General features: G+C 40.3%; 9 protein-coding genes across 21 annotated transcripts; 6 read left to right on the forward strand and 3 right to left on the reverse strand.

Annotated features, from left to right (window-relative positions):
* Positions 1 to 12000: 12000 nt before the first annotated feature.
* Positions 12001 to 50022, forward strand: radil2b (Ras association and DIL domains 2b). Of its 2 annotated transcripts, none has more exons than XM_005447950.4 (18): positions 12001 to 12829; positions 15822 to 16033; positions 17298 to 17472; positions 20381 to 20613; positions 21593 to 22014; positions 32343 to 32639; positions 32760 to 33152; positions 33711 to 33748; positions 33834 to 34060; positions 34298 to 34410; positions 39069 to 39333; positions 42532 to 42704; positions 44518 to 44662; positions 44743 to 44909; positions 46693 to 47179; positions 47269 to 47465; positions 49217 to 49356; positions 49433 to 50022. In XM_005447950.4, the coding sequence occupies exons 1-18, from the start codon at positions 12702 to 12704 to the stop codon at positions 49524 to 49526; spliced, it is 3906 nt and encodes a 1301-aa protein (XP_005448007.1). In that variant the 5' UTR covers positions 12001 to 12701; the 3' UTR covers positions 49527 to 50022. The 2 variants fall into 2 exon arrangements, with proteins under 2 accessions (XP_005448007.1, XP_013127650.1); XM_013272196.3 differs by having other exon boundaries at positions 15825 to 16033.
* A 9650-nt stretch (positions 50023 to 59672) lies between these two features.
* LOC100689712 (sulfotransferase family cytosolic 2B member 1) lies at positions 59673 to 68138 on the forward strand. 4 transcript variants are annotated; one of them, XR_265720.4, is made up of 7 exons: positions 59673 to 59977; positions 64893 to 65104; positions 65869 to 65995; positions 66197 to 66291; positions 66401 to 66581; positions 66723 to 66822; positions 67133 to 68138. XR_265720.4 is itself a non-coding variant. In XM_003438659.5 (6 exons), exons 1-6 carry the CDS (start codon positions 59839 to 59841, stop codon positions 67240 to 67242), a joined length of 864 nt encoding a protein of 287 aa, XP_003438707.1. In that variant the 5' UTR covers positions 59674 to 59838; the 3' UTR covers positions 67243 to 68138. The 4 variants fall into 4 exon arrangements, 3 of the variants coding, with proteins under 3 accessions (XP_003438707.1, XP_005448005.1, XP_005448006.1); XM_003438659.5 differs by lacking the exon at positions 66723 to 66822 and having other exon boundaries at positions 59674 to 59977; XM_005447948.3 differs by lacking the exons at positions 59673 to 59977; positions 66723 to 66822 and adding an exon at positions 62325 to 62410.
* Positions 68139 to 72802: 4664 nt separating this feature from the next.
* wu:fj29h11 (uncharacterized) lies at positions 72803 to 117799 on the forward strand. Of its 7 annotated transcripts, XM_019362093.2 has the most exons (48): positions 74576 to 74615; positions 78252 to 78925; positions 79022 to 79069; positions 80530 to 80719; positions 80814 to 81172; positions 81637 to 81756; positions 81841 to 82038; positions 82175 to 82315; positions 82819 to 83079; positions 84968 to 85148; positions 85258 to 85424; positions 85576 to 85716; positions 85802 to 85980; positions 86515 to 86687; positions 87468 to 87692; positions 87785 to 87894; positions 88431 to 88646; positions 90094 to 90220; positions 90336 to 90555; positions 90657 to 90804; positions 91449 to 91626; positions 91759 to 91936; positions 92570 to 92696; positions 92807 to 92926; positions 93492 to 93642; positions 93732 to 93844; positions 94404 to 94554; positions 95858 to 96106; positions 96302 to 96514; positions 100546 to 100727; positions 100843 to 101026; positions 101467 to 101609; positions 103118 to 103299; positions 106089 to 106348; positions 106448 to 106685; positions 106769 to 106952; positions 108362 to 108488; positions 108693 to 108761; positions 110718 to 110903; positions 110995 to 111257; positions 111436 to 111584; positions 112783 to 112867; positions 114068 to 114182; positions 115475 to 115606; positions 115699 to 115947; positions 116626 to 116767; positions 116874 to 117030; positions 117109 to 117799. In XM_019362093.2, the coding sequence occupies exons 1-48, from the start codon at positions 74591 to 74593 to the stop codon at positions 117520 to 117522; spliced, it is 8844 nt and encodes a 2947-aa protein (XP_019217638.1). In that variant the 5' UTR covers positions 74576 to 74590; the 3' UTR covers positions 117523 to 117799. The 7 variants fall into 7 exon arrangements, with proteins under 7 accessions (XP_013128868.1, XP_013128875.1, XP_013128867.1 ...); XM_013273414.3 differs by lacking the exon at positions 74576 to 74615 and adding an exon at positions 72803 to 73133 and having other exon boundaries at positions 78252 to 79069; XM_013273421.3 differs by lacking the exon at positions 74576 to 74615 and adding an exon at positions 73195 to 73656 and having other exon boundaries at positions 78252 to 79069.
* Positions 117800 to 126747: 8948 nt separating this feature from the next.
* On the forward strand, positions 126748 to 140967 carry bsk146 (brain specific kinase 146). The gene is made up of 7 exons (XM_019362097.2): positions 126748 to 126994; positions 133887 to 134137; positions 134917 to 135119; positions 135548 to 135739; positions 135820 to 136204; positions 136321 to 136384; positions 136435 to 140967. The coding sequence occupies exons 2-7, from the start codon at positions 133966 to 133968 to the stop codon at positions 136598 to 136600; spliced, it is 1182 nt and encodes a 393-aa protein (XP_019217642.1). The 5' UTR covers positions 126748 to 126994; positions 133887 to 133965; the 3' UTR covers positions 136601 to 140967.
* A 2553-nt stretch (positions 140968 to 143520) lies between these two features.
* si:dkey-94l16.4 (transcription factor 20) lies at positions 143521 to 154669 on the reverse strand. 3 transcript variants are annotated; one of them, XM_019362098.2, is made up of 6 exons: positions 154467 to 154669; positions 150668 to 153375; positions 148903 to 148996; positions 147567 to 147616; positions 147380 to 147443; positions 143521 to 145758 (listed from the first exon to the last, which is right to left on the reverse strand). In XM_019362098.2, the coding sequence occupies exons 2-5, from the start codon at positions 153368 to 153370 to the stop codon at positions 147381 to 147383; spliced, it is 2910 nt and encodes a 969-aa protein (XP_019217643.1). In that variant the 5' UTR covers positions 153371 to 153375; positions 154467 to 154669; the 3' UTR covers positions 143521 to 145758; position 147380. The 3 variants fall into 3 exon arrangements, with proteins under 3 accessions (XP_019217643.1, XP_005447997.1, XP_005447998.1); XM_005447940.4 differs by having other exon boundaries at positions 143521 to 145784; XM_005447941.4 differs by lacking the exon at positions 154467 to 154669 and adding an exon at positions 153932 to 154138 and having other exon boundaries at positions 143521 to 145784.
* Positions 154670 to 157224: 2555 nt separating this feature from the next.
* On the reverse strand, positions 157225 to 201732 carry LOC100711979 (myosin phosphatase Rho interacting protein). Its single transcript, XM_005447936.3, is given in 26 exon segments — positions 157225 to 158178; positions 159924 to 160009; positions 160102 to 160264; positions 160361 to 160447; positions 160604 to 160717; positions 160842 to 161001; positions 162576 to 162693; positions 162818 to 162965; positions 169577 to 169636; positions 171186 to 171323; positions 172277 to 172832; positions 173009 to 173118; positions 174188 to 174277; positions 174366 to 174434; positions 174830 to 174886; positions 179261 to 179365; positions 180498 to 180624; positions 183661 to 183913; positions 183916 to 184011; positions 184014 to 184097; positions 184341 to 184512; positions 184608 to 184692; positions 184801 to 184952; positions 194308 to 194373; positions 194560 to 194637; positions 200680 to 201732. Coding segments are annotated over 26 exon segments (3369 nt in total). The 5' UTR covers positions 200803 to 201732; the 3' UTR covers positions 157225 to 158106.
* A 397-nt stretch (positions 201733 to 202129) lies between these two features.
* dhrs7cb (dehydrogenase/reductase (SDR family) member 7Cb) lies at positions 202130 to 207660 on the forward strand. The gene is made up of 7 exons (XM_003438657.5): positions 202130 to 202366; positions 203534 to 203690; positions 203780 to 203892; positions 204671 to 204881; positions 204972 to 205064; positions 205487 to 205648; positions 205780 to 207660. Exons 2-7 carry the CDS (start codon positions 203537 to 203539, stop codon positions 205986 to 205988), a joined length of 942 nt encoding a protein of 313 aa, XP_003438705.1. The 5' UTR covers positions 202130 to 202366; positions 203534 to 203536; the 3' UTR covers positions 205989 to 207660.
* A 30902-nt stretch (positions 207661 to 238562) lies between these two features.
* hs3st3l (heparan sulfate (glucosamine) 3-O-sulfotransferase 3-like) lies at positions 238563 to 252532 on the forward strand. The gene is made up of 3 exons (XM_003438499.5): positions 238563 to 239364; positions 250313 to 250542; positions 250980 to 252532. Exons 1-3 carry the CDS (start codon positions 238865 to 238867, stop codon positions 251366 to 251368), a joined length of 1119 nt encoding a protein of 372 aa, XP_003438547.1. The 5' UTR covers positions 238563 to 238864; the 3' UTR covers positions 251369 to 252532.
* Positions 251643 to 281976, reverse strand: gsg1l2b (gsg1-like 2b). Its single transcript, XM_003438498.5, has 5 exons — positions 281277 to 281976; positions 280280 to 280327; positions 276401 to 276553; positions 259704 to 259815; positions 251643 to 255252 (listed from the first exon to the last, which is right to left on the reverse strand). The coding sequence occupies exons 1-5, from the start codon at positions 281575 to 281577 to the stop codon at positions 254952 to 254954; spliced, it is 915 nt and encodes a 304-aa protein (XP_003438546.1). The 5' UTR covers positions 281578 to 281976; the 3' UTR covers positions 251643 to 254951.
* Positions 281977 to 288358: the final 6382 nt, after the last annotated feature.

Genomic DNA, 288358 nt, shown 5'->3' on the forward strand with positions numbered 1-288358 from the left:
ACATTATCTTCACTGAGATCATATTGTGAAGTGCTCCAGACTGGTCCCGCATTCATTCTGCAGCATGACAACCACTAGAAAACATGCAGCAAGAGTGATAAAGAGCTATCATATCCTGCAACAGATGGTATGGCCCACACAGAGCTCTGATGTCAACATCAGGCTATTAGATGAAGAGAGTGAAGACAACTTAAATCCACAAAAAGAAAGCTCTCGGAGATTTTTTTTTTAAATATTTAAATAACTAGTCCTTTTAGTGCACTGTATGTGAAATTGTTGAATGGTAAATAAACACTTTTCTTTTTAAAAGCAGCCTCAAGTAATGGTGTATTTCAGAAAACGGATGTGTGCTGGAGGTCACAGGTGATGGTGATGCTTGGTTACATAAGGACACATAGTCCTGATACACTTAAAGAGAACATACAGTAGGACCACACCTCAGACCCCACCTAACAAATATATCTTCAAACTTGTATGACTGGAAAGCTATTTAAATAAAAGTTCTTAAATCCTCCTTCCACCTCCTAAACCTGTTACACTTCCTCTTGAACTGGTTCAACGTGCTTAAAAGGTTATTTTAAGATACATTTTTCCTGTCCTATAAACTCAGTTTGAGGTATTGTGACCTTAAGCGCAGTATGGGCCAAGTCAAATCAGTGAGTCCTAGTATTCTGTCATTCTCACATTTCTTCTGATCTCCAACCAGATATGGCACATGGCTGCACTTCCCTAAGCCTGGTTCTGTTGAAGGCCTGTTCTTGTTAAAAGGATGTTCATCCTGTTGTTGTTCCTCCTATAAAACAACTGAAATTAAATGAACTGAAAGGTAGACGACCTCGAAAAGAGTTTCAGCTTTACCTATGTATGGCCCTGTGATGGGGTATGCAGCTATTGGCAAACATGTCAAGCTCTGTATAAACCACCTGAGATATAATGTCTTCAAATGTTCTCTTATAAAACTCATTTGAAGCGTGATTGCTTCATTGTCCAAGTCCACAGATACTTCCTGAGGCTTTACAACAAGCTGCAAAGCACTGATTACACACACAAAAAGGCCAGAGAAATGGTTCATGATCTGAAGCATATCACATTATTTATCAGTTTGTCCGTCTGATTGCGTTAATGCATGTGCTGTATATCAAGAGTGGTTCAGCATCAGTTAAATTATGTGCAAGGTGCATACTTGTACCTAACAGTCTGATACAGACTTGGCTGAACTGGGTATCCCTGAATCGTCCCTTAGTTATGCAACTATAGGCTCACACTGCTGTGTGGGTACTCCTGTGGTACACTGTGATGTGGTTTCAACACCACTGCCATGTGGTTTCTGTATTAGTACAATATGTTGTTACATCTCTGTCTTCTCTCTCTTTGCTCTTGCGGTCTTCTTTTCTCTTTCCCCTCACTCCTCAAATAGTCATAGCAGATGAATGCCCATCCCTTCTGTGCAGTTACACTCTGTTCATTTGTGGATTTCTGCATTCTGAGCCAAGTCAAAGATAGGAAAGTAAAAGTCAAAATACTTGTACTGAATATTGCAGACATTATCGTATTTACTGGAATCAAACCTTTAACAAATACGTCCCTATGAATGCCAAAAAAGCAGGCTCCAGAAGTACACCTACTGAGCATGCCTGATGTAGCAGAAAGTGCTGCTGCTGCTCTGAGTGTTGCTGTGAGTGAACAATCAGAGCCTAGATTTTACTTCAGAATATCCACTCCACGGCAACATTTGTTCCTCCACATAAAAACAGATGCACCTCTGTGCCTTAAGGATTAACCTCAGAATCAAACACTGCCAGTGTGGTCAAAAAACAACCCACGCTTCATACTGACGTCCACAATTCAGTTTATTATCCTCTCATAATGCTGAAGCATCGTAAAAAACCAGAGACAAATAAAATCATTTCAATTTTACACATGACATCCATCTCAGAAACGTATTTCTTTTAACAGAGTGCGCAAGTGCTTAGCAAAGTTAACGCGCATAAGTCTACCGCCTGTCGTGTTATCGTTCTCGCAACTTCCGGTTCCTGTGACTCACGGAGGCGGGGTTTATTCGACAACTATTTAACACCAAAAATTTATTTAAAGAAATGCATCAATAGACTTTTAAATTATCTTGTGGTGTTTCACTATAAGTGTACACAAATATAAAATAAACAGAAAGAAAATAGACCGAAATCAAAATGACGATTTCACGTACTAGCTTCTGGTGTTGTCATGGCAACCTCTCGACGGCATTTCAGCGTGGTTAAGTAGCTTTTACTGCCTCTGAATGTTTATAAAAGCTACCTATGGCTGAAAGTTTTTTGAAACAGTGTTCATTACTCCTAATTCTCTTTACAACAAGATTTTTTTCTTACACTGTAAAAAAAAGTAAAGCAAGGTAAAAACAACAAAACAAAAAAAAAAATGCAGCATGAAAATGTACCACAATGATGGAAAATGTCACACGAGTCTCTTGTTTAAAATTTTAAGGGTTTGGTCATGCTGAGATACTGAGCTGTGAAGTTCTCTGTTAAAACCACCAGCATACATCAATTCCTGTCACCTGTCACTCTGTTGAACACACCCAGGAGTCTATGTAACTCCACACTGTAAGAAATTAAAATCTTTAATTTTAAATTTTTGCAATTTTTATAGAAAAACAACTAGCTGTCAATCCATCCACCCTTTTTGTCCACCAAATCATCCTTAATTGTCTCAGCCCTTTGGATCCCGTGTTTAAATGTGCACACTACATCAGATGTCCCACAAATCAGCACAGCCAACTTCAGTTTAGTTTTTTCCACTCAGTAATATATGAGTTGTGCTGGTGACACCTCTGATTAAACTGTGTAAGCTAATGTTTTTGTCAAAACTGATTAAAATACCAGAGTCATGCAGTGTATTTCCAGCAGGTCAGTTCAGGTCAAACTATAGACGTCAGAGTCAACATAAGCACAGTGTTCTTTATTTTGGCTCATAGCACAGCAGATGTGTTGTTTTCTGTTGAGGAGATAGTGGTCGAGAAAGGGAGTTCTGTGTTTAGTAAAGGCATTTTTAATCGTTCCACAAACAGCAGCACTGACTTAACTACTGTTAAGTTTGTGAGGTATGGGCTGTAAAGCTTTTTTAAGCCTCCTGCTTGCAGGTGTCACTCCTCCTTCTCCAGCCGGGGATCTGATTACTAGATCTTAAGCCCTTCTGTTCTCCTCCTATGTACTGAGAAGGCCTGACCTTGGCCTACAGGCGGATTCTTTCTTGCTCACGATAAGATGGATAGCCCATCCAGTGAAGTGCAAGAAAACGAGTCCACACGAGAGAGAACCTGCATGGTGTGAACTTGCAGTGACATGCGGGGTAAGTCCTGCATAGTGTTTACACTACAGGAACTGTTACAAGTTTCAGGTATCAGAAGTGTCATGTTATCCAAGAGGGGCTATACAGACCATTTATCTTTCCACGCAAACCACGAGGGAGTTCTCTTCAGCTCACCAGCTGGTGTTTGATGTTTTTGTGTTTAAAGTGAATTAATGAGAGAAAAGTGGCCTTTGTGAATTGAACAAAAACATGAATTAAATAACTACTATACAGGGATTTTAAAAATACATATACATATGAAATAATTTCATGTAAGGTTTTCAATTTTTTGAATCCCTTATAAACAATGTCAGTATACAAGCAGAGCTTCTGTTCAGGGTGTCACACTCGGTTATTTGTAACGCACAGTGCACCATCTAGTGGTCATGTCTCTAATCGACGATCACGTGGTGTTGCTCTTGGAGCTCTCCGAAACAAAACAGCTGGTGGTAGACTTTCTGACGGACGAGTGGAAAGAACAGAAAAAGCAACTTTAAGCTTGTATCTTATCATTCTGGTGTAATTTTGTATTAGCTCTTACATCTACTGGTGAATGCTTGTATGGAGCGGATCTTATTTGTTATGTAGCTACTTTCTTCTCTCATTATGGGCTGAGTAACTAAATCTCAGTTACAATATTGTGGAAAAGTCTTGAGTAACCTCGCATTATATTTATTATAATAATAAAGAATTAATTTATTATTTATTATTTATTATATTTTTCTACGAAATTGGAATCACATGAAACTAAAAAACACATGTGATGCACTGTGATGTGAGTTTGCCAGTTATAGCAAGAAATGTCTTCTACCTAGCAACTTAAATGAGAGCATTCAGGGCAATCCGCTAATTTTACACATTGGTTTTATATGTTAACATTTTTTATTTTTTTTTTACTGAGAACACCGAATAAAAGCATTATAACATTTCTTGTCACACCAAGGACCCCTGATGATGACATAAGTCAGCAATTTGTTCCAGGGTTTCATAACTAAAAAGGATTTACCAAGCAGTAAATCCTTTTTAGTTATTAAAGGTTTAACAAAAGTATCTTAAACGTTGTGCTCACAACTCAACTGTGATTGTTTTTTCCATAATAGGTCCACTTAAAGATGGGCAAAGATTCCAGTAATGGCATCATATCCAAAAACAATCCCTCGAGCTTAAAGCTAAAGCAGCTTTAAACACTTTAAAAAAAAAAAAATACTAGCTCTGTGTGTTACATACAGAGGGGATGTTACTGTATCTCAACACTCTAAGAAATAAAACGTTGGATTTAATTGACAAAGTTAAGGCAATCTTTTCCACAAAACCTGGTCAATTAAACATAAATCAATATGGTTGTTATCTGCAATTTCAATGGTGATGTATATCAGAAGTGAAATTGTTCTATAAAAGCAACAGCTTTCCTTTCATTGTTACTATTTAACACTATTAATTAGAATTTAAACACTTTGTTCATTTTATTAACTGTATTGCTTTAGATTCAATTGACAATATTAATTTGAATTTAATGGCACCATTTAGATTGTGTTTTGGACCTAATTAATTTGATTAATAATGATTTAATGAATAGTTTCATCTATATGCTAAATGTTTAGGTATCAACAAAACAAGTCTAGAAAGGTTCCTGAGTTGTCATCTATACATCGTAATTAGGTGTTTGGACCTTTCAGAGGTCTTCAGCAAAGGTCTAACACTTAACTACAGAGTACAGGTGACAACTCAAGAACCTTTTTGCACTTGCTCACACGTTAACATTTGTAACATTCAAGATCCTTGCACTTCAATAGAAAACTCTTACACTAAAGCTTACATAAAGTGTAAATGCAAAAAAGGGTGCTGCATCAACAACTTTATTTACGGTAAGCCTTAACAAGGCAAAGCTTCTACAGGGAACAACACCGCATAAGGCAATATTAAATGCTTAAAGTGCATGACCAAAATTTAAACACTGGAAACAACTTTCGAGTTTCAACAAAGTGACATTGTAGTGTGCTGTAAGATGTCAAATTCAATACAACAACTTGTGATTCTAGTCAGATCAGCAGATTTACCACAGCAACTTAAAAATCACTGTATAATGCAATTACAGAAAATACTTAAGTGACACAAAAAGGTAAATCTGGACAATTTAGTTCCCAGTTCCAAAAATCTGATTCAGAATTATAAGTTTTCTATTATATAATAAATTTTATAATAAAAATCATAATTTTACAATTAAAAAAAAATGCATATAACAAATCTCAAAATATTCTTAATTAAATGCTAAGACCAAAAATCCAGCACTTAACTTTAGTACAGGTGACAACCTTAGAACCTTTTCACATTTGTTTGCACATACACTTTAACATTTATAACACTCAAGATCCTTGACCTACAATGGAAACCTGGTACACCAGAGCTAATATGAAGTGTAAATACAAAAAAAAAATTGTGTTGCTTTAACAACTTGAACAAAAGCCTTTAATGAGGCAAAGCTTAAAGAAGGAAACAACACTGCATAATGCAACATTAAATGAAGTGTGTAAAACAAAATGTAAACATCTGAAACAACTTTCCAGTTTCAACTAAGTGACAGTGTAGTGAGGAGTAGGATGTCAAACCTGACAGAATGATTTCAGGATCTACAGTTGTAGGTCTGCAATGGCTACAGTCTGCAGAATTACCACAGCAACTCAAACTGAAGAAAATGTTGTGAAACAAGAAAATATATCCATCTGGGTAATTTTGTCCCCAGTTCAAAAAACTCTGTTTCTGAATTACGTTTTCTTTTCCACAATCAAAAGAAAAATAGCATTCAGTAAATCTCTTAAATATTAAAAGCTATGACAAAATATTTACAAACAAGGATCAACATATATATATTTATAAACTTTTAAACAGTAAAACTTTTAGTCAGCAAGAAAACAGAGCACTTATTTTGGGGGACATTTCGATCTGGAAGAGTCATTGCGTCTCCTTTTGGCAGAGTTTGTTCTTCAGCACTTGTATTTTGTTAGACAGTTTTTTGTCTTCCAGTCCCATGAGCACCTTCTGGAGGAACTCAAATGTGTAGCGAAGTGGCTTTGGGTGACTCAGATTGAGGCAGTTAATTAGCCCAAACAAAAGTGCACACCTGCTCGCCACATCGTGAAGATCCTGCAAGACGGTGCATCTCTCGATAATGATGCCAACATCTTCAAGGGAGTCATCAGGCTGTGCTCCTTCGTGGATTATTTTATAAACACCCCAAATCCATCCTTTCGAGCTCTTCAGCGTTCATCACGTTGAAATCCTGAAAAGGACAGAAATATTTTAAATCCGTTGTATTTTGGTCATCCCATCATCTGTCTATTCACTCCATTTTAGTTAAATGGTCCACACTACCATAATTACACAGATCCCTGAATGAGACTGAGGAGAACAGACCAAAGAAAAGTGTGGATTTAAGACTATCGCCAAATAAAGACCAAGAAGAAGAGAAATGAAACATGGACTGGGCAGAAGGAGCATGCAGCGGTGCACACCGTTAAGCCTGGTTCACATGGCAGGAGTTTCAAACGGCCGAGAGAGTTCCAGACCGCACACGTATCGAATGACAAAAACAAAACTAAAAAACTGACACTTGTGGGTGACCCCACCATGTGTGGTGTACAGCCGCACGATGCTAATGAAACACCCTATGAGCACATTTTTCTCGCGAACATTCCCAGGGCAAACGGCAAATCTCAAACCCTCTTGAGATAAAATGTGACTTTGGAGTAAATAACCAAGTTGGCCAAGGAGGGGGCATTTTCAATAGTTGTGTGAGTTGTAACGGAAAGGATAACAAAAACAATAAAATGGCTGTAAGATGAAGGGTTGGAATCCAGCAGCAGCTGGATGCTACCTGCTACACAACAGGTGGTGAGTACTTTGCCCTCTACACTGACTGAAGAGTTAATTTACACCTCACTCAGATGGACCTGTGCCAAAGTAATAATATTATTAATAATAATATTAATATTGTGCTGACCAGGGTTATTTTCTTTAGTTCAGCATAAAACAATGTAAGTGAATGGAAACAAAATCCTAGTAGTTCCCATGCACTTTATTGTTGTAAGCTAATTTAAAGAAAACTGATTGCTGCCAGATCAGGAGAATGCCTGATCTGGCAGCATTTTTCAACTTACAAAACTTTGGGAATTATGACAGTCAAAATTTTACCGAGGGGTGAAAATATCCCTTTAAAAATAAACTTACCATGTACTCTTTGATGATATTTTGAGGGTTCTCATTCAGGTATATAATCACAGCTTGAAGGATGCATTCACACTTCACTTCGATTCGGGAACTCTAAACAAAACAACACATGCAGGGCAATTACTGTTTTGATGTTAGTAGAGACCCCCACAAACATAAAAAGACAATTTTTATTGTTGTTTAACCAATTCATAATTGTTTGTAAGTAATTTTAAACATGCTTTTTCCCCATAAAGATGAATTTATAACCCTCATTTCACAACTTGCAGGGAGAAACAATGTCACAGTAATGTAACGTAGCCTGCTAGTTGACAATCTAGATATATGGTTTTTAACTGGATGCACAGCAGACACCTACTTTCACAAATGTCTGCTTTTCCAAAATATACTAAAGGGCAAAGCAGATTTTATTCTAATATTTAAAGTGACAGTGTGTAGTTTTCTGCCATTAGGGGGCAACACGTTGCAAGCAAGCACTATTTTGTGTTAGAGAATGAGAAGCTTACAAATTCATTCCCATAAAGATTATATGTCAACTAGCTTTGCAACAATATCTTCACGTTGAAGTAACTGCTCCAATAACTTTAGCAGTGGAATATATTGAAAGGTTGTTTTTGTTTTTTCCTCTAGAACATATTCCTCTGGCTCAACAACATTAAACTTTTCATAGTAAAACTTCTCGCGCTTAAATGTTGTTTCAAGTGATCCTCCTTTTGCAATACTTTTAAGTAGTGGATTTCCAGTGTATAATGCAGTGCACAACTCATTCACTAGCAATGCACTAACCTCAATATTATGCTCCTTGAGAACAGCCAAAGTTAAACTATTTGTTAAGGGTAAAGCAGAAGTAGTGAACAGAAAATGTAGCCCCTCGATTAAATTGTCGATTGCTGATGTTGGTACATGTGAAAAGACCTCCAACGTCAATAAAACCAAGGCAAGGTTTTTAACTACAGCTTCCTCCAAATTTTCACTAACTACACCAGCTTCACAATGCAAGTCAGAGGACCGTTCATCTGCAGACTCCTCAGAAAGATCATTTTTACTTGTAAATTCAGTTCTTTTCACTATTTCATTTTTGAAATCTTAGCATGCATGTATGAATGTTTTCTACTCTTGTGTCTGGAAAGTACCATATACATTAGTTTTGAAAGAACAATTTTGATAAACACAGTCTACTGTCTCAAACCTCTTGAGATGTTTATTAATATGGAGGAAGCATTCTCTGCTTGTTGATATGTGGCTTTCAGAACAAGAAGGACAAGTCAAAATAACATGTTCTACAGTGTGAGAGGGCTTAGCAACATGTGCACGACTTAGATGAGTCGTAAGACCACCCCATGTTTTGAAAGTACAAAGACAATGACTGTAAGTGCACGGATAGGAGCGTCTCAGACCAAGAATTGAGTGTTTAAGTCTCAAGTGTTTTAGAATTTGGTACCTTTTAGATACACTTAAAGAGCAAAGCTTACAACACCACATTTATAACCTAAAAGACCAAATAAGAGAATTCAAAATGTAAAATTGCATATTAAGGAGAAAGTAAATAATATGAAAGCATTTTGTACCTTTACATGCACTTTTGGAGCACAGCTCAAATCTCCACAGCTCCAAATTCCACAACCAGCAACCTGAGAGAAAAAGAAAACCACAAAAAATCGTGTACAGTGAGACACATGCAAGGGGTTGCACGGAGATGGTCTAAACTTAAGAACACTCCTGTTTCTTTTAAAATGTATTAATAATACAAGTTAAATTTCAAATGCTCCAACATTTCTGTAACTCATTTCATAAATCATGCCTTCTATCTCCAATCGATTGTCTTCTGCTCATGTGACCACGTTTACCATTATATACCGGAGCAGCCCAGTCTGAACGTGACCCCCTTGCCCCCAAAAATAAAATCAAGTATACTAGGTGGTTAGTGCTCCGTTAGTGTCGGTTTGTGCTGGTAAAATCATCGTTTGTATTGCTACGGTGTCAAGGATATTACACTTTTATTTAATAGGTCATTCAGAGTTCACGAGCCCCCCCCCCCCAAGCAACACGAAAATGGCCCAAAATAGGTCAAAACATGCCACAAAATGCTCGGGTGCGAGCGAGCGTTCCCTACGACATCTACATCACCCGGACGCTCACTCGCGCCCGTAAGCACGGGGGGCGTGCTCGACGCCCGTTACGTCATCGCGAAAAACTAAAACATTAATAACTGCAAAACCGTAGCAGCACAAATGTTAATTTTACCGGCACAAACAAGCACTAACCAAGCAGAGCATTTTGTGGCATGTTTTTTTTGTCCTATTTTGGGCCGTTTTTGTGTTGCTTGGACTGGTGAACTCTGAATGACCTATGAAATAAAAGTGTAATCACTTTGACACCATAGTGATACAAATGATGATTTTAACAGCACAAACCGACACAAACGGAGCATTATCCACCCAGTATACTTGATTTTATTTTGGGGGGTAAGTGGGGGTCACCTTCAGAGGTCGCCTGCATGACACACTCACACAGGCGAAGCTAAGTAAGCAGTGGACAGCTAACATTCTCCTAACTTGATACTGCAATAAAACAAATAAAATAAGTGTGCTATTCGGAGTGCGAATGAAATTTTAAACGCAGATGGGGCAATATTCAAATGTGCAGTAACATCGAATATGCAAATCAATGTTTCCAATGCTAGCTAAATGCTACAAAATGCTAAAACCTACAGAACACACACGGCCCATATATTTACCGGAAAAATATACGCCATATATTATCGCAAAGTACTAGTTAAATTATATTCTATTAAAAATACGAAGAAATTACCTTAACTCCAGCGGATGAATCATGATTAATCCCTCTTTCCAGACACGTGGCCAAAGCACACTGTGGCGTAGATGAAGAAGGCGAATGCGTATGCGCGAAGATTTTTTTCATTCTCTGCGCATGCTCAGAAAGGATGTGGAAAGGGCTCTTTGGATTTAATTAAATGTGTTCAATAAATTGAAAATATCACTATTATTTAACATTAAAACGGTTTAGAATTAATTAAATCAAATTTAAAAATATTAATTACACACATAAGATTAACAATTTTAAGTATATTGAACATAAAACTATGAATTAATTTTTAAAAAGCCCATGTTTCATTTTTTAGAGTGAAGCAGAAACCTATCTGCTGTTCTCCAAAAGTTGAATCTGTTCATCTGGACGTAGCGTTTTGTGGGAGAAACGTTTCGTCACTCATCCAAGTGACTTCTTCAGTCTCAGCTGACTGCAGGTTTCCCCAAACCTTATAAACAGTACATTTGCATAATGACTGAAACCAGCCCACTGAAGGAACAATGGGCTGGGAGGTCAGTTCCTTAATCATAATTATGCAAATTCCCATGACCATTGATCAACAATCACTGACCAAAACACACTGATCAAAGAACACTGATCAATGGCCATGAGTACCATTCACAGAGAGTTGGGGAATGGCTGCAATCACAGCATTGTAAGATGGCGAAAGATGTACCCTTAGGCCCCCTCCTCGATTCAGAGATGGTCTTTCCCTTTTCACGTAAATGGCCTCCTTGACTCCGTGCTCAAACCAGCGTTCCTCCCTGTCCAGGATGTGTACATCCTCATCATTGAAAGAGTGTCCACTGGCCTGTAGGTGTAAATAAACTGCAGAGTCCTGGCCTGATGAGGTTGCTCTTCTGTGTTGTGCCATCCGCTTCGCTAGAGGTTGTTTGGTTTCCCCGATGTATAAATCCTGGCAATCCTCCTGGCACTTAACAGCGTGCACTATGTTACTCTGTTTGTGTCGGGGGACCCGATCCTTGGGGTGGACCAGTTTTTGGCGCATAAGGGTACATCTTTCGCCATCTTACAATGCTGTGATTGCAGCCATTCCCCAACTCTCTGTGAATGGTACTCATGGCCATTGATCAGTGTTCTTTGATCAGTGGGTTTTGGTCAGTCATTGATCAATGGTCATGGGAATTTGCATAATTATGATTAAGGAACTGACCTCACAGCCCATTGTTCCTTCAGTGGGCTGGTTTCAGTCATTATGCAAATGTACTGTTATAAGGTTTGGGGAAACCTGCAGTCAGCTGAGACTGAAGAAGTCACTTGGATGAGTGACGAAACGTTTCTCCCACAAAACGCTACGTCCAGATGAACAGATTCAACTTTTGGAGATTTACTTTCCTGGATGATTGAGAATGCATCAAGACTATCTGCTGTTCAAATCTTCATTTTTTCGTGGGACCGCAAATCAGAACTACTTTGGCTTTGACTAGTTGGTATTGAAGGGTTGCACCCAGGCCCTGTATTAGATAAATAAGGACTCATTTGAAAGGTAAATCATTGTAAAAGTAGAACCTATTAGATTTAAGAATAAAAGAAAAAATCGGTAACTGTAAATTAAAATAATAGGCCTACATTAATAAAAATCCTGCAGTGATCTGTTTTCAGCCAGAAGATGGAGTGGTGGACACAGAAATGTTGGATTCACTCATTTCTCGAGCTCCTCTGTCTGCTTCAAGCACAGACGTGAACTTAGCACGTCTGCACTTTCACAGCAAGAAAAACAGTGCAGTCCTGGGAAAGCTGGGATTTAAAAGGTCAGACGAGTTCTTCAGTAAGGTTTTATTTTGAAAGTTTCAGTGCGGGTGGGCGGGTGTGTGCACCCTTGGCACTTTCAGGCAGTTGCGCTGTCGAAACACATCTGGAGAGCGGGTTCGTTATGAATTTGAAACAAGCTGCTTCCTTTGGAAGCGGACAGAATACGTCATAATGGCAGCAGTGTTCATCAGATGTGTCCGCTCCCCGGAATGACATCAGTAAGATATATTTCAATCACGTGTCAGCGTCCCAGAGACAGTTAAGAGATGAAGTTGTAACTGGAGAAGCTTCGTCGCTGTTGTTGGACTGAGCAGTCCGTCAACAGCTGGATGAGGGTTGGAAACATCTGCAGCGCTTATTCCGGAAAATGAAGCAGCAGATGGATGAATTTGCGCCTCCGTTCCTGAATGGAACATGTCAGGAATGATGCAAGGCATCACCGGCTGTTCTCCAGTGGAGCACGAGAATAACCCACTCTGATAATTTAGAGTAAAACAACTTTAACGTAGCACCAGGTGGATCAGACAGGAATGAGTCGGATTAAAGATTCCTCTGAGGAGCTGCGCTCTCTACCGCCAAGACCCCCGAACTTACCTGCAGCACTCCCAAAGAGACGGTTTGTCAGGCTGGGGAGGAAGGCCAGTGATGGCTCTCAGCAGTGAGTATGAAACACGTGCTAACGAATGCGTATTCGTGCCAAATTGTGTTCATATGCACACTACTTTAATTAACAAGTTGTTCACCTGACCAAACTTTTGCCTGCCTCAGTGCACCTTTACTTCTGTCTTCGTACTTCCTCTCATTTGATTGTATTGTTAGGCATGCTGTCTGACTGTTGTTGCATGCTGTTATGTATTCAAACCTGATGTGTCCTGGAACTTGCGATCCTCTAAGCCACTGGATATAACAAATTATGAGGACCGCATTCACACTGACAGACTTTGCGTATTTGAACTGTGAACTTGACTTTAATTGTAACAAAAACAGGTCTATGTTGATTGTTCACCTGACAAAACATTTGTATCCCCAAGTGCAAGATTACTTCTGTCTCGTTCTTTTGATTTGGATGTTTTGTATTTCATGTAATATTAGTATCAGTCACTGTGAACAGGAACTGATCGGGAATTTTAACCTTCAAGTGACTGAATGGGGTCATTTTTGGCTCAGTCGTGTTTTTACATGCATTTGTCAGTCTACTTCTCCTATAGCATTTCATAGTTCAATTTTCTACTTCTTACTTTTTTTGTAATGTTTTGCAGTCATCCATGGCTAACAGACCTACAGTAGTAAGAGTGGTAATGCTTTATAATATGGCCATCACTAAAGGTATGATCATCCTGTAATTAAATGGAATTTTGATGTATTTTATTTGAAATTACAATTTAATTATATTTAGATACAAATACTTAATGGTTGGTACACTTGAATAAGTGGGCAACAAGTCAGATTTTGATAGGAAGCAAACTCTAAGTAAATTTAAGTAGTATGTAAGTAATTTTAATTAATGAATACTTTATTTTAAATACTGCATAACTTCCTAGTTATTTAATGGAAAAACAAACATCTCACAGTGTAAGGTTACTATTACTTTTCGTTACTTTTCTGGGTGCAGGCAGATTATTTAGAGGCCTAACATTGCCAAACTTCTGAGTATTTCACAGGAAAGGAGACACAAATTATATATTATATTATGTAAGCAAGTACAGCGTGAGTAAAACTGGAAAACTGGAAATCTATCATGCACTGTAACATAATGAATATTAAATACCAATAGAAAAAAGTAAAGATGAAAAAAAGTATGTATACATATATATGTATAGAACAAACACAGTGTACTTGTGATGTAAGGTGGGAAATATTGTTTTCCCACAAAACCATCAGGTAATTGCACACAGCTCACTTAGGCCATATTTAAAATTACTTACAGGATAATTTCTGTCTCCTTTTCTGTAAAATACCTGTAAGTTAGGCAAGGTTAACCAACTCTAAAATGCAGCTCGCACTCTAAAAAGTACAGGGAAATTACACAGTACTTTAAATTACCTATATAGAACTTAAAATGACAGATACACAAGTTCTACCTACAGTATAATTATTTCTTTGTTCCCTGTAAAATCTGACTTGTTACCTTCTTAGGTATTTGTATGTAAATATACTTCCATTGTTATTTCAAATAAAATATATTGAAATATCATTTAATTACAGTTGAGGGCTGCACTATAAACTGTTACTGTAAGGTTTACTTCTCCAAAACCTTGAGGAAGAGTCATCAATTTTGCGCTCATCATCTGCGCACATCTTACATACATCTATTCAACCACTCATTGATGCAGATATCTAATCAGACAGTCACACTGCAGGAACTCTGTGTATTTAGCCATTTAGCCATAATTAAGGTGACCTACTGAATTTCAAACTGATCATGAGAATAGGGAAGAATGATGATTTAAGGGACTTTAGATGTGGCATGAAAATGAAAATGCCTTGTTGATGCCAGAGCTCAGAAGAAATGATCAGACTGCTTTGAGCTGATAAGAAGACCACAAACTGAAATAATAACCACTAATCAAGTTCACAACATATGTAACCTTGAAACAGATGGGTTACACCAGCAGAAGACCACACTGAGTACCAAACCTGTCAGCTAAGACCAGGAAAACTCAAACTATAGGTACACAACGAGAGCCATTACAAAAGTATTTCATCATAAAATAAAATGAGGTTTTAAATGAAAGATATTCAGCAAAATTCACCTTGCTCTACAGGGACTTATCCCTTGAAGAAACACAACCATATGACAAGTGTTTCAAAAAGATGCCAGCAGTGAAGCTGTACTAACACATACATGGACAATGATACTGTCCTACTGAAGTTCAGTTCAAAGTTGAAAAAGCTCAGGCAAATGGTTTTTCATTCAACGTGGACACATGAACTTAGGTTTGGTACAACTAGAGCCCTGCAGTATTGTTACACACTACACACACTACACACACTGCCCTACGATGAACTCAACTACTGGTGCTCCTCTTCCTTTTTAAAGACTATTGGCCTGATTCAGAAGCTGAACACCAAACTGAAAAAATGCCACTGCATATTTCTTCTACAAATAAACCCACATTTTAAGCTGAGAGAACTTGAAGGAGCTTTCATTATCCTCTAATGCAACTGCTTATGTGCCATGTAAGACTTTAACTAGGAGTGCTAAGATTATTAATCTGACATGTAAAATCGTTTATTTCCAAGTGGTGGCGTAACTGCAGAGAACCTTTGAACCATAATGATAAGTAGCTTAGAGGCTCAGTCAGAAGTAAAGCAACATTTGATTATTTCATTAATGTCCCAAGAGAGCTTAGAGAGGCATGGTGAAGGAAACCAGACAGCACTGCATTACGGACAGAACGGTATGTGCCTAGCATATGTGCTGCTCTGGAGAATGGACATGATATTTTATGGATCTTCGATTTGATTCAATTTGCTTTTTCTAATATCTTTGTTTTGGTTCCTCTGTTTGTGGCTGATGATTGCCTGATTGATTGAAGACACAAACATGTCTTCCTTGATCTTGAACCGATGTGATGGCTTTATCAGTCCTCCAGCTGGTAAGTGTTCAAAAACTTTCTCAAACACTCTTTTTTTACTTTTTTATTTAGCAGTTCAGCTTCATCCACTGGAAGTTCATCCACCAGCAGATCTGCTGAGGGTGTGGCCATAAGACAGCCCTGCAAAAGCCGCATTCGTCGGAACACCCACCGCCTCTCAGGTGTCTTTCTCCGCACCCCCACCTCCACCTCCACCTCAGGCTCCATGGCACTGACTGCAGGACTCAAGTCATCATTGTCTGTCCACGCCAGGAAGGGAAGCAGTACGTTGCACTGACTTTACTTTCTCTCTGCATGTTTACACTCAGGATTTGTTGTCATCGGAAGGGTGCTGATACTACAGCTAGTGTATTTAGCATAAATCACTTGTGGCTCTGCGATGATGTGCAAGAGGATGACCGCAATGATGTCATCAGGGCTATTTTGGCACTAGTTTGCAACCTCTTTAGATTTATACCAAAATCTTGCATGCAGTATTTTAAAGGCTGAACCAGTTTAGAAAATAAAAGTTAGAGTAGCTCTTCCTCTGCTGTTTTCATTTTAATAATAATTGTTTTGATTAAATCAAACAATACCACTGAGTTCAATTGGCCGCATCAATTGTGCAGTTTGTGTTATAAAGAAGTCGTGGACAATATTCATCAGCGGGTCACTGATGTACAGTAAGTGGCTGTGGCTCAGGAGGTAGAGCAGGTCATCTACTATCGGAAGGCAGGAAGTTTGATTCCTAGCCAGCCAAAGTGTCCTTGGGCAAGATGCTGAACCTGAGTGAACCTGAGCTGCTCCCATTGTGTTCACTGGAGTGAGAATGTTAGATAGAGAGCACTTGGATGTAGAAATAAATGCTAGTGTGATTATATAGTGCTTTGAGTGTTCACGTAGAGTAAAAAAGTGCTATATGGGAACCACTGCACTGTACATTAATTCTCACCATATTTTTATTACATTGTCCTTCAATTTTTGGAATGTCACAAAAACAAAATGCATTCATTCAAGTGCAAATATGCATTCTTAAATTGGTTAAAATGGCTTTGAATGGCAGTCCTGCTAAAGAGAAGCTGAGGAGCCAGCCTAAACTGCATCAGTTAGCATTAAACTTGTTTTACTGCATACTTTTTTACTAATGCTCCGTCAAGGGGGACCTGTTATACTTTTTCAGGCTTCAGGCTGTTCTATCCACTCAATTTCTCACAGTTTTCCTTCTACTCTTGGCTCTATATGATATCAAGACAGAGTAGATATACCGAAACTGGCCCTGAGCACAGAAGCCCCACCAACCGTCTGTTCAAACCTTTTGTTTTTTAATGGGCAGCAACTCAGAGGAAACCTGACTTAAAGAATGAGGTTAAAAAAAATGTAAATATAGAATTTACTAAATGTGAATCATACAAAGCTACTCTAGCAGAGTTAAGAATAAAATATGGAGCTCCTTTAATAAAAAATAATTTTTGTAATCACATGTAAAAGTTTGGCCTTTTACCAAACCACAACTGAGAAAAGCATTAAACCTCCCTTCCCTTTCTGCAGTGATCTCTGCAGATGCTTTAATTGCAGAAGACCCATCTGAGCTGTCCAACCAGATAACTGCCCCAGGAATCCTGAAGATCTTTGGAAATGAAATCCTGGAAGGAGCTCACTATAAAAGCGTCCTCGCCACCACGCACTCCAGTGCAAAAGAGCTTGTCAAAGAGGCCCTTGAACGGTGAGACCATATGTTATCTGGGAACGTGCGTCTGCCTGCCATGTGTGCCTGCTTTGTGTGTTTGCTCATGAGCCTGGCTAAGTTATGTATATCCATATGCTTCTTCTGCTGGAGCGGAGTTTGTATATCAAAGCAGTCAGAATGGTTTTATAGACCGGCTATAGTGGCTGATGAAAGGTTAGAGCATTTATGTTTCTGTGATTAGTATTGTATATTTCAGATGAACAAAGTTGATTTGACCCGTTGCTCTGTTTGTTATAACTGCAGTATAGTGCACACAGTGCCGCTGAGTTAGTATTGCTGAAAAGGACCAGAGAAAACCACAGGCTTGTGTTAAAGACAGCCAATGTCGGCCCAGCTCCGAGGCAGCCTCTAGAGAATCAGTGTCTGTCAGCCTTTGCTTATATTTCAGCCAAAAAACATAATGGGATGATTAATGCAAGCGGTATTCACTTTGTAGAGGAAGGAGTAAATCATGACTCTTTTCTCTTAGTGAAAATAATTCTCTGGAGCAGTGACATTTAAATATGCCATTACTACATTATACATTTAGTAACGGTTCAGCAAACAGTCTCAAAGAGTTCTTTTTTTTGTGATGAAAACAGGTTTATTGTAATATTCATAAGATACTGCTTTGACTACTTCAAAGAAACAGAATAAAAGGAGGGTTTGTTACATCTGGAAGACAAATGTGTCAAAGCTGCATTAATTCTTTTAATGTTAACCATTGACCCATTACAATATGTAAAGTTAAAAATGGTGCCAACAGTGAAGAAACCACTAAGAATTACCCCTTGTTTCTACAGCTTCCACTAATTATACCAAACATTTTAGCCTCTTGGAGCTAATTGTTGAGTTTCTAACGGCCTGCAGCATTTTTTACTTGGTTTACTCCCAGCAAACCTATTTCCAGCTCTTAAAAACCCACTACATGCACGGCAACAAAGACAGACATAGTTAGCAACTAGCTGGCAAAGAAAGTTGGGTTTTAGCATCTTTAAATACAGATATTTCCCTCAGGGGCCAATGGAAATAGAATGAATGCCGAAAGGAAAGTGAATATTGAATTAACATTCAACAAGCAAGCACAAAACAACTCCAAAGTTAAATATTAATACTGTTGTATGGACAAATGTGCAACTAGTTGCTAAGAAATATATGCACACATAATAGTTTGTCAATGATATGTTAAATTTGTTAGGTTGGATGTATGCCCTCTACATAAAAAGATGAAAAAGTGAAGCAGGCTTAAAGGCTTGAAGATTTAGTTAACAGGCAATGCTTGCTAACATTAGCAGTAGAGTACTGGCTTAGCAAACAGTAAGTTAGTCAGTTTGACTTATTTGACCTAGTGTTTGTTTTTCAGTGAAGGTTTATCAGTCAAAATTATATTGATAATTTGTAAAGTATGTACAGTACCGTGCAAAAGTCTGGAGTCTCAGCTGATTTATTTGCATTTTGTTTCCAAAGATGCAGACTTTCTTTTAAATTGTGTTTTTATTAGCAATAGAGCTCCAGATTTTCTAAAGGTCTTTTAGTTTTCCTCTTGACGATAGCTGCTGATTCAGTCCAGGCCTTGTACCCGACCATTTTCAGAGGAAAGTTTTGGGGGGTTTTTTGTTTTTTTCTAAAGCCACTTAACACTGATAAATGAATCTAATTCAAGGGATGAATCAGTGTTGTGTCTACACATAATAGACAACTTAGCAAAGAACAGTAAACTTTGTTACTAACAGCCTGTCACAAGGACAGAATTTGTTCCCATTTTTTTAGTTGAACCTACAAAAGTGCCAAGGATAACAAAATCTAAGGGGCATAAAACTGTATTTTTGTACCAACAGAGTGATTCCCAGAAAAATATTAGCCTGAAATTTGACATATCTCAGCACTATGCAGTGTGTCCTTAAAAAATGTTGAGGAAACTGGACAAGTGATGGATGAAAGAAGATGTGCCAGATGAACATAATCTAAAAGTCATGTTCTTAAGAAACTGGAAAAACCTGACACAGGGTTAGAGAGATGCATCTCACCCTTTAATTGAACCATCTACTGTTCACTGAAGCATCATCAGAAATTGTTTCAGTGGAGAGCTCAAAAAGTGATTCTTAAGGAAGGAATAATAATGAATAATACCAAACATTTTGCAAATGCGATAAGCAAACCTGGATAGAAAAACAATGTAATCAGTAAACTGCTGCACTTCCTTTACATTATACTTGTAAAGTATAAAGAAATTAGTTGCATTTTTACATAGTACTGAATGTAATGTATATAAACACTTATGTGAAAGCGGTTGCTTTTGGTGATGAGCTAATATTGCACTCAGGAACAGTCTCTCTCATTTGTGCAAGCATTTTTGAGCTCAGTATTAAGTTTTGCAATTTGCAGTCACTTCTTTCAAGAATTTTGTTTCTATACACAGCAGAAGGGTGTTTTACACAAGAAACATTTAATAAACCCACTGTGAAGAAACAAGCATAGTTCGCTGCTAACAAGCAAACACAAACCTTTAGAAGTTATAATGCTAAATATTTCCTGGGTGGAGCTTATGGAAACCAAAAAGAGCCAAAAAGAGAATGAATAGTGAATTCAATTAAATGTAATTAAGCTGTATAGCCTGTGTAGCTAGGCAACTTTGAGTTAAGAACTGTAATAATTCTGTATACAGTGTGACGGTGACATGTTTAGCATCATGTTTGCTATTAGTTAGCTGGTTATTTGCTAACGTTAGCTTTGCTTCTGAATTTAATGTTTAATTTAAAGTCTCACGAGAATTAATGATATTGTCCATTATTGTTGACAGAAAGGTGAGACAGTCTCAGTAGAAATTGATGTGTTTTGCTGCCTACTGTTTCAGTGCTCTGTCTCTGGGTTTGAAAGGGTGATAACATGGCTAACTGTGATCTAGGTATGGCCTGAGAAAGGAGGAAGCGGAGTCCTACGTTCTCTGTGACACCATTGGTTCCATTAGTAATCATCCTTGGAGAACAGAAGGTTTCCGAGTACTGGGCGACCATGAAAAACCCCTCCTCCTGCAGTCGCTGTGGAAACCCAGAGACGGTTTGGCAAGACGATTCGAAATCCAGAAGAGAAGTTCAGTAGAGGAGAAGACATCCAAAGAGAAGGATACCATCACTGCTGGTACGCTATAGCCACAGGGCCATAGGGAGTGATCACTGCACACTACACCACATCCTGAACCAGGGTGCATGCCCTGGAATAGGAGTTTTCACCAGTAAATGAAGCATTGTCAGTGTTAAGGCCAGTTTTAAAGTTCTCACAGTAAAAATGTGGTTTGTTGGCACGTTGTTGTTCCAGTGAAAGTAGGCCAAGCCACATAGGCCAAGCTATATTTTAATAGGTCTACTATTTCTTTTTTTCCTTTCTTTTCAATTTCTGCTAGAAATTTGGGGATCACATTTGCTCTCAGTTCCATTAAAATGTTCTTTAAAACTTTAAATGTAATGGATGTCGCAGACACACTTGTTTAATTAGATTTCTTCCAGTGACACACCCTATCTTTTGTACTTAACTGCTTGCTGCTAAATGCTGTAAAAGATTTACACTGCTAAAATATCTCATTGGCTTTACAAGGCATGATGTGACAGAAGAAAAACACCAGAACTTTCCACAGATACCTAACACAAACGCTCCATGGTACTGTAACAGCACTGGCTGGACTATTTTCTACAATCATTTCTACTAGGGGGCCCAGCTGTGGTTGACACAGCTGTGTTCGTAGTGTAAGACTGTGTCCTGTTATGTGTTTTGCTTTTATGAATGGCACAGCTTGTGATGGCCTTCTATCGGTGTCAGCTTGTAGATGCCTGCTGCGGGGATGACGTTTTTTCTCCTTTTTTTCCATGAGCTCTGTCTTTATTTCCACTGAGGTCTGTTTCCTGTATGGTGCTTCTCTGTGTTCATTCTGGCATAAACACACCATGGACAAATGACCGAGGCTCACACACACCTCACCTTGCTTCAGGAAGAAAAAATGGGTGGTGCTCTATCACCACATTCCATTAGCCCTGAGCTCTGTATATTTTTACTGCAGCTCAGTTTGGATGTAGTTAGAACGCTATTCCCAGCTCTCTTATTTGTTTATTCATCTCCCTCTTAGGTATCAATGCTCAGGCTCGTAAGCTGCAGAAGAGCCGCTCCAGAGTGACCTCCACCCTCATAGAGAGAACCATGAGCCGGAGCCAGAAACTGTGGAGGAGCAAAAGTGAGATGGACCTCTTAGAGACCAAACACGACACAGATCACGAAAAACGTGTCAAGGATGAAAGCGAGTGCCTGAATCAAACGTCAGTGCAAAGCTTTGAGCATCCAGAACAGAATCACATTCACAGCCTTGCAGCTCCCTCCGAGGGGGCCAAAACAGAGACCCTCTGTCCGTCAAAGCCGAGAGGTGAGCAGGAAGGAGAGGAGTCGGAGAGGGAGGAGACGGAGAGCAGTGACGATAACACCACACAGTACTCTATTCACCCTCCTCACGACTGTCCATACCTGCTACTGCTGCAGGGCTACAACCCCACGCAGGTATCATATCCAAACACACGCTCTGCATCTGACCCTGAAAAGCAGTTTTCCAATCATATGTCAGCAGCAGTAGGAAACAGTAATGCCTGTCAGTGCTTTGGCTTTTTATACATGTTCGAGTGTTGAACTCGTCCATTTAAAGAGTTTAGTACCGGGTGAGTGGTGTTTTTATATGATAAAAAAAACTAAAAAGACAATGGTGTAAGTGTAGGGAACGGGTTATCTGATTTCATTTTTATTTTTTCTGGCAATTTGCCTCTTCGGCCAATAGGGCAAAACAGGAAACATGCAGAAAGTGGTAACCAAACTGAAAAACTTGTGGTTACACTATGTACTTTAGCTACTGTTTTATTTACCTCACAAACTTCAGCAACAACCAAGCTTTACTTACCATAGAGGTCATTATTTATATGATCGCACTAAATTGATGTAAACTAGCGGTGTATTTTACAGTGTCATTGTATTAGCATTACTGATGCACACAAGCTGAACTGGCTTTAAAGTGTCATGACAATTCAGCTGTTACATAAAGTTTATCTTTATAGTTAAGTAATCAATGCTTTAAAAATTTTCCCAGGGGAAAAAATTTGAATTATGCTCATGAAAGGTGAATCCCAAACTATATTTCAAGTTATTATTACCACCTAACTTTGATGTCCTCTACTGCTACTGCCAGAGCTCCCTCATTTATTTGTTCTAATAAGTTGAAATAGCTATCATATTATGTTTACAGAACCAACAGCATAACAATACACTACATGCAGACCTAAAAAGTGTGTATGTGCAACATTTTAAAAAACTGTCCTGTTCATAATAACTACACATGTGTTTTTACTTACTGTGTGGAAGTTTGTCCTGGATGCTAACTGAGTTTGGGTAACACTACCAACTGTTCACTCCCACAAAAGAAACAGAAAAACAACAATAATGGCAGACAATAGTATTGGCAAACTCGTTCGGTTATTTCCCTTAAATTTTCTTCTTCGGCATTGCCACTGCTGATCATCTGCCTCTGTTTGGGCCTTGACCAATCTGGAGATTCTTGATCCATATGCTTGGCAAAGATGTAACACTCCTCATTTATCCTGGTTTGGGACCAGCATGATCACTACATTGACCCCTCACCCTCCACTGTATTGTTTTTTCTCTTAAATAAATCGTATTAGTTTCACTCCATATATTTTCCCAATGCAGCTACTCTGTATTGGCTCTATGGCCCACCAAAGGGGCTCACCTCACACTTCCTAAATATAGCCTGTATGTATAAGATGGACAAAGCCACTGTGAGGTCACCCATTGGTTAGTGAGGTCTCATTCTGAAGTCTCAAGCAAAGCATTTTTCTTGTGTCCCTTTTGGAGCTTAAACCAGACAATTCAATTAAATTTCATTTATACAGCGCCAAATCACAACAACAGTGGCCTCAAGGCCAGGGGCGGATCTAGAAGGGTGGCATGGGGTGGCAACTGCCACCCTAAAATGATCCCTTGCCACCCCAAGTGCCACCCCAGTTTTGCATATGACAGTGTTGTTTATTAAAATAAGATAGCATTAACAGTTTGAGCGTAGTTACAGTCAACAGTGAATATAAATGCTAAAACTGAATATATTGCATAGTTTTCCCCCCCTCTACCATTAACAAATGGTTCAGCCCATTGCAGGACCGGCTTTTTTCTTGTTATCAGTAGCAAAACAAAAAAACAAAAAAACAAACTAAAAACCAGCAATAAACAACTTAAACATAAAAAATCACAAAGAAAGAACAATACAGTATCCACATCTGAACCAAAGAGTAAAACAGTGAAATGTGGATTATTAAATATTAGGTCTCTCTCCTCCAAGTCTCTGTTAGTACATGACTTAATAATTGATCAACAAATCGATTTACTCTGCCTTACAGAAACCTGGTTGCAGCAGGATGAGTATGTTAGTTTAAATGAATCAACACCCCCGAGTCATTCTAACTACCAGAAATCCCGAAGCACAGGCCGAGGTGGCGGTGTGGCAGCAATTTTTCACACCAGCCTATTAATTAACGAAAGACCAAGACAGACTTTTAATTCATTTGAAAGCCTGATGCTTAGCCTCGTCCACCCCAGCTGTAAAACTCAGAAACCAGTCTTACTTGTTATCATCTATCGTCCACCTGGGCCTTACACAGAGTTTCTCTCTGATTTCTCAGACTTTTTATCTGATTTAGTGCTCAGCTCAGATAAAATAATTATTGTGGGTGATTTTAACATCCATGTAGATGCTAAAAATGACAGCCTCAACATCGCATTTAATCTGTTACTAGACTCAATTGGCTTCTCTCAAAATGTAAAAGAACCCACCCACCACTTTAATCACACTCTAGATCTTGTTTTAACATATGGCATAGAAACTGGACATTTAACAGTGTTTCCTGAAAACCCTCTGCTGTCTGATCATTTCCTGATAACATTTACATTTACAATAATTGATTACACAGCAGTGGAGAGTAGACTTTATCAAAGTAGATGTCTTTCTGAAAGTGCTGTAACTAAGTTTAAGAATATAATCCACCCACTGTTACCATCTTCAATGCCCTGTACCAACATAGAGCAGAGCAGCTATCTGAACGCTACTCCAACAGAGGTCGATTATCTTGTTAATAATTTTACCTCCTCACTACGTACGACTCTGGATACTGTAGCTCCTGTGAAAACTAAGGCCTCAAATCCAAAGTCCCTGACTCCGTGGTATAATTCTCAAACACGTAGCCTAAAGCAGATAACTCGTAAGCTGGAGAGGAAATGGCGTGTCACAAATTTAGAGGATCATCATTTAGCCTGGAGAAATAGTTTGCTGCTTTATAAGAAAGCCCTCCGCAAAGCCAGAACATCTTACTATTCGTCACTGATTGAAGAAAATAAGAACAACCCCAGGTTTCTCTTCAGCACTGTAGCCAGGCTGACAAAAAGTCAGAGCTCTACTGAGCCAACCATCCCTTTAACGTTAACTAGTAATGACTTCATGAACTTCTTCACAAATAAAATTTTTATCATTAGAGAAAAAATTACCAATAATCATCCCACAGATGTAATATTATCTACAGCTACTTTTAGTACCATCGATGTTAAGTTAGACTCTTTTTCTCCAATTGATCTTTCTGAGTTAACTTCAATAATTAATTCCTCCAAACCATCAACGTGTCTTTTAGACCCCATTCCTACAAAACTGCTCAAAGAAGTCCTGCCATTAATTAATTCTTCGATCTTAAATATGATCAACCTATCTCTAATAATCGGCTATGTACCACAGGCCTTCAAGCTGGCTGTAGTTAAACCTTTACTTAAAAAGCCATCTCTAGACCCAGCTGTCTTAGCTAATTATAGGCCAATCTCCAACCTTCCTTTCATATCAAAAATCCTTGAAAGAGTAGTTGTCAAACAGCTAACAGATCATCTGCAGAGGAATGGCTTATTTGAAGCGTTTCAGTCAGGTTTCAGAGCTCATCACAGCACAGAAACAGCTTTAGTGAAGGTTACAAATGATCTTCTTATGGCCTCTGACAGTGGACTCATCTCTGTGCTTGTCCTGCTAGACCTCAGTGCTGCGTTCGATACTGTTGACCATAATATCCTATTAGAGCGATTAGAACATGCTGTAGGTATTACAGGTACTGCACTGCAGTGGTTTGTATCATATCTATCTAATAGACTCCAGTTTGTACATGTAAATGGAGAGTCCTCTTCAGACACTAAGGTCAATTATGGTGTTCCACAGGGTTCAGTGCTAGGACCAATTCTATTTACATTATACATGCTTCCCTTAGGCAACATCATTAGAAGACATAGCATAAATTTTCACTGCTATGCAGATGACACGCAGCTCTATCTATCCATGAAGCCAGGTAACACACACCAATTAGTTAAACTGCAGGAATGTCTTAAAGACATAAAGACCTGGATGGCCGCTAACTTTCTGCTTCTTAATTCAGATAAAACTGAGGTTATTGTACTCGGCCCTGAAAATCTTAGAAATATGGTATCTAAGCAGATTCTTACTCTGGATGGCATTACCTTGGCCTCCAGTAACACTGTGAGGAACCTTGGAGTCATTTTTGACCAGGACATGTCCTTCAATGCACATATTAAACAAATATGTAAGACTGCTTTCTTCCATTTGCGCAACATCTCTAAAATTAGAAATATCCTGTCTCAGAGTGATGCTGAAAAACTAGTTCATGCATTTATTACTTCCAGGCTGGACTACTGTAATTCACTATTATCAGGAAGTCCTAAAAACTCGCTGAGAAGCCTTCAGCTAATCCAAAATGCTGCAGCAAGAGTACTGACAGGGACTAGAAAGAGAGAGCATATTTCTCCTGTTTTGGCTTCCCTTCATTGGCTTCCTGTTAAATCCAGAATTGATTTCAAAATCCTGCTCCTCACATACAAGGTCTTAAATAATCAGGCCCCATCTTATCTTAATGACCTTGTAGTACCATATCACCCTATTAGAGCACTTCGCTCTTGCACTGCAGGCCTACTTGTTGTTCCTAGAGTATTTAAAAGTAGAATGGGAGGCAGAGCCTTCAGTTTTCAGGCCCCTCTTCTGTGGAACCAACTTCCAGTTTGGATTCGGGAGACAGACACTATCTCTACTTTCAAGATTAGGCTTAAAACTTTCCTTTTTGCTAAAGCATATAGTTAGGGCTGGACCAGGTGACCCTGAATCCTCCCTTAGTTATGCTGCAATAGACGTAGGCTGCCGGGGATTCCCATGATGCATTGAGTTTTTCCCTTCCAGTCACCTTTCTCACTCACTATGTGCTAATAGACCTCTCTGCATCGAATCATATCTGTTATTAATCTCTGTCTCTCTTCCACAGCATGTCTTTCATCCTGTTTTCCTTCTTTCACCCCAACCGGTCGCAGCAGATGGCCGCCCCTCCCTGAGCCTGGTTCTGCCGGAGGTTTCTTCCTGTTAAAAGGGAGTTTTTCCTTCCCACTGTCGCCAAAGTGCTTGCTCATAGGGGGTCATATGATTGTTGGGTTTTTCTCTGTATTTATTATTGTGCTATCTACTGTACAATATAAAGCGCCTTGAGGCGACTTTTGTTGTGATTTGGCGCTATATAAATAAAATTGAATTGAATTGAATTGAATTGCCAGAGCACATTTTGAACAGCACCATGGGAATTTCGGATTTTACACAGGTGGTTGGATGTTACACTGTGGAAATGGAAGGAAGGTGAGTGTTATTAACCCTCTGTGGTCCACGGACACGCTGCACCTGCAAATCACATGACTAACAAGCTGCAGCCACGCTGAGTCTCTATTTCAGCCCACATTGAAAGTTCGGACTTCAAAGTTTTTAAATTTTAATTACAGGCCAGTAAATCCAGAGTTATGATAATATATATATAATCCATGCTTTTTTCTAAATACTGTCGTCACGTTTTTTATGTGTGTGTGTGTGTGTGTGTGTATTTTAAGCGTTTTCTAAGGACAGCGCGAAAACAGTAAAGAAAGGAAAAGAAGCCACCGCTTTCCTATCGGTGTAAAAATGTACCATGTCAACCAATTTTTAAAAAAGTCAACACGTGGGATTTGGTTGTTTAGGGAGAGGGGAGAGTTTTTAGAGTGACAGTAACGGCAGCGAGACAGAGCGAGCGAGTGAGAGAGAGAGAGAGAGAGAGCGAGAGAGTTTTTAGATGTGGGAGATTTGTGACGTTTAGTGTGGAGTGTACAGTTAGTGTGTTGTGTTGTCTTGTGTAGTTGTTCTGTTGTGTAGTCGTTTTGTTTTGTGTGTCAGTGAGGGCACTAATGAATGTCACAAAGGCACATTTGCAACGTAAACACTGTCACTAAGCAGAAAACCAGCAGAGTGATACACCTCCTGTTGTCAGGCCTGCAGGTTTATCCCTGTGCTGTTCTGTCTTTTGGTGGACAAACTTTTTTTTACTGGCACACATCATTTGTGGGGCATCTTATTGCGACACCTGATTGTTCTCTCATTTTAGTTTTAGTAATATTTTTAAATGGTTGTACAAAATGAAAGAAACGGCAGGTGTATTGGCTGCATTTTTAGATAAATAGTTGTATATGTTTACAAAATGTACATTTTATATTTGCATTTCAAGTTAAAAAAATTTACTCAACATGCCTGTGGGGTTTTTTTATAGTAAAAAAATACTACTAGGATTTTAAGTTCTTTGTGTGATTTCAGATCAGTAATACTAATGCAGTATGTCAGTGAAAAAAACAACTAAATTCAGTTGAGCTGAAAAGAATGATCCCAAACAAGGCAAGAGGAAAAAAATAAAATGAAACAATTTGAGGGTGAAATACAAACGTAAACTCAAAAGGAGTCAAAAATGGGCAGTTGTAATTCAGACCTCAGTGGGTTAATCCAACAAATCATGAAAAATTAGGTTTAAATTTTTGTTCATGACAGTGCAGATTTCTGACATTTTGTGATTGATTTCTAACAAAAAACAGTGTGAAACTTAGACTTGTGTTTGTAAATGAACCGCCCCATGTTGTGTACCTTTCTGGGTTTTATACTTATTGGGCTACATATTTATTTATTATACAGGCTATACAGTACATAACATCAAAACTGTTTTATGTAACTAAAGTGTGTAATTATGTGGGCTACAGACAATAATTAAGTTATAGACTATATTTATATGAAAAACGTGTATACTTACTGCATTTGAATCATTTTAACCATATGTAAATACCTGCATATGTGTTTGGGAAAAAAAAGGCTTTGATTTTGCCACCCCATTTGATTTCTTTGCCACCCTCATGCCACCCTAAGAAAATTTCTCTAGATCCGCCCCTGCTCAAGGCGCTTTATATTGTAAAGTAGACCCTACAATAATACATACAAAGAAAAACCCAACAATCATATGAGCCCCTATGAGCAAGCATTTTGGCAACAGTGGGAAGGAAAAACTCCCTTTTAACAGGAAGAAACCTCCATCTGAACCAGGCTCAGGGAGGGGCGGGGCCATCTGCTGCAACCGGTTAAGTTGAGAGAAGGAAGACAGGATAAAGACATGCTGTGGAAGAGAGACAGAGATTAATAACAACTATAATTCAGTGGAGAGAGGTCTGTTAACACTTAGTGAGACAAGTAACTAAAGAACTGTTGGGTAAATGTTTGGCAAGCAGATTGGGTAAATCTCCTTCTCAAAGCCTGTAATGTTAACATCTTGAGATGTTTTAAATGGTAACACTTTCTAAATTCATAGTTACATTTTCACTATAACATATATATCAACTGTTGAGCATGCTAACGTTTGACTGGAATAAGTTTTAGCTTCAGTCTTTTAGCACAATGCCATCATGGCCAGACTGGAGACAATTTAATGAGTTCTTATTTCGAAATGCATTTATATAAATTTCATAGAACTAGAACTAGCTTTATCAGTTATCTAGGTAGATTCTATATTTAAAAGCCGCTACAGTCAGTCAGTAGCTCTGCCTCTGTTAAGTATGGTTAGCTAAAACGATAAGGTATAATTGTTGGGCAGGACTTAGCTAACGGTAAATTTAGACTGCTTTACAGTTTTAGCTGCATGTAGGTTGTTTTCAGCTTCTCTAAAAAATATTTCCATATGCAAACCATTACATTTTAAAGTATAGTGTTACATGTGCTGTAAAATCCATTGTTTTCTTAAGTGAAAGTGAGAGGCAGCGGAAAGAATCATTATTGTGAAGGTCAGTGAACAGCACGCAGAAAAACTGTCAGTGTAAAAACACTGTTCAGGAAACAGAAGAAGACAAGCCTGGCACTGCTTCCTGACTGATTACCAGTGGTTTTTTAACGGTGGCCAACAGCCGCACACATGCAGGCACACACACACACACACACACACTAACACAGATTCTCACACACTGCAGTGCTTTAGCTCTGCGTCACAGCTCTTTTCCCAAAATACCCTTCATAAGAATATAATCATGTACCCCCAAGAAATACTATTATAAAGGTTTAAAGAGTTTGTTTGTGCATTAATTCAGTTTTAATCTGTCCAGTTGGAAAGCACAAGCATCACAAGGGGAATGTCAAACATAATAATCTGTACACACTATGCTTGCCACTCACTGGGGCTAATAAAACATTGTTTGTCTAATCAGGCTTGTCTAGATTTTAATTCCAGTGCCTCCACATGATCAGACTGCTAAGCTTTGTTTGAGGGCGACTGTTACATAGCTGATGGTGGACTGACGTAATGCACTAAATTCAATCTTTTTTTTTGTTAGTGATTAACAAAAGGGCTAAAGTGTGTCGTTGTGTCTCCAGATCACAGCACTATTCATAAAATGAACTCAAGCGTTACAAAAGCACTCATTACTCAGATTTGAGCCCTTTACAGACCAAACAAAGTCAAATAGATGCAGTTTGTTAAAATGTCGCAGATATGTTGCTGATTAACCACAGACTGTATATATAAGATCGATGTAGCCGACTTCATGTTACCCTTTGGTTTGTGAAGTTTGCAGCATGTGTCAGATCAGCATCATTAACTCAGTAATGCTACCACATGAACATAATGGCAGTTAGCTCAGTGGACACAAATGTGTGAGGTTTGAAGTGTGTGCTTTTTTTCTTCTGCTCATAATTTTATCAAGATTTGTTTTTAATTGTTGTTTTTTTCCACTGTCTATATAATTGGTAAACAGACAGAAGAAAAGGATTCTTGAATGCAAACCTCTTACTAGAAAGTCTAACAGGACATTCAGGTGCTATTTAAGAAGCACCTTGAGCTGATGACAGAGTAACATCTGCAACATCTGTACAACTTTAATTTTGGAGCTATTTTTAACTGCAACTAGACTGCTGCTGATGGTTATTCAATGGTTGATATGCTTTCTTAAATCTGGGCAATCAGTATATGTATATTTTTCGTTTTTTACTGAAGGTACAGTGTGTAAAATCTCTCCACTATGTTTTCGTATCCCTCCAAATTCCCACAGGAGCGCTTGCTGCCATGTATTTTTCAATCAAGGTACAAAGAAAATAATCAGACAAAAATCAAAAAAATATCAAACTAACTGTTTTTACCTTCTCTAAAATATAGGTTTAGCATTAGCATTAATAGTAGTGTTCCACCTACAGTGACTTAGACCTCAGAGTTCTGTCTGGAATGTCTATGGCATTCACATGAGTAGCAGTTTGCTTTATTGCTGATGGTTGGCTGATAGCGGACATTCCAGACTTCGACTGCCTGGATAACTGTCTTGGGCGAGAGACAGGGTACACCCTGGACAGGTCACCAGTCTGTCACAGGGCTAACACATAACCACATATGCCTAGATAACCCTCAAATATATTTACTATCCTGTCATATGTTAATCAAGAATATGGTTTGAGCTCAGTGACAGTCACTTCAGTTTCTCGCCTCAAAGTTCAGAAAAGCTGAACCCTACTGAAGTCACTGAATGTCACTAATTTTGTGTCAGCACAGATCTCCATGTTGGGATTGCCTGTGTGGACACACTTTTCTGTTACTAAATGCAGAGTTTTACCACTGTTTTTACTCAGGTACAGAATGCATTCACTGTCCAGACAATTGACATTGAATTGTATTAAGCAGATCTTTGCATCCTTGTTTTTTAGCTTTCCTACTATCACTAAATCCTCTTCAGGCAACCATTCTTAAGCTATATTATATATATCATAGGCTATATTAGAAGAATTGGAACCTGTCACTGGATCATTGTGCAAGTTCTGATTTGAACCAAAACTATGATCTCCTTCTAAAGCTTTTGGAGCTTAAACACAGCATGTCTTTTGCCCTGTCTTCCTTCACCCCAACTGGTCACAAGAGATGGCCCCGCCCCGCCCTGAGCCTGGTTGTACCAGAGGTTTCTTCCTGTTAAAAGGGAGTTTTTCCTTCCCACTGTCACCAAAGTGCTTGCTCATAGGGGGTCATATGATTGTTGGGTTTTTCTCTGTATGTATTATTGTAGGGTCTACCTTACAATATGAAGTGCCTTGAGGCGACCATTGTTGTGATTTGGCGCTGTATAAATGAAATCGAATTAAGATGAATTAAACCAAAAAGATCTGAAAGTTAAATGTAATCAAAGAGCAGGTAAAACCAAAACAATAATACCAAAAAAATAAAAATCTCACATTGGACTCAAACCTCTTGTTTTTAACTTTTTTCTAAAAGTTGGGAGGTCAAGTAATTGCTTCTTTATACACTAAAAAAAATTCTTTGAGCATGCCTGAACAAAGCACCAGCAGACAACGGCACTGTACAGAGTGGAATACATTTGAGAGAAGATGAGTATATAGTGAACTCTTAGTGATTTTTTGGTAACTTGTCATTTATTCCTTCACTCAGGACTTTGTCATCTACCTCCTTGCCAGCCCAAATATTGTTGTCGGTCAACAAAGCAGTCACAAGGAAGGGTCAAAGGCTGATATCCTTCTCTATGCCACTGATATTCTTCCGAGACACTGCTACTTCCTTCGCCAAAGCGCGGTTGCATCCACCGTTCTCTGTCCGTGTCAGGATGCTGTGGTCACTAAGAATGGAAAAGGGCTGAGAAATGAGGAGCCGCTTTGCCCCGGTGATATTATTGGGTTGGGACAGCACTACTTGTTTCTTTTCAAAGACCCTCTAGCTTCAATGCACAAGGTAACAGCAGATTACCTTCACAAGAACCAAAATCTTTTACTTTTAATCAATTTGGAATTTTTCATATGTGGAAATCCTGCTTAATGTTTCATGTTTCTTGTTTCTTTCTGGAAAATAAAGGAAGTGATCAGTGATGCTCTTGAACCCAGCCTGTCTGCTGCCTCCTGGACTCTAGGTCACACCACCTCTGCAACCACAAGAGAAAAGATCCTCTGTAGCACCTGCATCACCTACCAGAGCCCAAACTGCAAACAGCCCTTGAGCGGAGGGCCTCCATGTCTAAAATCACCCGAAGGCCACAGTCTGACTCTTAGCTATGCAGCTGAAGACGAGGACATCATTGTGAAGGAGATTGTTGCTATGGGGAGCAATAGCAGCATCAGTGGTAGACCACCGTTGACTGTTGCATTCTTGTTGTGCATGTGTGTTCAGTATTCATCGGTTTGTCTTCAAACGTCAGACCTACGTAGGCTCCTGCTGCGTATTGCAAGTGGAGTTCAGAGTGCCATGTGGGTGAGTTGTGGTAAAAGACATATAAGGAGCTCTGCTGTCTCCACATTTTAACGTGGAACATAGGAACAAAAAGCAAAAAAAGTTTGAGAAGTTGCTCCAGATGTGTTCAATGTCAGGGAATCACAGATTTCATGTTAAAAAAGGATGTGCACAGGTTAATATTTAAAGAGATCCATGGCTGGTCGCCGTGATGTGCTTACACAGTCTTTTTCAATCATCTGTTTCACTTCTAACCAAAGGAGAGGTCAGTTTCAAGTGTTTCTGAGTGCATCCAGCACGAGCACACCAAGACCAAAGAGAAAATGTTTGCAGGGAGAAAATCAGGCTTAAAATTCTGTTCCAAAAGTTAATTTCCAAAAGCAGAACTTTCTTCAGGGACTAATCATTTCTTAGGAACTCAAACTGCTGTCCACTTAGCAACCAGGGACTAAATTACTAAATTAAGTTACGATCTGAAGAACAGAGAAATACTGTTTTATATCCCCCAGATGACTCTGACTTACAATTTTACCTAGTGCTATTTTAAGTCACTCCAAAACTTTTAATCTTGTCATGCAGGAGCAGACCAAGGAGCTGGCTGCAGTTCAGCCTGAAGTGTAAGCAGAGCTTTCTTTATTTCCCCGACACTAATTATATTACAGTTCACAGAGAACACTGCATAGCTTTCCTCTTGTGTTGCAGTCTCAGGGGCGAAGGTTCAAACCCAGAAGACCCCACACTTCTCTGCCTCCAAGAGCTGATCCCTGGACTGCACCCCCTAGTGGTGTGGATGTCAAACAGCCTGGAGCTGCTGCATTTCATTCAGCACCAGCTGCCTCTTATCCTGGAGTGGAGAGCCCGAGAAGAGGAGGAACAAAAGGAGGAACCAGAGAGGGAAGATGATGAGAGCAAGGAAGTAAAGAACTTGGGTTAGTTGTTTAGGTGCTGTAGAGAGTATGTAGTCATAATAATAACTAAAGAGGAGCCATTCTGCTCGTTTCCAACTCCAGATTTTTATTGTTGATCTCTGCTGGCATAATTTAAAATTCATAATATTCCTTATTTATCTTATACTGGGCAGTAGTGCAACCAAACAGTGTAACATTATGAAGCACTGTCCACATTTCCAACCATATGATGACATGACATTTATGCATTTCTTTCAGTATTGTTAGAGCTTCTGATGTCCTGCGTCCGTTCAGCCAGTGAAGAGACGATAGCTGTCCTAGAGGAGGTCATCATGCTCGCCTTTCAGCAGTGTGTGTACTACTTCACTAAGGTAACAGATTACTATCAAGGGAATGACTCAGTGGTGCGGTTTACAAATTGCTGATTACATATGTCCTTGGTTTAACTGGAAGGAAACAATCTAGCCTGCATAGACAACTTGTGGATCATCTGGTCCACCCATTGAAAATGACTGAGAATAAAGAGCTTAGTTAGCATTCCAATAGCTTTCTAGCAGACAGAGCAGCAATGCTGCCAGACCACACTGAGTGCATTGTGACATGGGAGAGAGGCAGGACACCAAGGGCCTTTGTGTGTGTGTGTGTGTGTGCATCGATGAGTGTGTTTATTAGCAAGGAACTATTTCTTTCAACTTTTTATTTTTAGAGAAAGGACTTTGTGCACATATTCTCATGCTAACAAAGGTTCAAATGTCTGTATGATGTGACAGTTGTACTAATGAAGTAATGAAGAGCTATTTTTTTGCACCCTTTTAGCTTGTTTTTTGGTTTTCAAGCTTTGTAGCTTTTCTCTTCTTTTTTACTCTTTCTTTCTTCCTTCTTAGTTTGGATGTTTTTTGCCAGTGAAAACAAACTGTATTCCAGTAAGTTAGCACCTTGTTAGTAAACTATGATTCCACCTTGAGCAATAAAAGGGCCAGATTTCCCAAAGGTAGATAGTCCCCCCCCCCCCCCCCCCTAAAAGAAAATTATTAATATTAATTTTTCTGGATACCATTGACTTGGTATCCAGAAAGATGACAAGAAGCTGAAATCCACATAAAATCTTTTTTATGAAGGCAACTGATTGCTAAAGCTACAGTGACACACGGCTAGAAGCTGTCAACCTGTAATCTTGTGGCAAAGTCTGGTTTCTAGGGAATGAAGTGTTTTCCCAGCTGGTAAGATGTCGCTGGATGAAATCGGTTATGAATAAGCAGTACCATCTTGTGATGGCTTTGGCCATGACCAAATTGCTGTAGTCACCCATAGTTTGCTTGGAAGACCCTTGTCTGCAAACGGTTGCTAACTACCCAGACATAGTGAAGCATGAAAAAAAAACAGAGAGCTTTATGGTTCTAAGTTGAACCAAAACATTTCCAAAGGTGCAGCTTTTAGTTTGAAGATAAATGGTCTCTGCTGACAGAATGCTTTAAACTCTTCACAGCATCACAACAGCTAAGCAAGCAGCTAGCGAGTGTTTGCAGACAAGATGCTAGTTTCCATGGAACTACAGGTGACCACAGCAATCACAGAGGCTTTCAGCACAGCACTTTGCAACCATTTTCACCTAACACATCTGAGCAACTCCCCAACCTATTTTCCCCTAGCAGCCAGTGTTTACTAACTACTCACTAGTCTTCAGGCCTACATGACTTAGGCTTTAGCACTTGATTTCAGAATGATTAGCAGTAACCACATAAAACCAGCTGGGGAATACGTTTTCCTTTATGACCGGTGTTTGCCAGACAGTCACCAACTGGTCTTATGTCCTGTATAACTGGGTCTAATATGTTAGCCATAGCAAATAATCTAAAATTTCATGAAGAGGGGGTTCCACTGCCTTGTAGTTGCTACAAAATAAATTAATACTGCTTCAATTTCATTCAAATATACAAGTGAAATGTTTGTATTGGTATATGGTTGTCTATTTTTTCTAGAAGTTTAAGAGTTAGTCAAGCTCCTTTCCATTATTTATGCTAAGCTAGGCTAGTTGTCTCCTTGTTCTAGGTCCAATTTTAGTTCCTAGACTAAAGAGTGGTACTGATGTTCATACTTATCTCACAGAAGGAAAACTAGTAAGCACATTTTGCCAAGTTCCAAGGTGTCCTGACACTAAAGGTAAATCATTTACAGTTCTTACTCTGTATGTTTGTATTGATTTATGTTGTGCTTTATTCACACAGTGTTCCTTGGAAAAAGAGAAAAAAAATCATATTTTATTGTAGCCACAGTATCCAGTTGTGTGCATTTTCACTAAAGCACCACACCCATGGAGCTCTGCCCAGGAAAGTTTCAGACAGATTTCCAGTTAAGTGTGTGGGTGTGGGTGAAAATAGCATCCAAAAAAATTAATCAGGAGACTGTCCTATTTTGGTTCATACAGTTACATCTTTAGGCTGATAGTTGATATGGAAGTCTCCTGTTCCAGTTACCATGATGCTTCAAACGAACAATGCCGATTTAAAGAGTTGTGTCTTTTCAAGTATTAGGCCACATCCAAGACAGCATTAGCACAGTGCTGACCTGACATGCTGACATGCTACAGATAGAAAAACAGAGGTCTCACATATTCTGGCAGCTGGATTTTTTTTTTCTTAAATAATTTTCCTGTGAAGGAAGTAACTCAGTAATATGACCCTGGTTCTTTAAAGAGGAAAAGTGTTGGAGGATATGGTCTAAATACCTGCCTACAGATAGTAATTTCTACCAGTCTGCCTGGTCAACCAGATGACTTCAGATATGTATGTGTGTGTATTATATGATGCATAATTTTACCTTTTAGAAAATTTAATGTTCAGCTGGTTCACCTTAACTTCTCTCCTGCATAGTTTTGCTTATAAAATAAAAATTTATTTGAGTATATCCAAATCAACTAATCAACTGGTAGCATTTATAATTTCCTTTCCATTGTCAGTTAGTTATCTCTACAAAACAATTTACAAATTAGAGCAACTAATAGTTAATTGTGTGTTACATAATGGTACAGCAGATCATGAAGAACTTCAGGGGACACAGGAAAGCACCAGTTTTGACCAGATATTTAGATATTAACAGGGTATTACAACGAACTGCCACCTTCTTCACCAAAATACTGTTGCTGTTGTTGTTGTTTTTGTATCCATCTTGTACAGCGTCCCTTGCGGTGAACTTAAAATTGCTGAAGGAAGATAGATTGACTGGTAAAGTCAAGTAAAGTTAATCTCTGTCTCTCTTCCACAGCGTGTCTTTTATCCCGTCTTCCTTCTTTCACCCCAACCGGTCGCAGCAGATGGCCCCGCCCCTCCCTGAGCCTGGTTCTGCTGGAGGTTTCTTCCTGTTAAAAGGGAGTTTTTCCTTCCCACTGTCGCCAAAATGCTTGCTCATTGGGGGTCATATGATTGTTGGGTTTTTCTCTGTATGTATTATTGTAGGGTCTACCTTACAATATAAAGCGCCTTGAGGCGACTCTTGTTGTGATTTGGCGCTATATAAATAAAATTGAATTGAATTGAATTAAACCAAGTAGATCTTATTTTAACTGAATGTAGCTTTTAAAACTTTATTTTATTGTAATCTATTGTATGAATCGTTCATGAGCCAAGGATGGGTTAATGTGAGGTATTATTTGTGCTGCATAATTTTGATTACTAGACAAAAGAGAAGAGGATGAAGTTATTTTCCTGATGTTTGGGCAGATTGAACTGGCTTTCTTCTCACATAGTCTTTTTTGTTTTTCGCTTTTTTCTGGTCCTGTTAATCCAGGCATGTTTTGTCATCCATCACAAACGCCACTACTTAGAAAGCTCAGAGCCATGAGGCCTGTGGTGAAGTCACCACTGTCAATCTACAGCAGCGTTTTATGTAGTGTAGCATGTCTGAGGCAGTATCAAGTTATTTTAAAGCCTGACAGGTTGTTCCACAAGGTGAGACAGGAAAAACCTCTTGTTCGATAACATTATAACTCCTCCTAGTTCACGGCACATTCAGCTCTAAATCTCAGCAGACGTGCTAACAGTTTCTTAAATCTGTTTATTTAGGAGTATTTCATGGCTTTCCATCTGATGTGAGGGTTATTGCTGCGGGATGGAAAACAAAAGGCGCCACTGGTGAGCAGCTATTGCAGCTGAAGACATGTCGTGATGAATAAAGGCGCACTTTAACAGGCTTGTGGGCAGACTGCGTGTTTACGTGTTCGTCACAATGAATGCAGTTTTATGTTTTTTTACCCCAGGCTAATACGTGCCATGGATGCATGTGGTAATCCCCGAATCCAGTGCTGCTGAGTGAATAAATCCTCTCTGCCCTGATTCCACTGAGAGATATTTTCCAACCAGCAACATTTGCAAGATTATTTGCTTTATTGTTCAGCCATTTCCAGTGTCTTATGTGCAGTGGGATCCGTGGTCGTTACATTCTCCTGTTCGTGTTCGGCCTTTCCTAGCTGCAGAGCGTTATAGTGAAGGTAAACTGATCTCCTCAGGGTGGATTGCTTCAGAACTCTTCACTCAGCAGTTCTTTTTGCAGTGCAATGCCAAGCCCACACGAGCCATATTCAGCTTTTTAGGAATGTGATCTATGGCTGGAGTTGGCCTCGGATGCTTGGTGGGTCTAAGAGTGAGATCGGAGAGGAAGAGAGATGTCTGTGTACAATTAGCCTGAACAAAGCTGCCGTTGTCCGGGCTCGCCCTGGAGAACACCAAGGGCCTTTCACTGAAAGGAAGAAAATGTTAGAAACTCTGTCTTTTTTATTTCTGTGAGCACTGGTTGGGTCTAACCAATCTTCTCTCAGCTATGTTATAGTGTGAGACAGACATGCCAGGAAAGTGTGGGTGGTCTGAATTCTAGGTTAGGGGGTTACATGTTTTATTTTATCCTGCTAATCAGAACATCCACCACACAAAGTTAACTTTTCCAACCTCAAATTAACCCACAAGAATTGTCAACAACTGCCAGCTCCACATCAAAACTGAGTGACTCTAAGCTGGCCATTTGTTTTCTGTCTCACAAGGTCCTTTACCCAATCCTGCCAGGACTTTTGGATTGCAATCCGTTCAGGGAAAATTCTGACCTGAGTACATCCAGTGAAAGCGCTCAGGTCCTGGGTAGCGGAGGACTGCAGGTCCCTGGGGAGATCCAGCAGGTGGTGGAGGTCTTGACCGAGTGCCTGACACTAGTCTCAGACTGCCAGGTCCACCCGGAGATTTCCTCTCAGCTCATCAGCTACCTCTTCTACTTCATCAACGCGTCACTCTTCAACTCACTCATGGAGAGAGGTACGTTGGTTGCCTGGGGTGTTCCAGTGTCTGTATCATAGACTATAGTAAAGATGGATGTAGCCACTGTTTGCTGCATTATTAACCTTTGAGAGTTTTTTTAGGCAAAATGACCATATTTGGATAAGAGAAAGAATAATTAATAATTAATATTAGCACATAAATACCACTAAATAAAAGAAGCACAAACCACTCAGATATTTAGATATGTCACACTTGGATAACCTGGAAATTGATACATTCTTATTCAGTTTATTATCATGATAACCAATATTAATATTTTGAAGCAATATCTAAATTAACCTTGAATTTCAAACGCTACTAGAACATAAAAAAACTGCACATAACGTCAAATCTGTAACGTCTGGTTAGCCATTTACGACCTTTAACCCTCTGAGGTTTAAAGCCTGATTTAGACTTCTGTGCTGAATCTTTGTAGAAGCCACAGTGTAACCTATCTACTGTAAGTTAGCAACACTGTTGCCAGCATTTATGTGGGTGCTTGTGGGAATGCTGGGAATTTTTTCCCTCATGGGTCCCCACTATGTGTTGTGGTCAGATTTTTTTAGGGGCAAACATATTTGTCCGTCAAGTTTTTCCACATCTTTGTACATTCCCTCACATCCATTCCCGTAGTTTCATCAATCTCACTTCAGGAATTTGCTGACATTTGTGACTCCTTATGCTGATGCTACGATTATTATTCCTTATATTGACAATGATTGTCTCAATATAAGGATAAATTCAAAATCTTCAATGAAACAGTAGCATAGGTCGATGATACTGAACAGGCCAATCACAGTCGCTGCGGACTGCATCAACGCAACTTTTTGTTAAATTTATAGAGAAGTGCACGTCCAATTACGCCGTAAGCTTCCTGCAGTGTTTCACTGGGGTTTGTGGTTACTAAGTATGTAAGTAAGTAAGGTTTACTTACAGTTTTTTAAGACAAAAACAAGTCACAAATTACTTTACAGAGATATTAAAAACAAGGTCACCTTAGTCATGAGGATAACACAAAACGCAAAAACAGTAGAGCACTGTCTAATTACAACATAGCTATGGCGTAGAATTCCCATTCAAGCATAAATCTCCAGTAAGTCATCACTGGTGACAACCCCAACCCTAACACTAACTCTTGGCAATCAGAGTATGTCATTATGTTTTTATTTATTTACTCTGCAAAGTCTCTGCTTTCAGGGAACCAATTATTCCAACTGACACAAAGCAAAAACTATTTTTTAAGAAAAAACTGTTTACTACAAGCACGTCACACCACAGACATCGCACCAGTTTAGGATTAACATAACATCCATGCTGATGGATGTCAAAGTCCCAAATTGTGCTTCGGTAAGAAGCACAATTTGGTTTGTGGTGTGATGCACATGTAGTAACCTGTTATGTTGTAAATTGTTTGGCTGTGCTTTGGAAAAGAAAGACTAATTTACTGCATAAAATATCGTGACTTGCAGACCTCTGCTTTGCCAGCTGATTGCTTGGTTTCGGACACCAACTTTTCAGTCTGGTAACTCAAGCAGGCTCTCCTCCACACAGTCATCATTTATAAAGTGCTTTACACCCAAAAATTGTAGCTAACAGGTGGATTTTCCCATTTCAGTACAGGTAGCTAAATAAGGAAATCCACTTACTGCTTAAAAGACAGAGACTGAAAGTGGACACTATATCTTTGGTTGCTTAGAATAAAACTCATTGTTGTAGACAGAGGCAGTACAAAAGTGACCCCCCTTAGACTGCGTTTTCTCCTTGATTTTCACTGAGTTATTGGTTCTGTCAATAGTTAGTTAACATAAACTTAAAACTGTCTATGAGCTGCAACCAACCAACCCGGTGACGTTATGTTCTGTACTGGCACAAGATGGCGCTAAACATGTTCTAAAAACTATTAAGGTCTATTTCTTAAATCCAGCCTCACAGACAGTGTTAAACATATGACAGCTTTTAAAAGCAGGGCTCCATGGTGTAAATTAGCCTTTATACATGTAGTGTTAAAGTCTGGAACATTTTTTTCTTGACATGTATTAAATGACCTTACAGAAATCTCAGTAGCTTTCACTTTTTATCCAAATCTCAAAATCTTTTAGTAGTTTGGCATAGTTGCCTTCAAGCTCTTTCAACACATTTTTGCTGGTTCGAGCATCATCTTTCCTGATAGTCTCAGCTGAGGTGGATAATTTTAAAGGTCAGCAGAATCATTTCACTTTTTCAGGTCTTCACAGTTTATGCCACGACTACTTCTCAGTCTTTCGTCTGCTAATGAATTATCCTCATCAGTTACAAGAAGATCAGATTGTTACTATTAAATGGGAAAACTGTGCGAATATTCTGCCCCAACTTTGTAATAACATTTACACTGAGTCTCATTTGTCATGAATTTCTTTGCACTTCATCTTTTCTTCTATATTGGCACAGAGATTGTGATGCATCATGTATGGCTTAAACCTACAGCGTGTTTGGCATCTTTTTCCATATATCTCTTGGCTCATAATTAATTTTTAAGGCCTGAAAGTGTTTGTACTGGCTAAAACAGAAGTTACATTTAGCTGTAACTGCCCTGCCCTCTAGTGGCCATCAAGAGATTTAGCAGTGGCTGCAGCATTTGTTCACTTGTCTCCTTTGTATTTCTTCTGAAGTATGAAGGGTGCCTACTTAAACCTAAGTGCTTCTACTGTGGGAAATTAACAATATGCAATAAAGATAGGTTAAAGGACATAGCAGTCGTCTGTTTCTTATAATTCAACAAACAGATGAAAGATCTAAAAACACCCAGCTGTAATTACCTTAAATCAATATGCTACAGCAGGTTTTTACCAACATAAAGAGGAGTTGAGATTTCAGTTATCATATTGGCTAAAATATAACCATGTGTGTAAGTAATTAAGAGCTTGACAGGGGTGTCAAAGGTCCTTAAACTATCAGCAGGAGCGATACCTGCTCCCTTGTTCAAGGAGGAACAGGAGGAGCACTGCAAGAACTACAAAATGACCTCCACCATGTTGCATCTCACACTGTCCAGGGGCTCAGTCATGCCCGAGTCCAGATCTGGGAGGAGATCCCCCAGGACACCATTTTCAGCTCATTAGGAGGATGCCCCAATTTTGAGCATAAATTTGAATATCTAGACCTACTGTACATTATACATTAATACATAAAAGTGTTTTAATGCTGTTGTGCACACAGGATCTGAGCCAGGGTTCTATCAGTGGTCCAGAGGTGTGCGAATACGAGCCAATCTTGACCTGCTCCTTGACTGGGCCCATGCAGCCGGACTGGGAGAATTAGCCTTGGAGCACACACACACTCTCTCATCGGCTGTCAATCTGCTGGCTACGCCTAGAAAGAATTTACTGCAGGTAAAAACACACACACACACAAACCCGCATCCTGCAGAGTTATAATTATTCAGCTGTTAATAATCTCCAGACAGATAAATAGCAAAGAGTTTCTCAGAACGGGAAAGGGGAGTTATGATCTAGACAGCATGACAGTCTACCTTGAAAATTACAGTGTTATTTCTTCAAATAGTTTGCATTACAGTACGTAGTACCTGATGTTGACTCTCATTTCAGATCTTGTAATAAATCAATCAATTCAGAAGCTGAACATGTAGAATCCTAATCCTCCCTCTAAATCTCACCTGTCTCGTGGCCAGCTGCAGGGGAAACTCTTACTACGAAATTGGAAGGAAGATGGGAATACTAATTTTTCTTCTGTTCATAATTTTTATGGACAGAATTTCTAGGCGAAGTCAAGAAGACTTCGAATTTGGTGGTCTCAGAACCTCGTCTCTGCTTTTCGCAGATGATGTGGTTCTGTTGGCTTGCGGCCAACAGATGGCGGCCTCCAGCGCGCACTGGAGTTGCTCGCAGCCGTTTGTGAAATGGCAGGAATGAAAATCAGCACATCCAGGTCTAAAGCCATGGTCCTCAGCTGGAAAAGGGTGGAGTGCCCACTCTCGGTCAGGGACACGTTGCTGCCCCAAGTGGATGAGTTTAAGTATCTCGGAGTCTTGTTCATGACTGAGGGGAGGGGGAGATTAACAGAAGGATTGATGCTGTGGCTGCAGTGCTGTACTGGTCCATTGTGGAGAAAAAAGAGCTGAGCGTTAAAGTCAAGTTCTCGATTTACTGGTCGTTCTACGTCCCTAGCCTCACCTTTGGTCACAAGCTTGGGGTAGTGACCCAAACAATGAGATCACGGATACAAGCGTCAGAAATGAGCTTTCTCTGAAGGGTGGCTGGCCTCTCCCTTAAAGATAGGGTGAGGAGCACACGCATCCAGAAGGGGCTTAGAGTAGAGGTGTTACTCCTCCACATCAAAAGGAAGCAGTTGAGGTGGTTCGGGTTAGCATACTTCTTGGGCGCCTCCTGGGTGAGGTGTTCTGGAAATCTCCTACCAGCAAGAGGCCCTGGGCAGACCCAGGACACCATGGAATTATGATATCTCTCAGCTGACTTGGAACGCCTCTGTGTTTCCCTGGATATGAGCTACAGGAGGTGGCTAGAGGGAGGGAGGTCTGGGCTCCTCTGCTTAGGCTGTTGCCCGAAGAGAAAGGATGGATGGATGGATGATTTTTCTTGTTCCAGTATTTAATTGATGTACTGCACTTAGCCTAAAGGCATCCACTTGCTTGCCCTGTGTTTGCTTAACGTCATATTTAAACATGAATTAATTCAACAAAGTGCTGGAAACATTTCTTAGAAATTTTGGTCAACTGCTGCTCAGGAGGTAGAGTGGGTGGTCTGATATTTGGAAGGTCGTTCCCGTCTAGATATTGAAGTGTCCTTGGGGAGTATACTAAACCCTGATTCAACAGTCTGTGTGCGGTTGATAAATTGCCTAGTTCTGTTTAAACCTGTGGATGAATGTGGGGAGTTCATAAGCTCAAGCTGACCGAGACACCAGGGTCACCCCTGTCAGGTTTGAGGGACACTGGCTTAAAGTCGTTGGTCCCAGTTTTTAGGTACTCACCTTTAAATGGCTACTTTTCACAACAGCATACAAACCTTTCCGTTGAGCAGCTGTAACTGTATTAAAGAAAGACAACTGACTTGTAGAGCTTCTTATATAGCGCTTTTCAGATGAAAATGTAATAGAAGAATCATTCTAATGCACTGTGTGTGTGTGTGTATGTGTGTGTGTGTGTGTGTGTGTGTGTGTACGCAGAAAACTTGGGTGTCACTTCGCATAGACTATCCTGCCCTGAGTCCAGCCCAGCTGAACCATCTTTTGAGTCTATATAGCCCAGCATCGCCTTGTAGACACACCTGGACTCCTTCAGTGCAGGAACAAGCTGCAGCACGGCAAACAGGTGAGAAGTGAGTGTACTGTGAACACGATAATCTTACCTTTCATTTTTTTCATTTTAATACACTCCGTTTTCTTGCTTAGCTGACATTCTTGAGAGCTTTGACACCCACCATCCACTGGTGCTGCCAGATGTGGGCTACCAGCTTCAACTGAGAAGAGCAGTAACTGATTCAGCCCTGAGGAGAGAACTGGACAAGCTCAAAGAGTTTATTTCCACCTTAAATCTCTTAACTGCTGAAGACCACAAGGTAAGAAAATTAGAAAAAGAAATAATATTTTATATAAAGCATAAAAGTATAGAGTTTGCACATAAAGTCAGATTGGAAACCTTTGCTGAAAAAAATATATATCAGAAAACTTTCTGCTAGCGGCCTTGTGAGACTATAGCAGTATTAGCTTTAGCTTAAGCGCTAGCACCACCAAGCAAACAGTGTAAAACCAACCATGTTGATTTTTACTGCGTTTACCTTCTTAGTTTGTAGTGTTAGTCTGATGACATTTGCTAATTAGGAGTAATAACTGCTAATTAATAAAGTTCAGCAGTTCTTAGTCGATCTGACCGGTCTTGCTATATAAATACCCCATTATATAGCAAGTACAAATTCAAACTAGAGCTAAAAAAAGATTGCACATAGAAGTCATGTTCAACAGGTAGCCACATTATCGGTTTCAAATGAGGAATGTTATTTAAAAAAATGTCGCTTTCAACTGAAAAACCAAAAAAAAGTCTAGTACCACTCAGTCCTTTTTCAAGAAAAACTTCTTGTTCAGCTTTCAGCTTGTCTTTAATATTCAAATTCCAGTATTTAATGTGTAGCTATACACTAAGTCACTGAGAGACTGGAAGGAGTCCAGCTAGCCTGGGCCCTTTTAGAAGTTAAAACATCTGTCGATGATTTTTATGTACGAAAAACTAGAAAGCTAATCGTCTGTGAAGGCTGTCAGTCATCCAGGTCATTGTAGTCTAAGAAGCTTGGAAAGAAAAAACTCTCCTGAGTTTTAAAACATGTGGCTATCCTAATTGGGCTTTCATCAAGTCAGCAAAGAGGCACCGAAAAGATGACCAGACAACAACTAGGGAGGATCAGAAAGACAAACGCAACAACACTGTCATCCCCTATGTAGCAGGTTTATCAGAAAAACTCAGGAGAGTCTTCTCCAAGCACGACATCCCAGTATACTTCAGACCCAGCAACACTCTCTGACAAAAACTGGTTCATCCCAAAGACAGAACTCCTAAACACAAACTTAACAATGTAGTGTATGTGTGAGGAATACTCAGGAATGCTCAGACCTCTACATTGGTGAGACCAAACAGCCACTTCATAAACACATGGCACAACATAGAAGAGCCACCTCGACGGGACAAGACTCGGCGGTTCATCTGCATCTAAAGGACAAAGGTCACTCCTTCGAGGACACCAATGTTCACATTTTGGACAGAGAGGACAGATGGTTTGAAAGAGGAGTAAAAGAAGCCATTTATGTCCACTGTGAATGACCATCTATAATCCAGTTTTGAGATCCCTTCCCAGACGCCTTAACGCCCACTCACATCCGTTTTCACACCTTGGCTCATGTGATTAGGTAGAGGATCATCAGGGGGTCCTTTTGTCCCTCTTTGGGGGGATACTCCCAGGGCTTAAATCCACCATTCGACCTTAGAACTGAAGAAGCTTCTCGGATGAGAGGTGAAACGTCTTCAAGCAACTTAAAGAGGTCCAGACGTTTTTTTCTTTCCAAGCTCCTTAGACTAGAAAGCTAATCACATATCTATACCAGAACAACGGCAGATTTTAGGCCTGAAAGTGACCATTAAGAGTGAAAAATCAACAGCTCAAACACTGCAAGCATATTTGTTGCACATTTCACAGTCACAAGTTCTTCATCAGACAATAATGCAATAAAAAATAAATCTGCTGACACCCTTTTTACCGTTTACATCATGTTACAATGAACTATACTATGGTGGCTATTTTTCTGCTCATTGGTGTATCTATTCATGCTGTTCTAATGTTATCTGTCCACCAGGGTGATGAGATTCAAATGGAGGCTAACCTGACTAATGTGGCTAATCTTCAAAACAGCAGTCTAGAAACTTTGAATACATTACAAGCTGATTTGAACTTATTGGAGCCTAGTGACCAAAATCACCAGTCCCCTTCAAGTACCTTTGCTCCCTTACCACCTTCACCGCCATCACCGCCATCACCATCATCACCGTCATCACCGTCAACACCATCACCCTTTCCTCTCTTCACCAGCTACCTGGATGAGTTCAGCTCCTCTGGTGCCAATATTTTGTCCCAAAAGCTAAGAAATCTAGAGCTGCAGACAAGAGAGACTGAGACCAGCGAGTCAAGGAGGTCAGTCCTGGACCCCTCCTGCCTCCTCACCCCACCTAACAGTCCCCTCATACTAGGTCGAACTGATCAGGTGAAGGAAGACCAAGACAAATGGATGAAGTCTGATGATGAGACACTTCCCTGGCTTTCTGGTGTAGATGCACATGATGAAGGTATAGAAAGACATTCCCATTCCTAGTTTCTTCTCTGCGTCTTTTTTTTTTGTAATGAAACTGAACATATTATTTGTTTTACTCTCCAGGTGGATTAGTGTATCAGTGCTTAGCTGCTCTCAAAGTAGACCGCTTAAAGTCCGATTGCAGCAATATGAAAACACTCGTAGAACTAAAAGAAGAAGAGGAGGAGCAGGGAGATGAAGAAGAAGCAGATGAAGAGGTTTTTAGCCTGGAGCTGGAGCGAGGTGAAAGAGGGATTGGTCTTGCTCTAATAGACACAAGGGTAAGTCAACGAGAATTTAACCTGTAGACAGTTTGTCACAGGGCTAGCAGAGTCTATGGCACAGCTCAAATTTTATGGCTGCTGGGGATTTTTTTTTTTTTTTCGTTTTTATTTTTGGCGACCACTGGAAAACTGGAAACAATTATGAAAGGTGGCACACATACAGCTCTCTGCAACGTTGAAATTCCAAGAGTAAAGTTGAAGATCTATTTCGAGAAAAAAGTCGAAATGTGGAGATTACAGTTGTGCCACAACTGCTATACCCTCTGAGTTACTGAAATCGTACGTCAGAATCGGTTTTAGCAACAAGGAAGGAAGTGATTTCTCTTTTAGCACATAGAGTCAGTGTGGTGAGGAGTATGGAGTAAGCTGTGTTTGGTCAGGCTTTGTACAAAATGCTGGTAATGAACAGATGTGAGGTAATTGATGGTTATGCCATCATGTATGTTGTGGCCTGATACTCCATCACAGCACTCTTTATAATAAAAAGAGATAAACAACATTTTTATGTTTTTGGAAGAGGAAAGAGAAACTTTTGATTTTAAAAAATATATAATAATAAAAGGTTCAGAAAGCGATAACAGAATTCAGTTTTCACTTTTCAAATATTTGTATTTTCCCACACAGGAAAAAAATCTTGTGAATAAAAAGGATTGAATTTAGCAGTTGTTGCTGGATAAAGACAAATAGCTAGCAAACATGCTACTGATTATCATTTTATCTGAGTTAATAATCAGCTTTATGTTTTGTTTTTCTTTTTATTAGTAATATGTTAAACTTGTTTAAACATTTGCAACATTATAATTATTTAAAAAACTGTGTTTTACCATTTAAATAAAAAATGGTAAAATGTCAAATAAAACACTAAAAACCATGCAATATAAACATTATAATAAAACTAAGCAATAAAAACTACACTCGCAAATAAACACTAAAATCAAAATAAAACCAACATAAAAGATAAATACTGTGGGAATTATATCATTTTTATAACATGTTATTTTTCTATATCCTTTTATTAAGCTTTGAGTAGTGGCATTTGATTAAAACATTTATTCAATATATCGTGTTATTACACATATTGCGAAAGTGCTTAGAAAAGTTGGCCTTCTGTCTGGTAAGAGGTTACAAGCTTTATCTGGCGAGGTGAAAGGTGAGACAAAGTCCAGTAAGGCCGAGGCACGCTCGCCGGCATACACAGACATTATATAGATTCATTTCTAGGTTAGAGTTAGGACATATTTTGCTCGTAACTGCATTTTGTGCCTGCAGCAGTTTTTGCAGAATGTGCTTCTGATATCGCGGAGATAAGCGAGAAGACAGGAAGCATCTGACGTGGAGACGGAGAAAATGTCTTTTTGAGTGTGTGTCAAAGGTTGTCAACAAAAGAACTGTGGTTATTGTAACTTATGCATGTTATGTATCTGCTTGACGCAGGAGGGGGCGTTTGTCTCTCACCTCAATCACGAATCGGGACAATACAAAGTTCCACTGTGTGACAACTGTACTTGAGTTGTTAACAGCAGATGTGTAACAATAAAAATATATGTATAACATGTATAATATTAACATAAAACACATAATACATAATAACTATATATTATTATGTATTGTGGCATGAATTATATTACTTCATGCCATTTATATATAAAAAATATAATGCAGGTAAAAGTAAGGACCATTTTTAAACCTCATAGTCAGAAACTGTGAAATCTTTGGTTTAATCAAGAACTCGACACCTCATGTTTCAGGACACCTCTTTGAAGGCGAAGGGCATCTTCATTCGTGCAGTGGTCCCAGACTCTCCAGCTGCCCGGTGTGAGAAGCTGTTACCAGGAGACAGGATCTTGGCTGTTAATGGAATCAGCCTTCTTGGACTGGACTACCAAAAGTAAGAAATCTATCATATCTCATATTTCAAGAATTTGGCATGAGCAACTTTGTTTTCATATCTTTCCCTCTTTCAGCGGGAGGGAGCTGATCCAGTCATCAGGGGCCAGACTGAGGCTACTCGTGTCCAGATCAAACTGGATGGCTAAGATTATACAGAATGAGTGCTGACGCTACATTTGCTGAGAGACTTGTGACACACCATCAGCACTTAAAGATGATTCTGAGAGCGCTTGGAACTTTCAAGTTAAAGGATATGGACAATTTAAAGAAAATCTTCAGTCTTCTATCAGGTTTTAGATCTTTTGCAGCTTTTTAATTTACATCACAGTGGCATCATAGTCATTTTTTGTGTGTGGTCAAGATTATATTACTGTTATCATTTCCATGGGTAGAAGATAAGACCTTTTCTCTCCATGCTCTCTCCAACTAAAACACCATCACCACAGGAACAAGAAAGCAGATGCAATAACACACATGGAACATTTTTCACTGTGTTATCAAAGTTCCACTCCCTTGTTTAGTCTGGCATCATTAGCCATTTCTGGGTCCAAGTATTTCGTCACTTCAAAAGAAACAAACGAGCACTGCGGCACTACTGGGAGTAAAAAACATGGCTGTTCTCCCAGGGTTTTTTTTTTTTTTTACCATTTACACATTTACCATTCAGACATCCATGACAAAGAAGATTTATGAGGTTGTAACCAGGAAGTAAGTAAGTTAGCTAGATAGTTGACATGTTGATAGTTGATATACCACACTCGGATTCAAATATATTTTTAAAAACACAACAACAAACAAAAAATTAACATGTAGACCACTGTCCCCAGTGTTAGGAGGGTTAGTGAAGTGAGGCTTGTTGACATTTGATGATCTGCTACTTATGATGAGAAAGCACATATAAACATATCAACACAGTGAAGATGTAGGATGTGGATTCAGTTGTTCATATTGTACATGTCAAAGAGAAGGCTCTGAAAATGGACAAAACTTCAGTCAAGAGAACATCTGAAATGAGACCATCTACAACATCATAATTATGTTACTGGATGGTCTGGATTTCTTGCCATGAACAAGTTCTGAATACTTTGGAAAACCTTTTTTTTTTTCTAATTGTATATGTTTTGGCCTTTCATTCACATGTTTCTTTTTTTTGCATTTATATATGGACAAGAAAAACAAAGATTTTGTCATGCAATGTCAAAGTTGTACACCTTTTTGATGACAAATTGTGCTAATGTTTGTAGGTTTTCTGTAAACAGGATTATGTCACCGCAGCATACGTGGAGGAAAAAACAAAAGCAGAAAACCCCTGTTTTTAAAAAAAATAAAATATGCAGATTAAAAGCCACGTCTGCAGTGCCTTCACTTTTTCAGACTGTCTATTTTTTATATTGTCTTTCCTGCATATCAATAACTTGTAAAAAAAAAAAAAAAAAAAAAAAAGATCAAACTCAGCTTAAGAGAAAGTTGTTTATTTTTCTTCAATCATAATTGGAAATTTCTCCTTCACATGTTTATATATACTTTTTTAATTTTTAAATGAGAATGGACAACACAAAGAGATGGGAAAGAGAAAGAAGGAAAGAGAAGTTGGGAAAAGAGTTAACAGAAGGAGAGGGAAAAGAAAAATAGAGGAGAAGAGGGATAGAGAGAGAAAAGACGCTGAAACTCTGTTTTACCACCTGTTTAAAAAAACAAGCAAAAAAAACAACACAGTAGGGAAACCACAGCAACAACCAACATAGGCATAAGTAACAGTAAATAATAAATACTGCATGTTACTGAGCAGCACACAGTACTAATAATGCACAATATGTTTAGAGGCAGCAACCAACCCACACAGTGTGTCTGTGAGTACCCGTGGGCACACCTGTGTACACAGCTGTGTTTGTGGGCATCCATGTATTCAAAAGGTTTCTCCATGTAAGTGTCTAATAGTAGGTGTGGGGAGCCATAGCCCTGCCCCCCTGGACATGAAGCAGACATGGAGGAGATCCAGGCCATAGACATCCAGAGGCCCCACAGAGCACGAGCCCCGCCAAGCAGCTTCCGGGAGTGAGCCAGTACACACCCCTGGGGGGGCCTGCAATGTTCCGAGAGAGGTGGAGTCTAAGACCCGACCTGAAACATAGACATAGACAGACAAGTACACACAGATACAAACATGCATTCCCACCCTGAGTCACACATATACAAATACTTAGCACTCGCCCAACATGGAGACAAACAGAAATGAACACAGTACACAAACTCACAATCCAGAGTTTGAACTGAGGTCAGATCTCCTGCACTCACGATCAGAGGAACAATCCCCTCCATCTAAGTTGTACCTATATAAATGAAAGTGGATGTTTTTCTAATATTAAAAGCCAATCAATCAAGTCACAAAAAAACTAAACAAAAATGATTCATACATTGTAATTAATTACAATTCCCTCATTTCTGTGTACTCCAACTGTGTAGTCCAAAGACATGACATTAGTTTAAGTGGTAACTCCAAATTCGCTAAAGGTATGAATGTCAGTGTGAAGGGTTGTCTCTCTGTTATCCCTAGGTCATAGAAAAGCGCTATATAAGAACCAGTCCAGTTACACATTGCTGCTTTGCTAGTTATGTTATAGTTGAGAAACTAGTAACATCACACATAATTTAAAGAACTCCACCCACATTTTACCCACACTGGTTTGCCTGTGTGGGTGTTGTGGAATTTTCTGTTAACAAAGTCTCCAGACACAGTCAGTTGCAATCAATACTTTTGTTACCATGCGGATGGGAGAGCAAACAGACAGCCAACACGGTGGTTGCACAGTAATGCGCCTCTTTTATAGCGTCACACAAACATCTCACATAAGCTCTATCTCTATGGTATTGTGACGCACTCATAGCACACTACGCTCACAATGTGATGTGCCACTTTTGCATTATCTATGAAACAGTAGGGCGTTGTGTGCCAGGAGCTTGCTCTGCTCATTGCCCCTAACAGTCAGCAGATGACATGTTAATCAGGTTATGTTATGACGTGTTCTGCATCACATCCTGGTCTCTTTAAGGGCAAAAGTTATAAGGAGGTTATACTGTTGACATGTAGAACACAAGGCAAAGCACGACTTCATAAACAAAGGACTTGAGGTTAGTTGACATTCCGAGCTAAAATTTTTCATTACAAGGGATAACCAGTTGACAGGGGATCCCATAGCCACAGCACTCTACACATCCCTGACCCATCTGGAACAGAAGAAGAGTTATGCCAGGCTTATTTTCATTGACTTTATTGACTGGTAACAAAATTTGCTTCCAACAATCCATCTGCCTCTGGATTAAGGACTTCCTCAGCGACTGCCCACAACAGAGAGTCTTCCCAACATTACCAACAACATCAGCTCCCAACATGATGTGTGCCGAGTCCCCTACTGTACACACACGTTGCATCATCATCCATCCGAGCAACTCCACCATGAAGTTCGTGGAAGAGACAACAGCAGTCTGACTTATCACAGGAAGAGAAGAGTCTGTGTGGGAATACAATATTTGTCTATCCAGCTATGGATAACTCAGTCTCCACAGTTATCTAGGCACCAGCCTGATAATGAAGACACATGACCTTGGACACAGCATGTTTGCAGCATGTTTCATGTTTGCATACTCATTCTTTGTACAAGAAAGTCACAATTCCATACCACTAGTACACAGAGGTTTGACGAGTTGAAACACAAATTTTCCATTACATTTCCAGTCTATGTCCTAACTTTGTCACTATAATAGCATAAAATTTGTAAGTTGGAACAATAAAAATAAAAATGTCAAAAAATATCAGAGCTTACAGAACTGGTATTTCAGTGCACACACCACAAGCTGGAAATATGACATAATATTAGCTGTTTAGTAGGACATTGATTTAGATATAATGGAATATGCATCCTTATGGCCAAAGGATGCATATGTCCTACTACTTTGTACTACCTACAAATCACAACAGCAGTCACCTCATGGCACTTTATATTGTAATTTAGAGACCCTATAATTATACAGAGAAAACCCCAACAATCAAATGACCCCCTTTGAGAAAGCACTTGGTGACAGTGAGAAGGAAAAACTCCCTTTTAACTGGAAGAAGCCTCCCACAGAACCAGTCTCATAGAGACAGCTATCTACCTCGACCGGTTGGGTTTGAGGGGAGGAGAGCTTTAAGTAACCAAAGATATATTCTTGTATTTCTGATATTTGGAGAGTTGTGTAATCATTTGTACGCATGCAAAAAATCCACATAAGTCCTGGTTGCTTAAATGAATCTCTGCGTTCATTGTTGATCCCTTGTGGGCAACACGAAGTCTCACTCTGTGCTTCATTTACTTGGAGCTTGTCTTGTTGGAGGAGGGCGCTTTTTACCCCTCACTTTTCCTTACAACCTGCATTCTTGTTTGCTAGAAGAAAAAAAGTACTCATTTTGAGAACATGTTGACAGTTGCAAAGCAATACTTTTGACCTCACATAGTTTAATGAAAAATGGTTGTAGATGATCAAAAGTGTTATCCAGGAGAATACATTCTGAACACCTGTACGGAGATTGCTAGTTACGCAAAACATAAGAATTACAAAATTAAACGTAAATTTGGAATTCCCCAGTGTAGCATCTGTCATTTTGACACACGGTCCTTCCCATGTTTCAGTTTAGCATAGCGAGGAAAGATATGTTTGGGACATACAAGCTCTCTCCTGTTATGCAGGACCTGCTGTTTTCCACACACTTTTCTGCTCAGGTATAGCCTTACTCTGGATAGCCTGTGCAGTATGAAGGCGTTAGCGCGGTTAGCTCGTTAACACGTTAGCGCCATGCAGCCCCATGCACAGGGCGATCTGTGCTAACTCGTTAATGGAGATTTAATGTGGTTATGCCATTAACATCATTTTAACTAGATTAACCCTGACAGCACTTATTATAATATTAAATTTGGGACACATCATCAGTAGTGGACCTTGGATTCATTGGGTGTTTCGGCCATTATCACTAGACACCCTCATCCAGGGAGGCCCTGCCAGGGTTGATCAGGCCCAAGAGTGTGTCACTGGTTTATGTTAGATTGTTATTTCTCTTCTACTTCCTTCTATTTAGTTAACTACAATTTATTTTCTTCTATCAGTTCAAAATGAGAATTAATAGTTACCCCTTAATATTTAAGGAGCCTCACTTCTTCAAAGGGATAGAAAAGGTGATAGAGAGAAGTAAGACAAATGAGACAAGACAGGAGAGAGGAGAGCCGGATGGGGGGCGCCTGATCTGGCATCCCCCACCCCCGGATCGGATCGGGCTGTACGCTCTACTGAAAGGTTTTCTGTCAGTGCACTGCAAGAGAAATGTATGGAATGCTGTGGCTACTGTAAAATAAATGCTTCTGTTTAGTTCATCAGTGACATCCCTAAGACTGTATATGTATTCATCTGTGCAAAGAGGGAATTAATGGAATTTCAGAGAGCACTAGAAAAGATGGAAAGGAAATAAAGAAGGCACGGATGAAGCTGAAAAGAGCAAAGGACAAGGATGAACAGAGATGCCAGTAACCCTGAAATGAGGTATATGGGGACAGGGTACTTTGACCTAAAACTGAGGACCTTCTGGTGACTACTGAAGACCTTTAGTAAATATTTGAATACCCGATAAAGTAAGTCAAAGTACCTATCAGTAAAGTAAATAAATAAACAAATAAAATGGCCACAGACTATAGCACATTTTAACTCTCTGAAACATGAAATGGACATGCATGCAGAAGTTGCATAACGTATGGGATATTCACTGTGAAGATGTCAGAGGATGACAATGATTTGCTGCACCCCGTTGCTTCGGTCTTGATTGAGTACTCTCCCAAAGTATTTCAAGTAACAACTGTATGCCCTCCTGGAGAGTTTTTATGCTGGAGACTTTTACTGAGTAAGGGTGGAACAGTTTGAGATGGCAGTGGAGGTAAATGGTTGGGATGAGATGATGAAGTTAAAATTGGAACAGGCTCATGAAGTTTATAGTGGTTTGTCTGCTTAATCTAAAACTAATTATACTCTCCTGAAAGATGCTATGGGGAGGTGTTCGGATCCTTGTGATAGTGAAGATTGGAACTGTGTGAATTTTTCTGCATGGAGGAAGTTACATAATGAAACAGTCCAGGAATTTGGCATTGCCTCACATAGGCTGGTATGTAGAGAGTACACTTCTACTGATAATGATACACATATGTGACACAAGACTTGCTGGCAAGGGATCATTTTATTACACATGTGGGATGTAGGATTTTGCATGTTACTCCTCGCAGTGCTAAACCAGCAACGTTAGCGGCTGCAATAAATTTGACTGCAGAACTGGAACTTATTAGAGGTTTGCGAAATGGCCACTTGGCTAAGGATGGTAATGTGTGGGGGTTGTAGAACAAAAGTCAAAGAGGGATGAGCAGCTGGAAGTTTTACTTGGTGTAGTGGAAGGACTGAGGCAAGAAGTTAAATCCCTGCAGGGAGCGGTTCAGTGCCTGGAATTGGAGCCCATGCATTTTGCTTCTATTCCCACAGTTATTCCCACTCTTCTCCCTCAGCCTGCTAGTTCCAGTAACAGGAGAAGGGTGTTGGTAGTGTTGTAGTCCACTGTAGTCCACACATATGGTGAAATTGCCCTTATTTCAAGGAAACTAGAGGAGGCACAGGGCCCCTGCCCATTCCATCCAATTTGGTATCTGTCAGAGGCTCAGAACGTGCTAAAGAAGTTTCTGGATGCATCGCTGGTAAATTAGGTGGGTTCATATTGGTTGATACAGAGGAATCATATTCCATTATACCTAAATCAATTTGGTTCTGTATTACTAAGGGGGAATCTGATTTGCAAGAGTATAGTAATGGGAGTGAAGAGCAGAAAATGGGGGGCTATGCATATTCTTGGGGGTTGTCAGTATGTCAGTTTGATTCTTTAGCCCTAGTTGCTAATTTCTTTTGGTTTTGTGAGGTTGTGACCTCACAAAACCTAACAAACGCATTTGACAGACATGGTAGTCTTGCATTCATAGATGAGGGGTGCTGCCGGCGATGAAGATAGATAGAAAGGGGATTGGTGTTCTAGTGTGACGAGGGGACTTTTAAGCCTATGTATATGTATTTGTGAAACATACATCAAATGTATCCCTCATGAATAATATCAAGTTACCTTGAGCCACAAACAACATTCCTGTCACAAGGTAGAAGCCACAATCAGTTTTTTGACAGAGTGACTTTTATATATCCGTTATTTAGCCCATACAAAATCTCACTGACATTAAAAATGTATTTTTTTAAGAGTAATCCGGCCAAAGGATAGCAGAAATATAACAATAGATCTATAAAGATATTTTAAGTGGCCAAAAAGGACGGGATTGGTGAGGTACAATAACACAAACATATTAAAAAAAACATGTAATTTTTGAGTTTTATATATAAGCCCTTTGCAAATTATGTACACTAAAGTCTTTATACAAATATAAGTAAAGACATTACACATAAAAAAAACACTGAAACACAGACCAAATCAGATCCCAAGGGAGGTCTGGTGTTTCTGTAAGGTCAGTATCGTTGTTTAATTGTCAGAGGGAACGTAGACGGGGAGAGCTGATCCAAGTTCAGGCTGGGAGGTGTAATCGGAGCCCCATCCTCGTTTTGTTTTTTAAAGAATGGTTTTCACTGTTTGCAGTGCCATTCATTTACATTCGGTTGTTTGCAGTGTATAAATCCCTTTGAAGTGGGCTGTATTTTGCCCTCCCTCGGGTACATAGGTGACCTCCCTTCAGCCTTTGTTTGTAATCCTTGTTTTAAAGTGCCAGCTGTGAAATGAAGTTTTGGATCTTAGCTTGCGTGGCAGTGTTTTATTTTCTGCTCTCTGACTTATAATTGTGAATATTACAATATAAGCTCTATTATCAGCTCTAATAAAGACTCCGGTAAGAGCAGGGGGGGCTCTGTATTTATGTGCATGAAAGCTGGTGCAACAACGGGACAATTATAAACAGTCACTGCTCCCCGAACCTCGAGTACATGTCGGTAAGATGCCGGCCTTTTTTTCTACCGAGAGAGCTAACAGTAGTGATCATCATGGCTGTGCACATTCCACCCGATGCCAATGTAAACATGGCGCTCTCTATCCTGCTGAACACCATTAACGAACAGCAGCAGGCCCACCCGGACAGTGTTCACATTATTGCAGGTGATTTTAATAAGGCCAACATAAAGACTGTACTCCCAAAGTTCTATCAGCATGTCAAATGCCCCACCAGAGGAGAAAACACTCTAGATCATGTTTACTCCAACATCAAGCATGCATATAGAGCCATACCCCTCCCCCACCTCGGTCAGTCCGACCACCTCTCCCTCCTGCTCTCCCCAGCCTACACCCCTCTCAGACGCAGTGCCAGGCCCACCACAAAGACTGTTACAACCTGGCCTGAAAATGCTCTCTCCAAACTACAGGACTGCTTCACAGAGACAGACTGGGACATATTTGAACACCAGGACCTAGAAACTTTCACAGGATCAGTACTGGACTACATCAAGTTCTGTACTGCAAATGTGACAGTGGACAAAAGCATTCGGGTTTTCCCAAACCAAAAACCCTGGATGACCACCGAGGTCCGCTCACTCCTCAAAGCCCGCGATGCCGCCTTCAGGTCAGGTGACAGAGCTCTGTACAGGGCTGCTCAAGCTGACCTGAAAAGGGGGATTAAAAAAGCCAAGTCAGACCACAAAAGGAACATCGAGTCCCACCTGTCCAGCAACAACACACGGGAGGTGTGGCAGGGAATGCAAGACATCATCAACCACAGAGGCAGCACTGCGAAAACAGAAAACCCGAGTGTGCAGCTGGCAGAGGAAATAAACAGCTTCTTCGCCCGCTTTGAAACACTACAACAGCAGCACTCATCTGCCTCAGCCCTGCTTCCATCCTCATCCTCACCTGGTTCCTACACCGCTCCACTCACTGTAACGGAGCACGATGTCAGACGTGTGCTCCTAGCAGTGAACCCCAGGAAGGCGGCCGGTCCAGACGGAGTACCTGGCAAGGTACTAAGAGCATGCACACACCAACTCACCCTCATCTTCACCAGACTCTTCAATCTCTCACTGGATCAGGCAGCCATCCCATCCTGTCTAAAATCAGCCACAATCATCCCAGTGCCGAAGAAGTCTCCCATCTCCAGCCTGAAGTAAGACTCGGCCCTCATCTCTCCTCCACTCGCACACTGAGCACCGGCTCCCCACAGGGCTGTGTGCTGAGCCCCCTCCTGTATTCTCTCTACACCCACGACTGCAGTTCGAGCCACAACAACACTCTCATCATCAAGTTTGCTGATGACACCACAGTAGTCGGACTCATCTCAAAGGGAGATGAGGCAGAGTACAGAGAGGAAGTCCTGAAGCTGGCAGCATGGTGTTCAGAAAACAACCTGGCACTGAACACTAAGAAAACCAAAGAGCTCATTGTTGACTTCAGGAGACACAGCACTGACTTGGCCCCCCTCTACATCAACAGGGAGTGTGTGGAGAGGGTCCACACCTTCCGGTTACTTGGTGTCCTCATCTCTGCTGACATTTCCTGGACAGAAAACATCTCAGCGGTCGTCAAGAAGGCCCAATAGCGGCTGCACTTCCTGAGAGTCCTCAGGAAGTACAAGCTGAACTCCAACCTGCTGCTGACCTTCTACCGCTCGTCCATTGAGAGCCTGCTAACCTACTGCATCACGGTATGGTACGGCAGCTGCACCAAGGCGGATAGAGCGAGGCTTCAGAGTGTGGTCAAGACAGCACAAAAGATCATCGGCTGCCCTCTCCCCTCACTGATGGACATTTATTCCTCCCGCTGCCTCAGCAGAGCAGCAAACATTATCAAGGACAGCTCCCACCCTGGCTTCAACATGTTCAGCCTGCTTCCCTCAGGGAAGTGCTACAGGTGCATCAGCACAAAAACCCACAGACTCAAAAACAGTTTCTTCCCCAAAGCCATAACCACCCTGAACTCACACATGCACCGATAACACAGCCCCCCACTTCCCACTTCCTCTATGGACCACCACTGTGCAATACCAATTCTATGTGCAATAACTCAACTGTATATACATAACACTATTTATTACATATTACTTTTTTTTTCTTTCTTAAAAATACGGCTTGTATATTGTACATTATATATGTATATATATATATATATATATATATATATATATATATATATATATATAATTTTACACGTATCCTTCAATGAGTATTTAGTCATGAATACTTGAGCTTTGACGAAGAAGCGCACACTTGTTGGAAAGTGACGCAAACAGAAGCGAGCGCGAGACCACAGGAGAGAGAAGCGGGAGTGGCGCTACAGCCTCGAGCTACAAAAACAGTGATAGTGCGTTAAGTTGAGACAAAGTCCAACAGTTTTTCAGCTCGAAGCTCTCAGAGCTGTTTTCATTGAGCTGCTTCTGCTTGTTGAAGCATGACTGAGACAGAGTTATACACGCTGTACAAAGGCGTCTATGTGCCTTCAAGTCTCCATCCGCCCGAGAGCCTCAGGTACTACGAGGAGTTTACGTTTCGTCCGGATGACATCCTTATTGTAACGTACCCCAAGTCTGGTGAGTGATTGCAAATGGTTTCTTTTATATTAAAAAGGGGGTTTGTTTTAGTAGGCTGGAAGAGGATTTTTCAACCTGTCGTTTTCTTATTATGAGCAGCAATTACACTATAATCGTCCTGGCGTTGGTCTAACACGTCGTTTAAAACAAGGATTGCTCTTCATTTCCATTTTATGCGACCATTTTAATGGTATGTATTTAGCATTAAATTTCATTGTGGGGTTTATTTCAAATGTGGGGCCCTTTTTTGGAAAGCTCTCATCCCCGTTGAATTTCCGGTAGAAACAGGTAAGAGATGCCGGCGTCTAAATATTTATGCAATTCACCCCAAACCTGAGAACCTGATTTCTCTGGATCACCAGTGACCGTCTGCCACAAAGTTATTGCCGATGTTTCCGTGTCTATTTATGGCTAATGTCTTTGTGTTGACTACAGTCTATAGAAGCAGTGTATGAGAGTAATAAAATACATACATTACCTGTTTTATGAGTATATTTATGACTCTGTGTTATTGTATAACTAGTCCAGTCATTTTTGTCTACTTAAAATATCTCTATAGAACTGTAGTGCTGGATTTGTAATTTCTGCTGCCCTGTTGGTAAGATCTCTTTAAAAATAAATAAATAAATAAATAAATAAATGATGTCAGTGAAAGCTGGATAAATACTTTGGCAAAACCTGCCTCGTGATAGGAATGCTCCTTCTAGCTCAAAATGACATGATATCATTCATGAGAGATGTGTTTGACATATGTTTTACAGATTAGAAGAAATTCATTTATAACAATCATTTTCTGGGAAATACTGGAAGTCACTTTTTTGGCACAACACTGGTGTTTAAACGTTTAAATGAGCAGTTGGCCTATAATCTGTCAGACATATGTCTCATGAATGATAGCAAGTCCTTCTGAGAATTAACAGTCCTGTTACAAGCCAGCAGCTGCAGGCCTTTCTTAGCATAGTGACTTTGATCTTATTGAGAGAGCAGCGGAAATGCCACAAATATGAAATGACAGGTCTTTAAAGAGATTTTAAGTGAGCAGAAAGGACTGGACTGATTCTAATGCAGGTACAGTTGCACAGAGCAACTGTACCTGCATTAGTGCATTATACCTGCATTCTTTCTTCATTTTATATACAAACCCCTCGTAAAATATTTTCAGTACATTCTATTTATCAAGATGAGCAATAACGTAAAAAAATCACAGAATCACTTTTTGGAACAATGCTGGTTTTTCCGAAGAGACTGACCCTATATAGCCCAGGATGAATGTGCTGTGTGGTACTAAGGCTCAAAAATGTCTTCTGGCATTTTTCAATATGTTTTTATTAAAGGTGCCGTGACAATAGATATATGACTTTACATGCTACTTGCCCAGTTGCTCTCTGATGCATCCATCGGTGTGAATATAGTTAGAGAGCACTCAGTTTAGAGTGCTTGTGAGAATAGGTGAACGTAGCATGTTGTATAGAGTGCTTTGAGTACTCTGGGAGAGTAGAAAATCTATATAAGAATCAGCCTATTTAAAATGTGATATTCTCAACCAACCATTCACTACCAGAATCGTGGTTTTTGCTGGAGGGATACAAGTGAAATTTTATTACAGTTTGGACATATCCTCTACAAAGTATTTGTGAACACCAAAAACAATCAGCGGGTGATGGATGGATTTAAAAGGACAAACAGGAAGTGGACTAGATCCCAATAGATCAGCTCTGTCTTAGACAGGGACTTTAGCTTGGATAAAATGTAAAGAGTTAAATAAATACAGTGCTAACTGAAGAAAAATGGATGGCTTATTGTGTTTTAGTGTAAGCTTTCTCATTATTACAAGACAACAATTAATAGTTAGGGAACTGTGTACAACTGGTTCATTGTCAAGCCAGCATTCAGTTTTGCTAGAATGGCAAGACAGATCTGAGCAGCACAAACAAAACTTTTTGCAGCACAAACCATCACAAACGTTTGACATCAACTTTTTTAAATTTGAAGAATGTGTGGGCTGCCAGCTGCACTCAGGTTTGCCAGTGTCATGAAATGAGGTGAGCGAGTTTTTGCTGACTACTGTGGGCCTATAGTAAATAATTGAATACTGCACAATCACAAGGTAAGGCAAACAAGTGAAAAATATATCTGGTCTAGCACATTAAGATGAAAGATTCTGGACCTCACTAATGTCTAAACCCTGGTTATTGTCACGGTACTGAGTCTGGGGACCCAGGGTTAGTGCTTAGTGTGTTTAGGTTTGCTTCCTCCCTGTCTCGTTATGTGTGAGTACTCCCAGCTGTGCTGTCCTCCCGTGTCTCATTCCCTCGTTATCCCTTGGTGTATTTAAGCCATTTGTCTTCCTCTGTTTGCTGCCGGATTGTCTGCGTATCTCCCCTTGTGTTTCTATGTCTCGTGTTTCCCATGCTCCAGGTTTCCATGTCTCAGGTGCTCAGGTCTTTAGTTTCTTTGTACTTGTTTTTTAGGTTTCTCCCAGTTTAGGTTTTGCTAGTCATTGTCACCTTTGGCTTTGTTTATATTCTGCTCACTTTCACTTTCAGTTCAAGTTCCATCTCCAATGCTTGCGTTTGGGTCCTCTCACTCTCTCCCTTCCACACTCTGCCAGCGTAGACGTGTCAGAACAATCTGGCCACAACATGGACCCAGCACTCGCTCCTTGTGAGGAGCTCCAGGAGGACTTAATTCACACAGTGGATTTACTGTGCGATCGGTGGCTGGAGAGGTCCAATAAGGAATACCGTCATGGTCATAAAGATTGTAGCTAGCCGGCTACAAAGCCTGGTTTCCGGCTTCCTCTTGGTAGTGGACTTTCTCCGACCTCTGATTACGTTTCTCCTGAGCCTGGAAATTTAAAGTCTGTGTTTTCAGAGACAGAATCATCTGCTCTAAGGACTTAAAGGACTGTGTTACTCCAGCTCCTCCCTGGTCTGGAATAATAATTCCAAAGATTGTTTATTCTGAGACTGTTTGTGTGACTGCGAAATTGGGCTCCTCAGAAACTGAAACTCCCCCCAGAAGCTGAGCCTGTGACCTCAGCTGGCTCTGCACTCCTGGAGTCAGTGCAGCCTTCTTCTCCTCCTACGTCAGCTGGGAGCTCAGGCAAGTTCATCCAGCTAGCCATCCCAATCAGATTGCATGGGCTGCGCAGCCCCAGCTGCTGCATCCTGAGCCGGCTGTGTGCCCTGCACAGCTCCAGACAGCTCTGCTTCAGCCAGAGGTTTCTGCACCTGCTGGCCCTGTTTCGCCTCAGCTGAGCCCTTGCAGCCTCGTGTTTCAGCTGGAGGCTCACGTGAGCCCGCTCAGCCATTGCCTGTCTTCACTGGGGGCCACCATCTGGTCCCTGTCCACGTCCTGCACGGCCTGTGACATGTTCAGTTTTTTCTTAACCTCCTAGGACCTGCCGTCCACATATGTGGACATCACATTTTGGGTTATTTAGACCAAAATACTCAATTTTGCTCTACATGGGCCTGATATCCACTTACGAGGACATCATACTGCTACTGTTCTATCAAAATTTTAAATGAATATCCTCATTTGTGGCTCTCATTTTTCTTAAAAACAAAAATAAGGTAAAAAAAAAATCTGGTAATTCTTTGTTTTTACATTCATCGGGCCCCAATATGCCCAAATATCAAAGAGAAATTAAAAATGCATGTTGTGGAAGAGTTCGGGTCTTGGGAGGTTAAGGAAGTACAGGAGAATGCCTGTCGTTTAAAAGATTTAATTTGCTTCAGCAGTTGAAATTACAAGTTTACAGCACTAGACCTCCATCTGAAATCAGCCGTCTGCCTTCACACAAAGGATGAGCCTCAAGTCGAGCCGTACAGTTTTATACCACAACAATAAAATGTATTATTATGACTATCTTCTTCAGTAAGCGACGTGGCAGTCCTGCTGTCTCCCTGCCTCTGTCAGTGCGCCCCAGGGCAGCTGTGGCTACAGTGTAGCTTGCCATCACCAGTGTGTGAATGTGTGTGTGTGAATGGGTGGATGACTGAATGTAGTGTAAAGCGCTTTGGGGTCCATAGGGACTAAGTAAAGCGCTATACAAATACAGGCCATTTACCATTTTTCTCCTCTTTCCGTCCACGTCTGACCTCACCTCGTATCTGCTCCTCTTCCTGGAATAACAGAAGATGCCTCCCTGACTAGCCATGATTATTAATATTATCCTACTGATTCTATTTATTATCTAAGTTTGGGAAATTCTGTTCACACCAGCCACTTTGACGAAGAAGACCCACAATTAATAGCCTAGAAAGGTGTACTCCAGACCTGCTCTGTTGTCGCCGCCACTTCCCACACAGTTGGCCTCCTGACCTACTTCATTTCCACCGCCGCCACTTCCCACACAGTTGGCCTCCTGAACTGTCTTGCGGTTGACCTCCTGAGTAGACTTGTTGCGTCTCTGTGGGTTTTGTTTTTTGTTTTTTTTGCTTCACATTTTCCCATTGCTTTTGCTTCACATGCTCCAGGTTTCGATGTTCCATGTTCCACATCTCAGGTGCTCAGCTCTTTAGTTTCCTTGTACTTCTTTTTCAGGTTTTACTAGTTTAGTCTTTGTCACGTTTTGCTTTGTTTGTATTCTGCTCTGCCGTAATAAAGGCTCACTTTCAGTTCAAGTTCCGTTCTGTCTCCAATGGTTGCGTTTAGGTCCTCACACTCTCTCCACTCCACGTCTGCCAGTGTAGACGTGACAGTGACAGCCATGGTTTCTTTCTGTTTATTGAAATAGAGGCTTCAAAATAACTACTTGAAGTTGTTACCAAGGTGGCAGTGAGGCATGCTTAATCAAAACTGACACTGGAATTTAAGAAGTTGGTGTACAATGACACTTTAATAGCTCTAATATTGGAAGGCCAAAATAAAAGCTAAATCAAAACATGAGATTGTTTCTTTTTTGTAGGTACGACATGGATGCAGGAGATTCTCCCTCTGATCATCAGCGGAGGGGATCCGGCCTCCGTTGAGACTCTTCACAACTGGGACCGTGTTCCATGGCTGGAGGAGAATCGAGCCCTCACCCTCAACCTTGAAAAGAGGCCGTCTCCACGCATGTTTACAACTCACTTCCACTACAGCATGATGCCGCCATCCTTCTTTGAAGTTAAACCAAAGGTAGGTCTGCACACATAGTTTGGTTTGTGGGTCATTAAAGCTGTTAATTTAAATGTGAAAGGGGATGTTTTACGGGTCTCTTTAATTCCTGCTATAGAGTAGCAGCTTCTCCTCCTTAATAATAAATAATTGGCATAGATATGCTGTGATTCATCCAGGCATAAATGTAAATTGAGTGGTTTAAAACATGAATGTAGCACAGGCAGCCAACATAAAAATACTTGTAAAATATAAGACATGCAACCAACAGCCCCTAATATTAGCCTGAAAGAAGATAAAACACTGAGTATACAACTTGTTGGAGAAAAATGTGAAAGTCTTTGTCAGGTTTCCTCCACACAGAGAACTGATGTGGAAAGAAAATGAAGTAGCTGAAAGAACATTACAACACAATTTAAAAGACACAACAACAAGAGCAGGGGATTTTCTATTACTCACCACTGACAGCTTCATATGACACCTCAGGCTATTACTTAGTAGTTCCTATAAGAAATACAGGGTTTGTATTCTGCTGTGCCTGTGTCCAAGTGTCTGGTATGGCAAAGTAAGTAACCTTACAAAAAAAAATCACCAGTGAGAAGGTCTGTGATTGCATGTGAAGGACATGTTATGAACTCAAAGTGCTTTGTCTGTGTAATAAAGTGCTTTAACTAAAACAGACCTGTGTGAATGGATAAGTGTAACTTGTAGTTTTAGTTGGTCATAAAGATACAAACTTAAATGTTGAATGTTTAAAGTGAAATAATGATTTGTCATTACTCCAGGTCATCTATATCATGAGGAACCCCAAAGATGTGTTTACGTCTGCTTTTCACTATTTTGGGTCAACTTCGTTCTTGGTGAAACCAGGCCCACAGAGCGAGTTCCTCCAGAAGTTCCTAGATGGAGAAGGTTGTTCTTTTTACACCTATGGAACATACACTCTTCATTTACTTTGTATTAGAACAGTAGGTAACATTTAGCCTTTTATTCAGTTGTATTTTATAACTGGAAACAAGAGGATTAAGGATTGCTGAAGTTGAACCATTAGTGCAGAGACGTTTATTATTGTATTCATAATAACTCAAAGGGAATCTTTTCTTTTTCTTTTAGTTATATTTGGCTCCTGGTTTGACCATGTAAAGGGTTGGCTCAATGCTAAAGATAAGGGGTCCATCATGTACATCTCCTATGAAGAACTTTTAAAGGTGAGAACAACTCCAAATGCCTTCCAAATAATTTAAACATGAAAAAAGAGTCACAACTGAGATTTGTGGTAAGAACATGAGCTGAACGGTGTTTGTCTGCTCGGTGCAGAACCTGAAGGACTCTGTGACCAGAATCGCTCAGTTCATGGAGAAATCTCTGGATACTGAAGTGATAGAGAAGATAGCAGAACGATGCTTGTTCAAGAACATGAAGAAAAACAGCATGTCAAACTACTCGGCTGTTCCTAAAGAATTCATGGACCAGAGCAAGTCTGAATTCCTCAGGAAAGGTGTGTTTTTGTAATACTACTGAGAATGGTTACCTCCCTCCACCCTTCCCCTCGTCAAAACCCCCCCGAAGTATGTTGGTTTTGAAGCTGTACTGTATGGTGAAATAGCATGAGTTATATCTCTTATCCACCCCTCTATAGCCTCGGCTGGCATGTCTAAACAGGACTTTGGGAGGAGGTGAATGTGGATGCAGGTTTTAAAATGAAAGTATGCAGGCAGGAAAAGGACCTTGGATTATTGGTAATTTTTTTTTGTCCTTGTGTTCCTCCTTTGCATCACTGACTCAGCGCTCTTTTATCGGTTCTAATTGGTGTACAAATAGTTTTGACTCTGTTTGCACCTGGACATGCTACCTAGGTTTTAGAAATGAACCAAGAACTTTCTAAATGATCACCTGAGGTAGGGTTTGGATTTTTAGCTCATAAGCCTGTTAATAGTATGTAGGGAGATGAGAAAAACTGTAACAGAATTTTAGATTTTAAATCTAAAATAATGGACACAACAGTTCCTTCAGTTTAGGTTTAATTCTTCTCTGTGTGTTGTGTTTCAGGAATTGCTGGAGACTGGAAGAATCAGCTAACAGAGGCAGAAGCAGAATACTTTGATGCTGTTTACAAAGACAAAATGAAAGATGTCAAATATAAATTTGTTTGGGATTAAAAGACTAAATGAAAGTCATTTCATCATAAAATTAGAGAAACAAAGTAGAGCATTAAATGGTTTTTTGATATATATTCATGAGGTAATTTTGTAGTTATCAACATAAAACTGGTAACAGCATTCTGATTGGTGCAAAACCAAAATCCCTTTAAATACTCAACTATGAACAAGTCCTGGCAGCTTTCAGCTCGGTTTAAGTGAAACCCTGGTGGAGTGAGGGGGTTGTCGGGGTCAGCACACTTCAGCGATGATGTTGAAAGAGACCGCGAAATAATTTGGTACTAGGCTAGAGAACTGTGACACTTATAATATCCAATGCCAGTGAATGAGAGTGACGATAGGACCAGTAAAATGTAACATGTATTTATTTAGTCTATGCTTTTTTGTTTTCTGCTTCCAAACTTTCAAATGTTGTACTTTTTACTCTATAACATTTATATTAACTCTTAAGTTACTTATTCTGCAGATTTTAAAGCATAAAATGTAATAAAAAGCTATATTGTTACAGATAAAGCTACCCCCTGATGCACAAATAATTGAAAGCATGTGATATAAACATTCAAAAATTATGATCTAGTAATATAGAGCATATATTCTGCATAATTAAAGTATATTGTAATGCTCAAACATTTGTTCCATTACTTAAGTAGATTTATGCCTTTATTCAATATGAAACAATTTTTACATTTGGGTGCAATGCCACTTTACATATAATACTTTTGCATCCGCACATAGGTCTGCACATATATGCAAGGTTTACTCTGCTGTATGTTTTTCTCGTCAAATGCTCAGAAGTGTCACAAGGAGTTATACTACCCTCTGTAGCTCAGATCGTACATCTTATTGTCTGTTAAAGTGGTCACTGTGCCAGATTAAAGCCCTAAAATCTTGCCTCAGCCATGTTTGCTAATTGTTACTACATGTATAATAGTATCAGAAAGAAGGTACAAGCTAGCAGTGTGTGGGACATCAATGATAACCAAAGTGGTGTAAATCATTATTCAGTTCAATGCAATTTTACATCATCAGTCATTTCAAGGGACTTTAGATTATAGGGTAAAGATCATTCAATATAAGACAGTAAAGAACAACAATCCGACTATCCCTTATGAACCAGCGCTTGGAGAGAGTGGGGAAGGAAGAACTCCATTTCAACATGAAAATACATCTTGCAGAACCGGACTTAGTCATCTGCCATGACAGGCTGTGGAGTGACCATAAAGACACAGGGTAAAACACAAAATGTATGTATGAGAAGATAAAACCAGTGATGTTTAATAGTGTTGTAGTGATTATCATGCTTGGACCGCTCGCCCTCACAGAAAAGATGGTACTGTCAAGAAAGAATTAGCAGACCCAACATTTAAGTACTTTCTCAAATATTAGTAACCTTCATATTTCAAGCGTTCTGTCACAGAGCTGACTCAATAATTTCTAAGTTACAGTTTAACTGCAATAAATATAAACTTGTTTTATCCATTTAAATCTGTATGCTTATTAAAATCCAAATACAGCTTATACTGGAAACGTCAAGATTTCTTATTTTTAATTTTCCAGCCCATTGCAAAATGATCTGCTTCTTTAGCTTGCTATTTAATCTTCAGTAGCAAGCTGCAAACCTTAACTAAAAACATTATGAAGTCATTCTGGCTCATAAACCAGTAAAACGGTTTAGGCAGGTTTTTTTCTGTGTGGTTCTGAACAGACAGCCTTTGAAAGGTCATGCTGTAAAAGCTGGCAGTAGCTGAACGCAAGATTGTTTCATAATTGTTTTTCTAGTTGTCTGAATCACTACTGCAAATCTTTTTTTTTAATAACTAAGTGCAGGGTGGAGTTGTACAGAGTTTAGAAAGAAATCTATATCTGTAAAATTCTTTCTTTTTCAGAACATGAACTCTTTGCTCTCTCACGTGGGTGTGTGGAGAAAGAATTTACTTAAACTAATCATATTTAACGGTTATGGAATGCCTCTTTTCCCCCCATAGTGTCCACTGCTTTTTCTTGTTTCAAATGTTCCTGGAAACATTAACAGTTTGAGATCTTTGTAAATGTGTAAGTATTTAATGACTTAATTTTTTGCATTTCCGTTTACTCACACTTGCAAAATCTTCCCTCTGCTCCACTTAAAATCAGAGGAAAACCACTGTGTTTTGTCCTGCAGTACACAGTCCTTTTGCTACTTTGCACAGAACTGGTATTCCAACCTTTCCTGAGGTTTATTTTTTTAGTCAAATATTTCCACCGGTTAAATATTATGATATACTTCCATCTGTGCCTTTTAACTGCATAAGTCAAAAACATTTCAGTGACTTGAACTTAATTTTCATTCACAGACTCTTTAAGATTAGGTTAGCATAGTCAAAAGTGATGAACAAACGTGCTTGTTTGGCGCTACATAAACTCAGCATTTCATTGTTGTTTCTGTTTAGCTGTCAAATTATAAATAATGTCCCACTGTGAAAGGACGCACGCTGTTGACCTTCTGGAATTCAGATGGAGACAATTCTACTTTTTAAAAAAAAATTAAGCAGACCATCACCCTGCACTTCATCAACCAAGCAACTCACTTCAGTAACGGTGTGCGATTTTTGACAATCTAACATGAAGATAAATTAAACACAAACCTTTCTTTACAGTCTTTATGGATGGATCTTTACATCCATAAAGATTGTGAACAGTCTCTACAGTTGTCCAATTAGCCCCTCATTCTCTGTCACACCAGTTATTACAATGTAATGTATGGGGGGTTTGCTTTCATAACACCTTGGACAGGAGTATGTTGTAACCTATGCATATGTGTCCCTGATGACACATCCTGCTTGCGTTTCAGGGTAACACTGATTTGGTTTCCATTTCCCAAAAATGCGCCTCCTCACACAAACTAATGACAGCTCTTTGCAGTGGGTGTTGTCAAGGCTACACTGCCCTCTGATGAACAGCACTGAATAAAACGCTATTGACGTTGTCGCCTTTGTTGTCATGGCAATTTAAACATAAATGATGAAAGACGAAACTCCTGCACGTGACTTTCTTTTAAATGCGATTACATTGTTGGTGTTTTTTTTTTCACTTGTAAAAGCATACATATATGTACAGATATTACACGTACAAATGTGAAGTGTAGAAGACTTAAAGTGTTTGATTTGTTTCAATTTAACATTTTAAAACATTAGCGATTTCTTGGTGCCCCATTCTAAAAGAAGTTTTCCACTGTTAAGACTTTGTATTAGCCAACAGTACACAAACTTAGAGTTAGAGCAGCTTTTCTTTTAATTTATTACTTTAAAAACATCTTATAATAATACAACTATAAGCAATTCACATATTTTTCCATTCGTTTTTGTTTGTTTGTTTTCCAAAAATTGGCATTCGGTTGTGGAAATACTTTAGCATTCATGACTTCTGTAAAAGTGAGCCAGAGATCATTGTAGGACTGAGCAGAAGATCGACAGGCAGCTGTGCCATCCCTTTATGAATTCAGTATTTTACCGAATAATTGTTCAAACAACGAAATGGTCACAAATTAGGGCAAAAACAGATTTTATTTAATTAAAAAAATGAGGGAAGTCAGAGCCCTCTTCTGTGGAACCAGGTCCCACTTTTGATTCAGGAGACAGGGACCCTCTCGATCTTCAAAAATAGGCTTAAAACTTCCTTTTTGCCAAAGCATATAGTTAGGGCTGGATCGGGTGACACTGAAGCTCCCCCTGCTGGGGACATCAAGAAGCACTGTGTTTCTTCTTCACTCACCCTTTTCACTCACTATGTGTTTATAGAGCAGTCTGTGTTTAATCATTAGTTATCATTCATCCTGGGCTCTCTTCCATTCTGTCTTTTATCCTATTTTTTATCCTTATTATATTATGGCTGCTCCTCCCTGAGGGGACCCTGAGTGTCCCAGAGGCTTTTTTCTGTTAAAGGGGAGTTTTTCCTACCCACCGCTGCCAAGGGCTTGCTCATAAGGTGTTGTTTGATTGTTGGAGTTTGTTATTGTCTATTATTGTACGGTGTTAAACTTGCAATAAAAGTTTCCTTGAGGGAACTATTGTTGTGTTTTGCTGCTATATAAATTGAACTGAAACTGAATTTGTCCAGAGTCTGTTGCTATCTGGGCAACTAATCTCACAACTGTCTGTGTCTGATCTGAGTCTCCAGATGTTTATCTTCAGTTGCTGTGACCTACACTTCGGCCCTGTCAGGGGCACAGTTCAATAATTAGATTGTCTAAAATTAGTGCATCTAATGGAAATTCACATTACAAAACATTTTAAATTTTATGTCACACTCATATTTTGTCTGTAACAAAATGGCAAGCCGATTAAAACGACTCTCCTAATTCTTCTCTCCTGTTTTGTAAGTTAAATATCATGGTCAGCACGGACACAAACATACATATTCCTGTGTCCACTGGAAATCGGGTTAAAGAGTTGCTGAGCTCAGAGTTAAACAGCTCAAGAGTTTACTTTTAAACTCAGAGTTTCTTGTACATGCTTCCAGGAATAGAGCACTCAAGCGCACAAGAGTGAAAGTTTAACATGTTTAATGAAGTCACAGAGTCAGATGTGGTTGAGCTGGTTGAGCTGTTTTTTTTTCTTTTGTTGTTGTTGTTGTTGTTGTTGTTGTTGTTTTTGTTTTTGACTGGGGGGGGGGGTGACGGGGGCAGGCAGATAAATCCAGAGAGTCCTCCAAACAGGTAACCTCAGGTTTTCTCCCCACCAGTGTCTTTCTCAGAATCCACAAAGGCAGGAAGTATTTGCACAGTCAAGAGTAAGTTAAGCCCAAGGCAAAAAGAGATCTAGTCACAGAACAAAAGACAACGCATGAGGCACCAAACGACATTCCTATAGTAAGTGCAAAGATCTTTTGACAACCAAGAGGCTTGAGTAGCAGGTGACACACCTGCACACCAAGAGGCTTGAGTAGCAGGTGACACACCTGCACACCAAGCTGAGACATGCTAAGCTGATCAGAAAGGTTGTTTGACGTTTATCAGGCTGTTGTCGTTGGCAGTTTTTAAAATTTCAACTAAATGAATGGGACAAATGATGTGTTCAGTTTTACACTTTTTTTGTTTTTTAAACTACATCTAGGCCTGTGTTTCTGAACTCATGAACAACTTTGTTTTTTATGACATACTTGTTCCTCACAGACACTACAAATATATGATTTATAGAATAGCATGCTGGGCATTACACAAAATGTAAAGCAGGTATTCATCAATCTAACACTGAAAAGGGAGTGTTAAAGGGGGAAAGGGGGAAGAAAGGGGAGGTAAAAACAACTTGTTTCAGACACTGGATCACCAGTTACTGAAAATGTCACTGTCTAACAGAAAGCTGCACTTAGGCTACCTCGCTACCTCAGAATGTAGATTTACTTCTGATGTCTCTGAAAACTGTTTATATGTCTGTTTGGTTTTATATGTCTAGCTTAGAAACAAAATGGTGACAAATTTGATTGTGAGTGATATACTATTTGTGAGTAGCTTTCGTACGTGAACGCCTCTAAAGCAGAGAACGCTGTTTTACCACCTTTATCGAGCAACGTGAATGCAGCTTAGCGGTAGCTAGCTAGTCGGCCAAGATGTTAGCATGCACAATGAGTTTCGATTTAAATTTATCTACAAAATTGGACTTTTTAAACAGTGTTAAGATTCCCTAATACAAGTACCGCCCCGATTAACCGCTGTAACTCTTTACATTGACCGACTAATGTCATTGTTATTACTTCATAATATTTCTGCTGTTAGTTTCGAATGCTAGCCAGCATAGCGTCGTTGCTAGCCATCATAAGTATCTGTCATGCTTATATCCTGCCGGACAGAGATGTTGAATGAAGGCAAAGACACACGCCCCACAACTGTAACTAAAGGGTTGTTATCGTAATAACAGGTAGATGGACAGCATTTTCACTTAGTCATTTCGTTTGAGGTTGTTGCTGCTTTTTCACAGTATTTCGTAACAAAATAATTATTTTGAATATATGAATATAAAAATGCAGTGACGAGGTACATTAGTGTAAAGTAGTCGTTTCTTAGTGAATGTTTTGTTCTTGTTCTCCGAAGGCTCAAAAGCACTTGCGCTGTACTACATGACACACTGTAAACCCTGTAGTTTTACATTTTGATTAGACATTGTTATAAATGAAACATGTCATTTCTGCTCTTATTAAAGAGAGCTCTGATGACATAAAGATATACAGTCTGGTTGGCACTACTTTGTCTAACTGCACGGACGCTTGGAGACCTCTGTCTCACGTAGCTGGGTAATTATCATATATCACAAGCCTGGGACAAAACTCACAGGGACTCTAATAGCTATTTTACTTCTCCTGAGGTAAACTAGTTAAGACCTGTTACTCTTCGTGGTTTATTGTGATGCACTGAGAACATCGAAGCACACTGATCACTGTAAGGTATGTTCTCACTGACAGACTATACATATATATATACGTACTATTCTGTGTCAGTAAAATAGCCCCGCATTTTTGTCTATATTAAAAGCTATCCAGCTTCTAATTTCCAATATATTTCATTCTAAAGTGGAGCTGTTATAATTGTCCTTAGTTTGATATTTCATGTTAAACATGTCAAGAGTTTCAGATAACGATGTCGGTGTATGTACGAGTAATCCCTGTGTGTTTCAGACTGCTCTGTTTCGCCTTTTATTGCTCTTTGCTCAGTATGATGTCATTAAGGTCATATCTCGTAACTTCAGTGACACACCTGCTGTTCGTGTTTTTGGTTTGTGAGGGATCTCAATTGAGGAAAAGAGAGCTAAAAGAACTTGTTTCAGACAGTGTTGCCAACTCCTCAGTAAGGAAAATCGCTATTGGCTGTCCTAAAAGTCGCTAGAAGTCGCTAAATGACGTCATCGCCTAAGTTGCATAATTGGTCACGCTAATGTAATTGTAACCTACGTTGTTGGAGAGAGAAATAACATCGTGGAAGAAACATAAAGTGAGTAAAAAACGTCCTAAATGCAGTTAGAATTTATTTAGAACTACAAATTAAATTTCTTTTAGTAATTATTGTTTTTTAATGTCACAATTCCAACCCTGCTCCTTTATCCGGGTTTGGACCGGCAAAAGTGACCCGAAATTGGCACTCTGGTGGAGTTACTTTGTGTGTGTGAGTGTGTGTTTATAAGTAGTTTTAAACCTTGTGATCCACAAAACAGCATAACAGTAAAAGAACTGACTGCGTTACAGTCAGTGCGGGAGCAGCGGCTTCGCTCATGCGCGATTCATTTGCCGTTTGGAGGCATAGGTGTGAACATCTCCTGCCCTGATAGCAGCTGGGGGAGGACTATCCTCTGCCTGTGAGTGCTTTGGCACGGGTGAGGTGCCCATGGCAGCACCGCTGCTTGTTGAGAGTAAGAGCGATACGCGTTTTCATGTCAAAAAGTCGTCATAAATAAGTCTCCAATAACACCAGAAAAAGTCGCCGGATTTGTCGCTAGTCGCTTTTTAGAAAAAAAAAAAAAAAGTCGCTAAGGGGTCTGAAAACTCGCTAAATATAGCGACAAAGTCGCTAAGTTGGCAACACTGGTTTCAGACACTGGATGAAAACGGTGTGGCTGAGATAATTAATGACTTTTTTAGACTGTGAGCTACCCCTCTATAGTCCAAGAGGGTTTTGAACGCCACAGGACTTGAACAACCAAACGTGACTGGCAGGAACATCTTAGGCCTCTGAAGTTTCTTGTGTGTGTGTTTCTGTTTCGCCACGCCTTATTGTATCACCATAGGTCGACAGGAAGTAATGTAACAGACAGAGTTTAGTAAGATCAGTACTGTGCTGTAAGTTTTTCAGTGCAAGCCAAATATTCTGGTTAGTTAAAGAGACAAGCTGGTGGATGATGTAATTATTACATGCACAAGTATGTACACATGTATCCAGAACTACACAGAGCTGCCATTACTTTCTGTTTCCTTTCCTTGTGTACTGGATTGTTTTTAGCCTCGTAATCGTGTCACATGGATTATTACCCAACAGCTGATGTAAATCAGCTGAAGCAAAAGCCAGGAATGTGAAACCTAAGGCCTCATGCCCTCTTTGTTTTCTCCCCAATTTCCAGTGTCCAATCAAAGAACAGTTTTACTTACTTTACACTGTGTTGTCATATAAATTCTCAGTCTCCATTAATGCTTTGACCATTTCTGGAAATGTGAGTGTGCCTACATCGAAATTAACGACAGGGACATGACATACATGCATACATGAGCATGGCTGTTGGTTTCAGTTTCATTTCTCTTCATGCTTACAACGAAACACAGCGGGGTGGGAGGGAAGGGAGGAGGAAGGAGAGTACTTAAAGCTTGAACAGGAAGGTTTCAGGTTCTGTACAGTCTTTGTTCAAGGAGAGATGAGTGCAGATCTTATCATTTGATAGAACAGGTAAGATTGCTCTGATTCAAGCACTTTTGTACTATTGGCTGTATTTTATGCACACAGCTATTATATAGTCTATATGTTTACAGACCCTTTTTGTTTTCATAGATGATAACAGTGTAAACTCTGTATTGTCACAAACAGTAGTCATCAGCAATCTGCTTCTGTGGTTAACGTGTTCTCACTTTTTGCTATTTTGATATAAGTAGTGCCATTTTATTCACAGTGCTGCACATTTAGTGTTTGCCACCAGTGATAAATTGATTAGTCCACAGGATTAGTAAGCCACAACAGTTTGACTTAGTGTTAATTTAATCTTGGACAATTGAGCATTAAAACCTGCACATTTCACTGGTTTAATACTGTATCTACACTCTGTGATTTTATCCAAAATTATGTTGTAACAAATTCCGTGTTCTGCTTAAAATGTTACATAAATTCAGCTATTCTTTCAAAACATTGAAACATTTAGATACATTTCTTTAATACAAGGAAAACACACTGACACAAAGTCCTTGAAGAAGAAAAGCCAGTAGCTCAAAAGTAACTGGACAAACAACTGTCTTAACTTTAAATATAAAGGAGTGTTTTTGATACTGGTGTGAGAGTCATTAACGATCAGCCTCTGGAAATGGGAGAGTATGTGTAAAAATGGCTGTAATTCCTAAACAGTTAATTTAACTTTTGTTAAATCCTTTGAATTAAATTGAAAGTCTGCACTGCATTCACACCATGGTGCTTGATTAAAATCAAATCTATTGTAATTGTGTTCAGAGGCAAAATTATAAACAGTCTTATTGTCCAAAGAATTGTGGAACTGTACGTGTGCTGTTAATTGGAAGCCTCTATCTATATTTACAGAGAGGGAGTGATAGATTTCATTTCAGATCATGAGTGATCATAAATAATAAAGACCTTTAGACACCAGACATGTAAAATTTGTGTAAACATTTGGTCTATTAAAAATGTTTTTCGGACTCATCTCTTCTTAATGCAGCCGTTCACACCAACAGCGTAATATCACAATTATTATGGCATTTCTTTTTCCAAACTAAGCTAAATTTTCCAGATTTTTCAGATTGGAATAAACAGATGGGACTACTGCATTTGGCAGCAAGTGGACTGTAGCTCAAATCGCACACTGGTATTGAATATTTATTGTTGTATTTAACAGTTAAGTTCAGACATGTGATACATGCAATGAAATGCTCAAAGCAACAGAACAGTAGCTCACAGTGTTGATTAAATACGCTACGCATCTTAGAAAGTAAAGCAAAACCCTTCCTAATAAAAAGACACCTCACCTATGAATTACCTTCTCACCGTCTTCATGCATGCATCAGCTGGCAGCCACCAGCTTCAACAGCCGGAGGCAATCTGCAGCAACTGTTAGTTTTGGCTGTCTGTCTTGTTATGCCAGGCAGGTATTTGGCTTTGTAACCTTATGATAAAACAGCTGACTGCTGGAAAAGTGAACATGTAAAGTTGAGTCATTCTCTGGGTTAACAAATACCTGCCTTTATTTACATATTCATTTATCATACAATCTAAAACATGGTATTGGAGAACATAAGAAGTCATTGAAATATACATCAAAATAATATAATAATTAATTATATAATTATATTTGACTATAGTCACATTTCCACTGGAGTTTTCAGGGCATGTGTTAGAGACCGATTCTAACCTTGATGTGTAAGTAATTTTAAACACCATATAAACACACAACATGAAGAACATGTCCTTAGTGAGTTGGACATTTTTACAGTTGACTGTAAAATAAATTTATCAGCGATTCCTTAGAGCAGTGGTGTCACCATTTCGAAACTGGTTAATAGCTGGTTAACACATTAAGTACACTGCCAAACGCAGTATACACAGTAACACTAACTTCGGTCCTGCTTTTATCACTTAAGAAACATTTCTAAACTAAGCCCTATTGTATCTCGTACTGAACTGGAGATTGTCATTCATGCTTTCGTTTCATCAAGACTGGACTACTGTAATTCACTGTTTACATGTTTAAACAAAAACTCCTTAGAGCGTCTACAGATTGTTCAAAACGCTGCAGCAAGACTTCTGACCAAAACATCTAAGTATTCACATGTGACACCGTTGTTAATACAGCTGAACTGGCTCCCCATTGAATTCAGAGTCCATTTCAAGATTCTGGTTCTGACCTTTAAAGCTCTTCATGGACAAGCTCTTGCCTACATCATTGAACTTCTACAGCCCTATGTCCCTAGCAGGTCGCTTAGGTCATGTAATCAGGGCCTACTTGCCATTCATCATACAAGGCTGAGAACTAAGGGAGACAGAACTTTGGCCACTGTGGCTCCCAGACTGTGGAACTCTCTCCCACTGAGCTTAAGATCTCTGAACTCAGTAGCTTCCTTTAAAAAACAGCTAAAAACACATCATTTTAGAATTGCATTTTGTTAAGTGTTGTCTGTTTTGTTTTATACTTTGTTATCCCTGTGTGAAGCACTTTGTGATCTTTTATCTAGAAAGGTGCTATATAAATAAATTTTTACTTATTTACTTACTACACAGCAAGCTATATTTCTAGCAGATAATCATATTGTCCATTAATGTTGGTCTCTTTTCCCCCTGATAGTGTCACTCAAGATGGAGAAAGTTCGGACGGAGCTAGTGTCCATTCTCAGGGAGCACCCTGATGGGATCCCTCTTAAAAAGCTGGCTATCGTCTATAACCAGACATATCACAAGAACTTGACCTTATCCAAACTGGGCTTTGACTCCATGACCAGCCTGGTATCCTCTCTGGAGAGGGATCTGGTTCTAGAAGAAGAACTGGTGTTTCACAGGGACCATCGTGGTGGAAGCCCGGCAACAGCTGGAGCTGAATGTGGAGCTGCAGCTCAAAGTAAGGAATCGACATCAGCTCCCGAAGTGAAAAAAAGATGTAAGGCTTTGAAGAGAATTGTGAAAATGATGAAAGGACATCCGGATGGGATCCCTCTGAAGTTGTTGACTGCAGCCTATAAACAGAAATACAACTGTGACGTCTCCTTAGTCTCTATGGGCTTCAAAACAGTTTCCTGCCTGGTAGACTCTTTGAATGAAGATCTGGTTGTGGTGGAGGATGTGGTGTACCATAAGAGTCACCGGCCTCACAGTCAGCCTCAAGCTGGGATGTTCACGAAGACTAAAGAGAACAGCAGGCCTACAACACCACGTACGCCTGACTCGCTTATCAGGAGCAGTAGCCCTGCCCCTCGTACTCTACCACAGCGCGATGCCAGTCCTCAGATTGTTCCTCTCACTCAGGCAAGAATGAACCTTCTTGGATCTCCTTTGATTTCCACTGCTTCCGTATCTTCCTCCCATTATGTTCCTGTTATTCCCCTTTTTACTGTACCCCAGCCAGCTGAGGAATTGTCCCAAGAGCAGCTCTACCAGCGGATCTTAGAGGTTAGCTGTGCACTCTGATACTATATATATATATATGTGTGTGTATATATATATATATACATATATATTTATATATATTTATAAATATTTAGGCGTCTTTTTTCTTTACAGTTTGACGCTGACTATCTTGACATCCTAAACCAGTAAAAGTCTGCAATACTGTTGAGGCTAATAGTAGCCTCTTAAGTTAAGAGGTACAGACATTAAAGGAATCATAATTTAATAATAATAATAAGAAAATACATTTTAAATATAAAGGGCCTTTCAAGACACCCAAGAACACTGTACAATAGGATAAAACACATAATAGAACAATGACACAATGAAGAACAATAAAACAAAAGCACAAGATAAAACACTGAAATTTTTAATGTGAAGATAGTAAAGAATGCTTTTTTCAACTGTGTTTACTGGTTAGCCTAAACAGTAAATTAGAGTACAGTCAGCAGCTGAACATCTACCATCTCTTATAGATAGTTTTCAGTGCCGTTTCTGTTAGCTTGCGAAGATGAAAATATAAAAAGAGGCCTCAAATGTTCCCTGACATGCTTAGGTTGGGGGGTAATATGCCTGGTGGGGGTTATTTTAATTTACAGAGTAATGAGTTTTCATTGCAGGAGGATGAATGAATTAAAAAGTCCACTTAGCGTAAACATGTCTCACATTTACTACCTGTATATACGGTACATTTTTTTAGTACATAAATTTTGACAAGGTCGTCTCTCAGATTGACCATGCAGAGTTTTGCATTTGTATTTGCAGCATTTGATTTCATTTGGATTTTGACAACATTTTCCATTCCTCATACCTCTGACTACACGTAATATTACTCAATATTACTTATAAAGTGAAGAAAACAGTCGATCATACACAAACACTAATAAATATATATAACACTGCCATCACCATCAGTAGTTTTCCTCATTTTGTTAGCTGATCGTTCCTTCCTTTCCAGTTTTGCAACATCACAACCGTTGACATAGAGGAGTTCAGCAATCAGCATTTTTACTGCTTTAAGTACATTATCCAGTTCCATAAACCCATTAATGTAGTTATATTTGATAGTGGGAACACACCCGTGCTTGTAAAGTAAATAGAAGGATGCAGTTAGAGACAGCTCATTTTCCCTCTCACTACTTAATTTGGTTGAAGCCATCTGTAAGTAGTTTTCTCACCTAAGAATGTGAAAACATAAAGCGGTGCTTTGCTCACTTCAATGCATTGCGAGATTGTCTTACATCAAAACAGTTGAAATATGCAAAACTACCAGACACAGAGAGATTTGGGGAAGTTCTTAATAGAGTTCTTCATTTATGCATTACAAGCTTGTATCTTAATAAACTCATTTCCTACCAATGTACTCTTAAAACTGACCTTTGGCTTCTGCAGTACACTGTGTTATAGCAGCTATTTATCTATGGAAACCAGTTGATGTGTAAAAGTTTATTGATGCGTTCCAGGTGATGGGGACTTACCAGCTAACTGCTCCATCAATGGAACAGCTTCAAACCTGCTATTCTCAGAAGTTTGGTGAAAAGTTTCCTCTTGCCCAGTACATGTCGTTGTACGACAACTGGGAAGCCAAGAAGCTCCCCACTCAGTCTCAGCCAACTACTAATCCCAAGACTGGGGTATGGCAGACCACTGCAGGTAGCCAAACATCAAAACATTCCATTTCAAGCATAAAAGGTAAAGATTCTCAGTGGTCCATATTAATTAAATAGTATGTATTATCCTCCCACAGCAACACAGAGTCCTAAACCTGAAAAAGAACAGGAACAGGCCAGTGGGCTTAGCTTCCTGTCTGCCTCTGATTTTCCAGTGCTGGGGGCAGATTTGAGTTTGACCAAAGAGCAGAAGACCAAAGTGAGGGATGCCAACCAGAGAGAAGGCAGTGGCCCAGTGTTTAATAAAGGTTATCATGCACAGCTCAGGGAGCTCCTTGGAGAAAATATGCGGGCTGTGGAGGCCATGGAAGCAGACCAGGAGGACTTCAATGGGAGGAGGAGAAACAGGGACATGGATCAGGATACGATCAACAGTCTGATGGAGAGTGTCATACGAGAAATCGCTGGGGAGGGAGAGCTGGTCACCACAAAAAAGGTGAGAACGAACTATACTTATTTTTTCTACTGACTGTGTAGCTGTGCATAATATGCTATTTGATCATTTTCCTAATCATTTAGTCTGTTATGCAACATTAAATTATTCTCACAGACTACACTGATTCTAACCCAGGTTACCATCAATATCTTTGGTCTTCCTGATTTACAAGCACATTTATTGGCCGCCAGTTTTCTCGCTTGCAGTTTTCTTCCGTCTTGTTTTTCCTTTAGTTTATCACCAGCTGTTTTTCAGCAGCATCTTTGTTTCTCATCTGCTGTCAAGTTTCCAAGAGGATATTTGATTTGGCCCTTCCCATTTATCTGGGCTTGGCACCAGCACTACGGGTGCACTAGGCTTGTGCTTCCCAGAATGAGTCATGTTTCACTCTGTTACATTTGGATTAACTCGCTGTGTTTGATTTTTGTCATTGTCCTCTCACTGCCTTATACACCTGTTTCCAGGTGATATCCCGGGTATGCAGGCTGGTGCCTTCTCTGGACCCAAGATCGGTAGAGCACTTGCCTCTTAAAGCTCTAAAAGACCTTCAATACCTCATTAGAGAGATCAACATGTTCATAGAGGTTGGCACACTTACATTTAGTTTTCACCTGTTTTCTCACTGTCAGGTTGCCAAACTGAATTTTATTTTGTGCTCTTTCTCCCAGACCACCTCAGCAGTGACATCCATCTGTACCCTGTATGAGCTGGGCCAGTCATTAGCTGGCCTCAAGGACAAGAAGCGCTACGAAGAGCTAAACCTCGGCCCCCTTTGCAAGCTCCCCTTCATTCACCGCATGTTCAAGATTGACAGCAACACGAAAGATGACGATATCCACCAGATCGAGACTGTAGACATCTTAAAGGTGACCCACAGGGATTCACTTTTGTTTTGCAGTTGAGCTTTAACGTTTATAAGAGCTTTTTTTTGTTGTTGTTAAAATATGTTTTACAGTTACAGTATATGTCATAAATATATGTCGTTTCCATTCTTTTGTTTAGCAACTTCGTGTTTTTAGGAGGAAGCAGAGCAAGGTAAAAGTGGACCTGGCTGAGTTTATGAAGCATCTGGCTGACCACTATAACTGTGACTCTCCATACGAGCTGGGCATCAGGATAACTGGTCTTGGCCTGCCCATATCGGTAAGAAGCACAATGTTCTGCTACATTCCAGGACGGTTTACTGATGAGTTATGATCAGTAGAGGTTTGGGACATATTTGCTGGGACATACTATGGTTACACGAGCTACATGTGCATCCACAGCCATACCCCACACAGCCTGGGTGTCCTCCCAGATGAACCTTCTAGGCAAACATACAGGGAGGCTTGGGATCGAGTTAAAGTGCCAGCATGAATTATTGTTTTATTCTGCTTGGGACCACACTGATTGTTTCTTTTGCTGAAGGTAGTTTCAAGTAACTGCTAAATTTAATGAATAATGCTGTGATTTCTTCTCTGTGAACCCCACTGTCCATGCATTGTTAAGTATTAATTACGACCCACAGTGAGATGTTTGGAAATCTCATTGGGTGAACTTAAAACAAAAAAAAAAAAAACGACTTCACTTGTATTTTTGGTAAAGATTAACCTGCTATACTTTGCCATTATTCACATATTAAACACAAACACATTTGTCTACTCTAGACACTCTCGAAGGTAGGCCGCAACGAGTACACCATCTTGGAGTGTGCCAGGGAGGTGATTCAGAAAGAGCTGGAGGAGGAGATATACGAGCGGCTGAGGAAGCTCAAAAAGAGCATCTTGGAGCCACTGCAAGGAGCAGCTTCCTTCTCCTCTGTGGGCAGCTTGGATCTCAGGAAGAAGTATGCCTCAATGACAGCGGCCGAGGTCGTGCTGGCGGTCTTTACAAATGCAGGGCAGGTGTTCAGCCCCAGGATGGCCAAGGTGGGTGTCACGCACTGACAAATGTTTTATGTTAGTGAATCTGGACTTGTGTAATTTCAGCGTGGAAATTTGGGCCTACATTGGGTGGAGTGGGTCATTCGCCAGTAAGAAGGTCACAAAATGACGCTAAAACAGCCATCAAAGTTTGAGTGAGAGTGTGTGTTAGTTGGTTACAACTTTAATAGCCAGAATAAAGCATTATGTGAATATGTAGGTGTGAATGAGTAATAGCAGGGCTGTAACTTGAGTTATGTGACTGACGGCACATAACTAGTAAGAAGTGGTTTATGTGTTTATATTTATATGTTACCTGTGAATCCAACTGGCTGAGGTGAGCGCTCACTAGCAAGTAGTTTTGTTTTGTTTTCTTCATATAGTCAGTATAATATTATATGATGACAAATCTCCTGTTCAACAAGCTCAAACATGAAGAAAAGTAACCGGCCAACACCGTTTTGTATTAAGAACAAATAGAAATGAAAGCTGTCTCTAGTATGTCTATACGATACATCCCAGCTCTGTCCATCCATACAAGAGACTGGAAGATAAAACTAAAAGCAAGGCACAGGGAGCAAATATCAATCAAAATCAAACAGGAAGTGAGCAGTGATAACTGAACAGGGAAACACAGATGCACAAATGAACAATACAGGGGAAGTGACACACGAGGATGAAAAACCAATCACTAAGAGAAGAACTAAACCTGAATACAACCGGGAACTAGAGGCTAAACACACGACGAAGACCTGCAACAGGCTGGCGACCTGTCCAGGGTGTGCCCTGCTTCTGACCCGGGGCCCTTTGCTGTGTGTCTTTTCCCCATTTCTCTGTCTCCCTTAACTGCTCTACCGTTGAATAAATGCCAAAAAAAAGTTACACCAGTAAAACTCCATAAAGTCCATAAACTCAAAACATAACATGACATATGAAGGTGCACTTTGCTGCCTGCTGAGAGCACCTATTCCCCTCTCTTTCTATTAGTGATCTATTATTTTGTTATTTTAAAGATTTAGTTTCTATTTAATTTACAGATTTGGATTATTCATATAAGATAGAAGTATGGTAATTAGTAATGCTATTTGATTATAAATTAAGATGGCATCTAAAGTACTTAAAATACTAGTAGATGTTTTGTTTTTTGTTTTTTCTGCAGACCAGTAAGAGAATACGTGAGGCCTGTAAAAGACTGGCCTACTGGCCTGCAGTGCTGTCTATATATAGTAATTATACAATCTGAATGGTGACACCTGCCTCCTAAAGAATCTTGGTTGCATGTAAAACAGCTTTTGCCGTTTTTCATCAGAGAAACCAGCCTACTGTGGATCATTTTACAGGAATTATCAGTGACACATACTCCATGGAAAAGGTGGTTTTCACCTCTTGTATATGAAAAGACGAATGGAAAAAACAACGGAGGTTGTGGGATTGTTACTCAAAAGAAACACACTCTTACATTGAGCATCAGTGCCCAAACTGTGCCTGTGTGTCTCTTATATTTGCTGTAAACCAAGAGAGACCTCACATTCTGCCCCAGAACAGGCAAGTGAAAAACAAAAACAAAGACAAGACTGTGCTGGAAATGTGTTAGTCCAAATTGGCAGGTAATAGCAAAGCAGGTTTCAGATTTCACACCGTCCACATTTATCAGAAAAACTAGACTTTTGGAAAAGATTTTCTAGTTTGTTTGTTTTTTTCATAGTCAGTTCTTAGATATGATAAACAGCCTACACACACGGTAATGGCACACACGAGATTGAAGTCTGTGTTTGCTCTGAGCAGACAGAGAAGCAACAGGAGCTAGGTGTGCCTGTTTTATTTCTGCGCTCAGTGATCATATAAATGCTCTTCATGTCTCTGATACAAAGCTCTTATTTGTTTTCTGATCCAGCACGTCCAGAACTTCCTGCTGCAGGTGTCAGGTAATCGGCTGGAAACAGCTCTGTTTCAGCTGGCCATCTGTGGCGGGTCCCTGGCTGTTCCACACGACCTAGTGCCCAAAGACAAGACCTCCAAACCCACAGAAAAAACTAAACCGGAGGACAAATCCACCAAATCTCTCCCAAGTGAAGGTTTCTAACGCAAGATGTTACACATATATTAGGTTATCCTGATAATACCTAATAAACATGAATCTGTTATATTTTTAAATGGCAAATGCACATTTCTGCTCTTTCTCAGCCAAACTGAAGCAGTATCTACGGGACAAACTGGCTGCTCAGAACTCAGCTATCACTTTGGCACACATTGCTTCCTTGGAGAAAAAACTGCCTGAACACTTCCACGTGAAAGACTTCCTGTCTTTAGAGAAAGGCAGCTTCCTCGAGTTTTTGGTGAACAACATCCAGGTAGTTCTCTCATTTCTGATTTACTTTAACTCTGAGAAATAGCAGGTATGACACCAAATTAACAAAGCAAAAGAATTTGCGGTCATAAAAATGAGATAACAAGTTGCACCAAATCATCCAAATTCGGTGTCTCTTGTCTGGTTGTGTGCAGCTGCTGCAGGACACAGTGGGGTCCACCTTGATTCTGGGCAGCAGCATGGAGCGAGCCGGCAGTGGCTTCAGACCCTCCAAACAAGATGTGTTTGAGTTCATCAAACAGTGCGGCGACGTAGCCTCCACTGATCCAGATGAAGTGAGTCATAAAAACAGACACAGAAACAGCACCCCTTTTTTCACAGTAGATGTTCTAAAACTGCACTGCAACTGTGTTTCCTCAGCTCTCCTACATTGAGTCAGCACTGAGGTCTCACTATGGGGTCCGGGACAGTCGTGACTTGGGACATGGTCCTCTGCACAGACTGGCTGACCTGGTCCAACGCCAAAAAGCACTGGGTGGAGGAGGAATGAGCCCAATCTGCTATGAATCAGCCCTGTTTGCTAAACAAGGCAAATCAAGGTTAGAAGCCTATCACCAGACAGACAGAAATGCACTTCAGTATATGGGAAGGATTTGTAATGTTATGCTTTTCCTTATTTTTATTGCATATCTGTGAGAGTGGTGGAGGCAAAAACTCAGGCTTTGTTTTTTTTTTTACCTCTGGCACCGCGTGTCAGTGAGAGGCTCCACCCACCTCCTGTTCAAACCTTCTGTTTGTGAGGAGAAGCTAATTAGAAGAGGTTAGCTAAAAGGGACAGCAACCTTAAATGGAGACAAGATAAAATAGCTTGATTCAGACACGCTGTCCCAAGGCTTAGTATTAAGATAAATAAGGATTGCTATGAACTCTGAATCATACAGAGCCACTCTGCTTATACATGTAAAGTCCATGAATAAATATATAGAGCTGGAAGTGAGCATACTAGGGCCCATACAAAATGAGAAAAACCTTAGAGGATGATTAATGACTTAAAGATAAACTCCCCATCATTTCACAGGTCCAGTTTTCATGTCAGTTGCCTTTATACTTCTGTCTTTCACATCCATGAACAGTGCTGAAAGTGGATTTGAGTCAGTGGGTCGGCTTGGTGAAATGTCCAAGGACCAGGCCCTGGCCAGCTTGCTCTCCTGCCCTCTGCTGGAGGATTTAAGTGAGTGGAGCCAGTGGGAGCTGATCTTTAAACCCCTTCATGGCTCCCTCAAGGAATTCATTGAAAAGAATGCAGGTAGGCACGAGGCATATTGCTTCGAACATGACCATTTTTAGACTCTTTAAACTTCATGATAAGTGTGATGTATGGGGTGGCTGTAGCAGGTCATACTGAGCTACAGCATACCACATTCCTGAGTCAGCTGACTTAGGCATGTTGTAGAAAGCACTTGAGTGCTTAACTGTAACTTAACCATATACAAGGTGTCACATTTCCCATAAACCTTTTACAGTGAAGGGTGTAAATTGAATTGATAAAATGGTACGTCGTTCAGTGATACGGTTTATGTGTAGACTGAATTCAGAATGAATCCTTGTTAATATAGAGTGCATTATTTTTACCTTGTGCCATTCAGTTCAGCTAATTATGCACAAACAAAGCCTTGTTTCGATATAAAGATATAAATAAAAAATGTTTGTTTCTGCTGTCAAAAAGTGCCAAACGTGTGTAGAAATCACGTTTGATTATCACATTAAGTCCACAAGAGGGCAGTCGATCCAAGGTGAGACGTAACTAACTGTACCAGTGCACTCATTTCAACTTAAACATGACTACAACAACATAAGTTGAATAAAAAAAACAGAAGTTGATTCTGGAAAGAAAAAAAAGACGTGCCCACTTGTTGGTTTTCCTAGTTGCCCTAATCCTCTTCCATACCGAGGCACATAAGCTGTCTGCATCATTTGGGCATTCCAGGCTGTGATAATTAAATTTGATGTGTCCTCTTGAGCAATTAACAGCAATACAAAGGAATCAACAACTAATGGGTGAATTCATGTTTTACTTACTGCACAGGTAATACAGGCCTAGCAGCATTAGAGGTCACCCCTGGTGTGCTGTTTAAGATCACCACAGACACAGGAGACAAGCACTTCTCTAGTGCCACTACGGCCCTCGATCCCGTGGGCACAGCTGGCCACCTTGTGTCTATGGTGGTAGCTGACGGAATAGTTAATGCTCCCATAGCCCTCCTGAGCAACCACATGCAAAGCTCTCTGGCAGCAGCTGTGGCTAAAGAAGGTAGGTATTTAACAGGATAGATGATGGAAAATCATTTTGCTCCATAGAAAAGAATTATGCACAACAGGACTAACAGAATTTGTGTTGTTTAGATTTGTCCCTGGCTGAGGAGGATGTGTCATGTTACGACAAAGTTGCCAAATTCCTCCTGGAGTGTCTCACACGAATCCCAACCAGAACCTGTCAGGCTCTTCTGCTGCAGGTCAGGAGTGGATGCTGAAAAATGCATCTCATGTCTTCTGCAGAAGGCTAGAAATTCAAGATATGTTATATACATGTATTTATATCCAACTGAAATCTACTTGATGTTTTGATTAGTTCGTGCTCTTTGGCACAATGTAAACGCTTGATCATATTTAGTGTTATTGGACATCAATGCTGGCACTATGTGTTGATGATTCCAGTAAACAGCTTTCAACAAACAAAAAGGGAACATGCGACAACATTTCAGTGTGTCCCGGAACACATGAGTGGGCAGCTTTAGCCTCTGAATTTAGTTTCTTCAGCTAAATCGCTGAAGAGGAGGCTGTTATTCAGTTGTCATGCCAACCACAGACTTAGATACAGCAGCTTTCTGGCTTGTTGGACATCTCAGGCTAAAGCTTTCTGAAGTTGTCTGCGACATCTTTTCTCTTTTTGCTTTGCAACAATTTGTACAATACAATGTACATAACAAATATGTGTAATCAAACATCACGGTCATGTGCATTTAAAAAGCTGGCATTTATGTTCCTCCAGGTGTTTTTGGAGCCCTTCTCTCTTGTCCTGGGCCAGGCCAAATCTAAACGGGTCCTGATGACCGTGGCTCAGTCGGAGCCGAGGTACATGAACTGTCTGCATCGTTTGGGCATCCTTCTAGGCATTCCAGACTGGATCAAAGACTACGAGAAAAAGCTGAACCCACCTCAAAGCCAAAGCTATAACACATACTCAGCACCTGTGGACCAAGCCAAGGTCAGAGCACAACTGAGGAAATATATAAATGTAGCTTATATATGACACTGGACTGGAAGAGTCCTTTTTGTCAGTGACGTATATCAGCACAACATCAATCCACAAAGTTATGGACTTTGTATTTAGAGTATACTGGAATCTCACTGCTGCTCAAATAAACATAAAAATTACATGTGGTAGGTGATAGCTAGCTGTAAAATAAGCAGTAATAGTAAGAGAAAAACTGCTACACAAAGAAGGTGAAAAAAAGCAACATATAAGAACTGATTTTAGTGGAAAGTCTGCTTTTTTTAAGGGTGTAATGCCAAAGCCCTACTGCCACAACAAAGCAGCACTGTTTAAATGTTTTTTATTGAGCAAAAGGAACTTTTGAGGTTCAGAATTGAGACTTATTATCATTAGATATAGGGAACAACATTTTTTCTTCTGCAGTATTCATCAGAGACAGTCAAGACTACTTAAAGGGCACATGTAAACTGCTAGATAGCTAAAGTTTGAATAGAATGTATAAAATAGGTCCTGTGAGTCAAAAACCTAGGTTTCTAGACATTTTTTCATACATCGTCTTTGTTACACATCCATAACTTTGCATCTGTCCATTACCAGGCTGTTCATTTTGTACAAATCCACTCTTCCAATTCCTGTTTTTCTGTCTGACCAGATGCAGCTTTCTGCACCATCTTTTCTACATCCTTATACGCATCACACAATATGTTTACGTTCTAAAAGAAATCATTTCCTTCCTTCTTACTGAAACCGATTCTGAAGTATGATTTCACTCCGAGGGTGTAGCAGCCGAGGCAGTTTGTCTTGAAACAACATCTGTAATCTCCACATTTTGACCTTATTCTCAAAAAGGACGATAATAATTTTTTTTCTTAACACGGCCCTAATACTCCTTCGTAGATTTCAGTGATATTCCTGATGCAAGTCATTTTAGGGACGCAACTCTGGCTGTTTGCACGTGAGCTGCCTCCTGGTGGTTTTATTAAAATTCTGCAGAGGGTAATTACAGAATGTACAATTCAAGGGAAATCAGCTTGTTTCAGACAGTGGATGAACTGGACGGCTACACAAAGGCCCACTATTAAATAAATAAGGATTATTTTGAACTTTGAATCATGCAGAGAAACTCTACGAGAATCCAAAGTATAAAAATGTGGAGCTCCTCACAGGCCCCTCTTGCTGTGACGAAACAGTGCTAACCAATGAGCTGCCATTAGGTCATATTGATCACATTGATTGGTCAGTGACAGCACAGTAAATTTTGGATGTATCGCCATTAATCATTTGAAATGTGTGGAAAGTACAAAGCAGTGAAAATACAGAAATGTGAAGAAATACTCAACAATGTCGTCTACTAGTTGTAATTCTATACCAATGAACTGTTGCTCAGCAGCATATTTCTATTATTAACGTATTCTTCTTACCTTTCTTATGTCTTCAGTCTAATTTGACAGATTCTGAGTGCAGCAGTCTGTCAGCTCTCAACATGAGTGAAGAGGACTTTCTTGAGGATAACATCATGGACAACAGCTTTGAATCCTCCCAGCTGTACAACAGCCTACATCAAGGTGATTGAAAGTGGCTCTCTGCTGCAGGATTTTGAACTTTATTACTGTTTTCATACTGCGACAAATTATAATCTGCTTCCATTTTTGACATCTTTTACTAAATGTGTTCTTTAAGTCAACGATGAGCAAGACATAGAGGCTGAGGAGGAGGAAGAGGATGAAGAGCAGCTGTACGAGTTGGCCTCGGTGCCTAATGGAGAGATATCAGACATCAGCAGTGACGCTGAAGGGGGCCAGGGCGAGGAACAGCTCAAAATGTCTGACGGAGATGAAAAGGAGGGTGACAGCTGTGAGTCCGAGGACACAATCCAGAGAGCCGTCATTGAAGACATCAGGTTTGTCACCTTTATGCATAACTGCTCTGTCCGTTTAAGTGTCATGATTTGGTTGTGGCTGCTCTGTCACTCTTTTTTGGTCTCCTCTTTCTCTCTGACAGGAAAAGTGAGTTTGGCATCGGGGTGAAACTGACAGCTGAAGGCCAGAAACTGATGCAGGTCCACCAGGAACGACTGGGCCGCAGCTTAGACCGCCTCTCCACTGAACTCTACAGCAAGGACACACACTTTGTCCTGGAGCTCATTCAGGTAGAAATCTGAAAGTGTTTATCAGAAGCTTCCAGAAGCTTCTCCATCTGATTTCTTAGATTTTTTATATTTGTCACACTTACAGGTTTCATATCGTCAAACGTATTTTAAGATTATACAAAGATAACCCGAGTTAATACAATATGCAGTTTTTAAATCAAGATTATAGGTCATAAAAACCCAGAACAACATCTAAGGAAGTGCAGGTCTCACTTGTCTTGCTGCACTTGGGTGATACAGTATGGAAATCATCTGAAACACACCTGCAAGTCCACCTCTGATTGGCTAAAAAAGGCCAAAATGAAGGTTTTAGCGTTGCATAGTGAAAGTCCTGAGTTAAATCCGATTGAGATGCTTTGACATGACCTTAATGTTTGGAAACTCTCCAGTGTGGCTCAGTACTGTTGAGTGGGTAAATTTGGTGGATCTTAAAATTTGTCTGATGATCTGAAACATGGCCAGTGTGACAAATAAGAAAAAATAAGAAATCAGGAAGGATAAAAATACTATTCAAAGATCTGTAAAAAAAAAAAAAAAAGCAGTTTGATTGTGGGTCTAAATTTCTATGAAAGGAAACTTGCTTTAGCTTTTTGATTTGAATGTTGTCCAATATCCTTCAAACTCTTTGTTTCCCTTTCTTTCAGAATGCCGACGACAACAGTTACCCGGCGGAGCCCGGTGTCGTTCCAGCGCTGGCTTTTATGGTGGAGCGAGACTGTATCACCGTCCTTAACAATGAAACTGGCTTCCAGGAGAAGAACATTAGGGCTATTTGTGATGTAGGCCGCAGCACTAAGGGAAAACACAAATATGGATACATTGGTAACTGCACTATGCCCTCTTTCATTGTTCCACCATTACAACTGTGTAAAGGAATTTAAATTTTTTGTGTGTGGTGTTGGAGAACTTAACACCACATAGACAAATGACGTTCGCCTGTTTTACTTCTTACAGGACAGAAGGGCATTGGCTTCAAGTCAGTGTTTAAGGTCACAGACTGTCCTGAGATTCATTCCAATGGCTTCCACTTGCGCTTTGACAAGAACTGTGGCCCCATGGGATACATCCTCCCCCACTGGACTGAAGATACAAGGCCTCTGGATCCACAGCTGAAGGACATAAATCAGCACAGGTCGGATGACTTATTGATCCCAGTACCCTGAAAGTCGATCAGCTAAATTGAATTGATCTGTTACCAGGTTCAGTATTTACACTGGTGCTTTTCCTGAAGTTGTTTCTAAAAACAAACCTCTTATTTTAACTTTGGAGATCCAAATATTACACAGTTGTGACAAACTACACTACAAAGTGCAGCTAAAATCAGTCAGGCTCGTCCATCTTTACCGTCACCTCCCTATATATTTCATGTTTGTGAGATCAAAAGTAACAAACAGCATCTGCATTGTCAGCTTCCTGGTCAGGTCTGCTCATTTGTCGCCCTGTAATCTGTGCGACTCTCAGTGGATCGCTGAAAGGAGCTGACTGTGTCTGTGTGCATAAATTGGCACATTGTTTGTAGGTCACCAGCTAAATGTTGCTCTGCTTTTTGCAAGCGTGGTCTCACGATAATTTGCCCTGCTTACTGAGTCTGACCCTCTTTGTTTATGTCCCCACTCTAGAATAAATAGTTGTATTCCTTGCTTATTGTTACAATATAGATAATTTAGTTTGGTTATGGGGAAGTCAAAACATCTGTTTAACTTTATTAGCAGTCTGCTGCTCACATTAGACCCATGGTGCATTTTTTGTCTTCTTCTCTTTTCAGCTGGACCACTAAGATCAGCCTTCCTCTCCGGACTGAGAGCCATCAGACCAGGAACCTGTTTCATGATGTGCACCCTTCGCTGCTGCTCTTCCTGCATCGACTACGCTCCATTACCATCTACAATCAAGTAAGTCAACAACAAGTACTTGCACATGTGTGTTTTTGCACATAAACCCATCTAAATGGATTAGGAATAAAACACCTTGTTGCTACTGTATTTTTTGTTTCTGTGTGCAGAGTGAGAAGCGTTTCATGACGATGACTCGTAAAGATCTCAATCACAATGTGCTCGAGGTGGAACACTCGGAGGGTACCGAGCGCTGGCTAGTGGTCAAAACCACACTGAAGCCCAAGAAGGTGATGCACACAAGCTAACTCCCACAACTCACCCTTTTCAGGCGCACATATCATATTTGGATTTCAGAACAACTACTAACCATCTGTTCCTATATTCCATCCCTCCTGGGGCATAAATAAAATCTGCTGTGGATTTGCATTTCTCTGATGTTCTCCTGTAAATATGATTGTTGATCATTCTGCTCCTCAAATGTCTTTTCTCAGTTTTCCATCAGGCTTTATGAACACTCATTCACTGGATAGTGTTTTCACACACGCGGGCAGATAAACACTACCGAGCTGATTTTAATGATCTGTCTGGCTGAAAGGGTTCGGTAATACCTCCTGCTCTTACTCCTTCAGCTGCTTCTTTTATTTCCCAAAGGCAGCGTCCTGTTACCTGCAGCTAGGTTATGTAAGAGAATGAGCAAAGCTGAGTGACAGAGGCTATTTGAGACATGCTGTGCTCCTCATTTTCTTCTCTTTTTTTCCAGTGGCCTCACTTTTTGCAAACCCATTTGTACAAGAAGTCAGCCTGTTAGCAAGTTGTTGGCTCTGTTGTGACATTGATTTGTGCCTCCTTCAGATCAAAGAGGATGTAGAGTCGACCGAGCTCGCTCTGGCTTTCCAGCTTGGCAGCGACTCCACAGGAAGTAACATTGTGTGCCAGCCTCAGAAGCAGCCCGTGTTTGCTTACCTGCCCCTTCGCAGCTTTGGCTTCCGTTTTATCATCCAAGGTGAGAGTGGAGATGAGAGCAGTTCATTCATGGGTGCTGTTGGGTGAAGAGCAAGTGCAGTCAATAACTGATGTCCGTTTCTTGTTTAGGTGATTTTGACATCCCTTCTTCTCGTGAAGATGTTGACAGAGACAGCTCCTGGAACCAGTGGCTCCGGTCTGAAATAGCACAGCTCTTCCTCCAGGCCATGGATGTCTTCACTGTAAGACATAGCTGCAGGAATAGAGAAAAATAACCAAGAAAGTACAATATTATATGATACATGTGTATGAAATGTGTATGCACATTATGTTGCAGTATGAAATCATTCAAAAATAATATACACTAAAAAGTTGATTTAGAAAATATGATTTAAGGATTGTTTACTGTGACATATCTGGGCAGGAGGACAAAATTTGAAAATTTGCTCAATCATAATAACCAGAAATTATGAGCAGAAAAATTAAATCATTCTATTAGAAGAGAGCATTAAAACTGCATATTTGATACATTACTGTGTAAAATAAATTCTGAGCACATGAAGCAATGAAGTTTATGAAATCTGATAATATGCAGATTTGGTATGTACCAGGAAATTACAGGTCTGTCTTTAATATAAGTCTGTTTCCAATAAAGGCTTTGTTCTTTTTGTAGCTGAGGTAACTAAAGAAAAAGTCTAGGACATAATAAAGTATTATTAGGCTAATATTAGATCTTGCTTGTGTCTCCGTCTGAAGAGAGCTTTTTCTTTTATGTCATATTCCGTCCTCTCGTTGTTCCAGAATCACCCAGAGTTCAAGGGGCTGAAGGGCCTGTGCCAGTTCCTTCAGTTTATCCCCCTGTCTGACGAGGTTTTGGACTTCTTCAAGCCTGTTGCCGGGCAGATTATTCAGCTGCTCAAGGGCAAATCCTTCCTGCCTACTCTCAGTTCAGGTATTACTCACACCTTGCGCATGTCCAATTGAAAAAACTTGCAAACACACTAGGGTTTATAGCACCTTTCAAGATAAAAATCACAAAGCTTAGCTTAGATGCTTTTTTAAAAGAAAGAGGCCACAGCTAGGTTATCATAGTTAATTAAAACTAAACTAAAAACTAAAACTAGATGTGAAAAATGAAAGCAAGACCAACAATTTCTAATGCAGAGTGTGATACAGATTAACTCAATTTGGAAATATTTCTTGAATGAAAAAAGCTCAAATGAACCAATGATTTCACTTCATTTAAAGTTAAAGCTGAGTCAAAAGTTACCCTACAGTTCCTGATAGAAGATTTAGTAAATGTGGCACGGCAACCTAAAGCTTCTATTACCTTAGGCACAAATTTATCATAGGCACAAACAAGAGCTTCTGGGGTTTTTTTCATTAAGTTGAAGAAAATTGTCAACCGTTCAAGACTTGTAGCTTTGAAATGTCCTGGTGGCTTAAAAGAGACATATAGAATGTCATCTATATAGCAGGAATAAGAAATAACCTCAGAGTGTCCTAAAGGGGGAGCAGATCTAACATAAACAATAAGGGCCCCAAAATGGAACCCTGCGGCACACTGTAGGCAAGAGAAGTGGAACAGGACACAGAAAAGGATCGTTCAGGCAGATATGAGGAGAATCAATCAATCAAAGCAGAGCCCGATATACCCACCCAGTATCTCAGGCTATCGACAATACCTGGTGGTCAGAGTTTAGTTTTTTACGAGTTTAGGTCAAAGTGTCACTCTAAAGAGGAGATGTTTTAGTAAGATGAGCAATGCAAAAGCCAGACTGGATAACCCCAATACTGCATTTGTCCAGAACATCTGTCAGCTGATTAGCTACAAGTTTTTATAAAATGTTTGCAAGAAATAATAAACTGGAGATTAATGTGTAAGTGCTAAGAAGAAAAGATTCAAGGTTGAGTTTTTCTTTTTAAGTAGGAGATGACAGCATTCTTAGAATAAGCAAAGACTTGACTAAAGACCAGTGAAGCATTGATTACAGTTCGCACACAGAGACACAGACACAAGTAAACCAGTTTTAAATGAAAATGCAGGTAAAATGTTGAGTGAGCCGGAGGATATTTTCATTGAGTCAGCTACAAGTTTAACCAGCTCAGGTAAAGGTAAAAATCTTTAAAAAAAAAAACGAACAGGTTGAGCTGGGGTAAGACCAGAGCACAAATGGGAACATGTCAAAGAAATATGAAAGATTATTTCTTCACTGTAACCCTGTAAATATTCCTCTTGCTGCTTTCTCTCTCAGATGGTAAGATTGTGTACAAGCTGCCCTCCCAGGTGGCCGTCTGTCAGGACCCTGTGATACGGGAAGTGATTGGTGGAGGTGAGCTGGAAAAGCATCTGTCTCTGTCCTATCTGCATCCGGATCTAAGCCCAGCACCGCCCACCTCCTTGCTCACTCACCTGGGAGTCCGATACCTGCGGGGAACGGATGTTACCATAGTAACCACAGCCATGGCCAAGGAGCTGATGACAGTGGGAGGTATCCATTCAGGTGTGTGCAGAGCAACATTGGTATCTCACAGCGAGGGCAATATGATGCTGCATAGTTCAGCATATTGTCATTATAATAAATGGCTACATTTTAAAACATTCCATTTTATTTCTTTTTCATTCAGTAGAAACAAAGTGATGTTTTCTCTGCCTATGTAATGGCAAATCTGAACACCAGACTGTGTGTTACTTTCAGATGCAGGTCTACATCAGCTGGCCAGGCTGCTGGTTTGTAACTTCCGAGCTCTGGAGCATGGTTACGGAGAGGCAGATTCCATCCTGCAGACGCTCAGAGAGCTACCCATAATCCCTCTAGCTGACGGACGTGCGGTGGCACTAAGTGTGGAAGGAGTGTTCTTTCCAATGGAAGAGAGCAAGACCAAGAAAAAGAAAGCTCAAGCACAGACAGGTAATACTCTGACTTTATAACTCTATTAGTGGCAGTATGTAGTGGCTAAGAGGCTGGATCTGTGAAATGTGATCGGTGATTAAATTGCAAACTGATATCTTGATTATTTGTATCCTTCTGAAATAACTTTGCCTTGCTTTAAGTCAAAAAATATAATAGGAAAAGCGCAAAGTTTCGGGCTGAAAAGGGAAGCTTGCAGAAGTCCGAACAGCTTCACTTCCTCCAATGGCCACTAGAGGCTGCTCCAAAAGCAAGGCATTGCATTTTCTACTTTTAGCATAAAAAAACATTTTTACAGGCAGATAAAAATAGCACTTGCTTTCTTAAAAGTTAATTTCAGCCCCTCTATCAACTGTGTGGGGGTGATTATTTTTACCAGGCAGCTTCGTTGGACCTTTTATAGAAAAGGTTAAACGATTCTCACACTACAGAACTTCCTTTCATTATCTTCCTGGGTTTATTCTTTACTTGTTCTCGGTTCCTTTGTAGGCATCAATTTTTCTGGCTCATGTCAAGGCATTACAAATTGCTTGGAGATGATTTATTCATCAGCTGTTTGTCTTACATGAGATTTTCCTCTGATTGGATATTATTACCATTGGTTGTGGTCATGTGACCTGTCACGGGTGATATAAGGTAGCAACATCCTGTGTTTCGATGAAAAACAGATGTGCTTGAACGTCATACACTACTAGAGGCAATAAATAAGGAAATGTGAGTTCTGCAGTGTGTGGAACTGTTTATTTCATGTACTGTTACTTTGCTATAATTTGCAAATATGTGTCTCTGTGCACTTGTTAAATTAGCCTGTTAGCCGATAGATTAGCACTCCAAGTGCTGTTCTAAATACGATATCTTTGACTATAAAAAAAAAAAACTACATTGCACTGACCAAATACTAACATCTTCAGCTTGAAATATGGAGTGAGTAAAAAAGTGGATGCTATTATGGTACTGACACAAGGACAAGTGCCTGTAGTTCCTAGCTGTATACCTAGCTTGTTTTCTTCTTTCAATGGTTGCTAAACAAATTTGCTAACATTAGCTGATAACTTAGCCTTGCACCCTCACATCCAAATATGGTAACTTCTGGCTCCTGAAACCAATGTGAAGAGTAAAAGGCTTTGAAAGTATAATCCACAAAGAAATAGGCAACCTCACAATGGCCACATCCAGCTTATGTTTTACATACATAAGTAAAACTAAAACTACTGCATATTTTTAATACTGTTTCTTAACAGATGAATAGCTGCAGTATTGTGATAAAAAGAGAGGCCCAGCATACAGTGTACAGCTGCATGTAGAATTAAAGAAGAATTGTGAAAGAGTCAGCAGCAATGTCTCTGTGTTTTTGCTGCTTTGGTGCAGATAATTGCTCTGCACCTGCAGAGAATTTATAGATACGCATGTGATGATTGCACTTTGCTACAACAAGCGTGACAAAAAAACAGTGAACCAGCAGTAGAGATGGAGAAAGGAAAGCAGTGAGAATATAGAACAGTACGCTTTCACAGGTTTTCAGTTTCTAAAAATGTAACAAACTGATGTAGGAGAAACAAAAACGGATAAATAAGTATCACCTTGCTGATGGTGAGAAGTGCACATGTAACACTCTCCATCTGTGCTCACAAACCTCAGCCAGGAAATACTTGCAAAGCTGGAAATTGTTGTGGAGCTTCATAAACAGAGTAGAAAATAGCACAGTGCATTACCTGGTACATTTGAATCAAGGCTCTTAAGTAAACAGACACGGTAACAGACTACAGAACACATTCAAACTTTCTTTTTTAATGTCTGAGTAGATATAGAAATGGCATATTGGACTCTGACCTCTCGAAAAGATTAAAAGGATCTGCGTCAGTAGCTTTGTCTTCTGTTTTCAAAGTCAGCAGACTCAGACATGCAGGTTAGCCAAGTAGGTGTATGACAAACTTGTACACAGTCTGCAGATGAAGTTGACCTCTTTCCAAGAATAAGCAGGCGTGTAGCCACTCAGGTCGGAGCACGCTCGCACAAGCATTGAGGAACGGCACCGGTGTTGTGCGTCATCATATTTGAAAATGGTACCCAGAGCAGACGTTTAGAATGGTGAGCATGAATAATGGATTTTCACACTTTGATGTAAGCATCCTGCCGCTGCAGCTTGCTGGCTTTAATAGATGTGTAGCCTAAGTGTCTCTTTAAGGAGCCACAGTGCTCGTGTTCCCCTCTCCCTCTGCTGCCTTTGTCTTTCTCCGGATTCTGTGGCTCACATAAGCATCACCAATGTCTGTCTTTCAAAATTGTTTAGATTAGACAAATATCTTACTTTCCTTAGAAAGGGGGAGGGGAGCATTTAAAAGAATGACATCTGGCTTGCTAAGGATCAATCTATAAAGTTTATAGAAAATTCCACCAAAATTACAAAACAGCTTCTTTGCACCAGATGTTTATTTGGGATGGCAGATCCATCATATTTATCTAGAACACAGCTGGCCATGAGTCATTAAAAAATACCAGCAGCATCACAAAGAATGCGACAAAAAAACATATAAATAGTAGGTAGTACACTGGATCTGATAATCAATAATCTTGCTTCTATTAAATCCCAGTTCTTTTGTATAGATATAGATAGATCAGCTGTTAGACACAGATTTCAGGTCAATACAGGGAAGTCGCTTCTAATAAAGCAATTCTTCTCCGGATAAATCTTCCATTCCACCTGGGCTCCCACATTTCATCCAAAGATAAACTTTTCCTGCCTTAAAGACCTCATGCTGCCCCTCTCACTTTTTGAAGGAAGATTTCCCTCGTGCTACTCGTGTCAGAACGTTTATTTTTCCACTTCTGCTCCTTGGTATGAATTGCCGTGTCGTTTCCAGAGAGAAACAGTTGCATCACATTAGAAGTAGCACAGCTGAACCTGTGCTGTTGGTAGATTTACCTCACCTGACCTGCTAATTTGCGCCGCTCTTGATGCATTGCGTTGGTTGTTACTGAAATGAACTGGCTGCTTCTGTGTTGGTTAATTAGCATATAGGAACATTGTAGACTCACAGTAATTCGCCTCGTGCAGTAAGTCTGACAGAAAGTGTGTGACCAGTGAGGTTTCAGATTTGAGGATTTGGTGCCAGAAGTATGGTCTTGCACAAGGACTAACAGTAAGGCTGGCTTTGATTTTGGGCATTGATCTGCCTCCTGTGGGTCGACTGCTTCATGTAAGAGCACTAAATCACCGGTGCACACCACCGCTGTTTGAGAACAATAAAGTTTGACAAATTCTTGGCTAGTGAAAAAAATGATTTTTAGTGCAAGGCTTCCATTCATAATTATGAAAAGCTTTTGTCACTGGAAACAGACTCAATAAAGGATGTTTGGAAAGTTGACGAGGAAATAATAAAAGTCAGAGTGAAATCTTTACTCGAGCTGGTTTTTCGGGTCAGTGATTGTAGATTAAATCAGCCTCGGTGCAGCATAAACCTCAGGCTCTGCTCAAAGGCGAGGTGAACAGACATGAGTGCGATGGCTTTAGAGAGACAGCGAAGTTAAACACAGTGTTCTTCTGAAATATTGAGCAGCGCAGAGATCAGTGGGAAAGCTTTCCTTCAGATGCAAGCCTTAAAAGGAAGAAAAGTAGGTCACTGGAAGTTTTTACTTACAGGTAGCTAGCTGTGTTTTATTGTAGTATTGTGTTAAAAATTAAGACAGTATATGAGTAATTCAAGATTTACCAAGAATTGTGTATTTCCCAAATCCAGGACAAAATGAGACTAGATGCCTGTTCGTCTTCCACATTTAGCACTTTGCCACAACAGCAGTCTTCTGCCTCTCTTCACATCTGTTACAGGCGAGTCTCTGAAGGGCGAGTCTGTTATGAAATGAACTGGAGTGACACTTTCTAGAGTCTGATGAAAATGTTCACTCAAAAGAACTCAACTTTAAACAGGGTGGTTGTTATATAACCTATAACCCTACAGTAAATGAGGAGCATGCAGTAGGTTTTGTTTATGTGACCAGTTTGGTGATATAACCTGAACTTTTTCTTCTCACAGGACCACTGGCTGCATTGTACAAGGATGTCAGTGTGGTTCACCCATCCCTGCTGAGCTGTTTGGAGCCTCTGGAAAGTCAGCAGGTTCGTGAGCTGCTCAGAAGACTTGGGGTTCATGAACTAGAGCCTCAAGAGCTGCTGGAGCAGCACATCTACCCTACAATAAGGAACAACAAATGGAAGGTAACAATCACTGTAAATGAATGTGAGAAAAATAATTATCAGTGATCATTTCTTTTTAAAATTTGGCTTAATGTTCTTTCTTCTTTCTCTTCTTTCTGTTTACCCTTCAATGAAGTCGAAGCCTACGCCTGTGGTTGTGAGTTACTTGGTTTTCATCAAGCAGCACTCGTCCTCTAGCCAGGAGTACTCAGACACCGCAGTACCCGTCCTCACCTCCAGGGGTCTGCTGTGCCCAGCCAATGAAAGGGTGCATTTCTCTGAAGAGTACGGAAACGTCAACTTACCAACGAAGCTGCCTGGTAAGGAGAATCCCACAGCTTTTATTAAAAGAAAGAATAACAGCTTGTGTTGTGTAAGGCGCACTGCAAGCCACTTTGCAACCCAACTTTACATCAAATCATCCTTTTCACAACGTGTCCGACATAATCAATTAACACTGATTATGTCTGCTGTCAATAATACCTGCTCTCTTCTCTGCTCGGGTCTTGCTGCTGCTCCCCTTGCCTGTGTGAAAGGGTCTAAAACAGAGCCTTGCCATCAAATCTAAAATCAGTGTTCCTATGACTATTCTTATAATATTCTAATAACAAAAGCTGCATGCGTCACAGGTGCCTTGTTTGTATGACTGAAGAACTCATTTTAATCAGTTACATTTTCAGTTACCAGGTTCAGCATTTCTTTGTTGATATTCCTTCTGTAAACCTTCGTGTTGCTGACTGTTGTGTTTCCCTTTCACCAGGCTATGATTGGATCTTGCTGAGTCCCTGCTATGTGCAGACAGACGGTGATGTGGCAGGATGGAGAGAGCTGTTCAGTAAACTGGGAATCAAAGATGGTCTCATCATCCGCAAACAAAGACAAACACTCACTGCTACAGAACTGGTGAGGACGATATTCCTGAACTGTTACCTCAGCTAGAAAAGAATGACACACAGCTCACGCTGCACTGATCCAATCAGATAGGCAGAAAAAGATCAGACAAAGGTCACGATGGCTCTGCATGTAAGCACAGGTGATAAAAGGCTATGGATGTGTTTTGTAAGGGCAAAATATTTAGTGGTTCCATGGACACCAGAGGAAGACCAGATTATATGTGTGCATCTGTGAGTCATCGTGATGAGTAAGGTAGTGATTAAAGGACGAAAAGACTAACAATTATGAGTCGCACCAGGACTAGGAAGATCAATGGCTGCTTTGAGGATAAGAAGAAAAACAGGTGGCTGATGGGAAATGTCACTCAGGCATAGTCGAAGGTGTGTAGCTCACACATTCCTGATGCCTGTTTTAGACTGAGCCACAGCTACCGTGGAAAGTATGAGGATTTGTGATGATACTATCAGTCATGGTGTGACTGATACTACCTACATACAATGCTGGAAAATTGCAATAACATCATTCCTGTTTAAAAATACAGTATGCATCAGATGCTATTAACAAGTCATTACATTAAGGATTTTTTATGCTATTGTTAATGATGTTAAAGCAACAGTAGGCTTTGCTCATCTGTGGTTTAGGGCCATGTTAGAAATCCTTCCAGAAGATCCATTTAGTAACTGTTCTAGAGCTTTTGGTTGTGTCATGTGCAGCCTAATAGCAGTAGAGTTTGTCCACTTGTTGTAGGATTGTGAATGTATAAATTATCTGACTCAAACGACTACTTCAATTCAGTTCAGTTTTATTTATATAGCGCCAAATCACAACAACAGTCACCTCAAGGCGCTTTATATTGTAAGGTAGACCCTACAATAATACAGAGAAAACCCAACAATCATATGACCCCCTATGAGCAAGCACTTTGGTGACAGTGGGAAGGAAAAACTCCCTTTTAACAGGACGAAACCTCCAGCAGAACCAGAACTGGACCTTGTGTTTTTTTGTCAGTTGAACTGTCAGAATCAAAAGTGATTCACAGTAGTTTTAAAACTGATTTATCCTATTAAGCCATTTATCAAGCAAATTAGCAGAAAGAAACAGTCTCTGATTACTTTACTTGCAACTATAGGCAACCTGAAACACATAGATCTAACAGTCTTAACAATTGTTTGTTGGTGTCCTATACTGTAACTGTATAAAAGTTGACAAAACAAAGTAAACACTAATGATTAAAGTGAGCAGGTTTTGGACCAATCAAAAAGAACTGGTTCTGGCTTTGTTTGTGCCGCCAGCGATCAGTGTTCCTTGGATGTGATCAGATTTCCTTCTTCTTCTTTTGGCTTTAGTAGATAACAACCTAAGAGAAGACACGTTCAGTTTGCTACTGTAAGCCCATAAAGAAGCAAGCAATGCTTGTAGGACACCTCAGTCGATTTAACTTCAGATGGATTTGAACATTTAAAAGAGATGTTGATATCAGTGGTTAAGCTCACTTTTTTGCCATACTCCTCCACCAGGCCTCCAGCCCCTGGTCAGTTGAAAGTGCAACATGGCACCAAGTCCCAGGGGAGGGCTATGTACTCGACGACTACCCATGTGAGGAATTTCACGCTCTGGCCACAGCAGAACTGCCTGGCTCCCTCTTGTTGCAGCAGAGAATGGCTTTGCTGGAGCTACTGGAGGCCAACTGGGAAACTGGGTAACAATCACACTATGAAACACACCCTGAACATGTTCCCCCTCCTGTGTAATGTTTTTCCAGTGGATTTTGCCCAATTTCAGGAAACTAATGGTCAGACTAATGGGTTTGGGATTAGTCAGCATCAGGTGGTAATTCCTATTGTTTCTACTGCGGCCATTAAGTGATTACTGTGCTAGAGTGCAGACATTGTTTGGCATCCATCCGTCCATTTTCTTCCGCTTATTGAGTTCAGTGTTGTGGGGAGACTGGAGCTTGTCTAGGGTGAGAGAAAGTACACCGTGGACAGGTCACCAGTCTGTCGCAGGGCTAAAGCATAGAGACAGACAACATTTATCCTTAGAATCACCAGTTAACTTAACCCCATGCATGTCTTTGGGCTGTGGGAGGAAACCAAAGTACCCATTAATTAGAAATTCAGTGTAGTTCCATTTTATTTATAAAGCTGTAAATCACAACAACATTTGCCTAGCTTTGCTTTATATTGTGAAGTAAAGAGCCTACAATAATGCAAAGGAAAGCCTAACAATCAGATGACCCCCTATGAGCAAGCACTTGGTGAGAGTGGGAAGGAAAAATCCCTTTAACAAGAAGAAACCTCCAAGAGAACCAGACTCAGAAAGGGGGGTGAGGGGAGGGAGACAGGACAAAAGACACACTATGGAAGAGAGCCAGAGATCAATAATAACTAATGATTCAATGCAGCGTGTCATATAAACACATAATGGAAAAAGTAGGGCCTGATGGGAAGCCCCCAGCAGCCTAGGCCTATTACGGCATAACTAAGGGAGGATTCAGGGTCACCTGATCAGCCTTAAAGATAAACGTTTAAAAAATGAAAGTTTTACGCCTAATCTCAAAAGTAGAGAGCGGGTCTGTCTCCTGAATCCAAACTGCGAGCTGGCATTCTAGCATCCACAAGTAAACCTGCAGTCTCAGAGTCAAGTGCACCAGTGGGTTTATATAGTGTTATGAAGTCTTTAATATAAAGTGGATTAAATAGCCTCTGTGTGTAAAAGGCCCCAGAATACATTGGAGCCCCGGACCTTGTTGCGGTGAGGTGACAGGGCTGACCTCCCCAGCACCAGCAGTTCAAAATCATTTCTTCCTGAGGAAAAAAAGCAGTGACACACCGAGCTTTTGTTTGGGCTTGAGCTCACACAGGCATCACATTCATAATCTGGATTTAGGTGCTTTTAGTGCAGTCCCATCTCATGAGTTCCTGTTATGTTTGTGTGGGAACAGACAAGAGCAGTTTAGGTAACGAGGTCACCCAAACTCATGCCAGTGCGCGGCACACAGCTGAAGTATTTCTCGTGTAGATTTTTGTACCAGCTGGTGCTATACATCACATTTCAATGAATAATTAAAGGATCCCAAAATTGTTTTTGCGTGTTAAAACTCATTTATCATTTAGACTTTGGCTGACTGCCAAGCACTACCCTATAGGTTTTAAATTACAGCTATTCGTTGTGCCTGTCTATGTGTCTACCTTTGCTTTTTCTCCTTCGTTTGAATTATCAGCAGCTTCGTTTATGCTTGTAGTCCTTATCAACTGCACTGTTTTTAGATGGTGTGGCTCCCGAACAGATCTCAAATGCATCACAGCAGTGTCATTTTCAGTTTCAAAACAGTGACCTTTGAAAAAAGGGACTAAATCACATGAAAATAGAATGAATGCATAGTTAACAATGAATCTTTAAATCAAATTCCAAATACAGAATGAGTAAAAAAAAAATCACTCAGTATTAATGTACTACATGTCCCTTATATATACCATACCATTCAACAGCTCTACAAACTGGTGTAATTCTGTCTATTTCCTCCTATTTTAATCTGCTTTTTCTACTCTTTGCGCTGTATGATGTCAGTGAATGGATAACCCTAATATGGTGATATCACTTCTGATCATGGAAGGGCAGCCAACCAGATGAAAGCTGGCTTAAATGATGGAGAAGGGAGCCAAAACAGTTTCTTTTAGAAAGTAGGTGAATTGAGGGGCTTCACCAAAGCCCAGTGTAAGAAAAGTTATGATTTTTTGAATGATGAAATATCCAAAGTCAGTCTAGTAAAGTCCAAATGGCTGGAAATTAGCATAGTAGGTCCACTTTAATAAAGAAAGTCAAATAGACTGGCATTTATAAAGCACTTTTCTAGCCATGTTTACCTACTCGCTTACACATTCATGCAGTGCTTTATTCTATTCATTTTATGCAACATACACAATCTCACACACTGATGAGTGCATCAGTTTATCATCACTTTAAGACGAGAAGCTCAATTCAGCTGGAAAATTTTCAAGTTCGGAAAGTAATCTCAAACCATTAAAATGACGGATAATTTTGTGGGATGTGAAGCTCGAGACTTACACCAGCTGGGACATAAATCAACAAATGTTGACAGTAAATAGACGGGTTGTTATATAGCGCTTTTCTACTCTATCTGAGCACTCAAATCGCTTTACACAACTTGCCTCATTCACCCATATCTAACATTCACACATTCCAGTGGATGCATCGGAGAGCAACTTGGGGTTAGTATCTTGGCCAAGGATATTTGGCATGCAGACCGAAGTAGATTCGATTAGGTGACCTGCTCTACCGCCTGGGCTACAGCCACCTATGAGAGAATTATAAAGAATTTCCCTGTAGGTGGGAGAATTCCCATAAAGGCACGTGGAAAATGCTTAAGCAACAATACCTACCTTCTGCAGGGTAATAGGATGGGGAAAGTGTTCCACAGCATACATGAGATTGACTCAATACACTGTCTCTGTCTCTTTCTTTCAGACATTGCTACTCTCAGTACCTCACAGCCCAGGTGATCGACAGTGATGGGCAACCAATCAAAAGCACCAAGTCTTCCTTCTACCACTCCTTGTGTCGTCTTGAATGGGTGTCAGCCTATTGCCCACAGCAGGGAGGCCAGCTGGAAAGAAAGTACCTCTGTCCGAGCTCCGTCTACCTGTCATCACCTGAAGTCATCAACTTGCTGGGGACCCATGTCTACTATGTGAACATTAGCTCCAGCGATTTCAGCAGAGCTCTTGGTAAAAATGTGTCTTTTACGGTGGAGATTACTTTTGTCCATTGCTATTTTTGTTGGTTATCTTATAATGGAGTCTGTAACTGTGTTCCTGCTCTTGTAGGGATGAGAGAAACAATCTCAGTGGATGTTCTGATTAACTATCTGAAGGAGTGGTGCGTCAAACCAGAGGAAGATGTCCAGGAGCAGAGACTTCCCAAGGATGAGTCAGAAGGGGCAACTTTCACTTCCACAGTTCAGCACATCCACAACGTCTACACCTACCTGCAACAAAACTGTTCTCAGAGCAGCCTGAAGGAGCTTTTCCAGCATACACCTGCTGTGTTTATAGAGTACAACAGGTACATTATTACCATTTTCAGCATACCTTTTCAGATTATTCTCAAAGTACCTGAAAGCCACAAGCAGTACTTTGTTTCCTCAGGCACAGTGATAACTGGTGCTATGGACGGTTCTACCACCTGAAAGAGGTGTGCTGGAGTGACCCAACAAACATGTTCCAGCGCTACAAAGAGCTCACTCGTAGACCAGACAGCCCTGTCCAGGAGCCCAAAGTCCTGTCTCCTTTCTATAGCCCTCTGGAAGACATGAAAGACTTCTTCCTCAGGGTAAGCTGCCCTATTAAAGGAGAAAAGAAACATATATGGTTTCTTTTTGTTTTCTTTTTTTCCCCTTTGATGTCACTGTCAGCTTTTCAGCTGTACTTTCAATCAGTAAAAGCACTGAATGAATACATGAAAACATTGCAGATTTGCTTCTGCTAAGTTAAAAAGAAAGCAGGTTTTATTCAGCAGAGTGAGATCAGTGTGAAGACAGACTGTGTAGCCATGCTCTGAGTCAGTTCTGAGGATACTGAATGGTATTTTGGTATGGATTCAATGCTTTAGTCGTTTTTCAAAAAACAAAGCTCACATGGTTTTTTTTTCTAGAAGTGTAAAATATGACCTATTGCTTATCTACAGAGAGGTTATTTACTTCCCATCAGTCTGGGAGTCCATTGGCGTACTTGGCATTTGGGGTCAACCAGGTTTCCTGGTATAACTAAGATATCATTGTATACAAACTCAAATTAATTTTAAAAAGCCGTTTAAAAGTCTTAAACTTTCTGTTACTGTTCTTGTGCTAAAATTGGCTGTAGTTCACCTAGAGGGTAGTTGTTGAAAAAGATTGTATAGTTGTATTGTATTGTGTTTGGGCTAGAGAGCCATTGGATCTTTATTTTTGAGTACTGCCTATAAAATTTCAGAGTGGGAATTTTCATCACAATTGTCTGCTTTATTGTAGATTTGTCTTCTGATTTCCTTAATAACTAAAGTAAAGCAGCTCCATTATTCCTACATAGCAAATACTGATTGTACTAAGTAAAACTTTATTAGCTAGCTAGTTAGCCATTTAAACTTATGTTGAATGCAGTAGCGCTCTGACTGTCGTCAAAGCGCTTGCTCATAAAGCAGGGATGCCTTGTGGTGGCCATATGGGGACACTAAAAACATTGGGGTGGCACACCAACAGAATTTCCAGATTTATTATGCTGTTGTCAAATATAGGTTACTAGAAAAAATATGGCAAAAAAGAGAGAAAGAAAATAATTATATGCCTAGTTAATTTCTTGCTATTAAAATGATATCACTGAAAATAGGCAGTCAATGTTTCAAATCATTGTAGGGTGTCTTCCTTTCTCGTATGCTCATGTTTATTAGAATTATTACCAACAGAGGACCATCTTGCCAGAGGGGGGGAAGCAAATTTTAGGTGGCAGCCAGTGCCCCTCCTGGCCTCCCCTTGGTGACACCCCTGTCAGTGAGGATCATATGACTGTCGGGGTTTTCTCTGTTGGGGTCTTTACCTTACAATATAAAGCACCTTGAATGAATTGTGACTTGGCACTATATAAATCAAATTGAGTTAAAAGAATAAAGGAGGACCGACTGTTAACAAAAATGCAGTACTATATACTAATAATAATACTAATACTAATTCAACTCTTTGTGTCTGTATTTCTTTCTCTTATGCATAGCTGCTGAATGTGGATAACAACCCCAAGATGAACCAGTATGTTGGCTTGTTGGAACTGATCTGTTCCTCCTGTCCCATACCAACTGCCGAAGTGCTACAGGATGTCTCAATACTCTATGCCAGACTTGGTAAGAACATTTAGATTGCCTTTCTTTCATTGATTTTCCCACATTCAGTGACTCATACATTTGTTTACTGTTGATGTCCCATCTGCCTGCAGCTCATTATTTCCTACTCAATAGTCTCTCCATTGACTAGCTTAACTTGATACTTCCTTCCTCTGTTTTCTTTACATAAAATATTTTAATTCAATGTTGTATTTGTTTTAACAGCTAAAAGCTGTAAGTCCAAAATGTCCGGAGACCAGGAAAGAATACACAATTACTGCTCCCCTTTGAAAGGTGAGTCATGTATCTATTCCAAAAACAACGCACTTTTCATTACCTGTTCACACAGAATTTCTGTTGGAAATCCAGCATTATCTGCCACCTGTCAGTGTGCCGCATGCTTTAAATGCAGCTGGGATGAATTTGTTGCTGCAGCATTAAAGTATTTTGAACTTGGGACTGAAGACAGTCAGACTGCACTGTGTGGAGTGGGAGTGTTTATATTTTTTTCATTGAACAATATTTTTGTAGTACCTGTGGAAAACTATTTATTCAGATGATAAACTTAAAACAATATAAATACTCGGCAGATCCTTCGTGCAGAAAGCTGAATGTAAGCATCAGATGAAAGATGTGATGCAAAGATATTGTGTGAGGTAAAAGACATGGGTGCATGTTAGTGTTCTTAAAACAATGGAAAGTTGTTATGGCAGTTAGGATCACCAGTATGGTCAGCAGTTACAACAGCATGTGTCAAAGTTAATAAAGCAGTCAATTAAAGTAAAAACCTTGGTGCCGATTGCTGCAACTTGCATCATAAATCAGTCAAATATGAGCACACAGAGAACCATCTGAATGGTCAGCATTGGGCAGTTCTTTCTATTTTTGTGTCTATATGATGCTGGTGACCGCAGATATGTTTTATATGGTCACCACTAGGGATGGGTATCGAAAACCGGTTCTTGTTGAGAACCGGTTCCCACTGTTTCAATTCCTTGGAATCGTTTGCCATTTTTGCAAACGATTCCCTTATCGATTCCAGTCGCCCCGAATGACGTCACCACGTTGCGGAGTGTCGGAGCGTACCCGGCAGGAAACACGGCGCCTAAGCAGCTCAAACGCTTAAAAGTTTGTTTATACTTTACGAGAACGGACTGTCATCCGTTCAGGGCAACTTGCAATACTTGCAAAGTAGATATTTCATTAAGGGAGGAAACACTACGAATATGCAAAAGCATTTGCTCACAAAACACGCGATGAACTTAAATGAATGTCTTTAATTCCGCTCCGGACTCGTGAATCTCAACCCAGCAGGAGCGGTAACGTTTGCACGTCATCTCCCGTTAATGCGGCAGGTAAATAATCAACTAACAGTGCATATTATGTTAGCGCAATCTGCTTTATTACAAAACCTGCCATTGTGCATTTAGGTGACCGTGATGAGAGAGACAGACAGAGTCTGGCTGGCGCTCGCTGGCAGTTGTCGCTGCAGTCTACCGGTAGCGTCTCTTTTCAGGCCCGCATGTCACCGAGCAGTGACTAGTTTGTGGTCAAAACCTTGCAGCCATTTGCCACAGCAGATGGTAAGTGAATGTGTTTAATTGTAGGCAGGGACATTACTGGATATTCTTGTGTAATTGCTACAGAATAATTTATGTTATACTTTGTTATATTGCTACAGAAGAATATTTATTTTATTATTTTACGTTTACAATTTTCCCCGGGGACCCTGTGACACCCCATTGAAGAGCCGTAGGCTGTGGATCTCTTAAGATCTCACTGTTGGGTTTGTAAGGCCATGTTACTCCTAAATTTCTATCTTGTTCAAAGAGAAGATATAAAACAGTTCTAAGCTAATCGACCTTAGTGTTCTCCTTTTTAAAAACAAGAATCGATAAGAGAATCGATAAAGAATCGAATCGTTAAACAGAATCGAAAATGGAATCGGAATCGTTAAAATCTTATCAATACCCATCCCTAGTCACCACAGAAGCCCCACCCACCTGCCATTGAAAATAGGTTTTTTTTGCAGGGGCAACCAAAGAAGGTTGGCTTCAAATGAGTGGAAGGAAGATGAAATGCTAAATCGAAATCTGCATTTAGTGTAAACCCTTTACAACCAACCCGCAGTTTTTGTAGTACAATGAGAAAAAAAGGAGTCAGGCTAAATGTCTACAGCTTATTCTATGCGTATCTTTGCTGTGTATGTGTTACGTGTCTGATTTATATGGTTGTGTGTATGTCTGATAGGGATGGTGTCTGATAAGAAGGTCTTCCCTACTAAGGATAACAACTGGGTGAGTCTGGCACATAAGCCTATGATCAGTGACAGCAAAGAGCTGGAGAAGATCTTCAAACCTCATAAGCAGGTGCGTCTGCTCAACCTTCCCCCACCAGAGAAGAAGACAGCTCTCAAGAACAAGACAGGAAACTCTGGTATAGTGCTTTTACATTTTTTACATTTTTATTCTTTGTGTTAGAATATACTGTGATTGTTACTTTTTATGATTTTTTTTTCTCTTAATAGACGCAGCAGATCAAACTGCATTCAATGAGAAAGACAGACAACTGTTTCTGGAGATCTGTGGTATTCATCCGCTCTCCAAATGTGTCAAGAGTGAGCCTCTGACTGAGAACCTGAGGCCCTGTCCGGCCATGCAGAGCCTGATCCGCTGGATTGTTCCCTACATTCAGAGGTTTCTCTATCACCATGATGAACTGAATGAAGTCTATTCAGAGCTGACTGAACAAAACATAGCAGGAAAAATCAAGCACCTGTACTTTGCACAGGTAGGAGGATAAATCTGAAGGAATTTTCAACCCTAATTTGTCTGTATTTTCCCTCTTAAGAGTCTTCTTGTAGGTGTAAGGAGAATACATCCACAACACCTAAAGCTCTACAAGGAAGAAAGCATGAAAACAATGACAACAAATGTGCACTCTTTTGTTTCTGTCTGATTATTCACAGGTGGGCAAGCTATACATTCGCCACCAGCTGGATGTAGCTGACGGTGAGGACCCTGTGATTGAGTTGGTGGATGTCATCTGTCTGCTGAAGGATAAAAAAGAGCTTTATATCCAGAAAGATAATCTCTCAGCTGATCTGGACATCTGCAGGTTTGTGTGATGGACGGTCTCAGAAATTAGTTACTCCAGCTAAATGATTCTTAAATGTCTTAATTGTACCATGCAGTGATGTTTTTCAACCTTCACTAAGTCAGGAAAAGTTCAAGAAAGTCTTGTGGAACAGTTCAGTGTTAAATGTTGGTGTCCAACTATTTTTCTATGAACTCTACAGCAACTATATTTTATTTTCCTTTGTTTTGCAGTTTTATGTGTAGTCATTAGAAAAAGATTGAATTGAATTTGGAGGGAAACACAGAGTAGAACCTCATCATTATATGCATTACTATAGCATATTTACACATGTTCTGTTCTAATTCAATTCAATTCAGTTCAGTTGTATTTATATAGCGCCAAATCACAACAACAGTCGCCTCAAGGTGCTTTATATTGTAAGGTAGAACCTACAATAATTCATACAGAGAAAAACCCAACAATCATATGACCCCCTATGAGCAAGCACTGTGGTGACAGTGGGAAGGAAAAACTCCCTTTTAACAGGAAGAAACCTCCAGCAGAACCAGGCTCAGGGAGGGGCGGGGCCATCTGCTGCGACCTGTTGGGGTGAGAGAAGGAAGACAGGATAAAGACATGCTGTGGAAAAGAGACAGAGATTAATAACAAGTATGATTCAGTGCAGAGAGGTCTATTAACACATAGTGAGTGAGAAAGGTGACCGAAGAAGAAATATGCAATTCTGGATTTTGGATTTTTACTAAGTGTTCAACTGTTTGTGGTGCAATTTGGACCAACCTGATGTAATTTAACAAAGTATCATTCACATAGCATGTGTTCAGAACATATGTTATAACAGCTATTAAAGAAAAACCAATATCAACAGAAACTATTAAGCTCTGCAAGCTCTGGCACTGAATTTCTAGCCATTTCCCCAGAGTGTTTCTCATTGAGATATACATGAATTAATAAACCCTTTTATTATCAGATTATTTCTACATTTAACTTTTAATATGGCATCAAGTCTTAGCTGTCAGTTGAGATCTATGTATCCACATGATTTTATTAATATGATGAAGACTCATATTAATCTTTGCTGAATTTCAGAAGTCCTTCCCTCACATGCATTTAAGTCTCATAAAGAGAATATATAATGAGTAAGCTGTTCATAGACTTACCCTGTACATGCTTTGGCATTTGTCTTACAGTAGCTTGCAATGCTGTGTGTGTCTTTCAGGGAGGTGGTGAAATTGTTTTGCACAGAGAGCAGCCACCAAAAGGAGCTGACACATTTCCTGAGTGGCCTGATAGCCTCGCGCAGTGTAAGTGATATATAATTCCTTCCAGCATCGATCACTAATCCACATCTAGTGAAAAGAGTCTTTAATCATTTGCACTTTTTCATCCTGACACTTGCACAAACTTACCGCAGAGCTGACCGTAGCGCCGGGTAACGGCCGTTTCCCTGGAGAGCAGTTGCATTTGCATTATTTGCAGACTCATAGAGCAGTGCAGCAGCAAAAGATGCTCAGATCTGGGCTCAGCTCTGATCCTGCTCCACTGATCATTCTCTTCTGGTTTTCCAGTAGAACAGAGCTGTGTTATATAATCAGTATTGACATCTGGATAAAATGTTTGATTTAGGTTCCATTTTGGGATTTTCCAAAGTCAATAAAATGAAATTCTTCAGTGTCTGATTAAAGGCTTTAATGATATGATTCTGAAGCGTAACATCCCTTTAATACACTGCAGTCAGACAGATATGAGAGGCTTAGGGGAAATCTGGCTCCCAACTTATTATATTCACTTATTACTTAGAGTATCCCAGGAAGTTGATGACTAGAAGTACGTGTTAATTAGGACATCAGAGCTTTACTGAGAATGTCTGTCGTTACCACTGTTGGCAAGAGAATCTGAAAAGATTCTCTGAAAAGAGAGACCTCAGATCTACTCAGCACTGGTCTTATTATGTAGTGATTTTATGAGGAACAGACAGAATCAGACAGATGATGAATGGATCAGACCTCTGTGTTCCTCCTAAATGACTCAAATGCAAGTCCCACAGGGCTTCCAGTGTGAATAAAATAATGAAGTGCAGTTAGTTTTGTTCTTTGATACAAAACAAATGCTATATTCTATCCAAGCAACAATAAAAATGAAGCATGCAGATGTGCCAAAACTGCAGTTCCTTCCATTTGAGGCAGGCTCCTAAGGCTTTGTCTGTACATTGCACCTGTACAGTTTACGGATGCAGCTTGTTATCTATGTTAGTTAGCTGTAGCAGTTACCTTAGCACTCCTGTGTCTCATCTGATTATGGTCATTTCTAGATGTAAAAAAAAAAGAACATGGCAGCAGGCAAAATTCAAATGTTTTAGTTTCAAAATTCAAAGTCCACAAACCACTGGTGATATCGTGTTGCTACGTCCATCTTTTTTATACAGTCTGTGAACCTAGCCTAATATTATGTGTATGCCGTGTATGCTATAATAACTACAATAACTATAATAAATACATATGCAGGATCCAAGAGCCCTGAAGAGATTCTTGGCCAAAGAGGAAATCAGAGAGCTGCCCAGTGAGGAGGAACTGTGGGAGGTCCCAGAGCCTCCCAAACCAGACATTCCCCCTGAAAGAGGTACAGAAGACACATGGTGGAAAAAACACACACAGCCATCCTGTCACACATGAAATGTTGGATTTACATAAATATCAGAACATATCGGCCAGTCAGGACAACAGTGAACCTCTGGGCCACAGAGGTAGTAACCTTTTGGAAAAACAGTGCAACAGATAGGTTATCGTTATGTTGATGGAATTTGATCGAACAGACTACTAAAGGTGAAAGTTGAAAAGTCAAAGCTTCCACTTGTTTCCATTAATTTGTCCACCATAACAGACCATTAACCCTTAAAGTGCAATAGGTTTGATTAAGATAACAGTTTAATTGAACATAGCATTGCTTGATGTCATTGCGATGGCTCAGGTTACACTCTTCTACACATCAAATTGGCTGTTTTCACACACACCATGCTATTTAAGCTGTTGTAACCTGGCCACACCTGCTGCACATCTGCAAGCTGCTTTGCAACCCAGCGCCACACTACACAATGTTTTTCTTTCATTTTGGCTTGTCTGCATGGGTCAGACTTGTCATTAACACCTGCTCTATGTAGTGCTTAGGTCTTCCTTCAGATCTCCCACAACAGAGCCATAGTGCCAAAAATATATATCGGTAAATAAGGCTCTTTGTTACTCTATAGTGCTCCTCACTGATTTACTTACCTTCGTGAAATTGCAGAATGTTTGAAAAACAGCCTGAAAAATCCATGTGTTCAGGCCAGTGTTGATGTGCATGAGAATCACTGTTTGATGCAGGATATCAGCTCAGTGCTACAACTGCAACACGAGCTGAATCCTAAAACTCACTGCTGCTTCCTCTCACTCTTCCATCTGCAGTTCCTCCAATTCTCTCTGTGACACTTGCCCCCATTTCCATTATCATTTCATAATATTCAAAGTGTTTTTCTTCGCAGTCTTAGGCTCACACAAACACTCTCCTTCCGCACACACGGACACACGCACACACACAGTGCACATAACTGGTGTGTTTCTCGCATATGCTAATTCGAGTTTGTTCACTCTTGTGTGTGGCGACATAAAAGAGCAGCTGTTGCCAGGGCTCAAAGAGCAAGAGGAGCAGATCCCATACTGCAGCAGAGAGCACACATATACACACACATACACACACATAGATACACATTTTACAAGGATTAATATGATCAAAGACTTTTTCATTACACATTTTGCTTTTATGGCACGACAGCTCTGAGACAGGCTCACACTGTGTATGATTGGTGTTTTATTTAAGGTTTCATTTCAATGTTCCCTTTATATTCTTTGGATTTAACTGAAACTATTATCCTCCAGTGCTGGCAAGGAGTTCCTCCTCCACCAGCTCCACAGTCGAGCCATCTCGCCCTGGACAAGAGGATGGGGAACAGACGCTGGTCTGCTGGCCTCCTCGAGCACCAATACACAGCACAGGAGGCAGTCGAGCTGGTACATAATGCATAATGCAGTGTTAAGAGTTAAAAAAATATGTTTATATTAGCAGTATAAAAAGTGCATGTTTCATTTGTCACGTATGTCAGGAGGTCAGGAAGACAGCAAAGTGGTGGAGGCTGTCATGAAGATGTGGCCTCCTCCAGCTGGACCTAAAGAACAAGGCCTGGAGAAGGACGTCTCACCCAGAGGAAGCAACCACGAGGGAAACTATCCACCCAGAAGCAACAGCAGCACCAACAGACCTGCAGAGCAACCCATCCTTCAGAGGGTTCCCAGTCATCCAGAGCAAGCTAACACAACTGCTGCTGCAAACACCAACACCCCACCACCACCAGGTTACACATTCAAGATCCTTACAAACACAGATATTCAGTTCAATTTTATTTGTAGAGCACCAAATCACAACAACAGTCGCCTCGAGGTGCTCTATATTGTAAGGTAGACCCTACAGTAATACATACAGAGAAACACACAACAATCATATGACCCTCTATGAGCAAGCACTTTGGTGACAGTGGGAAGGAAAAACTCCCTTTTAACAGGAAGAAACCTCCATCTGGTTTGGGTGAGAGAAGGAAGACAGGAGATATATATGAAAATTTTCTTCTTCTTCTGTTCAGGCTGTTTGTGTTAGAAATGGACAAAGAATAAATCTGTGCAGTTTTAAGTGTTTTACCTTTGCAAAATTATATTTTCACCACAGGGCAGCATGGTAACGCAGAACCGTTAGTTAATCTTTCTCAGTTTGTGATAATCACAAGACACTGAAAATACTTACAGAGTGAGAGGTAGATTAAAAGATCATCCACAAGAACGTAGTTTTATTGTCTTAACCAGCTGCATCTTGCATTATCAGTTAAGATGTTGATTTTAGTGCTTGTTAATGAGCGAAGACACAGCACTACAAACAGAAAGTTCTTGTGTAATTCTGCATTGTGTCATTATTCCCAAACTGTTACAGCACATCCTCTAAAAACTAATGTTTTCCATTTGGTGTTGTCTGTCACCAACAGAGCGCCGTCAGCAGAGTGAGACCACTCGGTCTGACACAGCTGAAGGTGGAGAGAAAAGCCTTGCAGCTCCCAGACCTCCACTGAGTCCTCCATCTGAACCACCTGCTGAGACAGCCAGCAGCCAGCCCGTTCCAAACAGCCTGTAGGCTTCTTCTCCTCCTCCCAAATATGTGAAATATTCAGAAAATGTTGATTTTCACTCTTACTGAGTATGTATTTCTAATCTCTCTCCTTTGTCTCTCTGTCAGTGCTGTACCTGAGGCTGTGGTGCTTTCTGGAACTTTCCAGGGGACTGCAGCAGATGCTGCAGAGATCCGTCCTCCTCTGAACCTGGACTTCCCTCAGTGGAGCAAAAGCCAGGCCACACTTGAAGACATGGAGCTCACCTGCCAGAGACCCACCACCGTCAGTATATCGACTGCAAGCTTTGGTTTCCTAGTCGCTGGTTATCAAGTTTTTCTTAATAGCTCTTCTGTTTTGTAGGTGGTCTTATCAGAAGACGAGATAGATGTGGCAGCGATCGGCGAATGGGGGGAGCAGCTGGTCAACTCCTTCCTGTGCCAATGGAGAGACAGCAGCGACCCTGTACGACCCACGCACGTCATGTGGTGCAATCAGAGCGGGGAGACCGGTCAGCCCTACGACTTTAAGCTCACCTTCAGATCCACAGGAGAGCCTGAGGTGGTGTATGTGGAGGTGAAGTCGACTATAAAGAAAGAGAAGTCATTTATCCACATGTCTGCCAACGAGTTGGACTTTGCACTGAAGGAAAGGGAACGATACCACATATACAGAGTGTACAGCGCTGGAGATGCTCAGAACGTACGCCTTTGTCGGATTCAGAACCTAGCGCAGCATCTCCACACCAAAGACTTAGCTCTTTATCTGTTTGTGTAGTTCCTTTTAAAATCTGTGGAGATATTTGCACAAGTTGCCTAAAATAATTTTGTGTAATTTTTAATGTTCATAGTAAATGCACTGATTTTAGTCCTTTTAGCTGTATATTGTGTCGTGTATGTTTAATGTATTGCCTGCTTTTGAGCAAAAGATACATTTTTCTCCTTTTAATGTCAACTGTTTTCCATATTCAGTGAAGTTAAGCAATCTGCTAACCTTTTTTACTTTCTGTACCATTCCTTTATTCCTTTGAAATAATAAAAGTGTGTCTATTGAAGAGTTTCTTTTATTGAATTGAAAAGCACCAGCTGACAACATTTCAAGGTACTTTATATGTTTACATGACGAGAAACCCATGATCCAATGTTTCCCTATAAGCAAACACTTGGTGACAGTGGGGAGGAAGAACTCCCTTTTAACAAGAGACCTCAAGTGGAAGATGAAGGACAAGAAAAGAGGATGCAAAGAGGAGCATAGCGAGACTATGAACACCAAAGAGGATTAAACAGAAACTACAGGAGAGAGAAGACAAAAGTTAATGACTCGCAGTAGTATATTATATGTTTGAGGACCGAAAAGAGGCGAGTGAAGGATAAGTGCATCAGAATAAAATACTTATTTTTACAGCACTTTACAAAACAGTTACAATATGCTTAAAATAATTCAAATAAAAGAAAGTGCTCTTTGTGTCAAAATAAAGCTCAAAGATCACAACCAGACTAGGGGCATAATACTTACATAATACTTCATGTTGGACGACATATTCATGTTTTTCCAAGCCACTGGCCACCTTTGGGTCAGACAAATAACTGGAGACTTGATATTTGGAATCACTGAGCTAAAAGATCTTTTGTGACACCCATCATATAACATCAGGCAAAGCCCCCCAAGCAGTCTGACCCTGTGCTGTCACCTGATCCAGCCCAAACTCTGAGCTTTATCAAAAGGGAAAGTTTAAAGTGTAATCTTGAAAGAAAAGAGGACAACTGTTTCCCAAATCCAAACTGGAAGCTGGTTAGAAACTCTGGGAACCACAAGTAAGCCAACAGTGTGAACTTAACAGGGCGCCAATAAAGAGACATTAATTTGAGGAAAATACGATCTCTCGTTATTTGTTTCTACTACATGTTAGTAACTGGGATTCTGCATTTTTGGTCAACTGAAGACTTTTCAAGGATCTTTTAGAACAGCCTGAATTACAGTTGGAATTACAGTAGTCCAACCTTAAAGTAATATGGCTGCCTCTACCTGAGCCGGGTTCTGGTTTTGAGCTCAGCTGCTTCTGATATAGTTAGAAGTCTTCAAAGGGGGGTCCCTGATATTCTGTCTAGTTCAATCATTAACCCAAAGGGAAGCTAATGAAATCCCCGCCTGCCACGGTGGTCTCTGGACCCCCTCTTTGACAGCCACACCCTGTGTAGCTTCTGTAGGACAGTAATATCTCCAAAGCAGGACACTTATTAGCCATGTGAGGAGTGCTAGTGGAGAGATCAGAAACAGCCTGGGGAAACGGCACCTCCCTATTTTCATCTCATGATGCAACCTTATGGTAACCAGAGGGCTGTTTCCTACAAAGAATCAGTCACGGGGAGCACTGAGGCACAAAATGTACAAAATAAATCAATAGCAGGGGGTTATTCCTGTAAAGCAGCAAAGGGGTCCTGAGATGATTTGTCTAAAATCCTTTGCAGCATTTTCCATTCTGTTGGAGGGCCAATAAAGTATTTTGAGTGTTGTCATTATATCGTGCAGCACAGAGCTGAATATTGTGCTGATGTTTTGTGATATGAGGCCACAGGCATGAGTCAAAAAGGAGATGACTAGCAGGTGATGTTTGTTTTGTAAACACCACATTGATATTAGAAGTGGGACTCTTCTTGCACTGCATAGCTGCCCCCCTCTGTACTGGACTCATGCTGCATTCATGTGTAGCTTGTAAACTTAACATTCAGTTCTTTTTATGGTTGTTGTTGTAAGCTAAAGCATGGGGCATACTGCCACTTGGATCTCAGCAAAATACCATTTAGATCTGTATCAGACTCCAGACTTGTTTTTAAAGATAGAATCCATAAGACAAATAATACTGTCACGGTTTAAGTTATATTCTTTGATTTATTGTTTTTCATGGGCTTGGTTCTCTTTATTGTTTTCTGCTTGTGGTATATTTAGTTTCTAGTTCACTGTACCTTCTGTCTGTTCCACATTTAGTTACTCTCGTCTCTGTGTTTCATGTTCCCTTTGTTCTCCTTGCCAGTCACGTCTCCATGTCACAGTGTCAAGTCTGCGTCTTTGTGAAGCTCTCTTATTTCCTGTTTATTTTGATAGTTCCTTGTCCTGTGTTCAGTGCATTCAGGTTTGTTTCCTCTCCGTCTTGTTATGTCAGATTTGTCCCAACTGTGTTTCCCTCCTGTTTCCCATTCCCTCGTTACTCCCTTGTGTACTTAAGCCCTGTGTTGTCCTCTGTCCGTTGTTGCTTCGTACCACACCATGTGCTCTAAGGTTCTCCTGGTTTCTATCATTCATCGTTCTGTGCGCCTCATTTTCTACTGTTTCTAGTTTCCATGTTCAGGGTTTTGGATTGTTTTTTGTAAAGTTACTTTATGGAGGATTTTTCCCAGTGAATAAAGCTGCCGCTTTAAGTTTACGTTCCGTGTATGAGTCCTGCATTTGGGTCCATCCTGCCTGCCACACATGACAAATACTAAGCCAAGTTTTCTTTAATAATTTACTGTCCACATGACGAAAATAGTCTTGGAATAAAATGCTACACATGGATAGCCACAACCATAGTAATAGCAAAACAAAACCCATAATTGGCAACTATTGTGGCAAATCTCAGCTTAAGAGTAAAATATTCTATCTTCCGCAAAGTGATAAGAACACCATAAGGTCATCTCACAACCCAGCCTCAAGCAGCATTGTTTAAGACTGAATGTTTCACGTCTAAAGCTAGAGGTGTGGCTTTGCATATTAATAGAAACCTTAGATTTCAATTAAATTCAACAGAAAAAGACAAGCATAGTAGGTTCATTTTTATAGACTGTGTAATAGACATGAACAGAATGGTATTAGTATCCTTGTATGGCCAAAACTAAGATGACCCACGATTTTTTTTATAATTATAAAGCTGGCAGCAGTCAAAGGCCAATGTGTTTGGACTGCGATTACAACCTAGTTTTAAACCCATCAATGGAGATCGCTCTTCCGAAAACTAGTATGCTATCCAAATCAGCAATAGCTCTAACTCAGGGTATGAGAGAATTGGGCCAAAGTGATGTGTGGCATGTACGCAATCCAACCAACAAAGAATATTCATATTATTCTAATGTTCATAATACTCAAGAACTGACATGTGTTTGGCCTCACAGGCTCTCCTCTCACAAATTCAAACCTGCTCCTATTTAGCAGCTACAATTTGAGATCACAATGCTATAAAAATGGAATTGGAGCTTTACCAACCTGAGCCTTCTAGATTTAGAGAATATTTGCTAAAAGACCTCTAATGTATTACTTTGGGGCAATCGTGGCTCAAAAGTTGGGAGTTCGCCTTGTAATCGGAAGGTTGCTGGTTCGAGGCCCGGCTTGGACAGTCTCGGTCGTTGCGTCCTTGGGCAAGACACTTCACCCGTTGCCTACTGGTGGTGGTCAGAGGGCCCGGTGGCGCCAGTGTTCGGCAGCCTCGCCTCTGTCAGTGCGCCCCAGGGTGGCTGTGGCTACATGTAGCTTGCCATCACCAGTGTGTGAATGGGTGGATGACTGGATGTGTAAAGTGCTTTGGGGTCCTTAGGGACTAGTAAAAGCGCTATACAAATACAGACCATTTACCATTTACTTTCATGAATACTAAAATGTATCTGGAAGTAACCCTAAATACCTCCTCACAGTCAAACATATGGGAAGCCATTAAGGCTTATATGAGAGGTCACATTATTTCATATGTCTCATATAAAAACAAACAAAAAAGGGAACAGCTTTTTCAAATAGAAAACAAAATAAGGACCTTTGAAACTGATCACTCGAGAACAAAACAAGCAGAATCACTTAGTGCCTCAAAACAAAAACGAATTTTGTATGATATGTGTACAAACAAAGCTGATGCTGCAATGGCCAGAACTAGATATCATTATTATGAATTTGGTAATAAGACTGTATTTGCCAGTAATAAGAGTGGCAAGTACAGCAGATATTTAGAAAACTCAAAAGATCTAAATCTGGAATTTAAAAACTAATATAAAGCCCTATATAAGACCGACCATGATAGTGACAGTACTGAAATAAGACAATTTCTAAGTGAATTACCTCTGCCAAAGATTAGCACAACAGATAAACACATATTGGAGAAAGAAACAGAGGGCGAGGTTTTTCTTGCTGTTAAATCGTTATAAAACAATAAAGCCCCAGGCCCCGACAGATTTCCGACTGAATACTTCAAAACTTTTTCAAAAAAACTACTAACCTCTCTCACAAACATGATCAAGGATACTTTTCAAAAGGCGGCACTCCCTCGGTCTTTAGAGCTTGCAACAATAATATGACTTCCTAAACCTGGGAAGGATTCACAGAGGTGCCCGTCAGCCTCCTTGAATCAGACTATAAGGTATTGCCTAATTTTATAGCATTTCAAATGGAGAAAGTTATTTCTAAAATTATTCATGCAGACCAAACGGATTTTGTTAAAAACAGGCAAGCAGCTGATAATGTTCGGAGGCTGTTTCATATAATTGAAACTTCTAAAACGCAAGAGCATCCCTTGGTGATATTATCCATGGATGCTGGAGAAGTGAACCTAGCTTTCTTTTTGAGACTCTAAGGGCCATGAATTTTGGGACCCCTTTAATAGATCTGTTAAAAAGCTTTTCAGTGGTCCCAGATCCCAGATTTTGACTAATGGAGTTCTGTCAGACGCCTTTGCATTGTCCCGTGGTTGTAGGCACGCCTGCCTTGTTTTCCATAGTTACAGAGCCTTTAAAGGTGGGAAATTATTAGGCTATTTAAGGCTAATATCTTATAATTAGGATCACATATTTGTGTTTTATACTTTATTGCACACCGTTAAGCATTGTAGAGTAGTATTAGAAGTAGATGGCTATATTATAATTTAGTATAGTAGTTTAATAGAGGAGCCCCCTTCTCTAAGGAATTTGAGGAGTGAAGGCACCAGAATGGTAAATGGCCTGTATTTATATAGTGCTTTACTAGTCCCTAAGGACCCCAAAGTGCTTTACATATCCACCAGTCATCCACCCATTCACACACAGGTGATGGCAAGCTACATTGTAGCCACAGCCACCCTGGGGCGCACATATGCCATATGTGACCAGACTTCCCCTGTATTGTGATTATTTACATCGTTGTTTTAGACTGAATATAATTCCACGGGGAAGCTTTCAATTAGAAAAATGTAATAAGAAAGCAATGCTTTGTCACATTGTTAAGTCCCTATAAATATTGATCAGAACAGCTCACATCTCGCCATCGTGGCTCAAGAGTTGGGAGTTCGCCTTGTAATCGGAAGGTTGCCGGTTCAAGGCCCGGCTTGGACAGTCTCGGTCGTTGTGTTCTTGGGCAAAACACTTCACCCGTTGCCTACTGATGGTGGTCAGAGGGCCCGGTGGCGCCAGTGTCAGGCAGCCTCGCCTCTGTCAGTGCGCCCCAGGGTGGCTGTGGCTACATGTAGCTTGCCATCACCAATGTGTGGATGACTGGATGTGTAAAGCGCTTTGGGGTCCTTAGGGACTAGTAAAGCGCTATATAAATACAGGCCATTTACAACCCAGAGTCCTGGTCTAAGAGCTGGGTTAAGGGTTTCACTAGTTAGCTGCTAAGTTCCATCCATTTCCTTCCGCTTATCTGTGGCTAGGTCGCAAGGGCAGCAGCCCAAGCAGAGAAGCCCAGACCTCCCTCTCCCCAGCCACCTCCTCCAGCTTGTCCGGGGGAACACCAAGGCATTCCCAGGCCAGCCGAGAGATATAATCTCTCCAGCATGTCCGGGGTCTGCCCCGGGGCCTCCTCCCGGTGGGGCATGCCTGGAAAACCTCACCCATGAGGCGCCCAGGAGGCATCCTTGTCAGATGCCCGAACCACCTCAACTGGCTCCTTTCGATGTGGAGGAGCAGCGGCTCTACTCTGAGCCCCTCCCAAATGGCCGAACTTCTCGCCCTATCTCTAAGGGAGAGGCCAGCCACCCTTCGAAGGAAGCCCATTTCCACTGCTTGTATCCGTGATCTCGTTCTTTCAGTCACTACCCACAGCTCGTGACCATAGGTGAGGGTAGGGATGTAGATCGACCAGTAAATTGAGAGCTTCGCTTTTACACTCAGCTCTCTCTTCACCACAACAGACCGGTGCAGCGTCCGCATCGCTGCGACCACTGCACCAATCCATCTGTCGATCTCTCGCTCCCTTCTCCCGTCGTCACTCATGAATAAGACCCAGAGATACTTAAACTCCTCTACTTGGGGCAGGAACTCGTCCCCGACCCGGAGTGGGCACTCCACCCTTTTCCGGCTGAGGACCATGGCCTCAGATTTGGAGGTGCTGATTCTCATTCCCACCACTTCACACTTAGCTGCGAACCGTTCCAAGGCGAGCTGGAGGCCATCACCCGATGAAGCCAACAGAACCACATCATCTGCAAGAAGCAGAGATGAGATCCTGAGACCACCCAAGTGGAAGCCTTCCGCCACTTGGCTACGCTTAGAAATTCTGTCCATAAAAATTATGAACAGAATCGGTGACAAAGGGCAGCTCTGGCGGAGCCCATCACCCACCAGGAATGAGTCCGACTTATTGCCGGTTATGCGGACCAAGCTCTTGCAACGGTTGTATAAGGACTGAATGGCCCGTAGCAATGGGCCAGACACCCCATACTCCCGGAGCACCCCCCACAGAGCCCACCGAGGGACACGGTCGAATGCCTTCTCTAAGTCCACAAAACACATGTAGACTGGTTGGGCAAACTCCCATGCACCCTTGAGTATCCTTGAGAGGATAAAGAGCTGATCCAGTGTTCCGCGACCAGGACGAAAACCCCATTGTTCCTCCTGTGTCCGAGGTTCGACTAACAGATGAACTCTCCTCTCCAGCACCCTGGCATAGACTTTCCCAGGGAGGCTGAGGAGTGTTATTCCCCTGTAGTTGGAACACACCCTCTGGTCCCCTTTCTTAAAGATGGGGACCACCACCCTGGTCTGCCACTCCAGGGGTACTGCCCCTGATCTCCACGCAACATTGCAGAGGCGTGTCAACCAAGACAGCCCTACAACATCCAGAGCTTTCAGGAACTCGGGGAAGACCTCATCCACCCCAGGGGCTCTGCCACCAAGGAGTTGTTTAACTGCCTCAGTGACCTCGCCCCCGGAGATTGGCGAGTCATCCCCCTCATCCCCAGACTCTGCTTCCGCCACGGAAGACGTGCCAGTAGCTGCTAAGTTAAACGATAAAAAGGTGTAATCACTTTACTTTTGGACACACAGAAGTCGCCTTTCAAGTCTCATGATGGAAACAAGCCTCCTCCTCTATCTGGGCAGTATCCTTTGAAGGCATTTCATAAATTTTCACTGCTATGCAGATGATGCCCAACCATCCATGAAGCCAGATGACACAATTAATTTAACTGCAGGAATGAGACACTAAAGACCTGTATGACCTATAATTTCCCCGATCTACACTACCAGTCAAAAGTTGGACACACCTTCTCATTTAAGTTTTTCTTTATTTTCTATTTACTATTTACTATTTACATTGTAGATTTTCACTAAAGGCATCAAAACCATGAATGAACACATATGGAATAATGCAGAATTTTATATTTTAGACTCTTGAAAATAGCCGCTCTTTGCTTTGAATACTGCTTTGCACACTTTTGACATTCTCTCAATGAGCTTCATGAGGTGGTCACCTGAAATGGTTTTCCATTAGTCCTGAAGGACTTCGCAGAGATGCTGAGGACTTGTTGGCCCTTTTGCCTTCTCTTATCACCCCAAACCATCTTGATTGGGTTTAGGTCAGGTGACTCTGGAGGCCAGGCTATCTTGCGCAGAACAGTTGTGAATAAATCCCCAACAGCCTACCCTCTTCTTTAACAAGTCCGTTTGACAGCTTGTAGGCCGCAGTTAAAAAAAACAAACAAACAAACATGCAAAAACACAAAAAACACTGCAGGCTTATTTGTTGTTCCTAGAGTATTTTAAAGTAGAATGGGAGGCAGAGCCTTCTGCTCTCAGGCCCCACTTCTGTGAAACCAGCTCCCAGTTTGGATTCAGGAGACAGGAACCCTCTCATCCCTACTTTTTTAGATTAGGCTTAAATTTTCCTTTTTGATAAAACTTATAGTTATGGATGGATCAGGTGACCTTGAATCCTCCCTTAGTTACACATCAATAGCTCTATGCTGCTGGAGGTTTCTCATGACACACTGAATGTTTCTTTTTCACCCTGTTTACACTCACTATGTGTTTATACATCACGCTGTATTTAATTTTTAGTTTTTATTAATCTCTAGCTCTCTTGTTTCTTTGTCCTTTCTTCTCCCCTCCCCCAGAACCAGTTGCTTCCTGTTAAAAGTGAGTTTTTCCTTCCCATTGTCACCAAGTGCTTATTCATAGGGGGTTGTGTGGTGCCACTCTCGGTACACCAGCTTCCGCTCACAGTCCAAAGACATATATGGGTTTAGGATAATTGGTGATTCTAAATTTTCAGTTGAAAATGAGTGTGAATTGTTGTCTGTCTCTATTTGTGGGTGTACCCTGCCTCTCGGCCGTGATAGCTGGGACAGGCCCCTCCATTTATTTATGTATTTATTCTTGGCACAATAGCCTTAATACATATTTGTACTAACCAACGCTGCCTCAAATGACATCGCCTAAAGACATTTTATAAAAACATACACAGCAGAGTCTGTTTACGTAAACGTTTACGAGTCAGAATCAGAATGCTTTATTAATCCCAGAGAAAATTATGTAAAAACAAATATGATAATAATATAACAATAATGTTTTTTTCTAGCTATTATTAAAAATAACCAATATCTAGTTCAAGCTATCTGTTGGTAACATATTTATTTATTCATTTGACTGTATTTGGAAGAAGTTGGATTTCCCATCACCCCTGAATGTACCATAGTCTGTATGGAGACAGCGAGCAGCGGCGGCTCCCAGCGGAGCAGCGCTGCGATTGGCCGGGCCAGCGAGGAGGGGAGGGCTTTGTCTCTCCTCCCCTGCCTCTCCTCTCCTCCCATCCTAGAGGACAGAGCGATGCGGAGACAATAGGACGCAGAGCCGGAGGAGGCTGCAGGATGCTCGACACCACATCCACCGACGCTGATCGGAGGCTTCTCGCTGGACACCGATATCAGACGTTTCTCTGGGCTCACCTGGTCTTAGTATGTGCTCACATCTCCCGTGTGTTTACCAGTAGCAGCCTGGGCCGACAGGGCGGACTTTACAGTCTCCATATGGGAACGAACTGAAAGGTGAGTAGCGAATTAAACCCGGGCTGACCGTTTATCCTCACCTGCACCCTGACCAACCAGGCTCCGTTACTGTGTATGCCGCTATGATGTGTGCATGCAGTGCATCTTTAGGCCAATGCCATACAGCAGCGTTCACAATGAAAACAAAACTGTGATTTCTTCTCTATCTTGTGTGTATGTACATTTTCTGATGTCATTGATCTCAAGCAAGCAGCAACATCATTGATCGTAAGAATTTTAGGTTGTTTACAGTATCGGATTGTGTAGTGGAATTTGTATTATTGATCACAACACAACATCTAAAAGCCCTCCCTCACCCCCACTATGCATCCCGTGTTTTTGCAGGAGGAGGAAGGGGTGGAGGAGGGGGGTTGGCAGTCAGGTATCTGCAGGAGCTAATGCATGTGTGTTCCTTTCCTCTATCTTCAAAGCTCTGTTACACTAAAGTGACAGCGATTGTCCCTCCAGTGAGTGCTGTCTGAGCACACACACTGCAGGTGATGCTGCAGCCCTGCTGAAAGCTGAAGCCTTTAGTGATTGGAGGATGATACAAGACCAGAATGTTTACATTCTGACTGGTCTACCTGCTGTCTATGTTTGCTGGATTATACTGGGCAATTTTGGAGACTTGCGTAGAAAAATGAAGGGTTGCACCCTATAGCCAATCTATACAAGCCAATCTAAGCTATTATTTTGGATAAATCATGTAATCAATGCCTTCTCGTCCACAGTGCCTATATATTGCGTTGATGAGATGCCAGCTGAACTTAAACTAGGGGCTGGGTGGAGAGCAGAGTGAGCAGATACCTTTAAGTAGACCAAATAACCCGGATGAGGAGGTGATGGGAAGGAATTTAAATAATGATTCTAAAGAACAGGGACTAGGTTGACTGGCTTGAAGATTGCGGGTAGGAAGATTGATGGATAAGACTGGTGAATTTGAATTAGTTGAAGATGGAAAATAACCAGTATTAACATAAGGATTTTGAGAGGATATATCTTCCTTATTCAATTTTGATTAAAAAATTCAAATACCAAGTTAAATTTTGTTTGCTAAATATGAAGACGAAGCCCTGAACATAGCCTAGTTAGCATAGTATAAATACCAATTAAGATTTTTAAGTCTCTGCTAGTTGTTGCTGCCGTCTGTTTTACACACCAATGATATTGGCGAGGTTTTTCAGTCAAATTCATCACATCTGCTCTTTTAAGAGTTTTCAGTGATCTCCTGTTTATTGTTGATGCAAGTTAATGCTGTACGTATATTACTGGATCTTACCACTCCGTTTGATACCGTGGACCACAACATCTTGAACACTCATTGTGTTGTTATTTGTGGGATGGCTTTGAACTGGTTTAAGTCTTATTTGAGTTGTAGGTGGTTTTCCATTAGCATTGGCAGTTATTCTTCTAAAACTACCCCCTTAACCAGTGGTGTACCTCAAGGTTCCATTCTTGGTCCACTTCAGTTGTACGCATACATGTTACCTTTTGGGTTTATATTTAAAAAAAAAACCCCATCATGTTCCTTACCACTTTTTTGCAGATGAAACCCAGATTTACCTACCTCTTAAACCCATCTCCAACTCCTCTGCTGAGCTTAGAATGTGGCTTTCATAAACAGCGCTCAACCCTGTGATAGTAAAACTGAAATTTTAGTGATTCCTCTGGCGAATAAGCAGCCAGTTACATTTTCCACTATCCCTTTAGATCTTGAGACTTAGGAATCATTTCTTAAACCTCAGGTTTAAAGTCTGGGTGCTACCTTTGATTCATCTGCTTAATTAGACAGATCACAGCAGTTGTTATAGACAGCTTTCTTCAATTAAGATTTTAAATATAGTTAAAAACTTCTTTCTTTTCATGACCTAGATAAAGTAATCAATGCTTTCATTGCATCTAGTTTGGATTACTGCAAGTCGTTATATGTTGGATTGAGCAAAACACTTAAAACATGTCTGCAGCTGCTACACTCCTGAAAGATACACGGAAGCGTGATCGTATTTCGCCCATTCTTAAATTATTACACTGGTTTCCTGGGAAGTACAGATTCATTTTAAAATATTGTTGCCTGCGTGTAAGTGCTTACATGGGCTCGCCTACGTTAACTCTCAAATCCTTTGTCCTATGCCTCTCACTTAGGTCTGTCGATCAGCGCCTTCTAGTAATTCAGAATTCCCGATTGGCTCATACAGGCGACTCTGCTTTCTTGTCCCCCAAACGCCAAAATAACCAGCAACATATATTTTTTAAATTTCTCCAAGTGCATCTCTTTTACTTTTAGTATTTACATTTTTATTATTTACTGTTGTTTTTGATCTCTTTTAAAAATGATGATTAATATTTGATCATTTTATTGTAGATTTTTTTTTATTAGTAAAATTTGCTTGATTTTGATTTCAGGCCTTTAAAACATTCTAAATAGCGTTTTATGTAAAAATCTGTGAAATTAAAACTAAGGTGTAAATATCTACTGCTGAGGAGCTGTAATATAAGTAGGTAGTAGAGATTTTGGCAACTACATTCTGTTTTTGTTCACTTTACACACACACACACACACACACACACACACACACACACAGACTTGTGTTTTGCTACTCAACAGTCCCTGTGTGCTGGCCTCCCTCTGCTCCCTGCCAGTGCACATTCACACACAGTCACAGTCACTTTGATTATGTGCGTATGCAGCAGTCAGCCACTTCTTCTGATCATGCAGTTTTTCTTTTATAAATAGAAGACAAATCAAACGTGTCCAGAACATTTAAAGGCTAAATATTTTTGTTGCTGCAGTTTCTCATGTGGAAGGCAGGAATGTGTTTCTTCGCAGCACATCTATCAGAAGAATAGAAACAGTCACTGAAATGCAAAAAAAAATTAACTGTTATTGTTGGAGGGCAGCACGGCTGCATCAGTGGGGGTGGACGTGGCTGTGATCGTTGCCTTGGCTCGTCGAATGTGCTCCGGCCATCGGCTCGGCCCGCTGGTTGCATAAGCAGTTTGGGATTTAGTCAGCTGCGGCCCCTGGTCGCTGCTCTGTTTCCACAGAGTGTTAAACCTGGTGGCACAGAGGGTCAGTGTTGAGCGAGTGGGGTGGGGAGGGCTGGGGGGATGTGGTCAGCTGAAAGGAACATGCTGTATTTTGTGTCTGTTCCCAGAACGTTGAATTTTGCAGGCTGTTGGAGAGAACAGCCTGCAGGAAAGGAGGACTAACACAAGCATTAATCTGTCAATGGACTTTTTAGGTTTAGTATAAAACTGTCCCAAACTAGAGACCAGAAAATCTGAATTTACCATGACACAGGTTAGCATCTTCACATTGTATAAAAAGAACCAGAAATATTCCTTTCACAATAATACACTGGACTTAGCGTGTGTTTCTTATTTGTGCTTGACGAATAATTTAATATTAAAAAATTATCGCAAACTGTTGACGATTAATTCGCTTTGAAATTAATGGATCAATGATATGCTTTGGGAAAAATGAACAATGTGTATAATAATGTGTAGTGGAGCTAATGTTGAAGATGATTACAACAAATAATTACTATGTGAAAGGCTTATTTCAACATTAGATAACCTTTGTATAAACTTACACTATGTGGTACACAGCTGCCCCTAACTTAATCAACTGTATATGTATTTATACTCCTAAACACCAAAAAGTACAATAACAGTGGTGTGAGACAGAGGCTGCCGTTCTCCTTCACCTCATCCTGAAAAGTTTCCCAGCATTATTTGAACATGAGCTGCAGGGAAAATACCAAATTTTAACCCTTTTGATCATCTCATTTTACCCATCCAGCTGCTCTGCAGTTGTTCCTACCAGCGATGCAAAGCACTTGCGAAACGCAGCTGCTTTTGCATCGAGTTGTTTCTATTGTTAAAGGTGAGCCTATGTGATGCACTCACGCAGACATGCACGCAGTGGGACTGCAGACTTCCCCTCCACACGGAGAGCCGACATTTATCCTGGCCTGATGACTCACTGAGCTACATGAGTCTCACTGCTTCTATATAAATACAGATGCAGTTTTATTTGTGGTAAACGAAAGCACACACACACAGCAGCAGGCCAACAAACACACACAGGTCTATAGAAGCTGGAAAAGGAAAAAAAAAGACCTGAAAACAGAGTGTGTTAGATAAAGGCAGAGTGTGATGAATGCTGGGATTGTCTGGTCTACACACACACACACACACACACGCACCATCTTCATGTGAATATTAAATATATAAAGATGCAGAATCTTCTAAACTTTGAGACTGTAGCTTGACCTACATCACAGACTTTCTTTGCATATACTAGCTGGAAAAACTTAAGCTCTAGATCTGCTAATAAGAGCTGTGGGAACAGTTTGCAGATCACTGCTGCAACTAACCACACAAGCTGCTGTACCTTGGCAAAATTTTCCTTTTACTTTAATTTTATGAAACCAGTTTCTCAAAGCTGAAATTTGCTCCATGCTCTCTCCTGGTTGTGTACACCTAATGAAATCAGGCTGGAAGTTTGGCTCCATTAAACGAATTGGTCGAGCACAGTGGAGGTGTGTTAATCCGGTTATGCTTAAAATGATTAGGGACTTAATCTAGTCAAGATCATCAGACCTAAGGCAGAAATCAATTCAGTATTAATATTGCTTTCCAGGGAGTCCTGGGTAAAAAGGTACGAAATAAGTTAAATCACATTAGTCAGTGGTTAAAAGTCTGCAGACTGTGCTGGACAGCTGAACCAGTTCAATGGCATTAGTAGAGGCGTGTTCAGGAGATGATTACTGGGCCTTTTTTTCAGCCTGGGTCATGTGTGGTATCTTCAAAGCCACTGTAATTCCCATTTTTCTGAAGATACACTTGGTGCCAAATAGTGTGCACATGCTTCCTCCGTTTTTGCAACATGTTTACTGCGTCCACAACTTTAGTTTTTTATCCATTTTCTTCCATTTACCCAATTCACAATTGTAGTTGGACTTGAGCCTTTCACAGGTGTCATAGGGTGAGAGGTGGGATTGCCAGTCTATCATAGGGCTAACACAGTTTAGATTCACCCATTAACTAACCATGCATGTCTGTGGGGTGAAACCAAAAAGCTCCAGAAAAGTCCAAGCTGCCCCGTGGAGTCGAATCCCGGAACTTCTTGCTGTGACGCAATGGTACAAACCACCACAGCACCTCGGTTTGCATGTTTAAATCTAGTTTGGTTTTATTCAAACAGTGGCACTTTATATTATAAAGGATAGAACTACAACAGTGTGAGAAATAGAATCCCTTTCCATCTTTCTAGTAGCTGTTAGCATCTTTAGGCCTCATTAGCGCTTGCTAACTGGTGCTAATTAGCTCTAAGCATTGCAGAGTGTCAATATTTGTGGCTTATCTGGGTTCCTCATCTACAGAGAGATAACACTGTTAGCAACACTTAAATCACTATATCACTATTTACTCATAACTGTAATTCTTGTTGTAAAATAATTAATTAATTAGTTGAAAATCAGTTTAAACTGTTTATTTAGTTATTTAGCACTTTTTAAAAAATGTGTTGAGAAACCAATAGTGGTTTCTCAACACCAATAGTGGTGCTAAATGGAAAAAAAATGAGAAAAGTTCAAATTTACTGCCCCAGTTTTCACTCAAAACAGCTAGCTTGGTTGAATTTGCAGCTTTAAGTAGATATTTTTGACTGAATATACATTATATGTTTATGAATGTTATCATGATATCATACCAGAGCCAAACGCACACTCACAGAAAAAGAACGAGGCACAGTCCTGCAGTGCTACAGTAAGCACTTCTGATCCCCGGCAGAAACAAATGGTCTTCTCTGTTTACAACTCCCTCCTGTGCATGTGTGTTTTTATCACATGCACCCAAGAGCTTTTATTTAGAGGAGAGAGAGAGATACAGTACATCCTCTCTGTACTGCCATTTATCACCCAAACTGACTCATCTCTCCTCACCTGCTGGTGTCAGCCTCTCTTCCTGTCCGCTTCACACGCAAAAAAGATTACACTCCCACAGAGAACACAGAGGCCTGTGGAGGGGCGACAGGGTACTTAAAGTAGCACATTGCTGCGTGTGTGTGTGTTTGATCACATAGTTGGCAACTTAACGTTGTGATGCATGCAACTGAATGTTACTTTCTGCATCTAAAACCAGACTGTGCAATGAAATGTTATCCATCTGTGGATGTGTGCGGAGAATATGAGATATGTGAAGTACATAGAATGGCAGGGGAGTGTGTTCATGATGAGGAGGCTGCTGTAAATATGAAGCCAATCCAAGTGTCTGCTCATATAGAGTGGCTGCTTTCCAGCACCTCGGGTTGTGTAACGAGTGTGTGTGTGTGTGTGTGTGTGTGTGTGAGTGTGCGCGCTCCTATAGTTCCTCCACATTTGCCTGGATCAGTGAGGGTCAGTGCTTGGCAGGTCCAGCCGCTCAGGAAGAGAAAAAAAGGAAGCAATCACTAAGAATAATCACACTGCAGCAGGAATTGGATTTGCTAGAAAGGACTGTTATTGGCTGCTTGTGTGTGAGTGTGTGTGTGTGTGAGTGTGTGTGTGACTCAGCTCACAGCTCAGCTCTGGTATCCCCCTTGGCGAGTAGCATTTAGAATTACTTAAGCCTTCACTGCAGATAATTAGCATTTTCAGCGGCTACCACACTGCAGATCAGAGCAGCACGCTGTGAGCTTCGGCGTTGACAGCACGCTGTGCAATGCCGACCTTGGAATGCAACACAAACATCGCATATCACATGCTCCTGTTTTGGTCCCACAAGAGGACGAGAGTGTGTTCTTCTCTTCGTGTGCCCGTCCTTTCACAGACAACTTGTTGTACTTGAAATGAAGAGTAGAAGGATGAAGCAATTTTCAGAATGTTTCTCCTCTCTTCTCTCTGTACAGTGACACCAGCTGTTAGCTGCTATTGCTGCTCCTGTCCTACCCGAGTCCGTTTTTTTTGCACCCTGAAGCAGTCCGCACCATGACCTCCTCTCCGCTGGTTTCTCGAGCCAACATGGACATCCTGGATGAGCTGCAGCTGATTGCTGCCCAAAATTTGGAGAGACTAGAGGTCAACAAGTACTACGAGGTGATCAGAGAGCTGGGCAAGGGAACCTATGGCAAGGTGGATCTGGTGATTCACAAGATCAGAGGTAAGGGACCACCACAGAGTACATGGCGCTGACTTCTTCAGTGGTTGTGCTGTCACCTTTTTGTTTTGGTCTCTGCACCTTAAGTGTAATTTCGCTTTTGGCTCCTAATGAGATGTCACTTTGTTTAGACAGAAGTGTTAATATTTAGATTAGAGGATGGAGTGCTAAATTGCAAGCTTGGTTAAATAACTGCATTCATAAATGTACAGACAGAAACCTCCTTAGTGAAAAGTTACCGACTAATAATTAAGATAGCAGAAAACTCAAGCGCTGTCTTCTTGGATAGGCTGCACCTCACAGCCGGTTATTTTCTACAATGGTCAATTAAAAATGCTCCATCAGTAACCAACACCACGAACATAAACGACAACACCCTGGCTGCACCTCCCTGAGCCTAATTCTGCTGGAGGTTTCTTCATTTTAAAAGGGGGGTTTTCCTTTCCGCTGTCACCAATTGCTTGCTTGAAGGGGGTCATCTGATTTTGGGGGTGTCTGTCTTTACCTTACAATATAAAGCGTCTTGAGGCCCCTGTTGCTATGATTTAGTGACATAAATAACACTGAATTGAATTCAAAGAGTTTCAGTTCAGCCACTCCAATCAGCAGAGGGGTTTAACTTTAAGCCTCAACAAAATCTAAATAAGTGAGTAATTTAAAATATGACCTCAGTAAAGTCATGATACAAAACCCTTTTTTTTGGTGCAGGATTTTAAAAGAATAACAAAAGCAATGAAAAATATCTTCAAAAATCCCTTAAACATCTGTATTTTTCCCAAAAGGTACAAAAATGGCACTGAAGTTCTTGAAGAAGAAGACAACCAAGCTGAAGTCTTTTCTACGGGAGTACAGCATCTCCCTGTACCTGTCTCCGTGCCCCTTCATCATCAACATGTTTGGCATCGCCTTCGAGACCGACGAGTACTACGTGTTTGCACAGGAGTACGCCGTGGCGGGAGACCTCTTCGATATCATTCCTCCACAGGTGCTGATTCACAGATAATGATAGTAATACTGATTCACAGTCAGAAGAAAGTTGGCTTAAAGTTAGGGTTACCTTCTAAAGGAGAAGAGGTTATGGATTATTTTGAACTGTGAATAATGCAAAGCTACTCTACTCATGAAAAATACTGTGGAGCTGGAATTTAGCAAGAACTTTAAAGCCACTAATGTAGACTTTTAAAACTGCCTAATTTAGAACCTCTGCTGGTATCAGAAAAGTCACCAGATTTTACTCAGGCAGTACAAAGTACAAAAAAACCCCACACTCAAATGAGGACTTTTAGACTTGGGACAGAAACTTTTTCTCATTGAGGGTGATTTTAAAAATTCAAAAATCTAACTCGTACTTGTCAGCAGCCACCCTAAAATCCTCTGAATAAAATAGTGCTTTTCCTTTCTTTGGCTCTCAAGGTTGGTCTTCCTGAAACAGTAGCAAAGCGCTGTGTACACCAAGTAGCCATCGCTCTGGACTACCTGCACTGTAAGAAGCTGGTCCATCGGGACATTAAGCCTGAAAACATCCTCATCTTTGACCGAGAATGCCGCAAGGTCAAGCTGTCTGACTTCGGCATGACTCGCCGGGCTGGCTCACCAGTGAAAAGAGTGAGTAGTGTTTGAGTTTTGTACGTTTTATATTCGGAGGTTTCTTCCAGTGACTGTAACCTGTTGGGTTTCCCCTCCAGGTGAGCGGCACCATCCCCTACACAGCTCCGGAGCTCTGCGATGTGTCCCGCCACGAGGGCTTCTGCGTGGACTACAGCACTGACGTCTGGGCCTTCGGTGTGCTGCTGTTCTGCATGCTGACCGGTAACTTCCCTTGGGAGAAGGCTCTGCCCTCTGACTCTTTCTACCAGGAGTTCATCCGTTGGCAGAGGAGGAGGACGAACACGGTGCCGTCGCAGTGGAGGCGCTTCACCGAGCAGGCCCTTCGCATGTTCCGCCGCCTGCTCTCGGTGGAGCAGGACCGCCGCTGCTCCGTCAAAGAGGTGTTCGGGTACTTCAGCCACTCCTGGATGTTAGACGCGGAGAATGATAACAACAATGGCAACACGGTTGCTGGAGGTGGCGGTGAGAGAGTTAGTGGCGGAGGTGGTGGAGGTGGCGGAGGTGGTGGAGGAGGGGAGGGGGAGGAGGAGTCCGAGGGGAGGTGGAAGGCACAATCTCGTCATCATCGTCTGGGGAAGAAGACGAGGAGCTTCTCGTGGAGAGGATGAAGCAGCAGACTCTGTCGCCTCGCTCCCCAGTGTCGCCCCTCTCTCCCATGCTGCCAATGGCGGTGAAGAGGGGAGCGGAGGCAGCGGGGCCAAAGGAGGGATGATGGAACCCGGTGGGGGCCACCATTTCGTGTCCGTCTCCACCAACAGCTCCGTGTCATCCACCAACAGCTATGATCGAATGCCCCGAGAAAACGGCTCACCTGGCGGCCGCATGCTAGTGCCGACACCCATAGAAATCTGCGTCTGAGCATGTCAGGACTCGCCAACACGCACTTTTATACCTCTCATCCAACCACGTAGATGTTCATGCATGGGAAAAGAAACAAAGCGATAACAAAGTACTAACATGTCTCCTCTTTTAAATATTGTGGGAAAGGAAGAGTGCAGACACACACGTGCCGGAGGACTTCCGAGGATGTCTTTGTAGAACGCACACGTTCCTCATGATTGGTCGAATGTCCTCCGAAGGAGTCCTGTTTTAACACTTGGAATTCAAGGACACGTTCAAAATGCAAGCGTAGAAAAATGAAGAAAAAAACGCTACATTAGAGATTTACCACTAAATTGATCTGACAAGAAGACCAAAATATATTCCTTAAAGCAATACTTGCAGCAAAAAAAAAATAAATAAAAAAACATAAAAAGATAAAAACGTCAGACAGGAGTTGGGCAGAACTCCTCATGATCTCTTCAACACTAATGAGAAGTTTTTTTTTTAAGAAGCCAAGGGACAAAGGATTCATGTTTTTGACCGAAACAGAGCTCAAGCTAACACCTTACAAGATAAAAAGACTGACTGAGTGGTGGTTTCAGTGTTTTACTTGTAACAAAAATATGAAAGTGCGAATGTGTCCGTGTGCGTCGCCGTGCGTTTGAATCTAAAACAAGTAGTTTAATTTTCCTTTGAGAATTTTATTATTTATTTGAATCTTTAAAAAAAAGAAGAAAAAAAAGACTACACAATCTATTTTTTCTATTTTTTTTGTAAGGTAGCTCTCTTTGTTTCCCATTCGACTCAGCATTGTGATATGGTGTTGAGGTATAGCTGTGTAACAGGTGTGGTATGCTGCTGTACATACTGAATACTTGCGCATTATGTGAGATGATCTACAGCTTTCCTTCATCTCAGACTAGATGGAGCGAAGGCGTGCGATGTCTCTGTTCTTCACGATAAACATATCTACTTCACAGTTGGAAGACTTTTTTCTACTCACTCCTGAAATTCCGTTTGTATGGTGTTCCTTTGAAGCGTTTTCCAAAAGAGAACAAGAAAAAGATCTGTCTGCTTTGCTCACATTTTCATCCAGACCTTCACCTAAAAATTGTGTTTTCTTTTAAACTTTGTCTGAAAAAGAAAAATGATCTGTTCCAATTAAGTGCAGGGGGGAAAAGCAAACACTCAAGAGTTACTTTTTATAAACTGCATGATGAATAATTCAAACTTCGGATCTGAACCGGCTTTAGGAGGAAAAAAAAAACGAAACGTAAAATGTTGTGATGTGATTTTTTTTTTTTTTTGCAGTAGCACAATTTCTTGCATCATGTCCCAGAGTGAATATTGCTGTTATGACCTCTTGAGACATCCTAGGGCTAAAAGAAAAAAAATCTGAATATACTTAGTTTCTATCCATTGTGATGTATTTGTAATGCTATTAATGTTGTGTGCTCATCTCACCACCTTCAGGAACTAAAAAAAAAAAATAAGCTAAGCATGAGGACATAGAGCGAGAGATTTGAATTTGAATCAAATGTAGGGACTTAAATGTTTTGTTTTTGGATTTAAAAGAGCAACAAAACCAATCCATTCCTTTTTGACTTCATGAATATCAATTGAAATATTTTTTTTGGGGGGGGGACTGGATCATGCGTAGCGTGTGAATGGATGTTCTCTGTGTTGCTTTTCAGACCTAAACTGCATGAAACTGTATGTGCTAAAGCCCTCTTGTGAAAAACTGCTCAGTGTTTATCCTGTCACAGGCTGTAGCACTCTATAGTTGTAGTTAGTATACCGGTGACAAACAACACGTCAGTAGCCTCAGCTCGGATCTGACAGAGGACCAGCTCAGCCCCTCCGCATGATGCGTTGGATCAGCGAGAGAGTAAATGACTGCATCTTGTGACAATCTCTGACCTCATCGGCAGCCTCCTGATTCAGAACAAAGGACGGTCCTGATGCGGACACTGCTCCCCATGTGTCAACTTCAAGCAGCGCTGTGCTGTGCGGAGTAAACCGTGCGAGCCCAAGCACATCCCACACTCGCATGACCATATGAAGCCACATTACCTCATCGCATCATTGTTCCTTTGCAGCGTTCACTCCGAAACCGTCCTTCAACATTCCCGCTCTTCCCAAATAAAAGTGACGTGCTTAAAGCACCCATGGCAACGTGCAACAATAAGCAACGTGAGGATTCTTGTAAATAGTGACACGTGGGAGGTTTTATTGACAATTCTTGTTACATAAAAAAGAGCCGATACCAAATCAGTCCCTCAGTGGCGTAGACGTTATTATTGATTGGTTTGTGAATTTTCTGTTATAAAGTCTTGAGGTAAGTGTTTTCAGCGTCACCACTTTGCTCTTGCTCTGAAAGCAGATGTGTCAAGCGAGGGGTGGATCTGACTATGCTATGCTTTTTGTCAGTCACAAGTCACTAGCCAATGAGCATGGCCTCCATAATTCGCTTTTCTGACCAAAGCTTGCAAAGTGTAACGAATTATATTTTTTTCCCATTTACCACAAATGACTGGAAATGCTGTTGTAGCCACAGGGATCATCGCCTGGTGGTCAGTATAAACAATTTGGGTTTTAAAGCACCTCTTTAATGGTATCACTTTTCAGACATGGACACCATGGCCACCTTTAATACTATTTCTGTACCTCAGTTAAAGGGCCAGTACGTAGGGCTCGGTGACATTAAATAATAAGACTGCAGATTGCTAGCAGCTTAAAAATCTTTACAAGCATCTAGTAAAACTTCTGGTTGCTTTCACCTAATTTCAAACACAAAAAATGGCCCTAATAGAGCCTGTGTTTTGTTTGCACATTCTGGGCTACACGGGCTCTCATGCTACTCTACAATATTTCAATTTCCTTTAAGCTAAGTTTAGATTTGCTATAACTAAAGGGGACCTATTCTGCTCCTTTCAAAGTAATTGTTATTTATTTTAAACTGAAACAAGCTACTTTAGCTCCTCCCCTCTAAGACAACTTTCTTCTGATTGGCTGCCCATTGTAAACAGAAGGTTTGAACAGCAGACGGGTGGGACGACAATGCCCGCAGCTAAAGCTATGTATCTGGGATATCACCTCCCTTTCATGACATCATATTAATCCAAGAGTAACTATCAGAACCTGGGTGTTTAAAACAAGTTTTAAGGTAGTTTTCAGCTCACAGGCATTACTTATACATCCAAACACCTCACTATCTAAGTGTCATTAATATCAGTAATATGAGTATCTGACACTGTAACAGTATGTTTATGACAAAGACATGAAAATGCATAAAAGGTTCCAGTTGAGTTTGAGTTTTGAAAAGAAAGCTAATTGCGTTCAGCAAACAGGATCCAGGATTTTTTTCATCTGTGTCAAACAACCCCCTGAATTCAATGTTTTAAAGCTGTCTTAGTTTGGTGTCATTCAGCATGATTTTTCCAAACTATTCTCTTGTGTTAGTAAAAAGAGCAACATTAGGTTATTATACCCCTAATGTAAGAATAGCCTGATGTTGCTTTTTACACAAGGAAATTTTAAGTAGGTCTTTTGAAATTGAAATGCTGCATTTTCTTCTTTAGCCTTGCTTCTTTTTTCCAAGCATGGAACCATCTGGTAGCTAAATTAGCTAGCTAACATTTTGACAGTGGAGACAGAGCTATTGGTAAAGTCAGATGTTTTGGTGTTGTCTTGCCAACATTCTTTAAAACAGAACATTTGACTTTTTATCACACTGTCTTATAAAACATTACACCCTCTTTAAATAAAACATAGACACAATTTGCACAAACCTCCAGTCTGACCTAACAATCAAAAGTAATTGCAGGATGTTATTTGTAATGAATGAATGATGATCAGCTGCAGTCCCTGTTTTATGAGTTAGCAAGCAAAACACAGAATTTCAAGATACCAAAAAGTAAATCTTTATTTTGAAAGACACACCCAGTATTGCTGTAGTTTCCTGTCAGAATAATTTTAAGATAGTAAATGATTCGCTAGAACTTGTGGTGTAAGCACTGTGCTCAGATGAAATACCAGTGCAGTATACAGTACGCTGCAGACGAGGACACATCCGTTCACAAGCTGGGAGAAAAGATGAGTGACACAAAACTAGAAAGTGAGATGTGCATTTGTCATACGCCACCTTCCCCTTTCTCCCTCCCAGCGTCTGAGTCAGCCACCGCTGCCTCCTCATCCTATTCATATTGTGACGTGCTGTAATGGCGTTCCAGTGTCTTTCTGTCCGGTGACATTGCTGTATTTCAAAGCATCATGGTTTTGTGGAGTTTTAGTGAGTAGATGACCACAGCACTAGAACTTGTACCTGGTTCTGTCTTTGCAATACAACTGTCTTCCTGTAAGCTGAGATTTAGTCAATAAAATAAGAATTCTTGTTCAAGTGATATTTGCATTTTTCTTGTTTTCCCCTCCTAGGAGTTCTTTGTCATGCAATTGAATTTCATACAGGTGAAATTATGTAATCGCATTCACACAAGGGAATCTTTAGGGGCATTTAATACCGTAAAGAATGTGGACAAATTTTATAAACAAGAAGAAATAAGTAATTTCAACACTCCATGGTAACCCGTGAATAGGCACTTGGTGATAGTGGGGAAGAAGAACTCCCTTTTAGCAGGAAGAGACCTCTGGCAGGAAAGTTCTAATTTTAAATTTTAATTTGGGGGCTCAGGTTAATGATGTTCATATAGCGCACTGAAATTTATAAATGAATAAAACAAGAATAGTTGATAAATTACTTCTAGTATTGTATGAGTTTTATACCACAAAATATTTTGAATAAAGGTTTATGCTGCTAGTAAAGTATTTTGGATACATGTTACAATGTTTCAATAGAAACATAAATGTTGGGTGGCTGACTGCAGTGTCTAAGTATAATTCAGAAGAATCATTTCAGATTTTAGTCAATGCACAAGTTTTAAGGTGAACCCTTTAGTTATCAAACGCGAGGCAAATGTTCAATCATGTTTAACAGAATTTTTCAAAGTAAGTAAAAAAAAATTATTTGTAGCAAAGCAGAAAAGAGAGGAATCATGCACAGAATTGTTTTTGCCATTTAATTTAATATGGCCATTTAATATACGACATGATGGTGAATTATGCCTCTGTATATCAGGAGGAAGACTTTAAATTCAATTCTGGATTCAGGGAGCTGACACAGTAACTAACTAATAATATCTAAGCCTAACAAGGCCACAGACGCCTGATAGCAACTAATGATGGATTAGCTTGTGACCTTCAATTTTTACTAATAATCAGAGTAAAGAGCGTTTGTTTTATAGTTTAGCAAAAAGTTGCTTTAACCTATCATACCCCAGTGTAGTCGAAGAACACTCGTTGTATATAAATGACTTTTTTGCTTTTTACTGTACATACAGCAAACATTTAAACTGACACACACAAAAAATTAGCAGGACCTTGGTTTTTTTGTTCACTAAGTGGAGAGGAACATAATGACATAGGAAAAGAACAGCTGTGTAACCACAGTGAATGATGGCTGAATTCCATTTAGCTGCCTCAGTTTCACAGTTGTGCATGCTGGGGCACTGCCATGGGTTACTCAGACACTAACCGTGCACTTTATTCTCATTTTTGATAATTGTTGTTCTTTTCCCGCCCCTCTAGGACATTGTAACTAATTAATTTGCTTGAAAATATCAAATTACTCTGATCTCAGCAAATACTTGGATTCAGACTGATACTGATACACCATTCTTTATTCAGTTATTAGTTATTATTAATATCTGGCTCTCTTCCACAGCGTGCTTTTGTCCTGTCTTCCTTCTCTCCCCCCAGCCGGTCAACCGCAGATGGCCCCGCCCCTCCCCGAGCCTGGTTCTGCCGGAGGTTTCTTCCTGTTAAAAGGGAGTTTTTCCTTCCCACTGTCGCCAAAGTGTTTGCTTACATGATTGTCGGGGTTTTCTCTGTTTTCTTTGTATTACTGCAGCCTCTTTACCTTACATTATAAAGCACCTTGAGGCGACGGTTGTTGTGATTTGGCGCTGTATAAATAAAATTGAATTGAAACTGAATAGAATGGACTTCAAATGAAAAATGAAATAAAAATTCAAAAGGCAGTCAAACAAGAAAACAGTTAAGACAATAGCAAACTGCATTGTAGCCCTTCTCTTTTTACACTTTGTATTAAATAGCATATTTACTCATGCATGAGTTCCACCTGTCTTTGTGTTTTTGCTAAGTGCTTGTGAGCTGTTACATTCTCATAAAGACAAAGCAGGTGAAATATGGTTGAACTGAATTAAACAGCAAATATATTGCTAACATAATAGCTGTTAAAGTCAAACTTAATATCATGAATTAATAAGGGAGCTTTTCTTTTGTGTGAACTTTGGCGCCCTCTGCATCCCAGTAAAAATACTGGTTATCACCAGTAAGGCTTTCAGTAGTTTGGGATCAGTGTGATTTTATAAAATGTCTTTTTGAACAACCAAGACAAAGGTGCAGTAGATTAAGTAAGGGCCCTCTCAAAACTGGCTAATTGTTATCCAGATTACATCTTTTAAACGACTGCGCCCAGAGCAGCAATCTATGGTTTTATCCAGTTATTGGACGTTTCCCTGTCTTTAACTGCTGTCATCCCTTCCTTCTTTTTTGGGGTGTGTGGTTGTTTTATGTATTGCGTTCAACAAAAATCTGTAGATGGCTGCAGTTTTATGCTGCTATCCCTCGTCTGCTTTCTTCCCAACCATACAAATAAAAAGACAAAAATGTCTTAACTTTGGAAAAACTGAGCCAAACTGTGGACATCACCTCAGTATGCAGGATGAAGGGATACATGCGATAACTATATATTAATTTTACATTTATTATTATCATAATATATAATTTCATATTGGTCATTTTGATGCTTTGCAGTATTCTAATATGTGTGAGATAAAAACTTTACTCAAGATAAAGATAAAAAATTCTTTCAGAAAAACAGTGAACAAAATATTTATTCTTAAACAATTACATGACCTCTGATGCTCCAACAAATGGACAAGACAATACAAAAAAAGTTACCATAAAAATAAGACGATGACAAAAGTGTGACAGTGAAGCAGTCCATGTCCTAAAACAAAACACCGCATCACTGACGGACACATGGAGGCGGTGTTGGAATGTGACGAGTAGTGTGTAACCAGGACAGAAAAAAGGCGTTACATCTGAGGAGATGAGCACATCCTGCTACATGTATCATTGCTCCAGTCAATGTGGGGTTGACACAACAGAAGAAAACAAACATAAAAACCCATTCGAATATCTGAGATTCAGCCCTGAGATTAACACACATACAACATAGTTTTAAAAAATCCAAGCATTTTGCAAGACTGTAATAATAAAACATTCTCCAAAATCTCTATTTGGTACAAGTGCTTGAAACTGGAAAACAAAAAACAAAGAACTACAGGCTCAGTGACACACCTGCTTACTTAAAAATAGTTGATTAAAAAATGTATTATTTCACTGCAACAAAATATAAAAACGGCAAAACAGAAAGATGGCACAAATGGAACAGACATGGTGTTTTCAGGGTAGGGAGATTTGTGTGTGTGTGTTGAATCCTGCTGCTGCTGGTGAGACACTAAGCAGACGAAGCCTTCAGCTGCCACTGTGTGGATGTCTGTTGACATCGAGTAATGGCTTAATGGGCCTCACACAGCACAGCGCTGCTCCTAATGGCGCTAAGGAGAAGTACACAGACTTTAACACCAACACTGATCACAAAGACTTTTTCTTCTAAAACAAAAAACAGAGTCTGACGTCCTCAACAGGTACGCTGGGTTTGTCCCACACAGTAGGTGAGTACCTGTGCAGTCAGAGGGTTTTACTAGGAGGCGGCCCAGCACGTATCTGGTTTTACTAACAACTGCTGCAGAAAAGTGCATGCAAGCTGCCCTCAGGAACACCGTGTGCAGTACATCCACGGATTTGTTGTCGGACCACAAGCTAGTGAAGGAACACCGAGTCCATGTAGCGCTGGTAAGTCAGATAAGGCTTCTTCAAAAGCAGCATGTAGGCCCAAGTAAAGACATCAGGAACCTTAATACTAGCGCGGCCATTCCTATTCAATTTAAGACTGATGGAACACCAGAGTAACCGTTACCCCTCCTTGTTGAGTCTGAAGTCAAACGAGCAGCTGAGTGGTCCTGTGTACTCTAAGGGGGTTGGTTTGTTGAGATGATGACAGGGAAATCTAACACAGGATTCCCTTTCCTTTAGGAGTGGAAGAAAATTAATTGTTTATTAATTTATAAACCCCTAACACAACTCCTAACAATTCAGACTGAAGTTTATTAAGATTGGGCAGAGGTGGGAGGCAGGCAGTTGGATCTGACTATTTTAAGTTGACAAGGTGACCAATGAGCCTCAAAACGGCAGATATAAGAGCCTGAAGCCAACAAAGTTTGGAGGCAGCGGTCAGCTGAAGACAGTAATACTGCAGCTGGAGCAGAGGGCCAAAGTGCTTCCTGTGAAAATACATTCAAATACATGCACGCTTTGCGGCTCGCTCAGTAACACCTGCTGGGTGAATCTGCACTGGCAACAGAAAGCATAATGATCCAACAAGGTGTTGCATTAAATCTGGAACCCTGTTGTGTAGATGATAATCAGGTACCTTTACTCTGGGAGGGTACTACCTTGAGCCATCGGCCCCTTCTTTCTGTCCCAAAAATCTCCATGACTGGCTTTTTAATTCAGCATCAAACTGCTTTAGCAATAACTTAAAAAAAAAAAACACAACACTCAATCCAACCTCTTTGACAACTGCTAAAGAAACCAACACGAGAATAAATAACCCAAATATAATCAAATACTTAGAAAATCTTTAAAAAAATTAAATATCTTTGATTGTTATTCATATTTAATTCAGAAGAAGAAGAAGAAAACCCCCCCCCAAAACATCCCATATAAATAACTACACAAATAACAAATTCAGCATGTTACTTCAAGAATGGTTCTCCACAGTCTGCGGGTGGTGTTGGCTGATGAGTACTGTCAGACTGGACTGAGGGAGGCTTCGGTGACTGGGGTCCTCCAGTCCCAGTGCCTGGTGGGGGTTAACAGTGCAGTTGAAGGACAGAGGGTGAAGTTAAGGTTTGCGGGTGCTAGCTGTCAGTCAGAACAACCCTGGTCCAGTGTCGCCATGGTTACCAGCGAGGTGGTGGGAAGGCCTGCGAAAATGCTGCAGGTGAATTTTCTAAATGGAGAAAAACAAAGAACAAAAAAAATTCTCTCAATGCATTTAATAGAGAGCAAAAAAAAGTAGCAGCAGCTACCACTACATGCATCCTTACAAAGGAAACATGAGTCGTCACAGCAGGGTTCTGGATCCTAACCACCAGTAGCACGAGTGATAAGAGCAGGTGGATTTGTCTCAATGTCTCCCATCTGTTTTCCCATTTCCCTTAGTATAAACTGAACCACGCTTTGTTAAAGTAAACCCTCCAATCTATTAAAACTAGCTTATATGTTTTTAACAAATAGACTATATCGCCTAAAGTATTCACTCATCTGCGTTCACATGCATATGAACTTAAGTGACAGACCATTCTTAATCCATAGTGACTAATATGATGCAGGCCCACCCTTTGTAACTGTAATAGCTTCAGTTCTTCTGGGAAGGCTTTCCACAAGGTTTAGGAGTGTTTATAGGAATTTTTGACCATTCTTCCAGAAGCACATTTGTGAGGTCAGACGCTGATGTTGGATGAGAAGGCCTAGCTCAGTCTCTGCTCCAGTTTATCTCAAAGGTGCTCTGTCGGGCTGAGGTCAGGAATCTGTGCAGGCCAGTCAAATTCTTCCACACCAAACTCTCTCGTCCATGTCTTTATGGGCTTTGCGTTATGTACTGGTGCGCAGTCATGTTAAAACTGGAGCGGGCCATCTCCAAACTGTTGGGACCATGAAAGTTGCCAAAATGTCTTGGTATGCTGAAGCAGAGCAGAGTTCCTTTTACTGGAACTAAGGGGCCGAGTCCAACTCATACCTCACACCATAATCCCCCCTCTAACCAAGCTTTTCACTTAGCAGAATGTAGTCAGACAAGTACCGTTCTCCTGGCAACCACCAAACCCAGACTCTCCCATTGAATTGCTAAACGGAGAAGTGTGATTCGAGAACATGTCTCCACTGCTGTAGAGTCCAGTGTCGACGTGCTTTACACCCATGCAGCCAACACTTTGCATTGCGGTAAGTGATGCAGCTGCTCAGCCACGCAAACCCTTTCCATTAAGTTCTCTACACACTGTTCTTGAGCTAACCTGAAGGCCACATGAAATTTGGAGATTTGTAATGATCGACTCAGCAGAAAGTTGGCGACCTCTGCATTCTGCACACACGCCTTAGCATCTGCTGAAATCGCTCTGTGATGTTACGTGGCCGATGACTTTGTGAATCAGTTGCTGTCTTTCCCATTCACTTCCAAATTGTTATAATATCATGAACAGTTAACTGAAACAGTTAAATGGAATCACTTATTTCTGGCTGCATTTCTATGTTCTAGAGGTAACAGCATATCTATATATATTATGGTTGTGGCTGAGGTTAAACTAACACCATGCTCAATTCTGCTTTTCAGGAAGTTGATGTCTTGTGTAAATCTGTACTGTGGGTTTAAAAAACGAGCTAAATTAAAATTATCTTGTGTACTTTTGCCGCTCAGCAGATACCCCAAACCAAGATAACCACTATACTGGCACACAGCTTTAAAAATAAAAAATGCTCTCTTGTTGCCAAATACATTTCAACTGTCAGTGGTTTGATCAGCAGAAAGCAGAAAAAGTATTTACTGACCTCATGAGGTTTCTGTCCCCTTTCGTCCCATCTGCTCTCTGGAGGGGCCTTTGAATGTCTTGTTCTAAGAAGACATCACAAATCCAAAGGTTACGTTTTAAATGGTCACAAGTCAAATCTTCAATAAGAGCAAACGAACATTTTCAAAGCGCACACAAATACAGTTTTAAAGAGCACTGCTGCTCACCTTGTGCTTCTTACACTTCATGGAGAAGTTTTCTTCAATGAGTACACAGTCTGCAGAACAAGAACAGAACAGGAGTTGGCAATGATGCACTGATTCATCTGAAAGGTTCAAACGCCCCCACGTGCAAGTTCAGCCTGAGCGGAAGTGATAAGAGCCAACAGCCCTTCACAAAGGAGCTATTTTCAGAACAGTGCGCATGCGTGCACGCACACACTGAACACAAAGCAACAGTCGTGGGTGTATGTGTTCAACTTTAACTTTGTACCTGTTAAAGTTTAATTTGAGACTTCAGATGTAGGATAGACAAAGTAAATAAGAACAAGTAAAAACAGTAGTCAGAGGGGCAGATGGCATACACAAATCTAAAGTTACTCCATCAAACTGTGGGTGGAAGTAAAAATTCCAATCACCAGAGGAAAACCTGCAGGGCTGCGTGCTACTAGAAGTAAATAAAACACTCAAGATAAGCCTGAAAAAAATAGACTGTATATAAAAGATGGACCTGGCCACCAAGACGTCAACCACTGGTTAGGGTAGTCCGGATGCAAAGTCTCAAGCTCAGTGTTTTGGGCATAGAAAGTGCTTGTGATGAACTACGGATGGCTCTGACTGAGAATCCAAGAGACACTGCATACAGTAGAATCAGGCTACATCCACACGTACACTGGTATTTTTTAAAACGGAGATTTTCCGTTTTTTAAAAAAAAAAATCCCGTCCACACGCACAGTTTTGAAAAAATATCTCCGTCCACATGTAAACGCTAAGAACGAAATGTTGGCCAATCAGAAGTCTAGAAGGGAAAGACTAAACAGGGTTTGTACGTGTGGACGAAAGGTGCGAATGCATAGAAAAATCTGCATCACCAATCACAAGGTAGCCCAGCCCTAAAACATACTTCGCTTTTTTGACTATTAGAGAAAAAATGCTGTATTCAAGAAAACTTGGCACTACCAATTAAGACTATAAAACACTCAGTAAAAGGTTTACGGATGTCACCTAGAGCCGAGGGCCGTTTTCCTGCAGACTTCTATACAACTGAAAGCATTTTTTCCCCAAACACAGACGCCAGCAGAAAGAATCCAAGTTTAAGGCACTTCCGCATTGGCCAGAGTCAAATATGCAGAAGGAGATTACTTCAGATTGTATCACTTCCAAACTTGTCCCGCATTATCTCATTTTTATTTTGTGACAAAAGTTTCAAACTATGACAAAAATTACTGGTCAATGAAATTAACACGGGTCCATCTTTTGCATACAGTCTACAACTTAAGCATGAACGCAAATGTTAAAATTGCACAAGACAGGCATGATAAGAGTTTTTACTCTGCTGCGTACCTGACTCCAGAGCACACCTGTAGTGGTACTTGTTGGGGCAGCCTTTGAAGAAGCAGCCCAGCGTAGCACCTGGGTCATGGCACGCTGAACACGTCTGAAAACACAGCAGATGAGGTCAAGAGAAGACATCCTGCACACTTCTACCACATGGGACAGGATATACCATTAAGGTAATTACTATATAGTTTTAATTAAAACACTGCCTTCAGTAGCTGTAAATTACAAATGGTCTTAATCTACAATGGTGGATTTATACAGTACGGCTCTTTAACAGTCTTTCAAAATAAAGTGAAACCCCAAATGCTGCATTTACCACCAATCTGACACCAGTCTGATTCATGATGCTTTAAGACGGTCACACCTTATCACCTCAGGAGAAATTGAAAGAACGCTGCCTTGGTGTACCCATCACACAGCAGACACTTTGACTTTAAGATGCCAACGTTGATCTTCAGTCGTATCAGGCATCAAACTAAAAGTCCCCAAGGCATGCTCAAGCTCAAAATATACCATCACCTCTATTAATTTCTATGCATAACCCCTTCTCCGGTGGCAGCAGGGGCATGCTGGCACTAGTTGCTTCTCCAGCTGCAGTCTCTCAAGTGTATGTGTAGACAATGGATGAACACAAGCTAGCTCAGGGTATCTTGAGCTGTATGACCTCAACCAACAGTCAAAACTTTACTGTGACACATTTTGCAGGGACTGTTTTATAACACACACTTGATATCATCATATAAATATCAAAGCCCTTAAGCTATGCAAGATTTCTACTAATGACTTGAAAAGAGATCAAAGTTTAATTTAATGATCTTATCTTAAAAAGAGGTGAATGAGCCAGTCGGGGGAATTCTGGACTAGGTCATCTGAACTACATGCTGAATAAGGATAGTTTCAGAAACTAGAACCTTTAAATCAACTTTCAGTCATTTTCGCCTTTTCTCACAAGGTTTCTATCTGGTTATATCAAATAGGTTATAAAGGGCTAAATTAGAACCTAACTCTGACTGCACAGTGCTTGTAATTAGATGGTTGTAAAGCCACTGGCACCATTTTTCTTCTTAAGAATAACGGCCTTGGAGGACCCATATTGGAACCGGGAGTGGCGTCACTCTCGAGGTTACCAAGTCTTGGTAGCATAGTTGGAAAACCAGGACTTCATGTGCTCCTCAGCCAGGCAGAGCATATATATTTATTACTAATACATCACTAACAACACTCACTATGCTTGGATTTTAGTGCTTAAAAACACTGCTGCAGCACATTCACAGACAGAACCAGGTCAGTGCATATGACTATTTTAGCCAGTAGATAATATACAACAGTGGCTGCACAGATTACAGTTGGTGAGACTGCTCGAGGTTTCTGAGTTGGAAGTCTGAGTTGGGGGAGGTGTTCCAGGTGAAAAATCCTGACTGGCTATTTGCAAATTTTGACTTTTGGCCTCAAATGGAATGCACCGTATCCATCTTACTCTGTAGATGGTTAAAACTTTGCCAAAAAGTAAAGAGACCTCCCCAAAAATAGTGTCTCAGTGTCATTTTCCCTGTACCAATAATTTCCAGTATTTTTCTAACTGAGGTAATAAGCTAATTATTCACATTTCCTCTCGCAGTGATTTAAAAGCATCTCTTTTAGAGGCATAGAAAACAAGCCACCTGCAGTACATTAACATCACAATGCTGCTTTCATTTCCTGCTTCATTATATCAGCTATGAGTCCACGTGCTATTGTGCAACACTCCAAATTTAAAGTGCAGATTTACCGTCTCCTGGCCTACTTTGACAGCCTCCTCCAGGCCGTACACTTTGCCCTTCACAAGGAACACGCCTGCAGACCAGATGCCGCAGTCTTCATGAAGCCAGTATTCACAAGGTTGGAGAAGCAACACAGGGGGGCTATACCAGTCCTCCACATTCGCAGAGCTAGCATCTGACCGCACTCGTTTAGCTGCAGGGCTGCCTGTGCTGATGCTGCTGTTGTTCCATCGGTGGTTCTCCATTAGGCCCCTCTTCTTCAGCTGAGCTCCTGGCCTCAGGGCCCGCACGGCGGGCACAGCGGCACACTTCCTCCCCCTTCCTCTCATGCTGCAAGATGAAGAGTCCGAATCACTGTAGTCATCCTCTTTGAGGCCTAAAGTGCTGGCTGGTGTTTTGGTGCTCGGCTGGTACCCCTCAGGGAAGTAAGGGCCGTGAAGGTCCCCCAAGTCCATGGCGTTGGCTGACTGCCCACACAGGCAGCAGATAAGAGGGCGCTGATGCTGACCGTGAGTAGACACCCGGCCCAGCTGCAGACAGGAAGTGCTGGGTACGACTGCAGAAATGAAGCCGCTGGTATTAGCCTGCTGCTGCTGCGGGCCCTTCTTGTGCTGCGCCCTTACCTCCTCTGGGTAATTGATGACAGTACACAGCGACGGAGAGGACTGCTGACGCTCCACGTGGATAAACGGAGAGAAACTGTCTGGCCTCATATCCCTTTTATCCTCCTTGTAGTTGACATACTTGAGCTTGATCTCAGGCTCTTTTGGGGAAAACATGGACGAAGACTGACCGGGTTTATGTTTCTTTCGTCTTCTTTTGGGAGTGTGAGCAGCCTTCGTCTTGGCAGTGGGCGACGTTTTGCTAGCAGGAGATCTGCTGTTGGCTTTGCCTTGGTTTTTCTTTGGAGATTTTGATGGTGGAGAAACTCTTGTCACCTGGATTTCCACAGAGGGGTCTGGCTGAGGAAGCAGTTCAGGCTCCTCCTTTGAGTTATTATGTAGAGCAAACTGAGGACTTGACTGTGGGGAGGTTTTCCTCTTTGACTTCACAGGGCTAGTTTGGGGTGGGTGCACAGGTTGGGAAACATTCACCGGTTCAGTCTTTGAACTGTCTCTTCGCGCAGCAGATCGGGGGCTTTTTGGAGGTGTGCTGCGCCGCGACTTTTTAGAATTACCGATCATTTCTGAATCAGAGGTAGAGTCTTTGCAGCTGTCAGTATTCAGGTTATTTGATTTGCTCCTTTTCAGAGGAGTTACTGCTTTCTGTTTTGCTGGTTTCGCTGAGGCAGACACTTTTACTCTGCTTCTCCTTTTACCTGCTAACAGAGAGTCTTTCTTCTTAGAAACAGATATGGTGGAATCACTAGATGTTGACTGGGAAGCATTAACTTTATTACTAGTGCGTATGCATCCTGATACTTTATACCTGCTTGAATTTATATTCATAACTATGGCCTCTAGCCGTGTCCCTCTGCTGGAACGTATTGGCAGCTTCTTTTCTTTCAAACTTCTCTCTAGTGCCTTTGCATTCCCGTTTATGTGAGGAATAACAGTCTTGTGATTGTTTTCAGGAACTTCTGCTGCACAAACATCATCTGTCAAGTCGATCAAAGGCTCCAGCGCAGCCTTTCGTCTACTGCCCGGCTGTTTATTTTCATCGCATGAATCCAACCTTGTGGTGCCATCGCTGATGCCAGAGCTTGGCTGAATGGCCCCTTCTGTATTCAAGCTATCACACGAGACCCCCTCAGTTGTCTCGAGATAAGAGTTGTCGCCGCTGGGTGAGCTTGAGGCCTGAGGCAGGACAAATACATCTTCCACATCGTCCAGTGAGGTAGCAGAGGGGGAAACGGGGTCCTCCAGAGGACTTATATACTCCCTGCTCAGTGAACACAGGTCTCTGGCACCCGCACTGTCTGAGGCAACCACCTGCTCTGGTGTCTTAGACATGAGAAAGAGCACCTCAGAGCCTGCTTTCTCCTCTTCCTTCTCTGTGACAGGGGTGACAGTCTCTAGTGAGGATTCGGCACATGCTCCTGAACAGTTATCCAGACGCGGACTGTCATCAGCAGTAAGGCTGTGGTCCTCTTTGCCTTGCAGCGGCTTTTCAACATCCACGTCACCGAAAGTGACTCCTCTGTTACACTCAAGAGAGTCCTGTGTTCTGTCCACATGGTTTTCCGGTCCCCCTTGAGCCTGAGACAATGACTGAAAAAGTTCCGTCTGTGTGGCGAGGTCCTCGGGCCCCTCAACCTGCGCCAAGTAATGCTGGTTCACTGCATAGCCGGTCTCCCCGAGCCCTTTATCTGTGTCACAAGGAGGGTGGAGGGAGAACTTGCTGATAGGCGACACACTGTACAGAGGCGAGTGTTGAGATAGGGTGTCTTGAACAGGGAAGACGTGAGACCGGCTCACGTAGGAAAGGGTGACTGTAGTGCGCGAGAAGGCATTGTCTGGTTGAATTTGATCCCCTGATTGGTGTGCGATGTCCGAGGAGCTGGTCTCTGAGAATCCCTGTAATCCAGGGTTGCTGTTCCCAGAGTTTGGGAACCAGCCGGGGCTCTTGACCATCGACAAGCCATCAAAAGCCGTCGTGGAGTTGAGGACACATTCTTCCCCTTTCCTGGTCAGGTCGATCACAGTGGGGATGCAGGAAGTAGAGAGGTCTTGAGGCTGTAGATCATCTATGCTCCCTGGTGGCTGCTCCATAACAACTGCAGTAGAAAAATTAAGAGGATATTCATGTTAGTTTATAAATGTTGGTATACAGAGATCAATTTCTGGGTTTATTTCACCACTACACAGGATAACCAGAGTGGCTTTCCTAAGACCAAATGCTCCTTTTCCCCCCAAAGCTCCAAATCACAGTTTTACTTTTTACCATTACATTGAGTTGACACTTTGTTACACTGTTATTCAACACACTCAAAAGTAAGTTTATTTCATTTGAAGCAAAGAACTGAACCACAACCCCGTACAAATGAAGTCATGCTATTAAAATTAGCTTGGAAACTGACGTGTGCTTGATTTTCATTAACGCTGGAGAACATGACAAGGGTTAACTGACAATTTACGCTTTGGCTTATTTCCAAATTGTATTAATAGTATTAAATGTTCTGAATAAAAAGTTGTTACGTTTACCCAATAATCTCTGTCCGAACACTGGACTGACTTTTTAACCACTAGAACTAACAGGTCGAGCTTGCTAACCATACTTAGCTTAGCCACAGCTAACGCTAGCTAGGCCCGGCTCCGGTAACATTCACTTACTGCATTAAAGATTTGAGAACTTTAAGGGCTTTTTCGTTGAAGACTGGAAACTGTATCATACAAAACGTGATTTATCAACTTCTACTTATCGACAACAGCCACTGTTCATTTCGGCGAGGTCCACTGCCCGCAAAGTGTGATTATTCCGATAAATTGTCAACTTTTATAGCTCAGTGACAGACACCGTAGGTTACATCCTACTGCGGCTTTTACTAACTTTAGTGCGAAAACAGCAGCCAATGAGATTTAAAAATGTTTTATTTTGTTTAAAATGGTGTTCTTTGTTTCATTAAATGAGTTCCGAACTGAAGAGTAGATCTCAAAGATTTAGAGAAAGACATCTTGCTCTCTAGTAGAGGTCCAAACAACACGTAAAGCAAGGTATTATCAAATTACGGGTTACTTTTCATGGAGTTTGGCGAGACGTTCTCTCAATTAAAGAGAACGGCAAGCATCGGGGCAAGGCCCGGCTGGATGAAACAAAGACAGAGCGGAGGTAATGCGCTGTGCTGTTCTGCTGCTGATCAAAACTTACCCGGACGGGAGAAATCGCAGCTTTTTTAAACGTCCAGTTAAGAATCCCTCCCGCCCCACATCTCCTTCAGCAACACATCTATTCTAATGAACCCCAGTAAAAACTACAAAGAGACAAAGCCCTAAATTAAATAAAGATCCACACACTTTCCAGGAACACACTACTCTGATAGCAGCAGTGTCAACTTGTACATAATCTAAGGCTTCCGGGCACTCCTTTCACAATAAAGCAATTACCAGTAGGTTGTTTTTTAATTTAAACTTATGTCAATAAAAAGCAAAGTCCAAATACAAAAAAGATTTTGCTCAGTGTTTATTCCAGATAAATTAATTTGCCAATTATCCAGCGGTTGCATACAAGCTGTCAAAGCTTCAGAGCGTTGACCTTGAAGTAGGCTGCTAGTCACTGATGATGAAAAGTTTTTTTGCGTTTTCTTTTTATTCAGCATTGCCGTCATCTGTTATCGGGTGACTGACAAGTCAAACCGAGCAGCAATGAAACAGTTGTCACTCGGCTAAGGAACAGAAAGGCATTGTGGGAGACGAGTGGTGTGATCTAATAGAAAGTAGTAATCAGTACGTTACAGTTGAGTGTTTTATGATCTTTCGTTATTACTGATAGCAGTATTAAAGAAAGGCCATCAACAACAAGTCACTACAACAGTTGCCTTGAGGTGCTTTATATTGTGAAGTACTAATAATAGTAACAATAATACAGAGAAAACCTCAGCAATCAGACGACCTCATATGAGCAAGCACTTGGCGAAGGTGGGAAGGAACAACTCCCTTTTAACAGGAAGTAACCTCTGACAGAAGAGGCTCAGGGAGGGGACCCATGCCATGAGCCATTGGGAGTGAGGTGAGGGAGACAGGACAAAACACAAGTTGTGGAAGAGAGCCAGAGATGAATAATAAATAATGATGAAATCCAAAGTGGTAACACGCTTTCACTCGCAACACACTTTAGGTTCAATATCACAGTGGTAAGACTGAGATAAGGAAGTATTCCACCAATTAGTATACACTAACATACACATGATACATACTGTACAACAAAAGTTACATTAAAATCAATTACAGGTGACGTGAATAACATTTGTTACAATGTAATGTGTGACCGTACAGCAAGACAGTCATGGGAGTCTGTGTGGAGTTGTTCTCTCTGGGTACTTCCTCCTACAGTCCAAAGACATGCATGAGGTTAGGTTAATTGGTGATCCTAAGTGGCGGTAGGTATGACTGGTTGTTGCCTTCACAAAGTATGTACTGTTGCATGCAGTATGCAAAACATATGCAGTATGGCATGTACTACCTCATCATAACATTACACTTTGAACTTTGAACCTGTTTCTGTACATGTAATTAGTCCAGAGGAGTGCAGGCTGGAATGTTGGTATTAAAATGCTCTCTGTCTCAGGTTTTCTATAGATGAAAATAGCTTCTGCAACCGAACAGTGAAGCCAAGCACAAGTGCCTTAGATCAGAGTTACTTTTAATGGCCTCAAAGCAACCTGTTAATGCAGCAGATAAATGAAAACTACAGGACTGTTCACATAGGTAAGTAACAAAAATAGTTCATATACTACTTTCTAATGAATTATTTTGCTAAAGCCCAATAAACAGCTGATGACCATTATGAAGGAGGTCATAAACAATGGCAAGAAAATAGTTTTTCAGAAATTTAAAACAGACCTCTGTAAACATGTTCCTGGGTTTATTCAATTCCATTTTAATTATATAAGGCCAAATCACAACAGTCACCTCAACACATCTAACTATAGGTCTCATTTTGGGTTACACTAAATAAATTACTACGTCCATTTGGTAAACTATGGTCAGTAATAGAATATGCTCATTGTCGCCAAACTTTTTCACTCCAGGCTCAAAGGACTGTCACGGCAACTACTGTGTATGACTACAGCCAGACCCTTTGACACCAAGGGACAACCTTTGGAGCTGAGAAATAAAGCCAGTGTGGAAGTGCAAAAAATAGTTCCTCTACTGTAATTTTTTTGCACTTCCACTCGTGGCTTGTTCACATAGGGTCATGGTTAATTTGGTCAACTTTGCAGAATGAAATATGTTTAGAGTTTGGTACAAAAAAAAAAACAGGGTTTTGGTTTCTGTGAATAGTTTTTAAGATGAATAATTATACTGAAAATGTTAGCAGACACTTTTATTCCAAAAAATAGATTCCCTAATATTTGTTATATGTGGAGTTGTTTTTTTTCTCATTTACATTCTGCTCAAATCAACTGGTTGTGTTTGTTTCATTCAAAACATATTACAGTGGACATTGCAGAATGCCTTCCCATGGAAAAACTATGCGTCATTACTAGCACCAATAAAATGGCTATAGAGTGTTTCTCACATCTTTTTCATTTCATTTTCATGTCTCTGCAGTCATACATACAAATCAGCAAATAGCTAATATTAGGATAGAAATCCATCTTGAAATCTGGGATGCTGTGTGTTGCTGAAAGGTGAACTTCAGTCCTTTGTTCTGACTCATCTTTGCTGTAGAGAAGCGACTTCTTAGCATGAGCCTACCACCACTGCGATTGTATTATCCAGAAGCTATGTAGAGGTTTGTATTTACCAGATATTCTTAATGGGGGTGGATGTCAGTTTTAAACAGTTGTATTTGATTGTCGTGTTCAGTGTCTGTTGAGAATAATAAAAACATAAAAACCCCAGTAAACACACCTCGAGTTCAAATGTGGTTTGAAAGTTGGAACTAAACTTCAAAACACACAGAAAAGGGTGCAAAAATATTTATTGCTAATAAACCTGTAGTCAGTTGGTGTATATTTGCTTTATATTTACAATAATAGAGTACAGAGGAATGGGAATGTGAAAGAAAAATCCCAACCACTTAAATAAATACAAAGGGACTGCCACTGAACAAGACTACAAACATAAACCAACTCCAGCAACTCCTATACAGTTGGACCAATGATTGCAGTGAGAGAAAAAAAAATCTATATAAACTTTCATATATATTTAAATTATAGTCAGTGAATCTTGTCCAGATGCATTCAGCTGTCGCGCACTGATTTTATCTGATTTTTTTTCCCAGGACTGCAGAAACATCTTTGATGTTAATTTCAAAGTAACACGAAGCAGCAACATGGGTGAGCACTTTTTTCTAATGCAGACAAGCACTTTTGTTCTATAGCTTGTTTACTGAGCAACACTTCCATCTGTGCTGGAATGATAACGGAGAGGAGGAGCGTTAACGTGCAGACTGAACGCCAGACTCATTCCTACGGTTTTGTTATGCAAGTATTACTCGTCATTATGTAGTTGTGTTTAGCCATTTAACATCACATTTATGCTTTTGGCTAGCAACAGTCTAGAGAGTTAAAACAGTAGCTTACACAGTCATAGTTCTAGTGTATGCATGAAAAATGCTCATTTAAAAACAGTATTTACAGTAAGGAAAAAAAATACAAAAAAGTCACAGTTAACTGAAGTGCATGGAATGCAAACTAAACATCAAACTTCATAGCATGTTTTTAATAATAAATGATCTGTGTTTGGTGACCAGTGTGTAGTTGTTACTAAATAAGTCATTACAGAGCTAAAATATAGTGGGCTTCTAAACATGCAGCAAGGTAGGCGGACGTGACATGTCACTGTCAGAACTCCTTAGTGTCTTTATTTTCAAACAGGTGGAGTCTCTGCTCCGCTGTCAGCCCTTCCTTCAGACTCTGGTGGGATGAAGAGAGAAAAAGCAGACGCTAAATAAGTTTATGATGAACACAACTGTGGACACATGTGCTGTTTCTGAGCAAGCAGTGTTTCTCCCAGTGTAAACCTGATGTCACCCAGTGAGTTATCCCTCTCAAATAGAGTGTTAACACACCACACTACAACTGATAGCAAACCCTTCTTTAGCATGTGCGCTATGGAGTCCCAAAACTGATAAAAGGTAGCATAAAATGGGTTTAACACAACTGTGTTAAGTCAACACTTTTCCTTCACCTCCAAGTTTCTCCATTTTACATATATAGGTTCTTTTAATGTTCAGCTAATTGCACATATTCAAAAGCAGACTCCAAACCTCTTTGTTCTCACTGTTAACTTGCATTTTATTTTGCTCTTTTCACTGTAAACCATATGTTGCTTTTTATGTTTTTACTTTGTGTACATTGAATTAAAAGTATAACAAAATGTGCAATAAATAAAATGACCATTGTGACTGAAGTTCATATCCTGGACTTCATTTCACCATCGCCAACGTTTTATATTTGATTTACATTTACCTTTGTCATAATGTCAATCAAACTGAAAAAGCATTTTTCAAGCTAGGCAGCTTCACATCAAAGCACTGTGGCAGTTAGAAAGGCTGTCATCTCTTTACTTCCTCCCTTATTCATTCACAACTTCCCTTCATAGAGATCGTGCTGGTTAGTCACCAACCGCATCTTTGAACTGGGAACTGATGCATTGGTGCATTAGTAAAATGATGTGTTTAACCAACCAGCAAGAACAACAAAATATCGAGTCCACTAGATGCAGACACTTCTAGTATTATTTTACTGTGAATATTAAACTATTACTAAGACAAAAACTCTCATGTTAACAAGTCTATTTAAAGATATTCAAGCAAAATACTTTTTGATTTTATCGAGAAAGTGAAGATGAAGGAAAAGTTTTTCCATTTTGTTCTTGTCATTTTAATCATTTACCTGCCTAACAGTGCTGATTAATTAGAATTCAGGTGCATCTCGACTTGTCTGACAAACAGCTTTTTTATTAGGTTTGGGACTTTATTGTTTAGCACTGTGTAAGTAACCCCCTCATACAATACAGTACATGGCTGATAAAGTGAAAGGACCCACATATTAGTAATCAAGCCCAGTGTTAAGTCAGATACACAGTCACTCTGCCAAACCTGACATTCATTCTTCACCACCATGCAAGTGTGGAGTATTTGTGCATACTAATGTGCAGAATCTGATCTTTTGAGTGGCTTGAGAGGTGGAGGACAGGAGGGTGTGCTTATCCACCCATGGGTGCGTCTGGTTTGGTTTACCTAAAGGAGAAGGGGGAGGAAGCTTACACGTCGTCAGCAGCCCTAACTGTCCCAGGGCATGTCTCGACTCACAGACTGAAGACAGAAGGGGGAAAACACACAGGCAAGTGTGTGTAAGACTACTGCGGTGTTTCATTTGCAATACAATGCCTAGAATGCAGTTCTGATGGGAGTCACGACATGGATCAGGAAAATGCAGCCGGTGTGCATGCAATTCTGCATGCAACTTAGCAGGTGACCTGTAGGTGGCAGCAAGTCATTGGAAACAACTTCTCAGGCTTTTGAAGGCTGGAGTTAACCACTTTCAATATCTGCTGTTGCTTGAGCAATGATACAATGGGTGATAGAGTTCAATGAGAAACCCTGAATTAACACATCTGATTAAACTCTTTGTATGTCCATTCACAGGACACTCACCTTTGACCTCATGGTGCGCTCTGAGCGTTTCGCTGCAGCAGCTGCCATCTTGAGGATGTCAGGGTTGCTTTTGGACTTCATGATATCTGGAGGGAAAAATGTGTCAGTCACAATAAGATACGAGTCTGGGTGTGAGTCGCTTCTAACATAAGGTGTGTTCTGCAGTGCGTCTTCGTACCATAGCCCCCTCGTTCCACCTCCTCCAGCGCCGGCTCCCCGAGTGCCTCATGAGCCAGCTGCAGCTGGTCTCTGAGCCGCCCCAGATCTCGCTCTGCTTTGGCCTTGACAATGCTCAGCTCTGTGTAAATGTCCTTGTACTTATCTGTTGCATATTTCTTATCCTGAAAGCACATTGTTTGGCAGTTCAGACAAAGGATTCATCTTTAGATCTTTGATGAATTTATGAGGGGGAAAGGAAAAAAAACCCTGAAACTTACTCTTTGGGCTGCTTGTAGTTCATCTTTGAGGGAGTTGATTTCCTGCTTCAGGTACTGGACTTCAGACTCCTTCACTCGCATCATAACCTGGAAAACAAGACGAAGACAAAAATATGCTAAAAATATGAGCCAAGTCACCTTGAGGGTTGAAGCGTTTCCTGAGGAGAGGCTATTAAAACCTTACTAGCAGAGACTCGTTTTCATACGTTTCATATCCAGGAACTTATGCGACTTGAACCTTACTTCTAACTCGTAGAGCTCCTTCCCCTGTATTGTGGTGTTTGTGTCTCCCACTCCATCCTCAGAGGTCATGGAGCGCATCTTAGTGATTTCTGCTGCCAGTCGGTTGTTCAGCTCCTAAAAACATCCCACAGAAGCAAATCAGAAGACTCAGAATGACAGTGCGCTTTCATGCCCACTGGGGCAGTTATAACACGGTTATTTGTGCGCTCAGGTGAGCAGTGTGCGTTTCTGTCGGCACCTGGTTGTGCGCGTTGAGCTCCTGGTTCTCTCTCTGACACTGCCTGAGGGCCTGTCGCTCTGCCTCCAGTGCCTGGGCCAGGTGGGCGTTTTCCAGGCACTTCTGGGAATACTGTTCCGACAACACCTCAATCTCCCGCTGGAAGGAACACAACTCCTCCCTGAAATACAATTCAACACCATGCTGAGAGGAAAAAAATACTTCAGGAGTGAAAAAAACCTGAAGGTCAGGCAGTTCTTCAGCATCTGTTAGTTTGGGGTTAATGCTGAGTAGTTTTACTTCAGAGCAAATACTAAGTCAATAAACAGCGGCAAACTGTTCCCTGCAATTTAAAAAAGAGCTTCTCCTTTTATCCGGCATCAAAGTGAAAATAGAGAATTTAAAAAAATCGAAACCATTTTAAATGAAATGCAGTGTGATTTATAGTCAACACCTGCACTTCCACACGTTCCCATGTGAAGCATCACAGGGTGTCAAGCTGCTGAACACAGTGCATGCATGCATGCATGCATGCATGTCCCAACAAGTCAGCAGTGACACCTGCACAGCCAGCAGAAACCTATTAGTACAATTATCTTACACTCGGAGTTGAGCTACACGAACCATTACTTTTTTCAGTCAACTCTTAAATACATGTGTAATATTTGTACAGACAATTTTTAACCTTGGGCTCAATTCCAACAGTTTTCTCCGTTTTAGTCATCTTGTGGTTTAGTCTGAATTTTTTCTCCTGTCTAGTGGACTACTTAGTCAACAGGAATATTCTTTTATGTATCCATGACACGCACGCATGATTGTTGGGATTTTCTCTACATTAATGAATTATTATTAAGGTCTTTGTCTAACAATATAAAATGAATTGAATTTTGTTTCTTCGACAAAAAAGCAGTCTAATGCTTTGATAGCTGATAATCTTCAATAGGTGTTCAACTCAGTTGAGATTTGAGTTGAGGCCAGCTGTGGCCAGAACATAACTCAAATTATATTCATCCTCTAAACATTTGTATGGAAGGCTGCTTTCCTTCAATGTCAGGGAGATAGACTCAAACCGTGCCAGCCAAAATCCACCACTACATAACAGACCTCCACACCGTGCGGATTAATGGTTCAGTTTTTACCTAAAATTGTCTTTATAAGATATTCTAAGTATACAGTGGTCCCTCGTTTATCGCGGGAGTTACGTTCTAAAAATAACCCACAATAAGTGAAATCCGCGAAGTAGCCAACTTTATTTTTTACAATTATTACAGATGTTTTAAGGCTGTAAAACCCCTCACTACACACTTTATACACTTTTCTCAGACAGGCATGAACATTTTTACACTTTTCTCTCTTGTTTAAACACTCTCAAAGTTCAAACCTTCTAGAAAAATAAGTCCAGTATTATAGAATGAAACCAAAGGCACCTGCAGGTGACGACGTTTCATTGACATTGTTGTGTTTGTTGGGGGGAAAACTTAAACGTAAATTAAAACTTAAAACGTAAATTTGACAAGCTGAACGCATCCTGTACTGTACAGGAGACACGGCACGATTGACTGACAATGGTCTACAGCCAATCAGGACAATGCGCTGTATCTTCTCAAACTACTACTTCACAGCATTTTTGACATGTTCCACCAATGATGAGCACCTGGTTCAGCCAGCCTGATAGTTTGTCACTCCTCATCAGCTGAGATGATTGAGGGGCTTGTTACAAACACTTTGGTGCTTATGGGTATGAGGAGAACTCACTCGTGCTGTCTGCGGATCTCCTCGATGTCTGCATTCTCCGTATTGCTGTTGGCTTTGCGAGCCTTTTCCAGCTCCTTCTCCAGCTCTGTACGGTGGGCGTTTTTCATTGCTTCAATGGCTGAGATAACAAACAAAGAGTTTCTTTTTAATCAAAACTTATTATAACGCATTGTAAGCAAGTTATGATGAGCTAAAGATATAGTAGGAAAAAGATACAGTTGGTATGACTTTTTTCTATTTACCTGCGATGGTGGCTGCCGTCTCCTCGTCCAGCAGCCTCTCCTTCTCCTCCTTCAGGTTCTCCAGCTCTCTCTGGTGTTTCTTCTGCAGCTCGTCGATCACTTTCTGATGAGACTCCTCCATGGCAGCGAAGCCTCTCTCACAGGTGGCCTGTGGCAAAAAGCGAGCACACTGCAGCTGTGAGTTTGCAGGTCACCTGAGCGTGGGACCAAAAGGTTCTCCTGATCAGGAGCTGAGCAGGAGGAAAAACCTCCTGGACCTTTATATAATTTATATGCCAGTAAAGATCATCAATTTAGTTACAGCAAATCACTTGCAAGCTTGAGCTTGTCAGCCATGAGCAAGTTGAGCCTGTGTGAGTACAAAAAGGATTAAAAGGAATGACAGGATACACAATGCACTGAAGAAAAGGGCAAAGACAATGAGAAAGGAGATGTAAGAGGAAAAAAAAGCTGCCATTTCCTGTCCACAGCACAATATCCGAGCTTCTGGAAATCCGGACGCAAACACCACTTGTATCCTACAGCTAACGCACAAATCCTAATCTGCCTGGAGGCCAAATCTTTGGTGGAATGTGTGGTTAAGCTGACAATTAAATAACTGGGTGTCTCAAACACTACATGTGTCATAGGACATCCCAGTCAGCTTGCAAAACTGCCACTTCTGGATGGTGAGGATAAAGTGAGGGAGAATATTAATCCTCAATAAGAAGAGATTTCAATAGCCTTTGCACTCGCCCAACCTAAAACCTTGCCCTACTTCCGTCCTGTATTCGCTGCAACTAATCTGGATGTTTGGTTGGTGGCTGTGCCCTCCAGGTCCCCTCTGTTTGCCTGAAGTCAAAGAGACTATATGAGGAGCCAACACAAGTAAAACTCACTGGTGTGCTACAAAGCTGTGTGAATGATGAATTAAAATTTAATCTTCATGCAATCTTGCTACTTTACCAGTCTGTATTGCAATAAGGCCTAAAGTAAATCGTAACGCCTGCTTTGACAGGTATGCTGCCAGGTTTAATTCAGCTTCTATTTTTATGTTGTTGGTGCCTTTTAGAGCATTTTTCACGAAATTACCCAACAAATATGGTCTGCTGTGTGGTCCGGGCCACAAGGAAATGTGTGTTCTAGTGAATGAAACTGTAGTGTTTTATTAGTCTGTTACTCAGCAGGCACTTGTCTGCATGTTGCACCCTCAGCTAGAGTTAATTGACAACTTAGGTCTCTTCATTGCTTCTGTCTGAAAAAGCAAACATCCAAAAAAGAAAACCGAGCCTCAGGTTTCTTGGCTTCCTGAAATAAAGGGTTGACGTCAGTGGATGGGTGGATCTTTAATATACAGTCTAGAACAACGATCCCCGACAAACGCAAAAAGTTTCTAACTGTTTAAGTAATGTTTGCTAAACTAAAAAAAATAAACCGCTTTCTTTCACTTGTTTTTAATCTTTTAAAAGGGGATATGTTGAGAAGAAACAACACCCCCCCCCCAAACTGCTAAAAATATATAGCTCAAAATATAATGCCAACTCTAACCACAGATGAAAGGATCAGTTGTTTCAACTACATCATTTTATGTATGAGGATACCTTGATTCTGATTTCTAATTCAATTTTATTCATTTTAAAATCAAACCCAAGGAAAATTCCTCCCACTTTCACTATGGAAGCAGCCCTGTATTAAAATACAGTTCTCATCAGAAGTTTACATAACCTCATCACATGAATAAATGTCATGGTAATTTGTGGCTTTGCGTCATTTCTTTGAACAGGCTCAAATATATACATAAACCCCTACTAAATGTGCATCTGGTTAAGTTGCATCTTACCTTTAGGTAGCAAACAACAAGCTACTAACATAATTTAAGCTGACCACTGTGTGTGTGTGTGTGTGTGTGTGTGTGTGTGTGTGTGTGTGTGTGTGTGTTGGAACATAGGGTTGCATCCAAGTTTAAACAATCTAGCTTTACATTTGAAGGGTTGTTGATGAATTTAGAGGTACTCCTCCATTATTCCATCCACCTTTTACAGCCTAGCAGCCTGGCACATGATGCTACCACTACCATGCTTGACACCTGGTACAGCGTTCTTAGGTTTGAAAGCTTCACTTTTACTCTTCCAAACATACCTATTGTCACTGGGGCCGAGCAGTTCAATTTTAGTCTTGTCTGACCATATACATTTTCTCCTGAAGCCATCTGGCTTCCAAATTTATAGCTGCAAATTTGAGTGGCGGTTGAAGGGTTTGATTTTTAAACAGGGGCTTCTTTCTTTGTTAACTCCCTCCTAGTTAACTTTGTAGTTAACTAGCTAGTTATCACTAGCAAACTAGCGGTTTCCAGCTCATGGCAGACTTGAGCCTTGCTGGTTCCTGGGTTGGTCCTGGCCAATTTCCTATCATGTGATGGTGATTCTAGGTCTTACTGGTCAATCCAATAAGTACTGGCAAATAATGCTAGCAAAGAGAAATTACCAGCTGCAGTCAATCATGATCACTAATGAATAACTAACGTTAATAAGCCTTGGAGTTGTCAAGTTAAAAGATATATTAGAACCTTTGTGACCACTTCTTAAAGGTTTTAATGAATATACGTTTATATTTGAGCCTTTCAGCGGAAATCCAAAATGAATTCGAAATTGTTCACCCAATTCTTGTTTATAAAGTTAATAAAGATCTACGCTATACAATCATTCCAAAGAATTCATTATTAATAACCCCAAATTATAACAACACTCATATCCACGATGAGTGTAAATAAACTTTTGACCAAAGCCATATGTCTATTCCCTCTTCTAGACATGCAAAATTGTAACTAGGTTCCGTTTGCCCTGTTAAAGTTGAATTGTATTTTTCTGCAACATCTACTGAATTCATGGTGTCACAGATTTCATTATGACAGAACAAACTGTAGCTGTGAATGACAATTACTACCTCAAAACTGAAACTTAGCAGACACAACCCCAAACAATCATTCATGTAAGCATATCAAATTAAACCTCCCTGCATTAAGTGCTCAGACACTGTGTTTAATAAACAGGTATGGCTGATTGTGTTAATTTATTTGTTTCTGCCTCTGTTAGCTGGATAATTCAAAAAGTATGGATGGACCTACTTTATAACTTTCTCTAAACAGGGCACAAGTCAAGAGTGGGCAATAATCAGGAAGAAAAAAAATGATACTGGATTAATGACTCAAAACTAAATCACAGAAAAAAAACCCCTTGCAGGATTATGATGCCTCTTACTGATTTTGGGGGATGGTTTTATTTCCTTTTAGCTCTGGTAATTTATGGCCAGCAAGGCTAGGCCTAACATAGGAACAAATAACAATTGGAAGCCTATCCAGATTCAGGATCTTTTGGAAGCATCTTTTATCTTTGCAAGTCAGGATATAATTATGGAATTTGTATTAAAACTTCTCCAAAACAAATCTTACTGAAAAACTAGGAACTGCTGTCCTTTATGTTCAAGAAAATATCAAAGAATTTCAGATCAAGATATTTATTCAGTGATGTGTTGTCACTGAGGGCAGTTTTGGGCAACTCTTGGAGCCAAATGGGAAACCCGCCCCCAGCCCTGTATATGAGGACAAGCCTTTATTATCTTAGGAATGGCATTTAATTTTTCTGCATGAGAAAATATTGGGTAGATTAAGATTAAGATTACTTTGTTAAATGCACTGAAATGTTAGCTCCTCAGTTGTCTTCAGTCACAGTATGGAATAAACAGTAGAAACAGCAAAAGGAAAAGAATTAAAGTTAATATTAATCTGAAAATAGAAATGGTCTTTTTAAAATTCTTAACTCTAAAAGACTTCAAGGTGCTGCAAAGGATCAGTTATTTGCTTTGTAACTAAAACTGCCGAGATTAGATCAGTAAGCACACTCAACTACCAATAGAGGAACTCATTTCACAGAACAGTGGGGCACTGACAGATTTCTGAAGCCCAAATTCGAGAGAAGCCATCAGCTTCAAACTCCAAGTCAGAGTTTGAGGCTTCAATCTTGTATTCATTAAGGTAACTTTGACGAAACATCAACAAAATGGGTTCCTCAATACACAACTAAAGCAGCATCAGTGATAACATAAACCTACAGGAGGTTAGTTTTCATGCAACACAGAAGAGAATTGGTTTACGGAACAAAGAGCGAGAGAAGGGAGTAGATGTTGGGGAAGGGAGGGGGATCTGGGAATGCCACAAAGGAAAACAAGGCATCACAGATGGAGGATGGCAAGGACAAGGAGCACTTCCACCTTCAGGTTTTCCAGGTCTTTCTCGTATTTCAGCCGCAGAATGGTTATGTCGTCCTGCTCTTCGCGCCGTCTCATCTCTTCGGTCATGACTGAGACTTGGGTCACCAGCTCTTGGATGCGCTCTTTCAGGGTTAAGGCGTGATCCAAAGGTACGTTGTCATCTGCTTCATTCCTGCCTGCAGTTGCTGGATTCATCACGCTTCGCAGCTCTTCCATTTCCCGGTCAAACCTCTCCAGGAGACGACTCCTCTCCCTCTCGTGCTGCTCCTTCAAGTTCTCCATACAGTTCGTCAGCGAGTCAATCTCTTTTACATTCTCTTCTGAACGGAGACGAAGTGTCTCGTTGGCTTTTGCTATTTCCTGCCTCAACTTATCAACTTCCTGCTCGTAGCCATCTTTGACTTCTCGTAGCTCTTTCCTGTGCTTGGCTATCATATCATGAAGCTCAATGGTTTTATCGACTGAATCAATAGGTTCTCCTTCAATCTGGATCAGAGTTTGAGACACTGGGGCAGCTTTCAAATGCGCCTCAGATAGTTGACTTTGAAGATCTGCCAATTTGGACTGAAGCCCACTGACAACTTCTCTTAATTTTGGACAGTTTGGACAATTCAAGCCAGGCATCTTTACTTCCTCTTTTTTCTTTAGCTCTTTCTCATACTGGACTTTGAGCCTAATAATCAAGTAAGATATGTATGCTTCTTTGAGAGATTCATGCAGATGTTTCGAAGATTGTGTTTGTTGGCCAAAGCTTGCTAATGCCAAAGAATGGAGTTTGTCATCTTTATCAAGCTTCAAACTGGAGGCAATCTGCTTAAATCTTTGTGACTTTTCCTCCAGAATTTCTTTTAACTGTTTAAGAATCAGAGCATTTGTTTCATTATCAAGCCAGCTATACATCGATTCCAAATCTGTCACTCTCTCACTTCCAACGTCTGCCTGTGAACATATCCTCCTAATCAAGAGCATTAAACTCTTCTCAGCCATCATCTCTTCTTCTACCCCTCTGTCACGGCTTTGTCCTTCTTCCTTTGATTTTGCTACAGTGGTGCCCAACAGTTGGCTCCAGAACTCTCCCTTTAACACAAATGACGCATCCTTTCCACTCGGGTAAAATGTCTCTTCCTCTGAAGAGCAAAATAAAGTGCTTTTTAATTCACCAAGCATTCTCTCAACATCAACATCTACCTGTTCTAACATTTCTACAACCTGATTCATCGATTCAGACCTCATCTCAAACTCTTGTACTACTTTCTTTAAAAGTCCTTTATCATCCACATGCTTCTCTTCTGCCTCAAGAGATTCAACATCCTTTTCATCTGTACTCATGTTCATTACTAGCTTCTCTCTTAGCATCCTTATTTCATTTTCTGCTTCTTCTAGCTTCTCTCTGCTGACCTTCTCAATTTTCTGATTTAGTTCAACTAGTTTACTGTTCCTAGCTTCTAGTTCCATACAGCGCTGCTCTGTAGTCTGAAGGCTTGACTTGGTCTCAAATAACTTTGCTTCTGAGGCTTCAAGCAGCTCTTGGAGATGCTCTTTCTCTGGGTTTAATTCGTCATCTTCATAATCTCCCTGGAAGCCCAGACCTTTCAGTGTGGCCTCTCTTAACTGTAGCTTCTTTTCAGTGTCTTTAAGGGTGCTGCCAAGCTCCTCCAATGTAACGAGTGCTTCATGGAGCCTCAAGGACTTCTCGTTCAACTCCCTCTCATAATACTCCCGGTCTATGGCATTGGCTTGGTTTTCAGCCAGTTCAGCTTTTAGTCTTTTCAGCTCCTCCAAGACAAGGTGATGCTGTTTGCCACCTTGCTGGCTGATGAGCTCAGCTTTCAGTCTGTCTATCTCTCGGTCAGCCTCAGTCAGTTGATTTATTATCTCCTGACATCGCTGTTTCAATGCTCCATTTTCACTAGTTAAAAGTTCAATCCTCTGAGACAGCATCCCAATAGTTTCATCACTCGACTCTGAGTAGTTTTCAGTTTTGGACAGAAGACTGTAGGAGCCCTTTAGGCTTTCAAAACTTTGCTTGTGAACTTTCCCCACCATGTCCTCCATGGTTAGAAGACGAGCTTCATATTTGCGGATGCTCTCTCCTGCTCTAGCTAAACTCTTTTTTATGGTTTCATTTTCTAACTCCTGCTGGTGCTTCCAGGTCTCCAGCAGCTTCTGAAGTTGATGCTTCTCTGCTGTGTCTTGATTGCAGCTATGTAATTTCAACACTTTCGCCAGCTCCTTTAGAGTCAGAGGATTGTCATGCGTTAAGTCCTCTAGTTCTTGAATAGCCTCTGTGGTGTCCTGGATTAAAAAGCTAACTGTTTTTTGGACAAGTTCAGGGGGAGGGCCTTCGAGGATGGATTTTTTGTGGGGTTCAGAAAAGTAAGGGTCCTTGATGGGAAGGTGAGAAAGCGAGAGGCCAAGCTGTGCCTGCATATTGCGCTTTTTCAGCTCTTGCAGCTTCAGGAGCTCTTTGGTCTCCTGGTACTTCTTTGTTAAACTCTGCGCTTGAGAACTAACCAGTTCGGGCCTCTTCATCTGGGGCGTCACATCAGCCTCCAGACCCAAAGGTTGCTCCAGCTTGGAAAAGGGGACCAGACAGTTGGTTAACACACAGCAGGGGAGACACAAAGCTTGCTTATAATTTCCAGCGCTAACTACTAATTATTTCTCTTGAAATTATTATTATTAAATTAAAAAGTGACATTACATTAAGCATTCCCACATAACAATCCCAAAATTATGCAAATAAACAGTGATTCAAAACAAATCCAAAAATTTCTTTTGGTTTAAAGGTGTAAATTAAAAGCAACTGAAAGATTTAAATAGCTGGGGTTAGTTAATACCAATAGCATGCACATTTAATGGTTAAAGGTTACTTTAAGTGGTAAGCAATGCAATATTAGTTTCAGCTGAATGGTTTATTCAAGGATAGAAAGGCATACCAGGTCCTACAAACACACATTTCACAGGCTTCACGTCCAAGTCTGAGAGGAGATAATGAAATGCATTATGCAGCTCAAGTCTAATGCTTCAAACACCCTCCCAACTTTCTCAAAATGATTCACTGACTAGAGTAAGGGCACTATACTTGACATCTGCCAAAAACAAAATTATATATAATTTACACACATATATATATGTATATATGTATTTAAAACATCATTCAGCCTCACTCTGTAAAAACCCATCCATACATCAAAACACAAGCAAAGAAATCGACATCATACATTTATGTCAGTACACTTATACATATAATATTGGTTAGAAGAATAAAAAATGGGTGTCTTTATAGCAGTTAATAGAAGAATCTGATGTCCATGCAAATAAGTAGAATACAGGCCAAGAGGTTATTATTCCATGTCAAGACAAACATTTCAACAAGTGAAGCAATCGTGCCAGAGACTATGCAGGAAAATGTCACTCGAAACTCAAAGACAAAATTCTCTTCATGAATTCGGCAAGAAATAACTGAAAAATGAATCAAAAAGAAAAGAAGTTCTACTCAACTTTTGCTTTTTCCATTCTCTATTGCTATAAAATGAATGAATGATGAAGTCAAAATGTAAAAGAGAAAATTACAAGGAGCAAAAAAAATGCCATCTTTTCACTTTCACTTTTCTAATTGATGAATTTTCATGTTCATCTTTTTGTATTGCTTCTATGAGAAAAAAACTAAAATATGGTAAATGTTAAAACACACTACAACATTATTCTTATGTGTGTGTGTCTATTTATCACTTTTCACATGCAATTAACACTTACAGTGAAATAAACCTCTCTAGTTACTGTAAAACTACAGTTCTTTGGTCCAAAATCAAGAAAATTACTCAACTCCTCACATGAGTCCTGATAAAGTAAAAACCTACAACACAAAGCGAGCAGATTAACTAGTATAAGCCAATTTAGTAATGAAATCTTATCGTTTTCCACATGCAATGAAGTCATGCAAAGGTGTTTATCTGTAGCCACTTTGTAGCTTCGTCAGTTTGGTTGCAATTTTCTTTTGATAAAATACAACATGCAGAAAATGTTACAAAATGAAGTAGAAACCACTGCTCAGTTAACAATGTACTGCTCGAGTTTACAACAGGACTTCCCATAAGAGCAGAATAAAGGGACAACTCACCGGAGAGATGTAACCAGATCGGTCATCCTGGTCTCTCTCCAGAGCCATTCTCAGCTGGAGCTCCAGCTCCTGTTTGTGCTTATTTGAGTCCAGGAGCTGCTTGTGACAGCTCTTCAACTGCGCCTTCAGGTCCTCAATCTGTAACAAGGGCAGGAAGAATATTAGAATATAAAATATATAATGTAGTACATATCTATATCCATCTATCCATCCTCTTCTGCTTATCAAATTCAGGGTCACAGGGGGGCTGGAGCCAATCCCAGCTGCCATAGAGTGAGAGGCAATTTTTAATCACCAACTGTCATAACCTCAATAACTGCAGCAAACGCCCAGTTATTGGTGCTGTGGGAGAAGGCAGAGAACCCAGAGAGGAGGGAGGAGACCATGCAATCCCCCCACAGAAAGGCCCTGACCATATGGTTATTTGAATAGGAGCGACTTAAAGACAACCTGAGTAAATGCAAACACGTAGTTTTTAAATGATGATTTCATTTATTAAGGAAAAAGCTATCCAAATTTACTTGGCCCTATGTAGGAAAAGTAAATTCCCCCTAAACCTAATAGCTGGTTGTGGCACCAAAAACTGCACCCAAGCATTTGCAATAACTGCAATCAGTCTTTCACATCACTGGGGAAGAAATTTTGCCCACTCTTCTTCTTGTTTGAGGTCATGTCAAAGCATCTCAATAGGATTTCAGTCTTTTTGTTTTTGTTTTTAGAGCCCCAGACCATCACACTACCACCACCGTGTTTGACTGTTGGTAAGATGCACTGTTAGTTTTATGTCAGATGTAGCATTGACTTCATTGGATTCAGCTTTCACTTGTTTAGCAAATACCTAAACCATTACACTACAGAGTTATTATTCATGACTATGTTATACTGTATGCAGCAATCATTTCAATGACAAGTTTAAATTTACTGAAGCTCTTAGAATGATTAAAACTAAATAAATAAAATCTAAAATGCATCTTCCCCCTGAAGCTTAAATACAGGCTTAGCTCTGTACTTGCTGACTGGATTCTTCACTCTGTATATTTGAATTTCACTCAAAACAACAGCAACAATCTAAATCAAACAAGGAAACATACCCCTTGCTTATAACTCTCCAGCAGCTGCTCCAGCTCTACAGTCTCTCTTGATTGCACTGTGGTGGGCAGCGGCACCCTCCTTTCCTCCCGTATGGGCGTCTTCTCTACCTGTCGCCAGTGTTCTTCGATCACCTCCTCCACCATCTGCTGCCTCTCCAGAGATACGGGACCTAGCGAATCCGGAGGTTCGTCTCCCCTCTCATTGTCGGTCCTCCCTCCTTCTTTAACCGATGCGGGCTCTGAGCTCGTCACGCTCTCATACCTCTTCCGTCTCTCCTCTCTTCTCCGACTGCGCTCGAGCTCCCCCATGTCTGCCTGGAGACTCTCTGCTTCCTGCGCCCGCTGTTGAGCCAGAGCCTGGGCTATGGGCCTGAACTCTGCCCAGTCGAATGTCTTAGAGCGGCCTTCTCGCCTGCGCTCGCGAGCTCGGCTCTTAATGACTCCAGAAGTGGCTTCTTTGTCTACAGATGAGGCCTCAGAAGAAGGAGAGTCCTGAGTGACATCTGGTCTGACCAAACCCTCCAAAGGAGAGAATGAGCCATGATCCTCGGTCGAGCTGAACGGCAACGAAAAGAAAGCAAAGTAAGTTTCTGCTTTCATGTTCTTTTTTTCATCTCTAAAGTTCAAAATTTACCTTTTAATGCATTAATATACATGAATATTACACGAAAGCATTGAGTTTCTTTATAATTGAGAAGCATGTGTAACAGCTAAACTGTGACTTGTACCCACCTTGCCACATCAGGGGCAGTGGAGGGTCTGACATTCTTCATGACTGCCTGGATCCAGTTCCTACGTATCCCTGCTGTCATGGCAGACAGAGTGTGCACTCCTTCCTGCGTCTAAACATGAAAAAGCACAGTGAATTACACACAGAGTGATGAGAAAGAGCGATACAGAGAGATGTAGCGGTCAGAAAATCCTGAATAGAAATCTCTCTTTATCGTAGTAGATTCATTAGCGCTTCTCTAGTAGCAAAGTTAGAAAAGTACGAAAACCCAAATAAATCACGCATCACTACAAATACAGTGATTATTTTTGTGCCTACACAGCTGCAGCATGTTCATAGATGTCCAATAAACAACAGTAGCAGTTCAGACTAAAAGTTATACACTTTTATTGTTTCATTTTTACGTGCGCTGCTGCCATCGTCGATTGTTAAGTAAGAGTTGATGGAGCTGCTCCAACTTTCCAAGTTGGAAGCCTGACTTGAGGGGGCGTTCCAGTTAAAAAATTCCAACCAGGAAGTTGGAAATTCTGACTAAAGTTGAACGCATCACATGGAGACGTCAGCTCATGGAGCTGTGTGGTTGCGTATAAGGAGTACTAGCAAAAGTGCCTGCAGCACTTTCCAAAGCCTTCATTCAGTATTTAGTGGCGACTCAAGGAAAATTAATATAAAACAGAGATGTCAGTAATGTGTGTGAGACAATATTCAGGGAAAGTTTCTTGCAGATTGGAGGGTACATACACACATTCTTACATTCTGAGTCACCAAGCAGTTTTTAAATTGGATCGGTGATTTTATGACTGCATTTATAGAATAAACCAAACAGACAGCCTCACATTACTGTTCACATAGGGGGTTAAAAAGGACCACTTGGTGGCCACTTTTTGGCAATGGCTTTGAAATAAACTAAAATTAATAAAATTAAAATATTCTTTTTGTTTAAACTAAATACTGAGTGACAAAAACACCCAGATGAGAGACAATATGAAATTTTATTGTGGATATCAAGTGGAAAATCTGGCATTTACCCCAGAAGACAAGCAGAACCACTAGCAATACTTAACATGTAATCAAGTGCAACAAAATCTAGACCCAAACACATGAACTGATACAATGTCATCAGACTGAAAGATTTTTACTTGAGTGGAAAGGTTCGAGACAAAACAAGCGAAGGCTCTTACATGAATCTGAAAGCCATAGTTTCGCTGAGCCTGGTATTCAGTTACATTGTAGCAGGTGGACAGGTCAATCTCACCATCCAGGTCAGAGGCCTGAGTTTAGATACAGAGAAACAAAGACGTATTTTAAAGGTAGAAGGAAATAAGAACATAAGGTGCGAAAGAGAACAAATGAGCCCACCTCCTCTGCAATTGAATCCTTGTAGTATCTCAGGCTGTGATCAGTCAGCACAAACCAGTACTTCTTCCACTTGAGAAAAAATTATACAGTTTAAAAACAGAGCTGTGTAATACAGCAAAGTAGCACAGCAAGTCACATATCGAGTGTCCACACAGTCCTATGCGTCAGTGTAGAGTTTGTCTCTTTATATATCTTATAAAGACATATTTTAAAGCTTCCTAGCACCACCCTCGTCTTTCAAGTCCATTGAAGATGGAACATCAAAGTGTGGCCACAGGTGTGTAAAGGCCATCGAACGCTACAGACAGACAGTAACTCAGGTGGACAGTTCACGTGCTGTTTGAACAGACGTTCACTCTTTTTTTTGGAAGACTCCAGCAATCATTTTCATTTAGCTTTCAATGTTTAATACCATTTTCAGTTTCCTCTTTACGTTTCTCTTAATTAGCTAATAAAAATGGTACCTGGCCTTGCTCGTCAAGTTTCACCATCCAGCCCTTCTTGAAGTTCAGCAAGTCCGGCTAAAAAATAAAGAAATAAATCAATAAAGAGAGGATACAGATTCTAAGAACACTTCACAAAGCAACATGTGTTGCAGCAGCAAACTACCACCACCCATCTTCATTTTAAAAGAAAGCATCAATAAGGACTTTCTCAAACAGCACCTAAACAAAACGAGAGGTAATGCTAGTGGCAGTGTGTCAAATTCAAGTTCAATACCTCACTGCTAGCATTCAAAAATCAGCAGCAGCTAAAACACATGCTCACTCAGTCGGCTGCAGGGAGAAGTTGACCCTGCCAGCAGATCAGACAAGGATGAGGATTTAAATGTGGACCGCTGACTGGGGCCAACTTCTGCCACATGTGTTGCAGGGCTGTGCTGCCCACAGAACCCAAGTGCTCAACACGGTGTTGCCTGACACACACACACAGACACGCACACGTGAACAGTGACCACAGGAAGCAGTAGGAAGTTGTGACGGGCTCACACACACTCAGACATAGTCTCCTTTTTCCATCTTATATCTAGCGGAATGAATTCACGCAGCATAGCAAACCGCACACAGAGAAAGCAGGATGAGAAGAATAACCTGGAGAGAAGGGAGGGAGCAGGGGGCTGCGCCGCGCCCTGCAGCACGGGGGTTACAGCACCCTTGCACCACCACAACAAGGCCAAAGGAACATTAGGAAAGAAATCATACATTGATAAAGTTTGTCAGAAGTCACAGTTGGTTTGCATCAGATATTCTATTTAAAGTCAATCTTATTTCCATCAGACTATGGCTGATAGAAATAAGACATGATCAATATAAAGTCAACAGAACTTGTTCCACCCTTATTTTACCAGAAAAAGGCCGATGATAATGAATTTAGCGCTACGTCGCGAGCAGCAGCACATGTGCTAATGTTGGGGCTACAGCAGTTTTACAAACCAATACATTAGGAGCATGAGTGAAATAAACAACAAAATGACAAAACAAAATGTTAACGCTCCCATCAAAGCAGCCCTCGGCTCAAAAGACCACAGTGTTGAAAAAAAGGTAAGTGGAATTCAGTAATGTGGAGAGATTTTACACATTTAAAGTCAGATGAAGAAGGATCTGAAACAGTGCTATATCCTTGCACAGTTGCCCATTTACCTGCACAATAAACTGCAAGGACAGTTACTTTCTCCTGTAAAATGCTGCAGCCAGTAAGTATCAAAAAGGTTGGATATGAACAGCTGACTGAAGTCAGAGAAAGTTGATTCTGTTCATCTGAACGTACCATTATCTACTGGAGAAACATTTCGCCACTCATACAAGTGACTTCTTCAGTCTTCTGAAGAAACTTTATAGTGATTTTAATCATAGACAGAAAGCAAAATTTTATTACATATTATGTTATATATTGATAGAATGAAAAAATATAAATAAAAAAAATCCTAACTGTGTATTAGACTGAGCCATACAGAAGAGGATTAGAGCCACTGGAAGAGGAGGGGGGGAAGACCAAAATAAAAATTGTGGACTTCTTTTGGAATTTTTGAAATCTGACAATAATCTCAGAATTGTAGTTAAAAATAAATAAATAAATAAATACTGGCCCTAATCCTCTTCCATAGTTCCAAGAGGCAACCTCTAGGGCTGAAAAATAAGCCTGCTTAAAAAAAAAAATAATTAAAAAAAAAAAAAAAAAAACACAGTTCCTTTAAAGGTCACTTAAGACTTGCTCCAAAAACAAGTCAGTCCCCATAGACTCTCATTACATACCATTTAGTTGGACTTTTGGGGGTATTAAAAAAAGATATTTTTATTTGGTGGTTTGACTGCTAGCGATGCTAGTACACCAAGCGGACAGCTATGGGCTAAGCCTCATATGATAAATCTGTTGCTTGGTATTAACTAGCTGTGTCTATGTGTTGAACATCTGCAGTTTAGCTGAAAAAGAATGCTAGCTGACAACTGAGCGTGTCATGCTCTCATTGAACACTCATCCAAATAGGATACCCAAGATAAGTGTAGCCAAATGCTAACATTTAACCTCCAATGTGGGATCCAGAAACCAATGGATATCTTTATGGTGGCTTTGTCCTTCTTTTATTTACAGTGTACTCTAAATGCTCAGTTTCTGACATTTTTCCCCCTCTTAGATCTAAATGATGCCAAAGAAAGGGAGCATCCTTCATACGGTCACTTCAGGCTTACAGTCCTGGTTGTGTGCGCAGAGCCCCATCAACCTGCTATTCAAACCTACTATTTGTGAGGAACAGCCAATGAGCAGAAAGTTTTAGATAGTGGCTGGAACTGAGGGGCTTCACAAGACCCAGTAATAAAATCAAAGAACTATTTTGAGCTGTGAGACTACTTGTAGCGAAACAAGATTAATATCAAGGTGGAAATGAACAAAAACCCTTCAAGCTCAAAATAGCGTACAACAAACCCATGTGCACCGTAATGCTCCACTTGCACCAACAGTGTTAATAACCCCACTAAATCTGTACATAAAATGTTTTTTGTGGCATACTGTTGGGTGATCTCTGCTGAGAGTTTGCTCAATGTTTAATTCTCCTAACTGTGTTACCTAAGCGAATCACGCCTCTTAGCCTCGAACAACAACAAGCCAGCGATCTCTCTCCGCTCGGCTGAAGCCCTGGCACTGCGGCTGACCTCTGATCCTCCGGCTTAACAGAACAAGAGCAGCTTTGTTTACGAGGCCACAGACAGAACGCACTGACCTTTCAGTCCTGGAGCGTTCAGGTCTGAAAATTATTAGGACAAACTTTGAACCTGCTCCTTTATTCATCACCCTATTGAACCATATTCATTACTGGTTCACCGTGGCTTTTAGCAGCAGCATGGCATGACTTTAGCAGAGATTACAAAACAACAAGTACAGTGACAGTTAAATAAGACACTTTACTATTTATGGATTAAATATTAATGTCAATATTCAACTCCCATTTCAGCCAAACAGTCCAGATAAACTTACTGTATGCTACCTACACAAGCGTCAAGCAAGCTTAAAACTTCCTTTGCTGAGTTGCTGAAGACAAAACGAGTAAAAATAATAAACTGGATTTAGATGCGATGTGTGGAAATGTGAAACTTTATGCGTACTCTTAGTTACTGTATATGACTATTTGTGCATTTCCCAGATTTTTCATGTTGTTCTCCAGCTATATTTTAAGTAAATTAATAAATATCTTAACATATTTATTAATATCTAATCTTTATTTAGATATTGAATAATATCTTTAATATTAAAGTTGATTCATTTTTAGGCAAAGATTGTCCCTAAAAATAATTCAAGATTAAAGGGGACTTATTGCTACCATTTCCTGCTCCATATTTTGTATTCATGGATTCGTAGCGTTTTATGATTCACAGTGTAAAACATAGATGAAGATTCATTTAATGAGCCTTGGTTCTTCCCCTCAGTTCACACTGATTGAAACAAGTAGTGCTTTTCCAGCAGTACCTACTCGGCAGGGGGTTTCAAGCCATCTGAGGTGATCAGAGAATGTGACGTCGTCAGACTGCTGACTGAACAGCTAGTCAGCAGCTTCATTCGATGAGTGATGAGAGCATCCCCTTCACGAAAATTTAAAATTGTCATTTTTTGAAAGCCAGCAACCTGAGAAATAGCAAAAAAACAACAGGGGGGCCCTCGAGTCTGACAAAAAGTCACAGACCAAGCAACAGGTAAACCATCGTATACAAATGACGTCATGGGATGTTCGGCCGGGTTGCTGTAACGACCCTACGCACATTAAGTGGTACTTGATTGTAATGGAAAACAAGTCCTAATGAGTCGTGATGCGTGAGCTTGTGTTAAGCCAATCCGAAAAGGACACTCACAGGATTTACTTGCGCTGACATGGTTAAGCTGTACAAACTCTGACTTTACCATGTTTAACATGAGCATCCACCACTGTCCAAGTATACGAGCGGGGAAAATGTTTTTTCTTTAAAAAGGAAACCTACTAGAGTCCCTATAAACGGGGCTCTTTTAGCCCAGTGAAACGTCCCTATGAGTGGCTTTAAATGTAAAGCCAACATTACACAACATGTTCAATGAATGTAAACAAACTGCGGTGCTGAAGTTTTTGAATCATCTTATTTATTTTTTAAAAATCACAAACAGTTTTTTAGGTAACTAATGTGTAAGGCAAACGTATAACACAACAAATGAATAATGATGTAACGCGGGATGACGAACTAACAATTCCCATCAACATACTGAGCAAACAACAGCAGCTGACTTCTTATCATCTGCGCTGCTGCAGTGACTCTTGCCAATTAGTGAGTAAGGCTGGAAAACAAACTGTGCTCACTTTGAGAGGTCACTTCTCAACAGGAACCTTTGGAGTTTTAGCATGATCGCAGACTTTACATAAACAAGAGAACACTCACCGTCATGACTGACTCAGTGGTCCTCCGGTCCAGCGATTTGGCTCTCCTCAGAGGGGGCAGGGTAGAGGGAAAGTCCAGACCCTGACCCACGTCTTGCCTCTGTTCCTAAACAACACGCACATATAAACACACTTAAAGGAGCTCTCAGTAACTTCCAAGAAACTACTGTCACTAATGACACCCACAGCTATTTAGTGAACTACAGTCAGCATTCCCATGCTCAACATCAACAATACAAATGATGAGTAATTTATAACACTTCCACACGCCCTTACATTGCACTGCATCCTTCACATAAAAATCAGTCCATAGTACAGACGAAAAAAGGAAGCATAGATGCATGTTTCAGTTTTCTGTGAGACTTGTGTAAATTGGCTCTACCAGAATGTTTGCATAATAGTGCAAGTAATAAGTAGCGGGCAAATGTTTTTATAGAAAACACACAGAATAGGCAAGAATCACTGACCCATTCTTTTGTAATCAGGTCTGTTTGAGTGGGTATTAATGAGCTGTGGAGAAATTTCATGACAAACACTACTTTGTCGAGCCCATGTGTTTTATGAGGCCGAATCCGGCACTGAATCAAAGAGACTGAAAACAAAAATACACACTGTTAGCATGAGGCTAAATGCGTCAGCTGGAAATGTGTGCATTGTTTCAACGCAACAATAAGGAGAACAGAGCGTTTGTGTGCAGTAAGAGACACACAAGCAGTCTTGGCTGCTTTATTTGCGTACGTGTACGTAACATTTTTATGGTGAAACAGATCCAGGGCCAAACGGTGTCCGAGTGGGGACTCTGTGTCGGGTCACTGTCTTTCTAAACTCAGGCCCGAGTTGTTCTAACCGAGCGCAAGGGGCTAGGGTGGGAAAGGAAAATGTAATCACCAGGGGAATCCCACCACAGAGTGGAAACTGGAAATGAATACAGCAACCCCTGCTGACCTCTGACCTACAAGCAAAACAAAGACAGGACAGAGAGAGGGAGAGGACGGAGGGAAGAGGGTGAGGATAAGGGAAAAGAAAGAGGAGCGGTGGGATAGCGGCGGGGCAGAGGGGGAACCAAAACTTGTCCTGGTAGGTCCGCTGCTGAGAACACATCTGGCTTGCCATGTGATGTTGTTGAAAATCACTGTTTACACATATTGCCATATCTATTGTGAACTGCAGCACAATATTGGCACTGTTGGACTGAACACACCCACACTCCCACACACACACAGACCCACACACGTTACCTCTCTCTGGAAGCGTCTGAGTTCACTTCGGCCCTGTCTGACTCTGCTTCTCCCCGACTCCTCCACCTCCATTTTCTCTGGATTCTCCAACTCCAAGGCCTCCAACTTCTCGATAACACCGGAGCGACTGCAAACAAATGCACACTTTGGTTAAACATGTAAGGCATTCAGTTTCTATAAATCGTCATGAATGGTAATGACACTGAAAGGCTCTTAGGGTTGGCATGTTGACCTAACTTGTACTGTGTTATAAAACTGGTCAAGACGCTGGAGTTGGGAATGAGTTAACTGGAAGAAAATTAGAGACTTTCTTCTACAGCAGCCTGACAAACATTTAGAGTCACTAATCAGATCAGTTGTCCTAGCTCTGGGATCATCTGCTTGTTTCTGTTCTTACAGTCTTGCTGACTGATCACAATGGACTTGTGCTGTTAAGACTGATTGATTTACTCATAGTAGAGTATAAATCTACAGGTCTGCTTAAAGCAACCTGTAGCATTATAGTACAAATGGATTCCTAATTCAAAAGTGCCAGGCCTCTCTGTGTAGAGACCACATGTTTGCAAAATTACCCCAAAAAAGCATCATTCTCCAATTACTTGAAACCCTGGGAACTTTTTCCCTTTGGCATTGATGATTGGTGCCAGATACTGGAAGCAATGTTGCAAAACTTGCTTATATTTCTGATCCTGCAGTCACACAGCAGGTAAAGTTGTTGATATGTTTAGAAAGATTTTACTGCTGTAGGATTGTGCATTAGAAAAGATCTAAAGTCATTATGGGTTAATCTTCAGGTCTGTGACACTGTAGCAGCAGGTTTTTAAGTCACGCCTCCTAGTGGGAAATGAAAGCTTACTCTGCCAGTGCTGTCAAGAAATGTTTCTTTGGGTGAAGGAAAAAAAAAAAATGCAAATACTTTAAATGTCAATGTAAAGAGTTGAGACGTTCCCAGTGATAGTCATGGGTCTTTGATGTAGTGGACAGGCTGATCATTTGCAACAGATTACGTTAAAGAAACTGATTCACAGAACGATCTCCCAAGGGTAAAATGAGTGCTGGATCACAGATCCGAGAACAGCCTACGCTCGCTCAAGTCCATCTGCAACCTTCCTCAGTCTGTGACACAGAACACCGCCTGCTCTGACACATTCCCACACAGGCCTTTTGTTCAATAACAGAAATCCGCATTACAGAGAGGAAGAGGGCAAGAAGCAGTGGGAAATATTATATTACTCTTTTGCTTAAATGTTGCCCTTATTTGGGGACACTTCTGCTACAGTTGCTGCCCTTAAAAGGGAATAAAGCAGAGGGGAGGAGGATGAGGACAGTGTGGAGGCCACCGTTTGCCCTAGTCAGGCTCACATGAAGTTGTCAGAAATACACATCAGATGAGGAACAGACAAGGACCAAGGGTGGGCGTGTGCTTTCTGGCTAAGTGCTGTTGCTTCTGTTACTTCATTTCAGTTAGGAAAAAGAAAAGTACCACTTGGCGCATGCTGTCTTTTTAAAGAGAATTTCCTTGAACTTTACAGTATTATTCAAACTAAAACCAAATGACTGAATGTGAAATGGGGCAAAAGGACAAAGGTTCTTCTGTTAGCCAGGCAGGCCTGAACCAGACCATGTAAGCCCATCATACAAGGACAAAGGCTCGTGGCTTTTGATAAACCTGCATGAGGTAGCCACAGTGTGAATGATGGAGACTCAAAACTAGTAGAAAACTAACCCAACAGTAGCACCGTCTACTTATAGATGGATCTTGCTGACCAGAGGCTTTGCTTCTATCATCTCATCCTGAGCTGAACTAACAAACTCAGCAGTGAATAAGTATGAACTTTCAGGAAAGGGATTTCGGTCGTAATGGGATTTAATGACATTTCTCGACCCTTGTTTATGGTCAGGGACCACAGCTTCGAGTTGTTGTGTCTATTTTCCATTCTTAGCCCCACATAGCAAGGAATGTCAAAAAATATAAAGCTGGCTGCTGTTGCTACGCAGATGCCTGCCATGTTAATGTGCCATTTACATAATGAGGTAAGTGTTGGAAAGCGGCTCCGAGGCTGCTCCCCTGGTTGCTGTACAGACAGATGTGTGCTCACTTGAACATGAACTGGTTCAGGACACTAATAATGTTCAAGGGCCACTTTCCTCCTCCTCCTTTTCCCTTTAGGCCTGGCAGGCATGGAGCTATCTGAATGGCACAGGAAGCTGGTTCTGGGAGGAAAAAGATGACCCCGCTACCCCTCTAACAACCTCGCCTACTAGGTTTGTTTGAAGTGTTGCCCTCACTGGTGTCTGTGTGTGCGAGAGAGACCTTTCACAAACATAACCAGTGGTGGAGAGTCAGATTGCTGAACGGAAAGTACAAAATCTGCACTGTGCGCTCATAGACACTGATGACTTTTTTAAAAGGAGGAAAAAGTTGAAAGGCAGGGGCAATTGTTAAGGAACACATTTTCCCATAAAAACACGGGTGAAATACTGATCCTATCCAATATAACCCAGAGAGCTGAGATTCTGAGAAAGCATTCCACTGACCTGGTTCATCAGGTTTAATCAGATGCTGATTAAACTACCAGTTCAGAGCAGGATCTTATCACCTTTGCTTATCAACATGCTACCTGCATGCTCATATGTAGTACTTTTTTCAATCAAATCCATCTGAGCACAAAAAATACAACTAACACAGAGCTAGAGCTCATAGCTTGTGTCATATATTTAAATGTCTGTGGACAAATGACAACACCGAGTGACTTAATCTAATTGTGATCAACTCCCAGAGAGCTTTACTGACAGTCAGGAGTGGCTGGCTATCGACCGTAACTAAGACTTAGAAGAGGTAGTGTCATTTATTTTCTGAGATATTGGGAAGATGAGACAAGATGGATCCAAAAGACGGCACAATAACTGTACAAGTCTGCACAATTCACCATTTCCACTGATCAGTCTGACTGAATTTGTGACATCACGTTTTTTAAAAATCAGCCAGATTGCATTGACAGGTGGTTGCATACAAAGAGAGACGTCTTGTAAATATCTGTGAAATCAGATTATCGTTAATGTAAAATGAAAACAGCTCAGCTTCTAAATGCTTCCATTGTTGCTGTTTTGCTGGATGATTTGCATAACATAAGAGCAAGTTTAGAAGTCAGTGAACACTGACCTCCTCTCGGGGCTGAAGACGGCCTCTCTCTCCTGCCTGTCTGGGCTCCTGAACCGGCTCCTCTTCTCGGCCTTTCTAGCCTCGGCCTCCAACCGCCGAGACCGCGGTGTGTCGTGGTGGCTGTAGGAGTGACCGCTCCTCTGGGTGGCCGGGTGGCTGTCTGTGCTCGTCACCGTGCTGCCGCTGGCATCCGAGTCGAGAGAGCTGACCGAGCCGCTGATGTGAGAGCCGTTGGAGAGCAGGGAGCTGCCAGAGGGAAGGGGTCACTGGGAGCTGGAGAGAGGCAGCGCGGAATGCCTCCCAGGCTGGAGCAGGAGCCGGTCGGGGACAGCAGGTCGCTGGGAGGCTGGGGGTGGAGCCGTGTAACGGCAGGCCGCCCCGGTCCACTTCATCACCGTTCACTGAGCCTGCATCAGAAGCCTGGGCCGCAGAGTCCCCTACAGATGAGGAACAGAGGATGCCATGATGCCATATATTTATTTAAAACAAAATTAATTGAATACGTTTGACTTTTTTGTTCGTTTGAATGTTTTTGTTCAATAATAAACAAACCATTATCTAGAAAATAACTGGCTGGGTAAATCCTAATGAAAAACTTAAATGTGGTGTCTTTTTCACTTGGTTACATCCTTTTTGAATATCATCTTTGATCTAATCTATAATGTGTTATTCCTCCTTACCTGCAGGGGGCAGTGGTGAGCCTGAAGGTAGCTCAGCAGCAGTCCAGACTGCAGCCCCTTCAGCCTCCCTCTGGTTCAGTTCTTCCTGCCAGATGATGGAGCTTGAATCTGGAACTTTTTCTGCTTCTGGGATACCAGACCCAGTTACTGCTACCTTGGCTGGGCCCGGCTCCTGGATGTGAACGCACAATGAAGTCAAAAATGAAAGCCTAAAGAAGGTGGCGCATGATCCTGACCTTTGAATGTTTGTGTTGTGAGGAGGATTACCTGGGAGGTGGCAGGCTCAACTTTGCGTTTCTTCTTCTGGTTCTGTTTGTTGGTTCGGGGGTAGACAATCAGCTGTTCACTCCACCTGCAGGTGCGAGCGTGCACAAACACACATGCACAAAGATTTCTGAATATCAGACATCAGCATCCAACCCTGTGACAACCCATCAGTAATCATATCTGGACAAATTACCCATTGATGATTTCCTTATTCTCTCCTCTGATGTAGTACTCCTGGTCGGGTGTGATGATGCACAGTGAGTTCTTCTGGCCCGTCTTGGGCTCTGCATCAATGACATCTGTACAGAGGTTCATGTTGACTGTGCCCTGAGGGAGCGTGCTTGGCTAGAAAAGACACAATATGAAAAAATGAGCAGAGATGCATCCAAATATTTGGATATTTATACACTGTGGATGTATTCAGTTTTCACTATATGATATGGGTAACTGTTTTACTTTTTTTGCATGTGACTTGTGAAAGATCTCTACTATCTCCATCATGGAAATCTCCCTCATGGCCAATCATTATGTTTAACATGCATGTATGGTACTCAGCACAAATTAGCCTCCATATTTGCTTAGATGCTTATGCGTCACATAGCTAAGCGAAGGGAAGTCTTAGGTTAGAGACCTTATTAAGACCTGTTCATTTTAAAAAAGAGAGAGAACAAATGTGTTGTGTGGCTGCCAAGCTAAATGCTCATATCACGTTCCAAAGGAAAACATGCTTCAGATCTCTGTCATACTGTACGAACCCTCGGCTCTTATCACCACGTCACCATGGTAACGAGTTGAGCAGTTATAGCACACTGAGTGAAAAGTGAAGGTAACAGCATGCTCAGTGAAGAACAGAGCTGTTTGTAGCATGGAGAGACTGATAGTTTTCAGTGTCATGGTTGATCCACAAAACACAAACCACAGTCAAAGCTCTGACATCACTTCCCTGTATGTTTTGTGTGGTCCGACTGCCATTTGAACCTGTATTGTCTCGTTAATGTCGAGAAAACCCCCAAACTTCCTCTCCGACCTTCTCCGTGTCTTGTCAGAATCCTGCCGCTCTGTTATCAGCCTTTGCTGCACTGTGCCTGCTACAGATGTAAAACAGGTGCTGGGTCTTTTTCCAGCTCCTTTTAAGGCCACTGAACACAGATCCAGCTTTATTAAGATCTGTCTGTAAAGCCCTAGGGGCTGCCAAATATGGCAATTACATGGCGTCGTACCTCAGAACTGAGACGCTGTGGAAGAATTTCCTCCAATAGAAAGAAAAATGATTATGTGTGAAAATAATGACCAAATGGCTGACAACTATGTGGAAGTCCACAGGGTTGCAAGACTAATGCCACATTAATAAATCGAATGATATTTGCTGTGATCAGAGAAGCTGAACCCCAGCAGCGCTTTAAGAAGTGGAAAACAATTCTGTCGGTGCACTCTAGTAATCTCTTCTCAGCATTAGTCCTTTCTGACTCAACTTTTCTACGAAACAAACAGCTAAGCTCAGGAAACCAAAAAGTCCTTTTGTGTGGTCCTTTCTGCACCACCATCTATGTGGGGCAGATTTAGAGCTCCAACTAATGTGTTGTTTCCTTAATCAGTTAGACAAAAACTAACCAGCAACTGTTTTTATAGTTTCATAGTCACTTTTCTGTTTTTTCTGGATTTATGTTCATCAAATGATTTATTGATTAATTCAGAAAAAACTGCAGATTAATGAGTGGCCGATGGGAGAGCAGAATAACCTAAAAAGGTTTTTAAATGACTATTGAGCAACAACTTTCAGGGCTGCTGCACACCTTATAAAATCAATTTTAGGACTTTAAGAACTCTCTATCCATCCATTTGCTTCTGCTTATCCTTTTTCAGGGTCGCGGGGGGTTCTGGAGCCTATCCCAGCTGTCTTAGGGTGAGAGGCAGGGTATTCCCTGGACAGGTCGCCAGTCTGTCACAGGGCTAACACAGAGAGAGAGAGGCAACCATTCGCGCGCACATTCACTCCCGCATTCGCACCTATGGACAATTAAGTGTTTCCAATTAACCTATCTCCACTAACAGTATGTCTTTGGACATGCAAACTCCGCACAGAAAGACCCCGGCCTGATGGTGGAATTGAACTCGGCACCTACTTGCTGTGAAGCAACAGTGCTAGCCACCGTGACACTGTGCTGTCAATTTTTATGAACTAAAAATAGAAAAATGAGTACCATGTCCACAAAACAACAACAGCAGTTTTAAGAATGACGGTCTTATCTCTGCTTTAAGGCTGAGGAACGGAAATATTGTCCCTTTGATGGGTGGAGACTTGTGGGTCTGCACCAAAAAGAACATGGTCTTTCTGGTGCAGCACAACACAAGAAGCACATAAATGTAATGTCTCTCAGTTTGAAAATTTTTACTCATTCAGCATGTAATTATTGACATTTATGGCCTTTATACTGCCAGGTCACTGAGTTTCATACTCGTCCTATACACCTGTGGCCATTAAAGTGATTCGAACACCTGATTTTAATGATCTGAATGAAGGAATGACACATAAAAAAAATGCTCCACCCACACACACAATAGTAACTAGGCCACAGTCTAGTAGCTGAGGCCAATCAGCCTGCATCTCTGCTATATTTTAATGTTATAAAATTTAGGAATTTAGCAAGAAAAACTACTGGATCCGACCCTCTGTTGGATCCAGCCTCAATCAGCACTATTTTATGCAATAAAATAATCTCTCTTTGCCCAAGCACATCCAAACTGTTTACTACATACATAAGTACACCACACCGCAAACATAACTATGTTTCTTGCCGAAGCATGACCAGGAATCTCATCAGCAGCATGTCTGCAGGAAAAAAATGTTTGTTGTGTGTGACGGAGTACTTCATATGAGAAGTTAGTGAGTTGTTGGTGTGATATGCATGTAGTAACCTGTTATGCAGTAAACTTTGTGTTGTATTAGGGAAAAAAGAGAATATTTTATAAAATAGCGCTGACTGCATCATGCGAAGATCTGCTTTGCTGGCCTGGTGAAGTAAAGCTGGAGCGTGAACTCTAGCTTGTCGGTCTGGTGATTCAAACAGGGTCTCCTCCATACAGGCCTCATTCATAAAGTGCTTTACAAACCCGAACATTACAGATAACAGCTGGATTTTTCCATTTGAGTGCAGCTAGCCGAAAAACATAGAGCCACTTACTGCTAAAGAGACAGACAGTGAAAGTGGACAGTATATCCTCAGCTTTAACATAAAACTCAATGCTGCAGCCTGGGGCGCAAAAGTGATTTTTAGTTATAGTCTCCTTATTTTCCCCTCAGTTATCGATTCTTTCACTGGTTAGCTAACATAAGCTAATGTAAGTCTATTAGCTGCAACCAAACCACATGACAGTACTGACAGAAGATGGCGCTAAACATGTTTTTGAAACTTTAACATTAAGCACTTATTTCTTAAATCCAGCTTCACAGACAGAGCTGATGATGATGTAAATTAGCCTTTATATGTTTAGTGTTTCATGTCCACCTTAAGAGGGTCAAACCCAAAATTAGACGATGACTCCTGAAGGTTTTCCTGCCCGCTAGAAAATCCCTTGAAAATTCTGAAATACAGTGGCCTTACTGTTTTCCTATGCAACCAAAATGCTGACTGTAAAATATTTTATTGAACAAAGACCTCAGCAGCCTTACTATTTTTAATGTGTTCAGCATGTGAACTTTTAGGAGAAGCAAACTTGTTAAAACTGGATTTCTTGTAATATATTTACTGGTGTTTGATCCAGTAAGTAAGATTGATTTCGCTGTTCACAGTGCCTGAAGGTGGCTTTACTGTATTTTGTTGCTGCTAGGTGGAGCTAGGTGGAGCATGAACTACTGCAGTCCAGCTGATGCTGACAGCATATAAAGGCAACTTGTTGCTTAGAAACTGCCCTCTGCTACTGGCACCAAAACAAAGGAGATGTATCTGCCAAGGCTACTATTCAAACACAAATGAATTGTCCTGGGTTTGATTTTTACAAAACCGGGCCAATTCCATATCCTCCAATTGTGTCTGTCTTCCATGTGGTGACTAATTTTAGCTTGGCTATGGGGTATTATTAAAAGAAACGACTTTCACATACAGTCCTCTCGAGATCTCTGGCTGACACGACACAAGAAACAACAACACTGAGAGAAAACTGCACTCAAACAATACGGCCCACACGAGACTGACAATTAAAATGCTTCATGCTAAGAAAATGGACGCGTCTTTTAGGTAAAATCTGTATTTAAAAAAACATTTTATGTTACAGCCCCAGCCCAACAGTAAACTTTTCAGAAAACTGTTAAAACGGCATGAAAAAATAAGTGGGCCAGCTTTAGAATTGAGTGGAGTACACCCACTCCATAAATGATAAATCCTCCAGGAGGCTTTTTACAGGCAGAGCCAAAGGCAAATCCGCCACAGCAGGCTCTGGAGAGACTGCTGTTTTATGTGCTGCTTGTTCCTCGATACAGTTCCCCTCCATCAAAACCTTTAACACAGAGAAGCCTAAACAACGTTAAAACAACCATGAACTGATTGAGATGTGCTAGAGTGGGTTATTCTAACAGCACTAGTGACAGAAATCCCACTGCTTCCCTTTCTAAAACATGATGTAAAACAGAAGCAGCTCTGGATTAAAGCGGTCACCTCCCGACCCCTTCTTCAGCGTGTTCTCATGGTCATTGACCTTTTAACCTAAAACCTTTCAGGGTGGTCCCACTCTGTGTTAGATCTTCGTGAAAAATGTCTCACTTTCCATTCATTTACTTGTTTAAGAGTGACGTTCAAGTATGGGAAGCATTATGATGGGCCAGCATCAGTGGAGCAGGGTGCTTACTGTGGCAGGCTGTGTGTGAGGAATGTCTGGGTCTGGGGCATATCTGACGTTTCCTCTGTGGGTTTTTTTTCCCCTTTTCTTTTTTTTTTTTTTAGGGGCTAGTGCTCCTTTTTTCTTTCTCTGTATGGTCCCGGAGCTGCAAGTACACTGCAGTTCACCAAATAAGGGCATTAAAGGAGGAATGCTGCATTAGACAGAAAAGCATCTTTCCCTCTTTTCATGGAGAAAATAGTTCAGCTTTAAGGGTCTACTGCTTCAGATAGACTGCTGCCTAGATGGCGAAGAATATCAGACGACGTCATTGCTCCAAGTTAAACGATCTTGGGATTCAAGGAAACCGATCGTTTTCCCTCTTATTTTATCTTATATACAGTATATACACTCTTCCAGTGGCAGATGCTCATAATTAAATGCAGCCAAAGCGTTAAGTCCAATTAATCCTTTTAATCCCTGAGATTTCAGTGAAAGGGGATACTCTTAGTGGTCGTCTCCAACACACAGTTCTGGCAGTGAGCACAGAAACCCCAGCTATATGTGTTACCTATTGTTTATGTTTGTGTGGAGAAGCCAATCAGAAGAAAGCTTGCTTAAATGTGGGTGTCCGTAAAGCAAGAGGAACTAAACGGTCGAGCAGAGCATGACTTTTGAATATTAAAATAGCCAGAAGATTAAGAAACTATATATTTTGTTACTAATTCTTGTCTAAATTAATTAACACTAGTTATTATTATTTTGCCCTTGAAGAGAAGGAGTATGTAGTGCTAGCAGTCTAGTGTCCGCAGTTTTCTAGATATCGCTTTCAAATTTTGTGTGACGGTAGATGCCAATAACAGCTAGACCTGATTTTATCTGTGTGAACAGTGGGTCAAGGTCACACAAAATGTGAAAAAAAAACAGTACAACCTTAAGAGATAATATACTAGGCCTTGGAGGACATGAATACCTAGGTTGGCTTAGCATTTGACCTTGACCTTCATTGTTAGCGCCCAAAGTTCACCTTGAAAAAAATTTCAAGAAACCATATTGAGTAATATATCATACGAAAGGGCATGGTGAGCACACTTTAAGCTCTACGACATTATAATGACAGCATAACAGGATGTCATCATATTGTACTAAAAACAAAACATCAAAGGTCAGTCTATCCTTTGCCCTTTGGGTGAGTTTCACTCTGCGTGGTCTTGTTTTTTGTTCTTTTTAAAAATTTTACCAGCATGTGGTAGGATTTCTGTCAGGTTTCCAGTCACTCCAAATGTTTACTTGTCCTTCCCAACTAAACAGCTTGTTTCAGACATTTGCTGAACTGTGGCAATTCCAAGGATTATTTTGAACTGCAGAAAACTACAGAGTGCCTTTCAAGTCATACTGCTGAGCTCTACAGTGACGGAGAGAGACAGCGCTGGATTCTATAGTCTTTAAGGACTTCGTCCGTGCACATGTTCAGCACTTTGGCTAGTGGCTGCTGTTTGAAGTGCTTTATAAATACATTTGCCTTGGCTTTGCAAGTGTGTGTCAAAAATCTGTCTTGTCTGTTCAGCAGAGAAGCAGCAATAAGGAATGGTAAATGGTAAATGGCCTGTATTTGTATAGCGCTTTTCTAGTCCTAAGGACCCCAAAGCGCTTTTACACAACCAGTCATCCACCCATTCACACACACATTCACACAGAAGAATAAAGAAGAGGAAGGGCTAGCATTCTGCTGCTCAAGTGCAACAAGTGGTCTACAGTTTAGAAAGTATTATTTATAGTCAAGAATGCCATATAGTACCCTGTGACTACACAGTGCAAATTATTGGTAAATAGTTTTACAAAATGTAAAACGTTATACAGCATCTCCACCTGACTGAATGAGTGTGAACCATAATTATAATTAAAACTATTGTTTTAGTCTTAGTCAGTAAAGAGAAACAAACACTGAACCCTTCTGAAGCATCTTGATAGCAAAGATATTAAATAAGGGTCTAAATGTGTCTGTTTTCCTTCATGCGGCAATAAAAGTGGAGAGAATGCCATCAAAACAGTTAAAGACAAAGAGCGAGTAGGAGTGACTCATCTAAATCTCTGATACAACAAAGCCAGAGAAAGTCAGAGAAACAGGAACAAATGTCAACCTCAATCACATCATTTCAACCCTCTATTGATGGCTCGAGCCACTCTGTAAACAACGATGAGCCTGATGAGTTTGAAAACAGTAACGGTTGTCATAAGCTCCGAGGGCTTGGAGAGTTCCTATCTTCAGGGGTCTAGAGCACAGAGCGGCCACTTCCCTGACCCACTTTTCCTGCCTTGTGGAGCAGATGAAAAGACCAAAAGACAATGAGGCAGACAGTTTTGGAATCACTGTTACAATGAGAGGAAAACAACTGCACACCAGCCTGGGTGTCGCTGGAAACACATTACACAGTGGAAACGTGCACACGCACGGTCACAAACACCACATTTCCTCCCATTGTCATCACTGGCAACAGAAAAGAGATTCACCATGTGTTGATGTACAGTCAGCTCATCTCCCTCCCCCTCACTGTCCTGCTCACTCACAAAAAGAAAGATGAAAGGTAAAGGTAAACACTCGTGTGACCTTTGATTTCTACAGGATACATGAGAAAGTCACCCTCTGTGTTTCCGGCAGGCTGGTTGGTAGTGTGCGGCCCCCAGTGTTTACTCACAAGCAGCCTAATCTCCAGCCTGATCGGCTGGTATGGGTTTGGTCACCCGTGTCGCATTCCCCTGGCGCTACACTAGCACCAGGCGCAGAATCAGAGCGGGCAGGAGAGACTTCCCAGCCTTTTACTCTCTTCAACTTTCAGTGCATTCGGTTCAACTCTCCAATGTTTAACTCAAAGTCTCCACAACATTAAACACACACCTTTACATATTTCAATGAACTGATTCAGTTCTATTCGCTCCTCCATGAACTAGTGAGGGAAGTTTCTAGTGCGGTTGGAGATTCTCAGCACTGCTAAGTGTTTTTAATCAACCTTCAGTATCAAGATCACATTCCCAGACAGAACTGAGAACACGCTACAAACAATAAAATACTCTAAATGTTTCTCCAGCACAGCAGAAGCAAGCAAAATTCCTAGGAGAACATCTAAAATTGGAAATGTGTGAGTCAGAAATCATTAAGCCACATCACATGATTTTAGTAGCTGCATTACTTTTGACGAAGCAGCAACAAAACATATGAAGTGCTCACTAGCTGCATGCTTTATCCACAACATGCATCAAAGTCATTATATACACACAAGCAGGTATGGGGTCTAAACTGAGCACATTTTACTGGATGAAGTGAAAAATCGTCCATACAAATATTGATTGCTTATTTAAGAATCATTTACAATTTTTCCATTGTTCCAGTTAAATGACTAGAACTCAGTTTATTCTAACACAGCCTTTATACAATCGTTTCAGTCTTTTTTCCACTTTGCTTACTGGCCGTGGCTGCGTAACACCCAAAAATCCCAAAAAACAAACTCGCCTTGCATATTAAAGAACAACTAATAGGCAGTTTAACGGAGTAGTATTTTCAACCAGTGAGGACAGAAACATTTAGCTGTCTAGTGGATAAGTTACATTCTTATTTTATAAAACGTTTAAAAAGAAAAAAGATCATATTCCTTACACTGGATGTGCTTGAAATGCTTTAACATTTCTCAATTGCTAACCAATAACAAGCTGCCTTTGCAGCTGTGTTAAAATCAGCTGGTCTGTGGGTAGCTTATGTTTGATGTATGCACATTATAATATATATATATATATAATTCCTCCAAGTTTCTAAGTAAAAAAACAAAGTTTTTTTTTTTTAACTTAGTGAGGGAAAACAGTTTTAAAAACATTCCCTCACAGCTACTATCTGTGCTTTCATGCTGCTTTCCCCCCCCACCTGTTTCCTCATCAACACGAACTCCACTCTTACTCTCTATCCTGTTCAAGCCAACTTTTCACCTTACGCATACTGTTAACCTGGTCAGGTTGCATACCCCAAAATCTTTTACACTGTGCAACCAAATACCCAGGTAAACTGACAAACACGATACCAAATTTGGCTCAAGTGCCTTTATTTTAGCCAGTCTTGTAGCTGCTTAGCAGAGGAGAAGCACAGTTTTTCATTTACTGTGGCATCAAACACTGTGCACAACATCTGAATAACTGTTATACTGAATCTCGGGTCTGTCTAGACAGTTTATGGTTGATTTCAGTAACATAATCACTGTTGCCAGCCACAGCTTCCCACACAGTTGCAGCAGAGACAGTGTCATTTACTTCTCACAACAAATGACAACAAAGTCATCTTCCAGCTAGCACATCACCTTCACATCTGCACCACTTTTTACATAACTCACGCCAGCTTTTCTAAACTTTTTTATGTCCTGACATATAATCATGTTAAATGTCACATTTCTCTTAAGTATACTGATATAGGAGGGTTGTTTTTAACCATATTGCAAAGCCTTAATGAGCAGTTTCCAAAACATCTGTATAGACATCACACAAGAGTATAATCAAGTAAGATCAACAGTTATTGTAGGAAATGCTCCTCTAAAGAAAGGGAGTGACAGTGTTAGTGAAAGCCCTGATGGGTTGAGTGAAACTCAGTGTAAACCGATTCACCAGCAAAGCCCTGCACCACAAGCCTCGGTCACAGCAAGCTGACTTTTTCAGTGTCTTTTGAAGTAGGAATCACACATACCAAGAAATAGCACTACCCCTAAACTGTACAACTGCAACACACAGACATGGACACCTGCTGTGCCCTGAACTTTAAGATTTAGAAAATTTTGATCTTCACCTTCACAGCCTGGCTTCCACGCCCATACAGAATGTAATGCGTAAGCAGCAAAAAACATCCTTTACTCACCGATTCGTCCAGGGCAAAGCGCAGACAGCCATGTTCGTACAGCACAAAAAATCTCCGTTGCCATTTCTGTGAGAAGAAATTAGGTATTAGTAGCTACCCTCAATTTTATTGACTTAGAGGCATCATACTCAGTACTCCTGTTACAGGGCATTTCTGGTAACTGGAGGTAGGTATGCAAGCATTAATGTCCATACAGTACATTGTACCAACATTTTATAGAGCAACATGCAGGACTACAACAAATGCCCTTACCCGAGATCTCTGCATAGGATTGTCAAAGTCAGTTCCTTCAGGGGCCAAACACAGCCATCCACCATAAATAGGTTTGGCCTGTAAAAAGAAAGAGGAAGTAAAAAAAACACCAATTAAGGTAATCATTAAAGCTGGAAAAGAGTGGGAAATAAAGGCGATGGGAAGGAGAAGGAGAAGGTTTTTTGTGCTTTTTGGATGTTGCCTCTCTTCATGCATTGCATTTTACACACAAAACCGCTTTGCGTGTCTTTTGATGTAATCAGCTCTATATGATGACATGCTTCAGTGCCTCTTTCCACCCATGTCACCACAGTAGATGAGATCCATATGACAAACTGACGGATGGCGTGTTTGACTGAAAAGTACCTCAATGAAAAAGATGGACAGAACTTCCATATAAACACCAAATGTGATCGCAGTTTTTTGTCTGCCAGTAGCAACAACTAAACTCAGATGAAGCTGGACGTGAAGCCAGCTTCATCATCTGTCATTTTATGTATTTGAATACTGAAAAAAATTATTTGTGTATCATTTAAGCCCAACTAAGGATAAGGGTTGGGAATTCGCATCAGCTACAATTGTGTATATTGGGTGCGAACAACATTAAACTGATTATCCCTATTAAATAAGCAAAATTATATCACAATGACACCACTAGCTGCATTCCTCAGAACTACAGCATCAGAAGAATTTGGTTCCTTCTAGTTGGCTCGGAGTCTGCCACTATGATTTCAGTACAAAAAGTAAAAATGATTTAATATGCCGCAACTATTAGCTTTCTACGTGTATTACTATTTTCATGTTAGCTAAAAAGGCATGGAGCGTGAACTGTAGCAGATTCAGTTCATCCAGAGAAAAGGTGTGGCTCTTACACCCCTCCGTCCTGCAACCAATCGATTGGTTGAAGAGCAGACCAAGACCATCTCTGGTTCGCCACACTCCAGGCCAAAAGTGACATCATAAATGCTGGCTCAAGTGCAGCAATGACAAGCATAAACTCTGCGTCACACTCGGTCTCTGTGCTTTAAATGTTATTCATTAACAAGCATCTCGCATACAAGCACTCACTCTCACACCTCTTCAATAAAACCCAACCTAAAAAGATTTTTCTGGAAAGTAAATGCATCCAACCAGTAGAGTGTTATTCCAATTCTCCTCCATGTCACTGCATGCCTACCATAAATCTATACGTGCCTAGTTCAACTTGCCTTGGCATGCCACTTAGGGGAGTTTTGGTGGGCTGAACCCAGTATAAAGGATATTTAGCATGGGTAGGTGTGATACAGTTCAAATCTGGGGTCAAGAGCTCAGATTTTCATACAGTTAGACACTTCTAATGTGGCTCTAATCATTCACATGAACAGCGTTGATTTGTTTGCGCATACAGACATGTACACAAGGAGATCGCAAAATTCTTGTCATGCAACAACACGGATGTGGAAAATGTAAACATTGCATTTGTAGCAGTGCATTGAGGGTTTAAGGCACAGCTATGGTCACTAAGCATGCCTCCCATCGTGTACCTGTCAGTACCTCCTCAGACTGCAGTGGTTGTCCAGATACTACATGAGAATAGGAACTTAAGTTTATCTTTGGACTGGCGACAACACAGGGAATCCAGCTCTCACCTACAAAATAAAACCCACGTGGTAGCCGTCTACAGCTGTAAATCCAGCTTAACTTAGGCTTTAGAGTCTCTGTGATCACTTACTTTTAACACACAACAGAGGTGCTGACATCTTTTCCTGCTGTGCAACTATTCATTCTGTTCTCAGCTCACAACTGCTGTCTAAAAGTACTTCCTGGACAAACCTTTAATCATTTCTATAATTGTGCCGCCACTTGGCAGCATAAACATAACTATATCACTGACTGCACAGTGTTGTGTGATGAGTTTAACTGACATGCAAAATGAGCAATCACTGAAACAGATGACAGAATGTTGGCTTCAACATTGCTGTTGCACAAAGGTACACGGGTTATCGTTAAAAAGCTCTCTAAATGTTTCTTCAAGCACTGCTTCCCCACAGAAGACACAAAATATATACGTTTTATTTCAACAAAGCAAAAGGTCTTGACTGCATACCACAATAATTATGGTCGTACTGATTTCTCTGATAGGGTATTGAAAAAAATAAATAAATAAAAAAAAAATCATAAGAGAGATGCATTGGTGGTTCCCAACTAGTTTTAGTTAGTTTATTTTAGTCTAAAGCTGGACAAACGGACTCCAAACTCCACAAAGTCTGACGACAGGGATAAAAAAAAAAAATGGATGAAAAGAAAACATTTTATATCCATTTGAGCGTCCTTTTTAGGTTATTGAGACAGCTAACAGCTAACAGCAGTTTACATTTACTTAAAGCTTGTAACTTTCAGGGCTCAACATATTGCATTGGTCCAATGGCCTGGAGCAAGTTAAATAAAACAAAAAGAAAAAAGTCAATTCACTTTATTTTTATTTTTTTTTGCTTCATTCTTAACACAGCAACAGCATAATTTAAAGACGAGTAAAAGTAAAAATTTACAAGGCAGTAGCCATTGTTAAAAAATGTTAACTTTTTCCTGGTGCTGATACCTGGCACAGGTCAACTTAAGCCTGGCCTGAGACACAGGTGGAAATCATGGTTTATCCACCAAAAGACCCAGGAACTGTCATTTTACAATAACTTTTATTCAGGAAGTACCTCAATATCCCAGTTCGCCTAGCAGAATCAAGATTAAGCAAACTCACCCTCCACATGCCATCCTTTGCAATACAGGACAATTGGACTTTGTCAGTCATCGTTTAGAAAATCTCGTGGTCTGCTCTGACTTAATTTCGAGAAATGTTTGCAGCGGCTGGTTTTTAGGAATGCCAAGTAAGCTACCAAAATTAATATCATACTCTAATGATCGATCCTGTTCTCTAAAAGCTGCTGCAGCTTTAGAGAGCACTAAACATCTTGCTGAATTTGAACTGAGGCATTGTTTCCTCCAACTGAAATGCAGATAGAGGAATCGAGTGGTAGTCCTAACTGTTACTCTGAGAAGTACGTTTATTTAGGCGGGGGTGCTGTTTTCACTGTCCGAGCTTGTTGGTGACAAAAACAAACGCAGCTGGGTGTGACACCAGGGGACCCATGTGAAAGCCTCCACACAAAAGACTGGAACAGAACTGACAGGCACAGAACCGTGGATATGATCTCTAGCCCGTTGGGCGTGTAGCGCAGCCTGCGGTTAGTAACTGCGTTGGAACATTTGGTACGTGTTAAACCTATGGACTGGCTCAAAAGCTCAAATAGTGGGATGTTGAGCAGCTGCCGGTGGGGAGCTCTACTCTATTTCCCAACCCCGCACTTCCTCTCTCTCCCTGTGACTCCTGCTCCCACTCCTCAAGTCCCAACACATCCCAGCTCGTCTTTCTCCGGGTCTCCCACGTGTGTGTAAACCTTCGCCTGACTGCATGCTCTATCACTGTCTTGCCTCCCACCAACGCTCCCTGAAAACACGATCAGTTTTCTCCAATGGGAAGCGACTGCCAGCTCCAGTCTGCGAGCACAAAGTCACAGATTGAATGCTGTGACAAAAGACAGGGACCTTGTCGGGGCACACAAACTCCTTTGGTGCATGCCGACTGTAACAAAAGAATTTGAGGCAAACTCCTCCCCCAACCCACCTTTTATTCCAACAGCGCTGAACCGAGAGATTGTTTATACTGGACACTATCCCTCAGACATTCGGCTCTCTTCCCTTTGCATAACTTTTCAATGCGGGCTGTATGTTTCAAAGCTGAATCTGCAATCTTCAGCTGCCTTTGAGCTCTGAATAACTTCTATTTAATTTAGGACTGAAATTCACTTAGCCAAATCAGCTCGTCATGGTGTTTTAACAGCATCACGCAGCTTTAGTGGAGCCTTCTTTTCTCTGGGTTGTTGAGTTCATCCCCTCAGCCTCTGCCTGGATCAGTGTCTCAACACTGGGAACATTTTTATAACTCCTAACCCTCATCTTGGACCTGCTGAACAAGACTCAGAAGTTTAACACTGATTAAATGGTGTTACATAACACAGGTTTAGGCCAGTAATGACCTGGTGTCTGGTGCGGAGCGCTAACTGGTTTGAAGACTCTCCAGATAGCATCCTCACAAAATTTACTAATGTAACTGAGCTCTCTGCAAACTGTTTGAATAGCTGACAGACATTTCCCAAAGCCTGTGGGCGACTGGGACAACAGAGATGAGCAAAGACTGATTTCTAGAATGCTAGAGAAGTAGGACTCGCTGGTTCCTGTGCCGTCATATGGGCTGTGGGAGAGAGTGCGGGCCAGGTCACAGGGAGATTAAAGGAAGTGATGTAACCGTTACTCAATCCATCCAGACTTGGGGGTGTAAGAGTTAACATCCAATAAACTCTTTTTAAAAAAAGAAAACAAGTGCGTGCCCCCCACACACTCGCACAACAGAAGAAGATGCTGACGTTGCTGTTACGGCTCTTAAGCCACGTTCACGGGCACATCTGGGCCTCATCATCTGGGATCAATTACAGGATACAACAGAGACTAAACTGATCTGAGTGTGAGGGACTGAAAAAACTCATGACATGATCTCAACTGAATGCAGCCTCGCTTCACAATCCCATTCAATGATAGCCATGTGGGGCTGTGAAGCTGCACCATAAAAGCAAAGAGTGACTATAGGAGTTGTTTTTTGTTGTTGTTAATTTTTTGTCATTTCTGTAGTTTTATTCAACTGTGGTGTGAACTCTATTGTGGTTTCCACAGGACGTTAATCTAGGTATTGGGTTTGCCACACTGGACCCAAAGATGGAGCTACTAAAGGTAAAGTAAAGGGCTACCTCAGAAAAAAAAGAGAGAGAGAGAAAAAAATCAATGACAAATGCTTCTGATCGGTTCTGTCCACTATGATTCTCTTCTTGTGAAAATGAAGAGCTTGTTATAACAAAACCTAACAATCAGTTCTCAAACACTTCCAAATACGAGCTGGTCCTGGAAAGTGACAAATGCAGAACTTGCTATTCGCTAAGGCTGAGCCATCGATCAAATATTTGGTTAAATTGAGATTTCGATTTCCAGAGATTATAAATATAGGTAGTCAGGACAAAACTACTTCTTTTTGGCTTTTATGATTGGCAAGAGTCCCTCGGCAGGCAGCCAAGGCTTGGTGAGACTGGCTAAATGGGCAAATAAACCAATTATTTTCTCAACTTACTTCCTTTTCATTTGAATTGGGCTGTACTTGAAGTTTAAGGTCATCGCATTAAAAAAATGTTTTTAGTCAAGCATTCATTGAACTTTAATGTTTACCACAAAGGCGGTAAATGTCAAAAAATACAATCATTGATCAAAATAATTGTGATTATGGTTTTTGAAATAACTGAGCAACACTACTGCTCACAACCACCGTGGAAAAGAGGTATCAGTCCAAGTGTAGACACTGATTCTCCAAGTCTCTGGTCAAACACAATTTTTCCAATACATATTCCTTCAACTAGTCTTTTGATAAAGGTCATGGCTGTCTAACACTTTGTTTTCCTAAGTTTTTCATTTCAGAGATGTACTCGAGATAGCACAAATGACGAAGCATTTTCATGCTCATACCATTCTTGTTCTTGTAACAGTGACAATAAAGATCTATTCAGTGACTCCTGGCGCCCCGCGGATAGGTGACCATTAAACTATGACTGCAAAATGGCCCCGCACAGGATACCATCGTTTTCTTTCCTTTTAGGCTTTCACCTGTCTGTATATTAAGGAAGTACAGAAATCACAAGAGTTCTTGTGATTCAGCCAAAATAAACACTTCGCCTTGACTTTCTCTACGCAGACACTGCAATGCTGTCTCGCAAGTCTTTCGGAGACTGGTTGCATCACAAGCCAAGAAAAATTGTTTCTTTATTGACGTGATCGTTAATCAGCTCGACTCATCAAGAGGGCTGTGCCAACCTTTTGTTGTTTAAATATAACACATAACAGCTTTATAGCAACAAGCCTGTCACGGCCAGCCTTATTAGCGAGCAGTAATAGCCCTTCTTAATTATTATTATTTATTTATTTATTTTTTTACAAATTTCGACATAAAAAGCCTTTAAATCATTGACTCTTTTGATCTTTTTTTCTTACCTGGGTCAAATCCTGGTCTGTCAGTAGGTGCAGCTCCCGGGGTTTGAAGCAGTTCTGACATTTACTTTTGTTGAAGAAGTTTGCTTGGAATTTCCTACAGGGATTTTCTTTAGCGGTAGACATTATATTTCACCTCTTAATAATTATAATATTTTTTAAAAATGAATAATTTCCGTGGGGAAACGCAGAAGGTGCAATCTCGCTGTTTTCTTGTGCGTCTCTTCTTATCCTAACTTGGAAAAAGCCCCAGCACACCGATGCATTGTCAAGTTAAAAAAAAAAAAGAAGACCAAACCAAGAGTTTAACAGTTCTGGGACGACGTTCAAAGCTTCTTTTATCGCTTTAGCTGTATCCAATTGCTGCCTCCCAATAAATAATTAGCTGCCATCAAGCCAGCCTTCTCATCCTTCAGTGATGAATGCCTTTCAGTCCATGGCCTGCAACCACAAAGCGTAGCGGCGAGAAGGTAGCTAATATCCTGTTAGCTTTCCAATGGGTATCCAGATCAATAACGTGATGGTGTGAGCCGCAAAAGCAACATTTGTACACAGTTATGGCCTTCGAGCTCCGGGAAAACAGTGTCATTTAAGTAACAACACACTCCCATATGAAAGACTCAATACAAAAGACGGCTCACAGTCAGACAGGAGGCTACTATCCCGTTCGCAGCACTCAGTCCATGCAAAGTTCATCCAGTGCTCCTTGCTAAGCTAGCCCAGTTAGCTCGCACACAGATAGGCTAGCTAATGAAATCCTTCCCTTGCTGGCGTATTCAACTTTTTAAAGAAAAAGAGTCGGTCAAAAAAATCAAAAAGCTTCATGTGCTTTCCCCCCAGGTGGGAACGCAGTATGCAGGGCGAGCACCTCTTGGGCAGTCACAGATGCCAAAACGAGTACTTAGGGCTTGGTTCCATAACTAGCCTGGTTAGCAGCAGTGGGTTTATTTTCTTCTTTCCCAACGGAGCAAGGGGGAGAACACAGAAGAGAGCGCAAATACACACAGCCTCCTGGAATTCTACGTGCTCTCGCGATAACTGCTCACTGCCGCCACCCACCGAAAGAAGACAGTTAATGAAATGTTTTAGTTATACATACTTGGGGGCGCAGGCATAGTCATGCTTATGTTTTTGAATGTCAAATATGATCCTTTATTAAAAATAGAATTAACACCACTATTAATACCACTTTAAAACAGATGGAAAAAACTTGTATTCTTTTCTTGATTTGTGTAAATTGTGTACACATTTTGCCAGCTCACACAACAACACACAGTTCAAAATATGTATTGATAGATGTTTTTGTTTTCCCCTATTAAAAAAAACAACTGACAACAGAATAATATATAATTTGGGGAAAATGTGTTTCCTTGAAACAGCAGTACAATGCAAACTCTCTGAAGACGAAGTGCAAGTCACACTCTCACTTATCGTCCATCCCCTCAGGCTGGCAACAAGGAAACATGCCTTAGATGCTGCGCACCACATATGTGTGTATTAATGGCTGACTGAAGCAGAGGCTATTATAAGCAGTAGGTTCCAGTGGACAGCAGCAGGTCAGACACACAGAGAACAGAGCTGTGTGAATGGACAAGGGACACTGAGGGAGGAGAAGGGCCTCTGTTACCTAACTAAACCCTGAAAACATCAACGGCCAGTCTTGCTGAAGGATTAGCTCCTGGTCAGCGCTGTAAGTGAACCAATAATAACACAGATTATAGGTTTGTGCATGCCTGTTGTGTGGTTGCTATAGCTATGCACTTCACAAGCTGACTTAACCTCCAATCATGTGTCAGTCCAAACATGGGGCTAAGCTGGGAATTGGATCTCTGGATCATCAGTTTTAATATGGCTTAGGGGTTTCCTTAATGTGTTTTCCTCAAGTAAAGCAGGGAAAGTAAGGTTATTTAATTTATTTATAAATTATATTACATTATAAATGCGAGGCTCCCTGGCTGCCCCCCTTAGGGTATCCTATGACATTATCCTGGAGGTGACATAGTGCAAGAAAATTCTGTGGCGGCATCATGGCCAGAATATATTTAGCTGTTCTCCTTAAACTCACTTTACATGGCAAGTGTGTAGCAAGGCCTCCAAATGCAATCTGTTACCCTAGGACACTTAACACAGTTATAACAGAAGAACACATTCACAGCAAATATGCCAACTATATTGGTCTTAAACTCTCTTTCAATATAGGGAAGGTACAAATGATATTTCTCATTATAGGGTATATACTGATCTGCTTTTCAGCTACAGTTTAGAAGAGATTGCTAACACCGCCCTCACATGTGTGCAAAATTATAAGTTGGATCAACAGCTGATTATCTCAGCTTAGTACTAAGACTGGAAGCAGGGTGAAACAGCAAGCTTAGCTCTGTCTAAAGGTAGAAATTTAACCTTCTAACAAATGTACAGAATTTCTATTTAACATATTATATATTTATATGTAAAATAACAACAGCAAAATAAATAAATAAATAAAATAAAATAAAGAGAAAAGAAAACATATGTGGTTTTACACTTAGTTACTCCAGATATGCTGTTAGGCTTTAACTATTTTTTCAGTGTTTATGTATACTGGTTATCACAGTCACCTAACATGAGAAAGATTCATTTGGTATATTTTGATACCATATATTAGAATAGAATAGAATAATCCTTTAATTGTCCCACAAGGGGAAATTTGGTTGTAACAGCAGCCAAAAAGACACATATACAAACAAACAGTACACAGGACACAGAACAGAAACATACACAATTTTTCTTACATATTTACTTACATATTATACGATATTATATTATAGTTTTTATGAGTATTCTCCACACACTGACCCATCTGTTTTCTCTGCTACAGAACATGGGCCTGCCCTCGGTGATAGTGTTGCCCCTGTTGATCGTTGTGGCAGCAGGGGTGTACTACATCTACAATGAGATTTTGCACTTCATGTCCAAGTCCTTAGTACGAAACAAAGTGGTGGTGATCACTGATGCTGTGTCTGGGGTGGGGACCGGTAAGGGATCCAATTTTTGTTTTTATTATTTCATTTTACTTTGATCTGAACTCGACATTTAATGAACATAATCTTCTTTTTTTTCCCAGAGTGTGCCCGTCTCTTCCACAAGGGTGGGGCCAGACTGATCCTTTGTGGGACTGGCTGGGATAAGCTGGAGTCTCTGTATGACTCTTTGACAACTGATGCTGACCCCAGAGAGGTGAGGAATTTATCAGTTAACTTTTAATATGGCTATTTCAGTAAAAGTAATGTCTGTTAGTATGTGAAGGAAGCTTTTGCAATAAAATGACAACCTTTAGCACACAGCAAAGCCTCCTCGTACTATACCAGAACAAATTCCCCAACTAACTGACAGGAATTAACATGTGACACCACACCACACAAGTTTTACAGTTTTCTTAATTAACAGAATATCAGGTTCTGTCCTTGTCTTTATCGTAATCCTGCTCACTCACCACCTCACAGATCACCACTTCCTCTGGAGAACACAATAGCAGGATATCATGTCAGACAGCAAGTAGTCCACCACATGCCTTCTATGTACAGGCCCAAGCACATGGATGTTTATGGGATGAAATCTAGTATATGTATGACATAAAGCTGAAACTTTTCTGCTTAGAGTTATGGTTGTTATCCTTGGAGTTATTGTTGACTGGCACTTTCTTTTATCAAGGATTATGTTCTTGATCTTTGAAGACACAGAATGGTGACAGAATTACTCAAAAAGCTCAGTTAACCCTCATAACCTCTTTCTAATGCTTTTCAGTTTGATATGAAGTCAAGAAAAGAGTACTAAATTTTGTCAAATGAAAATGGAGCTAAAAGAAAATCTTAACGCTAATATGAAGCTTGTGATTAGTTTAGCTTAGTAGCCTTTAAACCTCCAAGCAGGAGGAAAACAGCTTCAGTCTATCTAAACATAATTGTCCATCAGTTACACAGGTGTTCAAACTAAACTAACCCTTGTTTATTGACAGACCTTTGCCCCAAAGTTGGTAATTCTGGACTTCAGTGATATGGACAGTATGGAGGACGTGATTGCTGAGGTGGTCGATTGTTATGGTTGTGTGGACGTGCTGATCTGCAATAGCAGTATGAAGCTTAAAGCACCGGTTCAGAGTATCTCCTTGGAACAGGACAGAAATATCATGGATGTTAACTACTTTGGCCCAAGCACTCTAGCCAAAGGTGGGGTTGGCATTCTTAGAAATCCAGTAGCATTTCTTTAAGTTTGTTATTATTAACATCTTATGAATGATATTTTTAAAAATGTGGCAGGTGTTCTTCCAATGATGATTTCAAGACGATCAGGCCACATCGTACTGGTCAACAGCATCCAGGGCAGACTGGCTGTTCCATTCAGAAGTTCATGTGAGTTCCTGACAAAGGTCACTGCAACTCTTTAGAAGTACACTTAGCACTGAATAAAAACAAGAGCAGTGAGCAACATATTTGCAAGAAATACATTTTTACTTTTTATATATATGTGATTCCATTTTAAATAATCTTAAATAAGATTAATCCTAATTATTTAAAAATACATGGAATTGCTAGTTAATGGTTAGGTATACCTAGGTACAACCTATGGACTGTGGAAAGCCTATTCAGCCTATTCAGCCTGTTCAGTAGTAGAAAAGCACCTTCACAGCATGATATAATACACGTGTGGACGTCTAGGGACAAAACAGAAAGCAATTAAACAAATGCTGTATGGTATGTTTGGAATTCTTCCGTGCCTGCCACACTTCTTTTGTGAGTGTATCATTATACGTGTTTGTGTTCATACCTGTCAGATGCCGCGTCTAAGCATGCGGCGCAGGCCTTCTTTGACTGTCTCCGAGCTGAAGTGGAAGAGTATGGAATAATTGTCAGCACCATCAGTCATACCTTCATCAATGCTTCTGAACTGCCGCCAGTAGAGGAACCTGTTCCCAAACCAAACCCTGTCGCTGAATGTGAGTAAAACAGTAGCAATGAAGCATTAAGGTGACCGAATGGTTCATGGAATGAATACATGTTCAGATTTCTGAAATGTTCCTGTTATTGTGGTGCATGGGCAAATCTAAATGAATCTGTCCTCTCGCAGTTATTGCCAGGCAGCTGACCCACGGTGTGCGCCCGTCGGTCCTGGCCAATGAAATCATGCAAACCGTGAACAGGAAGAGGAAAGAGGTTCTGCTGGTCCACCCCATCCCCAGGGTGGCTCTCCATCTGCGCTCCCTCTTCCCCCCCTTCCTCTTCGCTGTGCTGGCTGCTGGAGTGAAAGACTCAGTGTTGGCTGAGCAGATGCAGTAGAAGAAAGGCTAGTGTGTGAGAGAAAGAGATGTGAAGTAAAGCTTAGAGATTTATTTGTTTTGGATATGCCAATTAAGTAAATGTATATCCTGAGGATTCCAGATGGGTTTGTAATAATAATGCTGAACAGATAGTTAATAATGACCAGTAAAGCACCTTAAGATGCAATGATAGAGGCCTTAAAGGTGCTTTTTGGAATTACCCTCTGCAGAAATGAATGACTATCACCAGGGGGCAGTGTTTTACCTGTGGCTGTATAGCGATACGTGCTGCTGTTTAACCTTTTAAAATCTGAACCATAAAATAATTACCAGAAAACTCTCTTTTTTGGGGGGAAAATGGAGTGTTTATTGGAGCTCCTGACATATAAGTTTTAATTTGTATCATATTTGCTACATACAACATTTTTTTGTCATAATTTATTGCTTAAAAAAGTATTGTGCAATTTATTGTTTAAGTTTTTCAGATGAGTGGTGTGGTGGGAGAGAATCATACTGATGATGAAGAAGTCTCAAAAACTCACAAAATCTCTTGTACTAAATATGATACCATAGGAGCTAAGCAGTTAACTTGTAATCTTTTTTGCTGCCACTTTAATTCCTTACCTGGGTAAATAATGGCTACATTAACTTACTGCACCATCTAGTGGTACAACTAAGGTTACACAAAAGTACTACGAGCCCCTTCAGTTTCAAATGATAATGCTCAACACAACGCCTCTATCCGTTTTTGTTTTTAACTTTCTGTTGACAGCTGAAAAAGAGGAATTTCTAAATGAATGAATTTATAATAGTTGCTTTTAGACAGAGGATGTTTTTGCCCATTTGTGGCAGAGGAAACAAGGTGTGAACCCATTAATCTCATAAAGCTTGAAAGGCTAACATGATAGCATTTAATCAGAAAGCCAACAAGCAGATTTTTGATAAGATAAAAGCTCTCTCGCATCTCCACCAGCAAGCATCCTGCTCTTTGTCTTCATTGCTCAACAGCATGTGATGAAAACGAAATTATATCAAATCAAATCACTGACCTGGGATGACCTCAAATGTTCCTCATTTATTGTAATTATATGGGTTGTGCTTTTTCACCGTATCTTATGTTGCCTGCCTGTTTATTCCTCTTAATTTAGACATTAAATTTCATGTATACATTAGATTAGAGTGAAACTGTACTGATGCCTGCAGGGAAATGGATCTGATTAAGTGCAAGTCAAGCAGGAAGCGCTTTTGATGATTACAAAACCAAGAGAAAATGGAATAATTGCAATAAATATTAGTCTTAATTAAATAGCAAGCTCACTGTGTTTCCTGTCTTGTATCTTGCAGTACATTGGCTGTGTCATGCTATTAGCAGATAAGCCCTTCTCCAGAAATTAGTTTTCCCATAAGAAAATATAATGCATGATGGTGGTGTTCATGAGCTACACACACATGAAATGATAGAAGAGTAAAGTGATTTTCATCATATAACCATATATTTTATTTTATTATTTTTCTTTTTCATGCAGTCATGGTAACAGGTTACACTGATCATTAATATATCTCTAGAAAATGCCACCAGACCGTATTCTCATGGAAGGGCTGGTACTTGGTCCTAATTCAGTGCTCCTCCCATTTCCTAAAGGAAATGAATTCACTTTGTTGGGAGTCTAAATAAACTGTTTTCCTCCCAAGATCTCTCTCTCTCTCTCTCTCCCTCTCTCTCTTTTTTGAGGTGCTATCAATACAAGTGGACTTAGTTGAATTATTACTATGTCGATCTCTCTGCTTGTTGTGTTGTGAATGAACTGGGAATAATAAATGGGAGCTGACATACACTTTTTGGTAAAATATTATCATGTTTTTAGCTACAAATCAAGTCTGGGAGACTCTGCGTTGCTGCAAGAAAGATGTGTATCCAAAAAGAACTGAGCGGGTTATTAATGCATTATATGGGTCTAATGATGATTATTGCCAGTTAGCTGAACCTTTTGCTTTTTGATGCATGATATATAGAAATGGCCTGGACCCACGAGCCCATAGTGCCGATTATGCTAAATTCAATACACAGACCTGCCAGAAACTAACGGTAAGTAATGTTTTGTGTTCTTCTGCACACTGTCCAGGTCAGGTTTACATGGAGTAATAGTTGGATGTAAAGTAGCTGTAAATTTAAGAGCAGCTTTATATGTTCTTCAGTTCAGTCTGTCATTTGATCACTTTGCTTTAGCTAAAACTGAATAATGTAATAATTTTATATTTATGCAAAATGAAAAGTGCATGAAAATGAACATAAAACACTTTCATTCCTGGTCTTTGTTTAACTATTATCTTTAAAATTACTGTTATTTTGTTCCTAATTATTTGTACCTGCTTGGTAGTTTTTGTTATTTGAATTTAACGTGAAAGGGTGTTGTGCTCCTGGAATCATAATTTCCCTGAGGGAACCACCCCAAGGTATTAATAAAGTTCTATTCTATTCTATTCTATTCTATTCTATTCTATTCGTCTTAGAGAAAATACACATGTGATCTGACTACTGGCCCCTTCAACATGGTTTTTTATAAGTAACTATAACATTAACTTATGAATCATGGAAGCATTACGTTATATGAGAAAGATGCGTAAGGGGGCACATGTATGCGAAAGTCAAACTATAAATGAATGTATTTCCCTTCTTGATGCATGCTCAACCATCCAAGTAAGTAAATCCCCAAAAGTTGATTCTATTTATCTGGACGTAGCGATCCCGATAAATAGAATCAACTTTTGGGAATGTATTTCCCGGTACATCCTCCAGGTGGCAGCAGCGCATAGTTATTATGACACCACCACATGACTGGCGATGATCCTCCTTTCATAGTCTTTATCCAGGGGAAAAATCGCCCCAGCATTTATTCTGATGAAATATTAACTCCCTCTGCCAATTTATGACTTTATGAAATGTATAATGTATGATAAATAGACACAAATTCATAAGCTGTGACCTATTTTTCTTCGATTTTGTTTTTCGTCACCTCTCACTATGGCACCTCTCATCTACTGTTGCAACAACTGCTTTTGCTGTGCAATAGAAAATAAGAAAAACAAAACCAAACAAAAAATTCCCACAAAAAACAAGAAACCATATGAATTCCAGTTTGTTAATAACACTGGTTATTCCCTGTAAAAACTGCTGCAAGACAAAGAGCTTTTTCATGATGTTTACACAGATGTCTTACGTCTAATTACATGCCGCTCTTGGATTTATTGCCCTCATCACTTCAGGGTTGCAAGACACGAGCTGCTAGAATGCTTTGGGATCAATATTCACCCATGTGCTTGGAACATTTGGCACATTATATCAGAGACAACACGTCATACAGGATGTCCAGTTCTTCTTGTTACAACCGTGACGTTAATGAGGAGTAAATCCAGCAGATCTGGTCGAAGCAATGTGTGTGTGGGAGGAAGGGAGAGAATATGTGCACCGAGTCCAGCTGGTATGCGTGAGTCTGTCCTCCAGGTCACTCTCCTCTGGGGAGTTCCACATTTTTTGTCTCCGGGGCCTCCGGACAGGAATGCCCCTTCAATGTTCACATGAATAAATGCAGCCCTGACACATTTCCACATGTCACACAGGAAAGATTTCTTTAAAGCACTCAGCTGGAGTCACCAAATTGGCATTTGGATCAGACACATTAACATACGTCACATATGTCATGTATGTTGCATTGAGTGCAAAAGAGGCCAGCTCTTTCATATGAATAATTGTTTAACAAGAGTTTCCTGGGAAGACTGTGAGCACGCGGCATTATATCAGCCATAAAATTGTCACATTCATTTCTGCTTAAAGGTTGCTCAAATGGAAAAGCATCAAGGTGCACGGGGCTATCTGTGAATGATCTAAGCCTAATAGTTTCTCTCAATCATCTGTCTGGGCTCGCTGGGTGAGCAATATGTTGTTAAGACCCAAACAACATGGCGAGGATGATTGTCCTGAAGCCATATTCAGAGCGATGCATCCTGTATGCAAGGCATGACTTATATATGAGAATCACCTCACAATGACGTCTGCTGCTCAGAAATGCTCTTTCCATGAGCGGGGTGATCACCCTTATCAATTTTTTAAAGCTCGGGTTATTGACACTATCCTGACTTATGAAGGTTATGTAGAGGCCATGGTAATGATTCCCTAAGCTTCCACATACAACACCAGAGGGGCTGGCTCTTACTCTAAAATATTGGATGATAGCAGATTTTACTGCGCCATTGAGCATTACTGTAATGTCTTCTTTGTCCATCTGGATATTTGTATTCTCCTCTGTGACATGCAAAACAAGACATATTACAGAAAAAAAGGTCAAAAATGACCATGAAGCGTGCATGCTTTTCAATATCAATTTAATATTATTATTTACAAGATGCTGAACAGGTTTTCCTCAGCTAAACTAAAAGCTGCACAAAGAAGACTCAGACACCACAATCAACTAGCTTTTTATTTAGTTTTGCATTTACTTGGATTGTTTTAATCTTTCATTAATGATGAACTTTACAAATGATGGAGTAAGTCCAGGTGTGACAGCCATACATTAATTTGTGTAACACACATCTGCACAAAAAGCTCTTAATGAATTGCTAGTTTGCAGGATCAGCTCTTTGTAAGCACTCATTTCTCCTAAACACCCCTGGAGATGACCCACCACCAAAAGAAGATATTAACTTTTAAGGGAATGTGAACAGCCAGTCTGACTAGATTATCTATAGGAGGCAGTTAATGTTAAGATGGTATAATAGAGTGGCAACACTACTGCCACAAATTTGCAGGTGTCATAGGCGTATATGCTGGAAATAAGTTGTCAAAAATAATGTAAAGAAATTATGACTGTCAGCTCACACAGAGGCTGTTTTGAGCAGATGTATATACTGAGGTTTGGCATGTGACATCATGTGCACATGCTCAAGAGCTGTCTGCCAGATTGGATGTGATCACGTCCAACAACTTATGTTGTTTAAAGAAAATAATCGCTGCTGTTTCTTTCCTCACAGTGCCCATATTCTGCTGCTGGGTGCAGCAATCATCAAGGACAGAAAGAGAATCTTTCTTTATCCCTTTCATGCTGATTTGGATAGAAAAAATGAACCCCCCCCCCAAATATTTATCTGATACAGCAGCATCAAATTAATACTAGGGAGATAAAGAGTTGTATCACTTATAAGTTAACTGATCACCAGTATCTATTTGATCATTTATATTTTTATTTTCTCCACCACTACTCTCCTCATCTCCATCTCATCCTCTTCCTCCTCACCTTAAACCCTCACTCCTGAACTAAAGTTTGGGTTTTAACTTAAGAAATCCTACAGAAAGATGATGATTTATTCTTGATATTCTCACAAATCGTTATTGACAGCATATCAGACATGCCACCCTACCAACTGTGGACAGCTGAAAACAAGATAACATTATCAACTAACAGAATGCCAGCTAATTTTAGACTGTAGTATCCTAAAAGTCTTAAGCTACTTTCAGGAAATCAAATATCTTTGTATATCTACTAATCTAATAATGTAATAAAATAATTATCATGTAAAAAAAATAAGTAATTCAAACACAGCTTAAGTACCTTTGTGGAAATTTGTTATAATCAAAAGATAGACCGCTAAGCTAGTGTAGCTGTGTAGAAATCTCAGCAATAACAAGCTAAGCTAATGTGCAGATTCTACATTTAGGTTTAGTTTGGTTTAATTTAGTTTAGTTTAGTCTGTTACTGTTACTGTATTGGAGCAACTGTAACCCACATAATTTCCTTAGGGATTAATAAAGTTGCTGATTCTGAATCTGTAGCCGGTGAAAATCTTTGTAAAAGGTAAAATATTAAGTTTTAGGGATTTTTACGACAACTTACAACATTTTAAAACTAACTGCAAACAACTAATTGTGCAATCTGTTTGTATCACACATTTTTATATTAAAAGTAATAACTGTATAGCCAACTGATTTAGAGGATAAAATAATGTGTTAATTTATAATAATTTAATTTTGTTTTCACTTTGTATTGTCGATACATGTAGTTGCCATTAGGCCTATAACAATTCAGCATTTGCAAGATTTTTTTTTACAATGGCTGGTACCAAGAGAGAAACATTAAGACATTAGGAAATGAGAAATAATTACAGAGTGCAACACATTTTACTGCACAAGAGTTTAAACATTATTCTGTATTCGTTTCAGGGGTGTTTACAATGCAGGTTTTGGTTTAAGTACTCCATAATTCATCAAAGCAACAATAACGACTATTTTTCAAAAGACAGTGAAAAGCAGTAGTACTAGTGACAATTAAAACTACAATGCAGGGTGGCAATTTCAAAATTTAAATATACTGAATGGCATCTACTGAAAAATAAATAAAGCTACACCAATAACCTCATTTAAAGACTTCAAAGCAAGAGTGAATTTACCAACCAACTAAAAAACTCTACTTACTGTTTAAACCTGATTGAGCTCTACTAAACATCTGTTTGTAATATTTGGTTCCAAATGGAGAATTAAATGCACACAAAGGGGAAGACTTTGGACAGAAGCAACCAGTCAGCCTAAGCAAACTACACATGATTAAACTATTCTTTCAAGGCATTATCACAGCATCACGTCATGTTGATAAGGGATTTTTTTAGTCATAGAAGTCTTCCTAATCCCTCAGTCTTGTTTGGTTTAAAGATTACACATATTTAATCTTAAAGCGAAAGTTTGCCTTAATCTCCCATAAATCCCAGCAAGCGCTACTTCCCACATATCCGTGCACTTCAGAAACAAGTTTCTCACAGAATAAGGCCAAGCTGCTAGTTACAGATTAGGGATTTTTAATGTTTAATCCTTCGATTTTCTTGCTTTTGAGACAGAAAAGTATTATAATGTTTCTCATGACCCTCAAATCAAGAGGGAGCGCAGATATAATTATGTTACCAGAGAGATTTGAATCAGCATTACAGCTGGCCAGGCGAAAGCCTTCAGTCTTAATCCAGAGTCTTTGTTCTGAAAATAGATTTGGGTTAATTTGATAAGTGCAGAACTTATGGTTTCTTTTTAAAGTTTAATTGTGACCATCGGTAACAGTTCTCTGTTAGGATGTCAGAATCCTTAATGATCCCACTCAAAACTAACTGAAGATGTTAATAAAGTTTGAGTGGCTCTATTGATTGTCTGTCTATTATCAGTCAATATATTGGGTAGTAACTCAATGTTCAATGTCAGGCGCTGCCACTGCCTTGGCTTTATTGCTGTCCTTGTAAATAATCTAGTCTTTTCGATTGCACGCACAAAAAAATGGACTGTGTTTGTAACCCAAGCCCATTAGTCTTTATCAGTGTGCAGTGCTCATGAAAAAAGTATTTGAAAAGGTGCTACAGGGGTAAGATTAGAGTAGGAATGGCTGTAGACTGAAGAGTTCATGCAAGACTGTAAATTAAAAGTTTGAGGAATTTGAAATGAAATTTTTCTGACATATAAAAAAGAATTCCTTCAGATTCTATTTCTACTTTTGAACAGATTACTGTTCGTGGCTTCTTTGTAAAATAAATCGAATTTCCACAAGCAGTATCTTTCCAATGATGCAGGAATGACACTCCTAATTTTAAGCAATCAGAATGTCATTTCTGTCATTAGGAGAGGGTAGGGACTTTAAATGTAGGGAATTTGGCTGATAAAAGGGGAGAGCTGGTTGATATGATGAGAAGATGCTGAGGTTTTTGTTGGAAGTGACCAGTGGGGACAGGACTAGAAATGAGTATATCAGGTTAAGAAGTTTGCAAACAAAGTAAGAGAGATAAGACCGAGAGGGTTTGTGTGCAGAGGAGGGATAGTGGATGCAATGGACAAAGGATGTTGAATACAGAGCTGCCAGGCAGGAGGAAAAGAAGAAGACCTCAGGGAGTAATCATGGATGTAGTGAGAGAGGACATGCGGAGGGTTGGTGTGGCAGAAGAGGATGTTAGGGATAGGCTGAGATGGAGACAGATGATCCTCTGTGGCGAACCCTCAAAGGACAAGCCAAAAGAAGAGTTGGCATCTTAGGCCTGTGAATAGGGTCTGAGGTAATAACTGGTTTCTGCAAAATGTCCCTTGTATGGTGGGTCAATTCAATTTCACACCAACAGTCACCTAAAGGTGTGAATAATATAAGGAAGATACGAGACGAGACAAAAGACACAGTTTAAGAGATCCAGAGATTAATAATAGCTTATGGTTAACTGCAGAGTGGAGTACAAACACAGTGAAAAATCCCCCAGCAGGCTAGACCTATTGCTCCATAACTAAGGGAGGATTCAGGGTCACCTGATCCAGCCTAATGCTTTATCAAAAAGAACAGTTTTAAGCCTGATCTAAAAGAGAGAGAGGGTGTCTGTTTTCTACATCTAAACTGAAAACTGGCTTCATAGAAGAGGGTGTTTTAATATCCTAGGAACCACAAGTAGGCCCGCAGTCTGAGAGTGAAGTGCTCTTTTAGGGTGATATGGTACTATGAGGTCTTTAAGAACAGATGGGGCCTGATTATTCAAGACCTTATATGAAGGATTTTAAATTTGTTTCTGGTTTCAATGAAGAGAAGCCAATATGGGAGAAATATGCTGTCTTATTCTAGTCCGTCAGTACTCTGATTGCAGTATTTTGAAATATATGAAGGCTTTTCAAGGAATTTTTAGGACAGCCTGTTAATGAATTCCAATAGTCCAGCGTAGAAATAATAAATGCAGGAAATAGTTTTTCAGCATCACTTTGAGATACTAAAGTTTAAAAACAGAGGTGCCTCTAGAAATAAATATAATTTGACACAGTGCACAAGTAAAGATTTCACCAAAGCTGCAGTCTGCAACGTGATACCAGCGTTTATGCACCTCGGCCAACTTGCTGAGCGGCAGCGTATTGGGTTCTGATGAGCCATCCATCTTTGTGCATATTGTATGAGAGCTATGGGAATCTAAATGCAACAATATTGACACTGTGCAATTAGAGTGGGGTCATTAGGGCTGCTTGCTGTTCACAGGGAGAAAAGCAAGAGCTGCATCACAGGAATCCTGTCAGGATAGGAGACGGAAAACACAAACACACACCAATAAACTTGGACACACACACACACACACACACTCACACACAAACAAACAGTCCTAACTCTACCCGCCCCCACCACAACACACACACATGCACCCTCACCCGCTTGTCCGCTCGTCATCTAAATTAGAGAGGGGTGATGATGGGAGGAGGTGGTGGCTAATGAAACAGAAGGGGCATCGGGCAAGCAGGATTTCTAAAGTCTGTCATCTCTTGATGCTTTGACCCCGGCTCAGTGCTTCACCTTTCCAGCCTCACTGGGCCACCAAAGACTGACCCAGCAAGTCACGGAGAGAACCACAAGCTTTTCGAAGGACCTGATTGGAGAGAGGGGGAGAAAAGCAAAACAAAACAAGTGTGTGTGGAACTGCGACTCTCAGGGCCTCACTTCTTAATGCAGGAGAAGCTTGTGTGTGTGCTGCAGCATAGCTATCACCATCCAGAGGATTATATCTATGTTCCTCTTGAATCACTTACAATAACCCTGCATAAGCTATGTTAGAGGAGAAGACACACTTGTGCACACACATCCTTACTTGAATTTCAACATGTGGTGTTTGGTCTCAAGCTCTACATCCACTTTAATCCCCCTTTAGTCTGTTGTCATGTGTGCTGTTTTCACATGGTAATCATTTATCATGAAAATCACTCCTTTTCATCAAACACTTAGAAGCCTAGCATACAGCTATCAGCTATAGCTTAAAATATATATAAAACACATTTATTAAAAAGGGGAAAATCACTCACAGAGACCTAAATATTTTGATAACAGGCTGAAAGTAAAGCTGGCCAATTTAACTTGAGAATTTATAGAGATTCACTGACTTTTGGTGTGGGCCTCAAGGGATCATCCAAGGACTGCAGTTTTTGGGATTTTGCAGTTTCAATTTTTACTATAAAATTAATCCTTCCTTCAGCCTAGTGCAATGCTAAAGCTTAATATTAGCATTAAAGCAAAATAACATTGTATAACAAGTCAGGACAGGGCTTTATGGCATTGACACATTTGGCTTTAGCAATGCTGTAAGTGTTGCCTTTAGCCACATTACATTCCCTCACTGGTCTTTGTTTAAACTTTTCTTGTCTCTTTTTCATTTTAGCAGAAACTCTTAGCAGAAACTGACAGCCTAAACAGGCCTGAAGGATGGTCAGTCTAGGGGTTGAAAAGAGAGACACTGGCAGAAAGAGGGGGACCAGAGTGAAAATAGGGATAATGTGGGAGAAAGAGCGAAGGCATGCATGGATGCAGACAAAAACAGCAGGAAAAATCCTAATTGTCTGTTAAGAAGACTTTTGTTCCGTTATGTGGGGCTGACAGCAATTTCTTTATGTACCCAGTAAAAGGTCCAGTGTGTATGTGTGTGGAAGAGAGTGAGAGAGGGTGTGTGTGTGGCTTTTACATGGCTGCTAACAAGTCTCGGATCACTGGTTATGAAAAGAGCTGCTGGTACCCGTTGTGTTTCTGCCGGTGGAACTCTGCCCCTTGATTGGCTGGCGGGAGCTATGCTGCTGCTGCTGCAGGCAGGAAGGGTTATTTTGAATTAGTGAATGAAGGCCATGCGAGCTGTTGGGTAATCTTTGTGGTGAGCTACTGGGTGCTGGTGGAGCAAAGAACATGACTTTCTTCAGTGTATATGTGCTCCCATTCATTACACTATTATAATAAATATATATTATTTCCAAATAAGGTAATCCAGGTTAAGATGGGGGACAGAGCTTTATTGTAAAATTAGAATTCAAACTGCAGTAGATACATTTTTTGGCATTAGGTTCACTAAGTTATATTAGGTATCTTTATGTACTTCAAGCAAAACTCATTGATCTGTTGGAGATAATATTTGTTGAATAAAGTTACAACAAAGTAAGGTGGGTGAACTGACAGAGTTGGGATTGGAAGAAAAACAGTGAAAACAAGTAAATGGCAGATGCTAGTGGATTACTGGCTGCTGTGTTAGCATTATGAGATAGAGTTACAGCTTGTTACAGTACATATTATATTTTCTTTTCAGAGGAAATATCTTTGTGCAAATCATTATGCTGCAATTATATCAGTTTGCATTTTTACTGGTCATGCCGCTGTGAAGCAGATCGGTTGTTTTTCACAGTTAGATTTCTACTATCAGATCACTGTTTGGCTGGTCACTGATCAAGACTGGTTTACTGATTTCTCTCTGACTGACTGATTCGTTCACCTTTTATAAATGTTACTCAAACAAATACATCAAGTCCTGGAAATTTTATTGGTGATAAAGAACTGCCCCATGAAACAAACAACAAACAACAAAAAACAACTAATGGCCAGTTTAATTGCATCTATGCAATTAATTAGCGATGACCCTCAAATCAGTTTGGTGTTTAACGTATAACACAAGTCACAGAATTACTTCCCTACAACTCCCACTGGTGGTTTGTTGGTTTGACGCATTGACATGTGTCAATGTGCATGGCAGAGGCATGAGCACAGGGGACAGAGAAGGACTTGTACTCAATGAAAAGTGGACCAAATTTAAATCTCTCTCTTTTGTTTTTTTTGTGTGGCCAGAGGGGACAGACGCAGTGCTCCAGGACAGATTTAAAAACACAGACTGGAATATGTTCACCCACACAGACCTGGACCAGTACGCCTCATCTGTACTGGATTACATCTCCGAAACCACAGACAGTGTCACCACCCAGAAACGGATCACCATGTACCCCAACCAGAAGCCTTGGATGAACCGGGATGTTCATCTCCTCCTGAAGGCCCGCAACACTGCCTTTAGGTCAGGAGATGCACACGCCTACAGTACAGCCAGGGCTAATCTAAAGAAGGGCATCAAAAAAGCCAAACACCATTACAAAAAGAAGGTAGAAGAACACTTCTCCAACTCCAACCCCCGACGCATGTGGCAAGGACTCCAGACCATTACAGACTACAGGACCACCAAACCCTCCCCCACATCCTCTGATGTCTCCTTCCTCAACGAGCTCAACAACTTTTATGCTCGTTTTGAACGAGGGAACCCCACAACCACAACCATAACAGACATGATGCCAGACCACCAACCTCTGACTCTCTCCCCCACCGATGTAGGAGCGGTGCTGAGCAGGATCAATGTCCACAAGGCTGCAGGTCCTGATGGTATCCCCAGGCGTGTTCTCAGAGCGTGTTCTGGGGAGCTTGCAGGAGTGCTCACAGACATATTCAACCTGTCCTTGGCCCACGCTGTGGTACCGGCCTGCTTCAAATCCACCTCCATCGTCCTGATACCCCAAAACTCCAACCCATCTAGCCTCAATGACTACCGCCCAGTAGCCCTCACCCCCATCATCACTAAGTGCTTAGAGCAGCTGGTCTTAGCACACTTCAAATCCTGTCTCCCCCCCACCCTGGACCCCCACCAATTTGCATACCGCCAGAACAGGAGCACAGAGGATGCAGTCTCCATCGCACTGCACTCTGTCCTCTCACACCTGGACAACAACAACACCTACGCCAGAATGCTGTTTATAGACTTCAGTTCAGCATTCAACACAATCCACCCCTCACAACTCATCAGGAAACTGACAGACCTGGGCATCAGTTCCCTCATCTGCAAATGGTTACTGGACTTCCTGACCAACCGCCCCCAACATGTCCGACTGGATAACCGCTGCTCATCTACAATCACAATGAACACCGGTGTACCACAGGGCTGTGTGATGAGCCCTTTCCTCTACTCCCTCTTCACCCACGACTGCAGACCTGCTGATGGTTCCAACACCATCATTAAGTTTGCAGATGACACCACGGTGATTGGCCTCATCAGTGACAACGACGAGGCCGCCTACAGGGAGGAGGTGGATCGTCTGGCTGAGTGGTGCGACACAAACAACCTGCTGCTTAACACCGAGAAGACTAAGGAGCTCATCGTGGACTACAGGAGGAATGCTGACCCACATCCACCCATACACATTAAGGGGACGGCTGTGGAGCGTGTGAGCAGCTTCAAGTTCCTGGGAGTCCACATCTCCGAGGATCTCACCTGGACGACCAACTGCTCCAAGCTGGTCAAGAAGGCTCACCAGCGCCTCTTCTTCTTGAGGACTCTGAGGAAGAACCACCTGTCCTCAGACATCCTGGTGAACTTCTATCGCTGCACCATCGAGAGCATCCTGACCAACTGTATAACAGTCTGGTACGGGAACTGCTCTGCCTCGGACCGGAAGGCGTTGCAGAGGGTCGTGAAAACTGCCCAGCGCATCGCCGGAGCACCACTTCCTGCCATAAAGGACATCTACAGGAAGCGGTGTCTGAAAAGGGCTGGGAAAATCATCAGAGACCCCAGTCACCCATCACATAGACTCTTCACCCTCCTGCCCTCTGGAAGGCGCTACAGGAGCCTCCGGACTAAGACCACCAGGTACCGGAACAGCTTCTTCCCCACAGCTGTCAGACTCCTGAACTCTGCCTCCTGACATCTGACCCACGTTAAACTCATGGACTGAACATACACACACCCACAACCACTAGCACTTTACCACTACTGTATAGTTCTGTGTAGATAATCATTCTGTACATACGATAATTTTTAATCCCACAACTGTTTATAACTTACATAGTTCACATTCTGTATAACTGCATATCTCAGATTTCTGTATAGTTTTTATTTCATATTTATATCCTGTTCATAGCCTGTACATAGCTTGTACTCACTACAGCCTGTACATACTTATAGTTATAGAATATTCATAACATACTTCACACTGTGTACATTATAACATACCATAATAGACCCATTTCTGTAATATACTTACACATCTCTATTATTGCTAATTTATATTGTAATATATCTATATCACGACTAAAGCACTTTCTGGATGGATGCAAACTGCATTTCGTTGCCCTGTACCTGTGACATGTGCAATGACAATAAAGTTGAATTCTATTCTATTCTATTCTATTCTATTTTGGAGAGGAGATTTCTAGAACTTTTTGATTTGATTACACTTTGTTTATGAAACAGGAGAAATTAGAATACCTTTAGATTTTAAAATTCCAGCTCAAGTGACATCCCTTTAACACATGGATCAAATTACACAAAGCCAGTTTGAAACCTAAAAAGCCTTTATGGGCATTTTTAACATAGCAATGGAAGATGTATAAGTCGTTCATTTAAATAAAATATATACATGATTATGATTACAGTCCATAATCATTTTAATATTATTATATGCCACTATGTCATTTCAACTGTTCTTTGAAAATGTCCAGAGCTGGGGCATTGCGGATCTCAGAGGGGAGCCGGATGAGCAAGCTTTTGTCTGTGAATCACACAGTCCGGGATGGGGTGTAGGTCAAGGAGAAGATCAGATCAGAAGATCACAAGGAGAAGATTTTATAGGAGATGTGGGACTTCATTGGGCGTTATTGGAAGCAGATAAGGTGGGGGTGATGGGTTGCCAGGACTTAGTGCGGGTACGAATTCTCACAGCTGAGTTCTGAACACAGTGCAGCATGTCCAAGGCTTTGATAGGGAGACCAAACAGGAATGCATTATCGAGGTCAAAGTAGGAGGTGATGTGGGCATGCAAGGTTTCCAATGCAGAGTCTGAGGGCACTGGCTAGAATCTGGGGATGTTCTTCAGTTTGCTAAGGCAGTTTTAGATATGGATTTAATATGTGATGAGAAAGAGAGGGTGGAGTCCAGGGTGGACACCCATGTTGCAGATGGGAAACTGTGAGACAGAGAATCCACCCTAGTTGAGGCACAGATCAGTGATTTAAAAAAGGGTAAAAAAAAAAGAGTAAGAAACTGACTGGAGGATTTCATGCTGAGATACAACTGTGTATCATAATCAAGTAGTTGAAACTCAGCCCTTGGTCCGATTAACTGTCCGGGAAGGGGGGCATGCAAATGATGAAAAGAAGAGGCCCCAGTAAAGATCCTTGAGGGACTCCTTGGTTAACTAGAGCAGAGGGAGAACATGAGTCTCAGCAGGTGACAGTGTGTCCTGCAAGCAAGGTAAGACTAAAAGCAGGAGAACACTACACCAGTGAGACCAACTTAGTTAGATAAACCATCAAGAATGATGGAATGGGAGGCTATGTCAAAAGTTGCTGAAAGGTACAAGAGAATGCAAATGCTGACGTGAAGAGTCTGCAGCGATGAGGAGGTCATTTGCGCTCTTGATAAGAGCATTCCAGGTACTGCGATGTAGTCTGAAACGAGCTCAGAAGAGTTCATGGATAGACATATGTTGCTAGAGTTGGGCAGGAACTGCTCTTTCCAGGATTTTACTGATGAATGAAAGGTTTTGAGATCTCAGGGCACGAGTCTGATTTCTAAGGATTTGTTGATGATGTCAACTATGATGGTACACTGGTTAGGTAGGCAAGAACTGACGAAGGTTGTCAGCGTGCGATCCAGAGGACAGGTGGAGATCTTAGCTTTCACTGAGCTTCCACAGTGTTCAGTGAGGAGGGAATAAAGTGAGTAGGAAAGCATTCTGAGAATGGGAATGAGTTTTCATGTGACAGTAATTTTTGTTAGACTGAGACCACTTTGGCCTGGAAGAAGTCCAGGAACTTGACAGTGTGATGGGGGGGCCTTGAAAGTCTAAAGTAACCAGTTTATGGTTGAAAAGAGCGCCCTGGGTTGTTTTTCTGGTCTATCAGGTTAGAATAGTATTGTATTTTAGGTCTCAACAAAGCTGCTTTAAAACCACTCACATGGTCTTTATAGGCATTATGGTGGACAGTGAGGCCAGATTTTTATGGACCCTTTTCAGATGATGACCTATGGCCTTCACAGAGTATAATGCACTGGTGAACCAGGGCACAAGACGAAGGATGAGGCTATAGAGTCAAGGGATTGAGACAGCACACTACTGTAATATGCCACTTGGCCATCCGCTTTGTGGTTGGGAGTGTCAGAGGTCAAGTGAATCCCAGTGAAGCTGGCTAGATCTGATGTATTAACAGACTTGATGTTCCTATATGTGATGGTATACCTGACACTGCCTGGGAAAGGAGGACAGAAGCAGAGAAAAGAATGACGTGGTAATCAGAGACAGCGAGGTTAATACACTGTGGGTCAGTGGGGGTTATACCAGTGGAAAACACTAAGTCTGGTGCATGACCTTTGACATGAGTGGGGTCTTTTACATGCTGAAGCAGTCTAAGAGTGACATAAATTCTACAGGACAGGGGCTGTTATAAGCATGGACATTGAAGTCCCCAAGGAGGAGTGTGGAGGAAACCAAAGGACTTACGAAGATAAGCACCTCAGGCAGCCCAAAACTGAAGACAGTGTAGGCTTTTGGCAGGTGCTAAACCAGAACCACCTACACCTGCATAAAACCAGCCAATGTAAAAAAAAAGCACTTTCAAAGGAGGTGACAGAAGGTACTGACAGCTCTTAAACCACAATGTCAGGATGATACGTAACAGCAAGCTCACCACCACACAGAAGCAGTGTCCAGGCCACACTAGTGTAAGTCCTAAAGATGTTTAAGTAAAGCACTTAAAATGAATATTCCTGTCAGTGATGATGTCATGTATAGGTAATGCTTTGTTAACGAGAGAGTGGTAGTGAAACACCTGTGGAATTAACAATGCCACCAACACAGACCAGTGGCCTCAGGATGCCGGGCAACAATGTGGTTTGTTGTGATGACGCCGGTGCCTGTCATAGAGAAGAGCTGGGGTAGGATGCAGTGTAAACAAACCTCTGTTGGGAACCCCAGTGCACATAATAGTGCAGATGCAGAAGTTGGAGAGATAATGACATTGAGTTATTCAGGAGTAAGGTGATAGCAAAGACTCAGAAGTTTAGATTTTGAATATTTTAATGGTTATTATGTCGGTAAAGCATGAAAACTGGCAGCTAGTGACTTGGCCCACCTTAGACACGCTGTTTCAGGTAATGCATAGTATCCAAAGGTGACCTGCAGTCAAACTGTTATCAGAGAGGTGATCCACTTTGAAACAGTAATGCATCACAGTTAGTTGACACTTTTACACAGTAGTGCAAAAGCAAGGTATGACATGAGTATGCAGGAGCAAATGAGTACTTTATCAGCAAAATGAATAACTTTTACAGTCAAATTTGCAAAAAAAAGCACAAATCAAAATATTAGATTTTCCCCCTTTAAACTTTAAATGGGTATTTTCTCTGTTTTGCTTTTGCAGGGCAGTATACACAGTTTAACTGCATAAACACATTACCATTTGATGGATTGAGAATTGTTATCAGTTCTGATGGAGGCCCCACTTTAGTCATTACCACAGGGACATTGGTAGAAGCTTTGCTGGACTCATGGGACTCTGAGGATAGATGGAGAGACTGGTAGTTGTGATCTCCTCTGCTCAGCTGAAATAAAGGCAAACAGCTCTGGTCTCTGTGGGAGTATTAGAGTATGTAGATGATAGCAAGGCTGCTTTGGAGAAGCTTAGATGAGCCTTGGCAGAAAAAACAACAGCACACAGCACTTAAAAAAATAGCAATACACAAAGCCATTACAGCATAGATGTTTCTAAATATACAGTCTATTAAATGAAGCTTTTATGTCTAAGACAATGCTTCCATTAGAATTCAATGATGTTTACTCTTTCACTCAACAGAGAAGACGACAAATATTGGCAGACTGGGATTTTGGCCCTAGCAACATTTCTCTGGGGCTTTGGGGGCAGAAATAATATTGGTTGATGTAAATTATGAATCCAGTTTTATTTGTTAGTCTCAAATCACAATAGCACTTGGCGATCGTGGGAAGGAAAAACTTCCTTTTAACAGGAAGAAACTTCCAGGGGCAGCAACTAACGGCAAAGGCCCCTCAAAAGAAAGCAGAAAAAGTCTGTGATCAAAACAAACGTTTTTCTTATGAAGCAACTGTAGTGAAATCTGAATGCTTTTTAATGCAATTTCAGATGATCTCAAATGTATTTCTATATTATAATTTTTATATTTCAATATTTATATTGAAGTTAAATGATAGTGTTGGCCAAATAGTGCCAATTGGAAGGATTTAACTTGTTTACCTCTGTCTGAGTGTCAAAAGAAGAAGCTGATAATATTGTGTATATTAATTTATTTAAAAAAATCTTACAATGTTGTTAATTCTGCGGTTACATCTTTAAGGTCAGAACTTGTTTAGTTGTAGCTCATAATTACTAAGAAACACCTGCAGTATGGGTCTTTGCTTGGATGTTAGGTTATGATCTGTATAGTAGCAAATTTACCAGACAAAATACTAATTGTAATAATATAACAAATTTGTTATATGTGATATTTTGTGAGCAGCCTGTTAAGATTTAATACCCAAGGGCTGCTTCATTCAATGTCCCATGACAAAGTGACCCATACTGTTGCTCTGCTGTGCTATTTTCTAGAGTTCAGCATTTTTATTTATTATCGATCAAGTTATCTAAATAAGCCATACTTATCGATAATCAGTAGGTGCTTAGCTGCACTGGGAAGATTAAAAATTTGTGCTGACTGTTAAATTTCCAAATCACAACAACAGTCGCCTCAAGGCGCTTTGTATTGTAAGGTAAAGACCCTACAATAACACAGTAAAACCTCATCAGACGACCAACTTTGAGCAAGCACTTGGCGAACATGGGAAGGAAAAACTCCCTTTTAACAGGAAGAAACCTCTGGCATACCCAGGCTAAGGGAGGGGCGGCCATCTGCTGTGACTGGTTGGAGGGGAGGGACTGGTGACCCCCCTAGGAGAGGATAGAGAACATGCAAACAGACATACACTACGATTATTATACTATGATTCTATAAACCTTACACTGACAGCACTGACAGCAATTATTGAAATAGTTGGAATTTGAGTACAAATTTAAACATTTGTATATTTTGGAGAAAACAAAGTGTGGTTTGGATATGTTATATCGAGAGCAGCTGTGGTCCATATATTTACGGTGTGGTGTCCTCAATAACCTTCTGTCACTGTAGATATTCCTTGATAAAGACAATAGTCTTGTCATCCCAAGAGTCATGCTGTGTGTGTTAGTCTGTTTATTGTGTAAACACAATGCAAAGTGATTGTGTGGGCCCATTAGGTAAAAGCGACATATGTCAGAGCTCAGTCACATGGGCTTCTTTCTCTGTGGGAATACAGACAATACACAGCTGGCAATCACAGGACACACAAAACCACTCAGACATGTGCGGACAGCATGAGGAAAAGATATGTAAAGCTGGCCTACATGCTTAATCTGGTTGCAAGATGTGATTATTTTCACTGTATAATTAGGAGTAATATGATGTTGGATAGAACTGGGCCTTTTTAGGTACAACAGAAAATAGTTTTGTGCTGTTTAGATATACTATATCCACATATAGTATACAAATAATCTTAACAACCACTATTTATAAAAAATGTGTTTTGATATAATTTTTTGCATTTGTGTAAATCAGCATGTAAGATAAGTAAAATTTTTCTGGTGACGATGACTTTTTACCATTTATTTTTAAATGGAGTTTTACCTGTTAACAACTTTTCTCTTTTGCAACTTGCAGCTTTTTCTGAATTAAATTAAACTTTGTGAATGCAGACTCACAAATGGATCTAAAATTGATTGTGTTATTGTTTATGCCACTATGTACTTTCAATCAAGGTATTGGTATTGAAAAGTAAACCCACATTTTGTCATGGTCCTGGGTCGGTGACCCAGTGTTTTGAATTTATTAATAGGCTTTGATTTCATTATTTATTCTTTAGGTTGTGTTTCTGTGGCCCTCCTGTGTTTCATGTTTCTGTGTGTCCTCAGTCAGTGTGGAATCTGTGTCCTTGTGGATGTCTTTGGTGTTTCCTGTTTTACTTTGATAGTCTCATTTTGAGTTTTGCTATGTCTGATTAGTCCCAGCTGTGTTTCCACCTGTTCCCCATCTTCTCGTGCCTGTGTATTTTAGTCTTCAGCCTTCTCATTTGTTGTTGCGTCATACCATCACTGCATGTACTGTGTGTTTCCTCCATGTTCATCGTCATTCTCGCTCCTAGTTTATAGTTTATGGTTTCTCAGTGTCTTAGTTCCTCGTCCTTAGTTTCTAGTTCTCTGGTTTTCGATTTTCGTTTACAGTGTATTTTTTGCTACAGCACAATAAAGTTCAACCTTCTGTTTCCGTAAGTCCTGCTCATGGGTCCTTCATCCTGCCTGCTACAGTAACAAATCGTGACACATTCCATACAATAAACTGTTTGTAGATAATGTCACCTTTATAGAGTATTTTGTGAATACCCTGTGTAAAATCATACCCATCAACAAACACATTTTTAACAAGCTTAGAACTTGGCAATTACTTGAAAGCTAGCTAATTTTTACTGAATGTCATAAAAGAAGATTAACTTTATGGAGCAAATGGCTGAGTGCAGGGAAAGCAGGGAGACTAGCACCGGAATGTTTTGGTAAAGTTAGCAGCTAGCAACAGTGTTTTACCAGGTAACCAATGTTTTTAAAATCACCTTTAACACTGGAACCAGTGTCATTTTTATCCCTTGGCATTTTAATAATCACGTAACTCTGTTTAATTAAAACTAGTACTGTCAGCGTTAATCTCGTTAAAATGACGTTAATGCCATAACCGCGTTAATGCAGCAAATCTCCACAAGTGAGTTAGCGCGAATCACCCCGTGCATGGGGCTGCACGGTGCTAACACGTTAACGAGCTAACCGCGCTAATGCATTGACACTGTGCAGCCCCATGCACAGATTTTAACGAGATTAACGCTGACAGCACTAATTAACACCCATGATCTCATATTTCATGATGTTTTCTAAAATTTGTTCATTTATCATAGAGTGAATTTTGGGGTGAGTTGGAAAAATAAATAAATAAATAAATAAAATTACGACAAATCATAACTAAAACTGCTGAGGACGTCATTTTTTTGTAAAACAACATTTGCCCATGATCGGTTGCCAGCAACAGTCATTGTTTATACATATTCAGATATTAAGAATGCCATAACATCAGCCAGATGTGACTGATAGATAAATATATACGGGGCTGTAATTAGATCAAAGATGAGCAATTACTGCGGGGCTGAATGGGTCACAGATGGGAGTTGGAGCTGGGTCAGAGTGTGTGATGGAGCTCATGGAGAACCTGGCTGTGTGGAGCAGTGGGAGAGTTGTAGCTGAACTGAGCAGAGGAGAGAGTTTTAATTTGAGCGGACACCCTCAGTAAAATCCGAAAGCAGAGCAGCCAAATCAGAAAGGTTGTGCAGGCAACATGGATGATGTCATAAACATTTCATTTTCTTACCCTACTTAATTTATCAAAATGTGATTGTTGTTTTGCCAGCTGTGTGGTCAGTTCAGTCTATTTCACAGTTAGCCCTTTGTTTTTAATACCTTCTTTATTTTAGCGTAACTATATATATATAACTTCCTGCACTATCTCAGCAGGCACCTGTGACACTTTATTATAACTGTGTTGTTTATTGTAGACGGTACTAATTTTAGTCTTTATCATGCTGCTGTGAGACAACAATTCCCCTTGTGGGATCAATCAATAAAATATGTATGTATGTATGTATGTATTTATCTATCTATCTATCTCATAATGTTCTACAATCATTGCATTGTTATTTGTGTTAGCTCTTGTGTTGCTTGTTGAATGCAAGATTTATTTCTATTATGAAATCTGTACCAGGTTTCTGGCCAGTTCTAGAAAGTGCTTTAAATTGTGATTTTCTAATAAGAGACAGTATTAGAAAATGTTACTAATATGTTAAAACCTAACATAATGGCATTAAGGCCACCATTTACACACCAGAAGTGTAAAATCCGTACAAATATTTTCTGTTTTTTTGGGTTCACATGATTTCACTGACTGAATTTGCTATCCAAACAACATTTTCAGACCCGAATAAACAAACTTGACCAATCAGAGCACTGCATTTGTGATACAGCTTCAACTCCTTCATCAAACCATTAAATTCTCCCTTCTGCTCGTGAGAATTGGACAAACCCAGGTTGTCCATTCCTTCCTTTTCTTTTTTAGAAAGAGCAGCTCATTATTGCTTGGTGCAATTTTTGAGGACAAATTTTCAGTGAATGAATGCAATGGTTTCAGTGGATGTACGTTACACGACATGTTTGGATCCAGGAAATTCAGTAATGGCCTTTATTCTTAATTAAATACATAGACACATACACACTCACGCAAACACACTGGGGCCTTGATCTCATTGGAACTTGCCAATGAGATGGAGGCCCCTGAGGAACCAACTAAATGAACAGGGTAATCAGTCCACGGCTAGTTGCTGCCTTCAGGACCAGACTTGGGGGAAGGAAGCGGGGGAAGGGATGGACAATATCTGTATGTAAGTATGGACATGGGGATGACATTGAATGGGCACTATTGAGTATTGAATAATGCCTGAAGCTGTAATGACATTTGAAAACCAGAACATTAAACTGAGGAAGCTGACGCTGGCGAAAAGTAATTTAGCTGTCAAACTGCGACAAATCTGAGACAAATTTTGGAACTCCTCCTTTGTCCTACAAATTAATCATCTGATATCCTGACATGATTGCAAAGTTTCTGTGAGGAAAATATAATACTTTGTGAATCAACACTTAAACCGACGAAAGGCCGGTAACTACACTAAGCATCTAATCCCGCTTGAAATCAGAGGTTAAAGGTAGCATTAATCTAGTGGTATGAAATGCAAGAGGGAAAAAGTTAATCCCTTTTTCAGCCATGCATGATTACTTTTTCCTCAACATATCCTGCTTTGGTGATCCAGCACTTAAATATGGACATATATATATACAGCACCTTCCGTTTATTTTATGAGAAAAACACTGTCAGATGGATAGCTAATGGGTCAAATAAACAAATGATAATGAATATGAATAAAAAGTCCTATTGTTTAAATCGGACACAATCCTGAAACGGTGCAAAACTGCAAATCACTTTATAGCCATGAAAATGTTCTTTCTTATTGTAATCAAGCAAAAGCCTGAAGTTGGACAGAATGCATAATTATTCCAGCAAATCCATATGAGCAATGCTCGGGATTAATTTTCTTTCATTGTAAACCGTGGAATGAAAAACTGAAACAGCTTTCACAACAATGATACGTCCATTAGTTGCAGAGGTTGTCTCTGAGCCTCAAAATGAGCTTGTAAATGATATAAAAACACACTTGCGGAAACAATTTTGTGAAGAGAAGTCCTTCGTTTGATGACAGCAGGTTTTATAAAAGGTGAAAGAGAAAACTGGATGGGATTACTCTCATATTGCTATACTTTCTCTCTGTCTTTAATCCCCTTGCAGAGAGTATCCCTGCACAAACCCTGGATAACAGATTTATCTGGGATAACGTCCATGTCGTTACACTGTCTCTCCTCCTCTCAGATGCAAAGGGGAGCAATAATCCGTCTCTCTTTACAATGGGATGTTAAACAATGCTAGCAGATGTGTCTGAAAGCCTGCGGAAATGAGGACAGGCTTTCCAGCAGGTAGTCTTAATCTCTTTTTTCTCCCCGTATCTGTCTCTCTCTTACGCACTCGTACACTTTATCTCTGCACTCAGCCCCGCTGAGTACCGGGACATTAACCTGTTGTCTCTAGCGGTTAGAGTCAGGTGGTTACGTTGAGTGAGGTTGGATCCTGTCAATGTGTGTGTTATGAGTATTCATCCGTGGCCTATGTAATAATACATTTTAATGGCAGAAAACTGCGAGAAAAATACATCACACCACTGGTTCTCCTTGTAAAAGGCAAATCAATATGGAATGCAAGGTCTTCATGCTTCAGCTCACTGCAGACGGGTCAATACTAAAAATGCATCAAGACCCAGAGAGAGGCTCTTTGCAATTACAATTCATTATTATTCCATTAGGATCCATAAAGGAACACTTCTGTCGATACATACAGAGTCTTGCAGCACCTGTGGGCTTATTCCAGCTTCTGAACTAACTCTAAATGTTGTCCGTCCCTCCATGTGGAAAAACCTTCATCCTTTCAGCTGCGCTAATCTTTTAACTTAGGGCTTAAAGGGTGTGGCTCTGCTGATTAGCCTGACTGTGAGGACACGCGGCTATGCTGATAGCCATGGTGGCACCTGAACCAGGGCATTAGGGCAGATTAAGGTTGGCCTAGCAAGCCTGTTTATACCCCCCCCCCCCCCCCCCCCCCGGAGAAGTTCTTGAGATCTAGAGAAGTCACAACCCAGCCCAACTGCTGAACAAGACTTTAGTCAGGTAAGACATTGAAAGCAAAATATAGTGTAAATACCCCATTTACATCTAATATGATTCAACAGGTCCTCACTTTAACCTCTTACAACTTTAAACACAAGTTCAAGCTCCCAGTTCTGTCCTGTCTAAAGGTTAGTAAATGCTGGTAAACTAACACATAGTTTACAAGCACTTTCTAACACAGCTACTAAAGGGCCAATGAGTTTAAAATGTGAATGAAATGTAATTGTAGGCCATAAAAAAGAGCACGTGCAAACAAGGTTGTTCTGGGAAAAGGTTGTGTTTGTGTTGTGTCTACATTATGATCTGTATATTATTTGGATAATGATTGCAGTAATGCATGAACTAATCTTGTAACCACATATTTTAATCAAGTTAATGCCACAATTTGACTTTTAGACATCTACCTCTTCTATAAAGCATAAAAAGAACTTTGATGAATTTTTAAACTGAGATTAATTTAGCTAAAGCTAATGTACTCTTCTTCTCTAAAGTGGTTTCTCCTGCAGTTTAAATGCTTCATTAACATGCAGAGCAGTGTTTATATATTTTTTAATCTTATTTTAACCAGGAAGTGAAATGCCTAAGATTAAGACTCTCTTTTGTGAGAGTGAACCTGGCATCAACAGGCAGCAAGGTTTTTCAATGGCAAGAAAAACCAGAGCTCCTGGAGAACACTCGTACAAACACCGGGAGAACAATCTATGCAGAAGAGCCCCAGGAACCTCATCAAGCTTTGCAACTTTGAAATTTTCAAATTACAACCACAGATGCTTTTCCTTATGACCTTGATGTGTCACCACTCCAGTTATTAAGACTGCTGTAAAGCCTCAGGGCCTCATGTTTGACACCCTCTGCTTTCTGCAAACCGTCTTGTATAATGATGGTCGTATAATGCATAATGCATATAATTGCATAATCGTATAATGACAACTTGAACAAGTATTGACGTGATAAATAATAATACAGCATGACTGTGTCATGTATATAAAAGATAAAAACACTGAACCTTGGAGTGTTTTATTATATAATGCTGAACACAAGAAAAATGCTCCTACCTGCCACTGAAAGGTGACCATAAATAACATTTAACCTTAACACAATTTCAATGGTTAGTAATGTGTAATAATTATTTCTGCTGTAAAATGATGCATTTTACATGGAAGTCTTTGGGACTGACTCACTTTTGGAAGCATTTGAGGAGGTGAATGTCATTATAATTATGGGCAACGTTTTACATCATTGTGATCAATTCACCAATCAAACTGCAAACAGGCAAGTGTGGCCTTGATGATCCAGTCAGTCCTGTGTTCTACACTTTTTACATGTAACAGTGTGTGTTATCGTTTATCCAGACATGTTATTAAATACAAATCAGATGTTAATATAATAATAATAATTCTTTATTTAAAAGGGAAGTGCAGTTTAACATAGTCCAAGTATAAAATATGAAACTGATGTACTGCACATAAGTTTATACCTTTTGCTAATTTAATATTTAAATGTTTTACTGTATATCTTCTAAACACTGTAACAGATCATATATGATTGGGCGTAAAGACTGGATCAGAAGGTAAGGGTTAGTGCCAAAGCCTTCTCCTGGCCTGAACCCCACCCCCTCTCCTATTTATTTCCTTAATTATTAATGATCCGTAAACTGTATCTATGAGGGAACTTGCCACTTAACCTTTTATGTATGCCGAACTTTACCATTTACCTTTTGAAAAATTCCCTTTTATACTGAAGATTTTGACATAAGCTTAGCAGCTGCTGACAACAAAATGTTGCTGCCAGTGACGTTACAAGTGTTAAAATTGGTTTTTAAGTGACTTCACTGTCAAAACATAATTGTGTGCTTATTTTCTTTGACATGATTTTGAGAATATTTTGACGGAAGCTGATAGCTGGTGTTTGAATTGAATTTCAAAGACTGAAATCTGACTAATATTTCTTCTTGCTGAGTTTACACTGTATTCTGAAAAATACATTTAACTAGTAGGAATTAAAAAGCTCATAAATAAAACCTGGTTGCTACCTTCACACTTACATAATTGAAAGAGCTAAGTCGATCAGTGGAGCATGACCTGGATTTTCTAACCACGCAATAACCTCATCGTAGCTGCGACATGAAGGGGTCAAAGAAGCACCTTGCTCATTAAAACCAAGACCTTACACACAAGAAAGCCCTGAGGGCTCACACAAAGGAAAGGAACTGAACACACACACACACACACACACACACACACACACACACACACACACACGACCCTTCTGAAAGCAGCATAAGTAAAGCCTTGATCTGAACTGATCTGGCATCTACCTCTGATCTCTGTTCACCCTATGGGTCAATCACACACTCACACACACACTTACTCGCTCTTCACCAGGGCACTGTGTGGTTTCTTGGCCAGCATGTGAATCAAATGACAGGTGGAAAAGGTGCTGGGAGAGCAGGAGGTGCAGCCCTCTGATCAGGGTGTGGCTCTGGCAGGACTCATTGGCCCAGCAGTCCTCTAATTTAGAGACACCAACAGGACACCAAGTCTCTTCAAAAGAACTGTAGATTTGTTTGGTACTATATGTGCAGTGTTCATAATGCTTTACTCAAATGATTCATTTTGACCCAAGCAGCATTTTTACACTCACACACAGTTGCTGGAACAAAAGCAGGTCAGAATTGAATTACTTTGATCCTGTAGTATTAGAAACATCTAGAAAAGCTAAATGATTATTTGATTTTACTCAATTCATGTTTCTAGGCAGCAAATAAGAGGTTGGCTAGCTCAGTTTATGGGGGTCTCTGTCAAACAAGTTCTTCACAGCCAACCATACTGTATCCCTAATGTGGACTAATCTTATACAATCTTGTCAGTGCTCTTAATGCTCCTTTAGCATAACGCCTGCTGTTGAGACATCAGAAGTCATACTATACGATGAGCTTCTTTATAGTGAAGTAAAACTGAGTGATAAACAGTCCAAACTCTCCACTGTAGTCACACTATGTGTATTCCTGCAACTTTTTTTATTGCACTTAGTCTGCTAGGCAGCTAGTTTCTGTGTTAGATGGATTCTTATTTATAAACTGCATATAAAACATGGTCATAGTCGCTACATTTTGAAGCCTGAATTTAGGAATATAACCGCTGCTGTGGTTTTTTGGTACTTTTTTGGAGTCAGAAGTTAGCCCTACTGTATTTGGATAGAAGGTGCAATATGTGCTAATGCTTGCAAGCTTGGTTAGCTTGCAACTGTTAGCTGGCAAGCTTAGCTGGCAAGTGAGGGCTCCCCCTACTTTAAAAAGTAACCAGACACACACATCTAAATGTCTTTTTGTACCTGTAAACATGATTTTTATGTTTTTTGGTTTTGTTTTTTTTTAACACTGGTGTATATGTGACCGACTTACTTTTGGTGCCAGCCACTGGAGAAACTGGAGAAACTTGCGCTTCATTTTTCAGCCTCTGTAGTTTCTGCATGAAAATGTCTCCAAGTCCCTGGTGGCTGGCTGCAGTATAGGTCAAACCCTTGCCCTGCCCCCCAAAATACAAGTGTGTCTCAAAAAACCCACATGAAATATGTCTTCAGTTGTACAAAGTACTTTTATATTTTTACTTCCGAAAATCAGTGTTCCTTTTGTATGTATTGTACTGTATGAAAAACTTCCCCTCACACCCCCCTGTTTATCTTTCTAATTTATGCTTGTAGTTTCACAGAAAGATTACTGCCCTTTGAAAATAGGACATTTCAAACTGGATTGACACAATAAAAACATACAATGACTCGTGTCACGCACTAATGGCAGATGGGTTTTAAAGAGTATGGTCAACCAAATCCCCCCAAAACACATTTTGTCTCATTCTCGATGCCATTAAGTGAGAAAATATGCTCTTCTCTCTTTTTTGGTAATATGGGTGCAGTCACCTTGTAAGCGCTCCACAAAAACCACTGCAGCACGGCCTGTGGTGCTGAGAGATGTTAATACCAGGTCCTTATGTTTGAAATGGATGGTGAGGTCAGTTTGTTAGCTTGTGACTGTGATTGGCTTGCAGGTATGAGGCTCTCCACTGAGTGAGTTATGGCTGTAATTTAGCCCTGATTACATTTACCATTACTTTACCTCTAATTAGAGTGTCAATCAGGGCAGGTGAAGATGAAAGATGCAGTCAGACTGGCTGTATAGGAATTATACTAAATTCAGGGTTGGTGACAAATGCATTGATTCAAGAGGAGCTCGTGTTGCACAAAACCACCTCTTAACCTTCTGAAATTAATTACACCGTCAAGTCAAAGAAACGTAAAACATCAACAAAAGTACAGAGTGACTCGTGTTCATATATTTATGTTTTTTAAATAAACACTCTCCATTTTATACATCGGGATACAGAATGTATTAATCACCTTGCTGTGTTCCCATTTCGGATAATGAATCCCTGCCTGGGTTTCAGCCCTGACCTCAGGGTCACACTTTATAGACGACCACTTCATCACAGAACAATCTGCAGGGCGACTGCAGACAAAAGACACACAGCCTCACCTGATGACCTTGCATCTTGATCCATGGAGGAAGGTTGGAGAATAAAATAAACGGGAAATAATAGGATATACAAAGTGTAGTTGTTCATTTCTATGGAGCCTTAGTGCACGCGTTTTTCATGTCTAGTTGGAAAGAAAGGAACACTTAAGGGTGACTTTGGTATAAGTGTTATTGAGTAATTGGAGCATATAATGACTCTCTTATTTCAGGGTCAATTGAGCAGTGGATAGAGTTTTTACTGAACTGACACTTAGGGGTTGGGTGGTTTTGGAAATTTATCAGACTAGGGATATTTTTGATGGTCTCACCAAAAGGCTTTTTAAGCAGTGGCAGTTAAGTTAAAGTAATTGATATTTTTCAATGTCCTGTTTCTTTTTATACATAAGAAAAGTGCATAAGAGCTGGCGATAAGTAGTATCTCCAAAGCCAGTGTTGATTTGATTGTATTTTTTGGGCTTATTTGGGGGCAGGTCTGGCTTTACTTGGGTCACCCTTGTTTCATTTTTTTGTGCCATAGCTGCCGTGGCTGAAGAGGGCCATACAGGAGCCCAACAATAAAATCAGTGTGAGTAATGTTGTCTGATTGCTGAAAGGGTCAGCCACGCTTGATGTTTTCAAAATGAATCTAACATTTGGCCCAGTGATCTTTGGGAACACTCCCCAAAATAAGTGATAATAAATAACAGTGGCTAGGATGTGCCTAAGGCTTTGACTTTATGTATATCAGGTACTTTCACATTGACAAGTATGAGATATCTGAAAACAACACAATCTATGGAATGGAAACTCTTTCATGTAAGTGCTTTGCCCCAATCAAAAGCTGTTCAAACAAGTGATTGCATTCTCACTTGAACAGTGTGCTGCAGATTGTCCATGATTTTTCTGGGTAGAGTAAGTATGCTCTGACTTCTGGCAAAACTGGATCAGATGGAGTAGGGCATGCATGTCCTTGCCTAGACCATTTTGCACCATCCCAAAACAGGTGTGGTGCAAAATGCTTGCTATTACTTCTTTTCCCACCAACACAGTGCCAGTGCCTCATCTAGAATCAGTTCTATGGATCTCCACAAAGGCTAATTTGCAGTTGATTTGCATCAGTAGATCAAGGAAGGGAAATGTAGCAATGATTTGCAGATATAAGCCACAGGTTTTGTTTTCCATGGTTTTCAATCATGTTTGATTCCCAAACTTCCACAGTGGGACCACATCAGTGTAAAATTAAAATATGTGTCGAATGAAACAAAGACTGTGGTAATGGAGTCTAAAACACCACAGTTAGGAATGCAGACCTTTCTTCTCTAGTTGGACCTGATGGAGCTTATAAGCTCCACAAGATGATACAGGGCATGTTTACGGAGACTCCAGTGACATCATGGAGTATTTGTAGTATGTTACAGCTGGTGGCTTTCATTATGACCCTGATTCAGGGCTCAAGCCTTGATTAAGCATTAAAGCTGCTCTGTATACCACAAGTGCAACTGCAGCGATGGCCCCTATACACCACCTCTCAGAGCTTCACCAGATTTACCAGGGAACTGACAGGGACAAGAAGAGTCCATATGGCCTTCATGATAAAGAGAGTAAGTTGGAAGAGTGGGGTAAGTGTGAGCATTCACAGAGCGAGATGTATAAGATATCATTCTCCACAGGTGTATTTAGGAATAAATAATAGAAATAAATGGTTGTTGACAAAAAGAATGTTTTTGGTTTTTGGTTTTTGAACATCCACAGGTGCACTTGTGTTTCCCACATTTGAACTCTTTTGACTCACTGGGGGATTGATTTAAGCAGTCTGATGGCAACTTGTCAATAAAGTGTTAATGAGACAGGAAGAAGCAGAACGATAGAGTGGCTAAGAGTAGATTAGATGATCTCTTTCATCATCACATGAAAAGCACATATAGTAAAGTGAATATGCAGATCTATGAAAAAGGATCCCACCCCCCTTTCTGATTTAATTAAATATCAGAGAAAACCCAGTAAATACAAAATGCCATTTTAAAATGACAACTGCACTCATTAAGCGAAAAAAGCTATCTGGCCCTTTCTAAGTCTTTGGGACTCCAGTGAACCCCAGTAACACTGATCATCCACACCTTAACAAAATTTGTAACACTGAAGAAGCCAGAACAACATCTGAAGACCTGCTTGTCTGAGTTTTGATACAGGAAAGAAAAGGGCAAAAATGGGGGAGTTCGGGGGCAAAAACCACTGCTGACCAAAAAGAACACAAAAGCTCATCTCAAATTTCCCAAAAAAGATATTGATAATCATAGTCAAACACGGCGGTGGTGATAGTGTAGTGTTTTAATTCACCCTCCAATGTGGGTGAATTAAAACAATTCAACAAAAGGATGGACCAAAGATTCTTCCCCAGTGATGTAAAACACTCACTGCCAGTCACTGCAAATACTTTATTGTAGTTTTTGTGGCACAGCCAGTTAGGTTGGCATTTACTTTCTCACATAGGGCCAGGTGGGTTTGGACAATGTTTTTCCTTTAATAAATGAAATGATCACTAAATAAACAGCACTTGGGTTATCTTTGTCTAATATTAAAATTTGTGTGATGATCTGATACATTTAAGTGAGGCAAATATACAAAAACCACAAAAAATCCTGATAAATCAGAAATGGGGCAATATTTTTTCACGGCACTTCAGCTTTTCACAATACTTATGAATAAATCTATCACTATAATACATAGAAGTACGATTATGGCTAAATAACATAAAGTTGATCTTGCTGTAAATAGATGGTGGCTCTTATTAGTCTATGCAGGACAATGCAGTGGTTTTATGGCATGGGTCACATCTGCTATGGGATAATGACAGGGGTAAGCCAAATGGAACATGAAGTATGTGCTTATTTGTGTGGGTAAGTGAACGTGTGCGTGTATGTGTGTGTGTGCATGCACACACACACATACACGCATACACGCACAAGTGTGGTTGGGAGGGGGAATAATGAGTCTCCTATGAGCTATTACCCCTACCTTAGCTCCGCACTCTGCAATAATAAAAGCCAACATTGCAGAGCTCCCTAACAGGAGACTGCAACTCAACACACTCGTGATGCCAGTGATAAAGCGTTCACTTTTAACATGCAAACCCTTTTCCTGGATCAAAATAAGTACGCTTTTCGATTCATGTATCGATATCATTTGTCAATAGTTTGGGAGTTTATCATATAAGGGATCAGAACAGAATCACTGCATCCTACACAGAAAACAAGGTTTCAAGGCATTTCTGAATGATTCACTGTGGGCTAACAGACTGTCATTTGAGGTCAGTCAGCTAACTATTGGCGGCTGTACTACATCTAAAACTGTCTGACCCTTAAGCCAATTATGCCATAGGTTTTACAGTGCAGAGTTTCAGCTCTAAGTACGGTAAATCCAGATCCAAATGACACCAATACTTCTTTGGGGATCCATCAGAAGAGTTTTCTATCTATACACATATGCAATGGAGAGAGATAATAATACTTGATGCGCTGATGTGTGGCATAAAGTCCCAGAAATCAATCATCTCTTTTGATAATAATGATTATTGAACATGTGAGGTGATCTTTTTCTTTAATAACTTCTATAAGTCTTCCCCAAATAAATAATACTGTAATTAAAAGAGCCCCAAGCCATAACTCCTCAATCAAAGGTATGTGAGGGAAAAGAGAGAGAGAGAGAAAACTGTGGACGCGAATCCCTCAGGATAAGCCGTGGTAGAGAGACGCAGTGTAATCCAGTGAAGTGGAGAGAGAGAGAGAGAGAGAGAGAGAGAGAGAGACCCGCTGCAGCGAGGCTCGGATATCAGAGCGTTATTCTTTCCCCTAGTTGCCTGGGTGGGTGAGTAAGTGGGCGCATATCCTGGATGTCACGTAAACACTAGTTCCAGTGATTTACTGAGTTTGAGCGGCTTTATGGTTCGAAGAGTTCTCAATATGCTCCAAACGCGCAACGTGAACACGCAGGAAAGCAGCGGAGCGGACTGACAGAGACTCTCCAAGAGTTCGCGGGATGTTCACGGCGTTAGGATGTGAGCTGAACTTGTGGTAGAATGGCCCATTATCACACATGGGCCTGTGAGGAATGGCAACTTTTTACCACCACCACCACTCCAACCATCATCATCACCACCACCCTCCGAACACCGACCTGCGGCGGCTTTTCCACCGGCTCACCATCGCGTCCTCGCTGAGCATCCTCTGCTTTTCATTGGTCTACTTTCTTACTGGATGCTGCGAGTCGGAACTGACAGAAAACTCTGAAATAAAGTCGCCCACGAGCGAATTCCTCGTGTCGGGGTCAGGATGGCCGTACGAGAGAAACGGAACCAGTTTTGCCAAAGAGAGTGTCACCGCAGCTGGAGAAGGTGCACTCGGCAGCGAGCATCCCGAGCTGGAGGCGAACAGCTCCGGGAAAGAGTGGACAGCCACTCGGAGGTTACCCCAGGCGCTGATCATAGGGGTTAAAAAAGGAGGCACCCGAGCACTGCTGGAGTTTCTGCGGCTCCATCCAGACATCCGCGCCCTGGGGTCTGAGCCGCACTTCTTCGACCGGCATTACGCGCGTGGATTGGACTGGTACAGGTACGCGCACTTTACGCACAGAATCCAGCTCACCAGAAGTGCTGAACGTACTTTAGTTTTTGCATGAGTTGCTCTTTATTTTATTTTTCCTTTACAAAGTTTATCCTAAGAAGATGTGTCTTACAGGAAGCTGTATTTTTTAAAAGAGAAAACCAAAATGCTACAGTGCCCTAATGAAACCCGTCATTAGTGATTCTTGTCATTTAAATGACACAAATGATTCCAGTATTAGGTTTTTGTATTACATTCGAGAGCCAATTAGCAACTGCCAGCTTCATCTTGAAGAAAAGAATGTCGTTCTGCTGTTTGCGTACCCAAACACATCTACTGCTATTCCGAAGAGGTTTAGGTGACAGTCAAAGAGACTTTGCCATCTGGCTATGCCAATCTGTGCATGCGTACACGTGTGTGCCTGCCATACTTGCTGTGTGCGTGCATACGTGCCTGTTTGTTTGTAGGGCTGCAGAGAAAGAGAGCAGAGGCCTCCCAGACTGACTTCTCACAGAGCAGCAAAGTAATCATCTCTGGAGCCAGAGCCAGATGTTACTGTTGTCATGTGGCTCAGTTCTTGGGCTGTTTCATGACAACTTGGAAACACACACACACACACACACACACACACACACACACACACACACACACACACACACTTCTAGGTCCAATTCAAGTTACTTAGACCTGGTAGAGGGGACTTTGAGGGAAAAAAAGTTCCCAACAGATGCTGGATTACACATTTTTGATTTTCATTCTGCTTTCCTAACTGTGCCTACTGTAAGCCTGTGCACCCACAGACCCGCAAACTGCTCCAAATATGACAGATTAAAACTGTATCCAAATCTGGATACAGTGTTGCATGCTGTTAACCAGCTTACAGTATATTACAGGGGCTCAATAATGGCTCCCATTGGCCTGGATCTGTTAGCCTGTTTGATACGTCAGCAGCAATTTAACCTATGACTCAGAGAGATAAAGTGAGAGAAGTAATATCTGCTTCCTGGGGAGTGTTTTTACATTGATGTGATCACATGCAAAGACAGGAAAACACACCACAGCCACCATCATGTCAAAAACTGTGGGATAGAAACATAATGAGAAAGTTCCACAAATCTGGAAGTACTGAGAAAGCCACAGAGGCCTCATCTGTCTGCCTACATGTCTGCTGTGTGAGACTGTGTATGTGTCTGTGTGTGTGCCACAAGGTTATGTGTATGTGACACCAGATTGTCACATCTTACCCTCAGACCAGATGGGCTTCGCTGCATGTTGGGCCACTTGACATCACTGTCAGCTCTGTCAATTGACCTCTGACTCTAGGTCACTTTACACTGAGAGTTAATGATGTGTTCACACCACTTCATAACAAGCAGTTCACAAAGGACAAAGGACACGGACCCCTTTGTTTTCGGTTATTGAAAAAAATTCTTAAATTATTATTGTTTTTATTTGTATTTTTTAATGTTGATTTAAAAAAGAATTGCAGTATATATATATAGATAATAATCATGTGAACAAAAGACTTTCTAGTGGAAGTCTGGGAACTCCTATTACTCCTATCACTGCAAAGAAAACAGTTTAATCACACTGCTGACCTATTTCTCACAAAACGAAAGCCAATCTATCATGAAGGTCAAAGCTGACCTGTAGAGGAAACTTTTCGGCATTATAAGAGAAACACAGCACTCAAAAAAATTACATTTATTTGATATCTGCCATAACACTGGGCAGCATGGTGGTGTGGAAGTTAGCGCTGTTGCCTCACAGCAAGAAGGTCCTGAGTTCGACTCCACTGTTCTGTGTGGAGTTTGCGTGTTTTATGTGGGTTCTCTCCAAGTATTCCAGCTTCCTCCCACAGTACAAAGACATGCAATTAGTCGGGTTAGGTTAACTGGTCTAAATGGCCCATAAGCAACTGGTTGTCTGTCTCAATGTGTTAGCCCTGGCTGGGAGCCTAACACATAGAGTGTACCCTACTTCTTGTCCTATGGTAGCTGGGATAGGCTCCAGCCCCCCACAACCACAAGGATGGATGGATGAAATCTAACAAAGAAGTAAATATTGCCAAAAGCTTTAAAAACTTTATTTTGGGGGAAAGTGACCAAAGTTTTTTCAGATTTGACTGGTCTTTAATACAGTTTTATGTGTCAGTGAACTTAAAGTTATTATAGACAATGCTCAAAAACAAACTGAGTAAATGGGTGCATAGAAGTATTAAACTATTAAAGTTATGAGACTTACTTCTGGAGTGACCACAAATTGCTTCCTTAGCGACTGGTCACACAATAGTTATTATTATTATATATTTCTTGACAATTGACAATAAAGTTATTTTTGTTTCTGTGCAAGTTTGAAGGAAATTAATAAATACATTACAAAATATCCTTAAAAAGGGCTTCCTATTTTATTTTTATTTTTTTTTTACAAAATTTAGTTGATTTCGTTTTGCTTCCCTTCTATAATTTATGTGTGAGATGTAAATGCCAGAACATGACATGCAAAAATGAAATTAGCATATTCAATTAGCATATTTTTGAGGGGGGTTAGCTTACTTATGATTTTTTTTTTTGCATTAATTACTTGAACCAAGGATGGAGTTTGTATAATGCAAACAAACAAGCTAGCAACAAGTATAAATAGAAATAGCCTACTTAAAAATGTGGATTTTCAAGACAAATCTGTCTTAGTTGTGATAACATTAAGGCTGAATAATAGTTTTACAGTTTACTTTCCCTTTAAAAAAGTCTGGCTAACCTGTAGCTAGACACAGCTCTCTATGAATGGTATTCATGGCCACTGATCAATGGTCTTTGATCAGTGGTTGTTGATCAGGGGTCATATTAATGATCAAGAAACTGACCTAACAGCCCATTGTTCCTTCAGTGGTGCTAGTTTCAGTCATTATGCAAATGTACTGTTTATAATGTCGGGGAAACCTGCAGTCAGCTGAGACTGAAGAAGTCACTTGATTGAGTGACGAAACATTTCTCCCACTGAAAACGCCACGTGCAGATGAACAGAATCAGCATTTTGGGAGCAGTTTGTCAGACTGCTCATATTCTGCACCACATTCCAAAATATCAATAATTATAGCTTAACAATGTTTTGCAAATGAACTATAGCTTAGAGAATACAAATAAGACTCAGAATCAACTTTTGGAAATAAGACTCATGTTGTAATAAATGAGAACGATCCCATGAGGCAAAATGCACTTTTTCTAACAGATGGTTAATGGAGGGTCAGCTTCAGTGCTTACTTTGTCAACATGACATTTTTGTGTAGATACTTTTTGTTTTGTTTTTTTCAATTTAAATTAAAGAGGATGAGATATAGTGTATCTTCTTTAGAATCACCCCCTCTTCCATTTGGGAGTAAAATAACATTTAGCTTCCCCAGGACTATTGAGATCAGAGTCCTTGACAAAGATCCACTAATGGCGTTGAAGCAGAGATTGGATCTGGAAGAGCGCTGCGATGGGCCCTGAGATGGACTGGAAGTTTCCTCCTTACTGTGCTGCCTGGGATCGATAGCGCTATCTCCTCGCTCTGACCTTGGGTTGACTCCAGCGTTAGAGCAGTTAGCTTTGGTCAGCTCAGCTTCTGTTACAATTAGCAGGAAGCTTTCTCCTACATTGGCATAACCACCCCCTCCCTCCCTCTCTCGCATAGGCACACAGGGGTCATGTTACTCACAGCTTTTTTCTCTCCAAGCAACTCTGGACGAATCCATTAAAATTGCTCAGCTAGCAATTCACATTCTCCCTCATGATGCTTTCTTATTGAAAGATGGCATGACTGGCGGATGGAGAGCAAAAAAAGGAGGGGGTGGGGGGTAAAGTGGATGAGGAAGAGATAAGGCTTGGGTGAGCTGGAGGTTAAAGGGTGAAGCCAGTGTTACCGCAGCCTCACACATCTCTGCTGACCTTTGCTTCAACCCAGGGGACTGTTATCAGAGCTGGGCTCATGTGTGTCTGTGTGTTTGTGTGTGTGTGTGTATAGCTTTGGGTTTGGCTATAGACGTTCTGTCCTCCAGACAGCTGAGCTGGTTGTATTTCGTTCCTGAGGTACAGTGAGATTTATCAATATATTATTGATTCTGATTTACTGGCAGTAAAAAATGTGACTATTTTAATAAAAAGCAGCTGTGTGCTTTGTGGTTGGAGGCCCATGGATAGCCATAGATAGTATAGAGGATGACTGTGGCTTCCACATTTGAAAAGTAAAGCCAACATAAGCGTGTAAAACCTGCACCTGTGACGCTTTTTGATTGGTAAAAAAACCTCCAATTTTGCTGCAACAATCTGTTGTAAAATGGTCCTCAGATATCCATTTCTGTGAGCTTAGCAAACACATTTCTGACCATATCCAGTTTCAAAACACTACGATGGTGAGAAGCACGCAGCTCAGGGCTTTACAACAACCAGTGGCAGATGTCATGGAGGCTACTACCTGGCTAACTGTATATAAAAGATAGATCATTAGTGTTTTGATTGCCGAAATGGTCGATTACTGGGGTAAAAACTGGCTTTATTTGGCTGAGAGAGTGTTATCTGTTAAGCATTCATAAGCAGTCAGGTGCAGTGCAAATAGACACGAAGGTCAAAGTCAATAATTCAAATTAGCAGAGGTGAGGCCTAGCAGACAGCTGCAGTTTAAAAGTGTAAGGGAGAGATCACCCAGACTACAGCGATTATAATGTGGAGAGCTGTTTATTTATTTATTTATTTTTTGGTAGCGTGGTTGAAAAAAGCTTTTTCATACTGTAAAGTTGGGCATTTTAACATTTGATTTTATGGGAGGAGTTTATCTAATTGTTATCTGAGACAGCCTCATGTGACCACTAGAGGAGCTGCAGATTCTGGCACTTCAGTGTAAGCATCTTTTTTCAGGTGTGGAGGCAGCTTCTTGTTCATTACACACCAACTTACCTTGGCATAAACCTACAAGTTCCTGAAAATTGATTTAAAAAACCCCCCCCCACAAAAAAAACGTTTACGGAGCAGCGTGAAATCCTAAAGTTCTGCTTTATTTATATTTACTTTGAGTTTATTCTTCAGAGGTGAATGTCAGATTCTTCCTGAGCCACACAGATTATTTATATTTCACTACCTCGACCTGAAATTTATGCTTAGCATCAAAAATGCCAATAACATTTTAAGATATTTAAAGGCTAAATTTTTATGTATTTTTATGTATTTAAACAAGACCAATTTCATTGAAACTTTTTTAAATATAAAACTATTTGTTGAAATTTATTCAATAAATAAATAAATAAATAAAAATTAATGTTGCTTTTTTTCCAAGCTGGTAATTTTTGTTTCTTTTCACCAGCACTGATATCAGTGGTTTGATTTCATAGTAAGCTGTTTAAACTACACTGACTGAAAGGTTTTCTAATGCTGTTTGAGATCTATTGGGACTTTTAATTGCAATCCAGGATCAGCTGCTCTGATGGCACCGGTGCATTTGCAATTAATCCTGAACTCGTTAAGGGATGCTTTTAAATTCATACCAATACACTGCTGAGTTTGTCTTGCAATGACACAACACATGGTGTTACTTTTGTGTTTTGTGTATGTGTAGTAGAAAATAATTATCATGTAAATAACACAAAGAGTTGCCAAAACATTTGATGTCCAGCAGGAGTTAGAGGTAAACATGAAACCCAAATTTTTAGATGAATCTGATCTGATTTCTTAATATTCTTTGGTGATATTTCACACACACACACATTTGTGTGCACATGTGTGTGTATAATTTTGAGAAGTTGTTATGAAACAACACACTAAAGTACGAAGTAATTAAAGCAATACTTGATTTTGGTGGCTTTGTGTAACTGGGGTTCAGGTGTGATCTCTCTGTTCCTCGTACTGTACAGGAGGTAATCACCATAAGGCCTAGACGGGTGGGGCGATCTGGCTCTCATTAGGGCACTCCCCCGGGGTTTGGAAAGCAAAGGCTGGGGGTGGTCTGGGGCCCCTCTATGATGGATGTCTCCTGGAAGTGGACAGGGCACATCCACAATAGACCGACCACTTAATGGTCCCCCATACAGAGGAAATGGATGAATGGTCCCTCAAAAACACAGTCATGCATACGTACAAACACAAAAATACACACCCAAATCTCATATTTGACTCATAAGCAGGCAGCCAGGTGTGTATAATGAATTCCGCCAATATGCTGCTGCTCTTTGAATGGCTATTGTTTCCTCCTTGGATCAAACATCAAAGATTAACAGACCACGTTTTCATTCTTTGATCCAGCACACCCTCAAATCCTCAGATTCTTTGCTGCATATTTCCTGCTATACCTGATGAAGAATGCAATTGCTTCACATTTATTAACACGCACACAGACACACACACGACATGACACAGTATGCTACTGATGAGCCTCTAGAGGGTCCTGGCTCCTTTAGTCTCCACCTGCTTCTCTTGGTCCCAGCTGAGGCCCAACGCTGCATTACCAGTTGTACTCCATCCCTTTACATTTACACCAGCACCCCCTCACTTCCCACCCCATCATAACATTCATCCCAGTTCATGTAATCCCTACTGTCACTGGCTAAGCACCATTCGCACCCACCTACACGCAGTTACCCCTAAGCCCCTACAGGATCAGCAGCCATTGGCCTTGGCTGGCCTGCAGTAATTCACCAGGGAGGTGTGCAGAAATATTGGAAATCAGGAGACAAAAGAGTGATTCCTCAAAGGAAAAGGGGCTCATTGTAAGCGGCTGGATAATCCACGTGTTCATCTTCCTGGATTTTTGATCTCGCGCTCAGGAGTAAATGAGCGGTGAAAGGATGCAGCTAAAACAGGAGCTTCAAAACTGCCAATTTATTAAGCTTTGTTGGGGGGGGGGGACATTTCCTCTGTAACACATGGTGTCTCCAGGCAGTTCTATTCACCTGCCAGTGAACACAGGAGGTTAATACTCTCTAGTCCCCCCCCCGTGCTGGAACCCATGCTGTCTGATAGAAATCACTACTGTGACAAAAGCAGAAGTTTCTATACTGAATTCTCAGTCTGATTAGTAAACACATTTAAGAATTTGGGAATTTGGTGAGCAACTTTGAGTTTGGAAACTGTGAGAGACCAAAATTTAGCACAGAGTATTTCACTCCTCTTAAGTTCAGTTTAATTTAAAAATTGTCCCTGATGTGGGGACATAGACCATAAAAAGATACCACTTCATCTTACTGTACAAAATAATACAATCACAACATATTAATGTTGGCATTACTTTGGGAGGGTTTGTGATGCAGTATTCCTATTTATCCTGGCTCAGGATCACAGGCTAGTGACATCCTGGGGCTATTTATTAGGTCTACTTTGGGTTTTGGTCATGCACTTTAGTGAAGTTCAGGGTACTTAAGTTGGGAATAATATTTCTTCACATAATGTTCGTCATAAGCAGTCATGTAGAACTACATGTAGAAAAAGCTGACTTTTTAAAAATACTTGTAATATTTAATTTAGTTTGTTACTGTTCTTACTGTCTTGAAGCAATTGTGACCACATCATTTCCTTCTGATTATTCATTTATGTATCATACCAATAACAAGTAAATATAAAACAACACACAATATAGTTTTTCCTAGCAAAATTACTCTTTTTTGATCCTGCCCAGTCAGCACTACTTCAGCCAGTGACATTGTTTCTGATTCTGACAAAATGTTCCATACCTTTATTCAGGTATGAAATGGAACTGAAGTCATATCTCCAAGAACACAAAGTTCCCTATGCCAAAAGTAGGATGAAGCCATATTTAGTTATCAGAAAAACTAATGGCTATTTTGTCAATCAATTAGTGTGTCTGTGCTAACCTCATAGCAGAAGCATATTTGGAATACATCTTATCTTTTGATGGTGCTCTTAGGAGCAGTAATTAGCTCTTTGTGCTTAGGTAATGGTATGGGGGCTCTTGGCTCTCAGGCTATTCACAGACAGATTGCTAATGGAGGTGCGTTTGTATCCACTCCCATCATTCCTTCATCAGTCACCCACCCCTTTCATTTAAAACACTCTAGCAAATGCTCTGGCACACACACGCACACACACACACACACACACACACACACACACACACACACACACACACACACACACACACACACACACACAAACAAGATCTTTTAAAGGGTCTGGTAAAAATCCACTACACTCACCATTTATGTCTTCAGAGCATTTGTGTGCGTGTGTGTAGGATGTTTTTTTTTAAATGTGTCTTTTTCTGTGTGTGTGTGTTAGACTGTGAGAAATGGGTCCACAGGGAGACCAGAAGCATGACAGCAAATGCTTGACTAATGAGTGAATAATGAGTGTATGTTTGTGTTTTGCAGAATGTGTGTGTGTGTGTTTATGGGACCATGTAACAGACTGTACGGCTCCTCCTGTCTAGGGTATTGGAGTTAAAAGGGAAGTCTTCAGGCTAAGTGGTGGTGAGCACTGCCTCACACTGATCAGATCAAATGAAATCGCTCTGAGTGTGTTTGTGAAACTCATAGAAGTAGGGCCGTGTGGTGGGTAGTAGGTGGATGTATTGATAGGAAGTTGCAGGTGCGACTGAAGCCTGACTGAGCTGACAGGTAGAACATCAATTGATCAGCCGTGTTTCTCTCTGTCTTTATCCTCTTTTTGTAAAAAAAATATTCTTCTTCTTATTATTAAGGTGTCATTTATGAGAACATTTTTATTGATTCTGTTTTCTGATACAGCCTTTAAATAGGAGGCTGCACCACACACACACACACACACACACACACACACACACACACACACACACACAGAGCGAAGATACCTTGTTACTTATGATTTTTTTCCTTTGTGACAGAGGGATGAACCAGTGATAAACCAAAGACCTTGTATTTAGCAAAAGTGAACAACTTAAGGCAGCAGTAATCGGTCAGAATACTTTACAATTGTCATCTTGAGGTGCTTTATATGGTAAAATAAAAATAATAAAATATTAGAGAGAGCACCGCATCAATTAGAATATTACTTAAGGATTTGGCAACAGTGGGAACAAAGAACTCCTTTTTAATAGGTACAAACGTCAGAAGCAGGCTCACAGAAAATTACGACCAGTTTCCAAAAGTTCTGTGGAGCATTTCAGTTTTTCTGAATACCATCACTAAACAGGTTTATAGTGTTAGTGACATTTATGACATGACATGAATCTGGTGTTTGTAGCAAAGCATTTAAAAGCAGCCAGTGATCTTATATACCTAAATTATATAGCACATAATAGCATTGTGGATATTAGTAGCAGTCAAATTATGAACATAATTCATTCTGAATCTCAACTGAAGCTACAAGAAAAGTTTTGTTTAGAGAATACAGAATCCTAATTTAAGGTGATACACAGTAGGATTAGCCATAACAACTTCCCATCTTTATTCATTATTTATTTCTATTTATTTATTATTATTATTTATCTATTTTTATTATTTCTAATAAATCTATTTCTATTATTTACATTTTTATTCTTGGATTCTTCTTGAGTAGCTTTGCATCATTCGCATTTCAAAATAATCCTAATTTACTGAATACTGGCCCTTTGTGCAGTCTCTTAGTTCATCCATTATCTGAAACAAGCCTTTTTAGCTTTAAAACAGCTTTTGTCTGATTGGCTGCAACTTGCAAATAAAGGTTTAAACAGGAGGTGGAGCTGAAACAGAGAATTTAAAAGCCTGAGCGTGGCTCACAGGCCTGACTTATACTCATTATTTGAAAGTTTAGTATATCTATGAAGTAAAATCACAGTAATACTCCAAGAGCAATACTGGAGTGGTCGTAGCTCAGGAGGTAAAGCAGGCTGTCTAGGTTGGTGGTTCAATCCCTGCATCTTAATTCTATAAGAAATCTGTTCTATTTCTTAAAGGTGCCCAAAATCACTAACTGAATAATTGATAATGGAAACAAAGAAACATAAAAAGGTTAAATCCTTTCTTCGCCAAATTTGTTGTGATGTTTTTATCATGGAAAGTGATTGACAGTCATCTTACTGCTAAATGAGACCATTTAGGGTCTACTAATATTCAGTATCATCAAATATAGATGGGCTGTCTTTACATTTCATGTAAAGATTAAATTATAACAGGACACCTTGTCCATTGGGGTCTTTTTTGGAAACAAATGAGATTTTCCTAAATCCGCTGAAACCCTGTGTTTGCCTTAACTACCTATTTAGAATGCATCAGCTCTTTAGCTTACAATGTAACACCAGCTGAAATGCTGATTCAGAGCTGGTTATGATCATTCCACTGTGGCTGCTTGTGTTTGGTCAGCCAGTCAGGTGTGTGGCAGGTGTGTTAGCAGATGTCCCTGAATCCCCAGACAGTCCTTTGGGGCCTCTGGAGTCTTTTATCTCTAAATGAGTCCCATCTGCTGGGCTTCTGCTGCGGAGGTGGAGGTGAACAGAGTGAGATGCATTCAAGGAAATCTGTTTTACGTACCTGCCCCCTTTGTCTGGTTCACAGAAGAAGTCTTGCTTGGACACTCTGATGCGTTGTGTGTCAAAATGATTAATAGGGTCATATGAGGGAATGTGTAGAGACCTTTGTGATTACTGCACCCGATTTTCAAGAAAATACCTATATGTATCCATATGTGCAGATACATGTTTTTAACCCCATGTTGCCAGCCTTAATGCTAAAGACTAAGCAATTATAATTAGATTAAAGACAACAAAAAGGCACAAGGATATAATTTCAAATGCTGAACTAGTCATTTAAAACCTTTATTTTTACTCTTTAAATAGTCACATGCTAGACAAAATCTCACATGATGGATAATGAAGAAAAACATCTTTCCATCATTTTTTCAGTGGAGTAATTCCTCCATATACACGCATATCATACCAGCCTCATATGAACAGAACTCTAAGACTTTTGCAAGGATTTATGTTTTTGACTTGTGTAAATTCATTTGCTTCCTTTCTTGTGCAGAAGTATAATGCCTAAAGCCCTGGATGGCCAGATTGTTATGGAGAAGACGCCTCGTTACTTTGTTACCGTGGAAACACCAGCGCGAGTCCATGCCATGTCTAAAGATGTGAAGCTGATCGTGGTCGTCCGTGACCCTGTGACCCGAGCCATATCTGACTACACACAGATCATCTCCAAGACCCCAAACATCCCCGCCTTTGAGAGTCTAGCCTTCAAGAACCAAACCACAGGTACAGATACAACTATTATGGGGTTTTTTCAGTTTGCCCAGTATATAGTCAGCTATGCATAGCATCTCTAACTTTATGAGTCAGAAATTAGTTTATTCCCAGACAGCTCCATTATCTGTAGGCATTTGCAAATGCTGCCACAAGCTGCACCATTTAACAGTCTGTAACAATTAGTGTTTGTTTACACCTGCCAAAGTGTTTTACATCCAACATTTTGACAATGAGAAGTTTCCTGTTTCCTTACTAGGAGCTTGGCATACTTGGTGTTTACGAGACATAAGCATTCATCTTGGTTCTAGTGATATAGATGATTGGTGTGGGGTCAAAAAGTGAACACAGTGGGCAAAATCCTCGTCATCTGACCGTCCTTATCTAGGAGTAAAGATGACATAAATCACATGCATTGCTCTCTCTGCCTCCCGTGTCTTTGTCTCTAGGTCAGATCGACTCTCTGTGGAGCCCGCTGTGGATCGGCCTGTATGCCCAACACATGGAGCGTTGGCTGGCCTGGTTCCCCAGAAATCAGATCCATCTGGTCAGCGGGGAAAGGCTCATCTCAGACCCAGCCGGGGAACTGGGCAAAGTCCAGGACTTTCTGGGCCTCCAGAGGATTGTCACAGACAAGCACTTCTACTTCAACAAAACTAAAGGCTTCCCCTGCCTCAAGAAGCCGGAGGGAAGTAGTAAACCGCACTGCCTGGGCAAGACAAAAGGGAGGACGCACGCCTCCATCAACCCAGAGGTGATTCAGAGACTGAGGGATTTCTACAAGCCTCACAACCAGCGCTTCTATCAGATGGCAGGACAGGACTTTGGATGGCAGTGACCCTTTGACGGGCTGGAACTTGAGGCTTTTTGTTGGCACTGCTTTGAATAGACGCCTGTGCTAACATGCCATCTGATTGAGACAGATGCAGCGACTCAGAGTGCAGAAGAGAGAGCCAGTTATCTGCTTATGACCAGCCAAGCAGCATTGCAGAGACTTGATAATAAAAACCCTGTGTCAATCCATTCAACTCTACCAATCAATCACCTTATGTTTGAAAGACAGCCATGTCTTTTTCTATACGACAGATTGCTCAAAGTGGTTAACTAAGGCGTTTATGTGCAAAGGTGGTCATGAGAATGTGCTTGCTGTAAGTTGTGGCTGTATAATTGTAGAACAGTGAAACACTGTAGCTTTTAGTGTCTGCAGTTTAATCCCGGTGCTCAGTAGACTGTACAAGGAACTCAAGATCTGGCGCATTTTCACCATCCTCAATTTCCATAACTTTCTCTTTTGACCTGTTTGTTTTCTAATCTTGCTGGTTAAGAATTTAAGAGCAATCAGTGCCTACATGTTGAGCACCATCCTCCAAGCATTGTTTCTGAAATAAAGTGGGATGAATCTTTTATGCGGCGAGCAGCAGAAGGGTGAGCAAGAGAATCTTTGTATGAGCTCAGATTTGACTGAGTGGTTTTGTATTCTTGAATAATGAATGCGGATAAATGGATGTAGGGGAAGCGGTGTGGATCGCTTGCTGCTTGGCACATTTATGTGAAGGATTTAAGTTCGTATCCCGCTGCAAAACCAGCCTCCTGTGCTGCACCTTGAACAAAGTAAAGGGAACCACTGGAGGACAACAGAAACATGACAAGTTAAATGAATGCACGGAGGTTCGACCCATCGATGAGCCATTTCAGTGGAGTTTGATGTATGAAGTTTTTCCGCTTCTGCTTACAGGGTTGTCAGTTTTCAGTTTGCATGTATTTGCACTGGTATGAAAGCATAAAAAACACACCTATTTTTCAGCAAAGATTTCTTTCCCACAGCTCTTCTTGCTCATTGTTTTCTGTTGCTATAAGCTCTTACTGAGCTCGAATGACAAATGATTGAATTTCTATGGAATGGCATTAGTGCAATTGCTTTGCAAATGTAAGGGCTGCAGATTGCCTCGGTGGTAAGATTCAAAAAGTCTGGTGGTATCTGTAATAAAGTGAAACAATACTTTAATGTCTGAACACTCACGAGTGTGGTTACTGAGTTGGACTACAAGGGTGACTGAGTTCAATCTGTTGATTAAAAAACATCTTTGTGTGCGTGTGTATGGGGGCAGTGTTGGCTCACCAATTTCTTCTAATTTCAAAGTTAGGCAACACTGCCATCTTGTGGTGAAAGCAAGGAACTGTGGGGTTAAAGCCCAGCAGAAAATATGATAAAAACAACTTCTTTATTATGACATATGCTTCTTGATTGCCTTCAAATTAAATCTTTTCATAAGAACGTATTATTCATATTAACATATTAAGCTTAAAACAATTATCCACAAAAAGCAACTAATGAACACTACACCAAAAATGCCACTGTAAATAAGTCATGACATACTTGTAAAGACACAACAATCCATGCTTCAGCGTATACTGCAACCCAGGAAAGTCAAAGATAATTTAAACTCAAGAAGAATAAGCTGTCAGGTCATCTACATTACATTTCACTTTAAACTGAACAAATAAAGAAGGTACACAAAGATATACTCTGAAATGCACTTAAATGACTGTAAGTAGCAACAATCCCAGTGTGTCAATACAAGAAAAATACCCCCATCATCAAGTAAATATTAACACAGAAAGCTTGAAAAGACGCGCGGTTCTCTCGCTGATGGGTTTTGGCAGTTTGCACAGACAGCTACATGTTTCCTCTAAAGCAGTTACTTTTTCAGAGAAACAGCACTGCCCTTATTCATATGTTATGAGTACAGAGCATGCTGCGTGAGCGGAGGCATGCTGCTGGAAGTAAAGGCACTCAGCGTGGCCTGCAGGCATCCTCCACCCCCAGAACCTTCTTGCTATACACCTTAGAATCATCTTTTGTTTCCATGTGTTAGACGGAGCAATGCTGCTACAGTCCATCGATCGTGGTCGTACTTCTCGGTTCTAAAGACCTAATGCAGTGTGTTTGACGCCACTAAATCCCATTTGGTTTACATGTTTGATTTGGTGTGAGGCAGTGTATCAATATATGGATACGGTCAGTCCAGCAATGTGTATTTACAGCTGAGTGAGTCATGGACACACGCAGCTTTAGCAACTTTGTACACCTTCATCAATAGTTAAACTTCAAAATTCAGCAACCCAATACTCTTTACTCCTCACTGAGCTAATTGTAGATGTTGGAGAAGCAATCAGATCACTGTCCTTTCTATGGAGCTTTTCTCTTGGCTTTTGTTAGGTTCCTCAGCTTCACCTGTTCTCATTTATACTAATGGCCACCATGGGGTGACTTCTAAATGGAAAATAAGAACGATTGAAGAGTGGAAGGAGCTACATGCACTACTTGAGCATCGGTGTAGGCAGAAGTATCCTAGTTATGTTTTGTATATGTTTTGGTCTCAGAAATGTGGATAAGGCTATAACCCAGTTTTAATAGGACAGCTATGTAGGCTATAGGGGGCTTGATTAGCTTTAAACAGTTGGCCTGAACCAACTGGTCCCTGTAGAGGCTTTTATGTATCATGTTCTGAATTTTATCACAACCAGGATGAGATTCCAAATCAAATTTCCATGTATATTTCATGAGATCTGAGGTAATAAACAACCACTGTGATCAATGAGATCATTGCTGAGGAGACGGCAAACCTTCATTTTGAAATTTACAGTAGTATAATTAGCTTCAATGGTATATTTACGGTATATTGACACTATATTTGTTGATATGCTGTGCCACAGCAGATCAGGTTTGACCATAATTTAAATGTTGAAAAGCTTCTTTTTCAGATTTTTTGTTGTTTTATCACTACACAAATATACAGAATAAGTGTCTAGTAAATTGCTTCCCTGCTTTTTGTGAAGGGCTAAACTGTTTGCTAACAAAAGATGATGTGATGATCTGAAAATGCAAGTTTGTTTTTTTTACTTAAATAGTCTTCCTGCTAGTAACAATACTTGTCGTTGTGACCTTGTTAACAACGCATGAATAAAAACCTAAAACTGGATTTTTTAAGGATGTGTGAAAAAAACAAAAATCTTTAAATCTTCTGCCTTAACTATGAAGATATTGCACTGAAAATATGTAACATCCTGCTGTGGTTTTATGGTTTTGGGTTCATTGCTGTCATCAACCGCCAGTAGCTGTTGAACACAGTGAACCATTTGCAAATTAAACATCCTGTTGTAGTTCTCAGGTATGGTGAAGACCAAACAGAGCTCAAATTAAAGCAAATGTCAGACTTTTGTTTATCAAGTGATCCGAAATATGCTTCCAAATTGGTGTTCTGATTTACGAATGCTAAATGTTGAAGATTTTGGCTAATCACTTAAAATCCCCAGAGGTCTCAATCATGATCTCATTATCCTTAAAGTATTTACATCCTTGTAAGACACTGGACATGACAGTGACAGAATCATGTTCCAAAATGCTCCACGCTGCTCGTCTAGCAGTACTCCTCTCCCTGTGGATCTGGCAGGTCATTGAGGTCTAGGAAGATGGAGGTGTTGGACAGCTTGCGTCCATCTGACGACAGGTCGAGCAGTTCCTCAGCAGTGCTCGGCACAGAGCTGATGTACATATCCCACACCTGCTCCGGAGAGTCCAGCTCCAACAGCTTCTGCTTGATCTTCAGGTTCTTCTCAATGTTCCTGCGCTTGTGCTTGAACTCCAGGATGGTTTTGGTGTAGCGGTTGATGGTGGTGACTGAGGATGCCATGCAGGCCGTGAAGGAGCTCCACGCCAAACTAAGGAAAGAAATGAAAACAACATGAACTCCTTCATTTGCTCCATATTCAACACCCTTTGTTCAGTTTTCAATCCTTTACACAACCTGAGCTATTCCTCTGATATACTAACATTTAAATCGTGGCCACTCCCAATAAAAATGTGACATTCTTCAAGTCTGGCACCTAAACTTCCACCTCATGTGTTTTTGTTAGCGACATCATCTCCATACCACACGTCATACCAGTTCTCACAACTATTTTACTTTAAATACTGATAACAGACTAGACATGAAAAATGCATCCTCATGTGAAAACATGTATAGAAACATAAAAAAATGATTTTGAAAACTTTATCTTGATAGAAAGTCTCTTTTTTATAATGATCAAAACACAAAAAGCCTGTTTCCTCCAAAATTCAGACTACTGAAAACAGGTTGTCATATTATTTCGATATCTTGGGAAAACAGTTACATTGTGCCAACATAAAATGCTGTTAAAGTAATGTTTTTGTCACAATCAAGTCATAATTATTATTTGACAAGTAAACAAATGGGCTGCTTTGATTAGGGATCAGAAGACAAACAATAGCTAAAGAAAAAAATACACGCTTGTTTAGATTACTTTTTAATATTAAAGTTATGAATTTTACCACAGTATATTACATGTGTGCACTATTGTTTAAAAGTTGCTATTCACAGTTTTATAGACTAAAAGACTATCTAAATCTGTTTTAATGACAGCACACTATGAACTTTTTAGCATAAGGAGAATTGGACTATTCCACTTCTGCAGCATAACAGAAACCCCTGAGAGTAAAAATTAGGCAACTTCCTTTCCTTTGGCAAAATGGGTCAAAAGAAGGACTTGACAGGCTCAGAAAAGTCAAAAATAGTGAGATATCTTGCAGAGGGATGCAGCAGTCTTAAAATTGCAAAGCTTCTGAAGCGTGATCATCGTACAATCAAGCGTTTCATTCAAAATAGTCAACAGGGTCGCAAGAAGCGTGTGGAAAAACCAAGGCGCAAAATAACTGCCCATGAACTGAGAAAAGTCAAGCATGCAGCTGCCAAGATGTCACTTGCCACCAGTTTGGCCATATTTCAGAGCTGCAACATCACTGGAGTGCCCAAAAGCACAAGGTGTGCAATACTCAGAGACATGGCCAAGGTAAGAAAGGCTGAAAGACGACCACCACTGAACAAGACACACAAGCTGAAACGTCAAGACTGGGCCAAGAAATATCTCAAGACTGATTTTTCTAAGGTTTTATGGACTGATGAAATGAGAGTGAGTCTTGATGGGCCAGATGGATGGGCCCGTGGCTGGATTGGTAAAGGGCAGAGAGCTCCAGTCCGACTCAGACGCCAGCAAGGTGGAGGTGGAGTACTGGTTTGGGCTGGTATCATCAAAGATGAGCTTGTGGGGCCTTTTCGGGTTGAGGATGGAGTCAAGCTCAACTCCCAGTCCTACTGGCAGTTTCTGGAAGACACCTTCTTCAAGCAGTGGTACAGGAAGAAGTCTGCATCCTTCAAGAAAAACATGATTTTCATGCAGGACAATGCTCCATCACACGCGTCCAAGTACTCCACAGCGTGGCTGGCAAGAAAGGGTATAAAAGAAGAAAAACTAATGACATGGCCTCCTTGTTCACCTGATCTGAACCCCATTGAGAACCTGTGGTCCATCATCAAATGTGAGATTTACAAGGAGGGAAAACAGTACACCTCTCTGAACAGTGTCTGGGAGGCTGTGGTTGCTGCTGCACGCAATGTTGATGGTGAACAGATCAAAACACTGACAGAATCCATGGATGGCAGGCTTTTGAGTGTCCTTGCACAGAAAGGTGGCTATATTGGTCACTGATTTGTTTTTGTTTTGTTTTTGAATGTCAGAAATGTATATTTGTGAATGTGGAGATGTTATATTGGTTTCACTGGTAAAAATAAATAATTGAAATGGGTATATATTTGTTTTTTGTTAAGTTGCCTAATAATTATGCACAGTAATAGTGACCTGCACACACAGATATCCCCCTAAAATAGCTAAAACTAAAAACAAACTAAAAACTACTTCCAAAAACATTCAGCTTTGATATTAATGAGTTTTTTGGGTTCATTGAGAACATGGTTGTTGTTCAATAATAAAATTATTCCTCAAAAATACAACTTGCCTAATAATTCTGCACTCCCTGTATGTACAATCTCACCAGTAGATGGTAAATGGACTGGTGCTTATATGTTTTTCCTATGCAGGTGCTTTCTATCTAACATTCACACTCTGAATGGACACTTCGCAGAGCAACTTTAGGTTAGCATTTTTAACGCTGGAACAGACAGGGACCACCAACCATCCGATTAGTAGGTGTGCTACTCTACTGCCTGAGCTACAGCCACCCCAAAAGATGTCAAAAGACTGCAAATTGCAGTCAACTGAATCCTGTTTTGTTATCCCGCTCAATTCAAGTGCATAAATCTCAGCTACACTGGCCACTGTAGGACAAACAACTCTGTAGGACTGCTGGTCATCTGTAGTAAGTGTAGGCTGTCATTTTACTGTTTAGCTCAGCTGTCAAAAATGCTCATCAAGGGGAAGGTGTGATTTTTAGGAGAATCTAGGCTAACATTAGCTGGAATAGCTTATAACCAGTTGTTGTTGTTGTTCAGCTGGCTCATTGTCCAGAGTGTCCAAAAACTGGCACTCATTTCTATGTAATTTAGTGATTTGATCTTAATTTACAAGAATGCATAAATTATGATATTTATGAGTACAAGATTCTTTTTTTTCTATATTAAATAACCACCAGAAATTATGCACTATGCTGATAAAAAACTTTCTATGTGCTCTCATTGTGTTTTTGCAGAATAAAAGTCCAGCCAGTGGGAACGAGGAATTGTCCTCCTGGTGGCGCTGATTCACCATAAAAACCCTGCAAACCTGTCTGCTTTATTGAGGCATAATTGTTAGTTTAACAAGGACTAAACATTGGCCTGATAAGGTTTAAATGGTTCAAACCCATTTATTGTCAGGCTGATGTTACTGGCCAATATTATCTGTGTGCTGATTTATCAACATTAGCATTTATAACGATTGATAAATAAAAATTAAAACCAGTAAAAGAAAGAAAGAAACACCCTTCAGTTTTGTTATGAGAGTTGATGTTAACTGTAACTTCTGCAGCTCTGTTGTGTTTCTATATCTTTTACCCTCTGGCCTGTGTTTGTCTTTGATATTTGGTGTTATTGTACAGCACTTTCAGTCAGACCTGTTGTCGTTTTTATAAGTGGTATGGCACCGTATATTACAGTTTGACCACAAGAGGGCACTCTGAAGCTTTCCTACTAGCAACACAGAAAAAGAAAAAAATATTGGCTAATCTGTTGAAATGTTTGCCTTTCAAATCACCAAATACTTGTATCAGTATTCGGTGATTTAAAATTCAATATCAGCTGGGCTCCAATTTAAACACAAAAGCCCCCAAAACAAACAAAAGTTGAGAAAAGAACTGCAATGCATGGTAAAACGAAGTATTACATATTTTTGCTGTTCTTGTGAAATTTAAATTGATCAAAGATGAAATAACCAGTGTGTAGAACATTTTGCCAAATCATTTCAATGCTTTGGGAGGACAAACAAGTGAGGACTCAAAGCACCAGGTGGCGAAACAGTGGGATAAGAGAGAAATTACTACAAAGAATGTAATGGGAGGGAGCAGGGTAAGGAGAAATACAGAAAAGTAGGCTGAGAGCAACAGCACAGGAGACACAAAGAGAAAAGACTAAGCTATCTTGTAGAGTGGGCTTTTTCCTTTATCCACTTAACAAGCTCAGTTTTTGGACCTGTGATTGCAGCAGATGAAAAGACTGAAAAGTAGGCTAGAACTGAAGAGCTGAAAGGTTCAGTCTGGCCCACAGATGGCTTTGCAAACTGTTAAAATTGCATAGAAGCAAGGCATAATTTGTGGACAATTTACTGTACCAGGAAGCACAGGAACACAAAAAACCGCCCCTGTAAAAGCTCATGTTTGAAGTTTAACAAGCTCACGTTTTTGGCAGTGAGCAGAACATAAATGTTCAAATCCTAAATGTGACAGAAAAGGAGTTTCATGAAAAAACATCTTGCAGTTATGTCCTTACACATGGTGTTGGACATGAGCGCATGACAATGTGTAATTTACAGATGTGCTATCTGCACAAAACTATGATTAGAAGGAATCATTTTTGAGTTACAGTCAGTTAACTGATTTTGCTACAAATAAATTAAAAAAGAAGTTAGAATTTAATGCTCAGAAAAATTCTCCAAACTCGGCTTGGAGTGACTCACAAACTCTGTTCATTTTTAGATTATATGTCCGAACAAAAACTTTGAAAGACTTCCAGAAAGCCTGGAGATTTATTGCTCAAGACCACTTTAAAAATGACAAGAATGTCTGGCTGCTTGGGAGCAAAATAGAAAGAACCAACATCACTCACATGTATGACCAGCTGTAGTCCCACGTCTGAGGTTTCCAGTCCTCTGGGCCCAGACTGACTGTCAGCTGGAAGGCTGTGGTGAACATCATGTGGGCTACCATCCCCAACAGACCTGGACACACACAAATACACAAACACTGATAAATCAATAAGATTTACCCACACTGACAGCCAAAGAACCTGCTAAGTGTATTTCTTGATAGCCACCACTTGGTGGCAGTATTTCACAATGTAACACACAACGACGCAAACATGAGCGGCTGTTTGCAACCATATACAGGTCAAACACTGCTATTACACAAAGTTTAAACGTCTAAGAACTCGATAAAAAAAGTAGAGCAGAAGAATCTTTTCTAATTGCCTCTCAGCTATTTAACACATCCTTTGACCAATCCCAGGATATGAAACCACAGGACTAACTAAAATGTTATTAAAAATGAGTATTAACAGTCTAATAATTCAATAACACTGTGGACTGATTAGTCATACTCTGTATTTGCTGAATCTGCATGCTTCCTTCACTACTCCTTTTACTGCAAGGGGCACTGAGCTACGTGAGTCACTGTTTAAGTGAGTCACACTGAGCAGTGCTGCTATCTACAGAATGTATTTCTTTCTTTTAGGGTTGGCAAATGATCACATACAGAGAGAAATATTACAGGAGCTGAAATTGAAACTATGTGGCCAAACTAGGCACCGATTCTCTGTTTCTTTACTTATTTAACAAATTCTTAAGACTAAATAAATACATAAATAAAAATAGGAAGCAAAACCATGCAATAGAAAGTTAAAACTAACAGGACGAGACCATCTGTTGATAGGATCACAAGCCAGTGATTCTTCAGACACACACAATATGGAAAATATTCTCTTATGTTGGTATACCATACATCATAAGCAAAGCTACAAAAACATTAAAATGCCTAAGACTGTGTGATAGTGGTGTAAACTGGGGAGAATGCCCCCCAGATATCATCTCTCCAAGTACAAACCTGTAAAACCTGCACATGTTGGCAAAATCTGTCTAAAGTCTTGTTGTCTTTGCAATGATCTGTGGTTTCTGTAATGAATCACATGATTCTTTTTCTGTTAGTTCCATGTGGTTTTTCTGTATTTTCATTTAACTTCCCTTCTCTCCTTTGTTCTCGCTTCTTAGCATCACCTGTGTCTTATTAACGTTCTCTCCCAAGGACTGGGTCGTTAAACATGTCGCGTTATAAACCCACTGCAAGCAAAGGACTTTAGCTCACAGTGGGTTCATGTTATCATTTAGCTGCCAAGTAAAACACTGATTTTCCTCAAATTTTATTCTTAGTACTGAATTTGAAATAAAGCAGCAAAACAAATAATTCATGAAAGAGAGAAAACTCTATTACATCAACTCTAAGATAAGACTTTACGAACAGCTGAAAAATCAATCAGAAAAGTCCAAGTGGAGCATAAAATGAAAATAAAACTGTGAGAAATAAACAGTGAAATTCAACTTTCAGGTGTACCAACTTTTCTTTGTTTACTGCATTAATTATTTTCTCATTTATTCCTTAATAACCAGAAGTAACACCCCCCAAAGAACTGGGAACAACACAGAGAACTCGGATAAAAAAATGTAAAACATATCACATAAGCTCCGGCATTCAAATCACACTCGGTTGTTCGATTTTGGCTAGCCTGTGACGCAGCAGGTGCCACTGTTTCTTATTCTTAGCTGACGGAGTGGTACATGGTGTGGTCTTCTGCTGCTGCAGCCCATCTGCTTCAAGGTTCACCTGGTTCATTCAGAGATGCTCTTCTGCGTACTGCAGATGGAATGAAGGGAGCTTTGTTGCCTTCTTATCAGCTCGAAGTATTCTGGCGTTCTCTTCTGACCTCTGACATCAACAACACATTTTCTCCCAGTTTCTGACAATTCTCTGTAAACCCTGGAGGTGATTATGTGGGACGCACCCAGTAGATCATCAGTTTCTGAAAGGACCAGGTTGTTGCCAGGCAGACCAGCTTGCCTGGCAACAACAACCATCTCACGATCAAAGTCACTTAAGTCAGCTTTCTTCTCCATTCTGATGCTCGGTTTGAATATCGGCAGGACATCTTTTCCGTGTCTACTTACCTAAATCCACTGGGTCCCTGTTACAGTGTCTGATTGATGGATTAGTATTTTTGCCTTAACAAAGTGGCCACTGAGTACATCTCATAAGCTCATAAGATTCCCTCTGTCACACCAAACTTCTCCATATCCTCCTTTTCTACATCCATGAATCCCAAACTGTCTGTCTGATGTACTCATTTCTAATCTTGTTCGTCCTTTTCAATGAAACATTTAACATCTTCAACTCTGCCACCAGCTCCCACTCTTGTCTTTTTGTTAGTGCCACCATCTCCAAACCATATATTATAGCAGACCTAACTAGTGTCTTGTAAACTTTGCCTTTCACTTTTGCCGTCCTTGTGTCACAAATCACCCCTGACACCCTGCCTGCTTTGTTTTCTTCAGCTCTCCTCTGCACTTTGTCAATGTTTTAAACCACTCATCGAAGAGAGCTTTTTGTTATGTTAGTGAGTAATTAATGTACTATTTTTCATTAACTATTAATTAATTATAAACTGGGTGTGTTTTACAGTTTTATTTGAAAACATGGCACAGCTACTGCTCCCAAAGCAGCCTCTGTGAGCAGCTCCTGCTAAAGTAGGTATATCCAGGCCCACAATTTCCCATGATGACAAGCTGACTCACGAGGTGAAAACAATACCATCCACGGTGCTGCTGCTGCTAATAAATCTTGCAGTAAATTTCAGAATACAGCAGTGTTGGTGGAGTTATTTACTTCTGCACGTAAGCAGGCTTCTGCTTGGGAATAGGATCAACTAGTGCAATGAAAGACATGAAGGCATAAATATGGTAATTACAGCCAATCTCAGCGTGTTACTGTTTGTGAGATGAAGACCATGAGAGTCAAGGGGAAAATAGAGAGAGAATTCATTTTTCCCTAAACCCTGTTCCCTTTAAGCTTCTGTTGCTAGGCATGCTCAGCTCAAGGCCAATATGCAATTTACAAAGAAAACAACAAAGGTTTTTAACTAATTGTAATTTTTCCACTACATTTGAATCAAACAGTTGAGTTAAACCAGCACCACACCTGTGAAAAACATTATATTTTGAAGAAACATTCATCCATCCAGTTTTGGCTGCTTATCTGTGGCTGGGTTGTGTTGGCAGCAGTGGAGCAGAGAAACCCAGAACTCAGACCTCAGGTGATGGTAGGAGGGTAGGGCTGAATTTCTCCCAGCACTACCTTATTCTCATCTGCCTTTCATCCTAACTGCACTCCAGTAAACATTCAGAAAAGCATCTAGCACAGATGCAATGCACCCCAATGATACAGATGTGGTGATTTATGATTCCAATATTCTGATATATCAGGCAATATTTTTTCTTTTACACACACGACAGGAAAATAGATTTCCCTATAATTTGGTGTTAATAACACCCAACATTCGACCCCTGGTGGATTGGAGTGTTTCTCATACATTTTATTTGCTTTTAAAATTTTAATTTATTGGCCATTATAAATGCTGTCGTTAGCAGATCATCAAAAAAGCTAATAGTAGCTTTTAATATCAGCCCTCCTATAATACTGATATTATTAATTTGATAAAATGCATCCACAGACAGAACTATATATAGCAACCTATAAAAGGACTCAGAACTGCCTTCTCAAAGTGTCCTCAGGGTCACATTTGTCTCGAAGAAACGTGTGAGTCATTGCAATACAATAACACATGCACACACACACACACTAGACTAAACAACAAAAAAAAAATTAGCCATGCTGTTGCTACTGCTAGCACATGAGCTGTAGTTAGCAAACAAGCGACAGTTAGCTTACTTTGTGAATTGGCTGAAGTTTTTATGTAGCTGACTTTTTTTTGTAGCCAAATGATTTTGAAAAACCCAAACAGTAACATTCTGTTAGTTAGACGCGATGCTGAGCAAGTAAAAGTAAAGCTATGTATCTTGGGCAGCAAGTTAGCTTTCCAACTAGCTTAAGATCCATGTAGAATATATCTCCAAAAGTTGAATCTGTTCATCTGGACGTAGCGCTACATCCAGATGAACAGATTCAACTTTTGGAGATTTACTTACCTGGATGATTGAGAATGCATCAAGACATGTAGAATATATGTAAATACATAAGGAAAATGCTAGATAAGAACATGCACAAGCTTTCCTAAATAACTTTTTTCAACTTTGTTAAAATTATGAAGATTTTCAATGTATTATACTAATTAGAGATAGTAAAGCTTTATACTCTAAGGAACCATTAACTGCCTGCGACAAGCATGCTTTTTGTTCATTCCAAGCAAATTTAATCCTTAGTTTTTAGTTTGTTAAAAAAATACAAATGGTTCATTAATAGTGCAGTACAGTGTCTCGGCTTTTATGATGCTAATAATGAAAACGCTAGCCACGAAAGATTCTTTCTCTATTATGCATATATTATTTATACTGTGGTTTTTTTGCTCTGTACTTTTTAAGCAACTCTTTATTATCTGGCCACATTTGAGGGCTAAATGCCAAAAATTGAGATTAAAACTAGAAATTAGAAAAAAGTAACAGATACAGAAAACACCAACGTATGACATGCTTGCTGCCATTTGTAGTTCTCCCACATTTGCAGTGTTAAATGTATTAGAATATAAGCCGTTTAGCATCTTGGTGTCCTATCCTGTCACATCTACCAGTTCAGCTTCCTGTGTACTTCAGGCATAGTTTATTTACAGTAGTGCAAACATATCTGAAGGATGAAATTTTCTGCTGTGGCAAATGTGAGAAAGGACAACTGTGAAAAATATTCCAACCTGATTTTGTGTAAAAAATGGAAAACAGCAAAGGTGTTAAAATTGTCTATCTTTGTGTAAATCATATTTAATGTTTTTTTTTCTTTTTATGAATGGAAAAGATGGAAAAAAGAAACAAAAAAACATGCTCTGACTTTCAGCAAGATGGATAACACTGATGGGAGATTGCACTGAGCTGGAGAAGCTAGTAGAATAAAAGATAGCCCAGACATTACAAGACATGTCCTATTTATTTACACCCTTTTCATTATGTGAAGAAATCTCATGCTCGACAGGCCTGTTTTCATCCTGTAATAGGACAACTATTGTTTGTTGGAGGTTTCGGCAGTCCAGTCCATATACACCAAGAACTGAGTGCAAAACGTAAAGTAGAGATTAGCAGCATCTTCCACTCATCCAGTATACTCTCTGTCCTTTCATATCCTTCCTGTCTCTTCCCCTCATCTGCCTCTTGCTTGGTTTTCATTTATTATTTTCATCTTTGCACCTGTTTTTTTTGTGCTGGATTTTTCCTTGCCCACAAAACAGCACAGGAATAAAAAGCTACGGATTTGTAGCCTACCAATCCGATTACCACATAAGCCCCCCCCCCCCCCCCCCCTCCACAAATCCCTGGGCCGAACACGAGTGCACCAGATTCAGTACCAAACACCTAAATTCTCATCTCATCCCTATCAGAGCTCATGTTTATTCCTAAAGATATGACAGTGCTACATTATCATAATGCTATGCAGATCAGAGGCAGCCGTGCATCAGGATGAGTGGAACAAATTGGAGTTCCGAGTCTCAGCACGTTCTGTCATCTGGAAATTATGCTTGTTCTCCTAACACAAGGTCACTTTTTTTCCAAAAGAAGTCAATACATGCCATCACAAGGTTATTTATTTTTAGTGTCAAAGCACTTAACATGGACAAGCAGCCTCAGAGATGTGACGCTTTTGATCCAGTTCAGCCGTACAACATCGAGAAAGCAGTTTAGCCTAATCGGTGCTGCAGAGCTCTCTCACAGCCAACAGGGGGCACCTAGATTTTTTTAATCTGTTTTGTCATTGTGCACAAGCTACAACTGAAGTCTGACACTAAGGATTATTTGTCCTTTATCATGCTGTTTGGAAAATGACTATTCATCCAGTGTACAAAAGGTGGTTGAGCTTTTAATCCTGCATTTAGAACTGCAAGAGAAATCTGTCACACGACAAAGCGGATATGAAAAAAGACAAAATACATATGTTTATGTGACTAATACAATACAGGTCACAGGATATGTCAAACTTTACACTTTTCATTTTTCGCCATGTCAGACCTATCAAATTGTAGCTATACAATATGCACAGCAACAACATCAAACTGCAAGTAGGGCCATGTCATTAATCTGCAATGCTCTCATGTGAAAGATTATACGCAAACAATATGCTTTACTCAAAGTCACAAACACTCGAAGAGCGATGAATTGTTTTTTTCTCTCTCGCGGGGCATAATGCCTCGTCTAATTCCAGTCGGCTGAAGAACAGTCTCTTTCTGAGTATCTGGTGAGAACATCAGAAACAATGCTCACAGTGTGATTTCATACAAAAACACAGCAGAATTATTTTAGTACAGACCGAAAAACATTTGTTGTTGAGAGATATTGCGCAACATAGTCCCTCGTATTGGAATATTAGTAAATAACAGAACCACAATGCAAAAAAGTTGGAATAGTGTATAAAGTGTAAGTAAAAGAAAGAATAAACCCAACTGTTTAAACTGAAAAATAATATTAGCTTAAAGTAATTTAATGGCAGCAACACGTCTAACGGTTTGGTACAGGGCCATGTTTACTACTGTGTAGCATCCCCCTTTTTTAACACCACTGCCCTAATATTGTCTGATATAATATTCTACCTAGTCAACAGTGTTGGGTCTTCTTTGTTTTATTTTTCATTTTGCAGTGCTTCAAATGTTTATAGGTTGAAGGTCTGAACAGCTTCACTCTTCTACTACAAACCAACGCTGTTTTAATATCTGCAGTATGTGGTTCATGAGAAATACGATGTGGCGTCAATGTGTGAAAAAAAACAACAAAACGAATTTCAAATTTCAATTCCTCTGACTACAAGAAGAGAGCATTCACAGGCTTCACAATTTTACATTGAAGATCATTATTATGAAATTTTCCCACAACTTATAGACACATGTTCTTGAACAGTGGGACTGGGGCAGCATGGTGACATGGTGGTCAGCATTGCTGCTGCACAGCAAGAAGGTCCTGAGTTTAATTCTACCATCAGGACCAGGACGGGGTCTTTCTTTGTGGAGTTCGCATGTTCTCCCTGTGTTTGTGTGGGTTCTCTCCGGGTACTCTGCTTCCTCCCACAGTCCAAAGACATGCAGTTAGTGGGGTGAGGTTAATTGGAAACTCTAAATTGCCCATAGGAGTGAATGTGAGTGCGAATGATTATGTGTTAGCCCTGCGACAGACTGGCGACCTGTCTAGGGTGTACCCTGCCTCTTACCCTAAGACAGCTGGGACAGGCTCCAGTGACCCTGAAAAAGGATAAGCAGAAGCAAATGGATGGATAGTTCTCCTCATCTTTACTTCTGAGAAACTGTCTTTCTAAGATGCTCTTTATATATTAAATTATGTTGGTTAAAACTCTTTTGGACAGTTCTTAAGTCTTTAAGAAGTCCCCCTTTTTTCAAACTGGGTAATACCAAAGTAGAACCCTGTTTTCAAGGTCTTGTTTTAAGCTGTAACTGCAGGGTATGTGCTATTTTGGCCAAAGAGGAAGTTTTTTTGTGTTGAAAATGTAACGATAAGGTGTTACATCATGGGTAAGCAGTGTATTAAAAAGAGATTCATATATATCTTGTAGTTGGAACATACCCAGATTGTTTGACTGACAGTGAAATACTATGTAACTTTCACTGCTTAATGAAAAACCAAATTACCACTTGGTCAGCTGCATACCGTGTTAATCTGTACTCAGCAAATCAATGAGAGGGACGATGAAGAAGCTGAAACAAGATTACAGCGACATAGCCAGGCTGTTCCATCTGTACCACACACACATTATTGTAATAGCAACTTTTTGTTGAAAATACTGCCTTTCCAGCCACAACAAGCAATAAGAAACAAGCATATAGCTCTGATTTTGTTGTTGTGTCTGTATTTATGTTCTGCCAAATGCTACAAATGCTAGCTATGAGCAAGCACTGTCACCAAGTGCTTGCTCATAGGGGGTCGTCTGATTGTCGGAGTGTTCTCTGCATTGTAGGGTTTTTATTTTACAATATAAAGTTCCTTGAGTTGACTGTTGTTGAGATTTGGTAGTGTATATATTGTTGTTATTAGTCTTCCATTTGACTTTGGGCAGGACATTGATAATCACACACACAGCTATCAATTTAGTATGCACCACACTCCTTCACACCCCAGTACTCACCAACTGCTCCTCTGTCTATCCTGTGTTATTGTTATTTAAATTTTGGCAAATAAAGTTATCAAAACATTTTATTTTTATAATAAAAGAAACTATTTATCTTTACAATTTCCCCCAAACTGCAGTAAGAAACTGACAGTAAAGTGGTCTACAATTGGAAAGACATACAGATAAATGGGTTGTTGTCTTTGTTAGCTTCTTTACAATGTAAACATATAATTTTGTTTCAAGGTGCTCCGGATGTTTTCATAGTGCGTTGTGTCTTTAGTCATAGTGCATGTTTTGCTGAGTTACAAATACCTCTGAACTTGGCTTTCCAAAAAAGAAAAACAGGATTTGCTAGGTAGCTAAGCTAGTTAGAGCCATTCATGTATCACTAGCAATACAACATAATACTTTTTTGCTTTTAAAACAGCTGAAGCACATTCATGTATACAGCCTGGTCAGTGCTCTGCATATGACTTGTTTAGTCAGTCACACATACACAACATTGGCAGTACAGATTAAAGGTTTTGCAGTTTTACCTTTGCTCATGTTCAGTGCTGCCATCTTGGACTGTTAACTCGAGGGTTGGTAGGGCTGCTCCAACCTTCCAAGTGGGAAATCCGAGTTGAGGGGGCATTCAAGATTCAAATTGTGACCGGATACTAAGAAATTACAACTTATTAAGGAATGTGGCATTAGTGTATGCTTGTGAGTGTGCACACAACCATTTCCCTGCACCACTGTGGATTTTCCACCGGCATGAAACAGGAGGACTCATAATATGTCATACATGAGGCTGACTGGCCAGTTAGTGGTCAGGGCTGAGAATCCTGGAACTCGTTTGATTCTGATCTTTGGCTGGTTGATCTGTGCATGTCTACTTACTTATCAATGAGCTGCCATGGCGCTATCACAGCAGCTGCACTAGGTGCCATCTTCTACGCATAATTTTTTTTTACTGTGCTATGTATAGCTTCTCCTGAGCTTGTAGGAATCCTGTTTTTTCTTCAGCATCTAAGGATAGATTAGTACACTTGTAGGCATACAGTATGCAGCCCAGTGTACAGGACTGAAAAAAAAGCACTGCTGTGTTTTCAGACTTTTGGTATTGAAGCTTTTCATTCATTAGTATTGGTTCTGATGACATCCCAACTACTAGCTAGCATTCACAGCCTTGTCACTAGGTTACACATACTTGGTGAGCAGATGACTTCTCTAATATAATGATTGCTTTACTCCACTGACATTGAAATATTTATTCTGTACATATAAAACATCGTTTATATGCTCATACATAATCATCAGACCAAATCTGTTGTCTGCAGTCCTCCAACATAAAATCAAATTGTTACTTCTTGTTATGTTTTGGTAGTTTCTTAAATAATTACAGGTTCATTGTGCCTTAAGTAGTCAAACATCCATGCACACTTTAGTACACTAGGTACATACTAATTTAAGAAATAGAAACAGAAAGTGGGATTATCTAGCAGATGTTTGTATCCATGTCAGAGATAAGTAAACTTGTTGCTGCTGCTGTGCCACATTTCTCTTGCTTTGGAGCTCCGCCGCTTTAAGCTGCAGGTATTAAGACAAGGTGCTGGAAAGTGCAAAAAAAAGTTGTTAAAATTGAGAACACAGTGTTGTTAATCTAACCCGCCAGAGCATGTGTTCTTTGAAGCAAAGCTATATTTTTATGAATATGAAATAAAATATTTCATATTTATTTGAGATAAAACATTGTACAGCAAGGTGAATAGGAAAACTTGAACATTTTCAAAGGTGTTTTTGTAGTTTTCAAAGAGCTCTGTTTATGTGCTCTTATCAACTGAAGGCATGCAAAGTCTATGTTTTGAACTCCTTTCATCTATATGGTCCAGTGGAAAAAGCCAGAGTTTCAGATTTTGTCTTGTGTATAGTTTTCTCATTAGAATGAAACTTTGAGGTTCTTTTTGTTTGGGCAGCATGAAAAAGGCTGAAAACAGCTGACAGTTGGCAAGTTAGAGTGTAACACAAATGGAGAGTAGAGAGTCTGGAGTAACTTGTTTTTTTGAAAAAGTCAGAAAAGATATGAAAGACATGATCTCTTTCATATCAAGAAAAATTGTTTTAATAAGCTGTATTTAAATGGTGCATAGCCGTTTTGTTTTTTAATAAACTGCATCTTTAAAAAGATTTTCTAAAAGTAATGCAAAATATAATTGAAGGAATACAAATGCTTTTTTGGTTTTGTTTATGAGAAACATGTCACATTTTTCTCAGATTGTTAAGTATCACCTAAAATAGCTCCAGATTGCTCAGTATTTCCTTGTGTCCCCTCAGGCTCTCTATACACTAACGAGCAGTAGTCTCTGTCACACACAGTACAGTTAGCATGACCACTCGTACTATTGGAACAAATTGGCAATTCCACAGGCACCCGCTATTAAAACCACAGTCTTTATTTTTTTTAACACACACTCAGCACAAAAACTGAAGCTTTTACTCACATTACTCACATTAATTCCCCGAATTCAGCTCAACTTAAGTTCATTCCTCACATCAGAGTAAGCCTGTCTTTCTTTTACTTCCCCAATACGTCTGTTTTTCATCATCACCTCACACGCTTCATCATACGTCACATAACTGACAGCTGTAATAAAATTTCAGCTCAGACCTCATTAACATAACATATTCACCCCATTAAAAAGAGAAACAAACTGTTACAAAGCCACTAAACCGTTTGTGATCTTGAAAGTCTCACAAGACGTTTGAGAGCCGACAAACTGCAACAAAAGCCGTAAAAAAATTCTAAATGATTTTGTTTTTAGAGTGATAAAAACTACACTCACACTTGAGCACCAGCCTCACAGATTTCACCCTCTCTATTTATGCAAACAGCTCACTTCTTCAGACAGCGAGCCATATATAAATAAAACATAACACATATGGCCTGGGTTGAGAGTTCACTCACTATCTTACTGAACGTTACAGCTGGCAAAACACTGGGGTAAGTGTGTGAAAACACAACTCCTGAGTTTAGTTGCAGGAGAGCATGCTAGGTTCAGCTCCTATCAGGTGAAAATGAAAAGATCACAGGACCACAACAGGATGACTGAGTGATTCTCAGTAGTTTTTCTGCTGTGATAGACAGACCCTGGAAAAGGTGTCAACCTTCAGCCTGCCCCTGCCAGTAAAATGCACCAGAAATAAATAGAAGATAAAATAAAATCATCCAGCATCGTCTACATCCATTTAATGCAATGTAATGGCTTTTTAAATGCCAATTACTTGGGTATTTCAACACTGAAGTCTGGGGGGCTGACTCACATATGGATCTAGCTTCAGTTGGCCATTAAAGGAACTGCAGATTTTAGCACTTCTGATTAGCTTCATTTGTCAGTCTCAGAGATTCCCATTTGGAAAGGAGATCATAAAGTCTCAAAGTGATGCACAATCCACAACGTCACAAAAGCAAACTGTCAATATGATTAACAAGTGACATAAAAAATCGGGTAAATCTTTGTTATCTTTTCCATCTTCTAACATCCTTGCTAATACGTTTTAAACCTTCACCAGTTTTTTAAACAGACAATAGGTTTGGAGTCCCATTTTCTCACTCTAGCCTATCCCAGGCAAAAGATGGTCACCTGAAGTCAAACTTTAAAGGCTTGAGCAGAGTGTTATTACTGTTGCCAGCTTGGTGATTTTAAAATGAGGAGTGAGAAAACTGATAACCAGAGGAATATGTAAGGTACTGATCTGAACTGATCAGGAAAATTCTTACTAAGGTCAAAGGAGCTGAAGGCTGTTTTTCCATAGACTTAAATATAGCTTGACACCTTTTTGAACATTCCTCCCTGCTGGCCATTAGAAATAATGCATGTTTAAGGCACTTGCATCCGTCTTTTATATACAGTTTGTGGTGATTTGCGTGTAATTGCAATGTAAGTTTGAAGTCATTGTGATTACAAGCAGGGTGGGGTGGAGGCTGATGTCATGACGATAAATACGATTACCCATATCACTTTTGTAAAAATCTATTTGAATGAGAACTTTCAGTTTGCTTTTTACTTCTTTTTTTGTAAATATTCCAGTTTAAGAAAAAGAGTAGATAGGTCATTCCCAGTTTATTCATCTGCAAAACAAAGAAGAACATATAGGATTAAGGAGGCACCTGGTACATGATATGAAGTTTTGAGGAGACTTAACTAGTAAGACTATAGCTCCATCATTGCCTCATATGCCAACAGGATCAAAAGAGAACTTGGGTTACTCTGTACTTACCCTAAAATCAAAGCAACAGTCAGACTAGGGGAATCCAACTCTAACTTCAAACTAATCAATATGTAGCCTCAGGCTCACCACATATCCATATATGTCTCTTGAATGAATTTCTCTAGATCTTCTTGGTCTCTTAAAGTTTTAAAAACTTTGCCTTCTGATCGGGGACTTCTTTCACAGACATAAAGCTGGATTCTTTGAGGAAGACAGTAAATATGACAGAAAATTTGATCCAAGCAGAGACAAAAAACCTCATTCTTGCACCAATTTCCTACAAAATACATTTCACTAAAACAGACTATTTGAACAAAAGCATCAATCAAAGCAATGTCTTGTCTTACAGTTAGATCAAAGAAGTAAAGTTCCTTTGGTTTGAGCAAACGTAATATTTCCATTTTTTTGTAATGCTTTAGGACACTGCTCTGTATCCACATTGTTCCTGATAGAGACTCTCCTTGTCGTGACCTTCTATCAAAATAAACAGATTTTCTTTCCTACAGTAAGAAAGTCAGTATTGGGCATTAAAAGGATTTTAAAACACCTTTTATTCTGGTTTTACTGGTGATTCTATACATGCAGTATTTATGTTCCAGTGACCACTGAAATTACAGTTAATTTAGCTAATTAATTAAATTAGGTTTCAAGATGTCAAAGTTACAAGCTTGAAACAAGGAGAAAATGTTATTGTGGATCTGACCAACTTATATGCTTAAGTGAGTCATAGGTAAATGTTAAGTGGCTTAAAAAACATTAAGCAGACTAGAATGAAAATGAGTGAAAAAGAAGCCAATGTCCACAGGAAAACTTTAAAAGACCTTCAGAAAGCCTGGAAAACTATAGCTCAAGATCACTTTAAAACATCACAAGAAGGCCTGGTTTCTTGGAAAGAAATGATCTGTAGCTCAACACTTGTACATTACTGTATGTGGCTTCTTGGTTTTCTGTACAAACTTGGCAAACTCAAATGTGAACTCCCTATGTCAGTGGCTGTAATCTGCAACATTTTTGCTCTAAATCGTTGTCAGTATGGTACTGGGAAGGTCAGGAGAGAAGTAGAACAGTGAGTGTCTACAACCATCTATGAAACACAGGGCAGGCTTTGTCATGGCTCTGTGTTGGGGATCTTGATAAAACTGATAAAATTATGAACACAGAAAAGTGCCATCAGAGTTTGATCCACCATGCAAAACGATTTGGAAAGTTACTGATTGGTTTCTTTTTTCAGCATGACAATGAAAAACAGAACAGAAAAACACAAAATGAACACTATCAGTCATGGATTTGCCTTCTCAATGCCTGAATCTCAACATTGATATTGAAGCAGTGCGGGATCATTTTGACAGAGAAGTGAAAAAGAGGCAACCAACATCCAAAGAAGTGCTTTAAGAAGCCTGGAGAACTATCCTAAAGTCTACTTCAAGTCTATTTCACTTAAAAGAAAACCATATATATATCTATATATGGTTTCAGTCTCTGCATCTATTTCCCATTTTCCTCACAAAACAATATATCAAGAAATGAGAAGTGCTCAAGACTTTTGCATATTACTGTATTACAGTTTATGAATGGTATAAACAAATTTAGCACATCATGCTAAATTGTGATGTTTGTGACAATGTTTTAGGCATATTTCAATAAAGCTAGAGTAGCTGTTCACTGCTTCCTCAAGTCTTTAGATTAAGCAATGCTATATGTCTCTCCAGACGGACATGAGAAGGGTACTGATTCTCTCATGTCACTGACATAACAAAAGCTGGTAAGTGTGTTTCACAAAATACTAACAAAATGTGGGTCAAGTATAGCATCAGTTTTACTCCAGGCCTACAAGACGCTTACTAGAACTGCCTGTAGTTAAAGAGTAGATACAGTACAAACAGTATGTTACAACCTTTAAGCATTAAATAAATTGGTCAAAGTGTGGACCTAGGTTGTACAGGTTGTACAATTCTTCAGCCTGTAGCCTTTTCTGTTTTTTAAAAAACACATTTTCTGAATTTGACCTGTCAAGGCAGCAAAAAGCTGTGAGTCACTGTCGTGGAGTCGAGTATCTTTCACTGCTGAATCACTGCCCAGAGTGTGGTGGTCGGGATCATTTTCACAGAGTGGATTAGAGAGAAGGTCATTGTTAATTCCTCCACCGAGAGAGGGAGGCAGACTGCAAACCGGCTGGAAATCTTTTCAGGGGCTGAGAGGCTACAATTGGCTTGAATGTATGACTGGATAAATGCCAACAAGGAAGCAGAACTAAGGACTCAGTGGTTTAAAAGTTAAACAGGAACTGAATATATCTCAAGTGTTTGCTATAGTTTTCTTACAGTACTTGGCAAAAGTGTATATAAAGCTTGGATAAATGTTCCTGCAGTGAATGGTAATTTTTATTTCGGGGTCCTCTACAGGGCATGACTTTTCAGTTTTATATTGACAATGCGGTGACTTTATGGACAAAGAGTGTAACATCAATGCAATACTGTCACTATTCATTTGGTGCATCGGTTTGGTACCACAATCAGGTGAAATTACAGGATGCTGTCTTTTTGTGTGTTATGTAATGCTGAACAAATACATTTTTAAGTGCACAGGAGCTGCAAATGACTCAACAGCACCTAATAACATTTAATAGTAACCTTGCCATTAATGCTAATAAGGAAAGTTAAGAAAGTTTCACTCTGGAGTTTCAGGTTCTCATACTATCCAATGTAATCTAGTGCAAAAAAAGGGGAAGGCCCTTGTCCACAAAAAACTAAGTGTGGTCCTTCGTAGTTTTCCACATTTCAGCACTATAGCAGTCCATAAATATTCTGTTTAAAAGATCAGACTTTAACTTTCTCCTGCTTAAATAAATATAAACGTAATAGTGTACGGAGTCGTAAAAAGGAGAGCATGGCTTAAGCCACGACAAAAACTACAACTGACTGAAAAATGCCTCAAATTCAAATTCATATGCTCTTCTTCATAGTGAAAGTTATCAGTGCATTTGCTAACAAACCTGGCTGTCAAGTCTCTTAGCAATAATCAAACCAGAACACCAAAGAGACCACGATCCACCACAATTCACAGGTTTTTGGAAAGTCTGAAGTACAAAAAAACAGGACAGCCATCAGTTCTAACGCCTCCCAGTCTGTCCCATTTGAGCCCCAGCCTATCCAAGCATGCAGTTGCCTCCATGAACTAATCATGCCCTGTCCTTGTCCCTTACATTGAGTGCATGGCTGACAGCTCCTCCATCATCTCAGATTCTTTCATCATGTACAAAGATGACATCACAGCCCCTTAACGCAGAGCTAAGTATAAAAAATCTAAATTGTCTGCTTTGGTTTTGATATAAAGCTCCAGATTTCCTCCAATGTCCTTGATCTGTCTTACTACTGTTTACCTGGAGAGGGGTAAATTCTAAAACACCTCTTTTTTCCCCCTCAGGGCATATTATTACACTCTTTTGGGAGTTTATGAACTAGTTCTCCATGGCTGAAATGGGAAGAACTGCCAATGTATATCCTCATCAATATGTATGGAAGAGATCAGGTGAGAGGTACAACAGTGATTGTCTAAAGTCAATTGCAAAACACGGTGGAGGCTGTGGCTGCATTTCAGCCAGTGGTGCTGCAAAATCATCTGGACAGCACTGGATTAGTAATAGCTTCTTGTTTTTTTAAGTATGACAATTATCCAAAACAGTTGCAATAAAAGCATAACTGGATATGAATATCAAACAATGGAACACTATCAGTTATGAACTGGACATAAGTAATAGTAATGGAAGCAACATATCAGTTTATATGTGACAAATGTAAGACAAAGACTCCTGGAATCAGCATCTTTCTGATTTAAATTTCAATTCTTTATTTTACTGACCAACACAGTCTGAGCAGGTTTTGGTTACAAACATGTAGAAAGCAGAAGAAATCTTAAGCCAGATATTCATTATCTGCTCCCCACATATGATTGGCTACACTGAAAATCCTCCCTTTAACACAAGAGAACAACAATGAGTTCTAACTTTGGAAGCTACTTAACCTAGTTTCAAGGTTTTCCAGTTGACTTTTGGGAGGCTATAAGAGTCACCAATGGCAGCAACATATAGTTATATATAGTATAGTTAGTAATATGTCCACTGTTTGATTTGATGCTTTTCACTAACTTGATGGCAAAAATGGTAATTATATTAATGCTTCTCACCTGACAGCACAGTGAATATGGCGGCAAAGGCATTGAGCTTCAGCCCGTCGATGACGTTGCCGATGTGACACACTTCTATGGACATAAGGATGCCTCCGGTGGCCAGCAGCAGAATGTAGAGGCACTCTGCAACTATGCACAGCCACAGCACACCTGTGAAAACAGTTTGTTATAGCAAAGTAATGGCCAAGAGGAAGAAGACAAATGATCAAGTTGTGGAAATGGTGGTGTTGAACGTGGCTGAGTGAACGATGGAAGTGTGATGTCATGGTGAGAGAGAAGGGAAATTGGGGCGTGAGGGAGAATATGGGTGAGCAAGGGTGAAGGAAGGGAGCAGAGACGTGAAAAGGCAGAGGAAGCGGGGAAGAGTGAGTGGAGAAAGGTGCACCGGCGACCCCATCCCCCGTATCATTAACCTTCACAGTCAGGGAGAGGATATAGAGCATGATCTACCAAGAGACGCAGAGCATTGTGAGCTGGAGTCTATATATGTGTTAGGACAAAATATCAGCGGATTTAAAAACCTGTCAGTGTAAGCTGTAGTGTAATTGCATATCACCCAAGGGCAGGCAGTTAGTGTGTGGTTAATTAATCATAAGGTGTGTAATAAACGTAACATGCCTGTTACCCAAAATATCCCTGAATGAATTATGGACAGAAATACGTCCTTCAGCTAAAAAGTCTTTTTCTTGCTTGCTTTAAATTGACTTCAGTAAAAGATTTCTTCAGCTTAATTTAGAGTAGGCAGGTGGAAAAGAGAGAGGCTTTAAAACACTGCAATTAAGCCCCTTCCATAGAAATTTTTCTTTGTTTTGCTATATCCTAGTATTTTAATCATGATGCTGGCAAATGGTCTGCAAAGAGATGGATGCTCCAAACTTGTTGTACAGTACAGGCTTCTGTTTAAACAGTCTGGCATCCAAGTTGTTGTTTCAGTCGATGAAGATCTCTTTATACGAGGAATTATCTATGTTTTCTTTGCGGCGAGGCTCATATGGAGTTGCCTGGTTACAGATTACTAATTTGCTGCCCACATCTTGTATTTATGCAGCATTTTACATGTGTGCACACTGTTAACTGTTTGCATAGTTAAGGAAAAGAAAGAAGCAGATGTGTGTAGGAGGGATTAAAGGATAAAGATGATAGTTTTTTTTATTGAATTTTCTTCTTTTTGTATAAAACAATTGAATGAAACAAAGTGTTAGCCTGCCAACCTCAATCTTTCAAAACAGGTGTCATTTAATTGTTTTTTCTTATTTTAAGACAGCAATATTTTTCTAAAAAGATGTACGCTGTAGTTTTTAGGCACTACAGTTCTTAGTGTTACTGAAACAGAATGAAATAAGGCACTTTTGGGGATCTGGTTTAAGTGGAGGAGTGATCTATAAACAGAGGTGGGTAGTAACTAATTACATTTACTCAGTTACATTTACTTGAGTAACTGTTTGGGAAAAAATTACTTTTATGAGTAGTTTTACTACACTGTACTTTTTACTTTTACTGGAGTAACATTGTTACGAAGTATTGCTACTCTTACTCTTACTCTTACTCTTAGTCTACTCAGTGTGAGTAACTTCACTGAATGAATAATAAACATGTTTTAACCACAAATGCATGAGACACAGACACAGACCTAAAGTTTATGTCAAAGTGAGACTTATTGTTTGTTGTTTTAATGCTATTCTATCTGCTGAGCCTGTTGTGCCATTTGGAGAAGTAAAGTAACACCATATACTGTCACTGGAAGTATTTTACCCTTTTCTAACATATATTTATATTACCTTTTATAAATATTAATTTAATCATTATTTGGAAAAGTGTTTTTTCTACTTAGTTATTTTTTAAAAATTATTTTTGCTTTTCAGTCTTTAAAATACCAAAATTTCCTCTAAATTTTATATTTTTGTCTGTCTGAGTTTCTCATTTTAAAAAATTAAATCAGATGTTATGATCAGTTACTCAGTACTCAAGTAGCCTTTTTCACTAAATACTTTTTTACTCTTACTTGAGTAATTTCTTAGATGGCTACTTTTTACTTTTACTTTAGTAAAACTATCTTGAGGTAGTGCTACTTTTACTTGAGTACAATTTTTTGGCTACTCTACCCACCTCTGTCTATAAATGACACAAAAAGGAGGATTTCTGACAGCAACTACAACTGAGTCAAACCCTCCAAAAAAACATTGTTGTCAGTTTTTTTGGAAATAAAGAAGCAGGCTGGGCACAGTGGAATAATCAGGCTTGGGATTTACATTTTCCCCTCTCTTCCCCGCTGATGGTCTAGTAAATATTCCCGTGTGCTGCTTTTTGAAGCACATTTATGATAAAAAAAAAATCATTTTTTTGTTTTGCTAAGTCTGGTACAATTCGTATCTTCTCTGTCATGTCATATTGCCTCCTGACAAATATCATAAACTGAACTTTTACTATAAAATTCTGACTGAGAAAACAGAATAAGAAAAACTGAGCAGCAAACATAATATACATAATATATTCACTACGTGCTAGCTCTAATTAAAATTTAGGAGTTGACATTTTGGGAAACATTTTTGACCCACAGGAGGATCTGCTCAATTAATGGCACTGTTGGTGCCAGGAAATATAACACAGATATTTTTCTCTTCTGCTTGGTTTACTTTAGGACATTAACATATAGGACATAAATAGTAGCTCATAGCAACTTGCTTTCCTTCTAACAGCCTGCAGAGGGTTACAGCAAGAAGTACAATTGTATCTAAGTCCATGAGAGCATAACCCTGCTTCCTACTTAAAAATGACATCAGTTATTAGTTTCCTAATGACTTTATGATTTTAATCACGAAGTTTATTCTGCTATATTGCAAAGTTTTTTTCATTTTTCTATGTCAGTCTCATTTGGAGTCAAAACATTACATATGATTTAGGGTGTTGCTGTTTCAAGGGGGGGTAGTGTCCCTGGGCTCACATTCACCCCTTGTTTTTCATATTGGGTTGGAAAAACAAAAGCAGGAAATTAACAGATAGATTATTTTTTGACAATGGTAGATCATCAACCAGTGTGTGACATCATGATGACTGTTTCCAACCTCCACCCAAGACCCAGATGTGGCTTAACCCTCATTTTGAAATGATACGAGAATATGAGATTGACCATTAGAAAAATGGACTTTTAACACACTTCCCCACTGACTGTCAGACCCAGAGACCAAGATCATCTTCCATTTGTACCCTGTGTGCTAAACATTGAGAATGCAACGAGAGGCAGATTTTAGCACAAGACCAGGGTTCAGGGCACTAATTAACTGGGAGAAAACCACGTGGATCTGATTGATTTACTGTTTTGGTTTCTTATTGCCTAGCAGCAGCACAAGTGATTAGGTCATCCACAACACCATGGTGTCACCAATAGCTATTGATCTTTTTTCCAATATAGGATAATTATGTGAGAAAAAAATCTGGGGTGGAACCTGACTCACTTTCAACTCACAGGAAGTCAGTGCTGATGAAGAAGAAGATGAATAAAAAACTGAATACATCACTTGGAGGCCTAAAGACACTTAAACAAATGTCTAGAAAAAAATATCTGAAAGAGGGTCAGTGAAGAACCAAATGACTTTGGCCAGCATTTCATCACACTGACAAAATTACTGAAACGTCCACTTCAGATTAAGCTGCTTATTTAGAGTGACAAGAAAGCAGCCATACAGATGACAGAGATCTCTGGGTTATTTTAAGCCTTGAGATGACAAAACTGATAAAGGACATCACTCCTATGCGTAACTTCCCACTAGTGAGACCCTGCTCTGACTGACTGGGAATTTTGCCATGTCACTGAAACAGTCTTTATTTGGAGTCACATTTTATATAAAAACAAAAAAAACAAAAAACAAAAAAACTTACCTCTTTCATTTGATGGTGCAACATAAAGGAAATTTCTGCAATTCTCACCTGTAAAAGAATGTAAATTAAACATTTAATTCATGTACCAAGCCAGTAGTGTGTCAGACTTCATGTTTTTCCTCCATATTCCACAAAGATAAAGTTGTGATGTAAAATTTTAAAGAAAAACTTCCAGTCTGTGATTATGTACTAAGAACACCCCCCCCTCTCTCTCTCAGGGTGTCACAGTCTTCTGCCTGAAATGCAGTGTGCAGTGTGTAGCTGTGTGCTGGCCAGAAATTCTACTGTCAGTGCAACAAATGCTTTTATGGTGGTCTGCACACAGACACATAGTGCTTCGCTCAGCTGGCTTTTCTGGAACTGTCTCTTAAATCAGCTGAACAGCTTTCACACTCAGTGATAGAAGAACCACTGAAGCAGGTGAAATATACCTTTAACCTTGCTTTGCTCATGTTTTTGCCCATAAAAACTATTCCAAGAATCATTCAATTAATCAACATTACATATATTTAGTTTGCTCTTTTCAGGCTCCCAGACATGATTATTCCATTCTCTGCTTGTTTAATCATAAATATTACTAAATTGTGATTAATTAGCGTTTTATTCATGTATTTGTGTTTGCAATTTAAATGTCTTTGCGTGTACTGGCATTACATCCTGAACCTGAGTTTACATAAATCTGGCTATGAACTTCTCTATCTGATAACCTTTGAACAATGGACACAAAAACCTGTTAGTTAAATATAATACTCATTGTCAGATTATGACTTTCTGGTGATATTTTCATATAATTTTCTCAGTAGTTTCAGAGATTAATCCCCAAATCCAGTCCTTGTTGATGTGGAATTGAATATAAAAGTCAATGCATTAAAATCCGGACTTTTAATTTTATTTCATCGCAGCTGGAGCAGCACGTCTCCCTCCTGACGCACCTCCTCAGCGCGCACAGCGGTCCCGCCGTCAGTCCGCCGTTACTTCTGTAGAAAACCAAACTTACCGGTCATGTTGATGTTCTGCTCGCAGGAGAACCAAATGCCGGTGTGAAACTTCCTCAACACGTACTTGTCCTCCCCGGTCTCCCAGATGTACTGCACCAGCCGCGTGTCGTTGAGGTTGGTGCTGTTGAACCTGATGCAGAAGGACTGCTTGGTGGTGACCGGTCCTGTGCAGAACGGCTTCACCACTTTCCGTGTCCCTTCGCACCAGTAGCTGGTGGTGAGAGCCGACACAGCCAGGAACAAGGCGAGAAAGTTCAAGGTGAGAGCCAGCGATGCTCTCCGCCGCCGGTCTATCCCCATAACGGCAGAGGGAAGAAGTAAAGACGCCTAACTTAATCCCTCGCCCTGCGCGACACCGGATTCTGGTGACTTCTCTTCAAATCCTCATAATCCCGTTATTCCCATTAATATCCTCGGCTAATTATCGCGGTACATCTGGCTCCTTCAGCGCGCCTCTCGCTTCTGTTTCTCCACAGCGGCGGACTCTCTCATTTTGTAGGTTTTCTCTCCCCACTTCCATCCTCCACCCCTACACACACCCGGCGCACTCCCCCCTCTAGCTCTCACACACGAACTCTTCGGTGTCGGAGCTCGGGGCTCATTTATTCCTTCTTGGTCCCTTTTAAGAATTTTCACCACACGCCACAAAATGTCATAAAAAATCCCCCCCAGTATTTTTGTTTCTTTAACGGCTACGTTTCCCTCTACTTGATCATTTCTGATGTTTTCAATGAACAGCACAACAGAATCTGACTGTGTACCATGCACTCAGAAAAAATGGATGTCACAGTCATTTAGCCAGTGTTTTTACACTCATTGTCTGATCAGAGGATGCTTTTATGTTATTACTTTATTTCGATAACTCACTTTTGTGTCGGTTTATAGCCCATTTATCAAAGCGTTGGGGGAGGTGGTGGGGTTTCCATTCTTTACGACGGCTGTATTTGTCAGAGTTTAGAGTGGAAATGTCTAACTATTTGGCTATTATGGATAAAACAGAAGAATAGGAATGGAAACAAAATGGAGCAAAAAACCCCCAAACAAAACAGCATAATCTGCCTTGGACAGTAGTGCATACTGGCCCCCAGGCTGACCCTCCCAGTCTATAAATACTTTATTTTCTTTGTTTCACTCAATTCTCCTTTATTTTTGATATGGAGAAAAATACACATCACAGATTCACCTTCTTTAAGTACGTTATGGTTTTATCTTCAAGTTGATCCACATTAACCAATGAGAAACAACTTCCATATGTTGGGATCCCTGTATGCGTTTGAAAATTGACCTCTGCTTTCGGCAGAGGTGGGTATTAAAAAAAATGCTGTAAAACCAACTAAATTGTCACATTTGATACTTTTTTTGTCATGACAACCATGTATTGACAATATCCATAATATTGAAACGTCACTATGTCATTAATGCACATATGATAATATGAAGTAAATTTGTAATTATACTTTTTGTCAGCTTTTGTTATAGTCTCATCCATGCACCTCTAGTTAATTTTGAATTGAATGAGTTTACCAAAAGAAGTACAACACAATGACTTACAGAGACGGATTTGACATATGCCAAATTGTGTTCATGTTATTGTGAATTTCATGATATTAGTCAAGCAGATATTGATTGGCATCAATACAGAAACTACAAACATAATATAAACCCCATATTTTACAGCAGAATAGACTGCATCCTATTCAAGAAATGATTTGCAAATCATTTTTTTACTTTTTCATGTCACTATGTCAGATTTCTATTCTGTTGAGGTATTCTGTTATAAAGAATTATTTTCTTATCTGGTAACAAATACAAGCTACGAAGTAAATAAAAAAGTTTTTTCCCTTTGACTCAAGAATGGTTTTTTTTTCCGTGACCAGATTTAAAGCTACCTATGGTATCTAAACAGTGCAACATTTCTATTTTGTATATAAAACTGTGTAATATGACAGAATCTAAACCATAAGAAAAATTACATTTTAGATGTAGCTATAGTATATTTTTAACTTTATTACATGGTATTTGCTAATTAAATTTAAATATTTTTGTGTTGTGCTGATCTAATTAACTTAAGAAAACATATGCAACCAATAGATTTTTGAAACATTTAGATCAGAAAACAAGTGAACAGTAACTTACAGGTATAAAATAAAAGTGATCGGGCAAAAGGCTTGTTGCAGTTTGGGGAGAAAATTATTTTAGAATTGCAAAGAGAATCACCATGTGACCCATAGGGAATACATGTAGGACAGATAGAGGAAGTAGGTTAGCAAACGAGTGGAAAAGGTTTGGTGATGCAGCAGGAAGGAACATGGGGTAAAAGTGTCTGAAATGGCCAGTGAATTCATTCAGAGAAAATTTAAAGATAACAAGGCAGAAAAAATGAAATATATCAAAAATGTGAGAAGAAAACAACAAAATAGAAATGAGCAGCAAATACAGGAGACACAAGCAAATCCTGATGCAGGGACTGCAGAGTCAGACTAATAGGGTGGGGACATATGTTGACCCTAAACCAGAGTTTTCAGTGTCACAGTAGTAGCTCTCTGCTAATCTGGCTAGATCACCATGGTAACATTTGGTTTAAAATCGCTACATTTTCTCTCATTCCTTTCTCTCTGAGCAATACTAGCTCACATATCCTGTATGAAAACTTATTTAGCCATAAGTTTGCAATTCCAATGAATAAGGCTGTGCAGTTACAGTAGAGCAAGCTGAGTGATACTATTAAGGGAATTTGCATGCATTCAATTGGTGATGCAGAAAATGCTTGAATTGGGATTGATTTGTTGCCAAACCCATTTTATACTGCCAGCATTGCAGGTGAGAATGCAGCTAATAAGACACAGATTAGAAAATGCATTAGACACAGAATATTCAACCAATAAAATTCACCTCACTTTTTTGTGACATATAACCCATGTGAGGTGTAGGAGAGAAGATTGCGATTTACTATTCCTAAATCATCCTGTCTCCACACAGCTGACCCCTGACTATTCAGTATTCGCAGATCATTATCTCTGATTAATTGGAGGAAAGAAAAGAAAAATCAAAATTTTCCATATTCATGGAAAAATCACCTATTCGCTGATTTTTTTTGGAAAGCATATCTAAATTTCGCTAATGATGTCATTTTATTTTTGTGCATAAATACATTTTTATGATATCTAATTTTCAAATATTAACATGAATGTAAACACAGCAAAATATCAATACAATGTTTTTTTTTCTTAAAAACTTTCACTAAACAATGCAGAAATTCCCCAACACAAAGCTGTTTTTGGATGACGGTTTAATGTATATTTGGTATTTGACCTGTTAAAATAGATAGTTATAAGTGTTTTTGGATCAGGTCTCAAGTATTTGCGAATTTCAGCTATTCGCACACGGTTGTGGTCCCTAACCTGGGGGTCGATTGCACAGGAAGCAAACAGTGGAGATTCTAGAGTCTTTTGGGGCTCTAGGCACCCGGGCCCCCACAGCCAGCATTCATCACCATTTACATTATTCAAGTGTCTCTCCCTACGAGTTAAGACTAGATTAGCAGTATTTGCATTATATTTAATGTTATTTTTTTTCACCAAAAGTTGATTCTGTTCACCTGGACGTAGCGTTTTCAGTGGGAGAAATGTTTCGTCACTCATCCAAGTGACTTCTTCAGTCTCAGCTGACTGCAGGTTTCCCCAATCTTATAAACAGTACATTTGCATAATGACTGAAACCAGCCCACTGAAGGACCAATGGGCTGGGAGGTCAGCTCCCAGGTCAGCTTCTTGCAGTTAGCTGACACCGAAGAAGTCACTTGGATGAGTGACGAAATGTTTCTCTCACTGAAAACGCTACGTCCAGATGAACAGAATCAACTTTTGGAGATTTACTTACCTGAATGATTGACAACGCATCAAGATATTTTTTTTTGACTCCCAAAGAGGAAACTCATTCATTTTCAGTAAGTAGCTTGTGTTCTTGTAATTAGGTTTGTTCAACATGATCAGAATCAAGGAACGCGAAAGGTAACCTTCCGCGTCCCTATTATACGCCCCGGACTGTGGATGGAATCCAATAGAATGATGCTTCTGATGGTAACACACTTTCGAGCTGTGTATTCCAGCCCTAAATCTAACCTTATCCCTAACCTTAACCACAACCTTAATCATATTAGATAGTGTTTTCCAAAGCGATTCATGATGAGAAAGTAAAATAAATGTACATGTGTAGATTCATTCCAAACGGTTCTCATGTTTCTGAAGATGTAACATACAGAGGATTTGTCACATAGCATCGGTATGGTACGTTTTGGGATGAAAACGTATTGACTCCACTTGCAAAAGGAGTGAGTGGTGTCAGGTGAAGAACCCTTAGGGGGTCGGACCTGTCCTACTCTCTCTGCAAACTTATATAGCTAATTATGGTGGGAATAATTAGCTATATTGAAATAATGAAGTTACAGCTATTGTTCTCACTTTGGGGATGTATGTATGCATCCTGTAGGTAATTCCGTGCTTCCTTGAGTATTTAAAAACTCAGATGAAAGACTCCTACAAACAGCTGGAAACAAAAAACACAACTAGTCCACCACTAGTCCACTCTTCAGAGGAGAAAGCCAAATACTGAAACAATTATGTTCTGAACAACACAACACGCAACACAAATGAAAACATCTCTTTCCATAATGTAACAGATTTTAGGAAACAGAAGAAACGGAACACATTGTAATGAAAAAAGGTTATACCGTGTATCTAAAAACATGAATGAACCTGTTTTTTTTTCCTTCACAAAAATGTAAAGCTATAACCACAGACAGTGGAGAAAGCTTCAAAAGCTTTAAAATTCCTGCTTGAATTTGTGGTTTATTTTTCTGGGGCCATAACATCTGAACGTTTTACAGCAGGTCCCTCCATGAAAGGAAGGAAAAACTAACTGCTGACAGCAAATGTTTATCACCCCACAAACAGGCAGATAGCACCTCCATGTAATTGCTACTAGGGGAATTGCTCTGCTTGTGTCAGGTCAGGATGGGCAAGACAGCTTTCAATCAGTGACAGAGACACACAGCGAGTTGATGAGAGTGGTTAAATGGCTGCTGTAGGTAGGTGTGAAAATACCAAGACTATCCTAAGTCACTTAATATATGGGGCAAGTCTTATCTCTGTGCAAATATTATGTTTATATGACTGTGTCTTCTTGCTTTTCTGAGAAGAGTCAGCACACTGGGATCTCCATCTGTAATTTCCTCTGCCTACATGTTATAGATATGAAAAAAGTGAGCAAAATAGTTTGTGTGTGTATGCGTGTGTGCATTGGTCCCATTGTGTGTGTCTTGGGAGGCTGTCAAAGAACTGCACATGTTTGTCCTGTGAGACTACACGTCACCATCCTTTCTTAAATTCCCTCCCCCATTTTATGACCTATAACATACTAAACTGGTGCAAAACTGCTGTAGCCCCAGAAGAGACACAGTATAGACCTCCAATACTGTAGTTTCAGGCCCCATTATGGTTTTTCTTCCAAAGGTTCATCATCATAATTAATATCAGTAATGTATGCACTCACTCTCCTTTCTGTCACACCCAACATAACCTCAATCTGTGTCTGTGTGTGTGTCCTTTCCAAGGGGAATTACAGATAATCAATAGTGGGTTGCAGTGTCTACAGCGCATAGATGTGCCACACCCAGTGTTTAATCCTGTAACCCCAGACCTGTTATCCTGATTCAAGGCTCTCTGTCACCTTCAGGTTGATGTATACTGTTAACATATGACAAGGAAGGAGGAATCACTCCAGCTGGAATTTCTCATAAGAGGACATAGACTACTGCTTGACTCATTTCCTCTCTAGAGCCAGAGAAGAAAAACTCCAAGGTCGAGCAATGAGGCACATTCTCATCATATGGAGTGACCCTGTGGGGGCCAGATAAAAGATGTCAGGTGTTTCATGTTCCAGCAGCACCATTCATTGAATCGGTGATGGCGAGCAGCACAGGCAGAGAGATAAATATTGGAAATGTTTCATCCGCCTTGGTTTACATAGTCACTTTGGGTGAGAAGAAGGGTGGGTGAGGTCAAATTTAGAGAAAGGCAATATATACAGTATATATATATACACTGAAGAATACCAACTAGGATATTTGGGAGATTCGAGGCATGACAGATTTGGTCTGGAAGCAGACTGACACAAGGCCTGTTGGCTTATTAATATTACCGCACACTTACAGTTAATCAATCTAACACCACCAAATTGACTACAGCAGAAATCAGCAAAAGAATGCAATTTCAGTCCAAGCTAAAAATGTTCCATGCTTGACAGCCTTTTAAAAATGATGTCAATAAGTAATGATTCTAGCAAATAACTCAGTCTGGTCCAGGGCAGAAAGGGCAAAATCTGGAACATTTTTGGTATATAGTTTAACCTTCATTAGATACTTATATTCTGACAAATTCTTGTGATGAATAGAAATCAGACCAAGCTTCAGCTTCAAAGGTTAAAAAGTGAAGCCAAACCTACAGTTCCTCAAATGGCCACTTGAGGCTCACTCCAAAACTGAGTCAGTCTCAAAGACAGTGTAAAACTGGTTTGAAAAAAGAAAACCAATATGGAAGTTCCATTAGCCTGGATTCTATCTAAAGGTCACCAGAAGGCAATAGTTGTGTTTGCACACATACTTCTGGTCCTATAAAAGTTCGATAAAATGGTTTTGTGACTTGACCGCTCAGGGAGGGACGGCCTTCTGCTGCGACGAGTTGGGGTGAGGGGAGGGAGACAGGGCAAAAGACATGCTGTGGACGAGAGCCAGAGATGAATAATAAGTAATGATTCAATCCAGAGTAATGTATAAACACATAGTGAGTGAAGAAAAAACACCCAGTGCATCATCGGAATCCCCCAGCAACCTAGACCTATTGCAGCATAGCTAAGGGAGGATTCAGGGTCACCTCATCCAGCCTAACTATATGCTTTATCAAGAAGGAAAGTTTTAAACCTAATCTTAAAGGAGGAAGACATTAGACACAGAATATTCAGCCATTAAAATTCACCTCACTTTTTTGTGACATATAACCCATGTGAGGTGTAGGAGAGAAGATTG

This window comes from Oreochromis niloticus, linkage group LG8 (assembly GCF_001858045.2).
Source record: "Oreochromis niloticus isolate F11D_XX linkage group LG8, O_niloticus_UMD_NMBU, whole genome shotgun sequence".
In the NCBI taxonomy this organism is placed as follows: domain Eukaryota; kingdom Metazoa; phylum Chordata; class Actinopteri; order Cichliformes; family Cichlidae; genus Oreochromis; species Oreochromis niloticus.

Excerpts from the sequence above, each read along its gene's own strand:
- radil2b (XM_005447950.4), top strand. The coding sequence starts at position 12,702 with ATGAGTCGGATTAAAGATTCCTCTGAGGAGCTGCGCTCTCTACCGCCA. Across the intron at positions 20,614-21,592 it reads GAAGGATACCATCACTGCTG|GTATCAATGCTCAGGCTCGT; the intron begins GTACGCTATAGC and ends TCTCCCTCTTAG. Across the intron at positions 44,910-46,692 it reads TAACTGCTGAAGACCACAAG|GGTGATGAGATTCAAATGGA; the intron begins GTAAGAAAATTA and ends TCTGTCCACCAG.
- LOC100689712 (XM_003438659.5), top strand. The coding sequence starts at position 59,839 with ATGACTGAGACAGAGTTATACACGCTGTACAAAGGCGTCTATGTGCCT. Across the intron at positions 65,105-65,868 it reads TCTTTGAAGTTAAACCAAAG|GTCATCTATATCATGAGGAA; the intron begins GTAGGTCTGCAC and ends TCATTACTCCAG. Across the intron at positions 65,996-66,196 it reads GAAGTTCCTAGATGGAGAAG|TTATATTTGGCTCCTGGTTT; the intron begins GTTGTTCTTTTT and ends TTTTTCTTTTAG.
- wu:fj29h11 (XM_019362092.2), top strand. The coding sequence starts at position 74,591 with ATGGCAGCACCGCTGCTTGTTGAGA. Across the intron at positions 82,316-82,818 it reads GTCTTGGCCTGCCCATATCG|ACACTCTCGAAGGTAGGCCG; the intron begins GTAAGAAGCACA and ends TGTCTACTCTAG. Across the intron at positions 85,149-85,257 it reads CAAATCTCTCCCAAGTGAAG|CCAAACTGAAGCAGTATCTA; the intron begins GTTTCTAACGCA and ends GCTCTTTCTCAG.
- bsk146 (XM_019362097.2), top strand. The coding sequence starts at position 133,966 with ATGACCTCCTCTCCGCTGGTTTCTCGAGCCAACATGGACATCCTGGAT. Across the intron at positions 136,205-136,320 it reads CACGGTTGCTGGAGGTGGCG|AAGACGAGGAGCTTCTCGTG; the intron begins GTGAGAGAGTTA and ends CGTCTGGGGAAG. Across the intron at positions 136,385-136,434 it reads TCGCCTCGCTCCCCAGTGTC|CGGGGCCAAAGGAGGGATGA; the intron begins GCCCCTCTCTCC and ends GAGCGGAGGCAG.
- si:dkey-94l16.4 (XM_019362098.2), bottom strand. The coding sequence starts at position 153,370 with ATGGAGCAGCCACCAGGGAGCATAGATGATCTACAGCCTCAAGACCTC. Across the intron at positions 148,997-150,667 it reads TCAAAGTAGGCCAGGAGACG|ACGTGTTCAGCGTGCCATGA; the intron begins GTAAATCTGCAC and ends CTGTGTTTTCAG. Across the intron at positions 147,617-148,902 it reads CAGGTGTGCTCTGGAGTCAG|ACTGTGTACTCATTGAAGAA; the intron begins GTACGCAGCAGA and ends CTTGTTCTGCAG.
- dhrs7cb (XM_003438657.5), top strand. The coding sequence starts at position 203,537 with ATGGGCCTGCCCTCGGTGATAGTGTTGCCCCTGTTGATCGTTGTGGCA. Across the intron at positions 204,882-204,971 it reads CCCAAGCACTCTAGCCAAAG|GTGTTCTTCCAATGATGATT; the intron begins GTGGGGTTGGCA and ends AAAATGTGGCAG. Across the intron at positions 205,065-205,486 it reads TGTTCCATTCAGAAGTTCAT|ATGCCGCGTCTAAGCATGCG; the intron begins GTGAGTTCCTGA and ends CATACCTGTCAG.
- hs3st3l (XM_003438499.5), top strand. The coding sequence starts at position 238,865 with ATGGCAACTTTTTACCACCACCACCACTCCAACCATCATCATCACCAC. Across the intron at positions 239,365-250,312 it reads CGTGGATTGGACTGGTACAG|AAGTATAATGCCTAAAGCCC; the intron begins GTACGCGCACTT and ends TTTCTTGTGCAG. Across the intron at positions 250,543-250,979 it reads CTTCAAGAACCAAACCACAG|GTCAGATCGACTCTCTGTGG; the intron begins GTACAGATACAA and ends CTTTGTCTCTAG.
- gsg1l2b (XM_003438498.5), bottom strand. The coding sequence starts at position 281,577 with ATGGGGATAGACCGGCGGCGGAGAGCATCGCTGGCTCTCACCTTGAAC. Across the intron at positions 276,554-280,279 it reads TGCACCATCAAATGAAAGAG|GTGTGCTGTGGCTGTGCATA; the intron begins GTAAGTTTTTTT and ends CTGTTTTCACAG. Across the intron at positions 259,816-276,400 it reads CATATTCACTGTGCTGTCAG|GTCTGTTGGGGATGGTAGCC; the intron begins GTGAGAAGCATT and ends GTGTGTGTCCAG.